General features: G+C 45.0%; 1 protein-coding gene, 1 non-coding gene and 4 pseudogenes across 2 annotated transcripts; 3 read left to right on the top strand and 3 right to left on the bottom strand.

Annotated features, from left to right (window-relative positions):
* Positions 1 to 61,047: 61,047 nt before the first annotated feature.
* LOC134967236 (5S ribosomal RNA) lies at positions 61,048 to 61,166 on the bottom strand. Its single transcript, XR_010188775.1, has one exon. It is a non-coding gene; the product is annotated as a 5S ribosomal RNA (ribosomal RNA).
* Positions 61,167 to 69,441: 8,275 nt separating this feature from the next.
* On the top strand, positions 69,442 to 237,818 carry LOC134965103 (carcinoembryonic antigen-related cell adhesion molecule 1-like). The gene is made up of 8 exons (XM_063941651.1): positions 69,442 to 69,509; positions 118,818 to 119,174; positions 126,236 to 126,484; positions 176,250 to 176,393; positions 177,759 to 177,820; positions 195,806 to 195,838; positions 229,584 to 229,633; positions 237,549 to 237,818. Exons 1-8 carry the CDS (start codon positions 69,488 to 69,490, stop codon positions 237,553 to 237,555), a joined length of 924 nt encoding a protein of 307 aa, XP_063797721.1. The 5' UTR covers positions 69,442 to 69,487; the 3' UTR covers positions 237,556 to 237,818.
* LOC134968270 (5S ribosomal RNA) lies at positions 134,402 to 134,520 on the bottom strand (annotated as a pseudogene).
* On the top strand, positions 136,146 to 136,264 carry LOC134967183 (5S ribosomal RNA; annotated as a pseudogene).
* On the bottom strand, positions 180,648 to 180,766 carry LOC134968345 (5S ribosomal RNA; annotated as a pseudogene).
* On the top strand, positions 187,520 to 187,638 carry LOC134968326 (5S ribosomal RNA; annotated as a pseudogene).
* Positions 237,819 to 288,358: the final 50,540 nt, after the last annotated feature.

The raw sequence follows: 288,358 nt of genomic DNA, 5'->3' as shown, positions 1-288,358 counted from the left end.
CAAGCTGAATCGTGCAACAGATCCAGCGAGCAATAGTTTGCTTTGAAGCAGGAGCACCCAGCTTGTTGGGTGCATGCAGGATAAAGAGCGAGTCAGTTTTCCTGACTCCAGCCATCCTGGAAACATAAATTTTCAAAGCCCGGACTACGTCCAGCAACTTGGAAGCCTCCAAGTCCCGAGTAGCCGCAGGCACCACAATAGGTTGGTTCAAATGAAACGCTGATACCACCTTTGGGAGAAATTGGGGACGAGTCCTCAATTCTGCCCTGTCCATATGGAAGATCAGATACAGGCTTTTACATGACAAAGCCGCCAATTCTGACACACGCCTAGCTGAAGCCAAGGCCAACAGCATGACCACCTTCCACGTGAGATACTTTAGCTCCATGGTCTTAAGTGGCTCAAACCAGTGTGATTTCAGGAAATCCAACACAACGTTAAGATCCCAAGGTGCCACTGGAGGCACAAAAGGGGGCTGAATATGCAGCACTCACTTAACAAACGTCTGAACTTCAGGCAGTGATGCCAGTTCTTTTTGAAAGAAAATAGATAGGGCCAAAATCTGGACCTTTATGGATCCTAATTTTAGGCCCATAGTCACTCCTGACTGTAGGAAGTGCAGGAATCGACCCAGCTGGAATTCCTCTGTAGGGGCCTTCCTGGCCTCACACCAAGCAACATATTTTCGCCATATACGGTGATAATGTTTTGCTGTCACGTCTGTCCTAGCCTTTATCAGCGTAGGAATAACTTCATCCGGAATGCCCTTTTCCGCTAGGATCCGGCGTTCAACCGCTATGCCGTCAAACGCAGCCGCGGTAAGTCTTGGAACAGACAGGGCCCCTGCTGTAACAGGTCCTGTCTGAGAGGCAGAGGCCACGGGTCCTCTGAGATCATTTCTTGTAGTTCTGGGTACCAAGTTCTTCTTGGCCAATCCGGAACGATGAGTATAGTTCTTACACCTCTCTTCCTTACTATCCTCAGTACCTTGGGTTTGAGAGGAAGAGGAGGGAACACATAAACCGACTGGTACACCCACGGTGTCATTAGTGCGTTCACAGCTATCGCCTGAGGGTCCCTTGACCTGGCGCAATATTTTTTTAGCTTTTTGTTGAGGCGGGACGCCATCATGTCCACCTGTGGCAGTTCCCAGCGATTTACAATCTGTGTGAAGACTTCTTGATGAAGTCCCCACTCTCCCGGGTGGAGGTCGTGCCTGCTGAGGAAGTCTGCTTCCCAGTTGTCCACTCCCGGAATGAACACTGCTGACAGTGCTAGCACGTGATTCTCCTCCCATCGAAGAATCCTTGTGGCTTCTGCCATTGCCATCCTGCTTCTTGTGCCGCCCTGGCGGTTTACATGGGCGACCGCCGTGATGTTGTCTGACTGAATCAGTACTGGTTGGTTTTGAAGCAGGGGCTCTGCTTGCCTCAGGGCGTTGTAAATGGCCCTTAGTTCCAGTATATTTATGTGTAGTGAAGTCTCCAGACTTGACCACTGGCCTTGGAAGTTTCTTCCCTGAGTGACTGCTCCCCATCCTCGGAGGCTTGCATCCGTGGTCACCAGGACCCAGTCCTGTATGCCGAACCTGCGGCCCTCGAGAAGATGAGCACTCTGCAGCCACCACAGCAGAGACACCCTGGCCCTTGGGGACAGGGTGATCAACCGATGCATCTGAAGATGCGATCCGGACCATTAGTCCAACAGATCCCACTGAAAGATCCTTGCATGGAACCTGTCGAAGGGAATTGCTTCGTAAGAAGCCACCATCTTTCCCAGGACTCGCGTGCAGTGATGCACCGACACCTGTTTTGGTTTCAGGAGGTCCCTGACCAGAGATGACAATTCCTGGGCCTTCTCCACCGGGAGAAACACCTTCTGCTGTTCTGTGTCCAGAATCATGCCCAGGAAAAGCAGACGCGTCGCAGGAATCAGCTGCGACTTTGGGATATTCAGAATCCAGCCGTGCTGTTGCAACACTTCCTGAGAGAGTGCTACGCTGACCAACAACTGCTCTCTGGACCTCGCCTGTATGAGGAGATCGTCCAAGTACGGGATAATAATAACTCCCTTCTTCCGAAGGAGTATCATCATTTCGGCCATTACCTTGGTAAATATTCTTGGTGCCGTGGACAGGCCAAACGGCAACGTCTGGAATTGGTAATGACAGTCCTGTACCACAAATCTGAGGTACTCCTGGTGAGGTGGGTAAGCATCTTTGATGTCCAGCGACACCATAAAATCCCCCTCTTCCAGGCTTGCAATGACCGCTCTGAGCGATTCCATTTTGAACTTGAATTTCTTTATATAAGTGTTCAAGGACTTTAAATTCAGAATGGGTTTCACCGAACCGTCCGGTTTCGGTACCACAAACATTGTGGAATAGTAACCCCTTCCCTGTTGAAGGAGGGGGACCTTGATTATCACCTGCTGGAGGTACAGCTTGTGAATTGCCGCCAGTACTACCTCCCTTTCCCTGGGAGCAGCTGGCAAGGCAGATTTGAGGTAACGGCGAGGGGGAGTCGCCTCGAACTCCAGCTTGTATCCCTGAGATACAATTTGTACAGCCCATAGATCCACTTGTGAGCGAACCCACTGGTTGCTGAAGTTTCCGAGACGTGCCCCCACCGCACCTGGCTCCGCCTGTGGAGCCCCAACGTCATGCGGTGGACTTAGTGGAAGCAGGGGAGGATTTTTGTTCCTGGGAACTGGCTGCCTGGTGCAGCTTCTTTCCTCTACCCTTGCCTCTGGCCAGAAAGGATGCTCCTCTGACCCGCTTGCCTTTCTGAGGCCGAAAGGACTGCACTTGATAATACGGTGCTTTCTTAGGCTGTGAGGGAACCTGAGGCAAAAAAGTCGACTTCCCAGCTGTTGCTGTGGATACGAGGTCCGAGAGACCGTCCCCAAACAATTCCTCACCCTTATAAGGCAAAACCTCCATGTGTTTTTTAGAATCAGCATCACCTGTCCACTGCCGAGTCCATAATACTCTCCTGGCAGAAATGGACATTGCATTAATTCTAGATGCCAGCAGGCAAATGTCCCTCTGGGCATCCCGCATATATAAGACGACGTCTTTTATATGTTCGATGGTTAGCAAAGCAGTATCCCTGTCGAGGGAATCAATGTTGTCTTACAGGGTATCAGTCCATGCTGCTGCAGCACTACACATCCAGGCTGAAGCAATAGCAGGTCTCAGTAGAGTACCAGAGTGTGTATAGACAGACTTCAGGATAGCTTCCTGCTTTCTATCCGCAGGCTCCTTTAGGGCGGCCGTATCCTGAGACGGCAGTGCCACCCTTTTAGATAAGCGTGTGAGCGCCTTGTCCACCCTAGGGGATGTTTCCCAACGTAACCTATCCGTTGGCGGGAAAGGGTACGCCATCAGTAACCTCTTAGAAATCACTAGTTTCTTATCAGGGGAACTCCACGCTTCTTCACACAATTCATTTAATTCATCAGATGGGGGAAAAGTCACTGGCTGCTTTTTCTCCCCAAACATAATACCCCTCTTGGTGGTAACCGGGTTAATGTCAGAAATGTGCAATACATCTTTCATTGCAGTAATCATGCATCGGATGGCCTTTGTAGACTGTACATTTGTCTCATCCTCATCTACACTGGAGTCAGACTCCGTGTCGACATCTGTGTCTACCATCTGAGCTAGCGGGCGTTTATGAGCCCCCGACGGCTTCTGAGTCGCCTGGGCAGGCGCGGGCTGAGACCCCGGCTGTCCCAAGGCTGCTGCGTCATCGAACCTTTTATGTAAGGAGTTGACACTGTCGGTTAAGACCTTCCACATATCCATCCAATCAGGTGTCGGCCCCGTCGGGGGCGACACCACATTTATCTGCCCCTGCTCCGCCTCCACGTAACCCTCCTCATCAAACATGTCAACACAGCCGTACCGACACACCGCACACACACAGGGAATGCTCAGACTGAGGACAGGACCCCACAAAGTCCTTTGGGGAGACAGAGAGAGAGCATGCCAGGACACACCACAGCGCTATATAACACAGAGATTCACACTATAAAAAGTGATTTACCCAATAGCTGCTTAATATCTTATTTGCGCCTAAATTTATTTGCCCCCCCTCTCTTTTTTACCCTTCTTGTATCAGGATACTGCAGGGGAGAGCCTGGGGAGCTGCTTCCAGCGGAGCTGTAAAGGGAAAATGGCGCTGGTGTGCTGAGGAAGAAGGCCCCGCCCCCTCAGCGGTGGGCTTCTGTCCTGCATTTTCTGTAACTTAATGGCGGGTTTTTTTACACATATACAGTTAACTGACTGTATTATGTGTATTTTATGCCAAAAGGTATTATAATTGCTGCCCAGGGCACCCCCCAGCGCCCTGCACCCTACAGTGACCGGAGTGTGTGGTGTGCTGTGGGAGCAATGGCGCACAGCTGCAGTACTGTGCGCTACCTTAATGAAGACAGGAGTCTTCTGCCGCCGATTTCATCGCTTCTCTTCTGTCTTCTGGCTCTGCAAGGGGGACGGCGGCGCGGTTCCAGGAACGGACGATCGAGGTCAGGCCCTGTGTTCGAACCCTCTGGAGCTAATGGTGTCCAGTAGCCTAAGAAGCACAAGCTAGCTGCAAGCAGGTAGGTTTGCTTCTCTCCCCTCAGTCCCACGTAGCAGTGAGTCTGTTGCCAGCAGATCTCACTGAAAATAAAAAAACCTAACAAATACTTTCTTTTCTAGCAAGCTCAGGAGAGCCCACTAGGAGCACACAGCTCTGGCCGGGCACAGATTCTAACTGAGGTCTGGAGGAGGGGCATAGAGGGAGGAGCCAGTGCACACCAGATAGTACCTAATCTTTCTTTTAGAGTGCCCAGTCTCCTGTGGAGCCCGTCTATTCCCCATGGTCCTTACGGAGTTCCCAGCATCCACTAGGACGTCAGAGAAATACAGTATTACTTAAAGAGTACATTTATTGTGATCAGTAGGATTTACTGACAATTGGGATGCTGCCCATCAGTATATCGACAATGGCATCCCGATTGTTAGTATGGCGGCAGCGGGGTGAGCGCAAAGAGTCCCCTTGCCAGGGCCGAAACTAGGGGGGGGCTAGGGGGGCATGTGACCCAGGCGCAGGATTTAGAGGGGCGCTGAGAGAGACCCGGCGGCAGTGCCGTTTCTACTCCTTATCGCCTCTTCCGAGCGCTCCTGCTCGGGGGGCGGAGTTTCGCGGAATGACGCGTTGCGTCGTGACGTCACGATGCAAACGCGTCATTCCGCGAAGCCCCGCCCCCCGAGCAGGAGCGCTCGGGGAGAGGCGATAAGCATGAAGGAGGAGGCGGCCGGCGCGAGGGACGTGAGGCGGCGGGACCGAAGAGCGGGAAGACGTAAGTATTCTCTCTCTCTCTCCCCCCCCCTCCTTCCCCCCAACTTGAAACCTGCCTGCCGCTGCCGTACTGTGTAAAATGGGGACACCTGCCTATGGGGATACCTGCCTGCCGCACTGTGTAAAATGGGGGCACCTGCCTGCGTACTGTGTATTATGGGGGCACCTGCCTGCGTACTGTGTAATATGGGGGCATCTGCCTGCGTACTGTGTATTATGGGGGCACCTGCCTGCGTACTGTGTAATATGGGGGCATCTGCCTGCGTACTGTGTAATATGGGGGCACCTGCCTGCGTACTGTGTAATATGGGGGCATCTGCCTGCGTACTGTGTAATATGGGGGCATCTGCCTGCGTACTGTGTAATATGGGGGCACCTGCCTGCGTACTGTGTAATATGGGGGCACCTGCCTGCGTACTGTGTAATATGGGGGCATCTGCCTGCGTACTGTGTAATATGGGGGCACCTGCCTGCGTTCTGTGTAATATGGGGGCACCTGCCTGCGTACTGTGTAATATGGGGGCATCTGCCTGCGTACTGTGTAATATCTGGGCATCTGCCTGCGTACTGTGTAATATGGGGGCATCTGCCTGCGTACTGTGTAATATGGGGGCATATGCCTGCGTACTGTGTAATATCTGGGCATCTGCCTGCGTACTGTGTAATATGGGGGCATCTGCCTGCGTACTGTGTAATATGGGGGCATCTGCCTGCGTACTGTGTAAAATGGGGATATCTGCCTGCCGCACTGTGTAAAATGGGGATACCTGCCTGCAGTGTTATTGTTGGTAATGTAGATGTAGTGTAGTGTAGTGTAATGAAGTAATATATAGTACAGCATATAGGGTATGTAGTACAGTGTATAGGAGCATGTAATGTAGTGCAGCATATAGGGGATGGTGTAGTAGTGTAGTGCAGCATATAGGGGATAGTGTAGTAATGTAGTGCAGCATATAGGGGCATGTACGTAGTGTAGTGTATAGGAGCATGTAATGTAGTGCAGTGTATAGGGGATAGTGTAGTAATGTAGTGCAGCAATATAGGGGCATGTACGTAGTGTTAGGAGCATGTAATGTAGTGCAGTGTATGGGAGATAGTGTAGTAATGTAGTGCAGCATATAGGGACATGTACGTAGTGTAGTGCAATATAAAGGGCACTTAGTGTAATCATGTAGTGCAGTAATGTGGTGCAATGTGTGGGGACACACAGGGGCTATGTGACAGATGCTTAGGACATTTGGGGCACATGAGGCGCAATTTTGTTCAATGGTATCCCCTTTCTAAATATTTGATAACATGATAATTTTTTGTGTAATGCGGGGGGGGGGGGGGGGGGCGCCAAAATGCTTCCTTGCCCCGGGTGCTGACAAGTCTAGTTTCGGCCCTGCCCTTGCGGGTTCGCTGCGCTCGCCATCAGTGGCGTAAGTTCGTCCCAGTCGCCCGGAGGCATGATAAATGTTGGTGCCCCCCTACATATACACACACATACCATATGTAGCTATCCGGCACTAAGGGTGAACAGTAGCAGCGTGCTCAGGTACCTTTCCCAATAGTAATATAGATACACATAGAAAGTGGACGCACACCAAGTCAGTCATTACAATAAAACAGACACCAGCATACCTTTATAGTACACCTACAGTACTCCCTCACCCGCCAGCGGGTCTCGATGGAGATGCTTTGGCGCAGCGGTGTGCCGATATGACTAGTGTTCACTCTAGGATTTTTTTAGGGCAGGGGGCTGATCACGGGGAGGGCACATTTTTCCATTTGGGATGGCACATTTTTAAGTTACATGGGCAAACTTAGGTACATACTATAATGCTTGGTGCTCCCATACCTATAGACCAAAACATGAACAGTGCGCGCCGAAGGCGCGCAGCAAAAAACTAGGGGCGTTGTTTTGTGGGGAAGGGGCGTGGCTACATAATAGTGGCAATTCACATTAGACCACACGGTAGTGCACCTAATACACATTGCACCAGGTAGAACCTCCTATACACACACTGCACCAGGTAGAGCACGTTATACATATTGCGCCAGATAGAGCACATTATACACACTGCACCAGGTAGAGAGCACTGAGGCACACTGCACCAGGTAGAGAGCACTGAGGCACACTGCACCAGGTAGAGAGCACTGAGGCACACTGCACCAGGTAGAGAGCACTGAGGCACACTGCACCAGGTAGAGAGCACTGAGGCACACTGCACCAGGTAGAGAGCACTGAGGCACACTGCACCAGGTAGAGAGCACTGAGGCACACTGCACCAGGTAGAGAGCACTGAGATTGACGTTTGCAGCTGCAAAATACTTACAAGGTTAATTTAGCCCAGGGGGACTCTCATGTGCTTACCGGGTCCGGCGGCGCACGGCTGGGTCCAGCGGCGTGGCGGGGTCCGGCAGGCAGCAAACGGCAGGGCACACAAAAACGGGCAGGGCGGGATTCAGCTGTCTAAGGGGCAGGGCGCAGCGCCCTGTGAAAGACACCTAGCGTGAACACTAGATATATATATAAAAAAACACACAAACGCCTCATTCACTTAAACACACACGCCGCTTTCACACACACCTCCTTTACTTAAAAACACACACGCCGCTTTCACTTAAACACCCACACATGCCTTTCACTTACACACACACACACACACACACACACACACACACCTCTCACACACGTGCCTCTCACTTACATACACATGCCTCTCACACACACATGCCTCTAACTTACACATGTCTCTCACTTACTTACACACATGCCTCTCACTTACACACACATACATGCCACTCACTTACACACACACACACACACACACACACACACACGCCTCTCACTTACACACACATGCCTCCCACTTACACACACATACATGCCTCTCACTTACACACACATACATGCCTCTCACTTACACACGCATACATGCCTCTCACTTACACACACACAAACATACATGCCTCTCACACACATGCCACTCACATCACTCACTCACACACACACACATGCCTTTTTTACTTGAATGCACAACTTTCCTTAAAAACACACACACACACACACACACACACACACACACACACCTCACTTAAAAACAAGCACACACAAAACACAGTGCTTCCCCCCAAATCCACCTCTCCCCCACCCCACACACAGTGCCTACCTTTGTCTATCATCAGGCTCACGGAGCACGGAGGAGCAGAGAGCTTCCCTCGGCTGGCTTACTTAACTAGAAGGGCCCGGGAGGAGCTGTGCTCTGGAGCTCCCCCTAGCTGCAGCCAGTGCCATCTCTCTGTAAATACAGAAGGCAGCTTCCGTGTCACTGACACAGCTCCTCCGTCTGCAATAGCAGCGCGGCCCTCGGGCAGCGGGAGACAGTGGAGGAGATGTGCCCTCTTGCGGTCAGGAGCCCGGCGGCAGCTTACTCCACTGCCTCCCACAGTTCCGCCACTGCTCGCCATGCTGCGGGCTCGGTGGCTATAGCTGTGCTCGCCACAGGTTCTATTCCCACGCCTTTGCCAATGTGACAGTTTTCCTCGGGCAATGTTATGTTATTGAAATATCAATCAACACATATAACAAGTCATATTTACCATAGGAAACACTGAAGGATGGCGTGTCTTCAAGCGTCTCTTCAAATTTGTAGTGTTTTTTTTCCAGCCATCTTAATTCCACACAGCACTCCATCCTCACTGGAAATAATATACTGTGTCTTTCTTTCGGTTTAACTATAACTGAAGTGTGTCCATAAATCTTCTACACCACCTGTGCAATGCATGCCCCCACATTACATGCCACACTGACTGTGTATGCCCCTGTTCACATTATATGCAAATGCAGTTCACCGCACTGTATAATATACATATATACGTCACATTGCCTGTGCAATGCATGCCCCCACCCCCCACATAATATTCCACACTGTCTTCTGTACATGCCGCCAGCTCAGTACACATTATATGCCATTGCACCACACTGTGTGTATTAGAGATGAGCGCCTGAAATTTTTCGGGTTTTGTGTTTTGGTTTTGGGTTCGGTTCCGCGGCCGCGTTTTGGGTTCGAACGTTTTGGCAAAACCTCACCGAATTTTTTTTGTCGGATTCGGGTGTGTTTTGGATTCGGGTGTTTTTTTCCAAAAACACTAAAAAACAGCTTAAATCATAGAATTTGGGGGTCATTTTGATCCCAAAGTATTATTAACCTCAAAAACCATAATTTTCACTCATTTTCAGTCTATTCTGAATACCTCACACCTCACAATATTATTTTTAGTCCTAAAATTTGCACCGAGGTCACTGTGTGAGTAAGATAAGCGACCCTAGTGGCCGACACAAACACCGGGCCCATCTAGGAGTGGCACTGCAGTGTCACGCAGGATGTCCCTTCCAAAAAACCCTCCCCAAACAGCACATGACGCAAAGAAAAAAAGAGGCGCAATGAGGTAGCTGACTGTGTGAGTAAGATTAGCGACCCTAGTGGCCGACACAAACACCGGGCCCATCTAGGAGTGGCACTGCAGTGTCACGCAGGATGGCCCTTCCAAAAAACCCTCCCCAAACAGCACATGACGCAAAGAAAAAAAGAGGCGCAATGAGGTAGCTGTGTGAGTAAGATTAGCGACCCTAGTGGCCGACACAAACACCGGGCCCATCTAGGAGTGGCACTGCAGTGTCACGCAGGATGGCCCTTCCAAAAAACCCTCCCCAAACAGCACATGACGCAAAGAAAAAAAGAGGCGCAATGAGGTAGCTGACTGTGTGAGTAAGATTAGCGACCCTAGTGGCCGACACAAACACCGGGCCCATCTAGGAGTGGCACTGCAGTGTCACGCAGGATGGCCCTTCCAAAAAACCCTCCCCAAACAGCACATGACGCAAAGAAAAAAAGAGGCGCAATGAGGTAGCTGTGTGAGTAAGATTAGCGACCCTAGTGGCCGACACAAACACCGGGCCCATCTAGGAGTGGCACTGCAGTGTCACGCAGGATGGCCCTTCCAAAAAACCCTCCCCAAACAGCACATGACGCAAAGAAAAAAAGAGGCGCAATGAGGTAGCTGACTGTGTGAGTAAGATTAGCGACCCTAGTGGCCGACACAAACACCGGGCCCATCTAGGAGTGGCACTGCAGTGTCACGCAGGATGTCCCTTCCAAAAAACCCTCCCCAAACAGCACATGACGCAAAGAAAAAAAGAGGCGCAATGAGGTAGCTGTGTGAGTAAGATTAGCGACCCTAGTGGCCGACACAAACACCGGGCCCATCTAGGAGTGGCACTGCAGTGTCACGCAGGATGGCCCTTCCAAAAAACCGTCCCCAAACAGCACATGACGCAAAGAAAAAAAGAGGCGCAATGAGGTAGCTGTGTGAGTAAGATTAGCGACCCTAGTGGCCGACACAAACACCGGGCCCATCTAGGAGTGGCACTGCAGTGTCACGCAGGATGTCCCTTCCAAAAAACCCTCCCCAAACAGCACATGACGCAAAGAAAAAAAGAGGCTTTTTACTGATATTTGGTGTTTTGGATTTGACATGCTCTGTACTATGACATTGGGCATCGGCCTTGGCAGACGACGTTGCTGGCATTTCATCGTCTCGGCCATGACTAGTGGCAGCAGCTTCAGCACGAGGTGGAAGTGGATCTTGATCTTTCCCTAATTTTGGAACCTCAACATTTTTGTTCTCCATATTTTAATAGGCACAACTAAAAGGCACCTCAGGTAAACAATGGAGATGGATGGATTGGATACTAGTATACAATTATGGACGGGCTGCCGAGTGCCGACACAGAGGTAGCCACAGCCGTGAACTACCGCACTGTACTGTGTCTGCTGCTAATATATAGACTGGTTGATAAAGAGATAGTATACTCGTAACTAGTATGTATGTATAAAGAAAGAAAAAAAAACCACGGTTAGGTGGTATATACAATTATGGACGGGCTGCCGAGTGCCGACACAGAGGTAGCCACAGCCGTGAACTACCGCACTGTACTGTGTCTGCTGCTAATATATAGACTGGTTGATAAAGAGATAGTATACTCGTAACTAGTATGTATGTATAAAGAAAGAAAAAAAAACCACGGTTAGGTGGTATATACAATTATGGACGGGCTGCCGAGTGCCGACACAGAGGTAGCCACAGCCGTGAACTACCGCACTGTACTGTGTCTGCTGCTAATATATAGACTGGTTGATAAAGAGATAGTATACTCGTAACTAGTATGTATGTATAAAGAAAGAAAAAAAAACCACGGTTAGGTCACTGGTATATACAATTATGGACGGGCTGCCGAGTGCCGACACAGAGGTAGCCACAGCCGTGAACTACCGCACTGTACTGTGTCTGCTGCTAATATATAGACTGGTTGATAAAGAGATAGTATACTCGTAACTAGTATGTATGTATAAAGAAAGAAAAAAAAACCACGGTTAGGTCACTGGTATATACAATTATGGACGGGCTGCCGAGTGCCGACACAGAGGTAGCCACAGCCGTGAACTACCGCACTGTACTGTGTCTGCTGCTAATATATAGACTGGTTGATAAAGAGATAGTATACTCGTAACTAGTATGTATGTATAAAGAAAGAAAAAAAAACCACGGTTAGGTGGTATATACAATTATGGACGGGCTGCCGAGTGCCGACACAGAGGTAGCCACAGCCATGAACTACCGCACTGTACTGTGTCTGCTGCTAATATATAGACTGGTTGATAAAGAGATAGTATACTCGTAACTAGTATGTATGTATAAAGAAAGAAAAAAAAAACCACGGTTAGGTGGTATATACAATTATGGACGGGCTGCCGAGTGCCGACACAGAGGTAGCCACAGCCGTGAACTACCGCACTGTACTGTGTCTGCTGCTAATATATAGACTGGTTGATAAAGAGATAGTATACTCGTAACTAGTATGTATGTATAAAGAAAGAAAAAAAAACCACGGTTAGGTGGTATATACAATTATGGACGGGCTGCCGAGTGCCGACACAGAGGTAGCCACAGCCGTGAACTACCGCACTGTACTGTGTCTGCTGCTAATATATAGACTGGTTGATAAAGAGATAGTATACTCGTAACTAGTATGTATGTATAAAGAAAGAAAAAAAAACCACGGTTAGGTGGTATATACAATTATGGACGGGCTGCCGAGTGCCGACACAGAGGTAGCCACAGCCGTGAACTACCGCACTGTACTGTGTCTGCTGCTAATATAGACTGGTTGATAAAGAGATAGTATACTACTAATATTATATACTGGTGGTCAGGTCACTGGTCACTAGTCACACTGGCAGTGGCACTCCTGCAGCAAAAGTGTGCACTGTTTAATTTTAATATAATATTATGTACTCCTGGCTCCTGCTATAACCTATAACTGGCACTGCAGTAGTGCTCCCCAGTCTCCCCCACAATTATAAGCTGTGTGAGCTGAGCAGTCAGACAGATATATAATATATATAGATGATGCAGCACACTGGCCTGAGCCTGAGCAGTGCACACAGATATGGTATGTGACTGACTGAGTCACTGTGTGTATCGCTTTTTTCAGGCAGAGAACGGATATATTAAATAAACTGCACTGTGTGTCTGGTGGTCACTCACTATATAATATATTATGTACTCCTGGCTCCTGCTATTAACTGGCACTGCAGTAGTGCTCCCCAGTCTCCCCCACAATTATAAGCTGTGTGAGCTGAGCAGTCAGACAGATATATATAATATTATATATAGCTAATAGATGATGCAGCACACTGGCCTGAGCCTGAGCAGTGCACACAGATATGGTATGTGACTGAGTCACTGTGTGCTGTGTATCGCTTTTTTCAGGCAGAGAACGGATTATAAATAAAAGTGGTGGTCAGTCACTGGTCACTATCAGCAAAACTCTGCACTGTACACTACTGAGTACTCCTAATGCTCCCCAAAATTAGTAAATCAAGTGTCTAAACGGAGAGGACGCCAGCCACGTCCTCTCCCTATCAATCTCAATGCACGTGTGAAAATGGCGGCGACGCGCGGCTCCTTATATAGAATCCGAGTCTCGCGATAGAATCCGAGCCTCGCGAGAATCCGACAGCGTCATGATGACATTCGGGCGCGCTCGGGTTAACCGAGCAAGGCGGGAAGATCCGAGTCGCTCGGACCCGTGAAAAAAAACATGAAGTTCTGGCGGGTTCGGATTCAGAGAAACCGAACCCGCTCATCTCTAGTGTGTATATATATATATATACACCCGCCCGGCCCCACATTATACACCAGTGCCATACACTGTATGTGCATCATCATGCCCCCCGCCCCTCACATTATAAATGCCACTGCAGCACACTTACACACACACACACACACACACACACACACACACACACACACACACACACACACATATATGTGTGTATATATATATATATATATATCTTGGCAGGGGAGGTACTTTGCCACCTGTAAGCTACACACAGGGTCCTGGGGGTGGATGGGAAGTGTGGATGGACTGGGTTCCCATCCATTTGGCCCAGACCAGGTCTTATAGGCTTCTTAGCCCAAGAAGCTGCTTCATCAGGGTTTAAAGCAGAGTCTCTCCCATGAGTCACTGCTCCTGAAGGCAATTAGTGTCCAGGTGATAGGCCTGCTAGGGACAGTGGGATCCGGAGGGCTGGGCCACTAGTGTCAGGATGCCGGGACCTGAAGGGTTCCTTATTAAGTAATAGGGAGTGAGGCAGGGCCTAACCTACCTGGTAGTGTATAGCTTTGTTTTGAGCTACCTGAATAAAAGGTATTTGTTGTTTTTGCACAAGCCTGGAGTCGGTCGCTGGTGGAATTTTTGTAGCAGAGCACATCCTAGCAAGTCTCCTGTTACAAATGGCGCCTGAACAGGGACCCTTCTGCTAGTCGTGTTACACGTGGCAGAGGACCCAACAGCTGGAAGATAGCAGCACACATACCAGCGAACTCCAGACCAAGCAAGTCTCCTGTTACAATATGTATATATATATATATATATATACTGTGTGTATATGTGTGTGTGTGTGTGTGTGTGTATATACAGCTGCCAAGATGTTACACGGACCAGCCGTGTGTACATACGGCACAGGGCTGGATTACGCTGGTGCAGTAGGAGGATGCCAGAGGTGAGAGCAGAGAGCGCGTCGTGAGGTCACACCCTGACCGGTTTCGTCACAAAGACTTCGTCAGAGGGCCCTCATATCTTATGGTAACCAGCCCACAGTGTTTTATTTTCTGGTACGAGTTTTATCTCTCTGGAGTCACAGCTTTTTATTGCTTGTCAAAATAAAACATTTATGCACACTGTGTTTTTGTTTAGGTTTTATACCCATGAATCCTGAGTCTTTGGAGTTGGAGCAGAGGAGCAGCAGCCTTTATATACGTGGCAATTTGTGCAAACAGACTACAGATTATCTATGATCTTTGCTGGACTTATCAATACATTTGGACACTGGCGTTTCACTATTTGTTTCATATATATATATATATATATATATACTGTGTGTATGTGTATATGTGTGTGTGTGTGTATATATATATATATATATATATATATACAATAGCAGAGTGTATTCATCAGTATTCACGAGTTAAGAACTGATGGTGGGAGTAGAGCATAGCAATTGGGAAAGTAAGGATTCATGGTTAGATACTTGTTTAAGCGAAGAAGTAGTCCGGTAGAGACTAAGCAAAATTAAGATTATTAAATCACCTGGTCCTGATGGACTTCACCTGAGGGTTCTTATGGAGCTTAGTTCACAACTAGCACGACCCCTATACTTGATTTTCAATAGTTCAATTAGATCAGGCATGGTACCGAAGGATTGGTGTATAGCTGAGGTAGTGCCATTATTTAAAAAGGGATCCAAAAATCTTCCGGGAAACTACAGACCAGTTAGTTTAACATCTATAGTGGGGAAAATATTGGAAGGAATTCTAAGGGACGGCATACAGGAGTATCTACAGTCCGCTAGGATTATTAGCAAGAACCAGCATGGGTTTGTGAGGGACAGGTCATGTCAGACTAACTTAATTAGCTTCTACGAGGAAGTGAGCAATAATCTTGATCAAGGAAAAGCAGTGGATGTGGTCTTCCTAGATTTTGCAAAAGCTTTCGATATAGTTCCTCAGAGGAGACTGATGATCAAATTAAAGGAGCTTGGCCTAGGAAAAACTATTTGCACATGGATAAACAGCTGGTTGGATAGCAGGGTACAGCGAGTAGTGGTCAACGGGAAGTCCTCAACCTGGTCCCCAGTAGTCAGCGGAATACCACAAGGGTCTGTACTTGGACCACTACTGTTCAACATATTTATCAATGACCTAGAAATAGGCCTGGAAAGCACAGTGTCAATCTTTGCAGATGATACTAAACTGTGTAAGGTAATTAATTCAGAATTGGATGTGGTATCCTTGCAGAATGATCTATCTAAACTTGAACTCTGGGCGTCTAAATGGAAAATGAGGTTCAATACAGACAAATGCAAGGTTATGCATTTTGGGACTGAAAACAAACTTGCATCCTACATTTTAAATGGGGAACGCCTAGGGGAAACAGAGTTGGAAAAAGATTTGGGGGTATTCATTGATAATAGGCTTAATAACCATACACAATGTCAAAACGCAGTAAAGAAGGCAAGTAAGGTGCTAGCGTGCATAAAAAGGGGAATTGAGACAAGGGACTCGGATGTAATTATGCCGCTGTATAAGGCATTGGTACGTCCGACCTGGAATATTGTGTTCAGTTTTGGGCACCATTGTATAAAAAAGACATCAGTGAACTCGAAAGTGTTCAAAGGCGAGCTACTAAACTGATTAAAGGCCTAGAAGGACTGGACTATAAGGAAAGACTTACTAGGCTGAATATGTATACACTAGAAAAGAGGCGCCTAAGAGGAGATATTATTAATATCTTCAAATATGTAAAGGGACATCACAAAGAGTTATCAGAGGAATTATTTATTAAAAGAACACAGTTTAGGACACGTGGGCACTCACTGCGACTGGAGGAGAGAAAGTTCCGAACACAACGGAGGAAAGGGTTCTTCACTGTTAGGGCAATCAGGATGTGGAATTCCCTGCCAGGGAAGGTGGTAATGGCGGACTCTGTAATTGGATTTAAAAAAGGAATGGATACATTTCTGAATGAAAAAACTATCCAAGGTCAGGGCCGGCTCCAGGCCTACTAGCACCCTGAGCGAGAAAATGTAAAAGCGCCCCCCCCCCCCCCCCATGCGCGCGCCGAAGGCGCGCGCGCTCCCGGAAAAGTGGGTGTGGCCTCTGAAAAAGTGGGCGTGGCCTCATAACTTCATATCAAACTATAAACATATTTTCACACAATTAGCAGCCTTACACATAGCCACGGTAGTGTTCCTTACACACAATGTCTCCAGTATAGTGCCAGCTACACATGACATGCCCCGCAGCAGTGCCAGCTACACATGACATGCCCCGCAGCAGTGCCAGCTACACATGACATGCCCCGCAGCAGTGCCAGCTACACATGACATGCCCCGCAGCAGTGCCAGCTACACATGATAGTGTTCACTTTTTAGGGCATGGTGCTGATCACAGGGAGGGCACATTTTTAAGTTAGGAGGGCAAAATGATGTACATACTGCTTGTTGTTCCCATACCTATATGTCAAAGAATGGACAGTGCGCGCCGAAGGCGCGCAGCAAAAATTAAGGGGAGTTACTTCGTGGGGAAGGTACGTGGCCACATAATAGTGGCAATTTGCATTACACCATACAGTAGTGCAGCTAATACACACTGCACCAGGTAGAACCTCCTATACACTTTGCGCCAGGCACAGCACTGAGACACATTGCCTAGCCACAGACGCCTAGCGGGAACACTACATGACACGCCCCCCAGCAGTGCCAGCTACACGTGACATGCCCCCCAGCAGTGCCAGCTACACGCGACAAGCCCCCCAGCAGTGCCAGCTACACGCGACAAGCCCCCCAGCAGTGCCAGCTACACGCGACAAGCCCCCCAGCAGTGCCAGCTACACGCGACAAGCCCCCCAGCAGTGCCAGCTACACGCGACAAGCCCCCCAGCAGTGCCAGCTACACGCGACATGCCCCCCAGCAGTGCCAGCTACACGCGACATGCCCCCCAGCAGTGCCAGCTACACGCGACATGCTCCCCAGCAGTGCCAGCTACACGCGACATGCCCCCCCCAGCAGTGCCAGCTACATAAATGGCCACAGAGTGCCAGATACATAAGTGCCCACACAGTGCCAGATATAAAAATGCCCACACAGTGCCAGATATGTCCCCACAGTGCCATATATAAAATTGCCCCCACAGGGCCAGATACATAAATGCCCCCAGTGCCAGATACATAAATGCCCACACATTGCCAGATGCATAAATGCCCCCAGTGCCAGATGCATTATTGCCCCCCACAGTGTCAGATACATTAATGCCCCCAGTGCCAGATATGCCCCCACAGTGCCAGATATGCCCCCACAGTGCCAGATATGCCCCCACAGTGCCAGATATGCCCCAGTGCCAGATATGCCCCCACAGTGCCAGATATGCCCCAGTGCCAGATATGCCCCCACAGTGCCAGATAAATAAATGCCCCCCACAGTGCCAGATAAATAAGTGCCCCCACAGTGCAGATATACCCCCACAGTGCCAGATACATAAATACCCCCACAGTGCCAGATACAGAAATGCCCCCACAGTGCCAGATACATACATGCCCCCACAGTGCCAGATACATACATGCCCCCACAGTGCAGATACATAAATGCCCCCACAGCGCAGATATGCCCCCACAGTGCCAGAAATGCCCCCACAGTGCCAGATACATTAATGCCCCCTCACAGTGCACAGATAAATGCCCCCCCCGCAGTGCCAGATAAATGAATGCCCCCCACAGTGCCAGATAAATGCCCCCACAGTGCCAGATACATAAATGCCCCCACAGTGCAAGATTCATAAATGCCCCCACAGTGCAGATATGACCCCACAGCGACAGATATGCCCCCACACTGTGCCAGTGCCCCCACAGTGCAGATATGCCCCCACACAGTGCCAGTGCCCCCACAGTGCAGATATGCCCCCACACAGTGCCAATGCCCCCACATAGTGCCAGTGCCCCCACAGTGCAAGATTCATAAATGCCCCCACAGTGCAGATATGACCCCACAGCGACAGATATGCCCCCACACTGTGCCAGTGCCCCCACAGTGCAGATATGCCCCCACACAGTGCCATTGCCCCCACAGTGCAGATATGCCCCCACACAGTGCCAGTGCCCCCACACAGTGCCAGTGCCCCCACACACAGTGCCAGTGCCCCCACACAGTGCCCGGCCCCGACGATGCCAACATACCTGCGGCGACGCTGGGAGGGGACGTGCTGCTGTTGAGCCTGAGGGCCACCGACTGTTCCCGGCCGCTTGGTGCGCGCTGCGCGGCGTCTGACGTCAGACGCCGGCGCCGCGCAGCGCAGCGCACAGTTTTGAAAGGCCGGGGACGGCGGGGAGAGCTGCCTGCAGTGTACAGGGCCGGCTCCAGGTAAGACTATGGCGGCGCCAGCGCGCGGCGCCCATTAAGGGTGGCGCCCCGCGCGGCCGCTCTAGTCGAACGTGCCTAGAGCCGGCCCTGTCCAAGGTTATAATACTTAAAATATCAACGTGGATTAATCCAGGGGTTACATGAGTTATAGTAGCTAACTAGTCATAAAACATTATTCAGCAAGTATGTAGAATCATCACAACTTAAAACAGGTTGAACACGATGGGCAATTTGCCTCTATTCAACCTCAAATACTATGTTGCTATATTACTATGTACCATAGCGACGGGTGCCCGCATAAATGTTCAATATATCGTTCGGATGTGCTGCACTCCAGGTGGCTTACTAAAGAGGCTCTCACGTGCATGAATGCGGCAATGTTTCAGTGCCCATTTATTAGTGCCACTTTCGTCAGGTCAAATTAAATTAAAACAAGTCTTAAAAAGTGCATTCCCCCGTGACAAGTGCCGCTTCCAGAAGCGGGACAGGAGACCCAGCCGGTCAGCGCAAGTGGATGACATCATCAATATAGGATGTATCCCGGTGCTCTCCGTTACCAAGGTGACAATACACAACTGTAAAAATTTAAAAAGCTGAAGTACATTACTACATAGCACAAGCAATGCATAAGCACAGGAAAAATAACAATATCAAATGGATTAGACGTAGAATATGGATCCAATAAGCACCATATGTTATAAGATAGCAGAAACAGCTCTGCATTACTGCAGTCATAATAGGGCAGATTATAGCAAATAACCATAAAGAGAAAGGGATTATATATCATATAATGTACTATAGGAAACAATTGAGGCCCAACTGTTCGTTAAGACCTTTAGTGGCCATGGTACCTAACCTATATATCCACATGACTTCAAGTTGAAGCAGTTTAGAAGCACGATCCTGTCAAAGTCAAAAAATATTGTAATGCATACATCATGTACTAACCACACACACATGCCCGCTGCGCGTGCACTTGTTCCGCCGTGCGTGCACATATCCGCAATTTGCGTATGTTCGCCCCCGCGATCCTGCGCATGGTATGGGTATTTACGGCGGAGTTTGTGAGCGCATAGAGGGTTATCAGAACATTACATATTTAACCCAAATAGTGCACTTTGTACACATAGCTCCCCTGCACCACATCAGCAAGTATCAACAGTTTAAATGGTTCCAGGACTAAGGGATTCGCCTTTGCATGATAGGAAGGGACAGACTAAAGTTATAAGGTGATGTCTAGTATCCAGCTGTAGGGTATTTTAAGGGTAACATTCCGGTGTTGGTTAGAGAAAGATCGCATGTTCCTGCGTATAGTTATGTGCAGAAGTAGAATATAGATATAAACTGTATTTACTGTATATTATGTATGCGGTGGAAATCCAGAGGATACCACCCACAAGAACAGTTGGGAAAGACATCGCCCACCTTTTCAAATCAACCTATGACCTCTCCTGTAATGTAGAGATGCATCTCTGTGTCCAATGAACAAAGGGATTACAGTAACCATTGTATTGTATATGGAAGTTGTGTATAAAAAGCCTGTTGTTGCCTGGCCGGTCAGAAGACTCTGAACGCTATCTACCTGATGAGCGGAGGACTGGTCCAGGTTGCGCAAGCGAACATTCTCACGTATATGTACATTGACTGTAGCCATTATTCTGTTGTAGATTTATCTTGTTAGCCTTGTAGTGTATAACTTGTACTGTTATCCCCTTTCAAATAATCCACTGTGGTGTTAGAACCCAGCGGTTAACTACAAATCGGTGTGGTGTCCTCATTTCCCTGCTAGGGTTTAAAGTGTATTACATTATTTAACTGTATAAAGTTTAAGTGTATTGATAAGGTGTGTACGCACTGCGATTCTTAATACCGTCAGCGCTGCGTAAGGTTTAAGGTGTAACATCATTACAGTGCTTTGCGGCACAAGGTTTAGAGTATAAGAATAACATTGCATTACATTACGAATAAGGTTTAAAGTTTATCAAAAGTGTGTGCGCGAACTGTGTGTACTACCCCCAGCGCGGCGTTTGTATGCTAAGTACGTACACGGTACGGGACTCTGTACGCAAATAGCGTGCGAAGTGCATAGCGTGTGTATTAAAGGTACGGCCGCAGCAGCTCCATGGTAAAAGAGTATTTAGAGGTATAGCTTTATGTATTAAGATAATACCGACATTATCAATTGGGGGCATCGTCCGGTTTTTCCTCATACCCGCAGCCTAGCAGGTTACAGCAGACTTTATCTATCAGCAAAGGGCGGACAGGTATCCTACGTATGCCTTTTCCTGGCCGTAGAATACACTGGTAAAACCCTATCTCAATTGCTGATAAGATAAGCATCTGCTCTGCATGGTTTGTAGGGAGGCTGGTGGGATCCGTAAGGTAAATACGCAAAGCTATTTTTAAAGTCTGTGAATTTCTGTTTGGCGCCAAATGCGCACACAACACACGCATACACCTGTATTTTGTACTTTGTATATCTGCTCGCATTATTGCCATAAGTAGTGATTATTAGATTCATTTTGACTTGTGCTGAGAAATTTGTTGCTATTTAGTTAAAACATAGACTAGATATTAAGGAAGTAAAACGTAAAACACAAATACAGTCTGGCCTAGTTAAACAGGTTTATACAGAAAGATACTGTGTTGTGTTAAGTAAACGATTATAGGTAATATCGCTTACATTTATAGAAGTGTGGGATTTGTGCTACTGCGGACGTACGGTCTTTGTACACGTGTCTCGGACAAAGGTGGTCATTCCGAGTTGTTCGCTATTTCTTTCGTTCGCACAAGGTATGCGCAAAATTGCGAACATGTTGCAAAATAGCGAATATCCGCCTCCAATGTATTTTTGCTAATTCGTCCGCAGTATTACACAAAGTGGGCGTATGCCAAATGACATCACAGTAATGCAAAACCATCGCCTTAACACAAACCTCATCGTAAAAATACTAACTTGTAGTAGATTTACACATTCTTCTTAAAATTGCACACGCTTTTGCGTAAAAGCGCACAGCAATGTTTTTTTTCTATTAAGTTAAATTACACCTTTCAGTTTTAAGTTCACAAGCCCTCGTCAATTACGATTCCAATTAGTGTAATGAATGATAATGGTCATGACCAATTAAGTCTTCAAAAAATACCCGAAGAACACTTTGTAGGCATAATTGGCCATCAACATTTAAATGTTTAAAATAAAAATATAGATGTTTTAAATGTGCCTGGTCTAATTTTTTTTTTGTTTTGTTTTTTTGTGTAGAGGTGTAGTTTGTGAATGAAGGTGTTTACATGTTTTTTTAGACAATAACCTCCTAACTGTTTGTTTTTTATGTAAAAACTTACGTAAGATGTGTGCTTTTTTTAAGGTAATCAATTTCTGCTAGCCAATCTGCTGTTCCTTTATTGCATTAATAAACACAACACCCGCTTAAGTTGAAAATATTACTTTTTATTGTTTGTAATATTTTTTTGTTTTGTTTTTTAACGAAAAATAAAATGTTTATAATTATAAATTAAGAAAATTTTTCCAGCTGCTCCACACTCCTCAATAATCCATGCAGGTGTTGGCGCATGGTGGCAAGAATGCCCACAAAAGTAGTGGGATCTCCAACTGCAACATCTGAAATTAAGAGGCAACATAAACATTACTAACTTACTCGCATTACCTGTTATGCAAGCAAGGCACAAAGCACACTTTAATGCAGGCATGTCCAAACTGCGTTCCTCCAGCTGTTGTGAAACTACATATACCAGCATGCCTTGACACAGTTTTGAGGTCAGAGAATGCAAAAGCTGTGTCAGTGCATGCTGGCATGTGTAGTTTCTCAACAGCTGGAGGGCCGCAGTTTGGACAGGCCTGCTTTAATGGCAAAGTGACTACATCATGGCTGTTTTAAGGATAAATCAGTAGCAGAACAACACACAAGCCTGCTCAGCAATGTTTTTTGCAAATTATAATTTTTTTTTAAAAGTGTACCAAACCATGGGGTACATTTACTAATATGGGAGTTCTATTTACGATGGGACGTTGACCATAGCAAACAATCAAATTCAACATATTATCTTGTAGAAGGGGCCAAAAAAATAACAAGTATAATCTTATTGGTTGCTATGGGCAACATCCCATCTTAAAGAAAACTACCATCTTAGTAAATGTAACACCATGTTGGGATTCATTCACATCTGGAGTGAAGCAGAGTTATCTTTTGTGGTGTTTGCCCTGCATAATCACACTGCATATCAACATCTTCAGAAGGCCAACATATCCTAGCATGCCCACACTCCCTGAAAGCCTGCCTTACTACATAAGGTCAAACAGGTTTTTAAAAATCAAATAATCCTTTTGTGAGTGTAACTTTCACAACACAAATCATTGTGTCATTAGCCTGGCTAACAAAGTGAAGCATGCGCGTTGAATGTGCAAATATTAGGATTACCGAGGCACAAGTGTAAAAGACCAACAACATACTAAACTCCACTCAGGTATAACTGTTTCACTGACAACCTAACACATATAAACCCTGTTGTCCTGGCAGCCCTGTCGACCTAATGAGTGTCGACCTAGAGTGGACAGCCTAAACATTGCACACATAGACACTGTACATCTAATGATACTCACATAAATGTAAATGCAACATCTATACCATGAAGAAGAACACAAACCTTTTTCCGTGGGTCAAGATTGACCACAGTACAACACTGCATGTATTTTAATTTTAAGTTTAAGTAGGTAACCAATACATTTTAAATGTTGAAACACTTACTCTCAGCTGCCACATGCGGACTCCCAGGAATCTCAGCTGGGGCTTCTGCTGCCCATTCACTCGGTGGGGAAGGGGTCTGGATGGGGGAAGGGGTCTGGATTGGGGAAGGAGGCTGGATTGGGGAAGGAGGCTGGATTGGGGAAGGAGGCTGGATTGGGGAGGGAGGCTGGATGGGGGAAGGGGGCTGGATGGGGGAAGGGGGCTGGATGGGGGAAGGAGGCTGGATTGGGGAAGGAGGCTGGAATGGGGAGGGAGGCTGGATTGGGGAAGGGGGCTGGATTGGGGAAGGAGGAGGGATTGGGGAGCTATTTTCAGAGGGTGGGTCTGATTCAGAGGGGGAGGGGGACAGAGAGGGGTATTGGTAAAGAGAGGGGGAGGGGGCCTGAGAATGGGCCTGGGAAGAAGAGGGGGATGGGGAGACAGAAGGGGATGGGGCCTGAGTTGGGGACTGGGAAGAAGAGGGAGATGGGGAGACAGAATGGGAGGGGGCCTGGGAAGAAGAGGGGGGTGGGGAGACAGAAGGGGAGGGGGCCTGAGAAGGGGCCTGGGAAGAAGAGGGGGATGGGGAGACAGAAGGGGAAAGGGCCTGAGAAGGGGCCTGGGAAGAAGAGGGGGATGGGGCAACAGAAGGGGAGGGGGCCTGAGAAGGGGCCTGGGAAGAAGAGGGGGATGGGGCAACAGAAGGGGAGGGGGCCTGAGAAGGGGCCTGGGAAGAAGAGGGGGATGGGGCAACAGAAGGGGAGGGGGCCTGAGAAGGGGACTGGTGTGGGCTCCCAGCAGCAGCAGCAGCTTGCCGTTGTGCTAGCCATAGAATGACATATGTAATATTTAGGTTGTAGTATATAAATTTATAACATCAGCATATTCCTATTACTGTGTTCTGTCCCATGTTAAAGAGACAGGGGTAACATTAATATATTTTTTTTAATGTTAAAACTGGTGATGTTGCCCATAGCAACCAATCAGATTATACGTAACATTTATTAAGCTGCTTCTATCAGATAATATATAGAATCTGATTGTTTGATATAGGCAACATCACCAGTTCAAAAAACCTCCCACATTATAAAATTAAACCCACTGAGCAAGTTATTGGGTTAAGTTGACAGGCTGTGTAGCAACTCTGCACAACAACATTCACTTTTGCAGAAGCACCTTGCTACACAGTCAGTACTGATTGCCCTACCCACACACACTGTGTCATGTTTATTCTACAATAGTTTATTGTAATTGTGCAAATTTTCACACTCTCACTTAGTGAAAGTAGGCAAAGTTTATGCTAAAATTCTCAGTGTTATTTACGGTAATATTTTACTTACTGCGCCTACGAATGTCACGGATTTGTTAGCGGAGCTCCGCCAACAGGTCCGGCGTGCGCCTGCGGAGGTCGCTCCAGCGCCTCTCCAATTGAATGATGGTCCTCCTGCTGCGGGCGCGGGTTCTCAATAATCTGCGGACCTCCGCGTAGGCCTCGCGCTTTACCCTATTTGGGATAAAGGGCCCTGCCTACGCAGCGATCCATTACTGCTACCAGAACGCGCAGCTCGCGCCGGGTAAAAGCTGCTGCACGCATGATGGCAATGGCGTTTTCCATATATGGGCTTATATTTATAGTGTGTGGTGGCATGTGATTGATTGTAATTGCATGGTGTCATCAGTAATAAACTTTATTGATATGTGTACATTAATGTGCAGGACAGTTTGTACAGTTCTCATGGGCGGAGATTCGCACTTGCGGACACACACACACACACACACACATCGGAGATTCGCACCCGCGGACACACACACACACACACACACACACACACACACACACACACACACACACATCATTGAGATATGGCTTCAAATCATAAACATATTAGTCTTCATATATATATATATATATATATATTTATTTTTATTTTTTTTAAAACAACACACATTTTTTTTGCCCTATTTTTGTCCTTAGAAAAAACACAACTAAGTGTAACAATCTGTTTACTCACCACATTTTGCAGGAACAAACAGCTACACAAAGTCACAAATTTGTGGTTTTTTAGGATCAGATGGTGTGGAATTTTTATGGTAAACAGATGCACAAGCCTAACAGAAAATTATACAAAAATAACAAAAATATTGTTGTTTACATTCAAAACTACAAAAGTCATTTTTAATTAAAAAAAAAACATTGTATACAACAATCTTACACAACATACATGAAAAGGAGAACATTACATAAAAAAACTGTACTGAAACAATATAAAATACTCGCAAAACTCACTCAGAAATGTGCTCACTCAGAAATGTCCACCTTGCTTCAGTAATTTTCAGCATACACCCACACACACACAGGCTGCATGCAGGGCGTTTATATAGCCAGTGCAACAATTACTGGCCCAATTTGCATAATATACACCTGCGCGGATTTCCGCACCAGAAACCACACGCAGCTATAAATAGCTAAACACTCGTGCATACACACATGCCACCAGCAACATGGCTACTCGTGAGCAGATGTCAGCAGAGATGGACGAGGGGCAGCAGCAGATGGCTGCTTTAGCACATAGACGCATAGCACTGCGGAGGCAGATGCTTGACTTTGGCAATGCTGAGTTAGAAATAGCAGGACCCAGTACTAGACAAACTCCATCTTCTGATACCCAGGGGTTAGGAGTGAATCCCCTGCCAGACATAGCTAGTGGGGAAACTGAGGGTGATTCCGGACTAGCAGCTCAAACACAAACTACACAAGCAGCTAGTGAAGGGGAAGATGGTGAGGAAGGTCAGGACGATAGCTCACAGGCTACTTCCAAAAAAAAAGAAAAGACAGCCCGCCTTCACTAAGAGGGAGTTACGGGTTTTGGTCACACAGGCCATGCAAAAAATACATCGAGGAGCCAAAAACATGGGTGCTGCAACCAAAGACAGAATTTGGAGGGACATCACTGATTCTGTTAATGAAGTCGGCTCAATAGTCCGCACCTTGCAGGAAGTTCGAAGATGGTAAGTGTATATTGCCAGTCCATTTTCTGTGCCAAGTACTCAAAAACTTAAAAAGTTGCTTAGATGTGATGTTGCCTATAGCAACCAAATGCATAACATGTGTACTATATATTAAAGCAGGTTTTCATAATTTAACACTACCTTGCCCCTATTTTTCTCCACATATGTAGTTGGGCCGACTTCAAATCCCGCCTGAAGGGCAAGAGGTCTGCGGAGTGGAATGCCTTGAGGGCAACAGGGGGAGGTCCTGCTGCCACTGTGGAATACACAGATCTTGAGGAGATGGCGATGGACTGTGTGAGCTACGAGGAGGGGGTTGGGGTGTCTCATATAGACACGGACCTGCCTGAAATACTCCATGCACATGACTTGCCAGGTAAGTTTACACACATATTTCTATTGTAAATTTTTTTGGGATCCAAAAGTCTCATATTGTTATCTTCTACTCTTTTTCTACTCATTCTTCTATTTGCTTTGAACATAACACAGCACAGGTGGGTGAGCAGGTAGAGTCACAGGAGGGTTATGTGGCTGAGGCTGAGGTGGAGGGACCTAGTGTCTCTGGCACTATGGGACCACAAATCCCACCCATCCAGATTCCAACTGGCCCCCCCACCAAACCCTCTGCTATCCCGGAAATCCTGACTGAAATAGCCAGGTATGGTGAGAGCCTGAATGCTTTTCAGGACAGGATGCTCCGGGAGGTAAGCCAGATACCTGTCCGGCTCACTGAGCACAGAACCAGTGTGGAGCAAGGTGTAGCTCAACTCTGCCAAGGTCTGGCAGAGATCAGGCAGGGCCAAGATCAACTCGCCTCCTCCTTCCAAGAACTTGCCAATTCGATTCGGCAAGGGCTCCAGGACATCGCTGTCTCCCTTGCCCACAGTGGCAGAGAGCCAGCCACATCGGCTCCCTCCCCTCCCCCTGCCCAGGAAGAACATCCCACTGGGCAGGGCCCTCGAAGGTCGCTCCGCAGACCAAGCCAAGAAGAACTACATCAGGCGGAGGAAAAAAATAGAAAGTGATGTCTCTCCAGATGGGCAGCACCCATGTTTTACATGTTGCCTCGATGTATTTTTTTATTTTGGCTTGTGTGGCCAGAATGTAGAACTCCCTCAAAGTGAAAGGTTTTCTTTAAATTGTAGCCTGTGAGTTATTTGGGCCTACACCTGAGCCATCTTCCTCTTCCTAGCGTGCTGTGTATGTTTGTGTTTGTGTGTTGGTTCCGGAATCTACCTCAGTTCCCCTAAAAGTTTAGTCTGGCTGGGGGTTCATTTACTTAATTTAAAACATCATATTTTGTCAGAAGATGGGGTTACCATAGTACTGGGTTCTGCTATGTGCATTTTGCCACTGCCATCTACTTGCTGCTATGTCCATCTCTGTATGTGATGCTCATTTGTAGCCATGTTGTGTTGGTGATTTTGTTATTTTTTTAAAGTAAAAAAAAATTACTTTACAATTGTTTGTGTGTTTTATTAAAGGTTATGCACTCAGGAAAACTGGACCTTTGATAAAGCTGCCAAACGCCAGCGAAACGCGTAAGGGAACCAGCCCTGACCCAGACACCCTAAAGCCACCTTCAGAATACCATTGCAGTTATTACCATCTTGGACATTTCAATCTATGGATGTGGAAAATTAACAGAGGGAAACCCACCAAAAACATCTGCGTCGGATCGGAGACAGCCTCTGGACCCTCGCTAGGTGGGATACCCGGCCAATCCACTGCAATTTTGGTAATTATACCACAAGATTGGATACATCTGCATATTTAAAACTAAGGATCCTGTTGATATTGTGACCGGTCACAGGGACATTATTAATACCAAGAGGTGTGCACATTTACATAAAAATGTCGGTGGTCAGAGACTGGCTATAGAGGCTCTATATTTTTATGGTTCATATCTGTGAGAGTTTTCTCTTTTATATATATGTTGAATAATATTAAAACGTATGTAATTTATTTCAAGGAAACACCTGTTTTTTAGATTCTTTATTAGCGCTGTTTTTATGTTCTACACGTTGTACTCAGGAAAACTGTGCCCTGTAAACTTGAACATGGCACATTGACATTTGTGGAACAAGGGAACAATGAGAATATTAAGACAAACATTGCATAGTGTAATTTAAAATCTGTATGCCTTGCACAACACTTAATTGGGCATATAACCCCCCCCCCCCCCAAAAAAAAAAAAGGAACTTGGGTTACTAGGGGCAACATGCCATAGTATTAGATATGGACACATATTCCCCCCAAAAAACTAACACAAACATATTAAGTCACATTAAATGTAGGCTGCATTATGGTGCTCATGTTATTTGGTATGTACAAAGGAATATGTCTATGTCGAGAAGATTTAGCTGATGTAGTTTATAAGTTTGTTTAGTCACATTTGAGATTATTAAACAAATAATTAAAACATGCATTTAACATCAGTTAATGTTTATTTGTCCAAAAAATACAGTGCATTATTTGTGAGTGTGTCAGATTTATTTGTGGTAACGATACAAATATTCAGTGGCCATATAATTGCTGTTTGTATTATTTTGTAAGAGCAGTGTTTGGCGAGTAATTGCTCAACAGGTGAATTCAGTTGCTAATTAATTGCGAATTAGAGCAGACACACACTTGTAACAGTACTTCGCAAGTGCCGAGTAGCTGCAGACTTACTCTTCGGCTGCGTCAAGATAGCGAACATTTGTTATGTACTTTTACCATAGGATACGCATTTTTGCCAAAAACACGCCTACTGCTGGATGCATACTCCCACACTAGCCGCCCACTTTCACGCCCATTTCGTAGGATTGCGAAGCCGTGCCTCTGCCACGCCTCCGTCACTCCCTGTTTTCATTTGTGTATTACGAGCAGATTTTCGTATAGGAATTCTGCACAAGTGTCGTATCGCTAGCTTTGCGCATGCGTATTTCCGCTTTTGCGCATGCGCAGTTTGAGATTTTTTTGCCGTTTGCGATGCGATGATCTGCTGCGAACAACTCGGAATGAGGGCCAAAGTACGGGACGGCGTACGCAACATAAAGACGTACGCATGGTCGCGTGTCTACGCAACGTGCGTAAGGGTACGACCGCTAAGTACAAATTACACAATAGCATTGTTTAGTATTAGGCGCGGAACGGTAGCCACGCGATAATAGCACAAATTGCTCAGTGTCTAAGATTTAGTTTAAATAAAACCATTTCTACTGTATTACCTCTGGGGAAGCTATCAGTCAACAGGAAAGGATATTTTTCTGATCAGAAAACTATAGAGTGTTAGTGTGGGCTGAAAAAGGTGTGAATGTATTGAACCCCGCTTGGTGAACTCGGTGAACTTGGTGAGCACGGTCTAGGTGAATACATGCAACGGAGTGTGATAAAGTTTTTTAAAGGTGTTGTTTTCTTGGTGTTACACTCAAGCTGTTTTGGAGCACAGTGTGAAGACTCCAGTGATCCTACAACTTATAGATAGCAAGTGTCTATAAGTGGTACGATTGGACCGCACGGTTGAGTGAGCAATACGTGGCGCAACGTGATACGAAGTTTTGCATATTTGTGCATAAATCTCGTCATTATACGCGTTGTGTAGAGCACATGCAAGCGTGATTTGTGTAAACATTGTCTTTTAGGCAGATATTCACTGGGTACGGTAAGTTACTCCTAAAGGCCCAAAGTAGGATATAGGCCAAAGTAGGGCCTGCATTGGCTACACGTGTCTGCTAAAAGGGGCGGATCCGTGGTACTCGGAGCAGAAGAAGTTAGTGGAAGAACTTTGAGGACTTTCACCGTTACTGTGTTTGGAGCATTTTAGGAAGTTTTTCCCATGTTAAAAGGGTCCACAATGGGAGCCAAGTGCACAACACAGGGACGTTCCTCAGTCAGGGTTCAGACAGCAGAATTGAGACCGAGAGGGTCAGCTCGGTTGGTAATGTGGGGGAAGTATGGTCCCCACACTGAGACCTTTTGTGATGAATGGACACGAATGACTGTGGGGGATAAAGCATCATTTCCTGGGATAGGTAGCTTTGAACCAGAGGTATTGCAGAATTTAAGGGTTAGGATATGTCTGATAAAATCCCAAAAGCAAAGGGTCAGACACACAAACTGTTTAAATTTATGGCAGCAAGAGGGCGATATGCAGAGGGAACTAGCTTACGCAGCCGGTTCCAAACCTAGCAGGAAACTGATAGCAACCGCACCACCACCACCGTATATTATAGGGGAGAAAGTGGCTACAGACAATGGCATACTGGTATATGATAAGAGTAAAGTTGATAAATGTACTAATGCTAACCCGTGCAAGTTGTATCCCATTCTAAACTTCCCTCAGGACTGCGAGCAAGAAGATGAGCCCAGCATGATATCGGCACTCTCTCTAGCAGCCACCATACAAGACACCCAGGTGGGCACGGCCCAACCAGTAAGAGCAGTATAAAAGGCCCCTAGCGGAGGGACAGGTGAGGTCGTGTCCACAGGTAAGTACGGTACTGTACATTATGCAGAGACAATAGCACCTCAGATTGTAGAGTCAACTCAAAATGATGTAATTGAACTAAATCCTGTCAGGGTGATCGCAGTCCCCAATGGGAGGACTGACGCTCAGGGAATCACTCTCATCAGGAACATTGCTATGCATTGTCCCTGGTCCCGGACCGAATTGAGGACAATTATGTCTGAATTTCCCGATCCCAGAAAGGATCTAGTCGCATGCCAGAGGTTTATTAAAGAATTAGGTAATGCCACCGAACCCACAAACAAAGATTGGCGAACAGTGCTACGGGCATGTTTACCCTCCAATATTGACCCCGCGAAATTCATTACTGATTGTAAATTAGACGCAGAAGCACCTCTCACTGATGAGTACAATCAGGAGAATGTACGACAGATCAATCTGCAATTAAGAGTATGTTTCCCTATTGTTGTCAAATGGAATAAAATCTTTTCCATAAGACAAAAAGAAGGTGAAACGGCATCTGAATATTTCCATAGAGCACTACAGGAAATGGCTAGATACACTGGGGTCGAGGACATTAAGGAAAATGTACATCACAGGGAGGTAGCTGTGTCAGTATTAATGGACGGGTTAAAAGAAACATTGAGAACAAGGGTACAGACCTCTCTACCAAACTGGAGAGGTATCTCGGTGGCTGCATTAAGAGAGTCCGCTGTCGAGCATGATAGGAACATCATTAGGCACAGGGAGGAACAGGGGGAAAGGCTGATAACAGTAAGTATACAGGCTCTTACAGCAAAGCCCCATCAGCCAAAACCCCAGACCTCTGACTCATGGAGAAAGCCAAGAGTTTGTTATCTGTGTAAAAGGGAAGGGCATTATGTCAGCAATTGTAACAGCACACAAAAAGTCAGACCCCCTAGACAAGAACACGAGCAAAGTTATGATACACATAATTGGGATCAGGGATCACATAGGAAAAATTATGAGCCACACGCAGGGGAAACGAGGAGGTATCCACCTAGGAGGGACTGGCAGGCCTCCGAAAATTCTCAGTTACCCCCCCCTCACATATTGTAGCTGCCAGCGCGCTGTGGGAGGGCCACAATATACGATAGGGGTTAGGCCACGCCTGTAGTCTGCAGCCAGTGAAGTTGATTGCTAGCCTTGGTAATGAACCTGAGGTCACAGTTGATATACCTGGTAGATCATTCCTTGTAGATACAGGGGCGGCCAGGTAAACTCTGTGAGTTGTCTTCAAAATTTCCTCTTCATCTCTGACGTTCACCGACAGATTTACAGCTCAAACGTCACATGTCTACTCGGTCTTTTCAGAGGTCTGCCCAAACCCAGTATCATCACTGTGCCTGGCCATGCACAAAGGGTGAAGAGTGGAAATACTGGTGAAGGGAGACTGTGCATAGATACCGATAGACATGATGGTGTGACAGCCTGATGGTGAACGCAAATCTGACAAATTTTCTTTTTATTATTTCTCTCTCTCTCTTTTTCACTTTCCACGGATGGTTTACTTCACACAACTGATAATACACAACAGTTAAACACATTGTAATGCAAGATTTATGTACCTTACAGAAAGGTCGCTGACTCGGAGAGAACATCGTATCACTGGAGTGTCTGTTCCGGGAAGGCTGAGAGGCAGTACTGTTGTCACGACACCTGAGCACGGAGAACAACAAGACCAGAGGCGGTTGTCGCACCAGTTTTCTTTATTTTTTTATTTTCTCCATCTTCCATTACCCTCCTTTCCTCCCCCTTCTTGCTCCCTTTCTCTTCCCTTAACAAGATGGACTTACCCCAAGAGACTGCGTTCCGGGTTTTCCTGTTAACCCTGTTGTTGACCAGAGCAGTCTGTTTCGGTGAGAGTACCAGTGAGGTCGAGAAAGGATCTGGAATTGGTTCTGATGGCGAGGACGGATTTGTAGAATTCCAAGAGCAACACATCAATCGAGCAAAGGCGAGTATCAGAAAACGATCTGGTAGTCAGGAAACTAGGAGGCACTGTGAAGGGTTATTGGCTGAGGAAAATTGCATTTGTATAAATTGTGAGAACATAGTTGAGGATGGGTGCATCCAGAGATGTCAGTCCAGCCTTAATATCAACATGGACCGTCATCCATTGAGTGATTATCACTCACTAGTGGGTAAGGTCTTAAACCAAACAGAATGCTGGGTGTGTTCGCAAGTACCTCAAGGTCAGAGCAAGTCAGGATTAGTACCGTACCCTTTAGCAATAGATGAGGTACTCGAATTACGGGGTGGGAGACCGGTGGACAAGAAATTTAATATTTCTAGGCCCCCTAGTTTGAAGCTCCACCAGTATCATGTAGATAGATCCTTATTATGTTTCAACATTTCCAATTCCCGAAAACCAGGAAATTGGGAAGTGACATGGAATAATCAAACCATGGCATTTTCGCACAGAGCTGATAGGATACCCGTAGACTCTGAACTTATACGCCAAATAGCCAACAATGGAAGGTATTTTCGGTATAGATATACTCAAGGAAGCAAGACCATGCGGGTTGGAGAAGTATCACCAGGGTACTGTGCTCATATCATACAGCCTGATACTTGTACTGAACAGATGAGAGAGTTAGGGATAGGATTTTTCACTTGGAAAGTTTGCAATATGGTAATGTCATATTCTGTCCCATATGTTCTCCCTGATGATGCTTATTTCATATGTGGGAGGAAGGCGTATAAGTGGCTTGCCCCAAACTCAGAGGGATTGTGTTACATTGGAAGAGTGTTGCCAAAGGTCATGACCATAACTCATGATAAGATGAGAGACGTTCACCGCAGTGCTCAAGCTCCTTATACTCATACTCATTATGAACACATCGTTAAGAGACACCTCATAGATAGGACAGAGCACGTAGCATCTGATTTGATCCAGGAATCCACCGGGATTCAATTCCTTCTCGCATTAGACATCACCCGTACTGCCAGAGGAATTATAAATTATAGGTATATCCATGCGCTAGCGAACCTGCTAGATAATATCACTGAGATGTATGACGACACCTTCAGGTATACGGGTAGGGAGTTGCAAGCTTACAAAATGGAACTGATCCAGCACAGGATGGTCCTCAATTATATCACAGCCGTGACGGGTGGGTACTGTGTCACTTTGGCAACTCAATATGGTGTGAAGTGCTGCACGTATATTGTTTGACCCAACCGAGATCATCGATCAAAAGATGGACGATAACTTGCAGTTGAAGTGGGAGTTCCGAAGGAGATACAACCTTACCCTGACTGCTGTGAGTAATGAACTGACCGGCTGGATCTCATGGTTGAACCCACGCAATTGGTTCTCAGGTTTAGGAGAATGGGCTCAAAATGTTATTATGAGTGTAGGAAAGTTTCTCCTTTGTATCCTGGGAGTCGTCATAATTATTGGTTTGATATTTAGGTGTGTTCGAATTCTAACACGGCGCAAGCACGGCACAAAATTGATGAGTCTAAGGAGCGGGGTCATTGTTACAGCAGCAGATTTAATTTACGACCCATCCATAGAGACAATGTTGTGATAAGGATTGCAAAAGAATTCCACGACCCGTTTCTTTCACCCGTTTTTTCCCTTTGTTTCCCCCTCAGCAAAAATACACCCATCCGGAAAAGACTTCGATCAACACCCAAGAATGATTACGCAAATGTTATGTGAATGTATTTTTGATATGTGTCTTATTTTCAACTCTACAACCTTCAGTTAGTGACACACATAGTCGACAGGTGATATCCACATATATTAGCACTCACATATGTTTCCCCTCCATGTATCATCAACTAAATGTGCACCCCATTTGTTGGAACAAGAAGCCGAAAAGAGCTCGGTAGTGTTTGTTGGCCCACTTACAGACCCTAAATACGGGATAAGAAGGATTTAGGGGGTCATTCCGAGTTGTTCGCTCGTTATTTTTTTGTCGCAACGGAGCGAAAAGTCGCTAATGCGCATGCGCAATGTCCGCAGTGCGACTGCGCCAAGTAAATTTGCTATGCAGTTAGGAATTTTACTGACGGCATTACGAGGTTTTTTCTTCGTTCTGGTGATCGTAATGTGATTGACAGGAAGTGGGTGTTTCTGGGCGGAAACAGGACGTTTTATGGGAGTGTGTGAAAAAACGCTACCGTTTCTGGGAAAAACGCGGGAGTGGCTGGAGAAATGGAGGAGTGTCTGGGCGAACGCTGGGTGTGTTTGTGACGTCAAACCAGGAACGACAAGCACTGAACTGATCGCAGATGCCGAGTAAGTCTGGAGCTACTCAGAAACTACTAAGAAGTGTCTATTCGCAATTCTGCTAATCTTTAGTTCGCAATTTTAATATGCTAAGATTCACTCCCAGTAGGCGGCGGCTTAGCGTGTGCAAAGCTGCTAAAAGCAGCTTGCGAGCGAACAACTCGGAATGACCCCCTTAATGTATACTTCGCAATACCTCGAAGCTTATTTAGAACATATACGGCACGATGATACATGCCCCTCAGACATGGAGTCATACATACATGCTTTTACTATCTCACTAGGTTATACATTTCCCTCCTACACCTCTCCTCCTACCAGCCAATCATCTGTAGATATTGTACTGTATATATTTTTCTGTTTAGTGTTTAGATAAGTGGCAATTATTGTTGACTGCCAAAGGGTGGACTGTCAAAGTCGAAAAATATTGTAATGCATACATCACGTACTAACCACACACACATGCCCGCTGCACGTGCACTTGTTCCGACGTGCGTGCACATATCCGCAATTTGCGTATGTTCGCCCCCGCGATCCTGCGCATGGTATGGGTATTTACGGCGGAGTTTGTGAGCGCATAGAGGGTTATCAGAACATTACATATTTAACCCAAATAGTGCACTTTGTACACATAGCTCCCCTGCACCACATCAGCAAGTATCAACAGTTTAAATGGTTCCAGGACTAAGGGATTTGCCTTTGCATGATAGGAAGGGACAGACTAAGGTTATAAGGTGATGTCTAGTATCCAGCTGTAGGGTATTTTAAGGGTAACATTCCGGTGTTGGTTAGCGAAAGATCGCATGTTCCTGCGTATAGTTATGTGCAGAAGTAGAATATAGATATAAACTGTATTTCTGTATATTATGTATGCGGCGGGAATCCAGAGGATACCACCCACAAGAGCAGTTGGGAAAGACATCGCCCACCTTTTCAAATCAACCTATGACCTCTCCTGTAATGTAGAGATGCATCTCTGTGTCCAATGAACAAATCGATTACAGTAACCATTGTATTGTATATGGAAGTTGTGTATAAAAAGCCTGTTGTTGCCTGGCCGGTCAGAAGACTCTGAACGCTATCTACCTGATGAGCGGAGGACTGGTCCAGGTTGCGCAAGCGAACATTCTCACGTATGTACATTGACTGTAGCCATTATTCTGTTGTAGATTTATCTTGTTAGCCTTGTAGTGTATAACTTGTACTGTTATCCCCTTTCAAATAATCCACTGTGGTGTTAGAACCCAGCTGTTAACTACAAATCGGTGTGGTGTCCTCATTTCCCTGCTAGGGTTTAAAGTGTATTACATTATTTAACTGTATAAAGTTTAAGTGTATTGATAAGGTGTGTACGCACTGCGGGTACTTAATACCGTCAGCGCTGCGTAAGGTTTAAGGTGTAACATCATTACAGTGCTTTGCGGCACAAGGTTTAGAGTGTTAGAATAACATTGCATTACATTACGAATAAGGTTTAAAGTTTATCAAAAGTGTGTGCGCGCGCTGTGTGTACTTTGTACCCCCAGCGCAGCGTTTGTACGCTAAGTACGTACACGGTACGGGACTCTGTACGCAAATAGCGTGCGAAGTGCGTAGCGTGTGTATTAAAGGTACGGCCGCAGCGGCTCCATGGTAAAAGAGTATTTAGAGGTATAGCTTTATGTATTAAGATAATACCGACATTATCAATCCCCACCACGTATTGAAGATCCCACTTGGTCGATCATTCGATACCATAGTGAGGATAATGTGTGCTTAGCTTGGCAGAAATGTTGTGCAACCAGCTGTTCAGTTTTACCACTATTTAAAGAAGCAATACGTATAGTGGATCTATGCGCAGTTATCCTCTCTTTAAACATACATTCGGTTTTACCGATATAGGACAATCCGCATGGACATATCAATTGGTACACCACAAATCTCGATGCGAAAGACAATCTCTGTTGTGTATATGTATATATATATATATATGATGTGTGTGTGTGAGTAAAAGGAAAGTATCTCCTGATTCCTTCTTAATCTTGCCCGGCCTGAATAATGGTGTTCAATTTAAATGTGTCCACTCCACTCCCAGCTCCCGGACAGTGCCCTGTCGGCGCGCTGTGGTGCTTGATAAAGCTGCCTGGTCCTGGCTCCTGAATGTGAATTGTGAATGCTCTCATCTGTCCGAGTCCCGTATTCTACATCTGGTGGATCCTGCAGTGCTTCCTGGGTACGTTACTTAACTATCGCGAGACCTGTAGGCAAGCGGTATCTAAAAAAAATTGATACAGCTTTTTGTCTCGTCAATATTCGTCAGGACATCGTGGACTAATATTTCGTCATCATTTCTGTTATTAAGAATTTCCTGTTTTCGTTATCGTTACAATTATTCACAAAAAAACCTTTGTCAATGAATAGTTTTACTCTAAATTTTCATCAACGTAATTAACACTGATTTGTGCGATCACAAAGAATTTGCAGCTGACAAAGTCTGGACTGTATGGCGGATGACCAAGCTCCTGGATACTTTCATGGGCCAGTAAAATCCACCACTTGTGGGCAGGTGCATTGTTGTGATGGAGAAGGGCACCACAAACGCGAGTTCTTTTATGGCACCTGGAAATGGCTTCCAGCACTTGTGGCAGGCATTGGTTGGTTTACCAGTCCCCAGTGATGGTGTGCTGCGCACAAGTGGTACGGTAGCTAGATGATCAGTCTTTGCCACAAAAACAGCCACTATCTGCTTCAGAACTTCTGTGGTGGCGCACCTCCTACTGAGGTCCACTGGGCAGACTTGTTTGGTCTCTAGGTTGAAATTGTATATCCAGAATTCATCGCAACTGATGATCTCCCAGTCAGAGTTTGAGCAACCGCCATCAAACCTGACCAGCATGGTGTGGCACCAAGGGGGTAATTCAGACCTGATTGTAGCAGCAAATTTGTTAGCAGCTGCGCAAAACCATATGCACTGCAGGTGTGGCAGATATAACATTTGCAGAGAGAGTTAGATTTGGGCGGGTTATTTTGTTTTTGCCTGCTGCTGGCTGCTTTATTTTTACACTGCAATTTAGATTTCAGTTTGAACACACCCCACCCAAATCCACTCTCTCTGCACATGTTACTGTATATCTGCCCCCCTGCAGTGCACGTGGTTTTGCCCAACTGCTAACAAATTTGCTGCTACGATCAGGTCTGAATTACCCCCCAAGTCACCAGAGCCTTCTTCTGCTCTCGATACTGCTGATGGGGCACCCAGCATGCATATACAGTACTTTGCTCAGGCCAAGCTTTTAATAGAGTATTGAGCAGATGGATCCTGATGAGATGCCTATCTCCTTCTCTAACTGGACCATGGTCACCCCGGCATCCACCTCAACTATAATCCACATGTTAGCAACATTATCCTCAGTGATGGCGGACACACTCCTCATCTTCCAGGGACTGTCTCCTGTGCCAAAATTCTGCAAACCACTCAAAACCAGTGATTTGTGATGGTTGCGTCCTCCACAAAAGCAGCTTACAGTTGGTCAAAAGTCTCCTGATGTAGCAGACCACTCTTGTAGTCGTAGAAGATCATGGCTCTTCAGTGGCATCTGTTGAGCGCCATAACGAGTTTGTGAATTAAATTAACATGCTGAATTCTTCAGTATGCAGTGCTGCTTATATATGGTTCTGTGCCTTGAAATCTCACAGTAACTTTTATCAGAGTTTACAGTTCACAACCAGTCAGATTGTGTCTACTCCAATTATGCACTGCACTGGAAACTTATTGCTTTCCCCTCATACATCCTTTCACTACTATGATCGGTCACGCACTCAGGTTCTAGTCCCAGGGCATAATTAGTGGATAAAATTTCCCAATGTACGTATTCCTACAATGCCGGGACATCTTGTGCCGTGACACCAGTGCCAGGATCTCTGTCCTGTAAGTTTCAGCTACTCCTACTTCAGGCAGATCGCAGTACCTGACACAATTATCAAAAGGAATACTGTATGGATTACAGAGAGATCTACCAGCTTACTTTTCAGCTGAAATGTAGTATACTGGTAATTATCTTTTATCAATATAACTTCTGTAAACTGATTCACTATTATACTTTATTCAGAACAGAGAAGGACTATAGCTGGGTACACACCTATACAATCCATGGTCCGATCTCCCTCCAAACAGTGCAAGGGTAACACAATACAACCCTAATCATTAGTAAAGACACAGAGACTTGTATAAGGGGAAAGTAAAGTCAGCTTTATTTATTTTGAACTAAACTATTAATATATATATATATATATATATATATATATATTAGTGATGTGCACCGGACATTTTTCGGGTTTTGTGTTTTGGTTTTGAATTCGGTTCCGCGGACGTGTTTTGGATTCGGACGTGTTTTGGCAAAACCTCACCAAATTTTTTTTGTCGGATTCGGGTGTGTTTTGGATTCGGGTGTTTTTTACAAAAAACCCTAAAAAACAGCTTAAATCATAGAATTTGGGGTCATTTTGATCCCATAGTTTTATTAACCTCAATAACCATAATTTCCACTCATTTCCAGTCTATTCTGAACACCTCACACCTCACAATATTATTTTTAGTCCTAAAATTTGCACCAAGGTCGCTGGATGGCTAAGCTAAGTGACACAAGTGGCCGACACAAACACCTGGCCCATCTAGGAGTGGCACTGCAATGTCAGGCAGGATGGCACTTCAAAAAAATAGTCCCCAAACAGCACATGATGCAAACAAAAAAAGAGGCGCACCAAGGTCGCTGTGTGACTAAGCGAAGCGACACAAGTGGCCGACACAAACACCTGGCCCATCTAGGAGTGGCACTGCAGTGTCAGGCAGGATGGCACTTCAAAAAAATTGTCCCCAAACAACACATGATGCAAAGAAAAAAAGAGGCGCACCAAGGTCGCTGTGTGACTAAGATAAGCTACACAAGTGGCCGGCACAAACACCTGGCCCATCTAGGAGTGGCACTGCAGTGTCAGGCAGGATGGCACTTCAAAAATATTGTCCCCAAACAGCACATGATGCAAAGAAAAATTAAAGAAAAAAGAGGTGCAAGATGGAATTGTCCTTGGGCCCTCCCACCCACCCTTATGTTGTATAAACAGGACATGCACACTTTAACGAACCCATCATTTCAGCGACAGGGTCTGCCACACGACTGTGACTGAAATTACTGGTTGGTTTGGGCCCCCACCAAAAAAAGAAGCAATCAATCTCTCCTTGCACAAACTGGCTCTACAGAGGCAAGATGTCCACCTCATCATCATCCTCCGATTCCTCACCCCTTTCACTGTGTACATCCCCCTCCTCACAGATTATTAATTCGTCCCCACTGGAATCCACCATCTCAGGTCCCTGTGTACTTTGTGGAGGCAATTGCTGCTGATGAATGTCTCCACGGAGGAATTGATTATAATTCATTTTGATGAACATCATCTTCTCCACATTTTCTGGAAGTAACCTCGTACGCCGATTGCTGACAAGGTGAGTGGCTGCACTAAACACTCTTTCGGAGTACACACTGGAGGGAGGGCAACTTAGGTAGAATAAAGCCAGTTTCTGCAAGGGCCTCCAAATTGCCTCTTTTTCCTGCCAGTATACGTACGGACTGTCTGACGTGCCTACTTGGATGCGGTCACTCATATAATCCTCCACCATTCTTTCAATGGTGAGAGAATCATATGAAGTGACAGTAGACGACATGTCAGTAATCGTTGGCAGGTCCTTCAGTCTGGACCAGATGTCAGCACTCGCTCCAGACTGCCCTGCATCACCGCCAGCGGGTGGGCTCGGAATTCTTAGCCTTTTCCTCGCACCCCCAGTTGCGGGAGAATGTGAAGGAGGAGATGTTGACGGGTCACGTTCCGCTTGACTTGACAATTTTCTCACCAGCAGGTCTTTGAACCTCTGCAGACTTGTGTCTGCCGGAAAGAGAGATACAACGTAGGTTTTAAAACTAGGATCGAGCACGGTGGCCAAAATGTAGTGCTCTGATTTCAACAGATTGACCACCTGTGAATCCTGGTTAAGCGAATTAAGGGCTCCATCCACAAGTCCCACATGCCTAGCGGAATCGCTCTGTTTTAGCTCCTCCTTCAATGTCTCCAGCTTCTTCTGTAAAAGCCTGATGAGGGGAATGACCTGACTCAGGCTGGCAGTGTCTGAACTGACTTCACGTGTGGCAAGTTCAAAGGGTTGCAGAACCTTGCACAACGTTGAAATCATTCTCCACTGCGCTTGAGTCAGGTGCATTCACCCTCCTTTGCCTATATCGTGGGCAGATGTATAGGCTTGAATGGCCTTTTGCTGCTCTTCCCTCCTCTGAAGCATAGAGAGGGTTGAATTCCACCTCGTTACCACCTCTTGCTTCAGATGATGGCAGGGCAGGTTCAGGAATGTTTGGTGGTGCTCCAGTCTTCTGTACGCGGTGGCTGAATGCCGAAAGTGGCCCGCAATTCTTCGGGCCACCGACAGCATCTCTTGCACGCCCCTGTCGTTTTTTAAATAATTCTGCACCACCAAATTCAATGTATGTGCAAAACATGGGACGTGCTGGAATTTGCCCAGATGTAATGCACGCGCAATATTGCTGGCGTTGTCCGATGTCACAAATCCCCAGGAGAGTCCAATTGGGGTAAGCCATTCTGCGATGATCTTCCTCAGTTTCCGTAAGAGGTTGTCAGCTGTGTGCCTCTTCTGGAAAGCGGTGATACAAAGCGTAGCCTGCCTAGGAAAGAGTTGGCGTTTGCGAGATGCTGCTACTGGTGCTGCCGCTGCTGTTCTTGCGGCGGGAGTCCATACATCTACCCAGTGGGCTGTCACAGTCATATAGTCCTGAGTCTGCCCTGCTCCACTTGTCCACATGTCCGTGGTTAAGTGGACATTGGGTACAGCTGCATTTTTTAGGACACTGGTGAGTCTTTTTCTGAGGTCTGTGTACATTTTCGGTATCGCCTGCCTAGAGAAATGGAACCTAGATGGTATTTGGTACCGGGGACACAGTACCTCAATCAAGTCTCTAGTTGCCTCTGAATTAACGGTGGATACCGGAACCACGTTTATCACCGCCCAGGCTGCCAAGGCCTGAGTTATCTGCTTTGCAGCAGGATGACTGCTGTGATATTTCATCTTCCTCGCAAAGGACTGTTGGACAGTCAATTGCTTACTGGAAGTAGTACAAGTGGTCTTCTGACTTCCCCTCTGGGATGACGATTGACTCCCAGCAGCTACAACAGCAGCGCCAGCAGCAGTAGGCGTTACACTCAAGGATGCATCGGAGGAATCCCAGGCAGGAGAGGACTCGTCAGACTTGCCAGTGACATGGCCTGCAGGACTATTGGCTTTCCTGGGTAAGGAGGAAATTGACACTGAGGGAGTTGGTGGTGTGGTTTGTAGGAGCTTGGTTACAAGAGGAAGGGATTTAGTGGTCAGTGGACTGCATTCGCTGTCACCCAAAGTTTTTGAACTTGTCACTGACTTCTGATGAATGCACTGCAGGTGACGTATAAGGGAGGATGTTCCGAGGTGGTTAACGTCCTTACCCCTACTTATTACAGCTTGACAAAGGCAACACACGGCTTGACACCTGTTGTCCGCATTTGTGTTGAAATAATTCCACACCGAAGAGCTGATTTTTTTTGTATTTTGACCAGGCATGTTAATGGCCATATTCGTCCCACGGACAACAGGTGTCTCCCCGGGTGTCTGACTTAAACAAACCACCTCACCATCAGAATCCTCCTTGTCAATTTCCTCCCCAGCGCCAGCCACACCCATATCCTCATCCTGGTGTACTTCAACAGTGACATCTTCAATTTGACTATCAGGAAATGGACTGCGGGTGCTCCTTCCAGCACTTGCAGGGGGCGTGCAAATGGTGGAAGGCGCAATCTCTTCCCGTCCAGTGTTGGGAAGGTCAGGCATCGCAACCGACACAATTGGACTCTCCTTGGGGATTTGTGATTTAGAAGAACGCACAGTTCTTTGCTGTGCTTTTGCCACCTTAAGTCTTTTCATTTTTCTAGCGAGAGGATGAGTGCTTCCATCCTCATGTGAAGCTGAACCACTAGCCATGAACATAGGCTAGGGCCTCAGCCGTTCCTTACCACTCCGTGTCGTAAATGGCATATTGGCAAGTTTACGCTTCTCCTCAGACGCTTTTAATTTAGATTTTTGGGTCATTTTACTGAACTTTTGTTTTTTGGATTTTACATGCTCTCTACTATGACATTGGGCATCGGCCTTGACAGACGACGTTGATGGCATTTCATCGTCTCGGCCATGACTAGTGGCAGCAGCTTCAGCACGAGGTGGAAGTGGATCTTGATCTTTCCCTATTTTAACCTCCACATTTTCGTTCTCCATTTTTTAATGTGTGGAATTATATGCCCGTAACTATCAATAGCAATGGCCTACTACTATATATACTGCGCACAACTGAAATGCACCACAGGTATGGATGGATAGTATACTTGATGACACAGAGGTAGGTAGAGCAGTGGCCTTCCGTACCGTACTGCTATATATACTGGTGGTCACTGTGTCAGCAAACTGCAAAACTAAAATGCACCACAGGTATAGAATGTAGATGGATAGTATACTTAATGACGACACCGAGGTAGGTACAGCAGTGGCCTTCCGTACCGTACTGCTATATATTATATACTGGTGGTCACTGTGTCAGCAAACTGCAAAACTAAAATGCACCACAGGTATAGAATGTAGATGGATAGTATACTTAATGACGACACAGAGGTAGGTACAGCAGTGGCCTTCCGTACCGTACTGCTATATATAGTATACTGGTGGTCACTGTGTCAGCAAACTGCAAAACTAAAATGCACCACAGGTATAGAATGTAGATGGATAGTATACTTAATGACGACACAGAGGTAGGTACAGCAGTGGCCTTCCGTACTGTACTGCTTTATATAGTATACTGGTGGTCACTGTGTCAGCAAACTGCAAAACTAAAATGCACCACAGGTATAGAATGTAGATGGATAGTATACTTAATGACGACACAGAGGTAGGTACAGCAGTGGCCTTCCGTACCGTACTGCTATATATACTGGTGGTCACTGTGTCAGCAAACTGCACAACTGAAATGCACCACAGGTATAGAATGTAGATGGATAGTATACTTAATGACGACACAGAGGTAGGTACAGCAGTGGCCTACTGTACCGTAATGCTATATATTATATACTGGTGGTCACTGGTCAGCAAAACTCTGCACTGTACTCCTCCTATATAATATTATACTGGTGGTCCCCAGTCCCCACAATAAAGCAGCTCACTGAGCACAGATATGGAGTGTTTTTCAGGCAGACAACGTATACTGGTGGTCACTGTCAGCAAAACTCTGCACTGTACTCCTGCTATATAATACAGCTGCTCCCCAGTCCCCACAATTAAGCAGTGTGAGCACAGATATATGCAGCACACTGAGCACAGATATGGAGCGTTTTTATCAGGCAGAGAACGGATAACTGGTGGTCACTGATCAGCAAAACTCTGCACTGTACTCCTCCTATATTATACAGCTGCTCCCCAGCCCTCCCCACAATTAAGCAATAGTGCACAATCAAGTTCAACAATAACGGAGAGGACGCCAGCCACGTCCTCTCCCTAACATTTCCAATGCACGAGTGAAAATGGCGGCGACGCGCGGCTGCTTATATAGAATCCGAATCTCGCGAGAATCCGACAGCGGGATGATGACGTTCGGGCGCGCTCGGGTTAACCGAGCCATACGGGAGAATCCGAGTATGGCTCGGACCCATGTAAAAAGGGTGAAGTTCGGGGGGGTTCGGTTTCCGTGAAACCGAACCCGCTCATCACTAATATATATATATATATATATACACTATATTACTAATGCTAGGATATGCCTGAGCCAAGTTCTTGATTGGCAGAGATCCACTAGGTTAATTTACCTGGAGTATAGCAACTGGAAAGGCAAGGGTTGATTGAAGACATACTGGATGCAAGATGACTTGGCTAGGCTGGGGTTAATTGTACACTTTGGCTAGGTGATACTGGCATGGCTGATGCAAGTGAAGACCACAAGAGTTGATTAAACAAGATAGCAAAGCATGGGTTAATTGCAGGTCAGGTTAGCAGGAAACTGAAATGGTTACTGCAGACAGGCTTGACAAAGTATGATAACTGGAAGCCACAAGTTTGAATATGCACTGGTAACTGAACACTGGGAACTGAATGAATGAGGTGATAACTGCTGGGAGTAACTAGGTGAGTGCGTGTGTGAGTTGATTAAAAGAAAAGTTCTATTAGCTTGAGCAGAGAGACTTGCTTGATGAATAGTGACTAGGCTGTTATAACACACAGAAGCAGAGTTGTAGCTTTGAGTACTGATACAGATATCCAGAAATTGCTGCAGGCCTATGAATACAGGCACGGCTGGAGTGAATAAAGTTTGCTACCGACAACCAAGGACACACAGGCTGAATGTTCACGAGACCTGAGGTGGCAGGATAAACTCAGGAAGACTTGACAGGAGTTAGGCAAGTATCAGGACTATGCATGAGAATAACTGAAGGGCTATGGCTGGATGTTGACACGGAGCAGAAACAGACACAGGATGGCAGGTGCTGGGCAGATTCCAATAAAGCATGGGTCCTAGGACTGGCAAGAAACCAGGGCTCAGGAACAGATGGGAGGTTCAGACAGACAAACCAGGGTTACAAGAACTGGGAACTGCACAGTATGCATGACAGTCTCACTTTGTGCAGAAACTTAGTAATATCACAGGCTCCAGTAACAGGGCATAATCCCTAATGACAGGGAAAGAGACCAATCACAGGAGGAGTCAGGTAACAAAAGCATTCCAAACAGGTGTGGTACATAGTAGCGGACGGTTTCCAGGTTGCTAGGAGACAGTCAGAACACAAACAGGAATGAGTCACAGCGGTCGCTCATAACAACTAAATGAATTACCCCCCAAGTCACCAGAGCCTTCTTCTGCTCTCGATACTGCTGATGGAGCACCCAGCATGCATATACAGTACTTTGCTCAGGCCAAGCTTTTAATAGAGTATTGAGCAGATGGATCCTGATGAGATGCCTATCTCCTTCTCTAACTGGACCATGGTCACCCCAGCATCCACGTCAACTATGATCCACATGTTAGCAACATTATCCTCAGTGATGGAGTGCCTACCCTTCCCTGCCAGAGGTAGGCACTCCCAGCCTCAGGTGTTTAATTATCACCATGCATAGGAAATGAATTCCTTCCTACCTCTAGCACAGTGTATGGGATGGGGCGGAGGGGAAAGCTCACAGAAGGATGACAGTATGTCAAGCTGGGGACACACTGCTCTGCTGATCTGGAGCATTTACCCGATCAGCAGAGTGATTGTAAAAGTATTTACCCAGCTTTAGGTCTCAGGTTGCCCCATTTAACACAGTTTGTAACACTGGGCGTGATTCAGATTTGGAAGTGAGGCAGAAAAAGCACGTAAGTTTGTATTTGGAACAAACCATTTTGCAATGCAATGGGAGGATTTACATTTATATTTTTTCCGTGCAGGGTAAATACTGTCTGATTTTGCATGTAGCCCACAAATGTCAGACAGTTTTATTTTTACACCGTAATTTAGATTTCAGCTTGAATGCACCCCACCCAAATCTAAATCTCTCTGCATTTGTTAAATCTGCCCACTGTTACTTGTTATTTTTGTTACACTATTTTGCAATTGGTATCTTTCGTATTGTTCAAATAATATATTTTTTATTAAAGTGTATTGTAACAGGTAAGTACTGTGGGATGTGGTTGCAGGAGTGCAGGTGCAGGTGTCGGTGAATGTACCTGGATTCCTCACCCGGGATCACCTCTTGGACCAGAACTCACTGGTGGAACCCTAGGCAGAAAGGCGAGGAACCCCAACCCCAGAAGACCCAACTCAATAGTCACTACACATTAGGACGGTGACATTAAGATTTATTATGCAGGAACACAACTGGTCACCACTGTGGAATTATTTGTTTAAAGAGCAAATACAATTTCACATATAAGGAAACAACGATACACATCACAATAAGAAAATAACTTACAGCTACCATGCAATTCACTGTAAAATAATGACAAAGTAATTCCCTTTTTGTCTAAATAACACTGCAATTCACTGTACTGCCTCCAAGGTGGTTTTATCTACTCCATTAATGAGTGGCTCTCTATAATGTTGCTTACTGTCCACCTTGTGTTGCATAACATTGTCTTATTAACTCAGTCTATTCACCTCTGAATATAGGGGGTCATTCTGAGTTGATCGCTAGCTGCTTTCGTTCGCTGCGCTGTGATCAGGCAAAAAAAGGCACTTCTGCGCACGCGTATGCGGTGCATTGCGCACGCACATCGTACTATTGCAACAAACAATGTAGTTTCACACAAGGTCTAGCGAAGCTTTTCAGTCGCACTGGTGGACGCAGACTGATTGACAGGAAGAGGGCATTTCTGGGTGTCAACTGACTGTTTTCAGGGAGTGTTCGTAAAAATGCAGGTGTGCCAGGAAAAACGCAGGCATGGCTGGGCGAACGCAGGGCGTGTTCGTGACGTCAAAACAGGAACTGAACAGTCTGAAGTGATCGCAAGCGCTGAGTAGGTCTGAAACTACTCTGAAACTGCACAAAATTATTTTGTAGCCGCTCTGCGATCCTTTTGTTCGCACTTCTGCTAAACTAAAATACACTCCCAGTGGGAGGCGGCATAGTGTTTGCACGGCTGCTAAAAACTGCTAATGAGCGAACAACTCGGAATGACCACCATAGTTGTTTATCCAAATACCATCGGCTGCTTAAAAGCTAGATGACTGTTCCTTTTTTTTTTGGATGTCCCAGCAAGAGGAGAAGCAGTGGGTAGCGGGAAGAAAGTGGCAATAAATAGCACAGTTTATATCCTTTGTAGCCAAGCAAGCCAAATATACTGTACAGTTTTACTTTTAGAGTAGCAGATAGCACAGAAGTTCGTAGTGGGAGACAGAAGGCAGCAGTATGGTTTTCCTATCGGTAGACAGCATGCAAAAGCAACTTAAGCAATGAACATAAGAGGCATTACAGTTTATTCCACTAATATGTTGGGGTATTCAGAGAAACGCCTCTCTAAACTGAACAAGTCTCTCTCTCTCTCTCTCTCTCTCTCTCTCTCTCTCTCTCTACAAGGGTGACGGGGTTGCCTAGGTAATGCAGTCCTCCCTGTGTATAACGGGCACAGATGACTGGAAAGTATTTTCCCCACGCAATAACACCCTGCAGTCTCTGTAGGAAGGATCTTGAATCCGAAACGCGTCGGTGTGGTGTTCTTATATCCCAGGTCGTATGGGCTCTTCCACTTGCCTCTTTATTGTCAAATAGGACCAACACTCGGTTTTTGATTTTTAACCTATGTGCACAATTCTGGAGTGTTTGGTACCTTGAGGTGTTTGGTAGAGTAAACAATTCCCGACTGACCATGGGAATCAATATTTTATATTTTTTATTTTTGTTCATTTGTAATGTTTTTATGGATATATCTTTTTAAGATACAATAAATTTGTATATTTTTCTGGATATCCATTGTTCTTTATCCACATATCTGCCATAATACCGGTGGTCACCAGTGGGAACCCGGGGATCCATTGACAGCAAAGAAACCTTGCAAGGAATATAGGGCACTGTTGTGAGGTGAGTGCCCTTTTTAAGGGACGGGGCTGTGGTACGATTGATCCTAAAAAATAAGTGTGCACGAGAAGAATCTCTAAAGAAACCTTTTGACGTACATATCCCGCGTTGAGGAGGTTAGTCAAAAGGTGCGAACCTTTGAAAAACCGTGGAGTGGTACAAGTTGAGAAATCTCTGGGACCCATGAAGTTGAACATGAGAATATGATCGTGATGAACTGATAACAATTGATCAGTTACTTGCAGCGCTTGTGAACCACCCCGTATATTGTGTTGAGTCTCTGTAACTTGTATACCCTCCAGTTGTCCAGTGTTATCACTTTATATGGGTACACACAAAGGCTTGCAAGACTGTGGGCCGTGGTGAGCATATAACAGGCTGTGGAGCTTTCTGAAAGGAAGTTTGGCTATGTTTTTCCTATTGGCCCTTCACTATGTCACACTGGTGGGTGGCAGCTACGTGTCCCAAATACCTACAATGTCTGCTCACTAGTCGCACCCAGCTCTGTTATGGCTCCCGTTCTTGTCAGGGCTTCAGACAGAGGGCTGACAAGATGGTCACTGACTCCATGCCACGACAGCTCTCTCATTCTGTTACTGTGGGCAGTGCCCCCTCAGCATGGCTCTTCTCTCCACAGCATGTCTCTTCAGCATCACCTCAGCGCAGCATCACTCTTCGTGCTGTTACCTCAGAGTACCACTCCTCACAGCGTCTCTCTCCTATCACCTCAGGAGACTCCTCAGCAATCACCTCTGGAGGTAACCCTGCCACCTACTCTTCCCACTTTGCACCTTCCAATCAGCAGCTTCGATTCTTCCTACTCTGCTGGTCTGCACCTGGATCCTAGCACTCCACAAGTTGCTGTCCTTTGGTTGCAGGCGTTGCCTAGCAACCTAAGCAAGGGGAAGCTGCACTGTGCCGGCTAGTGAGAAGTGAGGGTTCCTTTTAGGGAAAAACAGGATTTTGTTACCTACCAGTAAATCCTTTTCTCCTAGTCCGTAGAGGATTCTGGGGTCCACTTCATGACCATGGGGTATAGACGGTTCCGCAGGAGCCATGGGCACTCTTAAGACTTTTCAATGGGTGTGAACTGGCTCCTCCCTCTATGTCCCTCCTCCAGACCTCAGTTATAGGAACTGTGCCCAGGGAGATGGACATTTCGAGGAAAGGATTTTTCTTTAAACTAAATACATACCAGCTCACACCTCAACCATGCCACACAACATGGCATTCAACAGAACACACGTCAACAGGCATGAACCAATTACAGCAACATGCTGAAACTAATATAACACAACTTGTGTAACTCTAATAACAAAACTGCAGGTAAAGTACGCATCAGCATCCTCTACGGACTAGGAGAAAAGGATTTACCAGAAGGTATAAAAATCCTGTTCTCTCATACGTCCTAGAGGATGCTGGGGTCCACTTCATGACCATGAGGTTTATACCAGAGCTCCAGTACAGGCGGGAGAGTGCGGATGACCCTGCAGCACCGATTGACCGAACTTGAGGTCTTCATTGGCCAAGGTGTCAAACTTGTAGAATTTAGAAAATGTGTTTGACCCCGATCAAGTAGCTGCTCGGCAAAGTTGCAATGCCGAGACCCCCCGGGCCGCCGCTCAGGATGAGCCCACCTTCCTAGTGGAATGGGCCTTCACCGACTTCGGTAACGGCAATCCAGCCGTAGTATGAGCGTGCTGAATCGTACTTCTGATTCAACGCGCAATAGTCTGCTTGGAAGCAGGACACCCAATCTTGTTGGGAGCATACAGGACAAACAAAGACTATGTTTTCCGTATTTGAGCTGTTCTAGCGACATAAATCTTCAAAGCCCTAACCACATTTAGAGACTTTTACTCAGTGAACGTGTCAGTAACTACTGGCACCACAATAGGTTGGTTTATGTGGAAAGATGAAACCACCTTCGGAAGAAAATGTTGACGAGTCCTCAACTCTGCCCTATCTTCATGGAAGATCAGGTAAGGGCTCTTGTGAGACAAGGCCCTCAATTCAGACACCTGCCGCGCGGATGCCAATGCCAAAAGCATCACCACTTTCCAAGTGAGAAACTTCAACTCTATCTCTTGTAGAGGCTCAAACCAATCTGATTGAAGGAACTGCAACACCACGTTAAGGTCCCATGATGCCAGTGGAGGCACAAATGGAGGCTGGATGTGCAGAACCCCTTTCACGAAGGTCTGAACCTCTGGAAGAGAGGCCAATTGTTTTTGGAAGAACACTGACAAGGCCGAAATCTGGACCTTGATTGATCCCAATCGTAGGCCCGCCTCCACACCAGCCTGCAGAAAATGGAGAAAACGTCCCAACTCAAACTCTTCCAGAGGAGCCTTCTTGGATTCACACCAAGACACATATCTTCTCCAAATACGGTGGTAATGTTTCGACGTTACTCCTTTCCTGGCCTGAATAAGGGTGGGGATGACTTCCTTGGGAATACCCTTTTGGGCTAGGATCTGGCGCTCAACAGCCATGCCGTCAAACGTAGCCACGGTAAGTCTTGATACACGCATGGCCCCTGCTGCAGCAGGTCCTCACGAAGAGGAAGAGGCTGAGGATCTTCTATGAGCAACTCCTGAAGATCTGGGTACCAAGCCCTCCTTGGCCAGTCTGGGACAATGAAGATTGCTCGAACTCTTGTTCTTCTTATGATCCTGAGCACTTTTGGGATCAGCGGAAGTGGAGGGAAGACATACACTGACCGGAACACCCACTGGGCCACCAGCGCATCCACTGCTATTGCTTGAGGGTCTCTCGACCTGAAACAATATTTCTGAAGCTTCTTGTTGAGACGAGATGCTATCATGTCTACTTGAGGAACTCCCCAAAGACTTGTCACCTCTGTGAAGACTTCTTGGTGTAGGCCCCACTCTCCTGGATGGAGATCGTGTCTGCTGAGGAAGTCTGCTTCCCAGTTGTCTACTCCCGGAATGAAAATTGCAGACAGAGCCTTTACATGTCTTTCTTGCCAGAGGAGGATCTTCGTCACCTCTGCCATTGCCGCTCTGCCTTTCGTTCCGCCCTGCCTGTTTATGTACGCGACTGCTGTTACATTGTCCGACTGGATCTGCACGGGATGATCTTGAAGAAGATGTACCGCTTGTTGAAGGCCGTTGTAAATGGCTCTCTATTCCAGCACGTTTATGTGAAGGCAGGCTTCCTGACTTTACCATTTTCCCTGGAAGCTTTCTCCCTGAGTGACAGCTCCCCAGCCTCGGAGACTTGCATCCGTGGTTACCAGGAGCCAGTCCTGAATCCCGAACCTACATCCCTCTAGTAGGTGAGAACTGTGTGGCCACCACAGGAGCGAAATCCTGGCTTTTGATGACAGGATTATCTTCCGGTGCATGTGTAGGTGGGATCCCGACCACTTGTCCAACAGGTCCCACTGGAATACCCTGGCATGGAACTTGCCAAACTGTATGGCCTCATAGGCCGCCACCATCTTCCCCAACAACCGAATGCACTGATGGTTAGACACACTCGATGGTTTCAATATCTGTTTTACCATTTTCTGGATTTCCAGAGCCTTTTCCACCGGAGGAAATACTCTCTGAACTTCTGTATCCAGAATCATCCTGAGAAAAGACAATCTTGTCGTCGGTTCCAACTGTGTCTTTGGATAATTTATGATCCAGCCGTGTTGTTGGAGTATTGACAGGGAGAGTGTGATGTTTTGTAACAACTGCTCCCTGGATCTCGCCTTTATCAGGAGATCGTCTAGATAAGGAATTATATTGACTCCTTTTTGACGCAGGAGAACCATCATCTCCGCCATCACCTTGGTGAATACCCTCGGCGCCGTGGAGAGACCGAAAGGTAACGTCTGGAATTGGCAATGGCAATCCTGAACCGCGAATCTCAGATAAGCCTGGTGAGGAGGATAAATGGGAACATGCAGGTAAGCATCTTTTATGTCTACAGACACCATGTAGTCCCCCACCTCCAGACTGGAAATCACTGCCCTCAGTGATTCCATTTTGAACTTGAATCGTTTCAAGTAGAGATTCAGATTTTTCAGGTTTAGGATCAGTCTGACCGAGCCATCCGTCTTCGGAACTACAAAAAGGCTTGAATAAAACCCTCCCCTTGTTGTGACAAAGGTACCAGGACTATGACCTGATCCTGACATAATTTTTGGATTGCTGCTGTTACTGCTTCCCTTTCTGGAAGAGAAGCTGGCAAGGTCGATTTGGAAAATCGGCATGGGGGAATGTCTTGAAACTCCAGCTTGTATCCCTGGGACACTATTTGCAACACCCAGGGATGCAGGCCAGACAGAATCCAACCTTGGCTGAACAGTTTGAGACGTGCCCCCACCCGAGCGACCTCTCGCAAAGGAGCCCCAGCAACATGCTGAAGATTTGGCAGAAGTAGGGGTAGACTTCTGCTCCTTGGAACCTGAAGCTGCTGTCCCCTTCTTTCCCCTTCCCCTACCCGCAAAGAAGGGGGAACCTCTCGCTTTTTTGTATTTATTGGGCCGAAAGGACTGCATGTGCAGGTGATATGTCTTTTTTGCCGGTGCAGGCGCAGAGGGCAAAAATGTCGACTTACCTGCGGTAGCCGCCGAGACTAACGTATCCAGTCCATCGCCAAATAAGGCCTCACCTTAATATGAGAGAGCCTCCATATTTCTTTTGGAATCTGCATCCGCGTTCCACTGGCGAATCCACAATGCCCGCCGAGCCGATACTGCCATGGTAGCGGCTTGTGAACTCAAGAGTCCAATATCTTTCATCGCTTCTAGCATGTATGCGGCAGCGTCTTTGATATTCCCTAACTTAAGAAGTATCTCATCTTTATCAATCGTGTCAATTTCTGATGACACGCTTTCTGACCATTTTTCAATAGCGCGACTCACCCACACGCAAGCAATTGTGGGCCTGAGCAGCGTACTATTGCCAACATAAATGGATTTCAATGTAGTTTCCATCTTTCGGTCTGCCGGCTCTTTTAGTGAAGCCGTGCCAGGTGCAGGAAGAATTACCTTCTTTGTCAACCTGGACAGTGCACACAGGGGGTGACTCCCATTTTTTCCTGTCCTCCACCGGGAAAGGATAAGCTTTCTGAATTCTCTTGGGAATACGAAATTTATTTTCGGGATTCACCCACATCCCTTCAAAGAGTGTATTAAGCTTGTGGGAAGGAGGGAAAGTGACCTTAGATTTCTTTTCTTTATAGAAATAAGCCTTCTCCTGAGGTACAGGAGTGGCTTCTGTGACTTCCAGAACTTCCCTTATAGCCACAATCATATATTGTATATTTTTTGCCAATTTATGATCTGTTTCTCTGGAGTCACTATCGTCAACACAAGAATCAGTGTCTGTGTCGGTATCAGTATTCACAATATTCGCAAATGGTCTCTTATGTGACCCAGAGGGTCGCCTGTGGATGGAAGAACAGAGCCCTGAAAAATCTGTCAGAGGGACACAGTTTAGGAGCAGCTAGTTCACAACCGCAGCGCTAGTATCTAATGCCTGTGAACACAGAATGCCCACTGACATGCAGCGCTTTTTACATAGTAAAACACACTTGTAAAGCACCAAATTCGCTTGTGCCCCCCCCTGTTTTGCACCCTGATACTTGTAGTCAGAAGTGAAGGAGGACCAGTGATGTCTCTGCAGCCTGAGGAGAGAGAAAATGGCACTGAGCAGTGTGCTGGCTGCCTGAGGTAGAAGCTCCGCCCTTTTTACCTCAGAAACTTTTCATAATCTTTATACTGGCGGGGGTAGGGCTGTGCCTGGGCATCTTATGCCACCTTTTTGCCAGTTTATAGAGGTGTTTTTTCTGCCCAGGGCGCCCCCCCCCCGCACCCTGCACTCTGCAGTGCCTGTGTGTGTGGGCAGCAATGGCGCGCTGCGCTCCCGCCAGCCGCGCTGTACCTCAGCCATCACTTTTCTTGATAGAAGATCTGTCTTCTTCTACTCACCTGTCTTCTGACTTCTGGCACTGTGAGGGGGGTGACGGCGTGCTGTGGGAGTGAGCATCTAGACACAGTTAGCATTCAGTACCCTTCACGAGCTAATGGTGTCCTGTCAGCCAGAAGCAGAGCCATGAAACTCTTCAGGAAGTTGGTTCCTACTTCTGCCCCCTCTGTCCCACGAAGCAGGGAGTCTGTTGCCAGCAGTTCTCCCTGAAAATAAAAAACCTAACATAAGTCTTTTCAGAGAAACTCAGTAGAGCTCCTCAGAGTGCATCCAGTCTGCCTGGGCACATTTCTAAAACTGAGGTCTGGAGGAGGGGCATAGAGGGAGGAGCCAGTTCACACCCATTGAAAAGTCTTAAGAGTGCCCATGGCTCCTGCGGAACCGTCTATACCCCATGGTCATGAAGTGGACCCCAGCATCCTCTAGGATGTATGAGAAATGTAGTTGTCTCACCCAGGTTGTCTCCAGCATATAGGTGATGGTAGCTATATAGCCGCATATATCCCGATAAATCCAAGTTAATAGGATATCCATGTCAGAGTGTCACAGTATCATTTATTTAATTTTCACATGTGGTCATTGTTTGCTCTTTTTTATCAATCACACAGATTTGTTTTACTGTAGATTATTTTAAATTGCTTTTTATTCCACATTTACAACTTGGGCCTATAGGTAGAACGCATGGTATCCTACAACAGGATGTGATTATAATCCCAACTGTCAGAATCCCAGTGCAAGAGATTCCGACACACATGCCGATGATGGAATCCCGGAAGGCGCCATAGGAAAATGCAGGTGGGCTTTCCGGTTGCCTGGAAACCCCCTCCTCTTGGCAAGTGGCTCAAACTATGACAACAATTGCAATGGCATATAATACAATTACTAGAGCTGCCGCCACATCATGCAGTTTAAGCTGCTGCACATGCTCAGGGGTAGAAGCTTCTTCTGCTTCTGAGGCCTCAATCAGTGCACTGGACCAGAGAGTAGCTACCAGAAAGAGGCGTGAGCCTTACCATGAGGCAGTGGCGTATCTATAATGGGTGCAGTGTGTGCGGTGAACTTGGGCCCCTGGGTCAAGAGGGGGCCCACACCACACCCATTTCTTCTAAATACTTACCTTTCTGGTGTCCGAGTGTGGGTCCCCTCCTCTCCCGAATCCCATAACCAGCAGCCACAGCAGCACTGTTAGTGCTCTGTCTGAGCACAATAGACTCAGGTCTTTTTTCAGAGACTTGCACATGCGCTGTAGACTCTGGCATTGTGCCAGAGTCTATAGCGCTAAGACAGAGCGCTAACAGCGATGCTGCCAGCTACGGGACGGGAGAGGAGGGGGCCCACACCCGGAGACTGCACGGGGGTCCCCACCTCTCTAGATACGCCCCTGCCATGAGGTGGGAGAATGTGTGCTTAGAAAGTGCAGTACTGGTTCTATTATGTTAGTGCATTTATTTATTATGGTATGATTAACCTTTTCCTGACCACTTACATTATCTTACTTATATTAAATATGTTTGATGCAGCCTATACTATAGATCATCTATATTAATAATATTGTATTCCATGTTCCGCAGAGTGGGACATTGTGGATTGCATTTGGAAACTCCCCTCTAGAAATCCTGCGTTTGCCACTGGGGGCCAGGACACCGACGCCGGAATCCCTACTGGGATCCTGATTTTCGATACAGCTAGATGGGAAAGTACTATGTCGGACATGGGGGGGTTAGGCTTAGGCTACCCCTGGCCGTGAGTGGGGCGGGGGGGAAGGGTTAGCTTTAGGCTGCGGGGGGTGGTGGTTAGGGTTAGGCACCACTAGTGCTGTTTGGGTTAGGCTGGGGGCGGGAGGGGGGAGTTAGGCAACAAGAAGCGAGGGGTAGGATAGGGGAGGGTTAAATTACTTACTAGCGCTTGTCAGGATTTCAATTGTCGGGATTCCACTGTCAGTCTCCTGACCACCAGCATACCGACAGCCGGCATTTTATACCCAACCCCCTACAATAAAACAGAAATACTAAGTGTTATCTTTATAATACAGTTCTGACAATGGTTATTCGGTTGATATGGGTCACAGCGTATAACACTACATATGAAACAAGACCTTCAGGCTGCATTTACAGCAATGAGGCTTAAATTCTTGCAAAATATTGTATACTGGGAGTCATTCTGAGTTGATCGTAGCTCTGCTAAATTTAGCACAGCTACGACCATGTTCCCAGACATGCGGGGGCACGCCCAGCACAGGGCTAGTCCGCCCCGCATGTCTGTCCCCCCCCCCCCCCCCACACACACGTACAAAAGCATCGCACAGCAGCGATGCTTTTGTACTTGTTGAGCAACTCTCGGCCAGCGCAGCTCCTGCGGCTGACTGGGAGTTGTTCACCGCTGCCCCTGGTCGCAGCGGCTGCGTGTTACGTCACACAGCTTCTGCGGCCCGCCCCCGCTTGGTCCGGCAACGTCTGCGTTGGCTGGACCGCGCGCCCAAATGCCACCGTGCCGCCCCCTCCCACCCAGCGACCACCTCTGCCTGTCAATCAGGCAGAGGCGATCGCTAGGGAACGACGGCCTTAGGCCGTCCGGCATGCGCCGGCACACTGCGGCGCATGCGCAGTTCCGACCCGATCGCTGGGCTGCGAACAACTGCAGTGAGTGATCGGGTCAGAATGACCCCCATTATGCGACCCAATTAGAGATAATGTTTTACTAAGATAGTGTTTTACAAAGGGTTAAGGCTCAGGAAGAGTTTTGAACAAAAAGTAAGTACTGTGCCAAGTCAAGAAGATGTTTTTCCTAACTTCCCCTTTTCTAGGCGACAGCTTAACAGGGATTGATATCAAATCTGCAGACGCATCATTTTAGGCATGAGAAAGTAAAAGTAAGGATACAAATAACAAAAAAACACATCCTCTACACAAGTACATATTTAATAAATAATGCATGTCTATAATAAGGGTACACCAGTGCATTTACTACATACTTGCTGAATTTCTGAAACCCAATCCAGGAGAGTACTGCAACCCTATGCGATTGATGGGGGGCCTAATGCAGCATTGTTGTCATTGCGGTCCCGAACTTTCTGTTTAAAGCTACATGTCATCAAGCTCCAGTCCCACTGTTGAAAACCGGAATCAAGGGTATTTACAGCAGGGGGGGATGCAGATCGCATCAAACAACCTCCCAGCCGCACATTTCAGTTGGGAAGTGGGCGGTACTGGGAGAATGGATAACGCTGTTGGGAGGCTGTAAGAGCCCCTCCAAGACTGTATGAGTTACAGTCTTATTCAGAAACATCTCAAGATACGTCTGGCTCTGCTATAACAGCATATACAGAGCCGGCCATAAGCATAGGCAAACTAGGCAATTGCCTAGGGCATTTGATATGCCTAGGGGCATCAGCAGCTTCTGCTGATTAAAATTATATGCGGCATGCCTGTATTCTGTGTGTAACATTTCATATGCAGATACAGCCACAGTCTCACACAGTATATAGGCATGCTGCATATAATTTTAATCAGTAGAAGCTGCTTGTGCATCCTAGCCACATAGCAATGCATTGCAAATAAGATGCATTTTCATTAAAAGAGGTGCCCGACATTAGCATTGAGGCAAGATTTATGAGGACCCGTGTATCCAAGCAGAGGCAGAGGTCACAGTGTTAGTGGCAGTGTGAGTGCTGTGTGCATGTGAGTGGGTTGGTTGTGCAGTAGTGTTCGGAATATGTGTAAGGACCATTATGTGTGTCATGTAAAAATGCATCAATAATGTGCAACATATGTGTAAAGGGCACTGTGTGTAATTATGTGTATAAGGGCATTAATAATGTGCGGCATATGTGTAACAGGGTACTAATGTATGTGTGTCATTATGTGTATAGGGGCACTAATAATGTGCATCAAATGTGTAGGGGGCACTATGTCTGTCATTATGTGTATAAGGGCATTAATAATGTGCAGCATATGTGTAAGGGACATTATGTGTAAAAGGACATTAATAAAGGTTGTCATAATGTGTAAGGCACATTATGTTTATAAGGACATTAATAATGTGTCTCATGTGTAACGGACATTACTGTGTGGAATTATGTGTATAAATACATTACTAATGTGTGGCATTATGTGTATAAGGTGCTCTACTATGTGGCATTGCGTATAGAAAGGGCACTACTGTGTCGTCTATTGTGAATAAAGAGCAATAGGGTGTGGTGTAATGTGAATAAGGAGCAATTCAGTGTGATGTAATGTGAATAAGGGGCTCTACTGTGAGGAGTAACGTTTATAAGGTAAAGTGATACTACTGTGGGATGTAATATGAATTATGGACACTATCGCATGATAAAATGTGAATAAAGTTGCAGTACTGTGTGGTGTAATTGGAATTGGGGTTACTATTGTGTGGCCATGACCCTTGCCAGTAAAAACACACCCCTTTCTGGGCTGTGCGCCAAATGTGCGAACTGTTCCTATTTAAAATATAGGGGGTACAAACACCAAAATAAGGACTGCTATGGGTGAGGGGTGATGGTGCTGGGAAAGAGGTGCAAGGTCAGAGGCGGAACCAGCGGTGGTGCTAGGGGGCACCAGCCAAAATCTTGCCTAGGGCATCATATTGGTTAGGGCCGGATCTGAGCATATATGCCACATCAGGAGTATCCACTATAAAATAGAGATAGTGTTGGTATAATGTAGGTAAAGCACAGAGATAGGACAAAGGGGGTCATTCCGAGTTGATCGCTCGCAGCCGATTTCCGCAGCGCAGTGATCAGGTGAAAAAATTGCATTTATGCGCATGCGTATGGGCCGCAATGCGCACGTGCGTCGTACGGGTACAAAGGCCGTTGTGGTTGTGCATAGGTTCTAGCAAAGTTTTTCTTCGCACTGACGGCCGCAAGAAGATTGACAGAAAGGGGGCGTTTCTGGGTGTCAACTGTCCGTTTTCAGGGAGTGTATGCAAAAATGCAGGCGTGTCTGAAAAAACGCAGGCGTGGCTAGGCGTTTGCTGGGCAGGTGTATGACGTCAAATCCGGACACGAATAGGCTGAAGTGATCGCAAGCGCTGAGTAGATTCAGAGCTACTCTGAACCTGCACAAACTTTTTTTGCAGAGCTCGGCTGCACATGCGTTCGCACTTCTGCTAAGCTAGAATACACTCCCCAGTGGGCGGCAGCATAGCGTTTGCACAGCTGCTAAAACTAGCTAGCAAGCGATCAACTCGGAATAACCCCCATAGGCTGGACAGTTTAAGTTGACAGAGAATATAATAACATAACAAAGCACCATATACATAAGAGACAGGAACGAGCGGTGAGCTAAATATCTCAGCAGGCACTGGCTAGCCCCAGAGCCAGATTTACATGCAATTTATGAGCCAAAGGGTACATCTGGGCATTATACACAGGTGCAGCAGTATAAACTCCTGGAAATCTGGTGAGTTTTGAACAGAGATGAGCGGAAAAGATAGGCAGGGGAGGCACTGCCTCCCCTGCCATAGACTTTTTACTCCAGAGTTTTGGCTATAAAATGATTAGAATAATGCAAAAAAGATATTTCTAACATATTTTTTATTAGTATACTCTTCAAGTCTCCAATCTCTAGAGAGGTTTGCGCAAGAGGCAAAAAAAGGGGCACTATTGATAATGTCTCTCAGGGGCACACTTGATTCAGTATATTGAAAAGATAGAATTTGGTAATGTGTGGGTAGGAAAAGATAAAACTTAACTTTTAATCACAGACGAAAGGATACTAAAATTATTGCTGTAAATCAGCAATATAGTTAAAACAAGTATTAAACAAAAATATTGTTGACGATACAGTTTGTAACTCACTTGTATAAAGAGGGTGACAGAAAGTTTCTCTGTAAACCCCCTGATTAGTAAGTGAGTATTAATGTTTGACGTTTAGTCAAAAAGCGAAAATATAAATATTCCTGTTATCTCTATGATACTATGAAGTTATATACATGTGTATATTCATATGAGAGATAATGGAAAGCCGGCTTATATAAAATCTGGACTCCCGGAAGTGGGTTAACTGCGGTAATGGAGTACAAGGCTCGAATGGAATTAAATTTGCTGATCAGCAGAAGGTGTATTTCTTGGTGCTACAGTACCCGGTATTCCCAGAGGGTCACCCTTTCTGGTACTAACCTGGCCCAATGCTGCTTGGCTTCCAAGATCAGACGAGATCGGGCATGTCCAGCATGGTATGACTGTAGAAAGTCAGGTCAGTGCCTATCTGCTGGGGGGATGGCTAGTACTTGAGCTATTGAGGACAGATTGGTCCAATGGATGGCGTTGTCGAAAGCCAAATATTTGCCCAAGAGGCAGCTTGAGCAAAAGACCACCACTATATTATTGAAAATAAATGGTGCAGAATGATTTGTTTCTTTTATGGGAATTCCCCCACAAAGGAATTACGGTAAGAACAAATGCCAAATTTCCCACAAAGAAAATGTGGTGTGGCAATAAACAAGGTGATATGTCTTAATTGATGGGATATTTCTTTGAAATGGAAGGTGCCGTAAAGATTCACCTTTACGTTAATTTCCAAAATTAAACTGGATATAACAGAAAAACAATAACTCAGGAAATAATTCCGGAAATAATTATACACATTGAATATATCATCGTAATAATACAGCCTGAGTGGATAGTACGGAAATATCAGAATTGCAAAAGTTTCCATTAGGTTTCTGCATTAGGAGGAGGTGCAGGCAGAGCCGGCCATAGGCATAGGCAAACTAGGCAATTGCCTAGGGCATTTGATATGCCTAGGGGCATCAGCAGCTTCTGCTGATTAAAATGATATGCGGCATGCCTATATTCTGTGTGTAACATTTTATATGCAGATACAGCCACAGTGTCACACAGTATATAGGCATGCTGTATATCATTTTAATCAGCAGAAGCTGCTTGTGCATCCTAGACACATAGGAATGCAAATTAGATGCATTTTCATAAAAAAAAGGTGTGCCCGACGTTAGCATTGATGCAAGATTTATGAGGACACATCTGTATCCAAGCAGAGGCAGAGGTCACAGTGTTAGTGGCAGTGTGAGTGCTGTGTGCATGTGAGTGGGTTGGTTGTACAGTAGTGTTCGGAATATGTGTAAGGAGCATTATGTGTGTCATGTAAAAATGGATTAATAATATGCAACATATGTGTAAGGGGCACTATGTGTGTTATTATGTGTATAGGGGCACTAATAATGTGCAGCAAATGTGTAGGGGGCACTATGTGTGTCATTATGTGTACAAGGGCATTAATAATGTGCGGCATATGTGTAAGGGACATTATGTGTAAAAGGGCATTAATAAAGGTTGTCATAATGTGTAAGGCGCATTATGTTTATAAGGACATTAATAAGGTGTCTAATATGTGTAAGGGACATTACTGTGTGGAATTAGGTATATAAATGCATTACTAATGTGTGGCATTATGTGTATAAGGTGCTCTACTATGTGGCGTTGCATATAGAAAGGGCACTACTGTGTCATCTAATGTGAATAAAGAGCAATAGAATGTGGTGTAATGTGAATAAGGAGCAATTCAGTGTGATGTAATGTGAATAAGGGGCTCTACTGTGAGGAGTAACGTTTATAAAGTAAAGTGATGCTACTGTGGGATGTAATATGAATTATGGACACTATCGCAAGATAAAATGTGAATAAAGTTGCAGTACTGTGTGGCATAATTGGAATTGGTGTTAATATTGTGTGGCCATGCCCCTTGCCAGCAAAAACACACCCCTTTTTGGGCTGTGTGCCAAATGTGCGAACTGTTCCTATTTAAAATATAGGGGGTACAAACACCAAAATAAGGACTGCTATAGGTGAGGGGTGATGGTGCTGGGAAAAAGGTGCAAGGTCAGAGGCGGAACCAGCGGTGGTGCTAGGGGGCACCAGCCCAAATTTTGCCTAGGGCATCAAATTGGTTAGGGCCGGCTCTGGGTGCAGGCCCTGACATGCCACATGGAGCATTATGGGGTTGCTCCAAGGTAAGTAGCTCTTAGCTTAGACATATTTTAGTAAGGAGCCATTATCATGTGACTCCTTGCTGGTTAATATTAGACCCAGATTGGGGTAATGGAGGTGTGAGGTGTGGTGCCTCTGGACTGGCTGAGCTGGATGGCTTTAGTGTGGCATACCTTTACATTCTATTAACACTTTTCACTTGTTAATTTTCTAACACTATTTCTCTATTTTAATTACATTTCATGTTTGTATCACCCCCTCTATAGCTTCGGCTTCCTAAATACTAATTTATTAACACTATAGTTTTTTACACTGGTATGTCACGCTGTGCTTTCTGGCTCATTCTGGTGTTTTGGGGTGCCACACCCTGCACCTAGATATAGCGCTAGGGACCCCAAATATACAGAGAGGCCTTGATGCGGCTTTGGGGCTTAACCACACATTTGCGCAAATATGTGTAACGAAGATCTCTGAATTCTATCATCATGTGGGATTTATATCTGGTTACTGTTATCCATTCAGTGTGCTGGGGAAACAATTGCTTTTTTTCTTGCTCAGAAATACCCCTTCCTTTCGAGCACCTGAATGATATCACTAAGCTAATTGAGCATTTACCAATCTATATGTATGTTGTGAGAGGCAGAGAGGTTTCTGCATTAGGAGGAGGTGCAGGCCCTGACATGCCACATGGAGCATTATGGGGTTGCTCCAAGGTAAGTAGCTCTTAGCTTAGACATATTTTAGTAAGGAGCCATTATCATGTGACTCCTTGCTGGTTAATATTAGACCCAGATTGGGGTAATGGAGGTGTGAGGTGTGGTGCCTCTGGACTGGCTGAGCTGGATGGCTTTAGTGTGGCATACCTTTACATTCTATTAACACTTTTCACTTATTAATTTTCTAACACTATTTCTCTATTTTAATTACATTTCATGTTTGTATCACCCCCTCTATAGCTTCGGCTTCCTAAATACTAATTTATTAACACTATAGTTTTTTACACTGGTATGTCACGCTGTGCTTTCTGGCTCATTCTGGTGTTTTGGGGTGCCACACCCTGCACCTAGATATAGCGCTAGGGACCCCAAATATACAGAGAGGCCTTGATGCGGCTTTGGGGCTTAACCACACATTTGCGCAAATATGTGTAACGAAGATCTCTGAATTCTATCATCATGTGGGATTTATATCTGGTTACTGTTATCCATTCAGTGTGCTGGGGAAACAATTGCTTTTTTCTTGCTCAGAAATACCCCTTCCTTTCGAGCACCTGAATGATATCACTAAGCTAATTGAGCATTTACCAATCTATATGTATGTTGTGAGAGGCAGAGAGGTTTCTGCATTAGGAGAGGTGCAGGCCCTGACATGCCACATGGAGCATTATGGGGTTGCTCCAAGGTAAGTAGCTCTTAGCTTAGACATATTTTAGTAAGGAGCCATTATCATGTGACTCCTTGCTGGTTAATATTAGACCCAGATTGGGGTAATGGAGGTGTGAGGTGTGGTGCCTCTGGACTGGCTGAGCTGGATGGCTTTAGTGTGGCATACCTTTACATTCTATTAACACTTTTCACTTATTAATTTTCTAACACTATTTCTCTATTTTAATTACATTTCATGTTTGTATCACCCCCTCTATAGCTTCGGCTTCCTAAATACTAATTTATTAACACTATAGTTTTTTACACTGGTATGTCACGCTGTGCTTTCTGGCTCATTCTGGTGTTTTGGGGTGCCACACCCTGCACCTAGATATAGCGCTAGGGACCCCAAATATACAGAGAGGCCTTGATGCGGCTTTGGGGCTTAACCACACATTTGCGCAAATATGTGTAACGAAGATCTCTGAATTCTATCATCATGTGGGATTTATATCTGGTTACTGTTATCCATTCAGTGTGCTGGGGAAACAATTGCTTTTTATCCAGGACAGAAATGACAAGGCCAGGACAAGGGTGACAGGGCCAGGACAGGGGTGACAGGGCCAAAATAGTGGTGACTGGGCCAGGATAGGGGTGACAGGGCCAGGATAGGGGTGATGTGGCCGGATAGGAGTTACAGGGCCAGGATCGGTGAGACAGGGCCAGAATAGGGGTGACAGCGCCAGGATAGGGGTGACAGGACCAGGACAGAAATGACAGGACAAGGAAAGAAATTACAGAGCCAGGACAGGGGTGACAGGGCTAGAACAGGGGTGAGAGGGTCAGGATAGGGGTAACAGGGCAAGGACAGTGCAGTGGCGTAACTAGAAATTTTTCTCCCCCAAGCCAAAAAATCCTTCGGCGCCCCCCCCCCCCATACCCCCCGTAATTGGCACTAGCAAAGGTAGAAAAATGCGCGCGCCACAGGCGCGCGCCGGCAAAAAGGGTGTGTGGCTTTGTCAAAATGGGCGTGGCTTTGCGTGGAGGGCGTGGCATTGCAGGAAAAGACTACCTTATACCCCAGTTTTGCAACCTGCACGCCCAGACGTTGGCCACCACAGGAAAGAAAAATAATCCTGATTCATGCCCCTTACATTATTTGTCATTTTTCCTCCTTATAGTAATGCCCAGTATACATTATTCCACATACTGCAATGGCCCTTAGACATTATTCCACACACAATAATGCACATGACACAATATGCACACAGTGTAATGCCCCAGACACATTATGCCACACACCGTAATGCCTGTGACACATTATGACAGGAATCGCAATGCCCGTTATACATTATGCTACACACTGCAATGCCCCTGATACATTATAGCACATACAATGTCTGTGACACAGAATGACACACACCACAATGATCCTGAGACATTATACCACATACCACAATGCCCGTGATATAGTGATACATTATGCCACACACCGTAATGCCCATTACACATTAAGTTCTACAGTAAGACTTCTAATTACTTTTAAATTACCTGCTCGTTGCCAGGGGTTTCATGCTCTTGGTTCCATGCACGGTGCCAGGGGTTTTCATGCTCAGGGTGTCATGCTCGTTGCCAGGGGTTTCATGCACTGGGTGTCATGCTCGTTGCTAGGGGGTAGTGCTTGTTGCTAGGGCCATGCTCCCAGTGCCACATATGCCCCCAGTGCCAGATATTCCCCCACAGTGCCAGGTATATGCCCCTAGTGCCAGATCTGCCCCCACAGTGCCAGGTATATGCCCCCAGTGCCAGATCTGCCCCCACAGTGCCAGGTATATGCCCCCAGTGCCAGATCTGCCCCCACAGTGCCAGGTATATGCCCCCAGTGCCAGATCTGCCCCCACAGTGCCAGATCTTCCCCCCATAGTGCCAGGTATATGCCCCCAGTGCCAGATCTTCCCCCCACAGTGCCAGGTATATGCCCCCAGTGCCAGATCTTCCCCCCACAGTGCCAGGTATATGCCCCCAGTGCCAGATCTTCCCCCCACAGTGCCAGGTATATGCCCCCAGTGCCAGATCTTCCCCCCACAGTGCCAGGTATATGCCCCCAGTGCCAGATCTTCCCCCCACAGTGCCAGGTATATGCCTCCAGTGCCAGATCTGCCCCCCACAGTGCCAGGTATATTCCCCCAGTGCCAGATCTGCCCCCACAGTGCCAGGTATATGCCCCCAGTGCCAGATCTGCCCCCACAGTGCCAGGTATATGCCCCCAGTGCCAGATCTGCCCCCACAGTGTCAGATCTTCCCCCCACAGTGCCAGGTATATGCCCCCAGTGCCAGATCTGCCCCCACAGTGCCAGATATATGCCCCCAGTGCCAGATCTGCCCCCACAGTGCCAGGTATATGCCCCCAGTGCCAGATCTGCCCCCACAGTGCCAGGTATAAGCCCCCAGTGCCAGATCTGCCCCCACAGTGCCAGATCTGCCCCCCACAGTGCCAGGTATATGCCCCCAGTGCCAGATCTGCCCCCACAGTGCCAGGTATATGCCCCCAGTGCCAGATCTGCCCCCACAGTGCCAGGTATATGCCCCCAGTGCCAGATCTGCCCCCACAGTGCCAGGTATATCCCCACAGTGCCAGATCTTCCCCCCACAGTGCCAGATCTGCCCCCACAGTGCCAGGTATATGCCCCCAGTGCCAGATCTGCCCCCCACAGTGCCAGGTATATGCCCCAAGTGCCAGATCTGCCCCCCCACAGTGCCAGGTATATGCCCCAAGTGCCTGCTCCCCCCCCCCATGTGTTGGAGGGACACGGAGCGCATCGCGCGTCTCTCCTGTGTCCCTCCCCCGGCTGGTCTAATAAAGGAAGTGCCGGTTCATGAGCCAATCAGAGCTCACGAACGGCACTTCCTTAGACCGGCCAGGGGAGAGCCAGGGAGGGACACAGGAGAGACGCGCGATGTGCGTTCCGTGTCCCTCCAACACAGCAGGGAGGGAGAGGAGACCGCAGATTGACATGCGGACGCTCGTCCGCATGTCAATCTGTTCTAAGTCAGTGGCGCCCCCGCAGCCCCCCGCCTCCAAGCCACCACGAGGACTGCTGGGGCAGTAGTTACGCCACTGGGACAGTGGTGACGTGGCCAGGATAGTGGTGACAGGGCCAGGACAGGGGCGACAGGACCAGGACAGAAATGATAGGGTCAGGACAGGGGTGACAGGGCAAGGAGAGGGGTGACATGACCAGGGCAGGGGTGACAGGGCCAGGACAGAGGTGACAGGACCAGGACAGGGGAGACAGGACCAGGATAGAGGTGACAGGGCAGGAAAGGGGTGACAGGGCCATGACAGAACAGAGGGCATGGCAGAGATTAGTATTAGGAACAAAACAGTGGTGAGAGTGACAGATAATTGTGTCTTACTGGAGTCACTGCTGCTGGCTGCTGCTGTCCCACTCCAACCTGGGGGTACCCGATGCTGCTGCTGAAGACTGGGCTGGACTGACTCTCCCAGGCTGGACGCTGGAGTCCTGCATCCTCCCCACGCTCCCCTCCTCAGTCAAACACCACGGCTCCTCGCGGCCGCAGAGCACTGTGGTACTGGCACACCTCTGAGCTGGGAGAGACGTCAGAAGCAGAAAATGCTGCCGCCGAGAGTGGGGATTTGGGAGGGGGCGGAGCATGCCGGCGGACTTCTGTGGCGCTGCCCACTGGCTAAATGAACGGTACTGGGTGCACCTCACCGCAGGCTGTGCTGCAGCTAATGGAGGGGCATCTGGGGCTGGGGCATGAAAGATGCAGTACGCGATTTGCACCGCTGCCACTGCCCTAGGTTGAGCCAGCTCTAGGCTTGGCATGAATGCCCCTAGGCATGCCAAATGCCCTAGGCAATTGCCTAGTTTGCCTATGCCTAGGGCCAGCTTTGTAGGTGATTGCATACTGGACTACCTCAGACATGATTATGCTAACACATCCTAACTATACAGGTCCTATGCTTACCCACCCTACCCCTATCAGAATCTGTGTGTACAGGTGGTGATGGTATGTCAGAGTGAGTGTACACACCAGTAGAGTGTCCTGAGTCAACAACCAGCCCAGTACTTAAACAGTGGAATGGTTTATTTAGTAAAAAAAAAAATGTGATAGTACAGCCATACTCACAGTGGAATATTTACTAATCACCCGCTGACGGGATGCCGGCTGTCAAAATCCCAACAGCGGCATCCCATCCGCCAGAATGCCGGCAGCGGGACTAGCTCGAAGAGTCACTTTGCGGGCTCGCTGTGCTCGTCACACTGCCGGCTTGGATCTATTCCCACTTTATGGGTGTCATGGACATCCAAAAGTCCTGATTTGCAGGGATTTTGGCTGGCAGCATTGCCCGCTGTCGGGATTCCGTCGTCGGTATCCTGACCGCCGAGATACCGAGAGCTGGCAAATTGAACTGATCACCTCACAGTTATGCATACACAGAGTTGTGGCATGGAGCAGAGCAAACATGTCACCTGCTGATGACTGTCTGGGTAGCCGTGCAGGATGCAAGCAGTACCAAGCTTTCTAGCGACATGCATGCAGAATGGTGGCAATTGCAGGCATGTAATGGCAGCAATCGTACATCTCTCTGGACCTCAGTGGAAGAGGTTTGTCTCTCACTTTGGCAATCTAGCACAGTGACAATATGGAGCATGTACAGTAATAGGGTCAGTGGCCATCTTGGTTAGGGATCAGAAGCCTCCCTGTGGAACCTATGTATGGAGCATGCGCAGTAGCACTCTCCAACTCTAACAATTTATACCCTTAATCACTCAGATTAGCATACAGTATATGTGTATGCATTTTTGATGAAAATGCATATTTCTAAATAAATAGCAAAAATCTAAATAAATAAATAAATAAATAAATACCTAGAGTGCCAGGCAAATTTGGTAAAGGTTATAAAGATGTTTTAAACCAAAGCTCAAGTTTTTTTTGTCTAAATCAAGTGTAAACCATGGATGAATTAAAAGAAAAAAGCTATTTATAAAAAAAATCTGGTAAAGGACAATACATGTAACGCTATAGTATCGATGGGAGGAAATGTCTTTTGAACTGAACTGCCCTCTGGAACTGTGACAGACGTGTCATTGGGGATAAACTTCCTATACTGCAGACATTATCAGAAGACAGTTAGTCCAGCAGGAGCGACACTGCAGCCTGGGAGCTAACAATGTGGGGATGGGTGATAACAGGTAAGATAGGAAACATTTTGTAATGTAATTCTGTGAGTTTGTTACTATGGATCAGAGGCAGATTTAGACCTCAGGGGGTCCTAAGCAAGAAACCGATTTGGGCCCCCCTTCCTCAAACAATCCATAGCACTATAATTTAGTTTCTGATCTACGCTCCTTACATTATTTGTCTGCGGTGCGTGTGTGTTGATCTCTACAGCTATTACTATGTAATATAGTGCAGCTGTAAAGTGCAATAGAATATCATACTTCCCAACATTGGGAGTTGTAAAAGAGGAATTATCTGGCAGCGCTCGCCCAACAAGGGGGCGTGACCTATATGAAAAGGGCATGGCTTTGCTGGAGTACCTCGATCCCAAGTCATACCTTCGTATTTCGTCACTGTGGGGGAATGCCCAGCACTCTATGAGCTGCTGGCGTGTGACCCCTCTCCTGTCTCCCGTGGATAGACGATGTGCGCACGTCTATTCACCACTGCTCTGCAAAGCAGAGTAGTGAATACAGGAGCCTCCCAACACCTTAAATCGGAAGGCTACAGGCGAGCGCGAGAGGAGCAGGCACCCAGCAGCCATCTAAACACTGACAGCCTGCCGTGATCATTGAAACAGCCCAGTGCACACAGATATTTTTAAATGCTGTGAGTATGCCGGGCCCTTTTGGCAGGCCTGGTGGAACCACCAAGCCCTAGGCCATACTTGCCTACTTTTGAAAACTAGTTTCAGGGAGATTATAGCCAGGAGTAGAGTGCGTCAAGCCGCTAAGAGGGTGTGCCAAGCTCTGCCCAAAGGGTGTGTCTAAGTCTACCTATTGGCATGTTTCTCACCATTAAGGGGTGTGTCCAGCAGTGGCAGATGATAACTAAAGTACTAAGTGCAGCATGCTGCGAGAGGGGGGGTCTAATTCACATCAGACAACCAGTGCTTTATCCGGAAATAGCTGTGGCAGAGCTCAGTAACTTTCTGTGCTTGATACAAAGGTGGACGTTGCTACATTGCCTCTGCCACCTGTTGCTGGAATTGAAGGAGTGATAATATGCAAATGCTAGTTTCAGCATTCTCTTTGAGTACTAGTATTTGCCTCATTGTTCAAGCCCTGAGATGCCCACTTTCTGAGCCCTTGCATGCTGTCACCTCGCCTGGTGGTTCTAGACAGTCCACCAGCAGCACACCATAGTGTCCACCTATGGCAGATACAGTGTCTCTGCATGAACATGGACCCAGTGGAAGCAGCTATGTGTCTGATGTGATGCGGTCAGCATCCCACCGGTCTGGATCATCACTCAGAATCCCGGCGCCGGAAACATTGACTGCTGACATCCCGAAGGTAAGTACTGGGGGGATGGTTAGGGCCTGGGGGGGTTACGGACTAGAAGGGGGGTTATCCATAGACGCCACCCCTCAGAGTCTTAGCCCTAGCTGCCATCCCATGCAACTTAGCTGTAACCGCCGCCCCCACTAACTTAGCCCTACCCTAGCCGCCACCTCAGACGGGTTAGGGTACGGGTAAATTAATTACCCCATCCCCTGTCCGCATTGTAAAAGTCGAGATGCCAGGTTAGGTTAGGTTTAAGTACCTCTGGGGGGTGGTTAGGCACTAAGGGGGAGGTTAGGGTTAGGCTGTAGGGGAGTTAGGGGGGTGGGGAGAGGGAAGAATAACCCCTACTCACCCCTGTCGGTGTTTTAATCTTTTGGATCTCTGTTGAAATTTTGAGCAAAATTCTGTGCGGTGGGATGACATGCTGATTCCAACCAAAGGGACACAAAAATATCTTCAAAGGATCAATGTGATTTGATTAGGCTGCATTCTGTCTTCTCTGACAACCTCTCACCGTCCCAGTGCAATCCTTTTTGTATAAGACCGCATACAGGGGGAGATTCTGAGTTGATCGCAGCAGCAAGTTTGTTAGCAATTGGGCAAAACCATGTGCACTGCAGGTGTGGCAGATATAACATTTGCAGAGAGGGTTAGATTTGGGTGGGTTATATTGTTTCTGTGCAGGGTAAATACTGGCTGCTTTATTTTTACACTGCAATTTAGATTTCAGTTTGAACACACTCCACCCAAATCTAACTCTCTCTGCACATGTTATATCTGCCCCTCCTGCAGTGAACATGGTTTTGCCCAACTGCTAACAAATTTGATGCTGCGATCAGAGGCGGAACTCCGGGAGGCAACAGAGTCTTTTGCCGCCGGGCTCTACGCCTGAAGGGGCACTTCCTCCATTGTCCCCCACGCCCATTGTGTGTAAGGACCCCCGGAGCAGAGCGCCGATAATCATCAGCGGCGCTGCTTCTCCCTGAGCTGGATTAAGTGGTTTGGTGTGCCCTGGGTGAGGAGTAGTCACAGTGCGGGCGGTGCAGTATGAGGACGGTATGTACTGTACCTTCCAAACTGTCAGCCGCGGCTCTGCATGCTGTGGTGGGAGAGAGTGGGGAGAGAAGTGGCTGCCGCAATGCTCCTTGTGCGGGGTGAGGGGAGAGAGGGATGGAGGGGGGGGTGAGAAGTCAGCCGCTGCAGTGCTCAGTTGTGGGAGAAATGGAGAAGTGAAGTGGCCGCTGCAGTGCTCCATTGTGTTCTGCAAGGGGTGCCGCTGGTGTCACTGTGTGGGGTGGGAGAGGCGCTGTCATTGTGTTCTTCTCTGCAAGGGGTGGATAATGCTGCTCTCACTGCTCTAGAGGGTGGGGGTCAGGGGAGAGCTGCTGTTGTAAACTATATATATATATATATAGTAGCCCTTGCAGAGCAACGTGCAGATGAAGATTTACTATATTTGGGACCAGAGTGCCACCATTCAAACTACAACTACAGTACATACTCCAGAAGCCATTTTGCCGTTGGTGGAGGGCCTGTTTGCAGAGTATATATATACTGAGTATGAAATAGAATAATAGAGCTGGCGGCACGAGAATCGGAATCACGGACTGACTTTTATACACGTAAATAAATGGCCAGCCCCATCCATTACTTTGTCTGTTTCTGTAGAGGGCACCAGGGATTTTTTTTAAAGTGGAGTCCAGGACATTTTGATATATATATATATATATATATATATACTGCCATATAATTCCAGTGATACTGCCATATATATATATATATATATATATATATATATACCCTGTTGCAAAGCGGATTACTGAGGCCATAACATCTATGCTGGTATGACACGTGCGTCCGGTATCCGCCATTAGTGCAGTGGGACTGCAGTGCCAACCCTAGATGGGTCAGGTGTTTGTGCCGCACACTTGTGTTGCTTAGCTTAGTCACACAGCTACCTCATTGCCCTCTTTTACTTCTTGGCATGATGTGCTGCTTGGGTACTATTTTTTTTTAAGTGCCATCCTGTCTAACACTGCAATGCCACTCCTAGATGGGCCAATTGTTTGTGTCGCTTAGCTTAGTCATACAGTTACCGCATTGCACCTCTTTTTCATCTTTGCATGATGTGCTGTTTGGGGCCTTTTTATATATCTGCCCTCCTGTCTGACACTGCAGTACCACTCCTAGATGGGCCAATTGTTTGTGTCACTTAGCTTAGTCATACAGCTACCTCATTTCACCTCTTTTACATCTTTGCATGATGTGCTGTTTGGGGCCTTTTTTTATATCTGCCCTCCCGTCTGCCACTGCAGTGCCACTCCTAGATGGGCCAGGTGTTTGTGCCAGACACTTGTGTCGCTTAGCTTAGTCATACAGCAACCTTGGTGCACCTCTTTTTCATCTTTGCATCATGTGCTGTTTGGGGCATCCTGTCTGACACTGCCGTATAAGTCCAGGAGTTCTGCTGTATTAGTCCAGGGGTACTGCCGTATAAGTCCACCAATTGCAGAATTTTTGAAAAATGATAGAGGCGTGCAGGAGATGCTGTCAGTGGACTGAAAAATTGCGGACCACTTTCGACATTCAGCCACTGCGTGCCACTACTAGATGGGCCAGGTGGTTGTGTCGCTTAGCTTAGTCATACAGCAACCTCAGTGCACCTCTTTTTCTTCTTTGCATCATGTGCTGTTTGGGGCCTAGTTTTTTAAAGTGCCGTCCTGTCTGACACCGTAGTGCCACTCCTAGATGGGCCAATTGTTTGTGTCGCTTAGCTTAGTCATACAGCTACCTCATTGCACCTCTTTTACATCTTTGCATGATGTGCTGTTTGGGGCCTTTTTTTGATATCTGCTATCCTGTCTGACACTGCATTGCCACTCCTAGATGGGCCAGGTGTTTGTGCCGCACACTTGTGTCGCTTAGCTTAGTCATACAGCAACCTCGGTGCACCTCTTGTTCTTCTTTGCATCATGTGCTGTTTGGGGCATGTTTTTTTTTTAGAGATGAGCGGGTTTGGTTCCTCGGAAACCGAACCCCCCCAAACTTCACCCATTTTACACGGGTCCGAGGCATACTTGGATTCAATCAAGTTCAACAATAAACGGAGAGGACGCCAGCCACTTCCTCTCCCTAACATTTCCAATGCACGAGTGAAAATGGCGGCGACGCGCGACTGCTTATATAGAATCCGAATCTCGCGAGAATCCGACAGCGGGATGATGACGTACGGGCGCGCTCGGGTTAACCTCTGTCTACTGGAAACCGTGTGCACGTGTCCATCACACGGTTCGCGGACTGCTGGTCCTCCCGTCGGAGCCTCGCTGGTGGCGGGCTGGCTAGGGGCGAGCGGCGGAGCTTCGCTGCTGTCGGGGGCCTGTCATCAGAAGCCTGCCTGGGTCAGCGGCTTCGGGACGATAGTGGACGCTGGAAGTTCGGGGAGACTGCCGGGATCGGACGGAAGCTGTGGAGCAGATCGGGTTGCGGGAGATACTGCGGCCAGAGGACGCCGGCTCCTTCATCTAAGTGCTGTGGACAGACCCTGCTCCCTGGATGGTATTCTGCTAATCGGTAGAGAGGATCGTGATTCTACTGGGCTTGTCTACCTATCTCCACGCCTCGCGCTGCTGCCGGTGGACTTTACTGCTCCGTTGATACCCTGCTACAGATACTCGGCTCGTGGAGAGAACTGAAACACCGGAGCGGGTGAGGCTGGCCATTGGATAACAGGTGAGGGGATTTAGAGAACTCAACGTGGCCACTCTGAGGGACTTCTCTCTTTATTTGCCTACACATGCGAGACACGTTCCTGGACTCTGTGACACTACAGACCAAAAGTTTTCCAGGGAGAACGGGACCTTTATACCTGATGCAGCTTGTATGAATATCCTAAAGGGACATTACTGTTTAATCTATGCCGTGAGTGATTATTATACATGCTAGGCTACTTATCATTGTGGCATATTACAGCTCACATGCACGTTTTATTTGATATTCGTTTTGAATGCTCATTTAGCTCAGTGCTCTGATGAATAGTTTTATTAGACTCTGAGGGCTGGCTTCAAAATCCCCATTTTGAACGCACCTTGGTACACAACTGAGCTAAGGAGGGAGGGAGGGGAGGGGGGGAAGGGGGAGAGGGAGGGAAGGAAGAGGGAGAGGAGAGAGGGGGGGGGGGGGGGAGAGGGAAGAAGGAGGGAAAGGAGAAAAGAGAAAAAAGAGAGAAAAGAGGAAGAACCTTACTTGCAAGGTTACACTGACAGCTAGTGGTTACTACTCCTGTGGTAGCAGATTTTGTGTATTCACACTATCCCAGATTGGTATATTTACATTGGGGGGCTCTATACTGCTATATTCATTTCTGTGTCACGCAGGCCTGTTTACAGGTGGCGTTCCTTTAGAGTAATTGCTGAATTATGGTGCCCCATTTACGGGTATGCGGGTTGTGTGAACCACTGTAACTTAGTTTTACCAACGCCACAACAATTACTAATATTCTTGAGATTAGCTATATAGCACGGCGACGGAGGTATACATTTTTCGGGCTAACATTGCTTGCTTTAGATTGTACGACCCTTTAATTCGCATGCACTTAATAGGCACTCGTTGACCCGCTGAGAGAACTTTAATCAGCTGAGACTTTCACCTAGGTTAGTTCTTCCCACTGATTTTAGGTTATTGTCGTTTTGTATCAACAACCTCTACTTTACTACAACCCGATCCACATAGGTTGTTAGCCTGGTGTCAAGGATAGGTGTGTCACAGCAGGTTGAGGTTGTGTGGGTTTTGTTCGTGATTTTTTTTTTTTTTTGTCGTCTCCTCATTTCTACACGATTCCATTTCATATATGGGATAGGTATTATATGTGTTAGATCATTTCTACTGTACTTCCATAACAAAATGTGATAAACATGTATTTATGGTGAGCCTTTAGCCCTTCCTTGGTGCATACTAATTCAAAGTAACAATTATCTTGCCCTCTGGGGAGCCTATTTAAACAGCTTGGTGTGGTTGCCCGGTTAGGCCGGGTATGGACAGATTTGTGTCCAGAACAGCTACTCCAAATGCATCAATATACCCCACTGACACAAACATGGTTAGAAATAAGAAACGCTCTGCTCAATCTCAGAACCCCCCATCCCCATCGGGTTCGTCCTCCTCCTCCACTGGAGAAACCTCAGCCCACACCCCAACTCCTCAGGGCATTGCCATTCCGTCATCTACGGAGAATGCCAAGGAGGTAATCTCAATGCTAATGCCCTTAATGGATAAACGCTTTGAAGATTTACATGCTCGTTTAGATGCCTCTCTGGCTAAAATTGATGCCAATACGGCAAGAATAGAGGAAGTGGAGCAATGTACCAGTACGACGGAAGATTCTATACACTCTCTGCAAGTGACTGTTGCCTCTCAATCCCAGACCATTGACTCCTTAACGGAAAAGCTAGATAATCTAGAAAATAGGAATATGAGAAGTAATTTGCGATTCATTGGTATCCCTGAGTCAGTCAGAGATGCCCAACTTGATGAATATATTAGTGTCAGAATCCCTCAAGCTTTAGACTCCCCAGATATTTCTAATGTACCGCAACTAGAAAGGGTGCATAGAATAGGTCCTCAGCGCCAACGTGAGGATTCTAAACCCCGCCCAGTTAGAGCCAAGTTCTTGGACTATCGGGCCAAAGAACGGATGCTATCGGCTTATAGAGCCAAACAAAACCTGCTTTTAGATGGCAACCGTATTCTAATCTTCCAAGATTTTTCCACGTTGGTGACACAGAGAAGGAAAGCCTTCTCTGAGGTATGCAAAATGTTAATTGACCAAAACCAGCGCTTTGCACTCCTTTATCCGGCTAAACTAAGAGTGATGATTAATGGTCGCCCAGTGATCTTTATTGACCCGCAGAGAGCCAAAGATCACTTTCAAAGACATCGTTCACCCTCCCCACCTAGTGCCGTAGCTGGATCCGCAGGGGGTTCTTAACTATCTCTAGCGAATGAAGTTTGCACAATTAATATACTCTGATAGATTATGTCCTATACAGTTTGGGCTATAGGCCCCAGATTTCTCACTTAAATTCTATTGCATTGTAGTAATGACAACAATTTTTTTGTTTGTATGGTTCTATATATTTTTGTGGGTTATCGGGAGCACTCCTCCTATGTCAGGAAGGGGTCCTCCAGTTTTTCTGGTGGAACAGGCAGTCTTCCACCATATTGTATGTTTTTTCGGTTTGAAAAATGTTTGCACCGCATTTTGTCACTATTTTCAATTATTTTTTGAGTTCTTGTATTGCCAACACATTGTGGTTACTGTTTTGATGCCTTTCCTTGGGGGGGTGGACGTGGAGCCGCGTGGAGGAGCTTTGGGCCTGTTTTTTTTGTTGTTGGGTGGATCGTTTCCCTAACAGATTAGATGGCAACGCAAACTAATGATGATTCTACGGTCCGAGCCCCTTCTAGTGTCTCTTTGCTGTCGTGGAATGTGGGTGGACAAAATTCTCCCATAAAGCGCAAAAAGGTACTTACACATATTCGTAGGTCTCGCCCACAGTTAATTTTTTTACAGGAGACTCATTGGATGGCAGGGGATGGCTCCGCTCTTCGGGCTTCTTGGATTGGGGAGTGTGTGTCTGCATCTTATCGCTCAAAATCACGTGGGATGGCTATACTCTTTCATAGAGATTTGCGATATTCCATTTTAGACTCAATGATTGACCCTAATGTCCGATTTGTGGTGGTGGACGTGGAGTTGGAAGGCGCCAAGTACACTTTAGTTAACTTATATGCTCCCAACGTTAACCAGATTGAGTTCTTTCGTGACCTGAGTCAAAAACTGGCCAGTCGTACGTTGCACTCTTTGATTATTGATGGTGACTTTAACACGGTGGATGACCCAACCATCGATAAATCCCCACCGGCTGCCCGAACAAACTCCCAATGTTGGCGTTGTATACAGGAGATGAAAAATATGTTTCATCTAGGAGACCCCTGGCGTCTATTGAACTTAACAGATAGGACATATACACATCACGCTAGAGCACACAATTCACTATCACGCATCGATTGTTTTCTAGTGGCCTCCCCACTTCTAACCCAGGTTAAATCTACTGATATAGGAGATATAGTAATATCTGATCATGCCCCGATTCATTTATCCCTGTATTTGCAAAATGCTCATCCTCGGGACCGCTTTTGGAGATTCCCGGATTATCTGGCGCAGTCAGAAGACTTTAAACGGTTCCTAGTTTACAACTGGACCAACTTCGTAGATGACAATGTTGAACATTGGGACAACCCAGTGCTCTTCTGGGAGTCTTCGAAGGCGGTAATGCGAGGCCACATTATAGGTTATGTTACAAAACTGAAAAAAGACGCCACTCGAAGATATCACACATTACAATCAGCGGTATCCCACAGTTTTCAAGAGTATGTCAGATGTCCCTCTGACCTGGCTTTGGAGGCTTATTTACAGCACAAAAAATTGTTAGAGTCTTTTTTGACTATACAGGCGACCCAACGTTTGGATTATACCAAACATATGTTTTATCGTTGGGGTAATAAACCTGGAAGATTACTATCTATGATGTCAAAGCCTTGGAAGAAGCGTACTTTTATATCTTCCATTAAGGATTCGACATCTGGTAAACTTCTCCTTAAGACGTCAGAGATACTATCTAAATTTAATCAATTCTACGCTGAATTATATACTGCAAAACCCTTTGACGCCGATTTACATTCTAAATTAATGAATGATGCTAATCTTCCCGCACTTACACAGGCTCAGAGGGACATACTGTCGGCGGACATAACGGAGGGAGAACTTGAAGGGGTGATCAGTAATCTCCTGCCACACAAGTCCCCGGGTCCAGATGGATACACTGGAATATATTTTAAACTCCTCCAAACTGAGATTACCCCTACCCTTCTTGAGCTTTATAGTACACTTTTTCAAACCACTCCGTCATACCCCTCATTTTCCCAAGCATATACCACGCTAATCCCTAAGCCGGGCAAGGACCCCAAAGAGGTAGATGCTTATAGACCAATTTCTTTGTTAAACATTGACTTTAAAATTTTTGCAAAGATCATGGCCAATAGACTCCAGAGCATTCTTCCTGACCTACTTACGCACCATCAGGTTGGCTTTGTTAAGGGCCGCCACTCGGTAAAGGCAATACGAACTGCCCTTGCATCAGTAATTGCCGCCTCTCATCCTACAAACCCTGACTGTATGCTACTCAGTCTGGACACCCATAAAGCCTTTGATACAGTGATTTGGCCCCATCTATTTAAAGTCCTTGAGAAACGTGAATTCACCCCATCATTTATACAACTAATTCAATATTTCTACTCCTCGCCTACTACATCCTTGATTGTCAACGGAGTACGTGGCCCTATAATAACTATGCAAAGAGGTACACGCCAGGGCTGCCCCCTTTCGCCCCTATTGTTCAACTTGGCAATTGACCCGCTCTTTAGAATCCTTCAGACCTCCCCCTCTTATCAGGGAATCAAAATCGGCACAGAGGAGACCCGCCTCATGGCCTTTGCAGATGATGTCCTATTACATATATCCAATCCTCGGGATTCCTTACCCGCAATTTTAAATATCTTGACCGATTTTGGACGGGTCTCAGGCTTTGAGGTGAATATGTTTAAATCTAAGGGCTTATTTCTGAGGCCGGGGGTTGTCCAGCCTGAATGGAGTGGACATTTGCCGCTGTCATGGGCCAAATCCCACATCACCTATTTGGGAATTCAATTGCCAAAATTGCCATCGGCTCTCTACCGGCTAAACATCACCAAAGCCATCTCTTCTGTGGCGGCGGAGCTCGAGGGGTGGAGCCATCTCCTGTTATCTTATCTGGGTAGGGCAAGCTTAATAAAAATGGTCACCTTTCCACGTCTACTTTATCTGTTTCAATCTCTGCCACTCCTTTTGACACAAAAAAACACCCTAAAGATTAATGCTTTATTCAGAAAGTTTCTATGGAAGGGTAAACGTCCCAGGATTGCCCTGGTGAAGCTGCAGCAGACCAGAGGCAATGGAGGTATTGGCCCTCATTCCGAGTTGTTCGCTCGGAGTTTTTCATCGCATCGCAGTGAGAATTCTCTTAGTGCGCATGCGCAATGTTCGCACTGCGACTGCGCCAAGTAACTTTACTATGAAGAAAGTAAGTTTACTCACGGCATTTTCATCGCTCCGACGTTCGCATTGTGATTGACAGGAAATGGGTGTTACTGGGCGGATGCACGGCGTTTTAGGGGCGTGTGGCAGGAAACGCTACCGTTTCCGGAAAAAACGCAGGAGTGGCCGGAGAAACGGTGGGAGTGCCTGGGCGAACGCTGGGTGTGTTTGTGACGTCAGCCAGGAACGAAAAGCACTGAACTGATCGCACAGGCAGAGTAAGTCTGAAGCTACTCAGAAACTGCTATCTCGTTTGTAATCGCAATATTGCGCCTACGTCGGTCGCAATTTTAAGAAGCTAAGATTCACTCCCAGTAGGCGGCGGCTTAGCGTGTGTAACTCTGCTACATTCGCCTTGCGAGCGAACAACTCGGAATGAGGGCCATTAACTTTCCGCATATAACACACTATAATCATGCATCTCTTTTAAGACATTTACGCGACTGGTTACACGGGAGTGAGATTTACACAGATCTGTCTCTAGAAGAGCAATTTTTGTCGGAAGGTAACTTAATTACCTTCTTACATCAACACGATGCAGAAATTGATCAGGTAATACGAGAAAACCCATTGTTATGGTCCACGAGAAAAATATGGCATATCCTACGCCATCAAAACAATTTAAATGCGCATAAATCCTTGTTTATGCCATTTTTGTCCAATCCGGATTTTCAAAATGGATTAGCGTCCTTCCCTTTTACATTGTGGAGGAGGGAAGGAGTGCGGGATGTAGGCAGTATAGTCGACATTTCCTCTAAACGTCTGCTGACGTTTGAACAGGCCAGGGAAAAATACACAGTTCTTCACAGATTCCCTTTGGCATTCTTTCAGGCACAACACTATGCAAGCACAATCATTAGGGCTCTCTCAGAGCGAGATTGGCAAAATGCTACTGATAGTATGCTTCGATCATCTCCACCGGGTAAAAAAGCTATTTCTTGGCACTATTCTATTTTGAGAAAACATATGGACCATGAGCAGGTTACTTCAGGGGTTAGTCAATGGATATCTTCTTTCCCCTCCTTATCGTGCGACGATTTACTTAAAAATCTTCGCAGTTGTTGTAAATTATTACCCGCTGCACAATATCGAGAAATGTTCCTGAACATTTTTCACCGCTCATATTTCACTCCCCATAGGCAATATTTGGCTGGTATGACTACCTCTCATAATTGTTTAAGATGCATGTCTCCTCAAGCGGACTTCCTCCATTGCTTCTGGTCTTGTCCTTTGCTTCGGAGATTTTGGTTGGCGGTGAGGAAATTTCCCTTGGAGCATTTGGTTAACTACGTTCCATTTGGCGCTGAATGGGCAATATTCGGGATAGTTCCTACTACACAAAGAGTTGCTAGGGGATGTAGGAAACTACTATTAGCTATAAGCGCGGCTGCCCGCAAGACTGTATTGCAGTGTTGGATTTCCACTTCTCCACCTTCCCTACAGATATTTAAAAATAAGCTGTTCCACGTTTTTAATATGGATTGGATTGAAACATCATTGAATAAGGAACGTTTGGCTCCGGCCTTTTTTGAAACATGGGAAAGTTATATCCCCACTCTACCTGGGGAGTTTCAGAACAGAATTATAGAATCACTTACAAACACAACGTGGTTTTAGCAGCGCAGAATTGCGGGTGACCTCCCCTTTGACGTATGAGAACATGCCGTTTCTTGCTTTCCCCTCTTTTATTGCTCACTATTGACACTGTGGGGTTTGGCTCTTGTGGTCCTATGCGGCTCCTCGTCTTCCCCCCCCCCTCCCTTCCCTTTCTCCATCATTTCATTTAGCAATGTGTATTGTAAATGGCAGTGTTATAATTACTTTTATACCACAGTATTGAATCCTAGCAGGAAAACTACATATTATTTCACTGATAAAAGGACACTTTTTCGACACTGTTTACCCTACTTCTCGGTGATATAATTACTTTATTTGATTCTAAATACTGTTTGAATGTACACCTCTGACCATCTTAATGTATCTTATACACAGATTGTAAAGAAGTGTTGACAATTGTGGTGCTTAATAAATAAATAAAACTTTATTTTGAAAAAAAAAAAATAGGACATGCACACTTTAACGAACCCATCATTTCAGCGACAGGGTCTGCCACATGACTGTGACTGAAATGACTGGTTGGTTTGGGCCCCCACCAAAAAAGAAGCAATCAATCTCTCCTTGCACAAACTGGCTCTACAGAGGCAAGATGTCCACCTCATCATCATCCTCCGATTCCTCACCCCTTTCACTGTGTACATCCCCCTCCTCACAGATTATTAATTCGTCCCCACTGGAATCCACCATCTCAGATCCCTGTGTACTTTCTGGAGGCAATTGCTGCTGGTGAATGTCTCCACGGAGGAATCGATTATAATTCATTTGATGAACATCATCTTCTCCACATTTTCTGGAAGTAACCTCGTACGCCGATTGCTGACAAGGTGAGCGGCTGCACTAAACACTCTTTCGGAGTACACACTGGAGGGAGGGCAACTTAGGTAGAATAAAGCCAGTTTGTGCAAGGGCCTCCAAATTGCCTCTTTTTCCTGCCAGTATACGTACGGACTGTCTGACGTGCCTACTTGGATGTGGTCACTCATATAATCCTCCACCATTCTTTCAATGGTGACAGAATCATATGCAGTGACAGTAGACGACATGTCAGTAATCGTTGGCAGGTCCTTCAGTCCGGACCAGATGTCAGCACTCACTCCAGACTGCCCTGCATCACCGCCAGCGGGTGGGCTCGGAATTCTTAGCCTTTTCCTCGCAGCCCCAGTTGCGGGAGAATGTGAAGGAGGAGCTGTTGACGGGTCACGTTCCGCTTGACTTGACAATTTTCTCACCAGCAGGTCTTTGAACCTCTGCAGACTTGTGTCTGCTGGAAAGAGAGATACAACGTAGGTTTTAAATCTAGGATTGAGCACGGTGGTCAAAATGTAGTGCTCTGATTTCAACAGATTGACCACCCGTGAATCCTGGTTAAGCGAATTAAGGGTTCCATCCACAAGTCCCACATGCCTAGCGGAATCGCTCTGTTTTAGCTCCTCCTTCAATGTCTCCAGCTTCTTCTGCAAAAGCCTGATGATGGGAATGACCTGACTCAGGCTGGCAGTGTCTGAACTGACTTCACGTGTGGCAAGTTCAAAGGGTTGCAGAACATTGCACAACGTTGAAATCATTCTCCACTGCGCTTGAGTCAGGTGCATTCCCCCTCCTTTGCCTATATCGTGGGCAGATGTATAGGCTTGAATGGCCTTTTGCTGCTCCTCCATCCTCTGAAGCATATAGAGGGTTGAATTCCACCTCGTTACCACCTCTTGCTTCAGATGATGGCAGGGCAGGTTCAGGAGTGTTTGCTGGTGCTCCAGTGTTCGGCACGCGGTGGCTGAATGCCGAAAGTGGCCCGCAATTCTTCGGGCCACCGACAGCATCTCTTACACGACCCTGTCATTTTTTAAATAATTCTGCACCACCAAATTCAATGTATGTGCAAAACATGGGACGTGCTGGAATTTGCCCAGATGTAATGCACGCACAATATTGGTGGCGTTGTCCGATGTCACAAATCCCCAGGAGAGTCCAATTGGGGTAAGCCATTCTGCGATGATGTTCCTCAGTTTCCGTAAGAGGTTGTCAGCTGTGTGCCTCTTATGGAAAGCGGTGATACAAAGCGTAGCCTGCCTAGGAATGAGTTGGCGTTTGCGAGATGCTGCTACTGGTGCCGCCGCTGCTGTTCTTGCTGCGGGAGGCAATACATCTACCCAGTGGGCTGTCACAGTCATATAGTCCTGAGTCTGCCCTGCTCCACTTGTCCACATATCCGTGGTTAAGTGGACATTGGGTACAACTGCATTTTTTAGGACACTGGTGACTCTTTTTCTGACGTCTGTGTACATTTTCGGTATCGCCTGCCTAGAGAAATGGAACCTAGATGGTATTTGGTACCGGGGACACAGTACCTCAATCAAGTCTCTAGTTGCCTGTGAATTAACGGTGGATACCGGACACACGTTTCTCACCACCCAGGCTGACAAGACCTGAGTTATCCGCTTTTCAGCAGGATGACTGCTGTGATATTTCATCTTCCTCGCAAAGGACTGTTGGACAGTCAATTGCTTACTGGAAGTAGTACAAGTGGTCTTCCGACTTCCCCTCTGGGATGACGATCGACTCCCAGCAGCAACAACAGCAGTGCCAGCAGCAGTAGCACTCAAGGATGCATCGGAGGAATCCCAGGCAGGAGAGTACTCATCATACTTGCCAGTGACATGGCCTGCAGGACTATTGGCTTTCCTGTGTAAGGTGGAAATTGACACTGAGGGAGTTGGTGGTGTGGTTTGCAGGAGCTTGGTTACAAGAGGAAGGGATTTAGTGGTCAGTGGACTGCTTCCGCTGTCATCCAAAGTTTTTTAACTTGTCACTGACTTCTGATGAATGCGGTCCAGGTGACGTATAAGGGAGGATGTTCCTAGGTGGTTAACGTCCTTACCCCTACTTATTACAGCTTGACAAAGGCAACACATGGCTTGACACCTGTTGTCCGCATTTGTGTTGAAATAATTCCACACCGAAGAGGTGATTTTTTTTGTATTTTGACCAGGCATATCAATGGCCATATTCGTCCCACGGACAACAGGTGTCTCCCCGGGTGCCTGACTTAAACAAACCACCTCACCATCAGAATCCTCCTTGTCAATTTCCTCCCCAGCGCCAGCAACACCCATATCCTCATCCTGGTGTACTTCAACAGTGACATCTTCAATTTGACTATCAGGAACTGGACTGCGGGTGCTCCTTCCAGCACTTGCAGGGGGCGTGCAAATGGTGGAAGGCGCAAGCTCTTCCCGTCCAGTGTTGGGAGGTCAGGCATCGCAACCGACACAATTGGACTCTCCTTGGGGATTTGTGATTTAGAAGAACGCACAGTTCTTTGCTGTGCTTTTGCCAGCTTAAGTCTTTTCATTTTTCTAGCGAGAGGATGAGTGCTTCCATCCTCATGTGAATCTGCACCACTAGCCATGAACATAGGCCAGGGCCTCAGCCGTTCCTTGCCACTCCGTGTCGTAAATGGCATATTGGCAAGTTTACGCTTCTCATCAGACGCTTTCAATTTTGATTTTTGGGTCATTTTACTGAACTTTTGTTTTTTGGATTTTACATGCTCTCTACTATGACATTGGGCATCGGCCTTGGCAGACGACGTTGATGACATTTCATCGTCTCGGCCATGACTAGTGGCAGCAGCCTCAGCACGAGGTGGAAGTGGATCTTGATCTTTCCCTATTTTAACCTCCACATTTTTATTCTCCATTTTTTAATGTGTGGAATTATATGCCAGTATCAATAGCAATGGCCTACTACTATATATACTGCGCACAACTGAAATGCACCACAGGTATGGATGGATAGTATACTTGACGACACAGAGGTAGGTAGAGCAGTGGCCTTCCGTACCGTACTGCTATATATACTGGTGATCACTGGTCAGCAAACTGCAAAACTAAAATGCACCACAGGTATAGAATCTAGATGGATAGTATACTTGATGACACAGAGGTAGGTAGAGCAGTGGCCTTCCGTACCGTATTGCTATATATACTGGTGGTCACTGTCAGCAAACTGCAAAACTAAAATGCACCACAGGTATAGAATCTAGATGGATAGTATACTTGACGACACAGAGGTAGGTAGAGCAGTGGCCTTCCGTACCGTACTGCTATATATACTGGTGGTCACTGTCAGCAAACTGCAAAACTAAAATGCACCACAGGTATAGAATCTAGATGGATAGTATACTTGACGACACAGAGGTAGGTAGAGCAGTGGCCTTCCGTACCGTACTGCTATATATACTGGTGGTCACTGGTCAGCAAAACTCTGCACTGTTCTCCTCCTATATAATATACTGGTGGTCCCCAGTACCCACAATAAAGCAGTGTGAGCACAGATATATGCAGCACACTGAGCACAGATATGGAGCGTTTTTCATGCAGACAACGTATACTGGTGGTCACTGGTCAGCAAAACTCTGCACTGTACTCCTCCTATATAATATACTGGTGGTCCCCAGTACCCACAATAAAGCAGTGTGAGCACAGATATATGCAGCACACTGAGCACAGATATGGAGCGTTTTTCATGCAGACAACGTATACTGGTGGTCACTGGTCAGCAAAACTCTGCACTGTACTCCTCCTATATAATATACTGGTGGTCCCCAGTACCCACAATAAAGCAGTGTGAGCACAGATATATGCAGCACACTGAGCACAGATATGGAGCGTTTTTCAGGCAGACAACGTATACTGGTGGTCACTGGTCAGCAAAACTCTGCACTGTACTCCTCCAATATAATACTGCTGGTCCCCAGTCCCCACAATAAAGCAGTGTGAGCACAGATATATGCAGCACACTGAGCACAGATATGGAGCGTTTTTCAGGCAGAGAACGGATAAAACTGGTGGTCACTGATCAGCAAAACTCTGCACTGTACTCCTCCTATATAATACAGCTGCTCCCCAGTCCCCACAATTAAGCAATAAGCACAAACGGAGAGGATGCCAGCCACGTCCTCTCCCTAACATTTCCAATGCACGAGTGAAAATAGCGGCGACGCGCGGCTCCTTATATAGAATCCGAATCTCGCGAGAATCCGACAGCGGGATAATGACGTCCGGGCGCGCTCGGGTTAACCGAGCCATATGGGAGAATCCGAGTATGCCTCGGACCCGTGTAAAATGGGTGAAGTTCGGGGGGGTTCGGTTTCCGAGGAACCGAACCCGCTCATCACTAGAAAAAACATTGCTCGAGCTTGTGCATCTCCAAAGTTTTGTGTTAAATTACTTAGCGCATGCGCATTTTCCACCTAATCGCTGCGTTGCGAAAAACGGCAACGAGCGAACAACTCGGAATGACCACCATTGTTACAACTTGGTGGAGAATTTGCTTGCAAAGTCTATACAGAAAAGGTAGATCACAGCTCAGTAGAAAGATGGATGCTTACTGCATGGCATAACTGGACTCTCCAAGAAAGCCAAAGGAGCTGGCGAGTGGAGAAAATCCCAAAAGCCTGCTTAAGTATTGTCTACATATCTGTAAATTGGCCCTCATTCCGAGTCGTTCGCTCTGTAATTTTCTTCGCATCGCAGCATTTTTCTGCTTAGTACGCATGCGCAATGTTCGCACTGCGACTGCGCCAAGTAATTTTGCTATGAAGATAGTTTTTTTACTCACGGCTTTTTCTTCGCTCCGGCGATCGTAATGTGATTGACAGGAAATGGGTGTTACTGGGCGGAAACACGGCGTTTTATGGGCGTGTGGATAAAAACGCTACCGTTTCCGGAAAAAACGCGGGAGTGGCTGGAGAAACGGAGGAGTGTCTGGGTGAACGCTGGGTGTGTTTGTGACGTCAAACCAGGAACGACAGGCACTGAACTGTTCGCAGATGCCGAGTAAGTCTGAAGCTACTCTGAAACTGCTAAGTAGTTTGTAATCGCAATATTGCGAATACATCGTTCGCAATTTTAAGAAGCTAAGATTCACTCCCAGTAGGCGGCGGCTTAGCGTGTGTAACTCTGCTAAAATCGCCTTGCGAGCGAACAACTCGGAATGAGGGCCATTGTCTGCATATTTGCTAAATTGTGATGCAAAGTTTGCCAGAATCCCAGGTATTGCAGTGTACACTGGCCCTCATTCCGAGTTGTTCGCTCGGTATTTTTCATCGCATCGCAGTGAAAATCCGCTTAGTACGCATGCGCAATGTTCGCACTGCGACTGCGCCAAGTAACTTTACTATGAAGAAAGTATTTTTACTCACGGCTTTTTCTTCGCTCCGGCGATCGTAATGTGATTGACAGGAAATGGGTGTTACTGGGCGGAAACACGGCGTTTCAGGGGCGTGTGGCTGAAAACGCTACCGTTTCCGGAAAAAACGCAGGAGTGGCCGGAGAAACGGTGGGAGTGTCTGGGCGAACGCTGGGTGTGTTTGTGACGTCAACCAGGAACGACAAGCACTGAAATGATCGCACAGGCAGAGTAAGTCTGGAGCTACTCAGAAACTGCTAAGTAGTTAGTAATCGCATTATTGCGAATACATCGGTCGCAATTTTAAGAAGCTAAGATTCACTCCCAGTAGGCGGCGGCTTAGCGTGTGTAACTCTGCTAAATTCGCCTTGCGACCGATCAACTCGGAATGAGGGCCACTCTTTCCTTGGAGAGGAAAAAAAATAAGTGTTGCACAGTCACTGAAGTGTTTTGCAAACAGAATCAAGTGTTTGTCAAATTAAATGCAGCAAAGGGATTAATAGGGCCAAACCAAGTGTGTTTTCTGCTGAAAAAAAAGTTTTTACTTTGGTGAAAACTAAGCACTTTGGGGGTCATTCTGAGTTGATCGCTCGCTAGCTATTTTTTACAGCCGTGCAAATGCATAGTCACCGCCCACTGGGGAGTGCAGTTTAGCTTTGCAAGGGTGCGATCACCTGTGCAGCAGAGCACTACAAAAATAGTTTGTGCAGTTTCTGAGTAGGTCTGAACTTACTCAGCCGCTGCGATCACTTCAGCCTGTCCGGTCCCGGAATTGACGTCAGACACCAGCCCTGCAAATTCTTGGACACGCCTGCGTTTTTCCAACCACTCCCAGAAAACTGTCAGTTGACACCCATAAACGCCTTCTTCCTGTCAATCTTCTTGCGATCGGCTGTGTGAATGGACTCTTCGTTAAATCCATCGCTCAGCAACGATCCGCTTTGTACCCGTACAACGCGCCTGTGCATTGCGATTCATACGCATGCACAGTAGTGACCTGATCGCTGCGAAAAACGGCAGCATGCGTTCAGGTCGGAATGACCCCCTTTGGCTCTCCTGCAGGGTATGGTTCTGGGAAGCACCTCATTAAGTGGGGCTGGACATTTCTTTTTCAGTTAAAGAGAAAGAGCTTTATATGCTGGGCATTGTAGTGCCACATACTTTTGGAAACACAGTGTGGTACAACTGAAAACAAAAGTATTTAAAAATGCTGAGAAATACATTTGAAAGTCAAGTGAAATAAAAAGAACTGAGCAGTTAAAAAATGTACATTTAAACCTTAACATTATTCAAGTATTGTGTGCCAAGAACTATGGGAAATAAAAAGAAATATGTTAAAGGCAGATTTCCTGCTACAAGGGTCCAGTTTCAAGATGGAGAAATGCAAATACCAGACTATTGTGAACCATAAGGAAATAAAGGAGATGTGACTGAAAACGAGCTGTACCTCTTTTGTAACTCTTCTGAAAGTGACAAAACAAAATAAAACTGATAGTGGGTTTGGTCAGTGTAATAAAGTGCTTGGTCCACCAGATTATGTCTGCATGGAAGAGTTTGATAATATGAACTAAGAAATGCATGAAAGGTTGTCATTATTATTATTATTATGTGCAAATAAGCATACCTCCCAACTGTCCCAATTTTCGCGGGACAGTCCCGTTTTTTTGGGACTTTCCCACCAGCGGGCCGCAGTGTCCCATGGTGAAGGGGGCAGTTGAGAGGCTCTGTCTCTCGCTGCCCTGCTTAGCATGCGCACAGCGTCTATTTACGATTGACAGAGGTAGAGTGGGCATGCCAGCAGCTCACAGAGTGCTGGCCATGCCCCCTCAGTGACAAAAACGGACCCTCCCGTGAAGCCATGCCACCTTTCCCATAGACCAAGCCCACTTTAAATGTTGGGAGGCAGGAAATAAGTGACTTAAAGTGGAAGTCAGCTGAAGGAATATTTGTACATAAGCAAGTTGAGGAAGCGTTGCATAGTGAACTAACCTCCTTAAAAGTGTCCCTGAGACAAGAGCAAGAAGAGAGAGAGAGATGGAAGTTAAGGTTCTTAAAGAGATAGACCTTCAATTGTTATTCATGTCTGAACACCTTAAGAAGGCCGATGAAGTAATGTACATTACAAAATGTGAGAATAAGATGCTTTGCGCAAAGAAAAGGTTGAATTCTGCCTAGAGATGAGCGCATTTGGTTCCTCAAGATCCGAACCCCTCCGAACTTCACGTGGTTTACACGGTTCCGAGGCAGCCTCGGATCTTCCCGCCTTGCTCGGTTAACCCGAACGCGCCCGAACGTCATCATCCCGCTGTCGTATTCTCGCGAGATTCGTATTGCATATAAAGAGCCGTGTGTCGCCGACATTTTCACTCGTGCATTGGAGATTGAACGGAGAGGACTTAGCTATGTTCTCTGCCTGAAAAGCTCCATATCTGTGCTCAGTGTGCTGCAAATATCTGTGCTCAGTGTGCTGCAAATATCTACGTTCTCTGCCTGAAAAGCTCCATATCTGTGCTCAGTGTGCTGCAAATATCTGTGCTCAGTGTGCTGCAAATATCTACGTTCTCTGCCTGAAAAGCTCCATATCTGTGCTCAGTGTACTGCAAATATCTGTGCTCAGTGTGCTGCATTTTGGTGACCAACAGTATATAGTTGTACAGTACAGTAGGCCATTGCTGTATCTTGCAGCTCTGTGTCACTGCAAGTATCCATTCCATATCTGTGCTGCATTTTTGTGAGCAGTATATATAGTAGTACAGTGCAGCATTTTGGTGACCAACAGTATATAGTTGTACAGTAGGCCATTGCTGTATCTTGCAGCTCTGTGTCACTGCAAGTATCCATTCCATATCTGTGCTGCATTTTTGTGAGCAGTATATATAGTAGTACAGTGCAGCATTTTGGTGACCAACAGTATATAGTTGTACAGTACAGTAGGCCATTGCTATTGATATAATAATATTACTGGCATATAATTCCACACATTAAAAAATGGAGAACAAATATGTGGAGGGTGAAATAGGGAAAGATCAAGATCCACTTCCACTTGGGCTGAAGCTGCTGCCACTAGTCATGGCAGAGACGATTCAATGCCATCAACGTCGTCTGCCAAGGCCGATGCCCAATGTCATAGTAGAGAGCATGTAAAATCCAAGAAACAAAAGTTCAGTAAAATGACCCAAAATCTAAATTAAAAGCGTAATATGCCAATATGCCATTTACGACACGGAGTGGCAAGGAACGGCTGAGGCCTTGGCCTATGTTCATGGCTAGTGGTTCAGCTTCACATGAGGATGTAAGCACTCAACCTCCCGCTAGAAAACTGAAAAGAGTTAAGATGGCAAAAGCACAGCAAAGAACTGTGCATTCTTCTAAATCACAAATCCCCAAGGAGAGTCCAATTGTGTCGGCGGTTGCGATGCCTGACCTCCCAACACTGGACGGGAAGAGGTGGCTCCTTCCACCATTTGCACGCCCCCTGCAAGTGCAGGAAGGAGCACCCACAGTCCAGTTCCTGATAGTCAAATTGAAGATGTCACTGTTGAAGTACACCAGGATGAGGATATGGGTGTTGCTGGCGCTGAGGAGGAAATTGACAAGGAGGATTCTGATGGTGAGGTGGTTTGTTTAAGTCAGGCACCCGGGGAGACACCTGTTGTCCATGGGATGAATATGGCCATTGGCATGACTGGTAAAATTACAAAAAAAAATCACCTCTTCTGTGTGGAATTATTTTAACAGAAATGCGGACAACAGGTGTCAAGCCATGTGTTGCCTTTGTCAAGCTGTAATAAGTAGGGATAAGGACGTTAACCACCTAGGAACATCCTCCCTTATATGTCACCTGGAGCGCATTTATCAGAAGTCATTGACAAGTTCAAAAACTTTGGGTGACAGCAGAAGCAGTCCACTGACAACTAAATCCCTTCTTCCTCTTGTACCCAAGCTCCTGCAAACCACACCACCAACTCCCTCAATGTCAATAGTCCTGCAGGCCATGTCACTGGCAAGTCTGACGAGTCCTCTCCTGACTGGGATTCCTCTGATGGATCCTTGAGTGGAACGCATACTGCTGCTGTTGTTACTGCTGGCGCTGCTGTTGTTGCTGCTGGGAGTCGATCGTCATCCCAGAGGGGAAGTCGGAAGACCACTTGTACTACTTCCAGTAAGCAATTGACTGTCCAACAGTCCTTTGCGAGGAAGATGAAATATCACAGCAGTCATCCTGTTGCAAAGCGGATAACTCAGGCCTTGGCAGCTGTGTTGGTGTTAGACATGCGTCCGGTATCCGGCGTTAGTTCACAGGCAATTAGAGAATTTCTTGAGGTAGTGTGTCTCCGGTACCAAATACCATCTAGGTTCCACTTCTCTAGGCAGGCGATACCGAGAATGTACACAGACGTCAGAAATAGACTCACCAGTGTCCTAAAAAAAATGCAGTTGTACCCAGTGTCCACTTAACCACGGACATGTGGACAAGTGGAGCAGGGCAGACTCAGGACTATATGACTGTGACAGCCCACTGCGTAGATGTTTTGCCTCCCGCAGCAAGAATAGCAGCGGCGGCACCAGTAGCAGCATCTCGCAAACGCCAACTCGTTCTTAGGCAGGCTACGCTTTGTATCACCGCTTTCCATAAGAGGCACACAGCTGACAACCTCTTACGGAAACTGAGGAACATCATCGCAGATTGGCTTACCCCAATTGGACTCTCCTGGGGATTTGTGACATCGGACAATGTCACTAATATTATGTGTGCATTACATGTGGGCAAATTCCAGCACGTCCCATGTTTTGCACATACATTGAATTTGGTGGTGCAGAATTATTTAAAAAATGACAGGGGCGTGCAGGAGATGCTATCGGTGGTCAGAAGAATTGCGAGCCACTTTGGGCATTCAGCCACCGCGTGCCGAAGACTGGAGCAGCAGCAAACACTCCTGAACCTGCCCCGCCATCATCTGAAGCAAGAGGTGGTAACGAGGTGGAATTCAACCCTCTGTATGCTTCAGAGGATGGAGGAGCAGCAAAAGGCCATTCAAGCCTATACATCTGCCTACGATATAGGCAAAGGAGGGGGAATGCACCTGACTCAAGCGCAGTGGAGAATGATTTCAACGTTGTGCAAGGTTCTGCAACCCTTTGAACTTGCCACACGTGAAGTCAGTTCAGACACTGCCAGCCTGAGTCTGGTCATTCCCCTCATCAGGCTTTTGCAGAAGCAGCTGGAGAGATTGAAGGAGGAGCTAAAATGGAGCGATTCCGCTAGGCATGTGGGACTTGTGGATGGAGCCCTTAATTCGCTTAACCAGGATTCACGGGTGGTCAATCTGTTGAAATCAGAGCACTACATTTTAGCCACCGTGCTCGATCCTAGGTTTAAAGCCTATGTTGTATCTCTCTTTCCGGCAGACACAAGTCTGCAGATGTTCAAAGACCTGCTGGTGAGACACTTGTCAAGTCAAGCAGAACGTGACCCGCCAACAGCTCCTCCTTCATTTTCTCCCGCCACTGGAGCTGCCAGGAAAAGGATCAGATTTCCAAAACCACCCGCTGGCGGTGATGCAGGGCAGTCAGGAGCGAGTGCTGACATCTGGTCCGGACTGAAGGACCTGCCAACGATTACTGACATGTCATCTGCTGTCACTGCATATGATTCTGTCACCATTGAAAGAATGGTGGAGGATTATATGAGTGACCGCATTCAAGTAGGCACGTCAGACAGTCCGTACATATACTGGCAGGAAAAAGAGGCAATTTGGAGGCACTTGCACAAACTGGTTTTATTTTACCTAAGTTGCCCCCCCCCCCCCCCCCTCCAGTGTGTACTCCGAAAGAGTGTTTAGTGCAGCCGGTCACCTTGTCAGCGATTGGCGTTCGAGGTACTTCCACAAAATGTGGAGAAGATGATGTTCATCAAAATGAATTATAATCAATTCCTCCATGGAGACATTCACCAGCAATTGCCTCCAGAAAGTACACAAGGACCTGAGATGGTGGATTCCAGTGGTGACGAATAATACTCTGTGAGGAGGGGGATGTACACAGTGAAAAGGGTGATGAATCGGAGGATGAGGAGGAGGTGGACATCTTGCCTCTGTAGAGCCAGTTTGTGCAAGGAGAGATTGATTGCTTCTTTTTTGGTGGGGGCCCAAACCAACCAGTCATTTCAGCCACAGTCGTGTGGCAGACCCTGTCGCTGAAATGATGGGTTTGTTAAAGTGTGCATGTCCTGTTTATACAACATAAGGGTGGGTGGGATGGCCCAAGGACAATTCCATCTTGCACCTCTTTATTTTATTTATCTTTGCATCATGTGATGTTTGGGGCTAATCTTTTTAAGTGCCATCCTGTCTGACACTGCAGTGCCACTCCTAGATGGGCCAGGTGTTTGTGCCGCCCACTTGGGTCGCTTAGCTTAGTCATCCAGCGACCTTGGTGCAAATTTTAGGACTAAAAATAATATTGTGAGGTGTGAGGTGTTCAGAATAGACTGGAAATGAGTGGAAATTGTGGTTATTGAGGTTAATAATACTATGGGATCAAAATTACCGCCAAATTCTATGATTTAAGCTGTTTTTGAGGGTTTTTTGTAAAAAAACACCCGAATCCGACAAAAAAATTTCAGGGAGGTTTTGCCAAAACGCGTCCGAATCCAAAACACGGCCGCGGAACCAAATCCAAAACCAAAACACAATACCCGAAAAATTTCCGGTGCACATTTCTAATTCTGCCAAAGGTGTTCTAATCTTCAGCAGGATGTGGAAGATTTAAGAAAATGTTTAATGGGACATCAGACTGATCAGAGCGCACACACTTAAAGTTTAAAGCAGAGGTTCTCAAACTCGGTCCTCGGGGGCCCACACAGTACATGTTTTGCAGGTCTCCTCACAGAATCGCAAGTGAAATAATTAGCTCCACCTGTGGACCTTTTAAAATGTGTCAGTGAGTAATTAATACACCTGTGCACCTGCTGGGTTACCTGCAAAACATGCACTGTGTGGGCTCCCGAGGACCGAGTTTGAGAACCTCTGGTTTAAAGAGTGGGAATTAGAGAGAGAATCTATGGCAGAGGAGCTTTGTCGAGTAAAGGGGAAATAATCTCCAGTTGCTGCAGGCTCATGCTCAGTGCAAGAAAGACATGGATATTGTCCATCTTCAAGCAAGCTTTAAGGAACAAATACAGACACTCTAATCCAACTTGGCTGCAGCCAAAGAAGTTTCATAGGGTCTGATGGAAAGGAATGTATTTCTAGATTAAAGTCTGCATAAATCAGCAGAGCAAAGTAAAGCTTTGTAGGAAGGACTAAACCATGCTCATGACATTTCTAGAAAATTGCAAGGACAGAGTGAGAATCTTGAGAAAAGTCCAATGGCCAAATGTAATAGAGTGAGAGTTTCAAAAAGTGAGAGATTTGGTAAGGTTTTGCAGGGTTTTTTTTTTAAAGTGGCAATCATTTACACAGCAAGATCAGCCTGGTTTTGCAGTGTAAAAGATTAGCACTTTAAAAAAACAACTGAAAAACCTTACCAAATCTCTCACTTTCTGAAACTCTCACTCTATTACATTTGGCCCCATATGTCCAAATGGTAGTTAATACCAGAGAAAGGGAGTTTCAGTGCAAATTAAAAGTGAAGCCTGAAATAGTTGTACAAAAGTTGAGAGCAATTTTCTGCAGTTTGAATACAAGTTAAAAAGCACCATGGGAAAAATTACCCAGCTGGAAAAACAGCTCTCTACAGCTAAGGAAACATGCCACTTGGAAGTGGGACATGCAGAAGAAGAAAATAAGGGGGTAATTCAAACCTGATCATAGCAGCAAATTTGTTAGCAGTTGGGCAAAACCATGGCCCTCATTCCGAGTTGATCGCTCGCAAGGCGAATTTAGCAGAGTTGCTCACGTTAAGCCTACGCCTACTGGGAGTGTATCTTAGCTTCTTAAAATTGCGACCGATGTATTCGCAATATTGCGATTACAAACTACTTAGCAGTTTCAGAGTAGCTTCAGACTTACTCGGTATCTGCGATCAGTTCAGTGCTTGTCGTTCCTGGTTTGACGTCATAAACACACCCAGCGTTCGCCCAGACACTCCCCCGTTTCTCCGGCCACTCCTGCGTTTTTTCCGGAAACGGTAGCGTTTTTATCCACACGCCCCTAAAACGCCGTGTTTCCGCCCAGTAACACCCATTTCCTGTCAATCACACTACGATCGCCGGAGCGAAGAAAAAGCCGTGAGTAAAAATACTATCTTCATTGTAAAATTACTTGGCGCAGTCGCAGTGCGATTATTGCGCATGCGTACTAAGCGGAATTTCACTGCGATGCGATGAAAATTACCGAGCGAACGACTCGGAATGAGGGCCCATGTGCACTGCAAGGGGGGGTGGGGCATATATAACATGTGCAGAGAGAGTTAGATTTGGGTGGGGTGTGTTCGAACCGAAATCTATATTGCAGTGTAAAAATAAAGCAGCCAGTATTTACCCTGCACAGTAACAAAATAACCCACCCAAATCTAACTGTCTCTGCAAATGTTATATCTTCCCCCCCTCCCCCCCTCCCTCCTGCAGTGCACATGGTTTTGCCCAACTGCTAACAAATTTGCTGCTACGATCAGGTCTGAATCACCCCTAAGTTGGAAAACACTCTCAAATTGAATTCTGGACCCAAAATGGTGTCTGGTGTCTTCACTGAACCTAGTGTGACAGAAGTCCATAAACACAAGCAGCAGTTACTGCAGGTTGATCCTGAAAAGTATGGCATGAAGAATAATATGTTAACGATGCCAAGTGTCTTATGTCATGAACAGCAGAGAGTGAATTGTGGGAACAAAGCAAGATGTTGCAGAAGGATGATGTATGTCAGCAACAGTGGGACAATGGAGATGTCCTCATTAAATGTACCAGTGTGCAAGAAAGGACTGAAGTATCAAAGTTGGGAAATTTGCTAAAAGACTGTCTTGTAAAAATGGATGTGATACCTTGCAGTGATAGCTGGAGATCACAAGAGGCTATATGATGATGGGTGGTCCTCATGAGAGGAGTAAAGAGGGACTTCGCTAAAAGAATGCCTCGTCCCATGTCTCGCGCTGGGGAGGGGGATGTGTGGCAGTATCACCAGAGTTGGCACTGGTGAGCAGCATATTCTTTGTGGGGCAGTAGGGATTCACCCACACAGAGAAGAAAAAGAGTGTGGGAACACACCTAGAGGCTGGCTTTTGCACAGAGCCCAGGTAGGGCAGAAGCAGTGATATAAACCTGTGGGAGACAGAGAGAAGTCTATACTGCAACTGTGAAGCTGTGGCAGGCAGCCCAGCCCAGCCAAAGACCAGGACAGAACCTCTGTTAGACTGCAAGAAACAGTGTTGAGATTGTATATGAGAGCAGCTGTGGTAGTCCAAAGCCAGAGACTAAGCTGAGTGAGCGCTCTGGAAGTGAGATAGTTGCCCTGAATGAGGGCTAGGCTGTTTGTTGATTTGTTTCTGTTTATTTATGCTGACAGTAAAGCACTTTTCATTTCTATACTGGAAAAGCCTCTGAAACACATCAATGTTGAATATAATTAGATATCGATAAAAAAAAAAAAAATGAAACAAGAATCGATTTCGATCTCCCCAAACTGGCTTCCAACAATTATGGGACACCCACATTAGAAAGACCGGTGTCCTCTTATTTAAATTATGGGGCACCATAGTACTCACTAGAGATGAGCGGGTTCGGTTCTCAGAGAACCGAACCGTACCGAGCTTCACCATTCGAGTCCATTTTCGAGCCAGGCTCGGGTTTTTCCGCCTGACTCGGAAACCAGAACGAGGCAAAACGTCATCATCCTGTTGTCGGATTCTTGCGGGATTTGGATTCCATATAAGGAGCCGCGCGTCCCCGGAAAGTGTACAGAGAGGACGTGTCTCCATTCTCTTAGTCTCCTCAGTGTCCGTGGCTTGTGCTGAATCTCTCCAGTCACAGTGCTTGTGTCCTCTACTGCCATATGTCCAGTGCTGTCCTGTGGTGCTGTGTTGTGCTGCATCAGTTCAGTGGTGGTGTGTTGTGCTGCATCAGTAACAGTGGTGGTGTCCTCTGCTGCCATATGGCCAGTGGTGCTGTGTTGTGCTGCATCAGTACAGTGGTAGTGTGTTGTGCTGCATCAGTCACAGTGGTGGTGTCCTCTGCTGCCAAATGTCCAGTGCTGCTGTATAATAATAAGTCCCTTACAGTGTTGCTGTGTTGTCCTGCATCAGACCAGTGGTAGTGTCCTGTGCATCAGTCAGTCCAGTGACCATTAACAGTGGTGGTGTCATCTGTTGCCATATGCCCAGTGCTGCTGTATAATTATCTGTGTTGTCCTGCATCAGACCAGTGCTAGTGTCCTGGGCATCAGTCAGTCCAGTGACCATTCACAGTGGTTGTGTCCTCTGCTGCCATATGTTCAGTGCTGCTGTGTTGTCCTGCATCAGATCAGTGGTAGTGTCATCAGTCATTCCAGTGACCAGGTAGTCACAGTGGTATACGCTGCTGCTATATGTCCACTGCTGCCGGATAACAATAATAACAATAACAAGTCCCTCACAGTGTTGCTGTGTTGTGCTGCATCAGACCAGTGGTAGTGTCCTGGCCATCAGTCATTCCAGTGACCAGGCAGTCACAGTGGTATACGCTGCTGCTATATGTCCACTGCTGACGTATGATAAAGCTAATTATTTATCTTGAACCTAAGCTATATACTTATTAAAGACAACATACGCAATAGGCGCACGAGGTGCCATAATGGTACGCACTTAGCGTAGCAGACGCTAGGCCGTGGTCGAGACGCACGAGCGGCACGTTCGCTCACGGCTTACGCTTGGTATCGAGCACGCTATAGGCGGCCCGAGTACCGTAATGCTACGCTATTAGCGTAGCGGACGCTGTACCGCGAGAGCGGGATACGAGCGGCGCTGACGCTCACTGATCTACACACAGACAACCTTGTAACAACACACGGTAAGGGTATGCTTATACTGTAAACCTTAGTACTGTAATATTATCACAATGTAACGCTGATTAACCTTTATGATATGAAAGCTGTTTGAGCGACTGAGACGCTCAGAAACCCTTTATACTAACTAGTGAAACACACACTCCTTGCTAAGGTTCCAACACCTTTACTGACAATATTTAGTACGTAAAAAGGGGAAAACAGATACAGTTCATACACTACAGACCTGACATTAATACCTAAACACAATAACTACACAGAAATACAAACACTAGCAAAGGATTGCAAATACCAATAAACAGAAAGAAGATAAAATGGCAAACACTTATAAGTTAGCTACAAGAGAACAATTGCATACATGCAGAGTAACTAAATGGCCATAGAGAAAAACTTACACACGTGGGAATGAATCGCATGCGCTATCTGGAAACCAGCTCTCAGTCATCACGGGGAAAACCTTGTGGAGAGAAGTGAGGCTGGTCTGGCTATGGGGGTCTTTATATACACAACATACTGTACAATACAATGGGCCCTACAATCTCATTGTTCATTGCCCACAGGAATGTCTCTCTGCACTATGACAAAAGGTCATAGGTGGATTTGAACAGGTGGGCTGTGACTATTTCAAACTGCTCAGATGGGAGGTATCCTCAGGATTCCCGCCGCATGGATAATGAACCGCAAATACAGTAAATGTCCATAAACTACTCATAGACATAACTATACGCAGGAGCGATTAATCTCTACCTAACCAGCACCGGATTGTTTCTAATAAAATACTCTTCAGTTAGGTACCAGACACCACTGTTCAACCTTTGTCAGACCCTTTGTATCGTGAAAAGAGGAATTCCCAGGTCCCTGAACCATTTACACTAAACATACTTGCAGACATTATTAAGGGGATTAATATCTACAAAACACATTATATTGGTTAAATATGTAGCGATCGAGTCGCCCGCCAGACGCACACAAACTCTACCGTAAATGCACATCCCCATGCGCAGGCGACGTGGGAGCGTCCCTAACGCAACCTGAGGGGATGCGTACGCACGGGGGAGTGGGTGCACGAGCACCGGGCATGTGCATGGGGTTAGTATATGGCAATGTGTAGCAGGATATTTTTCGACTTTGACAGTCCACCCTTTGGCAGTCATCAATAACTGCCACTTCCTAAACAATTCAAACAGAAAAATATATGTCATCATGTAAATACCTTTTTATGATTGGGTAAAGGGAGGAGAGGAGAAGGTGGGAAAGATATGACCTAGTGAGATAGTAAAGCATGTGTGTATGAATCCATGTCTGAGGAATCATGTATCATCGTGCCGTACGTGTTTTAAAGCAAGCTTTGAGGTATTGCGAAGTATACATTTGAATCCTTCTTATCCCGTATTAAGGGTCTGTGGATGGGCTGTCAAACTCTACCGAGCTCTTTTCGGCTTTTGGTTGCAACAAATGGGGTGCACATTAGTTGATGATACATGAAGGGGGGGAGAGTATGTGGATGCTAATATGTGAGAATCACCTGTCGACTATGTGGGATACTACCTGGAGGTTGTAGAGATGAAGATAAGAAACAAGCGTTATAAATGCAGTCATATAACTATGTGAGTTTTAGTAGACAGTCGCCAATTGGGGTCTTGTTGATGTCTTGTCTGATGTACGTGTTGTCTGATGTCTCGCGGTGCGTTTGCTGTGAGTGGTGAGCAAAAGCTTTTCCAATGTCCATAAAATTACAGTCTCTAAAGTATTGGGTTTCCAGTAGAAAGTTAAAGTGACTAAAAGACACAGTTCATCAATGGTCTGTATAAAAGAGGTTGTCAAATTCTTCTTCCAAGTGGATGTCCTTGTACCTTGGAAGAAAACAAATGAGAAACGGGTGAAAGAAACGGACCATATGAATCATATTTTCATCACAACATTGTCTCTATCGTTGGGTCATAAATTAAATTAGTTGTTGTTATTACAGTGTCCTCGCTCCTCAGACTCATCACTCTGGTACTATGTTTACACTTCATTAAAGTCCGAACGCATCTAAATATCAGACCAATCAATATGACGACTCCCAGAATACACAAGAGAAATTTCCCTACATCCATGATAATGCCTTGGGCCCATTCTCCTAAACCAGAGAACCAATTTTGTGGGTTCAACCATGACACCCAGCCGGTCAGTTCATTACCCACAGCAGCGAGAGTAAGATTATGCCTCCTTCGAAACTCCCACTTTAATTGCAAAATGTCATCCATCTTTTGGTCTATGACCTCGGCCGGGTCCTCAGTGCTGTTTGTAATATACGTGCAGCACTTTACACCATACTGAGTTGCTAGGGTAACACAATACCCGCCTGTCACTGCTGTGAGGTAATTGAGAATCATCCTATGCTGAACCAGCTCTGTTTTGTAGGCTTGTAGCTCTCTCCCAGTATACCTGAACGTGTCGTCATACATTTCAGTGATATTGTCTATCAGGTTCGCAAGTGCGTTTATATATCTAAAGTTTATCATTCCTCTGGCGGTACGAGTGATATCTAACGCGAGTAGGAATTGAATCCCGGTGGATTCATAGATCAGATCAGAGGCCGGATGCTCTGTCCTCTCTATCAGGTGCCTTTTAACGACGTGCTCGTAATGAGTGTGAGTATAAGGAGCTTGGGCACCACGGTGAATGTCTTTCATATTGTTATGGGATACAGTCATTACTTCAGGCAGTACCTTTCCAATGTAACACAATCCCTCTGAGTTTGGGGCAAGCCACTTATACGCCTTCCTCCCGCATATGAAATATGCATCATCGGGGAGAACATATGGGATGGAGTATGACATAACCATGTTACAAACTTTCCATGTGAAATCTCCTAACCCTAATTCTCCCATCTGTCTAGTACACGTATCCGGTTGTACGATATGTGCACAGTATCCTGGTGATACTTCTCCAACTCGCATGATCCTACTTCCTAGAGTGTATCTATACCGTATCTATGTCGGCTCTGTGTGAAAATGTCATGGTTTGGTTGTTCCATGACACCTCCCAATTTCCCGGCTTTCGGGGATTGGAAATGTTAAAGCATACTAAGGACCTATCTACATGATATTGGTGGAGCTTCAAACTAGGAGGACTAGAGATATTAAACCTCTTGTCCACCGGCCTCCCACCACTTAACTCAAGTACCTCTCCTGTCGTTAAAGGGAATGGTACTAGTCCTGATTTGCTATGACCTTGAGGTACTTGAGAGCACACCCAGCAGTCTGTCTGGTTTAACACTTTACCCACTAAGGAGTGATAGTCACTCAATGGATGCCGGTCCATGTGGATATTAAAACTGGACTGACATTTCTCGATGCACCCATCCTCGACTATACTGTCACAATGTCTACAGATGCAGTTCTCTTCAGCTAACAATCCTTCACAATTTCTTCTATTGTCAATGCTACCAGATCGTTTTCTGATACTCGCCTTTACTCTGTGATTGAGTTGCTCTTGGAAATCTACGCCTCCATCCTGGTCATCAGATTCCATTCCAGATCCTTTCTCGACCTCACTGGTACTCTCACCGAAACAGACTGCTCTGGTCAACAACAGGGTCAACTGGAAAATCCAGAACACAGTCTCTTGGGGCAAGTCCATCTTACAGGAGGAGAAAGAGAAAGTTGTAATGGGGGTACAGAAAAATAATTGAAGGGGGAAAAAAACTTGTTACGATGATTTGTCCTCTGGTCTTGTTGTTCTTCTTGCTCAGATGTCATCTCAAAGGTGCTGTCTCTCAGTCTTCCAAACGAACATTCCGGTGATGCAATATTCTTTCCGACTCAGCGATCTTTCTGTAAGGAGAATAAATCTTGCATTACCATTTGTCTAACTTTTGTGTGACATACCATCCGTAAAACATGAAAGAACAAAAAGAGAGAGAACAATTTGGAAAGGAAAAAAAAACATTATCAGATTTTCATCAACAGGCTGTCACATCAACATGTCCACCAGTATCTATGCATAATCTCCCCCCCCACCAGTATTCCCCTCTCCACACTTTGCGTCTGGCCAAACACAACGATGCTGGTAAGACATACTGGGGTTAGGTAGACTTCTGAAAAGACCAAGTAGCCATGTGATGTTTGAGTTCTGCCGATGAAAGTTACAGATGAGAAGAAAACATTCAAAGATAAATTACAAAGTTTACCCGGCCGTTCCTGTGTCTACAAGGAACTGACCTCCCAATTTCATTAACTGTAATCTCAGGCTTACTGTCACGACTAATGATCAACTTTACTGACTGCACATTACAGGTGCGGTCCAAACTTCTTCCTAGGTGATTCCTGATTTACAATTTCGTGTGTCATGACTTTGCTCGTGTTTTTTGTCTAGGGGGTTTATCTACCTTGTGTGTATCTTTAAAACCTACAATTTCGTGCAAAATGACCTTCCCTCTGGCAATTATAACATCTTCTCACCTTTGACTTACCCACAGGGATCTGAGGCTTCTTACCTCCCTGTGCCTCCCTGTGGTTGCTGATGTTTTGATCATGCCCAACAGCGGACTTTCTTAATGCAGCCACCGAGATATTTCTCCAGTTTGGGTTGGTGGTCTGTACCCTTGTTCTCAATACTACCTTTAAACCATCCATTAATACTTTAACCGCTATCTCTCTATGCTGTGCATTTTCCTCAATGTCCGTGATCCCAGTGTCTCTAGCCATTTCTTGCAGTGCTCGATTGAAATAATCAGAAGTACTTTCTCCTTCTTTTTGTCTTATGGAGAAGATTTTGTTCCACTCGACAACGGCTGGGAAATATACTCCTAACTGTAGGTTGATTTGCTTAATATTTTCCTGATTGTATTCCTCCGTATGAGGTACTTCTGCGTTTAACTTACAATCAGTAATAAATTTCGCAAGGTCAACATAGGAGAGCAAACATGCCCTCAGCACTGTCCGCCAACCTTTGTTGGTGGGTTCTGTGGAGTTTCCTAGTTCTTTAATAAACCTCTGACATGCAACTTGATCTTTCCTAGGATCAGGGAATTCAGACATAATTGTCTTTAATTCTGTCCGGGACCAGGGACGGTGCATTGCACTGTTCCTGGCGGGAGTGATTCCCAGAGCGTCAGTCTGTCCATTTGGGACTGTGATCACCCTGACAGGATTAAATTCAACCACATCATCTTGTGTTGGCTCTACAATATGAGGTACATTTGTCTGTGCATGGTATATAACACCGTACTTACCTGTGGACACTACCTCACCTGACCCTCCGTAAGGGGGTTCTACTACTGCCTTTACCGATTGGGCCGTGTCCACCTGGATGTCTTGTATGATGGCTGCTGGAAGGGGTGCCGACATCGTGCTGGGCTCACTTTCTTGCTTGTAATCCTGAGGGAAGTTTAACATGGAGTGCAACTTGCACGGGTTAGAATTTGTACATTTATCAGTTTTCCTTCTATCATTATTACATTTGTTACAATTATTCTTATCATTACTAATACAGTTACTAAGTGCACAATTATCATCATATCCCAGTATGTCATTCTCTGCAGCCATTTGTTCTCTATTTGCCATGTTTTTCCTGCTAAGGTGAGAACCAGCTGTGTAAGCTAATCCTCCTTGTATCTCACCTTCCTGTTGCCATAAATGTAAATAATCATTATGTCTAATCCTCTGTTTTGCAGATTTTATTAGACCTATCCTTTTTCTTAGATTTTGCAATACCTCAGGATTCAAACTGCCCACCCTGGTAAAACTGTCCCCCATCATCCTCAGTCATTCGTTTCCCATTCTTTGCATAATACCTGAGTGTGTGATCCGTATTTCTCACACATTATATACCGTGCTGACCCTTTGGGCCAACAAACACCAACGTGAGCCCTTGTTGGACGTTCCTTTCTTGAGCAACTGGCCCCCATTGTTTGCAGATATTGCTGTTTCAGCGAATTCTTACAAAACAAACCAAGTTCCCCGAGGTAAGGCGAAGGTGAAAGTTCAACGAGTGCCTTCACTCACTCACGCCCCTATTGGCCAATACGAATTCCAGCAATGTGTCCACCACTGGTCGTACCCAATCTCGGGATCTTTTTGTAACCTCTATTTACTGGGGCGTGTGGGAGTATGCTACCCTCCCCAGTAAATATTGGTTGTTGGAGATTTCCTGAGTGAACAGCGAAACTCCCTTAAAATAACAAAAACCTACAAAAATCACGTTAGAATGTACAAATAGCGTTTATGATCCCACAGTAAATTTTTAATGGGTATCAAGGTAACAAACTAATGCACACAATTACGTGCGGTACAGTCGCCCTGCGTATAAGTATATTTTACTTATTTGCCTTGCGACCAACGGAATCGGTTGTTTAGGCTGCGAAACCTTCAGCCGGAGCTTTTTCCTATATGGGTACTACGCCAACCCCCTGGGCTGCGCTTTAACTTTCGCAGTTCTTTTTGTCTGCGAATACTACTTGCTCCTTTTTACCTTATATAATGTTAACGCGGGCAAGCCAGTCCCACGCCACCAAGTGTCCACTCACCTGATGTGGTCTCCGACGGGATCCCGATTTCTGGGTTCACAAAAGAATACCTTTATTTGCACACATACTCCTATTCACTCATATGCACACTGATTTTTCTGTACAGAAATTCCTTTCATTCAGGCAGTAGTTCAATCCCCGGGTTTTGCAATATAAAAAGGTTCTCTTTAAACTACAACTTTTGGAAACTGAACAAACTTGTGCTATTATCACGTGGCTACTATACCTGCCCACACTAAACAATGCTATCGTGTGATTTGAATTTAGTGGGCGTATCCGTACGCCCGCTGCGTAATATACGCCACGTGTGTACGCCTTTGCGTCACGTACGTAATCTCGCACGTTGCCCGAGATACGTATGCACAAAGTCCAGATACGCTCACAGTAACGCAAATAACACGCTTCTATAAATGTAAACGATGTTCAACTGTAATCGCTGACCGAGCACCACACAGTATCTTGTTATGCTGTGTGCGTGCTTTTTATAATTACTCCCTTTAAATATTACTCTTTATAATATCAACTAAATAGCACCAAATTTCCTCAGCACGTGTCTAACAATCAATTCTTATGGCAACAAGAGAGTGACTATGCGAAAATACACAAATAAAAATACAGGTGTGTGTGCGTGTATTGTGTGCGCAATTGGCGCCAAACAGAGAGAGAGAGAACGAGAGAGAGAAGACAAAAAAAAAACAGATTTAAAACAATAGCTGTATGTTCTTACCTTCCTCGGATTCCACCAGCATCCCTACAAACCAAGAGAAGCAGACACAGACGCACATCCGATCAGCACTACAAGATACTACCTATCCGCCCTTTGCTGATCGATAAAGTCTGCGTGTTTTCGCCTGACTGCGGATATGAGGTGGACCGGACTAGCCCCCAATTGATAAAGCTAATTATTTATCTTGAACCTAAGCTATATACTTATTAAAGACAACATACGCAATAGGCGCACGAGGTGCCGTAATGGTACGCACTTAGCATAGCAGACGCTAGGCCGTGGTCGAGATGCACGAGCGGCACGTTCGCTCACGGCTTACGCTTGGTATCGAGCACGCTATAGGCGGCCCGAGTACCGTAATGCTACGCTATTAGCGTAGCGGACGCTGTACCGCGAGAGCGGGATACGAGCGGCGCTGACGCTCACTGATCTACACACAGACAACCTTGTAACAACACACTGTAAGAGTATGTTTATACTGTAAACCTTAGTACTGTAATATTATCACAATGTAACGCTGATTAACCTTTATGATATGAAAGCTGTTTGAGCGACTGAGACGCTCAGAAACCCTTTATACTAACTAGTGAAACACACACTCCTTGCTAAGGTTCCAACACCTTTACTGACAATATTTAGTCCGTAAAAAGGGGAAAACAGATACAGTTCATACACTACAGACCTGACATTAATACCTAAATACAATAACTACACAGAAATACAAACACTAGCAAACGATTGCAAATACCAATGAACAGAAAGAAGATAAAATGGCAAACACTTATAAGTTAGCTACAAGAGAACAATTGCATACATGCAGAGTAACGAAATGGCCACAGAGAAAAACTTACACACGTGGGAATGAGAAGAAAATATACAGCGCTACTTGACACAGTATAATCTAAAAATATATGTATTTAATGTAAAAGGTTGTAAATATAATTACTTTTATACAATTAAAAATCTACACTCTAAGGTGTAGTATGTCTCAATAATGACTTCAGGTGGACTTAAGGATCTATTAATACTGACATTAAGTAAACTAGGCACTCATTAGTATGATAAAACCAGCACAAACACAGTCATAATGATGGACCAGATGTAAATTAGTTCATCCAATTGGATGTGATTACCAAGTCTGTGTTCCGTTTAAAAAGGATCCCGTGGAATGTAAGTCCGTATGGCAACGGCAATATTGTTGGGGTCCTGGTTCACAGTTCACTTGGAACTCCGTGTTCCATAAAGTGGATCCTCCTATAGATGTCGTAGGCAATGGCAATGCCGGTAGGGGTCCTGGTTCATGGAGGTAAAGATGGAAGCAGAGGTCCTGACTGCAAGTGATGGCGTAGTGGTAGTGCTGGTCAGCATGTGTTCTCACAGGTCTTTGCCTAACGCGTTTCGCTGCTCCAGGCAGCTTTGTCAAAGGTGATATGACATTGAGACTGATCACCCTTTTATAGGGGAAATGATGTCATCATTGGAGACAGCTGATACTTAATTATTAATCTAAACATATTGCTAAAAATATTACAAAAATAAGTCTAATGTTTAGTATTTATTATAAAGCATCATTTCAATTGCATGTTTAGTAAAAACGAAGCTGGGAACGAGAAAAGTGGTTGGTTTACTTATTTAATTATTCATATCGGTTCCGATCATGTGATTTCTGATCGAGAGGTGGCCAATAAGGGATTGTTTATAGGTCATGTGAGAGTATCACATGATCTACTAGATGGAAAGCATTATTATGAATACTGTTTTACCGGGTTTGTAATGATGTTCCGGTCACGTGATCGGACATTTGCCGATCACGTGATAAAGATCTCGCGTTAGTATGGTACTGCACGTAGCGTGACTTATTAGGCAGTTTCGGCTAAGAAGGGTTTTTGTATTGAGGAAGTCAGTGTCACGTGGTCGGACTATTGCCGATCACGTGACCATAGTCACATGTTTTCTGTATATCTATCAAAACGGTTAAATGGAAGCCGTTCATTCAAGTTTTTACAACATAAACTGAATCGGTTGCTAGGCAACCGCTGAATCCAAATTAAAACCATAATACTACTTATAAAATAAATTTAATCGCAATTGTTTACAAGCTGATTTAATTTCTTTGTGGGTCAAATAGAAAACACATATACGACAAAGGAATATCAAGGAACATGTTAAACATTCAGATATCGGATAGATTCCCATATTAAAATCAATCATAGGACGTAAGGACAAAATGATTCTAGATTCCATATCTGGATGATTCCACTCATTATATTTAGATAAGTGTTCGTATAAGGAATAGATCTCAGGTCCATTTAAAAGTGGAAATCATTGGGTTCATTCTCAATCCAATAGTTCGAGGGACATGGTACTGCATAGTGTTTATACGTAAACACTATGCAGGCACTGTATTTTAAGAAAAAAACAGTGGCTAAGTTTTAATTGGTAAATTATTTATATTTTTATCTTTTTATTTTTATCATTTTTATCAATTTTATCAATATTCCCGTTGTAATTGGAACTTAAGTTCATTCCATATCGGATAATCAAACAAATTTAATAGTAAGTGACATATGTCTATAAACATTGGATCTATAATTATATTTATTCTAAATATTAAATGTAGATAGGTGTTCTACTACTAGATCTATCAGGTCCATATTTTATTATTAAATTGGTACTAATAGATCTGTCCGATCCATTTCTTATTACTCAATTAGTGCTATAGTTATGTTTTTATTAATATTACTATTTTTAAAGGTACATATTACTCATTTGTGGTATTTTATTATTATTTTGTTTTTATTATAATTTCTATAGTTATTCTTATTATTCTTATCTAAATGTTGGTCTTCTTATATTTAGAAGATTTCTTAATATTAAAAGTGCTAAATAATTCAATACGAGATGTTTACTTCTAATTTGTGTGTAAATATTTAAGTTTCCGATATAGGGGTATATGCAATTGCGGTCGAATTCCCGAAATTGTCGAATTTCGGGTCATTTTCGACCAAAAAAAAAAATCGCCTATGCAATTCAGTGCTTTCCGACCAAAAAACGGACTTTCAAAATTCGACTTTTTGAAATTCGAATTTTTGCAAATTCGACTTTTCTGCAATGATACAAGTGCTGCAATTCGACCAAAGCATATTCAATTCAAGTTTGGAAATTCGACAGCAGTGCTTTTAGACAGCAAATTCGTCATTTTCAATCCGCCACACTTTGGAGGGTGAAAACAAATAAAAAATTTTTAAACATGTTTTTTTTGGTGTTTTTTTTTGGGGAATAGCAGATCTATTTATATTAGAAGGGATTAGGTACTTTTTTTTTTTTTTTGGAGGCACAAATGTTATTTATATATTTTTTAAAATATTATTTTTTTTTTATATTTTTTTTTATGCTGGAACGGTGAAATCATAAAAAAAATGGCGTGGGGTCCCCCCTCCAAAGCATAACCAGCCTCGGGCTCTTCGAGCTGGTCCTGGTTCTAAAAATGCGGGGGAAAAATTGACAGGGGATCCCCCGTATTTTTAAAACCAGCACCGGGCTCTGCGCCTAGTGCTGGTGCCAAAAATACGGGGGACAAAAAGAGTAGGGGTCCCCCGTATTTTTAACACCAGCATCGGGCTCCACTAGCTGGACAGATAATGCCACAGCCGGGGGTCACTTTTATGCCGTGCCCTGCGGCCGTGGCATTAAATATCCAACTAGTCACCCCTGGCCGGGGTACCCTGGGGGAGTGGGGACCCCTTCAATCAAGGGGTCCCCCCCCCCCAGCCACCCAAGGGCCAGGGGTGAAGCCCGAGGCTGTCCCCCCCCATCCAATGGGCTGCGGATGGGGGGGCTGAAAGCCTTTTGTGATAATAAAAAGAATATTGTTTTTTCCAGTAGTACTACAAGTCCCAGCAAGCCTCCCCCGCAAGCTGGTACTTGGAGAACCACAAGTACCAGCATGCGGGAGAAAAACGGGCCCGCTTGTACCTGTAGTACTACTGGGAAAAAAATACCCAAATAAAAACAGGACACACACACCGTCGACAGTAAAACTTTATTTCATACGTCGACACACACATACTTACCTATGTTCACACGCCGACATCGGTCCTCTTCTCCATGTAGAATCCACGGATACCTGAAAAGAAAAGTTCAATATACTCACCTCAGCCATGGTCCAGAGATAAATCCACGTACTTGGCAAAAAAACAAAGCGAACACCCGCTCCATGCCGGACTGAAAGGGGTCCCATGCTGACACATGGGACACCTTTCCACGAATGAGACCTGTCAGTGACAGCTGTCACAGAAAGGTCTTTAAGCCAATCAGGAAGCGCAACTTCGTTGCGCTCACCTGATTGGCTGTGCGCTGTCTGTACTGTGACAGCACATCGCAAAGCCGCTCCATTACTTTCAATGGTGGGAACTTAGCGGCTAGCGGTAAGGTCACCCGCCGGTCAGCCACGGCCGCAGGGCACGGCATAAAAGTGACCCCCGGCTGTGGCATTATCTGTCCAGCTAGTGGAGCCCGATGCTGGTGTTAAAAATACGGGGGACCCCTGCTCTTTTTGTCCCCCGTATTTTTGGCACCAGCACCAGGCGCAGAGCCCGGTGCTGGTTTTAAAAATACGGGGGATCCCTGGCCAATTTTTCCCCTGCATTTTTAGAACCAGGACCAGCTCGATGAGCCCGAGGCTGGTTATGCTTTGGAGGGGGGACCCCACGCCATTTTTTTTCCGGGTTTTTCACGATTTTTACAGTTTTTTAAAATCGCGGCAAAATCCGCCAAATCGGCCGATTTTCGCCCGCGACTCTGGCGAATCCGTTTTTCATTGAATATGGTGAATTCCGGAAGCCACCTTCCGGGATTCACCTGTCGAATTGAGTCGAATTAAAAAACGGCGAAAATTGCCGCGAATTCGACCGCAATTGCATATACCCCATAGATGTTTAATAACAAAAAATGAGAATATATTAGTACATTATGTATTGATTAGTCTTAATCTTTATCAAAATGCAGAAATATCGTAATTCTGTGGGCAGGGAAAGATTCATAGTATGGTATTCAGTTCTAGCGCTTCGTTCAGGCCTTCAGGATGTAAAGAGTTTAGTTGAAAAGTCCAGTATATCTCCTGTTTACAGAGATTTCCAAATCTGTCTCCTCCTCTTTTAGTGATGGGAATATGTTCAAGACCAATGATTTTTAAACTTTCCGGGTTCCCCTGATGGTATTTGGTAAAATGTCTTGGAATACTATGGTTAGTTATTTTATTAAGGATATTTCTCCTATGTTCTGTAAAGCGGGTTTTTAGTGGCCTTGTGGTCCGACCCACATATAGTAAGTTACAGCCACAGATTAGAACATATACTACCCAGCTTGTGTCACATGTCACAAAGCTGGTAATGCTGATATCTCTATCAGTGATGGTTTTAGGTAATTTAGTAGTTTTATTTAGTGCATGTTTACAAGTAATGCATTTATTTTTACTGCACTTATAAAATCCTGTTTGTTTTGGGAACCAAGAACTATTGGACGCTAGTTGTGCATTAGAGGAAGGTTTTTTTTATATAGCTAGGGGCCAAATATGAACCCAAAGATCGGTTTCTCCTGAATATGAACCGAGGCTTGGGTGGTAAAAGGTCCTTCAGGGTGGTATCGTATCTAAGAATGTTAAAGTTATTATTAATAATTTGTTTAATTTCGTTAGAGCAACTATTAAATGTTGAAATGAAGGACAGTTCATAGTGTTGAGATTTCTGTTTGGGCTTGGATTTTGTTTGCAGGAGTTGGTTCCTGTCCATTTTGTTTACTTCCTCTAAAGCTCTACATAGTAGATCTTTTGGATAGCCTCTATTTTCAAAGGTTATCAGCATGTCAGAAGCTTGTTTATGGAAGACAGAGTCAGACGAACAATTTCTCCTTATGCGCATAAGTTGGCCTTTTGGAATATTCAACTTCCATGGAATATAATGAGCGCTTTCGTAATGTAGGTACGCATTGCTTCCTACTTCTTTAATGTGGTTGGAGGTTTGAATATGTCCTTCTGTAATATTAAGGGTCACATCCAAGAAGGAAATATGTGTGGGATGATAGGAGTGAGTGAAGGTTAAATTGAAATCATTAGTGTTGAGAAAAGTGACAAAATTAAGTGCTGACTGTGCATCCCCATCCCAAACAAAAAATAGATCGTCTATGTAACGGCCATAGAAGACCAGGCGCGCGCCCTGGTCGTTCCCCCACACAAGGCGGTCTTCGACCGCTCCCATGTAGAGGTTAGCGTATCCGGGCGCGAACCTGGTTCCCATGGCCGTTCCCATGACTTGGAGAAAAAAAGTGTCCGAAAAAAGAAAATAATTGTGCTGGAGAATGAAAAGAATGGAGTCTGTGATAAATTGTCTATGTCTCTCTGTGAGGTCTCCATCCTGATCTAATTTTTCTTTTATTATTTGGACGCCCAGAGTGTGTGGGATGTTGGAATACAGACTCTGGACATCCAAAGTGAGGAAAGCGTATGTTGGTTTCCACTGAATTTTTTGGATTAATTGAAGGAAGTGTGTAGTATCTCGTATATGGGACCTCAACAGAGAGACCCGGGGTTGGAGAAAACTGTCGACATATGCGGACAAATTGGAGGTGAGAGAATTGATACCAGAAATGATGGGGCGACCCGGGGGTGAAGTGAGGGACTTGTGAATTTTTGGTAGGTGATAGTAAATGGGAATAGTGGGGAAAGGGGGAAAAAGAAATTTATATTCCTCCTTGGATATGACCCCTTCTTCCAATGCTTCGTGAAGTAAATTTTCTAAATCTGAGGAAAATAAAGCAGATGGATCTTTGGGTAATTTTTTATAGAAGTTCTCATTTTCTAATTGTCTGGTGGCCTCTTTTATATAATCTCCTCTATCCTGAATAACAAGTCCACCGCCTTTATCGGCCTCTTTGATAACTATTGAAGTGTCTTTCATTAGTCTAGTTAAGGCTTTCTTCTCCTGTTGCCTAAGATTACTTTTTATCCGACTATTGTTTCTGGTGTTTTGTGTGCACATCGTTCTAAAATTATCCAGTGTAGTCCTGTAGAAGCATTCTATGTTACTGCTTTTTGATGCGATAGGAAAAAAAATCTGATTTTACTTTAAAATGATCTCTATTGACATCAAAGATTTTTTGATCAGGGGTAGTGGATAAGGTATCTTTTTGATTTTCTTGATGTAATTCATCAAGGATACGGAGTATTGGGTCATCTGTCTCATCTAAAAGAATTGGAGACAGATTTGGTTCAATTTTCTCCAGATTTTTTTGCGCAAAAAATCTCTTTCGACACAAGGTTCGAATGAACCTATTTAAATCTACAAACAGATTAAAGATATTAGGTTCTGCTGTCGGAGAGAATTTAAGACCCTTTTGTAGCAGGGAGATTTCATCTTTATTTAATATCCTACTGGACAAATTAAAAATACCTGTGGGATTCAAGTTTTTTGTTTTATTAAGTTGAACCCTTAATTTCTTACGTTTCTCTTTTTTCCTACCCCTTCTCCCTCTTGGCTTATACTTCGACCTCTTTTTGTAGTTTGTTCCAGAGGGGATCGATTGTCCCACCTTGATTTGTGGTGGTCCTGTTCTAAAAAAGAGGGAGAAGCAGTGGAGTCTTTAGATTGGTATGGTCTCTGATCGGTAGTTGAATTATTTTTAGGTCTGGCCCCTAGATGACGTTCGTCCGGTCTTTCACCATTTGGACGGGAATAATATCTTGGACCCGTGTTTTGTTGCCTGCGTTCCTTAGATCTGAATTGATCAGAAGGGTCGCGTTGTTTAAATGAGGGACGTCTAGGAGGGGCATTCCTATTGAATTTTGACCCAGTGTGGTTAAATTAACCTTCTTGGGATTGATAACCATTAGGTTTATCATATTTTTTCTTATAGGATCTAACCTCGCCCTTGTCATAATCTTCTAGATCTCTTTTAAATTTTTTACACTTAGTGTCCGTGATGGTTTGTTCATATTTAAGAAGTTTTTCAGTCAGTGTTCTATCATGTTCCTTGAATTCCTGTGTCGCATTGTGTGGTTCTAATTTCTTTTTTAGGGATTCTATTTCATTTATGGCTGTTTTAACATTTTCATTACGGAATTGAATAATCAGTTCCATTAGAACTAGTGAGCATTTGTCTAATGTATTCTCCCACTTAGCCTGAAAATCCCTATTATCTCCAAAAATGGATGGTTTAAAAATACGTAATCCGCGTGGGATCATTTTAGCATCTATATATTTTTGTAAGTTAGTGCTATCTAACCAGTTTCTCATTTCCAGCTTCAAAAGATCTTCCAATCTGAGGAAATCACCTCTAAGGGATTTGACCTCAGGCTGGTGATCCATAACCTGTTCCATATCCCATTTTTGGATATATTTTTGTCTCCTATGATCTCTGTTGTCAAAGTTGGAAAAACAGCTCATCACTGCAGCCCAGGAGGACTATGTGTTACTGGAGAAAATATATAACAAGTATATATATGGGCGCTGTGATGAGTGTGTTTTCCCTAGCAGCTGAATAGATAAGGGGTAGTCAAACCCTTGAGAAAACAAGAAGAGAAGAAAATATACAGCGCTACTTGACACAGTATAATCTAAAAATATATGTATTTAATGTAAAAGGTTGTAAATATAATTACTTTTATACAATTAAAAATCTACACTCTAAGGAGTAGTATGTCTCAATAATGACTTCAGGTGGACTTAAAAAGACCTGTGTGGACACATGCTGACCAGCACTACCATTACGCCATCACTTGCAGTCAGGACCTCTGCTTCCATCTTTACCTCCGTGAACCAGGACCCCTACCGGCATTGCCATTGCCTACGACATCTATAGGAGGATCCACTTTATGGAACACGGAGTTCCAAGTGAACTGTGAACCAGGACCCCAACAATATTGCCGTTGCCATACGGACTTACATTCCACGGGATCCTTTTTAAACGGAACACAGACTTGGTAATCACATCCAATTGGATGAACTAATTTACATCTGGTCCATCATTATGACTGTGTTTGTGCTGGTTTTATCATACTAATGAGTGCCTAGTTTACTTAATGTCAGTATTAATAGATCCTTAAGTCCACCTGAAGTCATTATTGAGACATACTACACCTTAGAGTGTAGATTTTTAATTGTATAAAAGTAATTATATTTACAACCTTTTACATTAAATACATATATTTTTAGATTATACTGTGTCAAGTAGCGCTGTATATTTTTTTCTCTTCTTGTTTTCTCAAGGGTTTGACTACCCCTTATCTATTCAGCTGCTAGGGAAAACACACTCATCACAGCGCCCATATATATACTTGTTATATATTTTCTCCAGTAACACGTGGGAATGAATCGCATGCGCTATCTGGAAACCAGCTCTCAGTCATCACGGGGAAAACCTTGTGGAGAGAAGTGAGGCTGGTCTGGCTATGGGGGTCTTTATATACACAACATACTGTACAATACAATGGGCCCTACAATCTCATTGTTCATTGGACACAGGAATGTCTCTCTGCACTATGACAAAAGGTCATAGGTGGATTTGAACAGGTGGGCTGTGACTATTTCAAACTGCTCAGATGGGAGGTATCCTCAGGATTCCCGCCGCATGGATAATGAACCGCAAATACAGTAAATGTCCATAAACTACTCATAGACATAACTATACACAGGAGCGATTAATCTCTACCTAACCAGCAACGGATTGTTTCTAATAAAATACTCTTCAGTTAGGTACCAGACACCACTGTTCAACCTTTGTCAGACCCTTTGCATCGTGAAAAGAGGAATTCCCAGGTCCCTGAACCATTTACACTAAACATACTTGCAGACATTATTAAGGGGATTAATATCTACAAAACACATTATATTGGTTAAATATGTAGCGATCGAGTCACCCGCCAGACGCACACAAACTCTACCGTAAATGCACATCCCCACGCGCAGGCGACGTGGGAGCGTCCCTTACGCAACCTGAGGGGATGCGTACGCACGGGGGAGTGGGTGCACGAGCAGCGGGCATGTGCATGGGGTTAGTATATGGCAATGTGTAGCAGGATATTTTTCGACTTTGACACGTATAATAATAACAACAACAACAACAACAACAACAACAACAACAACAACAAGTCCCTTACAGTGTTACAGTGTTGTGCTGTATCAGACCAGTGGTAGTGTCCTGGCCATCAGTCATTCCAGTGACCAGGCAGTCACAGTGGTATACGCTGCTGCTATATGTCCACTGCTGCCGTATTATAATAATAATAACAAGTCCCTTACAGTGTTGCTGTGTTGTCCTGCATCAGACCAGTGGCCTGGGCATCAGTCAGTCCAGTGACCATTCACAGTGGTGGTGTCATCTGCTGCCATATGCCCAGTGCTGCTGTATAATTATCTGTGTTGTCCTGCATCAGACCAGTGCTAGTGTCCTGTGCATCAGTCAGTCCAGTGACCATTCACAGTGGTGGTATCCTCTGCTGCCATATGTCCAGTGCTGCTGTATAATAAGTCCCTTACAGTGTTGCTGTATTGTGCTGCATCAGACCAGTGGTAGTGTCCTGGCCATTAGTCATTCCAGTCACCAGGCAGTCACAGTGGTATACGCTGCTGCTATATGTCCACTGCTACTGTATTATAATAATAATAACAACAACAACAACAACAAGTCCCTCACAGTGTTGCTGTGTTGTGCTGCATCAGACCAGTGGTAGTGTCCTGGCCATCAGCCATCAGTCATTCCTGTGCTGCAGATTGTGTTATATAACTCCAGAAAAATAATGGAGAACAAAAATTTGGAGGATAAAATAGGGAAAGATCAAGAACCACTTCCTCCTGCTGAAGCTGCTGCCACTAGCCACATAGACGATGAAATGCCATCAATGTCGTCTGCCAAGGCCGATGCCCAATGTGATAGTAGATGGGCATGTAAAATCCAAAAAGCCAAAGTTCAGCAAAAAGACCCAAAAAAAGAAATTTAAATGGTCTGAGGAGAAATGTAAACTTGCCAATATGCCATTTACGACACGGAGTGGCAAGGAACGGCTGAGGCCCTGGCCTATATTCATGACTAATGGTTCAGCTTCACATGACGATGGAAGCCCTCATAACTGAGGCCTTGACACTTATGTTGGTGTTAGATGTGCATCCGGTATCCGCCATTAGTGCAGTGGGCTTTAGACAATTGATGGAGGTATTGTGTCCCCGGTTCAAATCCCATCTAGATTCTACTTCACTTGGCAGGCGATAGCGAGATTTTGCCATTTAATTCCAGTGATTTGGACGTATAATTTTTAATTACAGTGATCTTGCCAATTAATTCCAGTGATTTGGACGTATAATTTTTAATTACAGTGATCTTGCCAATTAATTCCAGTGATTTGGACATATAATTACAGTGATTTTGCCAATTAATTCCAGTGATTTGAACGTATAATTATTACTTACAGTGATTTTGCCAATTAATTCCAGTGATTTGGACGTATAATTACAGTAATCTTGCCAATTAATTCCAGTGATTTTGCCAATTAATTCCAGTGATTTGGACGTATAAATCCAGTGATTTGGACATATAAATCCAGTTGGAATTGTTTGTGTTGCTTGGCTTAGTCATACAGCTACCTCATTGCACCTCTTCGACATCTTTGCATGAGGTGGTTTGGGGCCTAGTTTTTGAAATGTGCCATCCTGTCTTACACTGCCGTATGAGTCCAGGGGTACTGCTGTATTAGTCCTGGGGCACTGCCATAGAAGTCCACCAATTGCAGAATTTTTAAAAAGTGACTGGAGCATGCTGGAGATGCTGTCAGTGGACTGAACAATTGAGGCCCACTCTCAACATTCTGCCAATGCGTGACACTACTAGATGGGCCAGGTGGTTGTGTTGCTTAGCTTAGTCATACAGCAACCTCTGTGCACCTTTTTTCTTCCTTGCATCATGTGCTGTTAGGGGCCTTTTTTTTATATCTGCCCTCCTGTCTGCCACTGCAGTGCCACGCCTAGATGGGCCAATTGTTTGTGTCGCTTGGCTTAGTCATACAACTACCTCATTGCAATTGTTTTTCTTCTTTACATGATGTGCTGTTTGGGGCCTTTTTTTTTTTTTGCTTCTGCCCTCCTGTCTGACAATGCAGTGCCACTCCTAGATGGGCAGGTGTTTGTGGTGTCCACTTGTGTCGCTTAGCTTAGTCATCCAGCAACCTCGGTGCAACCTTTTGGCCTAAAAACAATTTTGTGAGGTGTGAGGTGTTCAGAATAGACTGGAAATGAGTGGAAATTATTGTTATTGAGGTTAATAATACCGTAGGAGCAAAATTACCCCCAAATTCTGTGATTTTAGCTGTTTTTATGTTTTTTTCAAAAATCATCCAGATCCAAAACCAAAACACGAAAGGGTGGTTTTGGCAAAACCAAGCCAAAACCAAAACACGAAAGTGGAATTAGAACCAAAACACAAAACACGAAAATTGCCAGCAGCACATCTCTAGTACTTACTGACTGGAGATCACATCTTACAAAATATACCCTAATTTCTGTCTGTGTGTGTTTAGCTAAGTGTCTGGTATCGAATTTAGAGCTCCAGTAGGGCAGTGACTGATAAGAATGATTCAATATTCTCTGGAAAGTGCAAAGTTATATGATGGCACTATCCAAATAAATGATAATAGAAATAATGCTATCTTTTTGGATATACACAATATGATTAAGTGAGAGCCTCCTCCATGAGACACTCTATCAATGGAGGTTCATCGTTTCTTTTCTTTTCTTTTTTTCAGCTCTCCTCATTCTGTGGATAGACCTGGCCAGTGGAATTATTGATATTCAGCAGATCCCTCAATATGCAGTTACCCAGAGATCTATCACACTCAGTATTACTGGAATTACTGGTAGAATTGTATATTTTTACTGGTTTAAAGGACCAGATACAAGCTCCCAGTACCATATCCTCACATATATTCCCACTGATAGTTCCCCATTACTTACTGGACCTCAGTTTATGTCTCGCATTAGCACTTTCCCTAATGGTTCATTACTGATCTCAGATCTCATTATTATGGATCAAGGTAATTACATAGTGAAGGTACAGACAGAGAAATCTGCAGAGCAAGCTTTCATACACCTGGCTGTCTATGGTAAGTGTCACTGTGATTTTTGCGAATTGCCTGGACAATGGAATTTTCTATAATACACATTTCATATGGTTAACTAACAGTGTCAACTGAGGCAAAGCATTAGCTGGTGTGTCTAATGCAGACATGTTGGTCATGTAAACTAATTTCTTATCAAAAGCATGTAACCCTACTTCAGTGTGCAGTGTGGTACAAGTTGCGTATGTGGTGATACACGTCCTGTTCAATTAGACTCAAGGCCGTCTTTTCGTATGGGCTCAATGGGCATTTGACCAAGGGCCCCAGTGGTGTAAGGGCCCTAGGCTGATATCTGAGGGTCCCCTCTTTTGAGGGGTACCAGATTTTGAAAATCAACCTTGGGGAACCGGAGATATCTGACTTTAAAACAGTTGTCCCCATCCAAGCCTGTTAATTGCTCTTCCCAGACAGATATCTCAGGTTCTGGCTGACATAGAGTTGTTCTGAGGGTAGACTACAAAAGCTGGGACTCTCACCTTTCAGTGGACACTGGCAGCTTGTCTCTACTATGCTCAGAACCAGAGATATCAGCCTTTAAGCAGTTGGCCCCTGCTCCAGATCCACACGCCTGGTATGCAGTTTTATATTTTCATTGGTGGATTGCTCTGGCTCCTGAACTCTGATCCCCACATCCCCAGTACCTCCTGAAAGGGGGTACTCAATAGCTTTTTTTATCCAATTCAAAGCTAAGAAATCTATTTCGAGGAACTTGAGATATCTGCAGCCAAGCAAGCTGCACTCCCACCAGAAAATGATAAATATCATTCACCCCTCCCTACGTATTAAACACTCCCTACCACCCTGGAAGTCATGTACCAGGGCTCCTTCATTCAGCCCAATGCCCCCTTCTACAGTTTAGTGTTCTCCCTCCCGTCCCATCTGTGCAGTAAAGAAGTAATTAGCAGAAATTACTGCTCCAGGTCCTACATGCTGAGTGGAAAATAGAACACCCCCTACCACTCACGGGAAAATCCAAGCTGCCGCTGAAAGCACCCCCCACCCCTTTTGCTGGAGGATGAGTAGGGGGCCCAATGCAATGCTGTGCCCAGGGGCCTAAACTGCTGTTAAGATGGCCCGGATTAGACTAGCACTCCAGAGCGTGGTCCACACATGAGAAGGGGGTCCTTGCACAAGTAGGCTTTAAAACCGTATGTTATGAAAACAATAAAACATAGGTCTTAGTAAGTTTTATCTGATTTGGCACTTCCATAATCCGGTGGGCAGTGCCTCTCCTGGCCTGCTACAGCTTCCCTGATCATTTTTTGTTTAAGTTTCACAACTGCATGGTTGCGGCCATATTGTTTTCAGTCATGTTATTAATCCATCAGGTCAGATCCTGTATGCTGCGCTCATTTGATTCCTGCCTCCAATAGCAACCAATTGTGCACTATTTAAACCTGCACCTGAGACTGAGACATTGGGGATAATTCAGACCTGATCTCTGGGCAGCGATTTTTGCAGCCCTGTGATCGGATAGTCGCCACCTACAGAGGGAGTGTATTTTAGCTCTGCAAGTGTGCAAACACATATGTAGCAGAGCGGCACAAACTGATTTTGTGCAGTCTCTACGCATCCCAGGACTTATTTAGCCGCTGCGATCACTTCAGCCTGGCCGGGACCGAATTTGACGTCAGACACCCTCCCTTCCAACGCTTGGACACATTTGCGTTTTTCCAGACACTCCTTGAAAACGGTCAGTTGCCACCCACAAATGCCCTCTTCATTTCAATCTCCTTGCGATCTGGCTAGCGATCCCCGTTGCTGTGGTCCATCGTGCCTGCGCATTGTGGTGCATACGCATGCACAGTTCAGATCTGATTGCAGGCTGTGAGAAAACGCAGCCTGACGATCAGGTCTGAATCGGCCCCATTATCAGAACTACTCACTTCATAGTGTACTGCTCTCTGACCCTCGTCTTCCTGTGTGGTGGCCAGTATATTCTTTAGTGCTCCACTTATCTGCCTGTGCCCAGCACCCCAGTATTTGCCTGTGCCAGTACTCCAGTTATCTGCCTGTGCCCAAAAGCACTCCTGTTATCTGCCTGACTCCAGCACTTCTGTCACCTGCCTGTTCTCAGTGCTCTGGTATAGTCTGTAGTTCTTACCACTGCAGCCTGCTCAATACTGTCTAGCCAAGTTACCTAATTAGCCTCTATAAATCTCTAAGAAACTTACTAGCTTGTAATCTTGTCTGCTCATTGCAGTTTTCCACAGGTTGTAATTACTCTACACAATTACTGCCTTTCCTCTAAGCAAGTATACTTTGGACTATTCTCCACCTTCTGAGATGGACTGTAATTCACTGAACCATCAGTGGTACCATCAATGGTAGTGGTTCGTCCTGTTGGTTCCACTGATTGGTAGTTGAGGCCTGTGCTGAGCTTCCAGTGGTAGGCCAGCCCCTGGGTGCTAGGGTGTGGGTTCTGGGTTCTAGGGGGGTCATTCAGACCTGATCGCACGCTAGGATTTTTCGCTGCACTGCGATCAGGTCAGAACTGCACATGCGCATGCACCGCAATGCGCAGGGGCGTCACGCAGGTACAAAGCGGATCGTTGCTGTGCATGGATTGTACAAAGAATCCATTCGCACAGCCGATCGCAAGGAGATTGACAGGAAGAAGGCATTTTTGTGGGTGGCAACTGACCATTATCTGGGAGTGTTTGGAAAAAATTGATTTAGCACAGCTACGATCAAGTCGGAATCACCCCCCAATGTACAGAGGGCCTAATTCAGCATGAGTTAAAGTTTTGCAAGAAATCGCATCTTAAGGGTTGCCCCCTGCCTTCGCAGCCTGGCTGCGAAGGCAATCGCCGGGCTGCCATATTTTGGGTCTCAGCGGCTGTGTGTGATGTCACAAAGCTACCGCGGCCCACCCAGCAAATGGTCCGCCCCGTCCTCGCCCATACTTAGACTTGCGATTGCAGCTTAAGTCCTCTCACATCTGCGCAGTGGAATGCACGCATGCGCATAAGTGGTGAACTTGCTAAATAGCAATTTCCACACTTCTATGACCACTGCTGAATTAGGCCCAGAATGCCTAACACAGTCTGTCTTGATCCCTAGCAATATACAGAGGGTCACACATATATCTGCCTCTCTTTGCTCCACTTATTCTTCACATGGGACAGTAGCAAACTCCTAAAATTCAGCTCTGACAATCTTGGCAGCATACGTTCAGCTGCTCCCCACCTCTTTCCTACAGGGATGGCTCCTATAGCCACACTGCTCCAAAAGTGACTCTCTGATAATGACTGCTGGGGGATTTTATACATTAAGGACTCCTCTTTCCCTTTGACAGTAAATCTCTATATAATTGGGTACTCCTCTTCCCCTACAGCATTACCTCTGTAGCGCTTACACTCGTCAGTGCTGCATGATTGTGATCATAATTGGCTGCTTATACTGCAGGATTTTGGCTTGAGGGAGCATGATTGGCTCCTGATTGGCTGCCGGATGCAAGCTCCAATTGGCTCGCGAGCCGGTGCCACATTACTTTCACATTATTATACCAGCCACACTGAGTCTGACTGCAGCACGTACCCTGCCTGCACCCATCTGCGCCTATTGCCAGCTGGAGTAGTAAGGCAGACAGAGCTACCTCTCACCGTGTGACCAGAAGCACAGTCAGCAGCCTTTTAGAAATATAGCACCATCCATCCTGCTGCCAGTGAGATTCTGCCAGGCAGTGTGACACGCTGGCAGTGCAGTCTCTGGTTTCGATGTCTGGCTGTTTACTAGGGAGTAAATTAAAGATTTGTATTTCACCCGTGTTTGGCCAAAATCAAACGTGTGTGCTTTATTTAAAACTAAAACACGGGAATTTACTATGTTCCCATGTTGTAGTTAATTGTGTTTTCTGATGGTGTATGTGCTCATGTTTGGCTGCTGTGTTTGCTGCAGCAAAACACTTTCACACATGAAGTCTCCTCAGATCAGTGAGATCTGTGCAGGCTTCTCTTGAGTAAATGTGTAAAAATAGAAAAAAATGCCCTGCCAAGTTGATAACAATTCAGGTGTAAAAAATGAATTAATACTGTCTTGTATGGGTGGAACTACAGGTCCCAGGAAGCCTCCCCCGCATGCTGGTTCTTGGAGAACCATAAGTCCAACATGTGGGGCATTAAGGGGCCCACTTGTACCTATAGTCTCCCTGTAAAAGAAATATTAAAATAAAGACAGTACACACACACCATAGAAAGTAAAACTTTATTAACCCCTCTTGCACACTCACACTTAGGGTACATACATACTCACACTCCTACCTCCATCCCCTGTAGCCCTTCGGTTCGCTTGTCCAGTAGATTCCAGCGTAACTTGTTAAAAGAATAAATACATATTCCAGTGGACCAGTCCTCTTCAGTCCAGTAGGCATCCAGGGGTTAAAATAAAAAAAAAAACTATATGCGTACCACACGGAATTAGGAGATCTATGTGTGACCACATAGATCTCCTTTCCCGAATGCTGGTCTCCAGATGGCTTGTGTCACTAGAAGACTCGCCACCAAATCAGGGAGTGCCACGTACCTCCGGTCCACTAATTTTCTATGTGCAAATGGTGTGATGTCCAGGTCAGTGGGAGAAAGAGGCGGCAAAACATACAATTATGAGTTTTTGTCCTAATTAGCAGCCCCTATCTGTGTTAACTTTCAGAAATATAAAATATTCCAAGTACTTCGGTTGCCAAAGATCAGTAGAGGTTGACGTATTTCTTGATCAAGTATGTTATATTGGCCCTCATTCCGAGTTGTTCGCTCGCTAGCTGCTTTTAGCAGCATTGCACACGCTAGGCCGCCGCCCTCTGGGAGTGTATCTTAGCATAGCAGAATTGCGAACGAAAGATTAGCAAAACTGTCACTAAATAATTCTTTGCAGTTTCTGAGTAGCTCCAGACTTACTCCTAGATTGCGATCACCTCAGTCCGTTTAGTTCCTGGTTTGACGTCACAAACACGCCCTTCGTTCGGCCAGCCACTCCCCCGTTTCTCCAGACACTCCGGCGTTTTTCCCTGACACGCCTGCGTTTTTTAGCCAACGCCGTGAAAACGCAGAGTTGCCGCCCAGAAACGCCCCTTTCCTGTCAATCATTTACCGAACAGCAGTGCGACTGAAAAGCGTCGTAAGAACAACAGCAAAACTACTAAGTTTTGTGTTAACTAACTTAGCGCATGCGCTCTGCGTACCATGCGCATGCGCAGTTAGCAACAAATCGCAGCATAGCGAAAATTGGCAACGAGCGAAGAACTCTGAATGACCCCCTTTGTTTTGCAGAATACATTCTATCTTCAAAGTATCCGTTACACTTATTTTGCTTCACCGTTTTATTTTAGCAGTTTGTATTTTTAGGCTTTTTCAGTCTTTATGTGGGTATGACTGTTTCAGTCTTTATGTGGATCTGTCTTTATGTGATGGAGCCAATTGATGCTCCACCCAATATTTCCATAGTGAGGGACTCTAATGGTTTTCTGCCGATGGTTTAAAACCATCGAGTATCAATGGCAGAGCCGTCAATGGCCATCACTAAGGTCCTGATTTAGAGGTGCTTGAAAATCCAACATTTTTGAAATTGGCTGATATTTCTACTGTGCATGAGTTACACTGCGCATGTGTCGCTAGGGTCCATTCAGTGAGCGTATTGTGGGAGTGTTGTGGGCCTGTCAGTGCGAGCGACTGTTCTCCCAAATGCACAGTCCCAAGCATAGAAGGCCATGGTCAGATGAAGAGGTCAGGGCCGGTTCCGGGGCTTCTGGCGCCCCGGGCGGCATTAGGGGGGCGTGGCTTCATACAGGGGGCGTGGTCATTTACGCCCCCTGTACAGACTGAAATGATGCGCGGTGCGCGATGACGTCATCGCGCACCGCACATCAAAGGTCCTCTCCACAAAGGGAAACTAGACGCGTAGCGTCTAGTTCCCTTCGTGGAGAGGACCTTGGCTGTGCGGTGCGCGATGACGTCATCGCGCACCGCACAGTAAAGGACCTCTTCAGCGGCAGCAGGGGGACAGCGGGCAGCAGGGGCCGGGGGGCACACAGCAGCAGCGGATCTTGCCCTGGTGCGGCGCCCTCCGGATGGCGCCCTGCATCCTCCGGAAGGCGGCGCCCCGGGCAAAAGTACTGCTTGCCCGTGGCAAGATCCGCTACTGAAAGAGGTGCAAGTTTCTATGGCGCGACTGATGTTGGCGTATGGACTCAGTGTCGGACTGGGGCATGAAGGGCCCACCGGGGGAATACAGTTATAGGGGCCCATACTTAGGGGTGTGGCCAGCCTCCACAGAAATAGTTTAGCGCAGTGTAATGCAACATACTGTATCTACCATGTATAATACAAGTGCACAGTCTGGAACCTGATCCCTAGAGGAAGGAGTGGGCCCTCAGGCAATAGGTCCTACCCGTGGTTTCCCTGGTACCCCTGTGGGCCAGTCCGACCCTGTATGGACTCAACAATCAGTAATATAGCATGCACGGGTGCTAAAAGAGGGGGTCTCAGCCTTTGCACATTCAGCTGCACAGATGTACACAAAAGAAAGAGTTTGTAGACCATTTTCATAAACTCGCAGATGGGCAACCGCCAATAGACACTGCTGAGTGCGCTTTACATGTGACTGAAAGTGTCTGCTCCCCCATTCCTTTCATTTTATTGCTTAGGACGTTATCTGCTTACGCTTTTGCGCTTTACGAAGTATGATACATACAGCCTGATTGCAGGCCCATACAAACCTAATAGGGCTGCTCCGCCGTGGAATCAAAGATATCTGCAGTGGACCCTAATAATACAATAAATATGTGGGTTCCCTAAGTGATGTGGTAATCCACAAAAAAATATATTTTTCTGAGGATTTAATACAAACCTTTGAGACATCTCGACCACAATATCTTGGTAGGTTAACTCAATATTGTAAATGAATTTTCATTTATCTTAAATTGTATTAAATAGTGAATCTGTTTTCCTTTATAACACAGATAAATGGTTGTTGGTCATTTGCTTAATATAACTGTTATCTTTTGATGTTTTATGTGTTTTGCAAAATCTCATCAAGTATTTTATCCACAGAACCAGTCATTAAACCAGTAATTACAGCCTCTCCTACTCATATTCATGAACATGATGCAGTCACTTTAACCTGTGTCTCAGATAATGCCGAGACGATAATATGGAGCACATACAGTTTCAATATATCAGCAGGGAACAGGACCATCACATTTTCCAATATTAAACGCAGCGATGCAGGAGAATATCTGTGCGAGGCTGGGAATCTGGTCAGTAAGAGCAGCAGTGACATCTATACTCTGACAGTATTATGTAAGTAATTAAGAATATATATATATCTCAATAGCAATTTGCAACAGGGCATATTAATGTATCATTTTTACACATTTAAGAGAATAATTCAATAAAATTGCAATGTAGCCCCAATAATTGTAATTTCTTGATGTTGCAGCAATAAAAAAATTAATTATCGGGGCAATTTATCAAAAGTAATATGCAGGGACAATCCAGCAAAGTGCAAAACATAAAGTGATCATACTTGCCATTCTTATAACTGTGCATGCGCAGTCATTGGACATGAACTTTTGCATGAATCATCTGAGAATGACTGTTTTCTGAAGATGTCCTGCATAATGCTGCTATTAAATATGTACTGATGGCCTATAAGCAGGAATTATAAATGAAAAGGCATTTGATGTGTATTGCCAACTGAACCTATAGGGTCTGTGCAGTTATGTATGTTAAAAACAAAAGTATAGCAGTCTGCAACAAATAATATAAAAACTAGGTGAAACTCCGGGCGCTCTTCACACCATCGGAAGGGGCTACGCCCCTGCAACCTCTGTTCGTCCTTTGTTTGCCGAATATTTGTACGATATGGAGTATTACCTTTAAGCTTAATGTTGTTAGTCGTTACGTATTGTATGGGGAAAGGGTGTGCGATGGGTAAGAGGGCGTAGCCTCTTGTGACAGCGTAAAGAGCAGATGCAGGGGAGGATGAATGACCTAGTGTTACAGTGGGTCCGGGGGATGATGCTGGCTATCTGGGGGGGCTCAGTGTCAGGGGAGGGAGGAACAGGCAACTTACCAGACTGTCCCTCGTTTGTTATTGTAGTGTCTGGCAGCGTCTCCCCGTGTGAGCGGGCACCCAGCAGGAGGCAACTACTAAAGTGGCAGCTGAACGGGCGGCCAGTGACAATGCTGGCTGCCAATATGTGTGCAATGTATTGCGGCGGTGGTCGGGCCCTCAATGGAGCCGCAAGCAATGGAGGTGGCCGGGGCCGAGATGGCGCAGTAACGTGCTGGCGCGGGTATGAGACCGGTTACCTGGTGTGGCTCAGTGGCAGGCTTGACGGCGTGTATGGGCTGTCCCTCGCGTTCCTTCTCAGGAGGCAGGTATTCCAGTGGCAGCTGCACAGGCTGCCAATCACAGCGCGTCCTGCCGGCGTCTGGCCAATGGCGGTCAGAGTGTGCAGGGGGCTGGACGAAGGGAGACTCCAGAAATGGTTTCCGGGGGGGGGGGGGGAATCCGCACGGGAGTTTGGACCAATGGCTGGTGAGGGGGGGTGGCCACATCTGAGTGTGCACCAATGGCTGGCGAGGGGGGGCGGAGCCGCGACGGAGCCTTAAGCTGGTGCACTTGTCTCTGCACAATCGCGGCCACTGTGATGTAACCTGCGTTGCTGACATAAACAATAGGGCAGTTTCTATGGCTATTTCCTAATCTCTATCCTCTCTCCTTTATAATTAGCCCAGATTAGCCCAGTGGCTTGACCCCGCCCAGATATGTGACTCCGCCCAGCGTTAGCAATTGAGTCACAAAGTCACAGATCTGGGCTAATATATAGGAGATACCTAAATAACAATGTGTAGAATATTTTGTGTGCAGTATATGTCAACTTTGTCAGCCTATGTGCACAATGGGATCCGATCTCTAGGTCGACAGTAACTAGGTCAACCACTATTGGTCGACAGTAACTAGGTCGACAGGGTCTCTAGGTCGACATGTTCTAGGTCGACAGGTCAAAAGATTTTACTGTCGACCTTTTATGCCACATCCGTGCACAACTGCACACTCACATGCGTTTGGTTTCTGACAAGTCATTATCATCAGATTATATTTATTAGATTAAATAGTCATCATCATCAGATTCTATTTGCACCTTCCCTATAGCAGTACAAAAAAACATGCCTGCTAGCTGGTGAATATAATTTCTCTTATGGTTAACATGTGACACATTTGTGTAAGCACATCATTACTGTATTCAATCTATGTTACTTAACATGCCACCACTTTCCTCTCCCTGTGGGTGTTTGCTTTCTGGCATGTGCAATGCAAAGTCATGCAAGATAGGTGTCACACATACATACCTCCCAACTTCTGACTTCTGTAAGGAGGGACATTTGCGCGCGTGTCCGCCAGAAAAGGGGCGTGACCTATGGAAACTGGGCATGGCTTTGCAGAGGGCAGCAATCATAAAGCCACGCCCCCATTTTCGTCACTGAGGGGGCATGCCCAGCGCTCTGTGAGCTGCTGGCATGCCCCCTCTCCTCCTGCCTCCACTGAATATACGCTGTGCGCATGCGCACAGTGTCTATTCACCGTTGCTCTGCTAAGCAGAGCAGTGAGTGCCGAAGCCTCCCAACTGCCCCCCCCCCCCCCCCTTCCCCACCACCACCACCACCACGGGACACTGCGGCTCGCGGGTGAGACAGCGGGACAGTTCCAAAAAAACGGGACAGTCCTGCGAAAATCGGGACAGTTGGGAGGTATGCACCAGGGACGTGCAGTGAACTAAATTGCTCAGGAGGCTCTGGCTTGCACCAGAGCCAGATTTAAATGCAATATATGAACCAGAGGGGCTATATAAACATGTGCAGCAGTATAAACTCCAATGAGTTTTGATTAGAGGTGTTCACTGCCTCACCTGCCATAGACTTTTTACTCCACAGTTTTCGCTATAAAAATGATTAGAATAATGCAAAGAAGATATTTCAAACATATTCTTTGTATTTTTCAAATACTTTATACAGTAAAAACTCTGGCACAAATGTTAGTATGACAGGAAAGGCTCTGCCTCACCCCACCGCACGTCACTGGTATGCACATAGAGGTCCGGGTCCCCATTGCCGAGTTTGGCAATGTAATTTTACTGCCATTTGTGTTCTCGCATGATGCTTGCGGCATTCCTGAGTGCTTATGGTCACTAATCTGTAAACGTGGCTGTCGTCTCATTCCTGGCATTTTTCCTCGTTCTGAACTATAGGTGCTGCCATCTTAGGTGTGATCACATGACCCACTCTGCCAACCAGATTCCAGCAATTTAAGTCACATGTTCAACTTAGCCTACCAGTACTATGTAAACTAGAAACTGCTAACAGCACATTACAAGTGCAACATCTCTCTCTGAGGAACAGTACCCTGACTCCTGGTTTAGTATCTACTTCTATTATTCTAGTATTGCTTCTCTGCATTCTGCCTTAAGGTGGGTACACACACTGGTAGATATATCTGCCGATCAATTGATCGGCAGATATATCTATAGACGGATCGGGCAGTGTGTTGAGCATACACACTGCCTGATCCGTCAGGGACTGACGTCATGAACTGGGTGGGAGTGTACACATGCCCGCCCAGTTCAGCTGTCAATCACCGCCGGCCGCCGCAGCATGTGTACGGGTGGTCGGCCGACCGCCCGTACACATACAGCGACGCGCCAATATATCGGTAGATATATTGGCCATCGGCTGTGCTGCGGGGCTGACGCGATAGGTCTATGAACGACGGAGTTCACATATGTATTGGCTGTACACACTGGCTGACGGACCCACGATATATCGGCCGTTAAAGAGAATGGCCGATATATCGGCCAATGGGGGTAATTCCAAGTTGATCGCAGCAGGAAATTTTTTAGCAGTTGGGCAAAACCATGTGCAGTGCAGGGGGGGGGGCAGAATTAACATGTGCAGAGAGAGTTAGATTTGGGTGGGTTATTTTGTTTCTGTGCAGGGTAAATACTGGCTGCTTTATTTTTACACTGCAATTTAGATTGCAGATTGAACACACCACGCACAAATCTAACTCTCTCTGCACATGTTATATCTGCCTCCCCTGCAGTGCACATGGTTTTGCCCAACTGCTAACAAAAATCCTGCTGCGATCAACTTGGAATTACCCCCAGTGTGTACCCACCTTAAGTTTGTTCAAGCAAAACTGCTACAGTATTGCTATACAGAAAATCTGCTCCAGTATTTGCTTTAGAAGCATTCTCTCTCAATGGGCTCCAGCACACCTGCTACAGTAATTGCTTCACAGCATTTCACTCCAGTATAATCGCACCTGCTCCAGTATTGCTATTAGAGATGTGCGCCAGATCATTTTTGCTGGTTTTGGTTCTAATTCGTTATCCAGTTTTGGTTTTGCCTAGATGCTGCGACTGCTTTTGGTTTTGTATTTTTGTAAAAAAAAAATGTCAATAAAAAGCTAAAATCACATAATTTGGAAAAAAATTTGTTCCAACAGTATTATTAGCCTCAATAACCTTAATTTCCAGTCATTTCTAGTCAATTTTGACCAACTCACAGATAACAATATTGTTTTCATCCAGTTTAGGTCAATGGCTTCAGCGAGCTGGCTAGTTACTAAGCGACAGACCAGCAGCACAAACAAACAGCAATTTATAGCACATCTATGAATAATTGTCACACAGCAGTGGCAGAAATGAAAAGTGGTGCAATATGGAATTATCCTTGGCCCTCCCACCCACCTTTATGTTGGTAAAAAAAAGACATGCACAGTTTAACAAACCAAACACTTCAGTGATAGGGACTGCTACTTTTGTGGTTGTAGTGCTTGGTTTGTTTGGCCCCCAATAAACAAATGGGCTTAAGGCAGTGGGATTAAGGCAGCTAAGCCACCTTCCTCATACTTACACTCATCAGTTTGTACATCAGCCTCACACAATATCAATTCATTCCTGCTGAAAACCATCATTACAGAAGTCTCCGTACTTTTATGTAATTGCTGGTAAATGTCTTCCTCATGGAATTTGTTGTTTAATTTGATAAACACCATCTTTTCCGCATCTTGAGTAAGTAGCCTCCTACGCTGATCGCTGACAAGGTTCTCAGCTGTGCTGAAAAATCTTGTGAGTGCACACTGAAGGGTGGGCAGCTTAATAAATGCTTGTACAAGGGCCTTCAAATTGCCTTTTTTTCCCTTCCAGAAGTCAAATTGACACCTTGACATGCTTGTTTGTACACCATCATTAAAATAACCTTCCACCATTCTTTGGTTGGTGACCATATTAGATGGAGTTCAGTGCACCAGAACAGTACAAACAATAGAACAAAAAAAATATTTTTCATTTTGCAGCTCAACTCAAACTGCGGCAATTCAAAGGGCTTCTTTTTATATGTACATTAATAATAAATGCAAATGGTTACAGCACACAGAGGTTGTACAAACTGAAAAGAATATTTTTTATAAAAAAATTTTTAAATTAACATTTGGACTTTTTTACTTTTGTTTATTTTTATTTTTATTCCACAACTGAGTGACCACAATACACACTGTTGCTGCTTATATGTGGATGCACAGCCACTTAAATGGACACAGCATGGCCACTTGTATGGAGTCTGGAGTCCACAGCACAGCCACTATGAGTCTGGACACAGCACAGCCACTAGTATACTATGGCACAGCTACTTACATGAGTCTGGAGTGCACAGCACAGCCACTTGTATACGCAACACAGCCCCTATGAGTCTGGACACAGCACAGCCACATGTATACACAGCACAGCCACTATGAGTCTGGATGCAGTACAGCCACTTTTATACTATGGCACAGCTACTTACATGAGTCTGGAGTACACAGCACAGCCACCTGTATACACAACACAGCCACTATGAGTCTGAACCCAGCACAGCCACATGTATACACAGTGCAGCCACTATGAGACTGGACAGCACAGCCAATTTAATCAGCAGAGCACACAGGAGCATTCCTGGTGTCAGATGGCACCAAGTCGCCGCCATGACGCCCTTTATATAGAATCCAAAACCCACAAGAATCCAACATCGGGAGGATAACATTTTGCCTCGATTTGGAATCTGAGTCTGGTGCGATTGACTCAGATCCCTATATAAGGTCCCATACTTGACAGTGCATGTTTGAGCACAAACCAAGCATGAAGTCAAAGGAATTGTCTGTAGGCCTCCAAGACAGGATTGTCTTGAGGCACAAATCTGGGGAAGGGTACAGAAAAATATCTGCTGCTTTGAAGGTCCCAATGAGCACAGTGGCATCCATCATCCGTAAATGGAAGAAGTTTGGAACCACCAGGACTATTCCTAGAGCTGGCTGGCCGTCTAAACTGAGCAATTTGGGGAGAAGGGCCCTAGTCAGGGAGGTGACCAAGAACCCGATGGTCACTCTGTCAGAGCTAGAGCATCTCTCTGTAGAGAGAGAACCATCCAGAAGTACAATCATCTCTGCAGCAATCCATCAATCAGGCCTGTATTGTAGAGTGGCCAGAAGGAAGCCCCTCCTTAGTAAAAAGCACATAGCAGCCCACCTGGAGTTTGCCAAAATGCACCTGAAGAACTCTCAGACCATGAAAAACAAAATTCTCTGGTCTGATGAGACAAAGATTGAACTCTTTGGCGTGAATGCCAGGTGTCATGTTTGGAGGAAACCAGGCACCACTCGTCACCAGGCCAATACTATCCCTACAGTGAAGCATAGTGGTGGCAGCAGCATGCTGTGAGGATGTTTTTCAGTGGCAGGAACTGGGAGACTAGTCAGGGTAAAGGGAAAGATGAATGCAGCATTGTACAGAGACATCCTGGATCAAAACCTGCTCCAGAGTGCTCTTGACCTTAGACTGGGGTGACGGTTCATATATATATATGAGAAAGGAGGGGATGAGGGATAAGTAGCGACCACGGTGTCATTAGATTAAAAAATGGCAGTTAAAATTATATAACAAAAACTATTTATTACCATCAAAATGAACATAAAAGAGACACATAAAAAATAGGGACAACAATATATACACAACTGAACTAAAAGCACTAAATAAATATACTACAGTAAGAACAAATAAAATTTTCCTTATCTTTGAATGAGGTAGGTACAGGTCACCCAACGCGTTTCGTCTGATGAGACTTCTTCAAGGGGTAGGGACAGAATGAGACTGTATATCCTTTTATAGCCATAGTACTCAGTGGGAGGGTTATGACATCACAGAGAGTCATGTGATGCAATTACATGGTATATGCTTTAAAACTACTCAAATGTGTAAGTTAATGAATAGCAGGTTACTAGGGACTTAATACAAATAAAAACGAGTGTATACACAAGGTTAAAACACTTTAAAAGTTCTTAAACAGTGAAAAGGCGGAATTGGTGACGGCGGACGTGATGCGTCACTTCTGCCCCACTTCCGGTTCTTATTGCGCATGCACCCGCGACGATTCTGTACTTCCAGATGGTCCTCTGCACGTGTGTCCATTACTTGTTATTGGTAGCTGCAGTTCACAGGGGGATAAACCAGGCTTGGTTATGTCAATACGGCAGTGGCCATTTTCAATGTGATTATGTCCATACATCCCCAGATTGCGGTGGCCATTTTCTAGTAGTTCATCTGACATACATACTTGTCAGATACCCCGGTGTCCATGGTAACGATTCAATATAAAAAATAAAAAAAAGGTAAATGAGAGTATCAGGAACATGTCATTGTTTATAAACATCTAGTCTAATTTATCATAAATCAGCTAAAGGATGCAAATAAGAAAAATGACCAAAAAAGGTTATGATGAAAAAAATGCTTTTGTGCACACTTAAAAAAAAAAAAAAGATAGAGATATAGAACTGCGGACATTACATAATTATGGATATATAGTATAGATATCAGGTTAGGGGTGAAGTGGGAGAAATTTACAGCTTAATCATGTATACACATGTATGCAGGACCTAATATATATGTATACAAAAATATCAATATAAATATATATAAATATAAAGAGGTGATCCCAAGGTGGGCGTGATTAAGGTTGATTTTACATAGTGGGTGTGGTTATGAGATATCCCTGTGTTAATAGAGAGATATATATAGGATAATAAATGAATACGTAACTAATCGCGAATGTGTTCAATGTGACTATGTGAAATTTATATTCACACGGAGTATGTTCCTTTCTCAGGCCCTTATTCAAATCCGTTCTATAAAGTACCTGATCTTCCCAGGTGGTCACCCCTACTGGTACTGATCAGGCCCGACGCTGCTTGGCTTCCAAAATCGGATGTGTTTGGGCATTTCCAGCGTGGTTTGACTGTAATGACGTTGTGCCTTTTAGGTCACCACTCCAATATTATAAATAAACTTTAGATTTTAACCAGTGTGTGTGTGTATTTACGAGAGGCAAAGTGAAGTGAAAAACGGGGCAAGTATAGTGGTGGTGGGGAAAGGATGGCGAGTGGGGGTGGGGTGGGAGGGGGGGTTGGGAGTGGTGTGTGTTGGGTATGGATACGGAAGGGGAGAGGGGGAAAGGGATGGGGGGGGTTTACAAACAAAAATAGGCTAATGAAAGGCTACCGAAGAATTTAGTACCGTGTTTCATAGAAAGGGAGCGATCTCGTAATTGTCGTTAAATCCTTTCGGCTGTAATGTCTGTAATTGGAATATCCAAAACATCTCACGACGTGACAACCTATTGGCAAGATCCCCTCCTCTGTCTCCTAATTTCACCAGTTCGATGGCTTTAAAAGTCAGGGCCTCCGTATTGGAGTTATGCGTAGAAATGAAATGTTTGGAGACAGCATGGCTCTCCACTTTGTTCCTGATGTTTCTCACATGTTCTTGTATCCTCATCTTCAAGGGTCTCTTCGTCTTCCCGATGTACTGTTTGCCACAATCACATTCCAGGAGATATACGACCGATTGGGTATTGCAGTTCATGTAATCTTTGATTTTGTATTCCTTTTTCTTTTCCACATCTGTAAAGGTCTTCCTATTGGGGTGTAAGTATCTACATACATTGCATCGCCCGCATTTATAGGAACCCACACATTTAGGCCATGTGTGGTCCCTTTCTTGATTGCTCTTCAGCATGCTTGGGGCTAGAAGGTCCTTGAGGTTCCGTGATTTTTTGAAAATTATTTCAGGGCGAGGAGGGAGAATTTCTTAAAGTATAGGATCCATGAGTAAGATCCTCCAATGGTTTCTAAAAGATTCTCGGATGGATTTTTCATGCCGATTGAAGGTTGTTATGAATGCTGTGGAGTCTTTTGATTTCTCCCTTGTTTTGTATTCTAACAGCTTGGATCTCTCAGCTTAATTGGTTCTGGTGATGGTTTTCTTTCAGAATGGTATCCGGATATTCCTTTTGTTTTAATCTGTTCCTGTACATTTCCAGCTGCACCTGGCAGTCCTCTGGTTTACTGCAATTTCTTTTAATTCTGCTGAATTGGGAGAATGGAATGTTATTCTTCCAACTTTTAAGATGATTGCTCTTGTAGTGGAGATAACTATTGGTATCCACCTGTTTAATGAAATTCTTTGTTGTAATCCTTCCATTCTCTCCTGTAAGAACCAAATCCAGGAACTCAATGTCTCTCTACTCATGTTAGATGTAAAAGCAAGATTCATTGTATTAGTGCTGATGTGTTTAAAAAATTGGTTAAAACATTCCATATCACCATCCCAGATTATTAAAATATCATCTATGTACCGCCGATAAAAAATTATATTGCTGTTAAAAGCGCGATGGTCATGAATAAAAACCTTTTCCCAACAGCCCACAAAAAGATTAGCAAAACTGGGTGCAAAAATCGTGCCCATAGCGGTGCCGCACTGTTGTAGGTAAAACTGATCGAAGAACTTAAAATAATTATGATGGAGAATAAAATACATGATGTCACAAGTTTATTTATAATATTGGAGTGGTGACCTAAAAGGCACAATGTCGTTACAGTCAAACCACACTGGAAATGCCCAAACACATCCGATTTTGGAAGCCAAGCAGCATCGGGCCTGATCAGTACCTGTAGGGGCAACCACCTGGGAAGATCAGGTACTGTATAGAACGGATTTCAATAGGGGCCTGAGAAAGGAACATACTCCGTGTGAATATAAATTTCACATAGTCACATTGAACACATTCGCGATTAGTTACGTATTCATTTATTATCCTATATATATCTCTCTATTAACACAGGGATATCTCATAACCACACCCACTATGTAAAATCAACCTTAATCACGCCCACCTTGGGATCACCTCTTTATATTTATATTGATATTTTTGTATACATATATATTAGGTCCTGCATACATGTGTATACATGATTAAGCTGTAAATTTCTCCCACTACACCCCTAACCTGATATCTATACTATATATCCATAACTATGTAATGTCCGCAGTTCTATATCTCTATCTTTTTTTTTTTTTAAGTGTGCACAAAAGCTTTTTTTTCATCATAACCTTTTTTTGTCATTTTTCTTATTTGCATCCTTTAGCTAATTTATGATAAATTAGACTAGATGTTTATAAACAATGACATGTTACTGATACTCTCATTTACCCTTTTTTTTTATATTGAATCATTACCATGGACACCGGGGTATCTGACAAGTATGTATGTCAGATGAACTACTAGAAAATGGCCGCCGCAATCTGGGGATGTATGGACATAATCATATTGAAAATGGCCACTGCCGAATGGACATAACCATGCCTGGTTTATCCCCCTGTGAACTGCAGCTACCAATAACAAGTAATGGACACACGTGCAGAGGACCATCTGGAAGTACAGAATTGCCGCGGGCGCATGCGCAATAAGAACCGGAAGTGGGGCGGAAGTGATGCGTCGCATCCGCCGTCACTGGAAGTGTGGCGAAAATTCTGCCTTTTCACTGTTTAAAAATTTTTTTAAGTGTTTTTAACCTTGTGTATACACTCGTTCTTATTTGTATTAAGTCCCTAGTAACCTGCTATTCATTAACTTACACATTTGAGTAGTTTTAAAGCATGTACCATGTAATTGCATCACATGACTCTCTGTGATGTCATAACCCTCCCACTGAGTACTATGGCTATAAAAGGATATACAGTCTCATTCTGTCCCTACCCCTTGAAGAAGTCTCATCAGACGAAACGCGTTGGGTGACCTGTACCTACCTCATTCAAAGATAAGGAAAATGTTATTTGTTCTTACTGTAGTATATTCATTTAGTGCTTTTAGTTCAGTTGTGTATATATTGTTGTCCCTATTTTTTATGTGTCTCTTTTATGTTCATTTTGATGGTAATAAATAGTTTTTGTTATATCATTTTAACTGCCAATTTTTAATCTAATGACACCGTGGTCGCTACTTATCCCTCATCCCCTCCTTTCTCCTACATTACTTTCAGGGGATTACCACCCCTGTATTTTTTGAGGGAAACAGCTGACGCCCCATTAGCAGCATAGGGGAGTGTCGTATAGGATTGCCAATACACAACATATTTGTTTCATCTCACATGTGGCGCAGTATCAATCCTTGCTTTTTATATATATAGGTAGATGGAATAGGCGGCACTCTGCAGACTGATATGAAGAATATTTCCTTTATTGGCAACGGGCCGACATGTTTCGGAGAAACCTCTCCGTCCTCAGGGCCAGACAGACTAACATAGAATGCATACAAGACATATATAGCAAAAACCACCAACAATTAACAACCCTGACCATACTCACCTGCTCCACGGCGCACCCGCCCGCTAGCCGTCGCGATCCACTTCCGCGTCTCACAACCGTGACGTCACGGATGCGCCGCATCGCAGGGGAGCTCCATGGTAACCGGAGTGTAATCAACAAGCCCCGGCACCAGCTGAAAAGACATTGCAACAAAACATCAGATAAAAACAAACCCATGTTTAAAAAAACACCTAAATGTAGGGCTAAGGATCAACATTAAAGGGCCATCAAAAGCTAAACATATGTAACGTAGGAATATGTTAATATAATGATGAATTACAACTGCTAGCCTATATGCACACCCACAACCACTATGATGGGTCTGACAATCATCCTTATCGACTTCCAAAGTGCTAGATTAGCAATCCAGAACTACATTGATGACTGGTTATAAACAGCACTGCAATCCCAGGTTCTCATTTAAACCCTTAGGGAAAATAGTCCCCAGGGTGTAAATCCACCTGGACTCCTTCTGTAGTAAAAGCCTACCTCTGTTTCCACCCCTCAGAGACCTAGGAACATGGTCTATGAGTATGGCCCTAATGCTGGAAACTCCATGTTTAAAATCCTTACAGTGTCTGGCAAATGGCTGTTCACTATGGCCGTTCTCAAGGGCTTTTTTAATGGCACTACGATGTAGGGCCATACGTTCCCTAAATTGTCTTATGGTCTTGCCTATGTAGGCAAGGCCACAGGGGCAAGTGAGGAGATATATTACATGCGTAGTAGTGCAAGTAAGCCTATGCTTGATCTTAATTTTGCGACCTGTATGGGGGTGATTGAAGGTGGCCCCTGTAATAAGAGTATTACAGGTGGCACACCCCAAGCACCTGAAACATCCCGGTTTCCGGTGCCGGACACCGCTTTGGACTATTTTTATATATATATATATATATATATATATACACACAGTTGTGCTCTTAAGTTTACATACCCTAGCAGAATGTGTGATTTTCTGTCCATTTGTCAGAGAATATGAATGATAACTCACAAACTTTTCTTTCACTCATGGTTAGTGGTTGGGTGAAGTCATTTATTGTCAAACAACTGTGTTTACTCTTTTTAAATCATACTGACAACAGAAACTACCCAAATGACCATGATCAAAAGTTTACATACCCCAGTTCTTAATACCGATTATTGCCCCCTTTAACATCAATGACAGCTTGAAGTCTTTTGTGGTAGTTGTGGATGAGGCTCTTTATTTTCTCAGATGGTAAAGCTGCCCATTCTTCTTGGCAAAAAGCCTCCAGTTCCTGTAAATTCTTGGGCTGTCTTGCATGAACTGCACGTTTGAGATCTCCCCAGAGTGGCTCAATGATATTGAGGTCAGGAGACTGAGATGGCCACTCCAGAACCTTCACTTTATTCTGCTGTAGCCAATGACAGGTCGACTTGGCCTTGTGTTTTGGATCATTGTCATGTTGGAACATCCAAGTACGTCCCATGCGCAGCTTCCGGGCTGATGAGTGCAAATTTTCCTCCAGTATTTTTTGATAACATGCTGCATTCATCTTGCCATCAATTTTGACCAAGTTTCCAGTGCCTTTGTAGCTCACACATCCCCAAAACATCAGCGATCCACCTCCGTTTTTCACAGCAGGAATGGTGTACCTTTCATCATAGGCCTTGTTGACTCCTCTCCAAATGTAACATTTATGGTTGTGGCTAGTGATGAGCGGGTTCGGATCCTCGGGATCCGAACCCGCCCGAACTTCACCTTTTTTTTCACGGGTCCGAGCAACCCGGATCCTCCCGCCTTGCTCGGTTAACCCGAGCGCGCCCGAACGTCATCATCCCGCTGTCGGATTCTCGCGAGATTCGTATTCTATATAAGGATCCCCGCGTCACCGCCATTTTTCACTTGTGCATTGGAGATGATCGTGAGAGGACGTGGCTGGCGTCCTCTCAGTTTCTATATTCAGTGGGCTGCAAATTGTGCTGCAAATATCTGTGCTCAGTGTGCTGCAAATATCTGTGCTCAGTGTGCTGCAAGTGCAAATATCTACGTTCTCTGCCTGAAAAAACGCTCCATATCTGACTGTGCTCAGTGTGCTGCAAATATCTGTGCTCAGTGTGCTAATTGCTTTATTGTGGGGACTGGGGACCAGCAGTATTATATAGTAGGAGGAAAAAACAATGTGTTCCCTAATGCACACCGAGTGAAAAATATTACTACATAATAGTCAGATAATACGGAGATCTTAGTTGCGTATATCTGCAGATATAGGGTTAAGCCCCCAGGCCGATCGACAAGGCTTCTCCGTCACTGGGGGTCCCTAATACTAGGTATGGGTCCGGGGTGCAGGACCCCATGATGTCGGCACAGGTCGGCCACCCCAGGTCAGCACACAGGTGAGAATAAGGGTTAATAAGAAGCACAGAAGTGCTATGTAAGTGGTGTGATTAAAATAATATATACAAAGTGATAGGGAAAATCATAAGTGTTAATAAAGTGTTAGGGTATGCCGACCTGAAGCAGCCCAGCCATACCGACACAGGGGCCACCGCACCCCACACCCACCCCATAAATAATTACAAATATGTCTGGGTTAAATTCCCAGTGTAAGGCCACATGGTAATGGCTCCTACAGCATCTGAGAGCCAGCTTACCTGGAGATACCCCTATATATATATATATACTAGGTGCTTCATCGCGCCCTACGGGCGCTCTTCACACCGTTGCAAGGGGCTACGCCCCCTTAACCCTTGCATGCCTTTCTGGGGTTCAATATTTGTATTATATGGAGTATTACCTGCATTCCTTTGTTAGTGGTTAAATATTGCATAATGAAAGGGCGTGCGATGGTGAAGGAGGCGCAGCCCCTTGCGACGCCGTGAACAGCACCTGCAGGGCACGATGTACAGAATGTAGCGGGGGGACTGCGGATGGTGTCTGCAGATGCTGCGGGTGGAGGGGCGGCGGAAGTGGGGGTGGGGCTCGGATGGGGAAGGTGCTGCAGGTGGTGGAGGGGCAGGTGCGGGGGTGCCATTGGTGGGGGAGGGGTGGGGGAGGGGTGGGGGAGGGGGGGACCGCGGATGAAGGAGGGTGTCTGCAGATGCTGCGGGTGGAGGGGGGCAGGTGTGGGGGGAGACATATAAGGGGGGTGGATGGTGGAGGAGGCCTGGAGGTGCTGTGGGTTGTGAAGGGGCGGAGGAGTGGGAGCCGCTGGTGGTGTAGGGGGTCTGGAGGCACAGCGTGTGGTGGAGGGGTGGAGTGCCGCATGTGGTGGAGGGGAAGGTGCGGAGGTGTGGTGCATTGGGGAGAGGTCTGGAGGCGCTGCGGGTACTGTACCTGCCAAAAAGGTAGTTGGAGGGTATGTAGTAGCAGGGCCAGGACAGGGGTGACAGGGCCAGGACAGGGGTGACAGGGTCAGAACAGTGGTGATGGGGCCAGGACAGGGGTGACGGGGCCAGGACAGAAATGACAGAGACAGGATAGGGGTGACAGGGCCAGGGTAGGGGCGGCAGGGCCAGGACAGGGGTGACAGGGCCAGTATACGGTTGACATGGCAAGCACAGGGGTGACAGGGCCAGGATAGGGGTAACAGGGCCAGCATAAGGGTGACAGGGCCAGGATAACGGTGAAAGGGCCAGGATAAGGGTGAAAGGGCCAGGATAAGGGTGGCAGGGCAAGGCCAGGGGTGACAGGGACATGACAGAACACAGGGCACGGGAGAGATTGGTATTAGGGACAAAACAGTGGTGACAGACAGATGTGTCTTACCGTAGTCACTGCTGCTGGTTGCTGCTGTTCCACTCCAACTTGTTGGGATCTGCTGCTGGTGGAGGCTTGGAATGGCTGACTCTCTTAGGCTGGAGTCCTGCTTCCTCTGCCCGTCCGCATCCCTCCCCCCCTCCTCAGTCACACACCGCAGACCTCGCTCAGCTGCCGTGCACTGTGGTAAGAGGAGACTGGGAGTGACTGGTTAGCCCCCAGGAGATGCTGCGGCTGGAGGGAGAGGGGGTCATAGCATGCACGTGGCGCGGACCTCGCGGCTGCTGGGCACTGTGGTAAGGGGAGACTGGGAGTGACTGGTTAGCTGCCAGGAGACGCTGCGGCTGGAGGGAGGAGGGGGTCGGAGCCTGCAAGCAGCTCGGACTTCTGCAGCTCTACCCGCCGGCTAAAGTGTGTGAAGGAGCTGGGCGCACCTCACTGTGGGTGGCAGCGCTGCAGCTAGCGGTGGGGTTGCTGGGGCTGGAGATAACAGAGGCAGTACGGAACCTGCACAGCAGCTGGTGCCCCACAAAACTGCAGCTAAGAAGCGTGGAGTGTGCCAGAAAGTGACGCTCCTCCGTGCCAGAGAGACCCTGCTGAGTATGCTGATGTGGGGGGGTCAAGCACACAGTGAGCCGGTGCCCGTCTGTCTGTATGGCATACCCCCTCACACACCCCCATACCTCCCAAATGTCCCGATTTTCGTGGAACAGTCCCATTTTTGGGGGTCTGTCCCGCTGTCCCACCCGCAGGTCGCAGTGTCCCGCGGTGGTGGTGGGGGGGGCAGTTGGAAAGCTCCTGTACTCGCTGTTCTGCTTAGCATGAGCAGTGGTGAATAGTGGAGACAGAGGGAGAGGGGGCATCAGGGGGTACGGATTAATTGGGGGTTCCAGCAGCAGAGCCAGATTAAGGGGGGGGGGGCAGGTGGTACGTACCGTTGGCCCCACAGTTTTAGGGGGCCCCCCGGCTCGAGTAGCTCTGTCCCAGCTCAGAAGCTCCCCCGTCCTGCCAGCAACAACGGCAGCATTGTGCTACAGTCAGCACACGCTGCTGCGTGTTGGCAGGTCTGTGGTGTTGCAGGGAGGCAGCAGTCTCCCTGCTTTCTTCTGCCTGTGCGGGTGTGTAGGGGGGAGCGACCACCTCCTCTGGATTTAGCCCTAGCTGATGGGCCAAAATTCCATAAAAAATAAATAAATCCTGGAATTTGCATAAGGGGGCGTGGCCTCGCGGGCCGCGATTAGACCACGCCCCCAACCCCACAGCAGGCACAGCAATGAGATAGGGCTCCCCTGTCTCAAGTGCCCTGGGCCCCCCGGACTCATAATCAGCCCCTGGGGGCATGCCAGCAGCTCACAGAGCGCTGGGCATGCCCCCTCACTGACGAAAACGGAGGCCCTCCCGTGAAGCCACGCCCCTTTTTCGCCGAGTGTGTGTCCCTCCTTCTGCCTGAAGAAAGCTCCTGAAGAAAGCTGGGAGGTATGCATCCCTGCCTGTGCCATGCCCATACCATCTGCTTCTGCTCCTAGTCTCCTATAGATTTGGCCAGATCTGTGACTCATTTGACTAACTCCGCCCAGTGTTGTGACTCCGCCCAGCGTTAGCAAATGAGTCACAAAGTCACAGAATAGGGCTATTATATAGGATATATATATATATATATATATATACACAGTTGTGCTCTTAAGTTTACATACCCTAGCAGAATGTGTGATTTTCTGTCCATTTGTCAGAGAATATGAATGATAACTCACAAACTTTTCTTTCACTCATGGTTAGTGGTTGGGTGAAGTCATTTATTGTCAAACAACTGTGTTTACTCTTTTTAAATCATACTGACAACAGAAACTACCCAAATGACCATGATCAAAAGTTTACATACCCCAGTTCTTAATACCGTGTATTGCCCCCTTTAACATCAATGACAGCTTGAAGTCTTTTGTGGTAGTTGTGGATGAGGCTCTTTATTTTCTCAGATGGTAAAGCTGCCCATTCTTCTTGGCAAAAAGCCTCCAGTTCCTGTAAATTCTTGGGCTGTCTTGCATGAACTGCACGTTTGAGATCTCCCCAGAGTGGCTCAATGATATTGAGGTCAGGAGACTGAGATGGCCACTCCAGAACCTTCACTTTATTCTGCTGTAGCCAATGACAGGTCGACTTGGCCTTGTGTTTTGGATCATTGTCATGTTGGAACATCCAAGTACGTCCCATGCGCAGCTTCCGGGCTGATGAGTGCAAATTTTCCTCCAGTATTTTTTGATAACATGCTGCATTCATCTTGCCATCAATTTTGACCAAGTTTCCAGTGCCTTTGTAGCTCACACATCCCCAAAACATCAGCGATCCACCTCCGTTTTTCACAGCAGGAATGGTGTACCTTTCATCATAGGCCTTGTTGACTCCTCTCCAAATGTAACGTTTATGGTTGTGGCTAGTGAAGAGCGGGTTCGGATCCTCGGGATCCGAACCCGCCCGAACTTCACCTTTTTTTTCACGGGTCCGAGCAACCCTAATTGCTTTATTGTGGGGACTGGGGACCAGCAGTATTATATAGTAGGAGGACAGTGCAGAGTTTTGCTGACCAGTGACCAATGACCACCAGTATTATACGTTCTCTGCCTGAAAAAAACTCCATAGCTGTGCTTCATTGTAGTATATAGTAGGAGGACAGTGCAGAATTTTGCTGACCACCAGTATAACTATATATATAGCAGTACGGTACAGTAGTCCACTGCTCTACCTACCTCTGTGTCTTCAAGTATACTATCCATCCATACCTGTGGTGCATTTCAGTTTTGCACAGTTTGCTGATCACCAGTTTATACTATATAGCAGTACGGTACAGAAGGCCACTGCTCTACCTACCTCTGTGTCGTCAAGTATACTATCCATCCATACCTGTGGTGCAGTTCAGTTTTGCACAGTTTGCTGACCACCAGTATATACTATCAGTGTCGGACTGGAGCATGAAGGGCCCACCGGGGGTATGCAGTGGTAGGGGCCCATGATTAGAGGTGTGGCCAGCCTCCAAGGGGGTGTGGCTAGCCACCACAGAGGTTTGGCTAACCATAATAGAGTACCTGGTCTGGACTCCTTGATAATTTATATAGTAATTAATGCTAGTGCATGCATGATAATGTGCCAGATTAATGACAGCAATGTACTGTAGAGAATACATCATAATCCTGTGTAGTATAAGGTAACATATGTATAATATATAAATCAAGTGCACAGTCTAGAACCTGATCCCTAGAGGAGGAGGGCCCCCCAGGCAGTGGGGCCTACCAGTGGTTTCCCCTGTACCCCTGTGGGCCAGTCCGAGCCTATATACTATATAGCAGTACGGTACAGAAGGCCACTGCTCTACCTACCTCTGTGTCGTCAAGTATACTATCCATCCATACCTGTGGTGCATTTCAGTTTTGCACAGTTTGCTGACCACCAGTATATACTATATAGCAGTACGGTACAGTAGGCCACTGCTCTACCTACCTCTGTGTCGTCAAGTATACTATCCATCCATACCTGTGGTGCATTTTAGTTTTGCGCAGTATACATAGTAGTAGGCCATTGCTATTGATATATTACTGGCATATAATTCCACACATATCTGTGCTGCATTTTTGTGAGCAGTATATATAGTAGTACAGTGCAGCATTTTGGTGACCAACAGTATATAGTTGTACAGTACAGTAGGCCATTGCTATTGATATAATAATATTACTGGCATATAATTCCACACATTAAAAAATGGAGAACAAAAATGTGGAGTGTAAAATAGGGAAAGATCAAGATCCACTTCCACCTCGTGCTGAAGCTGCTGCCACTAGTCATGGCTGAGACGATGAAATGCCATCAACGTCGTCTGCCAAGGCCGATGCCCAATGTCATAGTAGAGAGCATGTAAAATCCAAAAAAATAAAGCTCAGTAAAATGACCCAAAAATCGAAATCAAAATCGTCTGAGGAGAAGCGTAAACTTGCCAATGTGCCATTTACGACACGGAGTGGCAAGGAACGGCTGAGGCCCTGGCCTATGTTCAAGGCTAGTGGTTCAGCTTCACCTGAGGATGGAAGCAATCATCCTCCTGCTAGAAAACTTAAAAGAGTTAAGATGGCAAAAGCACAGCAAAGAACTGTGCGTTCTTCTAAATCACAAATCCCCAAGGAGAGTCCAATTGTGTCGGTTGCGATGCCTGACCTTCCCAACACTGGACGGGAAGAGCTTGCGCCTTCCACCATTTGCACACCCCCTGCAAGTGCTGGAAGGAGCACCCGCAGTCCAGTTCCTGATAGTCAAATTGAAGATGTCACCGTTGAAGTACACCAGGATGAGGATATGGGTGTTGCTGGCGTTGGGGAGGAAATTGACAAGGAGGATTCTGATGGTGAGGTGGTTTGTTTAAGTCAGGCACCCTTGGAGACACCTGTTGTCCGTGGGACGAATATGGCCATTGACATGCCTGGTCAAAATACAAAAAAAAAATCACCTCTTCGGTGTGGAATTATTTCAACACAAATGCGGACAACAGGTGTCAAGCTGTGTGTTGCCTTTGTCAAGCTGTAATAAGTAGGGGTAAGGACGTTAACCACCTAGGAACATCCTCCCTTATACATCACCTGGACCGCATTCATCAGAAGTCAGTGACAAGTTCAAAAACTTTGGATGACAGCGGAAGCAGTCCACTGACCAAAATCCCTTCCTCTTGTAACCAAGCTCCTGCAAACCACACCACCAACTCCCTCAGTGTCAATTTCCACCTAACACAGGAAAGCCAATAGTCCTGCAGGCCATGTCACTGTCAAATCTGACGAGTCCTCTCCTGCCTGGGATTCCTCCGATGCATCCTTGAGTGTAACGCCTACTGCTGCTGGCACTGCTGTTTTTGCTGCTGGGAGTCGATCATCATCCCAGAGGGGAAGTCGGAAGACCACTTGTACTACTTCCAGTAAGCAATTGACTGTCCAACAGTCCTTTGCGAGGAAGATGAAATATCACAGCAGTCATCCTGCTGCAAAGCGGATAACTCATGCCTTGGCAGCCTGGGTGGTGAGAAACGTGTTTCCGGTATCCACCGTTAATTCACAGGGAACTAGAGACTTGATTGAGGTACTGTGTCTCCGGTACCAAATACCAACTAGGTTCCATTTTTCTAGGCAGGCGATATCGAAAATGTACACAGACGTCAGAAAAAGAGTCACCAGTGTCCTAAAAAATGCAGTTGTACCCAATGTCCACTTAACCACGGACATGTGGACAAGTGGAGCAGGGCAGACTCAGGACTATATGACTGTGACAGCCCACTGGGTAGATGTATTGCCTCCCGCAGCAAGAACAGCAGGGCGGCACCAGTAGCAGCATCTCGCAAACGCCAACTCGTTCCTAGACAGGCTACGCTTTGTATCACCGCTTTCCATAAGAGGCACACAGCTGACAACCTCTTACGGAAACTGAGGAACATCATCGCAGAATGGCTTACCCCAATTGGACTCTCCTGGGGATTTGTGACATCGGACAACGCCACCAATATTGTGCGTGCATTACATCTGGGCAAATTCCAGCACGTCCCATGTTTTGCACATACCTTGAATTTGGTGGTGCAGAATTATTTAAAAAACGAGAAGGGCGTGCAAGAGATGCTGTCGGTGGCCAGAAGAATTGCGGGACACTTTCGGCATACAGGCACCACGTACAGAAGACCGGAGCACCACCAAAAACGCCTGAACCTGCCCTGCCATCATCTGAAGCAAGAAGTGGTAACGAGGTGGAATTCAACCCTCTATATGCTTCAGAGGTTGGAGGAGCAGCAAAAGGCCATTCAAGCCTATACATCTGCCTACGATGTAGGCAAAGGACGGGGAATGCACCTGACTCAAGCGCAGTGGAGAATGATTTCAACGTTGTGCAAGGTTCTGCAACCCTTTGAACTTGCCACACGTGAAGTCAGTTCAGACACTGCCAGCCTGAGTCAGGTCATTCCCCTCATCAGGCTTTTGCAGAAGAAGCTGGAGACATTGAAGAAGGAGCTAAAACAGAGCGATTCCGCTAGGCATGTGGGACTTGTGGATGGAGCCCTTAATTCGTTTAACCAGGATTCACGGGTGGTCAATCTGTTGAAATCCGTGCACTACATTTTGGCCACCGTGCTCGATCCTAGATTTAAAACCTACGTTGTATCTCTCTTTCCGGCAGACACAAGTCTGCAGAGGTTCAAAGACCTGCTGGTGAGAAAATTGTCAAGTCAAGCGGAACGTGACCCGTCAACAGCTCCTCCTTCACATTCCACCGCAACTGGGGCTGCGAGGAAAAGGCTAAGAATTCCGAGCCCACCCGCTGGCGGTGATGCAGGGCAGTCTGGAGTGAGTGCTGACATCTGGTACGGACTGAAGGACCTGCCAACGATTACTGACATGTCGTCTACTGTCACTGCATATGGTTCTGTCACCATTGAAAGAATGGTGGAGGATTATATGAGTGACCGCATCCAAATAGACACATCAGACAGTCCGTACGTATACTGGCAGGAAAAAGAGGCAATTTGGAGGCCCTTGCACAAACTGGCTTTATTTTACCTAAATTGCCCCCCCTCCAGTGTGTACTCCGAAAGAGTGTTTAGTGCAGCCACTCACCTTGTCAGCAATCAGCGTACAAGGTTACTTCCAGAAAATGTGGAGAAGATGATGTTCATCAAAATGAATTATAATCAATTCCTCCGTGGAGACATTCACCAGCAATTGCCTCCAGCAAGTACACAGGGACCTGAGATGGTGGATTCCAGTGGGGACGAATTAATAATCTGTGAGGAGGGGGATGTACACAGTGAAAGGGGTGAGGAATCGGACGATGGGGAGGAGGTGGACAACTTGCCTCTGTAGAGCCAGTTTGTGCAAGGAGAGATTGATTGTGACTGAAATGACTGGTTGGTTTGGGCCCCCACCAAAAACGAAGCAGTCGTGTGGCAGACCCTGTCGCTGAAATGATGGGTTCGTTAAAGTGTGCATGTCCTGTTTATACAACATAAGGGTGGGTGGGAGGGCCTAAGGACAATTCCATATTGCACCTCTTTTTTCTTTCATTTTTCTTTGCATCATGTGCTGTTTGGGGACTCCTAGATGGGCCAGGTGTTTGTGTCGGCCACTTGGGTTGCTTAACTTAGTCACACAGCTACCTCATTGCGCCTCTTTTTTTCTTTGCATCATGTGCTGTTTGGGGACTATTTTTTTGAAGTGCCATCCTGTCTGACACTGCAGTGCCACTCCTAGATGGGCCAGGTGTTTGTGTCGGCCACTTGTGTCGCTTAGCTTAGCCATCCTGCGACCTTGATGCACCTCTTTTTTTCTTTGCATCATGTGCTGTTTGGGGACTATTTTTTAAATCTGCCATCCTGTCTGACACTGTAGTGCCACTCCTAGATGGGCCAGGTGTTTGTGTCGGCCACTTGGGTCGCTTAACTTAGTCACACAGCTACCTCATTGCGCCTCTCTTTTTCTTTGCATCATGTGCTGTTTGGGGACTATTTTTTTTGAAGTGCCATCCTGCCTGACACTGCAGTGCCACTCCTAGATGGGCCAAGTGTTTGTGTCGCCCACTTGTGTCGCTTAGCTTAGCCATCCAGTGGCCTTGGTGCAACTCTTTTTTTCTTTGCATCATGTGCTGTTTGGGGACTATTTTTTAAATCTGACATCCTGTCTGACACTGCAGTGCCACTCCTAGATGGGCCAGGTGTTTGTGTCGGCCACTTGGGTCGCTTAGCTTAGTCACACAGCTACCTCATTGCGCCTCTTTTTTTCTTTGCATCATGTGCTGTTTGGGGACTATTTTTTTGAAGTGCCATCCTGTCTGACACTGCAGTGCCACTCCTAGATGGGACAGGTGTTTGTGTCGGCCACTTGGGTCGCTTAGCTTAGTCATCCAGCGACCTCGGTGCAAATTTTAGGACTAAAAATAATATTGTGAGGTGTGAGGTGTTCAGAATAGACTGAAAATGAGTGGAAATTATGGTGATTGAGGTTAATAATACTATGGGATCAAAATGACCCCCAAATTCTATGATTTAAGCGGTTTTTGAGTTTTTTTTGTAAAAAAACACCCGAATCCAAAACACACCTGAATCCGACAAAAAAATTTCAGGGAGGTTTTGCCAAAACGCATCCGAATCCAAAACACGGCCTCGAAACCGAATCCAAAACCAAACCACAAAACCCGAAAAATTTCCGGTGCACATCACTAGTTGTGGCCAAAAAGTTCAATTTTGGTCTCATCACTCCAAATGACTTTGTTCCAGAAGTTTTGAGGCTTGTCTCTGTGCTGTTTGGAGTATTGTAAGCGGGATGCTTTGTGGCATTTGCGTAGTAATGGCTTTCTTCTGGCGACTCGACTATTCAGCCCATTTTTTCTTCAAATGCATCTTGAAACAACCACACCACTTTTTTTCAGAGAGTCCTGTATTTCAGCTGAAGTTATTTGTGGATTTTTCTTTGCATCCTGAACAATTTTCCTGGCAGTTGTGGCAGAAATGTTTGTTGGTCCACAGAATCCCTCATTTTCCACTTCTTAATTAGAGTTTGAACACTGCTTATTGGCATTCTCAATTGCTTGGATATCTTTTCATATCCCTTTCCTGTTTTATACAGTTCAATTACCTTTTCCCGCAGATCCTTTGACAATTCTTTTGCTTTCCCCATGACTCAGAATCCAGACACGTCAGTGCAGCACTGGATGAAAGATGCAAGGATCTTTCAGGAGTCCAGAAACTCACTGACCTTTTATACACACACACTGATTACAAGCAAACAGATCACAGATGAGGATGGTTACCTTTAGTAGCCATTCAAACCCATTTGTGTCAACTTGTGTGCATGGTATCAGGCCAAAATCTCCAGGGTATGTAAACTTTTGATCAGGGTCATTTGGGTAGTTTCTGTTGTCTTTATGATTTAAAAAGAGTAAACACAGTTGTTTGACAATAAATGGCTTCACCCAACCACTAACCATGAGTGAAAGAAAAGTTTGTGAGTTATCATTCATATTCTCTGACAAATGGCCAGAAAATCACAAATTATGCTAGGGTATGCAAACTTATGAGCACAACTGTATATTAGGGATGAGCGGGTTCGGTTCCTCTGAATCAGAACCCGCCCGAACTTCAGCTTTTTTCCACGGGTCCGAGCAGGCTCGGATCCTCCCGCCTTGCTCGGTTAACCCGAGCACGCCCGAACGTCATCATCCCGCTGTCGGATTCTCGCGAGACTCGGATTCTATATAAGGAGCCGCGCGTCGCCGCCATTTTCACACGTGCATTGAGAGTCATAGGGAGAGGACGTGGCTGGCGTCCTCTCCGTTTAGAGAAGAGAGAGACACAGTATTTTGGGGAGCATTATTAGGAGGAGTACTACTATACTGTATACTACTATACTACTTGCTGAAGTGATATTTATAGAGTCATAGGGAGAGGACGTGGCTGGCGTCCTCTCCGTTTAGAGAAGAGAGAGACACAGTATACTATTTTGGGGAGCATTATTAGGAGGAGTACTACTATACTGTATACTACTATACTACTTGCTGAAGTGATATTTATAGAGTCATAGGGAGAGGACGTGGCTGGCGTCCTCTCCGTTTAGAGAAGAGAGAGACACAGTATTTTGGGGAGCATTATTAGGAGGAGTACTACTATACTGTATACTACTCAGACACAGTATTTTGGGGAGCATTATTAGGAGGAGTACTACTATACTGTATACTACTCTACTACTTGCTGAAGTGATATTTATAGAGTCATAGGGAGAGGACTTGGCTGGCGTCCTCTCCGTTTAGAGAAGAGAGAGGCACAGTATTTTGGGGAGCATTATTAGGAGGAGTACTACTATACTGTATACTACTCAGACACAGTATTTTGGGGAGCATTATTAGGAGGAGTACTACTATACTGTATACTACTATACTACTTGCTGAAGTGATATTTATAGAGTCATAGGGAGAGGACGTGGCTGGCGTCCTCTCCGTTTAGAGAAGAGAGAGACACAGTATTTTGGGGAGCATTATTAGGAGGAGTACTACTATACTGTATACTACTCTACTACTTGCTGAAGTGATATTTATAGAGTCATAGGGAGAGGACGTGGCTGGCGTCCTCTCCGTTTAGAGAAGAGATAGACACAGTATTTTGGGGAGCATTATTAGGAGGAGTACTACTATACTGTATACTACTATACTACTTGCTGAAGTGATATTTATAGAGTCATAGGGAGAGGACGTGGCTGGCGTCCTCTCCGTTTAGAGAAGAGAGAGACACAGTATACTATTTTGGGGAGCATTATTAGGAGGAGTACTACTATACTGTATACTACTCTACTACTTGCTGAAGTGATATTTATAGAGTCATAGGGAGAGGACGTGGCTGGCGTCCTCTCCGTTTAGAGAAGAGAGAGACACAGTATTTTGGGGAGCATTATTAGGAGGAGTACTACTATACTGTATACTACTATACTACTTGCTGAAGTGATATTTATAGAGTCATAGGGAGAGGACGTGGCTGGCGTCCTCTCCGTTTAGAGAAGAGAGAGACACAGTATTTTGGGGAGCATTATTAGGAGGAGTACTACTATACTGTATACTACTCTACTACTTGCTGAAGTGATATTTATAGAGTCATAGGGAGAGGACGTGGCTGGCGTCCTCTCCGTTTAGAGAAGAGAGAGACACAGTATTTTGGGGAGCATTATTAGGAGGAGTACTACTATACTGTATACTACTCTACTACTTGCTGAAGTGATATTTATAGAGTCATAGGGAGAGGACGTGGCTGGCGTCCTCTCCGTTTAGAGAATAGAGAGACACAGTATTTTGGGGAGCATTATTAGGAGCTGTACTACTATACTGTATACTACTCTACTACTTGCTGAAGTGATATTTATAGAGTCATAGGGAGAGGACGTGGCTGGCGTCCTCTCCGTTTAGAGAAGAGAGAGACACAGTATTTTGGGGAGCATTATTAGGAGGAGTACTACTATACTGTATACTACTATACTACTTGCTGAAGTGATATTTATAGAGTCATAGGGAGAGGACGTGGCTGGCGTCCTCTCCGTTTAGAGAAGAGAGAGACACAGTATACTATTTTGAGGAGCATTATTAGGAGGAGTACTACTATACTGTATACTACTCTACTACTTGCTGAAGTGATATTTATAGAGTCATAGGGAGAGGACGTGGCTGGCGTCCTCTCCGTTTAGAGAAGAGAGAGACACAGTATTTTGGGGAGCATTATTAGGAGGAGTACTACTATACTGTATACAACTATACTACTTGCTGAAGTGATATTATAGAGTCATAGGGGGAGAGGACGTGGCTGGCGTCCTCTCCGTTTAGAGAAGAGAGAGACACAGTATTTTGGGGAGCATTATTAGGAGGAGTACTACTATACTGTATACTACTCAGACACAGTATTTTGGGGAGCATTATTAGGAGGAGTACTACTATACTGTATACTACTCTACTACTTGCTGAAGTGATATTTATAGAGTCATAGGGAGAGGACGTGGCTGGCGTCCTCTCCGTTTAGAGAAGAGAGAGACACAGTATTTTGGGGAGCATTATTAGGAGGAGTACTACTATACTGTATACTACTCTACTACTTGCTGAAGTGATATTTATAGAGTCATAGGGAGAGGACTTGGCTGGCGTCCTCTCCGTTTAGAGAAGAGAGAGACACAGTATTTTGGGGAGCATTATTAGGAGGAGTACTACTAAACTGTATACTACTCAGACACAGTATTTTGGGGAGCATTATTAGGAGGAGTACTACTATACTGTATACTACTCTACTACTTGCTGAAGTGATATTTATAGAGTCATAGGGAGAGGACGTGGCTGGCGTCCTCTCCGTTTAGAGAAGAGAGAGACACAGTATTTTGGGGAGCATTATTAGGAGGAGTACTACTATACTGTATACTACTCTACTACTTGCTGAAGTGATATTTATAGAGTCATAGGGAGAGGACGTGGCTGGCGTCCTCTCCGTTTAGAGAAGAGAGAGACACAGTATTTTGGGGAGCATTATTAGGAGGAGTACTACTATACTGTATACTACTATACTACTTGCTGAAGTGATATTTATAGAGTCATAGGGAGAGGACGTGGCTGGCGTCCTCTCCGTTTAGAGAAGAGAGAGACACAGTATACTATTTTGGGGAGCATTATTAGGAGGAGTACTACTATACTGTATACTACTCTACTACTTGCTGAAGTGATATTTATAGAGTCATAGGGAGAGGACGTGGCTGGCGTCCTCTCCGTTTAGAGAAGAGAGAGACACAGTATTTTGGGGAGCATTATTAGGAGGAGTACTACTATACTGTATACTACTATACTACTTGCTGAAGTGATATTATAGAGTCATAGGGGGAGAGGACGTGGCTGGCGTCCTCTCCGTTTAGAGAAGAGAGAGACACAGTATTTTGGGGAGCATTATTAGGAGGAGTACTACTATACTGTATACTACTCAGACACAGTATTTTGGGGAGCATTATTAGGAGGAGTACTACTATACTGTATACTACTCTACTACTTGCTGAAGTGATATTTATAGAGTCATAGGGAGAGGACGTGGCTGGCGTCCTCTCCGTTTAGAGAAGAGAGAGACACAGTATTTTGGGGAGCATTATTAGGAGGAGTACTACTATACTGTATACTACTCTACTACTTGCTGAAGTGATATTTATAGAGTCATAGGGAGAGGACGTGGCTGGCGTCCTCTCCGTTTAGAGAAGAGAGAGACACAGTATTTTGGGGAGCATTATTAGGAGGAGTACTACTATACTGTATACTACTCAGACACAGTATTTTGGGGAGCATTATTAGGAGGAGTACTACTATACTGTATACTACTCTACTACTTGCTGAAGTGATATTTATAGAGTCATAGGGAGAGGACGTGGCTGGCGTCCTCTCCGTTTAGAGAAGAGAGAGACACAGTATTTTGGGGAGCATTATTAGGAGGAGTACTACTATACTGTATACTACTCTACTACTTGCTGAAGTGATATTTATAGAGTCATAGGGAGAGGACGTGGCTGGCGTCCTCTCCGTTTAGAGAAGAGAGAGACACAGTATTTTGGGGAGCATTATTAGGAGGAGTACTACTATACTGTATACTACTCTACTACTTGCTGAAGTGATATTTATAGAGTCATAGGGAGAGGACGTGGCTGGCGTCCTCTCCGTTTAGAGAAGAGAGAGACACAGTATTTTGGGGAGAATTATTAGGAGGAGTACTACTATACTGTATACTACTCTACTACTTGCTGAAGTGATATTTATAGAGTCATAGGGAGAGGAAGTGGCTGGCGTCCTCTCCGTTTAGAGAAGAGAGAGACACAGTATTTTGGGGAGCATTATTAGGAGGAGTACTACTATACTGTATACTACTCTACTACTTGCTGAAGTGATATTTATAGAGTCATAGGGAGAGGACGTGGCTGGCGTCCTCTCCGTTTAGAGAAGAGAGAGACACAGTATTTTGGGGAGCATTATTAGGAGGAGTACTACTATACTGTATACTACTATACTACTTGCTGAAGTGATATTTATAGAGTCATAGGGAGAGGACGTGGCTGGCGTCCTCTCCGTTTAGAGAAGAGAGAGACACAGTATTTTGGGGAGCATTATTAGGAGGAGTACTACTATACTGTATACTACTCAGACACAGTATTTTGGGGAGCATTATTAGGAGGAGTACTACTATACTGTATACTACTCTACTACTTGCTGAAGTGATATTTATAGAGTCATAGGGAGAGGACGTGGCTGGCGTCCTCTCTGTTTAGAGAAGAGAGAGACACAGTATTTTGGGGAGCATTATTAGGAGGAGTACTACTATACTGTATACTACTCTACTACTTGCTGAAGTGATATTTATAGAGTCATAGGGAGAGGACGTGGCTGGCGTCCTCTCCGTTTAGAGAAGAGAGAGACACAGTATTTTGGGGAGCATTATTAGGAGGAGTACTACTATACTGTATACTACTCAGACACAGTATTTTGGGGAGCATTATTAGGAGGAGTACTACTATACTGTATACTACTCTACTACTTGCTGAAGTGATATTTATAGAGTCATAGGGAGAGGACGTGGCTGGCGTCCTCTCCGTTTAGAGAAGAGAGAGACACAGTATTTTGGGGAGCATTATTAGGAGGAGTACTACTATACTGTATACTACTCTACTACTTGCTGAAGTGATATTTATAGAGTCATAGGGAGAGGACGTGGCTGGCGTCCTCTCCGTTTAGAGAAGAGAGAGACACAGTATTTTGGGGAGCATTATTAGGAGTACTACTACTATACTGTATACTACTATACTACTTGCTGAAGTGATATTTATAGAGTCATAGGGAGAGGACGTGGCTGGCGTCCTCTCCGTTTAGAGAATAGAGAGACACAGTATACTATTTTGGGGAGCATTATTAGGAGGAGTACTACTATACTGTATACTACTCTACTACTTGCTGAAGTGATATTTATAGAGTCATAGGGAGAGGACGTGGCTGGCGTCCTCTCCGTTTAGAGAAGAGAGAGACACAGTATTTTGGGGAGCATTATTAGGAGGAGTACTACTATACTGTATACTACTATACTACTTGCTGAAGTGATATTATAGAGTCATAGGGGGAGAGGACGTGGCTGGCGTCCTCTCCGTTTAGAGAAGAGAGAGACACAGTATTTTGGGGAGCATTATTAGGAGGAGTACTACTATACTGTATACTACTCAGACACAGTATTTTGGGGAGCATTATTAGGAGGAGTACTACTATACTGTATACTACTCTACTACTTGCTGAAGTGATATTTATAGAGTCATAGGGAGAGGACGTGGCTGGCGTCCTCTCCGTTTAGAGAAGAGAGAGACACAGTATTTTGGGGAGCATTATTAGGAGGAGTACTACTATACTGTATACTACTCTACTACTTGCTGAAGTGATATTTATAGAGTCATAGGGAGAGGACGTGGCTGGCGTCCTCTCCGTTTAGAGAAGAGAGAGACACAGTATTTTGGGGAGCATTATTAGGAGGAGTACTACTATACTGTATACTACTCAGACACAGTATTTTGGGGAGCATTATTAGGAGGAGTACTACTATACTGTATACTACTCTACTACTTACTGAAGTGATATTTATAGAGTCATAGGGAGAGGACGTGGCTGGCGTCCTCTCCGTTTAGAGAAGAGAGAGACACAGTATTTTGGGGAGCATTATTAGGAGGAGTACTACTATACTGTATACTACTCTACTACTTGCTGAAGTGATATTTATAGAGTCATAGGGAGAGGACGTGGCTGGCGTCCTCTCCGTTTAGAGAAGAGAGAGACACAGTATTTTGGGGAGCATTATTAGGAGGAGTACTACTATACTGTATACTACTCTACTACTTGCTGAAGTGATATTTATAGAGTCATAGGGAGAGGACGTGGCTGGCGTCCTCTCCGTTTAGAGAAGAGAGAGACACAGTATTTTGGGGAGCATTATTAGGAGGAGTACTACTATACTGTATACTACTCTACTACTTGCTGAAGTGATATTTATAGAGTCATAGGGAGAGGAAGTGGCTGGCGTCCTCTCCGTTTAGAGAAGAGAGAGACACAGTATTTTGGGGAGCATTATTAGGAGGAGTACTACTATACTGTATACTGCTCTACTACTTGCTGAAGTGATATTTATAGAGTCATAGGGAGAGGACGTGGCTGGCGTCCTCTCCGTTTAGAGAAGAGAGAGACACAGTATTTTGGGGAGCATTATTAGGAGGAGTACTACTATACTGTATACTACTATACTACTTGCTGAAGTGATATTTATAGAGTCATAGGGAGAGGACGTGGCTGGCGTCCTCTCCGTTTAGAGAAGAGAGAGACACAGTATACTATTTTGGGGAGCATTATTAGGAGGAGTACTACTATACTGTATACTACTCTACTACTTGCTGAAGTGATATTTATAGAGTCATAGGGAGAGGACGTGGCTGGCGTCCTCTCCGTTTAGAGAAGAGAGAGACACAGTATTTTGGGGAGCATTATTAGGATGAGTACTACTATACTGTATACTACTATACTACTTGCTGAAGTGATATTATAGAGTCATAGGGGGAGAGGACGTGGCTGGCGTCCTCTCCGTTTAGAGAAGAGAGAGACACAGTATTTTGGGGAGCATTATTAGGAGGAGTACTACTATACTGTATACTACTCAGACACAGTATTTTGGGGAGCATTATTAGGAGGAGTACTACTATACTGTATACTACTCTACTACTTGCTGAAGTGATATTTATAGAGTCATAGGGAGAGGACGTGGCTGGGGTCCTCTCCGTTTAGAGAAGAGAGAGACACAGTATTTTGGGGAGCATTATTAGGAGGAGTACTACTATACTGTATACTACTCTACTACTTGCTGAAGTGATATTTATAGAGTCATAGGGAGAGGACGTGGCTGGCGTCCTCTCCGTTTAGAGAAGAGAGAGACACAGTATTTTGGGGAGCATTATTAGGAGGAGTACTACTATACTGTATACTACTCAGACACAGTATTTTGGGGAGCATTATTAGGAGGAGTACTACTATACTGTATACTACTCTACTACTTGCTGAAGTGATATTTATAGAGTCATAGGGAGAGGACGTGGCTGGCATCCTCTCCGTTTAGAGAAGAGATAGACACAGTATTTTGGGGCGCATTATTAGGAGGAGTACTACTATACTGTATACTACTCTACTACTTGCTGAAGTGATATTTATAGAGTCATAGGGAGAGGACGTGGCTGGCGTCCTCTCCGTTTAGAGAAGAGAGAGACACAGTATTTTGGGGAGCATTATTAGGAGGAGTACTACTATACTGTATACTACTCAGACACAGTATTTTGGGGAGCATTATTAGGAGGAGTACTACTATACTGTATACTACTCTACTACTTGCTGAAGTGATATTTAAAGAGTCATAGGGAGAGGACGTGGCTGGCGTCCTCTCCGTTTAGAGAAGAGAGAGACACAGTATTTTGGGGAGCATTATTAGGAGGAGTACTACTATACTGTATACTACTCAGACACAGTATTTTGGGGAGCATTATTAGGAGGAGTACTACTATACTGTATACTACTCTACTACTTGCTGAAGTGATATTTATAGAGTCATAGGGAGAGGACGTGGCTGGCGTCCTCTCCGTTTAGAGAAGAGAGAGACACAGTATTTTGGGGAGCATTATTAGGAGGAGTACTACTATACTGTATACTACTCTACTACTTGCTGAAGTGATATTTATAGAGTCATAGGGAGAGGACGTGGCTGGCGTCCTCTCCGTTTAGAGAAGAGAGAGACACAGTATTTTGGGGAGCATTATTAGGAGGAGTACTACTATACTGTATACTACTCTACTACTTGCTGAAGTGATATTTATAGAGTCATAGGGAGAGGACGTGGCTGGCGTCCTCTCCGTTTAGAGAAGAGAGAGACACAGTATTTTGGGGAGCATTATTAGGAGGAGTACTACTATACTGTATACTACTCTACTACTTGCTGAAGTGATATTTATAGAGTCATAGGGAGAGGACGTGGCTGGCGTCCTCTCCGTTTAGAGAAGAGAGAGACACAGTATTTTGGGGAGCATTATTAGGAGGAGTACTACTATACTGTATACTACTATACTACTTGCTGAAGTGATATTTATAGAGTCATAGGGAGAGGACGTGGCTGGCGTCCTCTCCGTTTAGAGAAGAGAGAGACACAGTATACTATTTTGGGGAGCATTATTAGGAGGAGTACTACTATACTGTATACTACTCTACTACTTGCTGAAGTGATATTTATAGAGTCATAGGGAGAGGACGTGGCTGGCGTCCTCTCCGTTTAGAGAAGATAGAGACACAGTATTTTGGGGAGCATTATTAGGAGGAGTACTACTATACTGTATACTACTATACTACTTGCTGAAGTGATATTTATAGAGTCATAGGGAGAGGACGTGGCTGGCGTCCTCTCCGTTTAGAGAAGAGAGAGACACAGTATTTTGGGGAGCATTATTAGGAGGAGTACTACTATACTGTATACTACTCAGACACAGTATTTTGGGGAGCATTATTAGGAGGAGTACTACTATACTGTATACTACTCTACTACTTGCTGAAGTGATATTTATAGAGTCATAGGGAGAGGACGTGGCTGGCGTCCTCTCCGTTTAGAGAAGAGAGAGACACAGTATTTTGGGGAGCATTATTAGGAGGAGTACTACTATACTGTATACTACTCAGACACAGTATTTTGGGGAGCATTATTAGGAGGAGTACTACTATACTGTATACTACTCTACTACTTGCTGAAGTGATATTTATAGAGTCATAGGGAGAGGACGTGGCTGGCGTCCTCTCCGTTTAGAGAAGAGAGAGACACAGTATTTTGGGGAGCATTATTAGGAGGAGTACTACTATACTGTAAACTACTCAGACACAGTATTTTGGGGAGCATTATTAGGAGGAGTACTACTATACTGTATACTACTCTACTACTTGCTGAAGTGATATTTATAGAGTCATAGGGAGAGGACGTGGCTGGCGTCCTCTCCGTTTAGAGAAGAGAGAGACACAGTATTTTGGGGAGCATTATTAGGAGGAGTACTACTATACTGTATACTACTCTACTACTTGCTGAAGTGATATTTATAGAGTCATAGGGAGAGGACGTGGCTGGCGTCCTCTCCGTTTAGAGAAGAGAGAGACACAGTATTTTGGGGAGCATTATTAGGAGGAGTACTACTATACTGTATACTACTATACTACTTGCTGAAGTGATATTTATAGAGTCATAGGGAGAGGACGTGGCTGGCGTCCTCTCCGTTTAGAGAAGAGAGAGACACAGTATACTATTTTGGGGAGCATTATTAGGAGGAGTACTACTATACTGTATACTACTCTACTACTTGCTGAAGTGATATTTATAGAGTCATAGGGAGAGGACGTGGCTGGCGTCCTCTCCGTTTAGAGAAGATAGAGACACAGTATTTTGGGGAGCATTATTAGGAGGAGTACTACTATACTGTATACTACTATACTACTTGCTGAAGTGATATTATAGAGTCATAGGGGGAGAGGACGTGGCTGGCGTCCTCTCCGTTTAGAGAAGAGAGAGACACAGTATTTTGGGGAGCATTATTAGGAGGAGTACTACTATACTGTATACTACTCAGACACAGTATTTTGGGGAGCTTTATTAGGAGGAGTACTACTATACTGTATACTACTCTACTACTTGCTGAAGTGATATTTATAGAGTCATAGGGAGAGGACGTGGCTGGCGTCCTCTCCGTTTAGAGAAGAGAGAGACACAGTATTTTGGGGAGCATTATTAGGAGGAGTACTACTATACTGTATACTACTCTACTACTTGCTGAAGTGATATTTATAGAGTCATAGGGAGAGGACGTGGCTGGCGTCCTCTCCGTTTAGAGAAGAGAGAGACACAGTATTTTGGGGAGCATTATTAGGAGGAGTACTACTATACTGTATACTACTCAGACACAGTATTTTGGGGAGCATTATTAGGAGGAGTACTACTATACTGTATACTACTCTACTACTTGCTGAAGTGATATTTATAGAGTCATAGGGAGAGGACGTGGCTGGCGTCCTCTCCGTTTAGAGAAGAGAGAGACACAGTATTTTGGGGAGCATTATTAGGAGGAGTACTACTATACTGTATACTACTCTACTACTTGCTGAAGTGATATTTATAGAGTCATAGGGAGAGGACGTGGCTGGCGTCCTCTCCGTTTAGAGAAGAGAGAGACACAGTATTTTGGGGAGCATTATTAGGAGGAGTACTACTATACTGTATACTACTATACTACTTGCTGAAGTGATATTTATAGATTAGATAGTGTGACTGTAAGTGTATTATCTGACTTGTGGGGGAGACACTGACAGTGGGGAGCAGTTAGAGTCTGAGAGCAGGACTCAGGAGTACATATAACGTACAGTGCACACTTTTGCTGCCAGAGTCAGTGCCACACTGCCATTGTTGTGACCACACTGACCACCAGTATAATAATATATTTTGTGATTGTCTGCTTAGGACTCGGAGTACTAGTTGCAAGTTGCAACGTGACCTGACCACCAGTTTAATAATCAATCACCACCAGTTTAATATATATATAATTGTATATAATATATATATATATATAATATTGTATACCACCTACCCGTGTTTTTTTTTTTTTCTTTCTTCTTTGTACATACTACTATAGTATAGTAGCTTACTGTAGCAGTCTGCGGTGCTGCTGAGCTGACAGTGTCCAGCAGGTCCGTCATCAGTCATCATTACCAATACCTAATAAATATATTATCTACCTGTCCGGCTGCAGTACTAGTGATATTATATATACATACATATATATATTGATTTCATCTCATTATCAATCATCCAGTCTATATTAGCAGCAGACACAGTACGGTAGTCCACGGCTGTAGCTACCTCTGTGTCGGCACTCGGCAGTCCATCCATAATTGTATACTAGTATCCATCCATCTCCATTGTTTACCTGAGGTGCCTTTTAGTTGTGCCTATTAAAATATGGAGAACAAAAATGTTGAGGTTCCAAAATTAGGGAAAGATCAAGATCCACTTCCACCTCGTGCTGAAGCTGCTGCCACTAGTCATGGCCGAGACGATGAAATGCCAGCAACGTCGTCTGCCAAGGCCGATGCCCAATGGCATAGTACAGAGCATGTCAAATCCAAAACACCAAATATCAGTAAAAAAAGGACTCCAAAACCTAAAATAAAATTGTCGGAGGAGAAGCGTAAACTTGCCAATATGCCATTTACCACAAGGAGTGGCAAGGAACGGCTGAGGCCCTGGCCTATGTTCATGGCTAGTGGTTCAGCTTCACAGGAGGATGGAAGCACTCAGCCTCTCGCTAGAAAACTGAAAAGACTCAAGCTGGCAAAAGCACCGCAAAGAACTGTGCGTTCTTCGAAATCCCAAATCCACAAGGAGAGTCCAATTGTGTCGGTTGCGATGCCTGACCTTCCCAACACTGGACGTGAAGAGCATGCGCCTTCCACCATTTGCACGCCCCCTGCAAGTGCTGGAAGGAGCACCCGCAGTCCAGTTCCTGATAGTCAGATTGAAGATGTCAGTGTTGAAGTGCACCAGGGTGAGGAGGAAATGGGTGTTGCTGGCGCTGGGGAGGAAATTGACCAGGAGGATTCTGATGGTGAGGTGGTTTGTTTAAGTCAGGCACCCGGGGAGACACCTGTTGTCCGTGGGAGGAATATGGCCGTTGACATGCCTGGTGAAAATACCAAAAAAATCAGCTCTTCAGTGTGGAGGTATTTCATCAGAAATGCGGACAACAGGTGTCAAGCCGTGTGTTGCCTTTGTCAAGCTGTAATAAGTAGGGGTAAGGACGTTAACCACCTCGGAACATCCTCCCTTATACGTCGCCTGCAGCGCATTCATAATAAGTCAGTGACAAGTTCAAAAACTTTGGGTGACAGCGGAAGCAGTCCACTGACCAGTAAATCCCTTCCTCTTGTAACCAAGCTCACGCAAACCACCCCACCACCAACTCCCTCAGTGTCAATTTCCTCCTTCCCCAGGAATGCCAATAGTCCTGCAGGCCATGTCACTGGCAATTCTGACGAGTCCTCTCCTGCCTGGGATTCCTCCGATGCATCCTTGCGTGTAACGCCTACTGCTGCTGGCGCTGCTGTTGTTGCTGCTGGGAGTCGATGGTCATCCCAGAGGGGAAGTCGGAAGACCACTTGTACTACTTCCAGTAAGCAATTGACTGTCCAACAGTCCTTTGCGAGGAAGATGAAATATCACAGCAGTCATCCTGCTGTAAACCGGATAACTGAGGCCTTGACAACTATGTTGGTGTTAGACGTGCGTCCGGTATCCGCCGTTAGTTCACAGGGAACTAGACAATTTCTTGAGGTAGTGTGCCCCCGTTACCAAATACCATCTAGGTTCCACTTCTCTAGGCAGGCGATACCGAAAATGTACACAGACCTCAGAAAAAGACTCACCAGTGTCCCAAAAAATGCAGCTGTACCCAATGTCCACTTAACCACGGACATGTGGACAAGTGGAGCAGGGCAGGGTCAGGACTATATGACTGTGACTGCCCACTGGGTAGATGTATGGACTCCCGCCGCAAGAACAGCAGCGGCGGCACCAGTAGCAGCATCTTGCAAACGCCAACTCTTTCCTAGGCAGGCTACGCTTTGTATCACCGCTTTCCAGAATACGCACACAGCTGAAAACCTCTTACGGCAACTGAGGAAGATCATCGCGGAATGGCTTACCCCAATTGGACTCTCCTGTGGATTTGTGGCATCGGACAACGCCAGCAATATTGTGTGTGCATTAAATATGGGCAAATTCCAGCACGTCCCATGTTTTGCACATACCTTGAATTTGGTGGTGCAGAATTTTTTAAAAAACGACAGGGGCGTGCAAGAGATGCTGTCGGTGGCCAGAAGAATTGCGGGACACTTTCGGCGTACAGGCACCACGTACAGAAGACTGGAGCACCACCAAAAACTACTGAACCTGCCCTGCCATCATCTGAAGCAAGAAGTGGTAACGAGGTGGAATTCAACCCTCTATATGCTTCAGAGGTTGGAGGAGCAGCAAAAGGCCATTCAAGCCTATACAATTGAGCACGATATAGGAGGTGGAATGCACCTGTCTCAAGTGCAGTGGAGAATGATTTCAACGTTGTGCAAGGTTCTGATGCCCTTTGAACTTGCCACACGTGAAGTCAGTTCAGACACTGCCAGCCCGAGTCAGGTCATTCCCCTCATCAGGCTTTTGCAGAAGAAGCTGGAGACATTGAAGGAGGAGCTAACACGGAGCGATTCCGCTAGGCATGTGGGACTTGTGGATGGAGCCCTTAATTCGCTTAACAAGGATTCACGGGTGGTCAATCTGTTGAAATCAGAGCACTACATTTTGGCCACCGTGCTCGATCCTAGATTTAAAGCCTACCTTGGATCTCTCTTTCCGGCAGACACAAGTCTGCTGGGGTTGAAAGACCTGCTGGTGAGAAAATTGTCAAGTCAAGCGGAACGCGACCTGTCAACATCTCCTCCTTCACATTCTCCCGCAACTGGGGGTGCGAGGAAAAGGCTCAGAATTCCGAGCCCACCCGCTGGCGGTGATGCAGGGCAGTCTGGAGCGACTGCTGATGCTGACATCTGGTCCGGACTGAAGGACCTGACAACGATTACGGACATGTCGTCTACTGTCACTGCATATGATTCTCTCACCATTGAAAGAATGGTGGAGGATTATATGAGTGACCGCATCCAAGTAGGCACGTCACACAGTCCGTACTTATACTGGCAGGAAAAAGAGGCAATTTGGAGGCCCTTGCACAAACTGGCTTTATTCTACCTAAGTTGCCCTCCCACAAGTGTGTACTCCGAAAGAGTGTTTAGTGCCGCCGCTCACCTTGTCAGCAATCGGCGTACGAGGTTACATCCAGAAAATGTGGAGAAGATGATGTTCATTAAAATGAATTATAATCAATTCCTCCGTGGAGACATTGACCAGCAGCAATTGCCTCCACAAAGTACACAGGGAGCTGAGATGGTGGATTCCAGTGGGGACGAATTGATAATCTGTGAGGAGGGGGATGTACACGGTGATATATCGGAGGATGATGATGAGGTGGACATCTTGCCTCTGTAGAGCCAGTTTGTGCAAGGAGAGATTAATTGCTTCTTTTTTGGTGGGGGTCCAAACCAACCCGTCATTTCAGTCACAGTCGTGTGGCAGACCCTGTCACTGAAATGATGGGTTGGTTAAAGTGTGCATGTCCTGTTTATACAACATAAGGGTGGGTGGGAGGGCCCAAGGACAATTCCATCTTGCACCTCTTTTTTCTTTAATTTTTCTTTGCGTCATGTGCTGTTTGGGGAGGGTTTTTTGGAAGGGACATCCTGCGTGACACTGCAGTGCCACTCCTAGATGGGCCCGGTGTTTGTGTCGGCCACTAGGGTCGCTTATCTTACTCACACAGCTACCTCATTGCGCCTCTTTTTTTCTTTGCGTCATGTGCTGTTTGGGGAGGGTTTTTTGGAAGGGACATCCTGCGTGACACTGCAGTGCCACTCCTAGATGGGCCCGGTGTTTGTGTCGGCCACTAGGGTCGCTTATCTTACTCACACAGCTACCTCATTGCGCCTCTTTTTTTCTTTGCGTCATGTGCTGTTTGGGGAGGGTTTTTTGGAAGGGACATCCTGCGTGACACTGCAGTGACACTCCTAGATGGGCCCGGTGTTTGTGTCGGCCACTAGGGTCGCTTATCTTACTCACACAGCTACCTCATTGCGCCTCTTTTTTTCTTTGCGTCATGTGCTGTTTGGGGAGGGTTTTTTGGAAGGGACATCCTGCGTGACACTGCAGTGACACTCCTAGATGGGCCCGGTGTTTGTGTCGGCCACTAGGGTCGCTTATCTTACTCACACAGCTACCTCATTGCGCCTCTTTTTTTCTTTGCGTCATGTGCTGTTTGGGGAGGGTTTTTTGGAAGGGACATCCTGCGTGACACTGCAGTGACACTCCTAGATGGGCCCGGTGTTTGTGTCGGCCACTAGGGTCGCTTATCTTACTCACACAGCTACCTCATTGCGCCTCTTTTTTTCTTTGCGTCATGTGCTGTTTGGGGAGTATTTTTTGGAAGGGCCATCCTGCGTGACACTGCAGTGACACTCCTAGATGGGCCAGGTGTTTGTGTCGGCCACTAGGGTCGCTTAGCTTAGTCATCCAGCGACCTAGGTGCAAATTTTAGGACTAAAAATAATATTGTGAGGTGTGAGGTATTCAGATTAGACTGAAAATGAGTGTAAATTATGGTTTTTGAGGTTAATAATACTTTGGGATCAAAATGACCCCCAAATTCTATGATTTAAGCTGTTTTTTAGTGTTTTTTGAAAAAAACACCCGAATCCAAAACACACCCGAATCCGACAAAAAAAATTCGGTGAGGTTTTGCCAAAACGCGGTCGAACCCAAAACACGGCCGCGGAACCGAACCCAAAACCAAAACACAAAACCCGAAAAATTTCCGGCGCTCATCTCTACTGTATATATATATATTAGGGATGAGCAGATGATACAGGGATAAAATGACCTCCCCCCCGCGAACATTGTGATCCGAGGCGAGATCCGAGTCCGACCCGAGACTTCCCGCCGTACTCGGATTCCATAGCCAGGTTGAACGTCATCTTCCCGCTGTCAGATTCTTGCGGAGTTTGGATTCTATATAAGTCCTGTGCATCTGTGCCATCTTCACTCTGGCTATGGAGAGTGTACTGGACGGACGTGTCTGTCTACAGTACTGTGTGGCATGGTGTGGGGCGGGTGCTCTGTCTGCTGTATCTGAAAGGGGTGCTTTCTCTGCTGTATCTATAAAAAGGGGTACTCTCTTTGTCTGCTGTATCTGAAAGGGGTACTCTCTTTGTCTGCTGTATCTGAAAGGGGTACTCTCTCTGTCTGCTGTATCTGAAAGGGGTACTCTCTCTGTCTGCTGTATCTAAAAAGGGGTGCTCTCTCTGTCTGCTGTATCTGAAAAAGGGGTACTCTCTCTGTCTGCTGTATCTGAAAAGGGTGCTCTCTCTGTCTGCTGTATCTGAAAAAGGGGTGCTTTCTCTCTGTCTGCTGTATCTGAAAAATGGGTGCTCTCTCTGCCTGCTGTATCTGAAAGGGGTGATCTGTCCTTCCATCCAGGGGCTCTTCCCCAGTGTAAAATTAAAATAATATAAGCTACAAAGAAAAATCCTAAAATGATAATTGTAAAAAAAAAAATATATTTTTAATTTGTGCTGTACCCCAGTGTACTGTACAATTTTTATTTTATTTTCATAAATACTGTGACACTGCCAGTCAGACTGCAGTATATTATTTCCTACTCATAAACGCAATGTGCGATGCTGTCGGTGAAGTCAACCGCAGAGTGTAATTATTATGTATATTTCTGACTCATTTGTGCGACACTGTAACCGCAGTGTATGATATACAAAATAATATATATATATTTTTATTTAAATTAATATTTTTTGCTGTGTTAGTATACATCCAGGCGTCCATTTCAGGGTGCTGTTTCCATAGCTCACATTCTTATGCTATACTTATTGTCCTATATTCATAATTCTTCTTATCACCACATTGTGATTAATTAAAATTAATAATAATAATTATAAATTAACTAAATTTAAATTAAATTAATATATATATATATATATATATATACATATATATAAACTCTACACACTTGTATAACAAACCTTCTGAGTATCAAATATCAAATATCGAATTTGATCCAAAATAAATAAAATAAATAAAATAAATTAAATTAAATAAATTAAATAAATTAAATGTTACGATTCCTGTACTCCAGACTGGAGAAGATCTTATGGCAGAGATCTGAGTACAGGAATGAAATACAGGTTGTGGGAGCTGGAGAGCCTAGTAACCCCTGGCGCCCTAACTCCGTTGTCTCGCCCGTGTTATCAGAAATCCCCTGCGAGACTATGGTTGCTTGAGCCCATGGCAGCCGCGTTCGAAGGGCGGATTATGTCTGCCCAACCCCGATGCCCCCGCAGGTCTTAATGGGAGACAAGGGGAAGTCCGAGACAGGGTGATAACAAGGGGCCCTCTGACTAAGCAACCAAGCCAGGGGTTACAAGCTAACTAAACTAAATTAAAAGGTATGTGCGGACTAGCCGCCAGGGAAAAGGACAACCAAAGATCCACGGATCCGACACTCCTATCCGGCACCGCTGGACACCAGAGTGGATCTTGTGGAAGCGGAATCCTCCGCAAAGCTCCAGAACTCAAAATAAACACAATAATAAATAGTAGCGGACAAGCCGCAACACACGGCTGCGCCGCGACTCACGAACGCCACCAGATGTTAAAGGTGCTCGATCAGACTCCAGGAACAGATGGTAACTTCCGAGTACAGGATCACTGAGAACAGGAACAAACGAACAGACCGGGACTGGGAACTCTCTCTGCAGCAGAATCAGGCAAACAGGAAGCTATCACCGGCGTCTGTGAGGAGTCCTGGGAGTGCTTTTAACAGAGAGTCTTCCAATCAGCTGTTTGGAGGCTGATTGGATTAAATGCCATGCAGCTGACAAGCTGCATGGCCAGGGAAACAGATGAGTGATAATTACAACATGCCGTGCAGCTGCATGCTACACAGCCAGGAAACCAGTGATGATATAAACTTAGACCCAGCACCGGGGAACACGATCCGACAGTGGCGTCCCCGTTGCTAGGCGCCGGCCGCACTGACGAGCGGACCCTCGGCGCCTAACAGTACCCCCCCCTTGAGGAGGGGTCAAGGAACCCCTAAATCCGGGTTTCTGAGGAAATTCTTGAAAAAATGCCCTTTTGAGCCTTGGGGCATGAAGGTCCTCATCTAGGACCCATGACCTTTCCTCAGGACCATAACCTCTCCAATGCACCAAAAAATAAAGCCGACCCCGGGACAACTTGGAATCGAGAACCTTCTCAACCACGAACTCCTGCTGACCCTGTACATTAACTGGTGATCTCCCCTGAGGTTTTTTACGAGGAAATCTGCTAGATGAAACATATGGTTTGAGCAAAGAGCAATGGAAGGTATTTCCGATCCGTAACGTTTTTGGTAGCTGTAACCGGAAAGCAACTGGATTGACTTTTTTGATAATGAGAAATGGTCCAATAAATCTAGGACCCAATCTGGCTGAGGTTTGTCGAAGTTTGATATTGCGAGTCGACAGCCACACCCTGTCTCCTACTCTAAAAGTGCACGGCCGCCGGAACCTGTCCGAAAAATCTTTTTCCCTGAAAGCTGCTTTTCTGAGAGCTATGTGCACTTTTTTCCAAATAAGTTTAAGATGAGAGGTCAGGGCCAGAGAGGAGACAGAGGAATGTTGGAAAAATGAATTAGCTCTGGGGTGGAAACCAAAAACTGCAAAAAATGGAGACACATTGGTGGAGGAATGACAGGCATTATTATAAGCAAACTCTGCCAATGGAAGAAACTCAGACCAGTCATTTTGGAGTTTGGCCGAGTACAAACGCAAATATTGTTTTAAGGATTGGTTCACTCGCTCAGTCTGTCCATTTGATTGTGGATGATAACCGGAGGTTAATGATAATTTCATTTTTAACGAAGCACAAAAAGACTTCCAAAACTGTGCAATGAATTGTGGACCCCTGTCAGAAACAATATCAGTGGGTAACCCATGGAGTCTGAAAACATGACGGAGGAACAAGACTGCCAATCCCTGGGCAGATGGCAATCGGGGAAGACCAATAAAATGAGCCATCTTACTAAAACGGTCCACTACCACCCATATGACTGTGCATCCAGCTGACAGAGGGAGATCCACCACAAAATCCATGGAGATATGCGACCATGGTCTAAGGGGAACATTCAATGGCATAAGTTGACCAATAGGCAAAGAACGGGGAACTTTATGCTGTGCACAGACCTGACACGAAACAACAAACTCTTTAATGTCTTTAGAAAGACCAGGCCACCACACTGAGCGGGATACCAATTCAAAAGTTTTAGCGACTCCCAGATGCCCTGCAACTTTGCTATCATGAAATTCCTCCAAAACAGTTGCTCTCAAAAACTCAGGAACAAAAAGACGGCCAGCAGGAGTATTTCCCGGAGCTTGATGTTGAAGCAGCTTCAACTGAGAAAAAACATCCTGTGTGAGACCTGCCTGAATGACTGAAGGCGGAAGTATGAGAGTAACCGGACTATTGTCTTGAACGGGAAGAAAACTGCGTGAGAGGGCATCTGCCTTGGTATTCTTGGAACCAGGTCTGAAGGTGATAATGAATTTGAAACGAGTGAAAAATAAAGCCCAACGAGCCTGTCGGGCATTCAGTCGCTTAGCTGATTCAATGTATTGAAGATTTTTGTGATCCGTCAAAACAGAAATGGTATGGGTCGCTCCTTCAAGCCAATGTCTCCACTCCTCAAAAGCCCATTTAATAGCCAGCAACTCCCGATTACCAACATCGTAGTTGGATTCAGCAGATGAGAATTTCCTGGACATAAAGGCACAAGGATGTAACTCAAGGGAATCTGGATCCTTCTGAGAAAGGATAGCCCCTACACCAACCTCCGAAGCATCTACCTCAACGATGAAAGGCAATTCTGGGTTGGGATGTCTAAGGACAGGGGCTGAGACAAAGGCTTGTTTCAAGGCCTGAAAAGATACTTTAGCTTCACATGACCAATTGGTAGGATCTGCTCCCTTCTTAGTGAGTGCCACAATGGGAGCAACTATGTCAGAGAAAGAGTGAATAAACCTTCTATAGTAGTTTGCAAACCCTAAAAAGCGCTGAATTGCTTTTAAGTTGGTGGGTTGCGCCCAACTCAGGATGGCTTGGAGCTTCTTAGGTTCCATTCGGAATCCCCGAGGGGAAATAATGTACCCTAAAAAGGATACCTCCGTGACGTGAAATTCACACTTCTCCGGTTTGGCATACAAGTGATTTTCACGTAATTTCTTAAGTACCTGACGTACCTGGGTAACATGTTGTTCTATAGAGTCAGAATAAATCAAAATGTCGTCTAAATAGACCACAACGAATCTTCCCAGAAACTCACGGAGCACATCATTAATGAGATCCTGAAAGACTGCCGGAGCGTTAGATAGGCCGAATGGCATGACCAGATACTCATAGTGACCTGATTGAGTACTGAATGCCGTTTTCCACTCATCCCCTGATCTGATTCTAATGAGATTATATGCTCCTCTCAGGTCAATCTTAGAAAAAATAACAGCCGAACGTAGCTGATCAAAGAGGACAGAGATCAGAGGCAGAGGGTAAGTATTCTTTACTGAGATTTTATTCAGGGCTCGAAAGTCAATGCAGGGTCTGAGGGAACCATCCTTCTTCTCTACGAAGAAAAAACCTGCACTTAAAGGGGATTTAGATGGCCTGATAAACCCTTTCTCAAGACTTTCTTTCACATACTCATTCATGGCCACAGTTTCAGGACCAGACAATGCATATAACCTTCCTTTAGGCAACGTGGCACCAGGAATTAACTCAATGGTACAATCATAAGGCCTATGGGGAGGCAAAATATCCGCATTGCCCTTGGAAAACACATCCAAAAAATCTTGGTATTCTCCAGGAATATGTGCGGACCTGGCAGCAGCTACTCGGATAGGAAGTGTAATACATTCTTTATCACAGATGGTACTCCATTGTAGGATCTCCCCAGACTGCCAATCTATGATGGGATTATGAAAGGCCAGCCAAGGGTGACCCAGAACCACAGGAACTGCTGGACAATGGGTAAGAAAAAACTCAATCTTTTCAGAATGTAGAGCTCCCACCGAGAGCAAAACAGGAGGTGTACATAGAGAAATAACCCCATTGGATAAGGGACTCCCATCTAAACCATGCATGGTGATACACCTACTTAAGGTTAACTGAGGAATACCTAAGGCCTTGGCCCATGTTAAGTCCATAAAGTTTCCTGCAGCTCCACTGTCCACAAAAGCAGAGACCGAGGAACAGAGGCTGTCATAAGAAACTTTAGCAGGAACCAATAGTGAATTATTTGAGGAGATGAGCTGTAGACCAAAGTGAACCCCCTCACAATTCACTTGGTCAGGAAGTTTCCCGACTTGTTTGGGCAACTACGGGCAAAATGTCCCTTACCTCCGCAGTACAAACACAGACCAGAATTTTGCCTCCTGGTTCTTTCTTCCGGAGACAATTTGGAGAGACCAATCTGCATAGGCTCCTCCATGTCTACCGGAACGGAAGAAACACAGGGAAAAGAAACTACAGATGCCCCTTTCTCAGTCCTCCGCTCTCTGAGCCTACGATCTATTTTAATAGAGAGCTCCATGAGTTTATCAAGGTTCTCAGGAGCGGGATACTGAAGGAGGCTGTCTTTTATAGATTCAGATAAGCCGAGGCGAAACTGACTGCGCAGGGCAGGATCATTCCAGCCACAGTCGTTCGACCAACGGCGAAACTCTGTACAATAATTCTCTGCAGGATTCCTACCCTGTCTTAGAGCACGCAACTGACTTTCTGCGGATGCCTCTCTATCAGGGTCGTCATACAATAGCCCTAAAGATTTCAAAAAGGCGTCTACAGACGATAAGGCCGGATCGTCTGTCTTTAAACCAAAAGCCCAGGTCTGAGGATCCCCCTGAAGCAGAGAAATTATAATTCCAACCCGCTGAGCCTCCGTACCTGAGGAAACTGGTCTTAAACGAAAATACAGTTTACAAGACTCTTTAAAATTAAAAAACTGTTTTCTATCCCCAGAAAAACGGTCAGGCAGATGCATTTTTGGTTCAGGGATGACCCTCGGGGAAGTCCGTAACAGATCTTCCTGTGAGCTTACCCGGAGGGACAGATCCTGAACCATCTGGGTAAGTTCCTGAATCTGACTAACCAAAAACTGGCCAGGATTTGGCCCAACACCGGTGGGATTCATGAGGCCGACAAAAATTCTCCCAACTGGATAAGTGAAAAAATTAACTCCTGTTGAAAATTTTTTTCTTTTGTCAGGCCGGTGATAATGTTACGATTCCTGTACTCCAGACTGGAGAAGATCTTATGGCAGAGATCTGAGTACAGGAATGAAATACAGGTTGTGGGAGCTGGAGAGCCTAGTAACCCCTGGCGCCCTAACTCCGTTGTCTCGCCCGTGTTATCAGAAATCCCCTGCGAGACTATGGTTGCTTGAGCCCATGGCAGCCGCGTTCGAAGGGCGGATTATGTCTGCCCAACCCCGATGCCCCCGCAGGTCTTAATGGGAGACAAGGGGAAGTCCGAGACAGGGTGATAACAAGGGGCCCTCTGACTAAGCAACCAAGCCAGGGGTTACAAGCTAACTAAACTAAATCAAAAGGTATGTGCGGACTAGCCGCCAGGGAAAAGGACAACCAAAGATCCACGGATCCGACACTCCTATCCGGCACCGCTGGACACCAGAGTGGATCTTGTGGAAGCGGAATCCTCCGCAAAGCTCCAGAACTCAAAATAAACACAATAATAAATAGTAGCGGACAAGCCGCAACACACGGCTGCGCCGCGACTCACGAACGCCACCAGATGTTAAAGGTGCTCGATCAGACTCCAGGAACAGATGGTAACTTCCGAGTACAGGATCACTGAGAACAGGAACAAACGAACAGACCGGGACTGGGAACTCTCTCTGCAGCAGAATCAGGCAAACAGGAAGCTATCACCGGCGTCTGTGAGGAGTCCTGGGAGTGCTTTTAACAGAGAGTCTTCCAATCAGCTGTTTGGAGGCTGATTGGATTAAATGCCATGCAGCTGACAAGCTGCATGGCCAGGGAAACAGATGAGTGATAATTACAACATGCCGTGCAGCTGCATGCTACACAGCCAGGAAACCAGTGATGATATAAACTTAGACCCAGCACCGGGGAACACGATCCGACAGTGGCGTCCCCGTTGCTAGGCGCCGGCCGCACTGACGAGCGGACCCTCGGCGCCTAACATTAAATCTAAAATATTGTCTTTTTTTTATTCTTCTTTGCCTTAATCATCTTTTTTATCACCTTCTGCATATCAAATATATATTTGAGGAACAGAAGAACTTGATCAAAGATAAATTAAATTAAATAAATTAAATCTAAAATATTGTCTTTTTTTTCTTTGCCTTAGTTATCTTTTTGTGATCTGAAATCTTGAGTCTTGTCTAATGCGTCATTTTTTAAAATACATTCTTTTTAAAAAATATTTTGTCCTCCCAGTATATACTGTACATCTACTGCTGCTGCTTTATCAAGCTACCTCGGTGCAACCTTTTGGCCTAAACTGGATAAAAACAATATTGTGAGCTGTGAGGTGTTCAGAATAGCCTGGAAATTAGTGGAAATGAATATTATTAAGGTTAATAATACTATAGGAACAAAAACAGCCAAAATTCTGTGATTTTAGGTGTTTTTATTATTAAAAAAAAATACTAATCAAAAAACCAAAACCAAAACCCGCAAGGCCGGTTTTGGCAAAACCAATACAGATCCAAAACACAAAGGCGATACAGATCCAAAACCAAAGCACAAAAACCTAAAACTGGCCCAGCACACACTCCTAATATACACACACACACACACACACACACACACACACACACACACACACACACACACACACTATATATATAGACGGGCAGAGCTGGCTACCTGAATATACTGTATACTCACACACCTCTGTCCTCCTCTGACTGACCCACTTCTGCTGCATATCTGCAGCCGAGTGCATGCTACTCAGGTGGTAAAGACAGTCAAATGCCTTCTGTACCCACATCAGTACACACTGCCGCTGCCTAATGCCTACTGCTGCTGAGTGCCTGCCCGCATCAGTACTCACTGCTGCTGCCTAATGTCCACAGCTGCCAAGTGCCCTGCTCACATCAGTACATTCTGCCACTGCCCTGGCCGCATCAGTACATGGCACTGCCGCAGCGCCACTGCCTAATGCCCGCCGTTGTTGAGTATCATCAGGGAACTCTGATAAGTAGATCTCCGTGTCTTAGGAACAGCAAGCAGCAGCTCCTATCCTGGCTACAACTGTCACTGTGACTGTGGATAATGGCTGCAACTGTCCTACAATACAAAAACTCGTTTAGGGGGGTTGGGGATTCTGGGTACTCAGAACCCCCCCTGAGTGCGCCACTGCTCAGAATAGCAATATAAAATGGTATCCACTTAATCAATTTAGTAATATCACTGCAGCCACTGTATTAGTGCTCCCAGCACCCAATTCCTGTGTTTCCTGCACATCATACTATATATCTATCAATGCAGGATCTCTATCAGTGCTGTCGGCAACCAGTTCCAGTGTTTCATTGCAGTTTGTTTAAGCTGTGCTTCCAGCATCTGCATCCAGTGCATTTTTGCATAAGTTGTTCTCCCGGTACCCAGTTCCGGCATGAGTGTAGTGTGCTCCAAGATATTCTACTTATTGCTACAGTCACAGGCTATCCTGCTTGCCTGAACCTATTCTCAATAACTGTTCTGTTAATGTATCTGCAGTATCAGTCCTCTGCTACTTCTAGTGGCCTGCATGGCGAATAGCAATATTAAGCCATCCAGTTTCACTCACACTCCGGCACATACAGCTACTCTAGCCCAAGCAGCCTTGACCCGAATTAACAAACCCCTAGTGCTGTGACTATACGATACACAATCTGGTATAGAACTCACTCTGCATCAACCCCATGGTACATTTAGGGGTACATTTACTAAGCGGTGATAAGAGCGGAGAAGTGAGCCAGTGAAGTGGCCCCATCAACCAATCAGCAGCTCTACCATTTTATAGTATGCAAATTATAGATGTTACTTCAGTGTTGATTGGTTGCCATGGGGAACTTCTCCACTGGCTCACTTCTCCGCTCTAATCACTGCTTAGTAAATGTCCCCCTTAATTACAAAATGTTATGCGCACCTAAGTGTACGCTGACTGCTGAAGTAGGTGAAAGAGATGCTCTGATATGCACCATGCTATTCTGGTACTCTTTAAATCACATCTGCCTATCATTTATCATAGATACTCCTGAGTGCTCTCCGTATTCATATGCTGCTATTATAATGGGAATCATCTCTGGCACAGTACTGGGAACCATATTGATCATTAGTGTAACCTACCTTCTGTATAGGAGATTGGTCCTTCCTGTAAGAAAAGGGCAAAGAGGTAAGTCCACTCTTTAAGTTCACTAACATTATTAGTCTTTCAGCAGCTTTGGCCTGAACATTGCAAATTGCTGTTGCCACTGTTCAGTTCAAACACGATGACATTCGTCTATGACACTGCCAGGCCTGCCTCTGTGAAGAGAGATTACTTTATACCAATTTCAAGAAGTGTTAGATACTCTACATACATAACATACATCTAACCATTCTTTGCAGATTGGAAGGCATTTCTATTTACAAACTGGTATCCAGTCAGAATGTCGCCATTTAGAATGCCAAAAGTCATACATGCATTTGTATCATCTCGATTAGACTACTGTAATGCCCTCTACCTTGGTCTCCCAGCAAAAGAATTGCACCGCTTACAGCTGGTGCAAAACACAGCTGCCAGGCTGTTAACCAACCAGCCCCGTTCTAGCCACATAACACCCATCCTCTACTCCCTTCACTGGCTGCCTGTAAGATGGCGAATCATCTTCAAGATTGGCTTGCTGAGTTTCAAAGCATTACATGACCAGGGCCCAAGGTACCTGAAGCAGCTTTTGACCCCATACTGCCCCACTCGATTACTGCGATCTGTAGATGAAGGACTTTTAACAGTACCTAGAATCTCCCGTAATTCATCTGGGGGTCGAGCTTTTAGTCATGCTGCTCCGACTCTATGGAACTCACTTCCCCGCATAGTGCGAGAGGCCCCAACTATAGAAACCTTCAAAAGTACACTCAAGACTTTCCTGTTTACTCAAGCATTTCCATAATGTTCCTTTTAGTATCTTCATGCTTCTGTATTTTATGAAAGCATACTTCATTATTTTCTGTGCTATATTATGCTATGTATCTGTTAAGCGCCTTGAGTCCTATTGGAGAAAGAGCGCTATATAAATAAAATTATTATTATTATTATTATTAACATGGATGTTATGTCAACATTGTGCTTGCCAACAGTTAAAATGTCCACATTGCATTTTAGTGACAAATTTTTGGTTAGGTTTACTTTAAGGGATTAGGTTTAGGGTTAGGGTTTAGTTTAGGGTTAGGCTAAGGTCATGAAAAATGCTGTGTCAACATTTTGATTTTGACATGCACAAGTCGACAAAATGAACATGTACAGTAACTCCCAAATTCCTAACCTGATAGTATGAAATTCAATAGGGTCATCTCATGAATACCTATAAAACCTCTAGGGACTGTAGTACCTAATAATTATATTAATCCCTTTATTAATCAACATCTTATAAAGATACCCTTGCTAAGCCACTATGACACCAGAGTTGGCATAATAAGAATAGCATATTGGTGTTGTTGAAATACTGTACATCACTTGTTTACTTTTATGTACTGCATGGATTTATTTTAATGACTCTAGGCCCATCCAGTGACAGGCAAGACCCGTGTGCCACATATGACAAAGTACTGGATCTGGACAATGTAAGTTATTTATTACAATTTAATAATAACTGTACAGAGTACAGACACAATTCTCTTATGCATAAAACACTTGGTTACATTATCATATTGTGGGTAATGCCTCATTAATGAGGAGTTTCTACTGAATGCTTTGTCACCAGGGAATTGACTCTGTATGTTACACTGAGCGGCTTGGAAATGGGCTTTAATGTGTTATGAGCCACCAGACTATGGGCAACCTATTTCTAGTGGTCACCAGGAAATGCGTTATACATTGTATGGCAATACAGTAGAGATGTGCGGCTGGCACTTTTCGTGTTTTGTGTTTTGGTTTGGGTTTTAATTCCCCACTCATGTTTTGGTTTTGTGTTGGTTTTGCCAAAACCACCCTTTCGAGTTTTGGTTTTGGATCTGGATGATTTTTTTAAAAACCATAAAAACAGCTAAAATCACAGAATTTGGGGGTAATTTTGATCCTACGGTATTATTAACCTCAATAACATTAATTTCCACTCATTTCCAGTCTATTCTGAACACCTCACAATATTGTTTTCAGGCAAAAAGGTTGCACCGAGGTGGCTGTATGACTAAGCTAAGCGACACAAGTGTGCAGCACAAACACCTGGCCCATCTAGGAGTGGCACTGCAGTGTCAGAAAGTATGGCAGATATAAAAAAAGGCCCCAAACAGCACATCATGCAAAGATGAAAAAGAGGTGCAATGAGGTAGCTGTATGACTAAGCTAAGCGACACAAACAATTGGCCCAAATGTTTGAATAGCTTGCTCCGAGAAGCTAGTCATACTCTGTGAGGCGGGAGTACTAGAAACTCCAGTCTGCCCTGGGCAACATAACCATTTCCAGGGGTCTAGGCAATATAACGCCCAGATGTTTAACTGAAATATCTTTAGTCTCGCTCCCACCTTCCTGATCCCCAGACAGTGAGGTCCACCGACAAACCGAAGGGTTTGAGAAGGCAGAATCCAAAATCCATCCCTGGGAACCTGGCTGTGCAGGTTTTATGGATGTTCCCCAACGTCCTCTATAGGAAGTGGAGGAACCCTTGGACTCAAATTTAAACCTTGCGGTTCGAAGGGATTGCAGTGTAGGTAGAGAAGGAGAAGGAAGTTTTCATCCGCACCAGAGACACAAGTCTGTTATTAAACAGAGTTTCAGGGTCTATTGGTGCTTTTGGTATAACACACTATATTGTTTAAGTAATTATAACCAATTTCATGGGTGCTACCCTCCGATTAAACAACATGTTTAAGAATTTCACAAGAAGGAGGAAGAATCGGATTCTGATGGGTGCACACCAACCCTTGAGATTATTGTTTAAAATACAATTTATTATATTTCTTTAAAATTAGGTATAGACATACCACCCTTATCTGAAAGCCTGTAAGGCTATATATTATATATTTCAAATCAGCCTTTTTTGGGGGCTGAATAAAGCGAAGTATTAAAGAATAAATACAAAAAGAAAAACGTGACAAGAATAAAGTGATGAGAAAACTAATAAGTGTATGTGATTAAAGTATTAAAAATATTATTATACCCGTTCTGTCGTGTAGTTATATTTATTTCAGACCTCTAATGAACTTACTGCTTGTGCTTGAAAGCCTGGAACACAGTGTTGTTACTTGATGCATTTGTTTCCATAGTGGTTCTAATGCCTTATGTATCGAATAATGGCCCTCATTCCGAGTTGTTCGCTCTGAGTTTTTCATCGCATCGCAGTGAGAATTCTCTTAGTGCGCATGCGCAATGTTCGCACTGCGACTGCGCCAAGTAACTTTACTATGATGAAAGTAAGTTTACTCACGGCATTTTCATCGCTCCGACGTTCGCATTGTGATTGACAGGAAATGGGTGTTACTGGGCGGATGCACGGCGTTTTAGGGGCGTGTGGCTGGAAACGCTACCGTTTCCGGAAAAAACGCAGGAGTGGCCGGAGAAACGGTGGGAGTGCCTGGGCGAACGCTGGGTGTGTTTATGACGTCAGCCAGGAACGAAAAGCACTGAACTGATCGCACAGGCAGAGTAAGTCTGAAGCTACTCAGAAACTGCTAACTCGTTTGTAATCGCAATATTGCGCGTACGTCGGTCGCAATTTTAAGAAGCTAAGATTCACTCCCAGTAGGCGGCGGCTTAGCGTGTGTAACTCTGCTACATTCGCCTTGCGAGCGAACAACTCGGAATGAGGGCCAATGTATATAAAGTCTGTCTCATCATAGGGAATTTTAACCCTGATATACCTGTAATCTGTCAAAGAGGAGAGAAAAAAAGAAAAACTCTGTGTTGGGGCACGCTTAAGAAATAAAACTTAACTTTTAATTAGAATGTATAAAATTAGATACACAAACAAACACACATATAATGCTTGATAAGAAGATTTGTAAAGAATTTTAAACCTTCATCTACTTGTATTTTTGAATCTGAGAAAAGATTCTCTTATTAACAATAAGAAAAAATAAATAGGAGTATCAAGTCTCCAGCTTCAACAAATATTTTTGCGGTGACAGTGACACCCACGATGAAAATATCAGAAGTTCAATTTCGACATAACAGGAAAAAGGTTTCCGACATACGACATACAGGCATTCGATATGGCAATCTAGATTAAGAATTATCATCCAATAACCATTGCCTATTATGATATTATAACCTGGTATCTGACTATCTGCTAGTGCTAGGTTGCTAATCAACATGTACAGTGAAAGAAAACATCTCTAAATTGATCTAGAATAAAATGAATGAATGAAAAAAGAGAGAGATTGTAGGTGTGAAGTTGGTAAGGGTCAAGGGTTGCTCCAACACTTCTGCTTTTCACATGGAGACAGAGGTGTTTAATACTGCACCTGATATTCCCTAGCAGTCTCCCATCTAGGTACTGATCAGGCTCCTCACTGCTTAGCTTCTAAGATCTGGCGAGATTGGGCGTAGCCAGTGAGATATGGCAGTAATGTCACATGGATTGTGAATGAGAGGGTGTCTGGTTATTGGCACATACCAGAAGGTACTTCTACTATCCATCCAAGTGCACAGTCTCTCTGTTACTTCTGCATTGCAGAGAAATTATATGACCGGCATCAGGATGAGAGAGTACTGAAAAAAGCAAGATACAGGAAACGTATAGGTTCAGGGCCCGTCTTCTAATTCCACCTCTTATGACGATATGGCGGACAGTGGATAAGAGAGGCGGGTTACCAGGACCTATTGAAAATTAGTGTGAAATTACACAGGTATCTTAAAGTTACCTATAAGGGTGAAATGACCAAATATTTAGAATTTGATTTAGATCTCGCCCCAAAAAGGGACAAATTTAGAAAACAGAAAAAAGAACCTCTATTAGAAGTACTGCGTAGTTATGTGTGATCAGAAATGTTTGTGCAGCAGAATATTATGGTTTGTAGATAACCATCTATGCAGCAAAGTAAAAATTAAGAACGTAAACATAAGAATAAAGAGTAATCACTGAGCATGTTAAATATTAACACATTATAGTTTAGTGATAAAGTAGCAGATTTTACAAATATCAGATATTTTGATAATCAAGAAAATAATTTCCTCCAATATACGATACCAGGGGATGAGTGGGCTGAACTGTGCACTGTTCAGCACCACAGAACACAGACGGCCGTTTCACCTGAAGGTGGCTTGTTCACTGTGTGAGGTAGTTGTGGAAGACAGCTTATTTAAGGTCAAGGTCGGGGAGTGGTCTCCTAGTAAGGGCCAATAATAGTGGAGGGAATAAAACATGTGATGTTTGTGAGGTGTCTATTACATCACTTCCGGTTGCAGAGGCCGGAAGTAGTATCGATTTGCTTCATTGCAAATGCCTTATTGTAGCTACTAAGCCTTGGAATTTAACTAAAATAAATGTCAGTAGCAAGTAATAGATGCTGTGGCCTGAGTATTAAGGCCACAGTAAGGGCACTAATTGCGGTGACGATAGTCCTCTGGTAAACATACTGAACTGTAGCGCGTCACAAAGCGTTAACGCGTCACTTCCGGTTTCGAAAGCCGGAAGTGGCGCGGGTGCCGAACGCGTCCAATCTTAGCCATGCAACTGAATTATAGGTTGGACAGGGCCAAGGCTGACTGATTGCATAGGGGAGTGACTAACTTTAAGGTGATAGTGGTCAAAAACATCAAACTCTCGGCCACGGTACCCGTAGCCATATTACCGGAAGTACCCAACCAATGGGACTATTCAAAGGTGCATCACCCATCATCCACGCGTCACTTCCAGTTTCAAAACCCGGAAGTGGTGCGGGACCCGTAGCATATGAGTTTTTAGGCCACTAGGTTAGGATTGAGGTTTGGGTAGAACTGAATAGCTATTGTAATGTGAGCGGGAACAAATAGTTTTTAAATATATAATTTAGATAATAGTCCCGCTATTAGAGCATTAGCTCCGTGTTCGGAAGTCGCTCCGTGACCGGAAGTCACGTCACGGAGCGTCATTTCCGCTGTAAAATACACACAGGGGTATGTCCCGCTATTGGAGCATTAGCTCCGTGTTCGGAAGTCGCTCCGTGACCGGAAGTCACGTCACGCAACGTCATATCCGCTGTAAAATACACACAGGGGTATGTACTAAGAGGACCGCCAGAGTTTCTATGTAGAAAGAATGTGAAGTGGAAAGTGCTCTGTACAGCCAGTCACATGGTACCAATTAGTCATGTGATCGTGTTTATGTTTATCTGGTTACTAGGTAGCCATAAAGGAATGGTTAAGTGTATAGATAAAGTGAGATTTTGGTAAGCATCTTAGTTATATAATAGACGCTTAATAAGGTCATTTAAGAGACTGGATAAAGTTACAATAAGGTTATATATGAGAAACGTTATAATAGTAATAATAACTTGTTTGCGCATATGAGGCGATTAATAATTAAATTTTATATATTTTTCTCAGGCCGCAAACAAAGAGTCACATAGGGGCACATAATAGTGCTATAGAATTCCTACCTGGTGTAATTAGCAGGCTGTATTAATTTTGAAAGAAAGAGTTGTTAAGAGAGGAAAGTGTTATCTGTAGTCATTTGTTCCATGAGTAAAAAGGGAAATCTTGTGATCAAAACTTGGCACTTGCAGATTACTAAATATCCTAAGGTAAATAAACCATGGTAATTAATTCACACAGGTTGGGTGAATAAAACATAGTAAAGGAATTTTTATATGGCAGAAATATATTGAGTATCTTATGTGATAGCCATCTCCCATGGTTATATCATATAGTATTAATAATAATAATAATAATAATAATAATAATGATGAGGGTGTGGTGGAGCATAGGAATTGATGAGATAAGGATAGGTGTTCTATAAGAAAGTAAGGGACAGATTGCAGAGAGTGTCCTAAAAATATAGAGAAAAATAAGCGATGTATGTAGAGGACTAGCAGGGGTCCTATTGGGGTAAGACAAGGGGAGGTCTAGTGAGAAAAGTGAGCTCTCACTGGTTTACTAAGTAACCAAGGGTGAAAAAAGCAAACAAGGTGAGTATTTCCTACAGATTGCTCGGTAAACAGGGGTGAGTAAGACATAGTAAGGTGATTATAGCAAGGTAGAAATGTAGTGAGTATATTGTGTGTAAGACATGGCCTATGGTTGTGTCTTAATAATAATGATAATGATGGAAGTGTTTTACGAAGACATGTGAATAATAGGATAAGGAGTGTGGGGGGGGGGGAAGGCGTGGTTGTGTGAGGTGTCTGTGGAGAAAAATGGAAGATAGTGATGCCAAAACTATATAAATAGCAATAAGGAGAGCCAATATGCTGGGCCATGGTATCTTAGTGTTGAATAAAAGGAAGGAATGAGAAGAGGTGCTATGTTAAACAAAAAAGGTGAATATTAACGAACAGGAGGGGATTGTTGAACCACGATGGTAAGCAGATTAAGGAACGTTAAATAAAGACTCCATAATTGATATGTTCATACATGCCTTTAGGTGCAAGGCAATCCAATTTGAATGTCCATTCGGATTCATGTTTCAGCAATTCTTGCATCAAGTCTCCTCCACGTATACCTAGGTTTATTCTTTCCAAACCAAAGGCTTTTAGTTCTTTAGGATTGCCCTGATGATACTTGAAAAAATGACGTGCTACTGACGTTAATTTTTTCATTTTTTGAATGTCAGATGGCGCATTTCTTACAGAACCTATGTGCTCCAAGATACGTTGTTTCAGGCCTCTTGTAGTGATGCCCACATATTTCATATCACAACTACATGATATGCAATATACTACCCCAACTGCATTACAGTTGATGAATTGATTAATTGATCTTTCTTCTCCGAATCGGTCAGTTACGGATGATGTCTTGACCATATGTGGGCATGCTTTGCAGGTCCCACATGGGAAGGAGCCCTTGAGGGTAGATTGTTTTTTGGGGTTCTTAGTGAAGTGGCTGCTAGTAAGTTTGTCTTTAAGGTTTCTGGACCTTCTCCAACTCATGGAGGGTTTTTGTCCTATGGTTTCTGCTAGGTCCTTATCTAAAAGTAAGACTGGCCAGTGCTTATTGATGGATTCCTGTATTTCCCTCCATTCTCTACAGAAATTGTCCACGAATCTGAGCTTGTTATCTTGTCCTGGTGATTTGTTAGTTTTAGTCTGTGGAAAGATCAATGCATTCCTTGATGTCTGGCTGGTATGCCATTTGGCTTTTTTGATAGACCTGTGACTATAGCCACGTTCACGTAATCTTGTTGTCAATTCCATACTTTTCTGTGAAAAGGTTGCTGAGTCTGAACAATTTCTTTTTAAACGTAGAAACTCCCCTTTGGGGATGTTTTCTACTGTGGGGGGAAAATGTGCGCTGGTCTGATGTAGAAGGCTATTGGTGGATGTTTCTTTACGATATAGTTCAGTTTCTATCTGTCCATTGGGTGCTCTGGATATCATTAGGTCTAAGAAGCATACTGAGTCCTTACTGATATGGTGTGTGAGTTTAAGGTTGTTCTCATTGGTGTTCAATTCCTCAATGAATGCCAATAATAGTTTTTTATAACCTTCCCATATTAAGATGATATCATCGATGTAGCGCCACCATGCAACTACATGCCGTGTGTACTTCTCATTGTTTGGATGCATCACAATTTCCCTCTCCCACCAACCTAAATATAGGTTAGCGTATGTTGGTGCACAGGCCGCGCCCATCGCTGTGCCACGAGTTTGAAGGTAGAACTTGTCATTGAAGGTAAAATAATTCCTCGTTAGGATAAATTCAAGTAGTTCGATTAGTAGGTCATGAAATTCATTGTTACCAGCCATTTCAAGAAAATATCTGACAGCCTTTATGCCGGTTTGATGTTTGATGCTGGTGTAGAGAGATTCTACATCGAGTGTCACCAACAAGTGGTCCTCATCTAATTGGACGTCATGTAATTTTTGAAGTACATCTGTTGTGTCACGTAGATATGAGGGAAGGTTTAAAACATGTTGTCGTAAATGCAAGTCCAAAAAGGTACTCGGTTTTTCCAGGATTCCACCCTGTCCCGATACAATTGGTCGTCCTGGTGGTATGGAAATGTTTTTATGAACCTTCGGTAGAAGATATAGTGTGGGCGTTTTGGGTTTAGTAGTTGTTAAGTATTCAATTTCTTCCTTAGTTAGAGTGCCCTGAGAAAATGCACGATCTAAAATTCTGTTGAGGGCAATCCTAAAGTTGTCTGTTGGATTGAATGTAATTTGCTGATAGCACTGTTTGTCCCCCAACTGTCTCATTGCTTCAATGATGTACATTGATTTGGGCCAGAGGACTATATTGCCCCCCTTGTCTGAAGGCTTAATCACTATGTCAGACCAGGACTGGATTTCTCGTAAGGTTTGCCTCTCAATTTTGCTTAGATTGTCGCCATGAAATGGCTTAGACTTGGATTTAGTATATATTTTGTCTAAGTCACGGGCTACTAATTCTTGAAATACTCTGATTTCAGGGGAGATATGTTCAGGAGGAAAGAAGGTAGATTTCTTCTTACATTTTGGTCTAGTTGAAATGTCTATTGATTCCAATTCACCTGTTTGAAGTTCCTCTAATGCTGCTAAAGCCTCTATCTCTTCTGTGGTTATCGATTCATCTATTCTATTATGTGCTGTATCGTTTGCCAGCAGAGATTCTTGGCGTGTTGCAAAGAACTTCCTAAGAAGTAGTTATTGCCCAAAGAGTTTTAGGTCCTTTTCCCAAAGGAAACGGTTCAATGGTTGCGTGGGCGAGAAGGATAGGCCCTTGGATAAAAGAGTGATATGATCATCAGTAAGGGTTTTGTCTGAAAGGTTGATCTCTCTAAGGTTGTCATCCTGTCTTACTTCCTCCTGTTGTTTCTGACTGGATATCTGGGTTCCCAATTTGATAAGTCGCGTTGGTTTTTTGTTCCCCCTCCTCGTCTTCCTCTTTGTTGAAATCTGGGTCTTCCTCCCCTCCTGTCTGATCCATGACGCGTGGATGATGGGTGATGCACCTTTGAATAGTCCCATTGGTTGGGAACTTTCGGTAATATGGCTACGGGTACCGTGGCCGAGCGTTTGATGTTTTTGACCACTATCACCTTAAAGCTAGTCACTCCCCTATGCAATCAGTCAGCCTTGGCCCTGTCCAACCTATAATTCAGTTGCATGGCTAAGATTGGACGCGTTCGGCACCCGCGCCACTTCCGGCTTTCGAAACCGGAAGTGACGCGTTAACGCTTTGTGACGCGCTACAGTTCAGTATGTTTACCAGAGGACTATCGTCACCGCAATTAGTGCCCTTACTGTGGCCTTAATACTCAGGCCACAGCATCTATTACTTGCTACTGACATTTATTTTAGTTAAATTCCAAGGCTTAGTAGCTACAATAAGGCATTTGCAATGACGCAAATCGATACTACTTCCGGCCTCTGCAACCGGAAGTGATGTAATAGACACCTCACAAACATCACATGTTTTATTCCCTCCACTATTATTGGCCCTTACTAGGAGACCACTCCCCGACCTTGACCTTAAATAAGCTGTCTTCCACAACTACGTCACACAGTGAACAAGCCACCTTCAGGTGAAACGGCTGTCTGTGTTCTGTGGTGCTGAACAGTGCACGGTTCAGCCCACTCATCCCCTGGTATCGTATATTGGAGGAAATTATTTTCTTGATTATCAAAATGTCTGATATTTGTAAAATCTGCTACTTTATCACTAAACTATAATGTGTTAATATTTAACATGCTCAGTGATTACTCTTTATTCTTATGTTTACGTTCTTAATTTTTACTTTGCTGCATAGATGGTTATCTACAAACCATAATATTCTGCTGCACAAACATTTCTGATCACACATAACTACGCAGTACTTCTAATAGAGGTTCTTTTTTCTGTTTTCTAAATTTGTCCCTTTTTGGGGCGAGATCTAAATCAAATTCTAAATATTTGGTCATTTCACCCTTATAGGTAACTTTAAGATACCTGTGTAATTTCACACTAATTTTCAATAGGTCCTGGTAACCCGCCTCTCTTATCCACTGTCCGCCATATCGTCATAAGAGGTGGACATTAGAAGACGGGCCCTGAACCTATACGTTTCCTGTATCTTGCTTTTTTCAGTACTCTCTCATCCTGATGCCGGTCATATAATTTCTCTGCAATGCAAAAGTAACAGAGAGACTGTGCACTTGGATGGATAGTAGAAGTACCTTCTGGTATGTGCCAATAACCAGACACCCTCTCATTCACAATCCATGGACATTACTGCCATATCTCACTGGCTACGCCCAATCTCGCCAGATCTTGGAAGCTAAGCAGTAAGGAGCCTGATCAGTACCTAGATGGGAGACTGCTAGGGAATATCAGGTGCAGTATTAAACACCTCTGTCTCCATGTGAAAAGCAGAAGTGTTGGAGCAACCCTTGACCCTTACCAACTTCACACCTACAATCTCTCTCTTTTTTCATTCATTCATTTTATTCTAGATCAATTTAGAGATGTTTTCTTTCACTGTACATGTTGATTAGCAACCTAGCACTAGCAGATAGTCAGATACCAGGTTATAATATCATAATAGGCAATGGTTATTGGATGATAATTCTTAATCTAGATTGCCATATCGAATGCCTATATGTCGTATGTCGGAAACCTTTTTCCTGTTATGTCGAAATTGAACTTATGATATTTTCATCGTGGGTGTCACTGTCACCGCAAAAATATTTGTTGAAGCTGGAGACTTGATACTCCTATTTATTTTTTCTTATTTTTAATAAGAGAATCTTTTCTCAGATTCAAAAATACAAGTAGATGAAGGTTTGAAATTCTTTACAAATCTTCTTATCAAGCATTATATGTGTGTTTGTTTGTGTATCTAATTTTATACATTCTAATTAAAAGTTAAGTTTTATTTCTTAAGCGTGCCCCAACACAGAGTCTTTCTTTTTTTCTCTCCTCTTTGACATATGCTATTGACTCTGGGTGCACCACCAACAACAGCAACTCCTTGAATACCTATTTCAGGCATCGCTTATGCACATGCACTGTTGGTCTACAAGGGACACATTTTATAAAAACCCATTTCAAAGACATTACTTTAATCCTGTGCGGTACCAAATTAACCCTATACCTGTAATCTGATAAAATATGATACTAAATATATCAGTCACACTGTTGCTATGTTTCAGGGAACAAATGATAGATCAAATTACATGAATTCTACCACTTTTAATAATGGTCAGATATCTTAATAAAATGGACCAGGTACTGTATTAGGCCAATCTACTCTACTGGTAAATGGCAGATAATAAATGTTGACGCAGTCCCTCAGATGATTGTGTCATATAAAGGAGATTCTATTTATCACACGTTGTGTATGAAATTATTTCTCACAGCATTTCTAATATCATTCCTTGTGTATGTTTACAGTTCCTTACTGTTCATATGAACAATTAATCTCACCAATACTTGTGCTGCAATGTATAGTTAGCTGGCTTGATAGTTGGTTTATCTATAACACAGTGTTACTTATGTGGAGGGCAGCGCTCCCTGCCAGCATCTCTGTTGATGAACTGGAGGGAGAAAATGGCGCTGGTGAGTGCTGGATCTGCTCTGAGGAGAAGTCCTGCCCCCCTGTAATGGTGCGTCTTGACGCACTTACTGTATTATACTGGCCTGAGGTATTTTGTCGCTAACAGCGGGATTAGCCCATGTTAGCAGTGCTGACCAGTGTAGGGTGATTGCGCAAGCCCAGGACGCCCCTCACATTGCCGTACACAGTGTGCCACTGAGCCTTCTATAGCGCAGCCTGTCAGAGCTGCGCTCCCACCCTTGTGCCGCCATTCCCGCCCGACGACCCGCTCTCTGGGCCCGCCGGCGCTGTATTCACCACTCTTCTTTCTTCTGGCTCTGTTAGGGGGTGGCGGTCATGCTGCGTGAGTGGGCACCCTCAGGAGCTGAGTGTCCTGTCAGTGGAGATAGAGAACCATTAACTTCTAGAGTTGGTTCCTACTCCCCCTTCCTAAGTCACACGAAGCAGGTAGGCTGTTGCCAGTAGCCTGCCTGCACCTAACTAAACTCAGAAAATAATAAAACTATAAAAACTCCTAAGAGCTCCCCTAGCTGTAATCGGCTCCTCCGGGCACATTTTCTAAACTGAGTCTGGTAGGAGGGGCATAGAGGGAGGAGACAGCCCATACTATTAAACTCTTAAAGTGCCCATGGCTCAATAGGGACCCGTCTATACCCCATGGTACTAAATGAAACCCCAGCATCCACTAGGACGTAAGAGAAAAAGGCCCCAAACAGGACATCATGCAAAGATGTAAAAGAGGTGCAATGAGGTAGCTGTATGACTAAGCTAAGCGACATAAACAATTGGCCCATCTAGGAGTGGCATTGCAGTGTTAGACAGGATGGCACTTAAACAAAAAAATAGTACCCAAACAGCACATCATGCCAAGAAGTAAAAGAGGACAATGAGGTAGCTGTATAACTAAGCTAAGCGACACAAGTCTGCGGAACAAACACCTGGCCCATCTAGGGTTGGCACTGCAGTCCCACTGCACTAATGGATACCGGACGCACGTCTAACATCAGCATAGTTGTTATGGCCTCAGTAATCTGCTTTGCAACAGGGTATATATATATGTACGGCAGTATCACTGGAATTATATGGCAGTACCACTGGACATAAACGGCAGGATCACTGGAATTATACGGCAGTACCGCTTGACATATACGGCAGTATCACTGGACATACACAGCAGTATCACTGGAGTGGACTTCAGGGGTGTATCTACCTATTGGCCAGGATGGCACTCACCAGGGGCACCGGCCAAGGTGGGGGCACCACTCAGCAGTGCTACCCATGGCCAGGAGATAGAATCACATAGCAGTTCTGTCCAGGGAGTCCCGCGGACCCTGTTATCTATGCCTCACTCTTCCCCCAGTTTCCCCTGAACTTCCGGCTGCAAGCCGCACACCTTGCTTCCGCTCACCACTTAATCAGGGAAGCGGGCCCACGAGTGACGGCTGACCAATCCCTGGCCAGGAAGCAGTCCCTGCCATACCCTCTCTGCAGCCTGCTTTATCAGCCACCTCACAAGAATAATGGTATGTTTATGGACTTGTAAAGCTGGACATGAGCTATGTTACTGCAGCCTGCTCCAACCGTTACATGTATAATAGCCATAGAAGGGCTAATGTCATGTAATATTATAGTATATTGCTGCAAATCCTGTGAATTAGGTGGCCACACAACACCATGCACAATATACTGACTCTCCTCCTATGTGCATACTGCAGACTGCTTATATAGCGCATGATATGTGATACTTGATTGCTGCCAATGTGCCAATAATTATTAACAATAAACAATAACACCATATTTTTAATACAAATGATCGTATTTGCCTGCTTCTGCCCATGTGCATTGCTGCAAGGATGCATTTGAACCTTGGATCTTTAATCGTTTACAAAAAAGTTGAATATGATAAACATACTTGCACAGAGCAAGTGTGTTTATTATATTAATTATGCCCAGGGCATAATGCGAAAGTGGCACTACTACTGTGGACATAATGTGTAAGGGGCACTACTACTGTGTGTGCATAATGTGCAAGGGCACTAATACTGTGTAGGTATAAGGGGAGGGGTACTACTGTGTAATGTGAATTAAGGGCTCTAGTGTGTGGCGTACCATGCATAAGGAGTACTACTGTGTGTTGTAATGTAAATAAGAGACACTGCTGTGTGTTGCAATATGACTAAGGGGTGCTATTGTGTGGTCACGCCCCTTCCTCATGAGATCACATCCCTATTTGACACACGACTAAGGAGGGGGGAGGGGAGCGCCAGACACATACTTTGCCAGGGGCGCTCAGACCCCTAGATACACCCCTGCTGGACTTATATGCCAGTACTCCTGGAATTATATGGCATAACATATAAAGTTGCACCGAGGTGGCTGTATGACCAAGTTAAGCGACACAAGTGTGTGGCACAAACACCTGGCCCATCTAGGAGTGGCACTGCAGTTGCAGACAAGATGGCACTATTCAAAAACTAGTCCCCAAACAGCACATGATGCAAAGAAGAAAAAGAGGTGCACGAGGCTGCTGTATGACTAAGCTAATCGACACAAGTGTGCGACACAAACACCTGGCCCATCTAGGAGTGGCACTGCAGTGTCAGACAGGATGGCACTTTTCAAAAGCTAGGCCCCACACAGCACCTCATGCAAAGATGTAGAATAGGTGCAATGTGGTAGCTGTATGACTAAGCCAAGCGACACAAACAGTTGGCCCATCTAGGCGTGGCACTGCAGTGGCAGACAGGAGGGCAGATATAAAAAAAAGGCCCCAAACAGCACATGATGCAAAGAAGAAAAAAAGGGGCACCGAGGTTGCTGTATGACTAAGCTAAGCGACACAACCACCTGGCCCATCTAGTAGTGTCACGCAGTGGCTAAATGTCGAGAGTGGGCCGCAATTGTTCGGTCCACTGATAGCATCTCCAGCACGCCCCTGTCATTTTTAAAAAACTCTGCAATTGGTGGACTTATACGGCAGTACCCCAGGACTAATACAGCAGTACCCCTGGACTCATACGGCAGTGTCAGACAGGGTGGCACTTTTCAAAAACTAGGCCCCAAACAGCACCTCATGCAAAGATGTTGCAGAGGTGCAATGAGGTAGCTGTATGACTAAGCCAAGCGACACAAACAATTCCAACTTGAATTATACGACCAAATCACTGGAATTATACGGCAAAATCACTGGAAATATATGGCAAAATCACTGGAATTATATGTCCATATCACTGGAATTATACTGCAAAATCACTGTAATAATACTGCTAAATCACTGGAATTATATGTCCAAATCATTGGAATTATATGTCCAAATCACTGGAATTAAATGGCAGTACCACTGTACATATACGGGAGTGTCAGACAGGATGTCACTTTCAAAAAATAGTCCCCAAACAGCACATGATGCAAAGAAGAGAAAAAGGTGCACTGAGGTTGCTGTATGACTAAGCTAAGCGACACAACCACCTGGCCCATCTAGTAGTGTCACGCAGTGACTGAATGTCGAGAGTGGGCCGCAATTGTTTCGTCCACTGACAGCATCTCCAGCACGCCCCATTTTTTTTAAAATCCTGCAATTGCTGGACTTATACGGCAGTACCCCAGGACTAATACAGCAGTACCCCTGGACTCATACGGCAGTGTCAGACAGGATGGCACGTTTCAAAAACTAGGCCCCAAACAGCATCACATGCAAAGATGTCGAAGAGGTCCAATGAGGTAACTGTATGACTAAGCCAAGCGACACAAACAATTCCAACTGGAATTATACGTCCAAATCACTGGAATTACAGTATACGTCCAAATCACTGGAATTAATTTGCAAAATCACTGTAATTATACGTCCAAATCACTGGAATTATACTGCAAAATCACTGGAATTATACGTCCAAATCACTGGAATAAATTGGCAAAATCACTGTAATTAATAATTATACGTCCGAATCACTGGAATTAAATGGCAAAATCTCGGTATCGCCTGCCTAGTGAAGTTGAATCTAGATGGGATTTGTTACCGGGTACACAATACCTCCATCAATTGTCTAAATCCCACTGCACTAATGGCGGATACCGGACGCACGTCTAACACCAACATAAGTGTCAAGGCCTCAGTTATGAGGGCTTCCATCGTCATGTGAAGCTGAACCACTAGTCATGAACTCCGTGTCGTAAATGGCATATTGGCAAGTTTACGTTTCTCCTCAGACCATTTAAATGTATTTTTTGGGGTCTTTTTACTGAACTTTGGCTTTTTGGATTTTACATGCCCTCTACTATCACAATGGGCATCGGTCTTGGCAGACGACGTAGATGGAATTTCATCGTCTATGTCATGGCTAGTGGCAGCAGCTTCAGCACTAGGAGGAAGTGGTTCTTGATCTTTCCCTATTTTATCCTCCAAATGTTTGTTCTCCATTATTTTTCTGGAGTTATATAACACAATATGCGGCACAGGAATGACTGATGGCTGATGGCCAGGACACTACCACTGGTCTGATGCAGGACAACACAGCAACACTGTAAGGGACTTGTGGTGGTTGTTATTATTATTATTATTATTATTATTATTATTATACGTCAGCAGTGGACATATAGCAGCAGCGTATACCACTGGGACTGCCTGGTCACTGGAATGACTGATGGCCAGGACACTACCACTGGTCTGATGCAGCACAACATAGCAACACTGTAAGGGACTTATTTTACAGCAGCAGATGACACCACCACTGTGAATGGTCACTGGACTGACTGATGCACAGGACACTAGCACTGGTCTGATGCAGGACAACACAGATAATTATACAGCAGCACTGGGCATATGGCAGCAGATGACACCACCACTGTTGAATGGTCACTGGACTGACTGATGCCCAGGACACTACCACTGGTCTGATGCAGGACAACACAGCAACACTGTAAGGGACTTATTATACAGCAGCACTGGACATATGGCAGCAGAGGACACCACCACTGTGACTGGACTGATGCAGCACAATACACCACCCTGAACTGATGCAGCACAACAGAGCACCCTATATAGCAGCACTGGACATATGGCTGCAGAGGACACAAGCACTGTGACTGGACAGATTCAGCACAAGACACGGACACTGAGATAACGGAGACACGTCCTCTCTGTACACTCTCCAATGCCGGAGTGAAAATGGCGGGGACGCGTGGCTCCTTACAAATCCTGTGAGAATCCGACAGCAGGGTGATTATGTTTTGCCTCATTCGGGTTTCAGAGTCAGGCGGGATAACCCAAGCCGGGCTCGGAACCGGGTTCAGCGCGTGAAGTTCGGTACGGTTCAGTTCTCTGAGAACTGAACCCGCTTATCTCTAGTTATAACATGCCCCTAAAACGGTTGCAGTATGCCACACCCTTGTTTCTTCCCTCAAATGGTCACTTTCAATCACTGTACATCCTAATGCTAATACTGCCTTTGGCAAGACCATCACAGTACATGTGCAGTGTGACTCAGACTCATGCCTTGTAGGAAAAATATTGTCCATTTGCCAACATTTCTTTAATTGTGTCCACCTCTGAATCAGGCCCTGTGTGCTTGTCCTGATAGGCTCACCTTTCCACTGCTGTATTTCTGGAGTATCTTGTGCTTTTGTAGTCCTGGGGCTTCTAAATACCGGAGGGCAGCACCAAGAGAAAAGGTGGCTCCTATAGGAAGAAGAGCATGTAGAGGCTGAGGAATCCTTTACCATTCCTGTGCTTACTATGCCTGATTCAGTGTTGTCTGATGTAATTTGCTGTGTCTGTATCATATTTATGTTTTCATTTGGCTCCTGGTATTGTCTTGTGCCTCACTGACTGCCTGTTTGGTATTTTACTGTTTACTTGGCTGCTCTTGACTCCTGACACTGCAACCCAACAATTGTCTTCTTACGGGAACTTTCTCACTACAGTATATCTGTCTCATTGTTCCATATATCTTGGCTCTTGCACAGGGAAAGTCATTTAATTCAGTTACTGTCTGATTAGCTGTTTCCTGCTACATTTTGTAATCCATGTTATACAACAAGCAAATGTTTTATATTGTACACCAGCTACCAGAGAATGCGGATTGTTTTTACAATTGCCACTAGAGAATGTAGCCTGTATTGTACTCTAGCCATCGGAGAATGTGATATGAATTTGGTCTGTAATGTGCATAAGTGACCAAAGAATGTGGTGTATATTGTCCATAAGTCACAAAAGATTGAGTTCTGTATTGTACATAGGGCCCGATTCAGACCTGATCACTGTTGTGTGATTTCACAAGGTGGCTGACTATCAATCGATTGCGCATGCATACGGACCGTAGTGCACACGCGCAAGGGCAAACTGCTAAATAATCCAGCTTCTTTTTTGATCGCTAGGCATACGCAAGTTGATTAACAGGAAGCGGACATTTGTGGGTGGTAACTGGCCGTTTTCTGGGAGTCTCAGGAAAAACGCAGGCGTGCCCAAGCTCCGGCCCCGATCCGCCTCATTCTTTTGCACTGTAGGAGTAGGTCCTGGGCTGCACACAGACTGCACAGATAGGAAAATAAAATTAGATGGTGAGTGAGCTGCGAACGGATTTCCAGCTGACTGGCGTCCGCAGAGATTTTCGCATTGCGTACACAGACTTGCACGGGGCAGATTTTCTGTCTGGGCGACGACTATATGATCGTAAACCTCTGCAAATTCGCAGATGTGTGTTCAGGTCTGAATTACCCCCATAAGCCACCCAAAATGTGATCTGTATTATACTCTAGCCACTAGGGAATGTGGTCACTGCAACAAAGCAATACTGAATTGCTTTGGTGTACTTGTGTCTGCCACTGCAATTCACAGTGAGATAAACTCTTGATGTTCCACCGTAGATACAGTACTCATGAATAGGCCCCTCGGTGTCTATTCCATATAACTGTTCCTATTAAAGTGTCTTGTGTATTTATTTTCTTTCTTTTTTTTTCCAGGTACAGAAGTCAAAGGAGGAATCATCGTATAAGGTGAGACATGGATGACCCTGACCAATTTGATGCCCTAGGCAAGATTTTGGCTGGTTACCCCTCCCCCTCCACCACCCTAGACGGAGACGTAGCCTCACCAATTGGGCGTGGCCTCATGAAAGTGGGTGATTGGGGAGGCAGAGGGTGTCGGTCTCTCCAGCCATCGAATCTCCCTTGTGTGTCTCCAGACATCAAATCTCTCCCCTTGTGTGTATCCAGACATTAAATATCTCCCCTTTTTGTCATCGGCCATAAAGACTTCCTCCACTTTTTGTCTCCTGCAATCAAATTTCTCCCCCTTGTTTGTCTCCAGCAATCCATTCACCAACCTGTCTCTTTAACAAGCTCTCATTATTTACTTACCATTGCTGACTTCCCTCTACTTCAGTGGTCAAGGAACAGGGGTAAATTACCCCAAATCGGGTAAAAATGAAATTCCTGGGGGTAATGGATGGTCGTGCTGCCGAGACACAGCCCTGTCCAGCACTGGCTGGCTCGCGATGTGACGTGCTGACGTCACACGCGATCCCTCCTGCCTGCCCTGTGCTGTGTTTCTGCTGATGTCACACCGCGCTCCCTCACGCCCGCCCGTCCTGCGCTGTCCTGTCCTCCCACCCGCAGCCCGCCAACCCACATACAGAACTTGAAGTGTTCTGTGGCTGACCGCTGACGGAGTCCCGCAGGATCAGACAGTGGCCCACATAACAGTGGGAAATTATCCTTATCTTGCGCCCAAAGAGAAAAAGCAGCACTCCAGGTGAGATTTCCGTTGCCAAATCTCAAATTTACATGAAGCAGAAAAAACAATTCCTAAGTGCGCTGTAATATTTGTATAGATTGAACGGAAGTCCTTCCAAATGGATTACTGATTTATAGCTGATAAACCCTTTTTTATCAGCTATAAATCAGTAATCCAGTTGATGATAACGCTCCCTTGTGTTGAGTTTACACCTTGCCAAGGTGAGGGAGTACATACATCTGTATCACCTACTGGATATTTATGTAATTACTAAAAAAATCTTTATGTACAATATTCTGTAAGAACTTTTGTATAAGGCTTTTTATGAATATGTTGATATTCTGTTATTAAATAATTTTATTCTATTTGGCCTTGGGCCATTTGTTTGGGTGACTCTTTGGTGAGGGGTTATCCACTGCAGGAACCCAGAGAACCTCGCCTTCTACAGTATAAGATATATGCAATTGGAAGGACTTCTGTTCAATCTATACAAATATTACAGCGCACTTAGGAATTGTTTTTTCTGATATATATATATATATATATATATATATAAATATATATTGTAACACTGTAAGGGTACAAGGTGCCGTTTCCTGGGGTAAATGGCAGCACGCAGCAGCTGAGGAATTACACAAGTCCAGTTTGTGGTACAACTGGCCCCAGCCAGTTTTATTATACAGAAAATAAAACAAACACCAAAAGAAAATACCTTGCCTGTCCGGCACTAACTAAACACAAGATGTTCCTAACTACCACTAAACAAAAACACAGAGTTCTCCAGTAAACACTGTATAGCTCACTTGTATCAGGAAGCGTGTTTCTCTCACAGAGATCCTGCAGTCTTCCCAGGCAGTCTGCCCACATTAATCAGGCTAGAAGCCCTATAAGGCTCTTGCACAGCTGAAAGCCCTGATTAGCCCTCTGTGAGGCCAAAGATCCGAACTGGGCCCAATGTCTGGAACTCGCCCTATCTCTCTCTCAGGGCCCTTATCCAGCTTTTCCAGCAAACTGAAAAGGTTCTAACAAAACAAAAGCATTTTCCTAGAAGTTTTAATTTTCTAAAACATGTAAGACAAGAACCTGGGACAAACATACCTGCCCTCAAACACTGTCCCAGTGTTCTTGTCACAATATATATATATATATATATATATGCACACAGTATCTTAGAAATGTCATATAAACAGTGATAACCAGTATATATGCACAATAGTATATGATTTCCTTCCTTTTAAATCAAAGGGGTAACGTCGGCGTATCTAAATATATTTTGGGGTAAAAGGTAAAAAAGATCCCTGACCCCTGCTCTACTTTTACCTCCGCTGCATGCTCTCTGCTGTGAATGATTCTGATGTAACATCAAGTCCCCCTTGGCATTTTTCAGATGCCCCTAGGCATTTGCCAATGCTGCTTATGTCTAGGGCCAGCTCTGAGATGAGACCTGTGATTCATATGTGGCCACCACACAGACTTCTTATGAGTGATGTGAAATCTTGTGCCCTTCTGGAAAAATATTAATATGTTTGCAGTTCTCGGAGATCAGTTAGTTACCAAAATAATAATCGCCATTGTGTCCATACTGGTACAGACCTCATCCATGTCAGAGAGCAGAAAACATAAGACAATGTGGTTCATGTGCTGTATGAACAATAGTGATATACAGTATTCTCTATAATTTTTCTTTTCATCCGTGTTATAAACCTAAGCCAGAGATTCCTCACTCGTAACAACTATTGCACCTGACACCAGCCTAGTCCTTCCTAACGCTCACAGGGCTGATTCAGAGATGGACGCAGATCACACAGTCGCTGTGTCTTTGCACGCAGCAGCTGTGCAATAATATGCTAATGCCACAGGAGGCATAATGTGTAAATAGAGGCCTCCTGATGACTTCTCTGATCCGCTGCTGTGTCTGTAGATGCAGAATCTGATCATGTGAAAAAACCCTTAGACTGACCGGGGAAATTCACGTTGCTGAAACCAGTGAAGCTGCATCCAAAGACGTAGCCACTGTCTTCAGCATGTCCAGAAAATTCAGTGATTGGTTGCTAGGGGCAATATCTCCACTTCTATAAACCCGCACTTTAGTAAATATAGCCTGATATGGCTTAATTTCTACAATTTGCTTTAGTTTTAGGATCATCTATCGGATGCCATTGAGGCTTTTTATACCCGTGTGCTGTGAACTACTGTACTTCAGCAATTGTGATGCCGGTTACCTTCCAACCCCAATGTTAGCTGTGTACACAATACCCATTTTACCGTACCTTATTTCAGAAGAACTTACATTTTCAGAAAAAAAACCTTTATTTATACAGCAAAATAAATGCACCTAAAATGGCTAAAATGTTTTGTTTTGTATTTCTTTGATTAAAATTTCAAGAATTTTATGGTAAGACAAACAATGTATACCATTTTCAAAGTAGAAACAAAGCAATGAACAGATGGTGTCATAGATGGTTTCTGCAGCGTAACTAGCAAAGGTGCAGCTGGTGCATTGCATCTGGGTCGTCTCTGTTCAGGGGCCCACAGCCGGCAGCTTTATAATGAGTCAAACAGACTCATAAGTATACTGCCACGCCGCTCTGTGGCCAATGCAGGGAGGTGTGGCCAGCCTCCCTCCTTTAGAAATATTTGTTAAAAAGATGTCTGCGTGGCCACTCAGAGACCAAATGTGCTGAACAGCGGGGTCTATGGATGAGCAGTAGGGGATGGTGGACGCCACGCAGAGAGAGAGAGGACACTGCTCTAGCTGTCTCTCTCCCCGGTGCAACAATTGCAGTGTGTGTGCTGCACTGCCGCTGCAGCAGTGTCCTCTCTCTCCCAGCTCCTGGCTGTCTACATCAGGAAAGGGGGGAGGGCAGCCGGACCTGCCCCTCCCGCGCCACTTGTCATACCGCCCACTACCATGCTGGGCATTCACAAATGGACACATGACAGAGCAGCTGAGCTCCATGGAGGCATCTGGAGCTCTCTAAATGAAAAGTAGCAATAGCAGATTTTTGGGATAATTACCCAGTAAGATACCACTCAGTTACCCTCTTGGTGTTAGTGAGCGACAATAACACTATAAAAATGTCCTGGGGCCTCTATCACTGGCTAAGGTCAGATTCCCATCCCCTTCTCCCCACATTACCTCTAACATCCCCTCTGCCTTAACCCTAAAAGCCACCTCACCCTAATTCCCCCCATCAGGCACTTAAAAACAATTTGATTTTCCCATCATGTCTTGCTTTCCCAGCACAGTAGGGCCATTTCTTGCCCCTCTGTCTCATTTTACACCATTATCATACAGTATTTAACATTGTGCCCTATGCTTACCTTCACCTGTCTCCCCCATAGGCAGAGGTGTATCTAGGGGTCCAAGCGCCCCTGGCAAAGTAAGGGACTGGCACCCCCCCTGCAGAAAAAGCATTGCAGTCCATTGGCGATTTGCTACTGTATGTTGGAGCCACAGCAACTGACCCCCGTCCCCCTCATGCTGCCCCACATCACTGGCCGGGACTCACTGTCAGTGTGAAGCCACTGGGAACATTCTGGTAGCAGCAGCAGCAGCAGACTATGCATCATAGATAGCGCAGGCAGAAGGTTAGCTAGCTAAGAGAAGTCTTTTAGCAGCAGAGGGTGATAATGATCCAACGCTGATCAGTGTCCAGGGCTGGTTCTAGACCAAAGGAGCCCATGGTGAAAATTTCCTTTGGCCCCCCCCCCTCCACATCAAAAATGAACATATCTCAGTTTTACATAACGCTATGTGGTGCAAGGTACAGTATGGAGCTGGTCACTTGTATCAGACCCCTGACCTTTGCCTTTTCTCTAACGTCCTAAGTGGATGCTGGGGACTCCGTAAGGACCATGGGGAATAGCGGCTCCGCAGGAGACTGGGCACATCTAAAGAAAGCTTTAGGACTAACTGGTGTGCACTGGCTCCTCCCCCTATGACCCTCCTCCAAGCCTCAGTTAGATTTCTGTGCCCGACGAGAAGGGTGCACACTAGGGGCTCTCCTGAGCTTCTTAGTGAAAGTTTTAGTTTAGGTTTTTTATTTTCAGTGAGACCTGCTGGCAACAGGCTCACTGCATCGAGGGACTAAGGGGAGAAGAAGCGAACTCACCTGCGTGCAGAGTGGATTGGGCTTCTTGGCTACTGGACATTAGCTCCAGAGGGACGATCACAGGCCCAGCCTGGATGGGTCCCGGAGCCGCGCCGCCGGCCCCCTTACAGAGCCAGAAGAGCGAAGAGGTCCGGAAAAATCGGCGGCAGAAGACGTTCCTGTCTTCAATAAGGTAGCGCACAGCACTGCAGCTGTGCGCCATTGCTCTCAGCACACTTCATACTCCGGTCACTGAGGGTGCAGGGCGCTGGGGGGGGCGCCCTGAGACGCAATAAAACATGATAAAAATACCTTACATGGCAAAAAATACATCACATATGGGCCCTCATTCCGAGTTGATCGGTCGCAAGGCGAATTTAGCAGAGTTACACACGCTAAGCCGCCGCCTACTGGGAGTGAATCTTAGCTTCTTAAAATTGCGACCGATGTATTCGCAATATTGCGATTACTAACTACTTAGCAGTTTCAGAGTAGCTCCAGACTTACTCTGCCTGTGCGATCATTTCAGTGCTTGTCGTTCCTGGTTGACGTCACAAACACACCCAGCGTTCGCCCAGGCACTCCCACCGTTTCTCCGGCCACTCCTGCGTTTTTTCCGGAAACGGTAGCGTTTTCAGCCACACGCCCCTGAAACGCCGTGTTTCCGCCCAGTAACACCCATTTCCTGTCAATCACATTACGATCGCCGGAGCGAAGAAAAAGCCGTGAGTAAAAATACTTTCTTCATAGTAAAGTTACTTGGCGCAGTCGCAGTGCGAACATTGCGCATGCGTACTAAGCGGATTTTCACTGCGATGCGATGAAAAATACCGAGCGAACAACTCGGAATGAGGGCCATAGCTCCTGGGCTATATGGATGCATTTAACCCCTGCCAGAATATACAGAAAAACGGGAGATAAGGCCGCCGAAAAGGGGGCGGAGCCTATCTCCTCAGCACACTGGCGCCATTTTCCCTCACAGCTCAGTTGGAGGGAAGCTCCCTGGCTCTTCCCTGCAGTCACTACACTACAGAAAGGGTTAAAAAAAGAGAGGGGGGCACTAATTAGGCGCAGTATTAAAACATACAGCAGCTATAAGGGGAAAAACACTTATATAAGGTTATCCCTGTATATATATATAGCGCTCTGGTGTGTGCTGGCATACTCTCCCTCTGTCTCCCCAAAGGGCTAGTGGGGTCCTGTCCTCTATCAGAGCATTCCCTGTGTGTGTGCTGTGTGTCGGTACGTTTGTGTCGACATGTATGAGGAGAAAAATGATGTGGAGACGGAGCAGAGTGTCTGTAACAGTGATGTCACCACCTAGGGGGTCGACACCTGAGTGGATGTACTGTTGAAAATTACGTGACAGTGTCAGCTCTGTATAAAAAAACAGTGGTTGACATGAGACAGCCGGCTACTCAGTTTGTGCCTGTCCAGACGTCTCATAGGCCGTCAGGGGCTCTAAAGCGCCCGTTACCTCAGATGGCAGATACAGACGCCGACACGGATACTGACTCCTGTGTCGACGGTGAAGAGACAACCGTGATTTCCAGTAGGGCCACACGTTACATGATTGAGACAATGGAAAATGTTTTATACATTTCTGATAATACGAGTACCACCAAAAAGGGGTATTATGTTCGGTGAGGGAAAAACTACCTGTAGTTTTCCTGAATCTGAGAAATAAAATGAGGTGTGTGATGATGCGTGGGTTTCCCCCCGATAACAATTGATAATTTCTTAAAAAGTATTGGCTGTATACCCTTTCCCGCCAGAGGTTAGGGTGCGTTGGGAAACACCCCCTAGGGGGGATAAGGGGCTCACACGCTTGTAAGAACAAGGGCTCTACCCTCTCATGAGATGGCCGCCCTGAAGGATCCTGCTGATAGAAAGCAGGAGGGTATCCAAAAATGTATTCACACACATACTGGTGTTATACTGCGACCAGCAATCGCCTCAGCCTGGAGTTGCAGTGCTGGGTTGGCATGGTCGGATTCCCTGACTGGAAATATTGATATCCTAGATAAGGATAGAATATTATTGCCTATAGAGCATTTAAAAGATGCATTTCTATATATGCATGATGCACAGCGGAATATTTGCCGACTGGCATCAAGTATAAGTGCGTTGTCCAATTCTACCAGTAAAATGGTCAGGTGATGCGGATTCCAAACGGCATTTGGAAGTATTGCCTTTGAAAGGGGACATTTGGGGTCGGTCTTTTAGACCTGGTGGCCACGGCAACAACTGGGAAATCCACGTTTGTACCCCAGGTCGCCTCTCAAAATAAGACGCCGTATTATCAGGCGCAGTCCTTTGTTGGCAAGCGGACAAAAGGTTCCTCTTTTCTGCTCGTGACAGAGGGAGAGGAAAAAGGTTGAAGAGATTACCCAGTTCCCAGGAACAGAAATCCTTTCCCGCCTCTGCAAAGCCCTCAGTATGACGCTAGGGCCTTACAAGCTCAGGCACGGTGGGGGCCCGTTCTCAATGAATTTCAGTGCGCAGTGGGCTCACTCGCAAGTAGACCCCTGGATCCTTCAGGTAATATCTCAAGGGTACATATTGAAATTCGAGACGTCTCCCCCTCGCCGTTTCCAAAAGTCGGCTTTACCGACGTCTCCCTCTGACAGGGAGGCAGTTTTGGAAGCCATTCACAAGCTGTATTCCCAGCAGGTGATAATCAAGGTACCCCTCCTGCAACAGGGAACGGGGTATTATTCCACACTATTGTGGTACCGAAGCCAGACGGCTCGGTGAGACCGATTCTAAATCTAAAATCTAAAATCTTTGAACACTTACATACAGAGGTTCAAATTCAAGATTGAGTCACTCAGAGCAGTGATTGCGAACCTGGAAGAAGGGGACTACATGATGTCTCGGGACATCAAGGATGCTTACCTTCATGTCAAAATTTACCCTTCTCACCAAGGGTACCTCAGGTTATGGTACAGAACTGTCACTATCAGTTCAGACGCTGCCGTAGGGATGGTCCACGGCACCCCGGGTCTTTACCAAGGTAATGGCCGAAATGATATCCCTTCGAAGGAAGGGAATTTTAGTTATCCCTTACTTGGACGATTCCCTGATAAGGGTAAGATCCAGGGAACAGTTGGAAGTCGGTGTAGCACTATCTCAGGTAGTGTTGCGGCAGCACGATTGGATTCTCAATATTCCAAAATCGCAGCTGGTTCCGACGACTTGTCTTCTGTTTCCTAGGGATGTTCCTGGACACAGTCCAGAAAAAAGGTGTTTCTCCCGGAAGAGAAAGCCAGGGAGTTATCCGAGCTAGTCAGGAACCTCCTAAAACCGAACCAAGTCTCAGTGCATCAATGCACAAGGGTTCTGGGTAAAAATGGTGGCTTCCTACGAAGCAATCCCATTTGTTAGATTCCACGCAAGAACTTTCCAGTGGAACCTACTGGACAAATGGTCCGGGTCGCATTTTCAGATGCATCAGCGGATAACCCTGTCACCAAGGACAAGGGTATCCATCATGTGGTGGTTGCAGAGTGCTCATCTTCTAGAGGGCCGCAGATTCGGCATTCAGGACTGGGTCCTGGTGACCACGGATGCCAGCCTGCGAGGCTGGGGAGCAGTCACACAGGGAAGGAATATCCAGGGCTTAGGGTCAAGCCTGGATACATCACTTCACATAAATATCCTGAAGCTAAGGGCCATTTACAATGCTCTAAGCTTAGCAAGACCTCTGCTTCAAGGTCAGCCGGTGTTGATCCAGTTGGACAACATCATGGCAGTCACCCACGTAAACAGACAGGGTGGCACAAGAAGCAGGAGGGCAATGGCAGAAGCTGCAGGGATTCTTCGCTGGGCGGAAAATCATGTGATAGCACTGTCAACAGTATTCATTCCGGGAGTGGACAACTGGGAAGCAGACTTCCTCAGCACGACCTCCACCCGGGAGAGTGGGGACTTCACCCAGAAGTCGTCCACATGATTAAAAAACTCGACAGGTATTGCGCCAGGTCAAGAGACCCTCAGGCAATAGTTGTAGACGCTCTGGTAACACCGTGGGTGTACCAGTCAGTGTATGTGTTCCCTCCTCTGCCTCTCATACCCAAGGTACTGAGATTGATAAGATGGAGAGGAGAAAGCACTATATTCGTGGCTCCGGATTGGCCAAGAAGGACTTGGTAACCGGAACTTCAAGAGATGCTCACGGAGGATCCGTGGCCTCTACCTCTAAGAAGGGACCTGCTCCAGCAAGGACCCTGTCTGTTCCAAGACTTACCGCGGCTGCGTTTGACGGCATGGCGGTTGAACGCCGGATCCTGAAGGAAAAAAGGCATTCCGGATGAAGTCATCCCTATCCTGATCAAAGCCAGGAAGGATGTAACCGCAAAAACATTATCACCGCAATTGGCGAAAATATGTTGCGTGGTGCGAGGCCAGTAAGGCCCGACGGAGGAAATTCAACTGGGTCGATTCCTACATTTCCTGCAAACAGGAGTGTCTATGGGCCTGAAATTGGGGTCCATTAAGGTTCAAATTTCGGCCCTGTCAATTTTCTTCCAAAAAGAACTAGCTTCAGTCCCTGAAGTTCAGACGTTTGTAAAAGGGGTAATGCATATACAGCCTCCTTTTGTGCCTCCAGTGGCACTTTGGGATCTCAATGTAGTTTTGGGTTCCAAAAGTCACATTGGTTTGAACCACTTAAATCTGTGGAGTTAAAATATCTCACATGGAAAGTGGTCATGCTGTTGGCCCTGGCCTGGGCCAGGCGCATGTCAGAATTGGCGGCTTTATCCTGAAAAAGCCCTTATCTGATGTTCCATTCGGACAGGGCGGAATTGAGGACTCGTGCTCAGTTTCTCCCCAAGGTGGTTTCAGCGTCTCACCTGAACCAACCTATTGGTGGTGCCTGCGGCTACTAGGGACTTGGAGGCCTCCAAGTTGCTAGACGTTGTCAGTGCCCTGAAAATATATGTTTCCAGGACGGCTGGAGTCAGGAAATCTGACTCGCTGTTTATCCTGTGTGCACCCAACAAGCTGGGTGCTCCTGCTTCTAAGCAGACTATTGCTCGTTGGATTTGTAGTACAATTCAGCTTGCACATTCTGTGGCAGGCCTGCCACAGCCAAAAATCTGTAAATGCCCACTCCACAAGGAAGGTGGGCTCATCTTGGGCGGCTGCCCGAGGGGTCTCGGCTTTACAACTTTGCCGAGCAGCTACTTGGTCAGGAGCAAATACGTTTTTTATTCTACAAAATTGATATCCTGGCTGAGGAGGACCTGGAGTTCTCTCATTTGGTGCTGCAGAGTCATCCGCACTCTCCCGCCCGTTTGGGAGCTTTGGTATAATCCCCATGGTCCTTACGGAGTCCCCAGCATCCACTTAGGACGTTAGAGAAAATAAGAATTTACTTACCGATAATTCTATTTCTCATAGTCCGTAGTGGATGCTGGGCGCCCATCCCAAGTGCGGATTGTCTGCAATACTTGTACATAGTTATTGTTACAAAAATCGGGTTATTATTGTTGTGAGCCATCTTTCAGAGGCTCCTCTGTTATCATGCTGTTAACTGGGTTCAGATCACAGGTTATACGGTGTGATTGGTGTGGCTGGTATGAGTCTTACCCGGGATTCAAAATCCTTCCTTATTGTGTACGCTCGTCCGGGCACAGTATCCTAACTGAGGCTTGGAGGAGGGTCATAGGGGGAGGAGCCAGTGCACACCAGTTAGTCCTAAAGCTTTCTTTAGATGTGCCCAGTCTCCTGCGGAGCCGCTATTCCCCATGGTCCTTACGGAGTCCCCAGCATCCACTACGGACTATGAGAAATAGAATTATCGGTAAGTAAATTCTTATTTTTACCCATATTGCATACTTTTTCTTGCATTTTGTGTCTTAATTCAAGAAGTGTACTAAGTACTTGAGCTTAGTATCTTCACTGACCCCTCTTTACCCCACACTACATAACTGACTCCTCTTTACCCTACACTACATCACTGACCTTTCTATACCAGTTACTACATTACTGACCCCTCTATACAGTACAATACATTACTGACCTCTATATACCTGCTAATACAACACTGACCCATCTATAACCTACACTACATCACTGACCTCTCTATACCCTACACTACATCACTGACCTCTCTATACCCTACACTACATCACTGACCTCTCTATACTACATCACTGACCTCTCTATACCCTACACTACATCACTGACCTATCTATACCCTACACTACATCACTGTCCTCTCTATACCCTACATACATCACTGACCCATCTATACCCTACACTTCATCATTGACCTCTCCATACCCTGCATACATCACCGACCCCTCTATACAGTACAATGCATTACTGATCCCTCTATACCATACATCCTCATTACATCAGAGAGAGAGAAACACTGGAAAAAATAAGGGTAAAGTGGACAACAGACACTGATGTTCTAGAGTCTAGACGAAGGAGAGAGAGAGTAAAGTACAAGGGAAAGTGGGCAATTGGAACACCATAGAGAGAGGAGAGATAGAAATGCCTGAAAAAGTAAAGGGGGTTGGGTATGTCATCCCGGCGGTCAGGATGCCAGTGGTCACATGACCGACCGCACCATCCAGACATTGAAAATCCCGACTTCGGAGGGGGTGATTATTTCTACCCTCATCCATCCCCTATCCTAATACTAACCCTCCGTGGGGACTAACCCTCATGGGGTGGTAGCTAGGGCTAACCCACCCTCCTAGTGTCTTCCCTAACACCCCCTCCTCCGGTCCTAACCCTCCCCCCAATACTCACCTTCGGGATGTTGGCTGTCGGTGTTCCGGTGCCGGTCTCCCAAGTGGTGTCGGGATCCCGGCGTCGGTCAAATGACCGCCGGTATCCCGTCTGCCGGGATGGTAAACGTATCCTGAGGACAGATAGTGAGTGTGGAGGGATAGGTGAAATATTCTTGCTGACTGCATTCAACAGCCCACTATTGATAGAACAGCTGTAACTATATCCCTCTGCCAATCATTACCCAGGATGATGTAGGTGGGTGCATTTATACTTGGGGGTGGTTCAGTAAAATGTAACAGCTCAAACTGCGATCATTCACTGGTAACATGATTTATAGCACTCCCTTTTTAACCATTCCAGTCATAAAAGCAATATGTTTTTTAAACTTTTAAATAAAGCTTATTAGCATCTCCAACACACTATATATGCTGGGAGATGTAGTTCTCCATATCAAAACACTTAATTACTGTATGAACACTAATCCTCCAACTGAAAACTCTCACAAACACACACTCCTAAATCTAGTACACACACTCATATCCGCCTGTACTGACAGCTCTCATCACTCCCACACACTGACAACTCCCCCCTGCTCCCCTCCCCACCGACACTGACAGCTCCCTCACACACATCCTCCCCCCTCCCCACTCACACACACACTGGCCCTCATTCCGAGTTGTTCACTCGGTAAATTTCATCGCATCGCAGCGATTTTCCGCTTAGTGCGCATGCGCAATGTCCGCACTGCGACTGCGCCAAGTAAATTTGCTATGAAGATAGGATTTTTACTCACGGCTTTTTCTTCGCTCCGGCGATCGTAATGTGATTGACAGGAAATGGGTGTTACTGGGCGGAAACAGGCCGTTTTATGGGCGTGTGGGAAAAAACGCTACCGTTTCCGGGAAAAACGCAGGAGTGGCCGGAGGAACGGGGGAGTGTCTGGGCGAACGCTGGGTGTGTTTGTGACGTCAAACCAGGAACGACAAGCACTGAACTGATCGCAGATGCCGAGTAAGTCTGAAGCTACTCTGAAACTGCTACGAGGTGTGTAATCGCAATATTGCGAATACATCGTTCGCAATTTTACTATGCTAAGATTCACTCCCAGTAGGCGGCGGCTTAGCGTGTGCAATACTGCTAAAATCGCCTTGCGAGCGAACAACTCGGAATGAGGGCCACTGATAGCACACATACATAAATCCCCCCACCTCCACACTAACTGTCATGGACTGCTTGGGCTCACCATGATGTCAGTAGGGGGCAGGCTCTGAATCGAGGCACTGAAATTCAACAGCTCTCCTGAACTTGCAAGGTATGGCTGTGCAGCTGTCTCCAGCCATCTCCTTGCCCGTTGTGTGATTCGTGGCAGGCACCTCCACTGATGTTCCCAGTGCTGCCACTACAACGGGCACATACTGTACAGCAGTGGTGAGCATAGGCCTGGAGAACTCCACCTACCGGGGGCAGGGATTCATTATTTCAAAGGGGCAGAGCTAGGAGGGACGCAGTGGAGCAGCAGTTTAGGGGCGTTTTATACTGTAGCAGGGTCGGGACTCGGGAGTGCACAATTTCAGTAACCTCCCCTCGCCGTCTAATTGGTCAGTCCCACACTGATTGCCACTGAGCCTTTCCAGACTGTAGAGCTCTATCCCTTTGCCACAGGTGGCACGGCTGAACGGCGCCCCTGGCAAGTGCCATCCTGGCCAAGGGGAAGTTACGCCCCTGCCCATAGGTTACGTGTCATTCTTTCATACCTTGTTTCAGATCTGCTGCCTTGCCTGATGTCTGACCTCTCATCATCTGCCCCATATTTACCTTTACCTGGACTTTCCTAATATCTGCCCCATGTAGTACCCTATCTGTCCTCTGCTGTTTTATATGACTTACTATTAGTCCTCCCACACCCCCACCCCGCAACACTGGTCACACCCCCTTGTGGCAGCACGCAATAGGCCCTTCCTAACTTTCAGCTCCAGGCTCATTTGGACCTTAATCTGGCACTGCCTCTCCCCATTTGCTGGCTCTTTAGATTTAATTCTTTAGTGTATGCCTAATGTGTTCCTTTCCCTGGTTACTTTTGTAAATACCAACTTGCTTTCTAACAAATACTTAAAATGCCCGCTCTAATATATACTGCGGACGCCAGGCGCATCTTATTACCATATACGATAAAAGTGCGCTGTACATCGCAAAACACTACATCCCTTAGGAGAAAACAATACACCCACACATTGTCTGAGTTCCAAAGCTCATTGATGTATATATTTGTTATTAAAAGGATATGTACTCAATATATCACAATGTACAGTATATATAGTTACATGGTTCAATTTATACAGTAAGCAGTTAATACAAACTAAATAAAATACATACAGTTACAGGCCAGCATACAATACCATTCCCTCAATGCATCTTCCACTCCATATCTCTCTCTCTCAGCAAATAAATACAGGAACTGGGCAGACAGCATCTCGAACAGCACCCAGGGAAAAAGAACAGAGACCTCTGTGTGTCTCATCAGCAATGTACTATGTAGTGTGGGGGAGTGCACAGACTAGTCTAGAGGAGGGATCTTTCTCATTCATGATGAGTCACTGATCGGTTCATATGCAAACATGGTTCAGCCTTGAAGACATCAAAAGGGCTGGCCAGAGTTTCCTGTCCATCACATGCTTGGAATGTCCATTATTCTAATAAGAGTGACTTTAGCTTTCATACATTTAATCATATCTACTTGTTGCAATGAGCTACAACTTAATAACAGGCATCAAATTGATATACACATTAATCTGGTTGCTTTAATACCAAATACGACATGTCCATCTTGCTTCGTTCCAATAATACACATACATGACGTTACTCCATTAAATACAGTCTGGTGCTTGTTATGTTCAAATTATGTGCTGTATGAAATATGTGTCAAATCTGTCTCTGTGGCATGTCTGTGTAAATGCGTATGTTACCATATATTGCTGTGCTCGCTGCACGTATTTGCAAGCATAGCGACTCATATGTGTGGCGTTTGTATGTTCTCTCTATGTAATATTTTTTACTTCGACAGTCCACCCTTTGGCAGTACACAATAATTGCCATCAATTAATAACATAAGAAAAAATATTTCAGACAATAATCGGTGACCTAGACACACGTATGTATTCATTTCACAAATCAGACATTTGACTATATTTGGGGAAGACAGGGAGGAGGACGAGACATCCTCTATATGCACTCAGTGGTCACGGGACCACTCGTTGGCTGTGGGACAACATTCAACCTATAGAGTATGCTGGGACAGTGCTTTGGCCTATAATGTCTGAGTTGGACGAACATTTCACACATACATGTACCTACATCTTTGTACACTGATGTTCGGATTCAATTGAGGTTCTATGAAAAAGAGAAAAAAATTTCCAGCGCTTCACTTTGTATAAACCTAATAAAAACTTTTATAGACAGATCTTTATAAATATATTCTGTTTATTGTTAACACAAATTATAAGCACTTTGACAGATAAAAATAGTATTTATACAATGTTTTTCCACTTATAAGCACTTTGACAGATAAAAAATAGTGTTCTAAAATGTTTTTCCACTTGTGATCACAAGAATGTATTTACTTGTAAGAGTATTTGGTGCAAATTTAAACATATATGGACATTACACATACACATACACAAACAAACATTAAAACATATATTTTAACATAAATATTTGTGGTAACTGTTTCTAATTCGGAGGGAGTTGACACACTTTGTAGCGGTTTACTCTACTCCCCTGTGTTCTGTATTATTTCCTCTTTTAAAATGTCACTTTGTGTCGGTTTGATTTGGTATCATACAAAGTTGCAGTCTATTGATATGCGGGTTCAGATGATGTGTCCCGCATTAGTCAAATGACAGATCAAAGTTGCTGCTCCGCAAATGCAAATGATTTTAGTCTGCCGGCAGACTTAGACGTTCGCTTACCGCGTCGTCCTCCTCCTTGGTCCTGGGCTCCCCGTTTACGGTGTCCGGCGTTCGGTGAGGACTTGCGGGCTCAGCGGTGGTCCGTGCTCTCTACGATCTACGCGTTTCGCCTTCTGTGCACTCTCAGTTCCTCCTCTTCCCCGGCGCAGCACGCTGCCTCTCTCTGGCTGTGACAGAGAGAGCACGGACCACCGCTGAGCCCGCAAGTCCTCACCGAACGCCGGACACCGTAAACGGGGAGCCCAGGACCAAGGAGGAGGACGACGCGGTAAGCGAACGTCTAAGTCTGCCGGCAGACTAAAATCATTTGCATTTGCGGAGCAGCAACTTTGATCTGTCATTTGACTAATGCGGGACACATCATCTGAACCCGCATATCAATAGACTGCAACTTTGTATGATACCAAATCAAACCGACACAAAGTGACATTTTAAAAGAGGAAATAATACAGAACACAGGGGAGTAGAGTAAACCGCTACAAAGTGTGTCAACTCCCTCCGAATTAGAAACAGTTACCACAAATATTTATGTTAAAATATATATGTTTTAATGTTTGTTTGTGTATGTGTATGTGTAATGTCCATATATGTTTAAATTTGCACCAAATACTCTTACAAGTAAATACATTCTTGTGATCACAAGTGGAAAAACATTTTAGAACACTATTTTTTATCTGTCAAAGTGCTTATAAGTGGAAAAACATTTTATAAATACTATTTTTATCTGTCAAAGTGCTTATAATTTGTGTTAACAATAAACAGAATATATTTATAAAGATCTGTCTATAAAAGTTTTTATTAGGTTTATACAAAGTGAAGCGCTGGAATTTTTTTTCTCTTTTTCATAGTACATATACTGTTTTGGGGAAGGAGTACCCCTAACAACCCCATATTTCCAATAGCAGCTACTTTGTATACAATACCTTTAAAGAGTTGAGCGCAGCTTGCCACCACCCAAACTTTGCTGTCAATTGAGGTTCTGCTGGGTAGATGAAGAAGACACAAACAAATCGTGAAAGTGACATAAAATTCTCATGATTTACATATTCCTATCATTTTCTGAACATTGTTTCCATTTCTGGAATGTATTCTAGGTCTGTTTAATCATTGATCAAAGGTTATAAGTAGTGTCCTTCCTAAATAACATAAACCTTCGGAGTTCGGGGAGAGCCACTCATAAACCTTTCTTCAGCATATATTAATGAGCTCTTTATCTACTATGTGTGAATAGCCATTGTCTGATTGTTCCTGATTACCTCCCAATTTCCTGAAATTGGTGAGATTTAAACATACCAAGGATTTATCTATGGTACTGGTGGATCTTAAGGCTAGGGGGTCTAGTTATATTATATTCTTTGTCCACCGGTCCCCTCCCCCTTCCGTGTATTTCAAGTACCTCAGCTTACTCTAAAAAAAAAATATGGCACTAATCCTGCATTTTTTCGTCTTAGAGGTACCTGTGAGCACATCCAACATTCCGTTTGGTTTAAGACCTTACCCACTAGTGAGTGGTAATCACTCAAGAGATGTCTATCAAATGCTGCCTTATTGCTAGACTGACATCTCTGGATGCTCTTATCTTCAAATATGGGGTCACAATAGCTACAAAATACAGTATTCCCCAGACAATAGCCTATCACGTTACCTCCGAACTCCGTAACTACTAGACCTTTGATTTTTCTCTGGCTTTAACAAACTGATCGGCTAATCCTGGGATCCTATAAGGAAATCACCCCTTCCTCCAGAACCAGTTCCAGTCCCACACTCGACTCCTCATAAAAAAATCCTCACAAAAATAGAATGTCCTGAAAAAAAATGTTTGTCAGCGGGACAGAGAGAAAAGAGAAATAGAACAAAACAACTCTTGTTCATAGCAAATCAATTACAACGATTGGTCTTTCTGTAATACTTTAATATGCTCAGGTAAAGTTCAACAATGCCGCCTCTCAGTCTTCACGGAACAGACTCTCTGGTGATACTTTTGCGATCTCACTCCATTTACGAGTTCCTTCCGGACTACCGACTTTCCTGCAATGGGAATCATGGACCCAAGTCTCTCTCTCGGCTACTTTCACTGGGATAGTGCTGTCATCAAAACTTGGGGGGTAATTCCAAGTTGATCGCAGCAGGATTTTTCATAGCAATTGGGCAAAACCATGTGCACTGCAGGGGAGGCAGATATAACATGTGCAGAAAGAGTTAGATTTGGGTGGGTTATTTTATTTCTGTGCAGGGTAAATACTGGCTGCTTTATTTTTACACTGCAAATTAGATTGCAGATTGAACACACCCCCACCCAAATCTAACTCTCTCTGCACATGTTATATCTGCCTCCCCTGCAGTGCACATGGTTTTGCCCAATTGCTAACAAAAATCCTGCTGCGATCAACTTGGAATTACCCCACTGGTATGGTCCTTCCCACCTGTCTATTAGGCAACCTGAGCGTCTGAACAATCATACAGTCTCTTGGTTCACAATCAAGACAGTTAGTATTTGGCATACCAGGAATCAACAGTTTCAAGTTCTTTTGTCAAGTTCTCAAATGCTGGCTCATCTCAATAAGGTACTGTACTGTCACCTCATTGGTGTATTTCTGATCATTGTGCTGATCAATCATGACATGAGATTGTCTTCCAAAAACAACAAAAAAAGACAAAAAACAAATACAAATTTCGAAGAGGGTGATTCATTAAGTGAAGATCTGGGAGTGGTTCCGATGCTACATAATACTAGTGGCAGTATCTATGATCACAATAGTCCAATTCCAAGCTTTGCTCCTACTTCTAGGGGTACCATTATCTACACACAAATTTCTGCGCAATTTTTCTTTGCGGTAAACACAGCAGCATCCGTGGCAGCAGGAAATGCCTCTACCCAGTTTGAGAAAAAATAAGTGCACACCAATACATAACAATAATTCCTAAAGGGTGTTAACTGCACGAAGTCGATTTGTATTACCTGAAAAGGTCCGTCTGCAGGAGGGATATGGGATGGCTCTGTTGGTATTGCCTTACCAATATTCTTCCTCAAGCAAGTAAGACAGGTCATTGCTTTCTCACCTGCATGAGAAGAAAACTCTGGTGCACTCCAGTAGGCTCTTACCAGCTTGCACATACCTTCCTTACCCTAGGTGAGTCAGACCATATGCCGCCTCAGCTAGGCTTGGGAGACATGCTCTGGGGGCCACTGGCTTACCGTGTCCATCTCTCCAGAATCCTGGGGACTCCTTACCATACCCCTTCGACTTCCAGACCTCCTTTTCCTGTAGGGAACACAAATTTGTATCTTAATGTAACTGTTGTGTGTTTGCAATGTAGAGTACCATGAGCATAACTCAAAAAAACACAAAGAAAATTTGGAAAAAACCTCAGGTGGCACAGGCCATAAAAGGTAGACAAACGTATTACCCGTGTGGGTTATAGTCCAAAACTCTTAAAATAGGAAAGTCCTTTGTAAGTCCACTTCCAGGGAGATGTTTATGCAAAAAAAAAAACAGAAAACAGAGGTTCAGAATGTATCCTGTAGGAACACAAAAGGTCGAAGTGGGGGACAACCCAGACTCTTTCGGCTAAGCAATATCCAAGGCGTGTGATTTTATCCGTAAGGTTCACCTTAGTAGTTCATATGGTGTGTCGCTTACGTGTGTGCTTACATAGGACAGATATAGATGAAGCATATAAAGGTGTCTTTAGCCTTCTACGATGATTCTTTATCCAGCAAGGTTCTTATGTGGGTGTATTTCCAAAGAGGTTTTTATGCAGAAAAAGCACAAATAAGGTACAGATATTCAGTAATGGTAACAGTAACAGTTGTGGTAACAAGAACAAAAATAACACCTACCTACTAAATGGGGTAAAATTAGGGGATTCTGTACTGGAAAAGGACTTAGGTGTCCTCATAGATAGCAAACTAAGCAGTAGTACCCAAAGTAGGACAGCAGCAAAGAAGGCTAATAAGATATTAGCATGCATAAAATGGGGAATTGATGATAGGGACGAGAGTATTATACTCCCGTTATATAAATCACTTGTGAGGCCACACCTTGAATACTGTGTACAGTTCTAGGCAACCTTACTACAAAAAGGATATCCTGGAGCTAGAAAAGGTTCAAAGGCGGGCGACCAAACTAATTAAGGGTATGGAGACTCTGGAATACGAGGAAAAGCTTGCAAGACTAGGCATGTTTACACTGGAAAAGAGGAGATTAAGAGGGGACATGATCAACATTTACAAATATATAAGGGGACAATATACAGATCTTGCGCAGGACCTGTTTTTGGTTAGATCAACACAGAGAACTCGTGGACACTCGCACAGGTTAGAGGAGAGGAGATTCTGCACAATACGGCGTAAAGGTTTTTTTACTGTAAGGACGATGCGTGTTTGGAATTCCCTGCCTGAGGGAGTTGTAATGGCCAACTCAGTCAACACCTTTAAGAATGGGTTAGATAAAGTCCTAATGGATAAGGATATCCAGGGTTACGGGGCATAGTCACGCACTATGGTTATTATAAAAAAGAGGGGTAAAACGTAACGGCAGTCATCAACTTCAGTCAAAATTTTATACAAAGTAATCGTGCATAGGAGACCACAAATAGGTTGAACTCGATGGACAATTGTCTTTTTTCAACCTTAGATACTATGTTACTATGTGTTACTATGTATGTTAGTATACTGCTTATGTGAACACAACAGGCAGGGGCCAATCCAAAATCCTTAGGCTAATTATTCAGAGTGTATGCTTCTATCCGTAAGGTTCACCTCAGTGGTTCATTTGGAGTGCCGCTTACATGTGTGCTTACATAGGATAGATGGAAATGAAACATATAAAGGTATCTATCCTTCTACCGGTGATATGGGCAAACTTAGGACCATGTGCATTTATACACTCGTAATTCCAAAAAGAATGCTCACATGAGCGCTTACTTCAAATGGCGAGGTACTTCCATATAAAGGTATCTTTCAATATCCTCAGGTGCCATCCCCCTCTATTCCTTCAACTCGTTTAATGCCAAATCTCGGAAACTCTTCATTTCTTCCTCAGGCTGTCCTTATATCAGGATCGTATGGTTAATCTGTGTGTATGTTTATATGTATGCACGTTGTGCATGCATATATGTATATATACATTTACTTGATATGTTATCAATGCATGGACATGGATATGTACACGCTTTGATGGTATGATGAAGATGCATATGTGTGCCTTCTCTATGTTTTCTTCTATTTTCTCTTTGTGAATATGTTTTTTTGTTTTAGTATCATCTTTATTTTTATTTGATCTTTATTTTGATTTTTTTGTCATTAGCGATTAGCTCATTTATTTGTGAGTGTTTTATCTCATCGAAACTCCTCTATAATTGACAATGAGGTTTTTCATCGAATCATTGAAAGTATTAAAGAACATACAGAGTTAATTAATAAGATGGGTATAAACTTAGTTCTTTTGTGTTTATTTATAGGAATAATGAAAATCATCTTTGTGTAATGATTTTATCTGAAATTCTCTGATTATGCACATTAGTTTTAGTTATGTTTGCCTTTATAAGTTCAATAAGGGATATGAAACACACGAAGGAGTGTCTATCCCTTTCCCTTATGCTGAGATGACATGTCTCCCGGAGGGGAGAAAATTAAGTTAAGATTTTTGTTTATTAATAACAACTTCTTGTTTATTCATTGTTAAAATATTATTATTTATCCTATGTCTAAGTAAGACTCCTATGTGCTCTTATTAAGCAGTTTATTAACGGCATCGATGGGATTGTATTTATATATTATTTATTTGTTAAAATTCTTATCTCACACTGGTTTTATATAGAACAACAACTTGTGGATATTAGTATAATTAATACAGGTGTGACAAATAAAGCCGCTGCTACACATTCCGAGACCGCTATGCAGTTCATAGCCAGAGAGAGGCTTGACACGCCAAAGAAAACCAGAACGGCGGGGTGACGTCATCGTGGTATTTAGCCGCGAGGTTTAATTAGAGCAAAGGGAGCAGTGAGTTTATTTCTGATGAAGCCGCTGAACCCGGAGGGAGGCGGGGAAACACGTTAAAGGACTCACGGTACTTTCATCCATACCACTGCTATTGGAAACACTCACCGCAAGCCGCAGTTCCGGCCGCTTTATATTTACACACGGACTTTATCCTCCAGAGATGACTGCTCTTCAAGGTTAAAAGCACCAGCAGCCGGGAGGAGTCCTTTGCTATTATATTGCTGGAAGGAGCGGTGAGAATAACAATTTTGTCTGGTCAGACGATTCAAAGAATCTATTTATTATATTCAATACAAATGGATTTTAATTGCTGAACGGACTGTTCTATATCTTGCAGTTATTGAATCATATAACTATGGCTATCAGTGACGTTCACCAGCTGCATGAATCAGTGTGCATTATGTCTCGTTGTTATTTAAATCCATAGTGACACAGTATTACTAATTACTGAATGGACTGCCATTGTCAAAACGGACTGATTAACACAGTGCAGTTGTTAAGTTACACATGAGAGGTGTTACTGCTACTTATTAGCTACAAGAAAAGTTGTTTAGAGTGCCACATTGTTACATTCTTACAGTGATATAGTGACATCAATTCCTGATTGAGCCTCTATACATTTTCTTGTTTATTTAGACAGATATTTTAGGTGGGAGTGATTCTCTGTGGCTGTATTAAATCGGACATAGTGTGCTATTTATATCTAAGCGATTTTACCAAATAAGTATAGGAATTGTATGCTCTGCAGAGAGTAGACTGTGTCATATGTCTTTTTAGTTTAACACGTTAGCCATTAAAATTCACCGGCCGGTGGTTATTGATTTTTGAATGTTGTTTTTAATTACTTTTAATGAAATAGTAATAAAAATAAATAAAAAATCTTTGCCCAATCTATGTGCACTGCAACATTTCTTGTTTTTCTACACATGTAAGCAGCACTCCAAATGAACCAGTGAGGTGAACCTTACGGATAGAAGCATACACTCTAAATAATTAGCTTAAGGATTTTGGGTTGGCCCCTGCCTGTTGTGTTCACATAAGCAGTATACTGAATATCTGTACCTTATTTGTGCTTTTCTGCATAAAAACCTCTTGGGAAATACACCCACATAAGAACCTTGTTGGATAAAGAATCATCGTAGAAGGCTAAAGATACCTTTATATGCTATGTAAGCACACACGTAAGCGACACACCATATGAACCACTGAGGTGAACCTTACGGATAAAATCACACGCCTTGGATATTGCTTAGCCGAAAGAGTCTGGGTTGTCTCCCACTTCGACCTTTTGTGTTCCAACAGGATACATTCTGAACCTCTGTTTTCTGTTTGTTTTTTTGCATAAACATCTCCCTGGAAGTGGACTTACAAAGGACTTTCCTGTTTCAAGAGTTTTGGACTATAACCCACACGGGTAATACATTTGTCTACCTTTTATGGCCTGCGCCACCTGAGGTTTTTTCCAAATTTTCTTTGTGTATATGTTCATGGTGTGTTAGGTGACACACCCGGAGAATACCAGGGTTGGCAGCAGTCAGTGAGCGCAGGAACATATCTTACATATCCATTTATCATAACTCAAAAAAAGAAAAAGAAAACAAAACATCTCTAGAGAGAAAGAAGGAGAAAATGAAAAAGAAAATGTCAGGATTGCCATTCACCAACAGGCATATCAGTGTCTATACAAAATTTCCCTTCACCAGTATTCTTATCCTTCCTTCACCCTTTGTGCGTGACAAGGCACACTGCAGTAATACTGGTGTTATTGTGCTGGTGAGATATACTGGGTTCGGGCAGAACTCTGAAGGACCAATTAGGCAAGTAGTGTTTGAACTGTAATCGGGTCCATGTATTGTACCACCCTGTGTGAACACAAAAGATGAAGAGGAAACTGAGGAGAAACAGAATAGAGGTTGGTGACAGATGAGTTTGTAGAGGTGGAGAAGATTTTAATAAAATTTGACGACTGGATTGGGCACTACGGGAAGTGATTCTCTACTTGGTCTACTCCCCTTAAAAAAAACCTCAGTGTTTGTTTTATCACTATTGGGACTATCCCAGCCATCAATCCAGTATCCTGTCCATCCTAAGTTCATAGGGAACCCGGTATCTGTGAGATAATTTCCTCTACCTGTGATGGACATGAATCTAGAACAGTGAAATGTAACAATAATCTTCGTGGGTGTCTAACATACTTTGTACTTCCTGAGCGGCAGCACATTATATGTATATCATATCTAACAAAGCTCCTGTTAAGTTAATCAGGGTCCATTTCTGCTAGGAAAAGGAAGCAAAAGTTTAGAGGCCCCATCTTAACCCCAGCAAGTTTTGTCAAAGAGTAATGTTGCATTTATTATGTTCTTCCCATTAGCCGAATCTGTGTTTTCTATAAGGCTTGTGATTCCTTACTATATGTCCCTTGATCCCGTCTATGTGTTTAATAATGTGGCTTGTGTTTTCTGTCTAGGGGGTCTATATTGACTATGTGTCCTACTACTCCTACAATCTCTGGCAAAATGCCCTTCCTTCCTACAAGTGTAACATATTATTGACCTTGACTTACCATTAGGGATCTGGGGTTTGGACTGATGGGTCTTTACTGTATGTGCCTGTATACTTACCATCCTCAACCTCTCCACCTGTTGTTCTCTGCGCCTAGCAATATTCTTGTGATGTTCAATAGTGCACTCTCTAAGATTAGCTACTGTGACCCCTTTCCAATTTGGCAAAGAAGTCTGCACCCTGACCCTCAATGCCTTATTGAGCCCGTCCATTAGCACAGAGACAGCCACCTCCCATTTGCCAAATTAGTGTTTACAAGTGATCTTATCCAGACGGAGAGTTTTCTATTACTGCAAAAGACAACAAAAAAAATATTTAACAAGCTTCTAGGTCATGCGAAGTATTCATTCAGTCCTTCTCATCCCGTATTAAGGGTCTGTACATGGTCCAAGAAACATTTCCGAGCTCATCTTGACTAGGGGCATTACTAGGAATGAATACTTCTTATATGGTAACTAAAAGAAATACCCGGGGGTTACCCTGTCTCTGTCCGCTTTCCTACTGGCAAATACTAATGTGCGGACAGGTTTTTCTCCATTTCTGACTTTACTTTCTTGATTTTTATTTTATTTTTGGGTTTTAATATATATGTACATGAATGATACCATACTTACCAGTTCCACTGGTCTCAGCCACTTCCCCCGCAGGCTACTGCTCTTCTTTTACCAGTTGGATACTCCTCTGAGTGCATGAGAAATGCCTGAAACCAATCAGGTCGCCTTCTCCTCCTAAATAAAACTTCAACATTCATTAGTACATATATAGGTTACAGTCATATTTTTCATATTTTTATTATTTTCTATAGTTTGTATGCTGGCCGTAACTGCTTCCACATCTACATATGGCGGTGTACTTGCTTTCTCTTTTTCTTCCTACTTGTTTATTGTTGCTACAAGTTCAAACAGTTCTTATATTTCCGTTCTTGTCTTATATGACCCTGGTTAGACATACCACCTGCAATACCTTAGGATCAAACTCACCAACCCCTCTTGCTGCCACAGGTTTAAACAATTTGTATGTCTGACCCTTTGTTTTCTAGATTTGATCAGGCATATTCTACTACCTACATTCTGCAGTACCTCTGGTTCAAAGCTGCCCATCTTAGGGAATGATGCCCTATCATTAGCAGTCATACGTACCCATTCATTGCAAAAAGCCTCCGTGTGTGAGCCATATTTCTCACACATAATAAACCTTGCTGACTGTGGCCGGAGAGACTAGCCAGCCACACGTGTAATGGCGTCTGCGGCACTGAAGGGGTTAACCCTCGTGCCCAGCGCCATGTTGCGGACTGTTTAAAAGTTTGTTGAATCGTGTGTTTTACTTTTAACATGTCATAGGTAGTGCTCTGTGCACTATTGCAGGAATGCATGTTTAACTGTATCTATTTTATATTCAAGACAGGCTTGGTGTATATTTAAAGGAAAAATGCAGTTACTATAGATGTCTGAATACGCATCTCTTATCCTCTGGAAATAGGAAGTGGCATGCTAATGGCCCTGTTCTATCAGAGAGGTGTGAAGGACAATACCTTTTGATGTGTAAGTTCCTTAGAGAGAGATGCTAATCATTGGGTTTATGGGCTTGGATTTGATATACGATCCCTGAATGGAAGATAAAGGAAGGAAGACTGTTTGTTTGTATTGTAGCCATTCCTGTTGTAATCTTAAACACTGGGATTGCCTGGAGATGTGAATGACCAGAAACATCTGTATTTTGAAGATATGTGATAAATGTATCAATAGTGAATGTTAATCTGATACCAAACGTTGTCTGGGTGACAGGAAGGAGGATATTGTTTTATTGCACTTATATCCTTGTAAAATGTAATTTATTGGTATTTTGTAAAATAACCTGATTGGTTGGAGAAGACAGGGAGGGCTTACTCCCCTGTGATACTGTGTGGAAAACTGACATAAAAAGGAGACCTGCGTGCCTCCAGAGTTGTAGTTGTACTATCTTTATTCTGCTGAAACATCTAATTGTATGCTGTTGCCCCTAGCAATAGGGAAGGGTTCTCTTTAGAACTATTGAGCAAATAAACATCTTTGCCTCAAGAAGACTGCTTCATCTTGTGACCAACAGGGTTAGGCCAAACCTAGCCCCGTCCTCCGGCTGTCCAGGGAAGTACCTAGCGTCTCCAAGCTCCGCCTTCCGCCAGCTACCGGTAGAGGCCTAGCAAGTGGCTAGTGGGGATTCGTCGACACCACACAGGTGTGGTAAAGCAGTGCGTCGGCACATACAGAGCAGAACCGTGGTTCCAAACGCCACGGCAGGTTAGGAGTTTGGTGGTGGCAGCGAGAACCCGCCCACAGCGCAGTGGGTGGAGTCAGTAACAGGCGGTTACTGACGGTAAGCGGGAATCCCCTATATGGTCAGGCCTCGTGCGGCTTGACCTTCCAATCTGTGTGCAGTCAACGGGACGCGAAAGTGGCGAGTGCTTTCGTACGGTACCGTCCTGTCACACTGACCCTCTCGGCCGCAATTCTGACCTTCCCGGTCCCAACTGTTCAGCCTGAACCCTAGCTACCAAACGCCCACTGCTTGTGCAATTGGATCCCATCGCGGATTTTTTGCCTATAAACGCAATTCCCAAATGCACAACACAATAGATGGTGAAAGACATCTAACGCTTTCACTCGCTCCTTCTACGCTGACGTACCACGACTCACTCCATAGTGACCACCGCGTACCCAGTGAGGCCCCAACTGGCTTCTATTCACTGGAAGTTTTAGGAGTAACTTACCATTTCCAGTGAATATCTACCGTTGAAGATTTTCCTGAGAGAGAACAGCGAAAACTTCCTTTTTTGACTTACACAAATCACGCTTGCGTATGCTCTACACAGCGCTAATGATACCGCGATTTTACGCAAAAGCACATAAAGGGGTATCAAGTTGCGCTATGTATCGCACCCACAAACATGCGGTCCGATCGCACAGCGTATAGGTACTTGTTACCTATCCGCCTTACGATCAGTGGAATCGAATCACAAGCTGCGAAACCTCAGCCGGAGCGTAATACAAAACCTTTAAACTTCAATTCACAATTTCTATACTTCTGCACAATGCACAATTCTATATTATGCTCCTCTACAAATCTCCTCACGATTTGCGTATTATCTCTATCTATATTAACGTGAGTCAGCTACCTCACGCCACCAAGTCTCCACTCACTTGGTGTACCCACGGGATCCTGAATTCCGGGGTTCAAAAAAACTCACTCCTACTTTCACTCACTCAAATACACCTTGTTATTTTTTCTGTACAGAAAATTTTTACTCCCTTAGGTCGGCCGCTTTACCCCAGAGGTACTTACAGTTTTTAAACTAAATTTTTAAGGTAACCTGTTTTTGAAATCAGATAGTTATGTGCTATTGTGTTAAATGTATACTATCCCGCCTTTAATTAAACAACTATCATGTAATTTGTACTTAGCATCCATATTCTTACGCAACCTTGCATAAACACGCGACCGTGCGTGCCTTTTACGCTGCGTGCGCGGCCCTGTACTTTGTCCGAGCCACGTGTACAAAACGTGCGTCCGCAATAAAACAAATCACACAACCTCTATAAATGTGAGCAATACAAACTATAATCGCTCACAAGCACAACCCACACTTGTTCTGTGTAACCCTTTATGACTCAGCCAGAACTGCGTTTTGTGTTTTTATAATTATTCCCTCAACACAATAATTCAAAATTATCTATATAGCAACAAATGTATCCGATTTCACACAGATCTAAAATGACTAATAACCTATAATTTAAATGCCATGATTCAGATTGGATAGCTATCTTGCAGAACATACACCGATATAAATATACACATAATTATAATAATAATATTATATATATATATCATTTACTAGCCTCCTATGAGACACCTTACCTCTTCACTGCCTCTAATTTGCATATCAAAGATATTTGCTGTTCACTACTAAAAAAAAAAGTAGTTACACAGGTTAATTTGCATTTCAATGGCTATCCTCCACAAGTCTTGGAGGAAAAGAAAGAGAGAAAAAAAACAAAACTCTTTTTTTTTTTTTTTTTCACAGACAAGAAGGAAAAAAAATTCACTTATCTCACCATTTACTCTCACTAGGCCCAATTGAAACTATTTGTAATTGACTATGGCATGGGTTAAATAAATTCATTGGTAACGCATAAATGGTGCAGGATGTGACAAAGGAAACTGATTGTTCTGAGCACACTGAAAATCAGCTATTTAGAAAGTGGCCTTTCTAAAATGGCCACTGCTCCTCCCCCTTCCACATCCATGAGGTTTACACAAGATGGTGGACAGGCCATGTAGTTAGTCCAAAATGGAGGACAGACCGTGCGGCTTCCTTTTCACAAAGAAATCACACTCCACACTGGCACCAAAGTTACTTTAGGCCTGAGTTAAAAAAAAAAAAAACTATATCAAGGCTTTGCAGCAGCTTTTAAATGTACTTTTAAATCTACTTAACAGATAAACAATCCAATCTGAATCAAACACAATATGACTTATTTGAACTTTGTTTTGCAGCAATAAAAATATGCTGTATTATGAGAAACACACTGTCCCATGATTTTCATATCAGCGGCTTACTGATAACACAACAGAACACACGGATTTGATTTGTCAGCATCACTATGCGTCCACCATTAGCTGATCGACCACAGCGTCGCGTTTGTAATGTACAGTGCATCATTAAGACCGTGATATCCGTGATACCGTGATGAGCCCCCATCTGTAAATACCAACTTGCTTTCTAACAAATATTTAAAATGCCCGCTCTAATATATACTGCGGACGCCAGGCGCATCTTATTACCATATACGATAAAAGTGCGCTGTACATCGCAAAACACTACATCCTTTAAGAGAAAACAATACACCCACACGTCTGAGTTCCTAAGCTCATTGATGTATATATTTGTTATTAAAAGGATATGAATTCAATATATCACAATGTACAGTATATATATATATATATATATATATAGTTACATGGTTACAATTTATACAGTAAGCAGTTAATACAAACTAAATCAAATACATACAGTTACAGGCCAGCATACAATACCATTCCCTCAATGCATCTTCCACTCCATATATCTCTCTCTCTCAGCAAATAAATACAGGAACTGGGCAGACAGCATCTTGAACAGCACCCAGGGAAAAAGAACAGAGACCTCTGTGTGTCTCATCAGCAATGTACTATGTAGTTTGGGGGAGTGCACAGACTAGTCTTAATCATATCTACTTGTTGCAATGAGCTACAACTTAATAACAGGCATCAAATTGATATACACATTAATCTGGTTGCTTTAATACCAAATACGACATGTCCATCTTGCTTCGTTCCAATAATACACATACATGACGTTGCTCCATTAAATACATTTAAAACATTATGATGTCTGGTGCTTGATATGTTCAAATTATGTGCTGTATGAAATATGTGTTGAATCTATCTCTGTGGCATGTCTGTGTAAATGCGTATGTTACCATATAGTGCTGTGCTCGCTGCGCGTATTTACAAGCATAGCGACTTATAATGTGTGGACTCTGTATGTTCTCTCTATGTAATATTTTTGACTTCTACACTTTTAACAAGAAATAGCAACATTAGGGATGGGTAAATATATTTTTACTCATTTGCATAGCCACCAAGACTTTGGGTGCACCTGGGTGTGGGTGGCGCGGCTATGGCTCCAGTGCACTAGTGGGCACGATCACAGTATTACAGTATGTGGGCATAGTTAAGCCTCTCCTGCTCTCTCAATTCCCCTGCTGCTGTATGGGCACTAAACACCTTGGTGACTTCTAAGATCCTTATAGTTCCCAGCTGGGGGCATTTTGCCATATTCCTTCTATGATGGTTACCCCTGGGTTGCTCTGAGCCTTTTTTACTTCTTGTGAAACACTGGGGGCATACGGTAATGAGGCAAAAGTACAGATGTAGCCTTGCCCAGCTTTCTGCGATGCATGTGCCCATGACGAGGACACGCACATACATATACACACAAGTTCATCCACAAGAATTATGGAGCGATTTCTGGCTGCAATAGTCACAGCCTGTTGCGACATGCAACAGGCCGGGATGCAGCAAAGCTGAACATGGCTACATCTGTATAATACAATAGCAAATACAGGTTGCAAACCAGGCAATCGTAAGCATCTGCCCAAAATGTGATTTAATAAACATAAATAAATACTACATTTTTAAGTCTTAAGAGGAGATGTATCAAACCTTTGAGAAATAAAGTGGAGAGGTTGCACAAAGCAAGCAATCAGCATCTAGATATCATTTATCTAGCACAAAATGTGAAAAGACAGACAAGGTGGTTGCTATGGGCAACTTCTCCACTTTATTTCTCTTAAAGGATTGATGTATTTCCCCCTTAATCAGCTGTGAGCAGGCTTGGACTGGCCCATAGAGGTACAGGGGAAACCACCAGTGGACCCCACTGCCTGGGGGCCCACCTCTTGCTCTAAGGATCAGGTTCCAGACTGTGCACTTGAATTATACATTTTACATATGTTACCTTATACTGGACTATGGTGTATTTTCTACAGTGCTTTGCTGTTATTAATCTGTCATTAATCTGGTACATTATCATGCATGCAGCAGATGAATTTTCTGTATATATTTATGAAGGGGAATTTATGAAGGGGAATTTTCTGTATATATTTATGCACTCTCTAATGGTTAGTCAAACCAATGAGTTGGCAGGCCACACCACCTCTGCAGACTGACCACACCCCTAAACATGGGCCCCTACCACTGCATTCCCCCGGTGGTCCCTACATGCCCCAGTCCAACACTGGCTGTGAGTATTGCTCTACTGCACTCATCAATCGAGTACTACACTACCAAACTGTGATGCTGTTATGTTAGCTTATGTAGAAACCAGGTACCAGGGCCGGTGCTAGGTTGTTCGGCGCCCCCCTGCAAACTATAAATTTGCGCCCTCCCATATTCAACAAAGGGTCAGCGCGCGCCGGGAAAAGGGATGTGGTCTCACAAGTAAGGGGCATGGCCACACAATAGTACCCCCATTTAAAATTACGCCACACAGTAGCACAATCTTATTAATCTTATACGTAATGTCCCACCGTAGTAGTAGCGTCCTTATATGTAATGCACCCCAGTAGTAGTAGCATCCTTATACATAATACACCCACGGTAGTAGTAGCGTCCTTATACGTAGTGCACCCCCAGTAGTAGAAGCGTCCTTATACGTAATTCCCCCCAGTAGTAGTAGCAGCAGCATCCTAATAAGTAGTGCACCCCCAGTAGCAGAAGCGTCCTTATAAGTAATTCCCCCCCTAGTAGTAGTAGTAGCGTCCTCATACGTAATGCCCCCCCAGAAGTAGTAGCATCCTTATACGTAATGTCCCCAAGTAGTAGTAGCTTCCTTATACGTAATGCCCCCCAGTAATATTAGCGTCTGTATACGTAAGCCCACCCAGTAGTAGTAGCGTCCTTATACGTAATGCCCACCATACGTAGTGCACCCCCAGTAGCAGAAGCATCCTTATAAGTAATTTCCCCCAGTATAGTAGCGTCCTTATATGTAATGCCCCCCAGTAGTAATAGCATCCTTATACGTAATGCCCCCAAGCAGTAGTAGCTTCCTTATATGTAATGCCCCCCCCCAGTAATAGTAGAGTCCTTATACGTAATGCCCCCAAGCAGTAGTAGCTTCCTTATATGTAATGCCCCCCCAGTAGTAGTAGTAGCGTCCTTATACGTAATGTTCCCCCAGTAGTAGTAGCGTCCTTATACGTAATGCCCCCTCCCAGTAGTAGTAGCATCGTTATATGTAATGCCCCCCCCAGTAGTAGCGTCCTTATACGTAATGCCCCCCCAGCAGTAGTAACGTACTTACATGTAATGGCCCCCCAGTAGTAGTAGCGTCCTTACATGTTATGGCCCCCCCAGTAGTAGTAGCATACTTACATGTAATGCCCCCCCCAGTAGTAGTGTCCTTATACATAATGCCCCCCCAGTAGTAGTAGCGTCCTTATACGTAATGCCCCCGAGTAGTAGCGTCCTTATACGTAATGCCCACTCCCCCAGTAGTAGCGTCTTTATACGCAATGCCCCCTCCCCCAGTAGTAGCATCCTTATACGTAATGCCCCCCCAGTAGTAGTAGCGTACTTACATGTAATGCCCCCTCCAGTAGTAGCGTCGTTATATGTAATGCCCCCCCTCCTGTAGTAGTAGAGTCCTTACATGTAATGGCCCCCCTGTAGTAGCGTCCATAATGCGTGCGCACACAGACATACGTCACACACACAATTCACACATATATACACACACATACACCCCCACCATACACACACGCACATAAACGCCCCCTCCTCTGATCATACACAGCCGCTGTCACAGGTGATGGGGGGGAGGCTTTTCATGCTGCCAGCGCTGCTACCTGTCATACAGTGACAGGCACAGCAGCTGGCAGCAGCAGCAGGGGGGACAGGACAGCGCAGCAGGGAAGGGATGCAGAGCAGGGAGAGCACCTCTCCATCCCAGCGCCTCCCTGCACTGCATCCCTTCGCTGAGCGGGTAGCGCCGGGCCTGCCAGGTACTATTATAAAATACTTCCTCTCCCTTGTACACATTCTGTGCCAAAGAGTTTACAGTAATTAGAGAATATTGCTGTATGGTAGATTGTAATGTAGATATATTTCTGCAAGGTACAGTTAGGGGGAAATTCAATCATCCCCTGCAAATTACCATGGGTGAAAATGGGAGGTAGCCTTAGGCTTTAACACCCAGGGCTATTCAATTGAACTCCTGAATTCCCCGACAGCTTTGTTAACGCCTGTTAAAGCACTGCACTAACAGGCGATACCAAGGGTTAATGGGCGTTAATGCACAGGATTCATGAAAAGTTCACGGATTCATGTGTTAACGCGGCCGCGGCACACCCTGAGGCAGGTGAAAAATAATCCCTGATGGCTTTGGAGCTAATTGGATAGCCCTCAGGGATCAATTAGCCAGCAGTAATTTACCACAGCTAATTAAGGGCCTAATTCAGACCTGGTCGCTAGAGCATACGCAGGCTGAAGGCCAGTGCAGTGTGCGCACGCGCAGAAGCCACACTGCACTTACGCACACAGTGAGAGGCGGTCACAAGGCGGACAGGAGCATTGGGACAGCATTGCAGCAGAGTTGAGGGTGCGCCATTCGGACAACGGAGGCGTGTCTGGACCATTGCCGGGGTGGTTCGTGGAGGCTGCAAAAACATGGCAGGTAGCCATCTGACTTCACAGCTAGGCTGCGTAGGCAGAGATCTACTTGGCAGGTGTGAAAGCATCACTAATGTGCAATGCTTTCGCATGTCTGCGGGGGCGAGTGGGGGCAGGACTCGGCATGCAGGGCGGACTTGCCCTGTGCTGGGTGTCCGCCTGCATGTCAAAACGTTTGACTATAGATGTGCTTTTTTTTTTCTATGATCAGGTCTGAATTAGTCCTTAATTCCCTCCTTAGTGTACTACTTTTTTGGCAAAGGTCAATTTGTATCTAATAAAGTCCATAGAGCCACTAACAGACCGCACTGCAATAAAACTGTAGTGTGACTATTTTGTTACATTTGTTTTCCTAACACCATTTGTGTGTCTCTTATAGGATCTTCAGGTGAAATCAGAGGGAGCAGAAAGCAAAACAACAGAGATGAAGTAAATGAAACACTTGCTCATCTTCCCAATCTATATGTATTTCCTATGGAATCACAACTAAACTGTCAGCACAATACAGTCTGTTGCTCTTTTTATTCTGCCATGTTTCCATAACTTTCATATTGTTCCCTCCCATTTCTCTGCGCTATTTATTATATCTTCTTATGACAAGTAATAGGATTTTAATTACCTGCCGGTAAATCCTTTTCTTGTAGTCCGTAGAGGATGCTGGGGATCCATTTTAGTACCATGGGGTATAGACGGTTCCGCAGGAGCCTTCGGCACTTTAAGACTTTTCAACAGTGTGAACTGGCTCCTCCCTCTATGCCCCTCCTCCAGACCTCAGTATAGGAACTGTGCCCGAGGAGACGGACATTCTCGAGAGAGCAACATGTCGGCTAACATGCCCTTAAACACATAAGTCATGCCAACCAGCATGCATAACGCAACAGCAACAGCAACTGAACACATGAAAAAATGTGCAGAAAAAGAAACATAATCAGCAGGAAAAATGAGCACTAGTCGGGCGCCCAGCATCCTCTACGGACTACGAGAAACGGATTTACCGGTAGGTAATTAAAAACCAGTTTTCTTTTACGTCCTAGAGGATGCTGGGGTCCATTTTAGTACCATGGGGATATACCAAAGCTCCAGTACGGGCGGGAAAGTGCTAATGTTCCTGCAGAACTGACTGACCAAATTGAAGGTCGTCAGCAGCCAAGGTGTCAAACTTATAAAACCTATCAAATGTGTTTGCACCCGACCAAGTAGCAGCTCGGCAGATTTGCAAAGCCGAGACCCCCCGGGCAGCCGCCCAGGACGAACCCACTTTCCTTGTAGAGTGGGATTTTACAGAAGTCGGAAAAGGCAATCCTGCCGTGGAATGAGCGTGCTGAATGGTACCCCTGATCCAGCACACAATAGTCTGCTTAGAAGCAGGACCCCCAATGTTGTTGGGGGTCATAGAGGACAAACAGAGATTCTGTTTTCCTTATCCGAGCCGTTCTTGCAACATAAGTACTCAGCGCTCTGACGACATCCAAGGACTTTGAGACGGCTGAGGTGTCAGAAGCTACTGGCACCACCACTGGTTGGTTGATATGAAAAGAAGACACAACCTTCGGAAGAAAGTGCTGACGTGTTCTCAGTTCAGCCCTATCTTCATGAAATATCAAATAAGGACTCTGTGACAGAGCTCCTAACTCAGACACTCGTCTGCCTGAAGCCAAGGCCAACAGCATGACTACTTTTCAAGTGAGAACTTTAACTCCACCTCTTGCAGAGGCTCAAAACAGTCCGATTTAAGGAGCTGCAACACCACATTAAGATACCATGGTGTCGCAGGATGCACAAAGGGAGGTTGGATGCGCAGAACCCCTTTCATGAACGTCTGGACCTCAGGAAGACAAGCCAATTGTTTCTGAAAGAAAACTAACAAGGCCGAAATCTGAACCTTGAGAGATCCTAATTTCAATCCAGCATCCACACCTGCCTGTAGAAATAGGAGAAGTCGTCCTAATTGAAACTCCACCACAGGAGACTTCTTGGATACACACCAAGATACATATTTTCTCCAAATACGATGGTAATGTTTGGACGTTACTCCTTTCCTGGCCAGAATAAGTGTGGGAATGACTTCATTGGGAATACCCTTATGGGACTGGATCTGGCGCTCAACAGCCATGCCGTCAAACGCAACCGCGGTAAGTCCTGATAAACTAACGGCCCCTGCTGAAACAGGTCCTAGCGAAGAGGATGAGGCCGAGGATCTTCCATTAATAACTCTTGAAGATCTGGATACCAAGCCTTCCTTGGTCAGTCCGGAGCAATGAGTATTGCTCGAACTCCTGTTCTTCTGATGATCTTGAGAACTTTTGGAATAAGTGGAAGTGGAGGAAACAGATACACCGACCGAAACACCCACTGGGTCACCAGTGCATCTATCGCTATTGCTTGTGGCTCTCTTGACCTGGAACAATATTTCTGAAGCTTCTTGTTAAGGCATGATGCCATCATATCCACTGAGGAACATCCCAACAACTTGCCACCTCTACAAAGACTTCTGGGTGGAGGCCCCATTCTCCTGGATGGAGATCGTGTCTGCTGAGGAAGTCTGCTTCCCAGTTGTTCACTCCCAGAATGAAAATTGCCGACAGAGCCTTTGCATGTCTTTCTGCCCAGAGGAGTATCTTTGTCACCTCTGCCATTGTTGCTCTTCTGACTGGATCTGTATGGGACGACCTTGAAGAAGGTGCGCCGCTGTATGAAGACTGTTGTACACAGCTCTCAACTCCAGAATGTTTATGTGAAGGCGAGTTTCTTAACTTGACCATCTTCCTTGGAACCTTTCGCCTTGCGTGCCTGCTCCCCATCCTCGGAGACTTGCATCCGTGGTCACCTGGATCCAGGCCTGAATTCCGAACCTGCGTCCCTCCAGTAGGTGAGAAATTTGTAGCCACCACAGAAGCGAAATTCTGGCTTTCGCTGAAAAGGTTATCCATTGATGCATGTGGAGATGCGACCCGGATTACTTGTCCAGTAGGTCCCACTGGAAGACCCTGGCATGGAATCGGCCATATTGTAGCGCCTCGTAAGCCATTTTCCCCAACAGGTGAATGCACTGATGAATTGATACTGTTCTTGGTCTCAAACGTTGTTTGACCATGCTCTGGATCTCCTGAGCCTTTTCCACCGGTAGAAATACTCTCTGTATCTCGGTGCCCAAAAATGATAATCTCATTGTCGGTTCAAACTGCGATTTTGGAAAGTTGATGATCCAACCATGCTGTTGAAGCACCTTCGGGGACAATGCTATGTTCTGGAGTAGCTTGTCCCTGGATCTCGCTTTTATGAGGAGATCGTCCAAGTATGGAATTATGTTTACTCCTTGTTTGCGAAGGAGAACCATCATCTCCACCATCACCTTGGTGAATATTCTCGGAGCCGTGGAGATTCCGAACGGTAATGTCTGGAATTGGTAGTAGCAATCCTGAACCGCAAACCTCAGGTATGCTTGATGTGGCGGGTAAATGGGGACATGCAAGTAAGCATCCTTGATGTCCACCGACACCAGAAAGATTCAGAGATTTTAGGTTTAAAATCGGTTTTACCGAGCCATCCGGCTTCGGCACCACAAACAGGCTTGAATAAAAAGCTTGGTTTCTTTGTTTGGCAGGAGCCAAGGTAATTATTTTGTCTTGAGATAATTTGTGTATTGCGTTCAGGACATTTGTGCCATCCTGAGCAGAAACTGGCAAGGCTGATTTGAAAAATCGGCATGAGGGGTCTTGAAATTCCAACCTGTAAACTTGGGATACAGGTGGTCATTCAGAGTTGTTCGCTAGTTGCCGTTTTTCGCAACGGATCGATTAGGTGGAAAATGCGCATGCGCATGGTACGCAGCGCGCATGCGTTCAGTAATTTAACACAAAACTTGGTAGATTTGCACAAGCTCGAGCGACATTTTTTCATCGCTCGAGTGATCGTAGTTTGATTGACAGGAAGTGGGTGTTTCTGGGCGGAAACTGGCCGTTTTCTGGAAGTGTGCTAAAGACGCAGGCGTGCCAGGTAAAAAACGCAGGAGTGGCTGGAGAAACGGCGGAGTGGCTGGCCGAACGCAGGGCGTGTTTGTGACGTCAAACCAGGAACTAAACGGACTGGAGGTGATCGCAATCTAGGAGTAGGTCTGGAGCTACTCAGAAACTGCATGAAAATTTTTTGTAGCAATTCTGCTAATCTTTCGTTCGCAATTCTGCTAAGCTAAGATACACTCCCAGACGGCGGCGGCCTAGCATTTGCAATGCTGCTAAAAGCAGCTAGCGAGCGAACAACTCGGAATGAGGGCCACTATCTGTAATATCCAAGGATCCAGGTCTGAGTGAAGCCAGACCTGGCTGAAATATAATAGACGTGCCCCCACCTGATCGCACTCCCGCAGAGGAGCCCCAGTGTCATGCTGTGGTTTTTGCAGAAGTAGTTGCTGACTTCTGCTCCTGGAAGCTTGACGGTGTTGTAGATTTTCTACCTTTTCCTCTCCCTTTTCCTGTGACAAAAGGGGTACTCTTAGCCTTTTTGTACTTGTTGGACGAAAGGACTGCATAGTATGAGAGTGATATACTTTTTTTTTTTTCTTACTTTTTTTAGCCAGTGTAGCTGCAGAAATGCTGACTTGCCAGATGTAGTAGTTGATATCATGGCATCTAGTTTCCAAAGAGGGCCTCACCATCAGCGTCATCATTCCATTGGCAGATCCAGAGCGCCCTGCGGCTGAAATCGCCATAGTAGAGGCCCACAAGCCCAGAAAGCCTATGTCCTTCATAGCCTCAACCAAGTAACCTGCAGAATCTTTGATATGACCTAGAATTTGCAGCATATCATCTTTATCGGGCCTGAGTAACGTACCCGTAGCAACACAGATGGACTTTAAAAAGTCGTCTCTAATTTGCGGTCAGCAGGTTCTTTTAATGAAGCTGACCCTGGGGCAGGTAAAATGATTTTCTTTGACAACCTAGAGACTGAGGTGTCTATCATTGAGGGTGACTCCCACTTACGCATATCCTCTTCAGGGAAACGGTACGCTATCCTTAGACGGAGGAAAAGTTATCACCTGTTTTTTTATTTAATTTAAAATAATCTTTTTCCTCAGGTGGAGGTGTTGTGTCAGGAAATTCCAACACCTCTTTTATAGTGACTATCATACATTGAATGCTCTTAGCCAGTTTGGGATCTACCCCCCTCAAATCTTCTGTGTCACTGTCCCTTTGCATAATTTGGGTCAGAGACCTTTTCTGGGAACAGGAGGGGTCCCCAGTGGGTGACATGGAGGAATCAGCAAGCAGAGCATCCTCCACAGACTGTCTTGCTTTGTCTGTTGTTCAGACTCAGAGAATTTACATATTACTTCGCAGCTTTCTCACCCACACAGGCTCAGAACACTCTTGTGCCTCCAAAATGGTTTCCTTTGGGGAAGAACTTTCTCTAGACATGTTACACACGTGTACAGTCACACCACTCACACACACAGGGGAGCTATTGCGGACAGATCTACCTAAAGTCTGTCAGAGAGACCCAGAGGGGATTGCCAGTTCACACCACGCGCCCTATATGTATTACATACAATGAATATACATATATACCAAAACAGCGCTTTTTATCCAATGTGAAGCCCGCAGATTTCAATAAATTATGTGCTCCCCTCCCCTTCTATAACACCCTGGTACTTGTATCAGCGATGTGTGAGGAGAAGCAGCCTGTAGGATCAGCGCTCCGGCGTCTCTGTGAGGAGAAAATAGCGCCAAATGAGTGTTACAAGCAATTCTGAGGTGAAGCCCCCGCCCCCTGTAATGGCGCGATTTAGCCACAGTAATATTTATACTGGCGGGGGTAGTGTACATCAGCGGCTCACATATATGTACATTTTGCCAGTGAGAGTAAGGATTTATCATGTCCCTCAAAGCGTGCCCCCCCTCTTCCCCCCCCCCCCCCGCGCCCTGTACCCTGTGCTGAGAGACATGTTGCTGCGCAGCGTCCCGCACTGCGCTGGTACCTTTATGCCGCCATGATGACCGGAGGGCCCCTCTCTGCAGGTCTCCGGTTAATACTCACCAGCCTTCTGACTTCTGGCTCTGTTAGGGGGTGGCGGCAGTGCTGTGGGAGTGAGCAGCAGCCAGGCAAGGGTGTTCAGTACCCTTCAGGAGCTAATGGTGTCCTGTCAGCAGAAGCAGAGCCATTAAACTAACTGAGAAGTTGGTTCCTACTCCCCCCCCCCCCCCCCCCCTAAGTCCCACAAAGCAGGGAAACTGTTGCCAGCAGCTTCCCTGTAAAATAAAAAACCTAACAAAGTCTTTTCCAGCAAAACTCAGTAGAGCTTCACTGATGTGCAGCCAGTCTCCTGGGCACATTTTCTAAACTGAGGTCTGGAGGAGGGGCATAGAGGGAGGAGCCAGTTCACACTGTTGAAAAGTCTTAAAGTGCTGAAGGCTCCTGCGGAACCTCTATACCCCATGGTACTAAAATGGACCCCAGCATCCTCTAGGACGTAAAACAAATGGGGATTATATAAGCAAGCCATGTCATGAAATTGTAAACTCCTCAATCAGGCTTTCGCTCCCAACACTCCACAGAGACAGCACTGACTAAAGTGGTTAATGATTTGGTCACTGCGAAGTCTAAAGGCCATTACTCACTACTTATCCTTCTAGATCTCTCTGCTGCTTTTGACACTGTTCACCACTCCTCTTTTCGTACAAACACTGCAATCCCTAGGTCTTCAGGACACGGCCCTCTCTTGGTTCCTATCCTACTTATCTAATCGCTCTTTCAGTGTCCTTTTCTCTGAATCCACCTCCTCTTCGCTACCGCTTTCAGTTGGAGTACCGTGGAGCTCAATGGGGGTCATTCCGAGTTGTTCGCTCGCTAGCAGATTTTAGCAGCATTGCACACGCTAGGCCGCCGCCCTCTGGGGGTCATTCCGAGTTGTTCGCTCGTTGCCGATTTTCGCAACGGAGCGATTAAGGTGAAAATGCGCATGCGCATGGTACGCAGTGCGCATGCGCTAAGTATTTTAGCACAAAACTTAGTAGATTTACTCACGTCCGAACGAAGAATTTCCATTGTTGAAGTGATCGTAGTGTGATTGACAGGAAGTGGGTGTTTCTGGGCGGAAACTGACCGTTTTCTGGGAGTGTGCGGAAAAACGCAGGCGTGCCAGGATAAAACGCGGGAGTGTATGGAGAAACGGGGGAGTGGCTGGCCGAACGCAGGGCGTGTTTGTGACGTCAAACCAGGAACGAAATGGGCTGAGCTGATCGCAGTGTAGGAGTAAGTCTCGAGCTACTCAGAAACTGCTAAGAATTTTCTAACGCCTGCGTTTTTCCGCACACTCCCAGAAAACGGTCAGTTTCCGCCCAGAAACACCCACTTCCTGTCAATCACACTACGATCACTTCAACGATGGAAATTCTTTGTTCGGATGTGAGTAAATGTACTAAGTTTTGTGCTAAAATACTTAGCGCATGTGCACTGCAGAAATTGTGATTGCCTCGCACTTTCTGCTTAATCGTAAAAACTATTGATGCCGCCTGCTGGTGCCGCTTAGCTGTGCCCGCAGGAGACCCAGAGCCATCTTACCTATCGCGGCAGCTGCGTGTTATGTCATGCAGCCGCCATGATCACACCCACGACACCGCCCATTCGCGCCGCACTGCCCACCGTTCACGCCGCCTGTCCCCGCAACACTCTGTCTCCTCCCTGGAAATGGAGCGTTTCCGCACCCTCTGCCCCGCGACCGCCTCTGCCTGATTGACAGGCAAAGGCAATCACTTTTTCTGCGGCCCCCCGCAGAAAGTGCGGATGCATGTGCAACACCCCTAGCACCCCTAGGGGTGGGCCAGCAGCACAGACTATATCAGGACATGCATGATATGTCAGTGATGATAGGGCTGCATGTGACAGGGCAAGTGACATGATGTGAGGAGGGGAATGGAGGTAGCACGAACCCACACACTGAGAGATATATAGTGGAAGCAGCATGGTCCCCCAGCAGCACAGAGTATATCAGGAGATACATAATGTGCTGCGCTATATAAGAAACTGTGGAGTGTTTGGGGGAGGAGGATCTATCTAGGTACTTATCTAAAATATAAAAGAAAACAATTGTGCTTCTGCCCTTCTGTCCTTCTGTCTTTTTATACAAATCCACAGTTTACAAGCGAAGATCGTGACATTTTACATATGAGCATATTGTTATTTATACTGTGTGTTTAATATTTAAATACATTTTTGTAAACAAACATTCTTAAAATCCCGGGCAACCCCAGGTACTCTAGCTAGTAAATAATAAATAAACTCTGCATGACAATCCCAGCTGTAATTTCCCCACATTAATACCTGCACACTTATGTAATATTACTTTTAGATTTTAGTTCCTAAACTGCATGCAGTAAAATGAGGAAGAAAATGTTATTGCAAATACATCGGGTGTGCTGTGAGCTGATGTCATGACATCACCAGGAAGCTGACAGTGGGACTATACTGCCGGAGATCAGGGCTGCCGCTAGTGCTGTACATTTGGAGGTGCAGAATCGTGACTGAAAAGCAGATAATGCTATTAACAAGCTCTAACGGCTATGTACGGATGTATGTGCAATGTTTTATACCTTATTAAATTGTGACTGACTTAATTTCACTTCCATTTTTATGTCGATTGCTGGACTATTGTAGGAGTAGTTTTAAAGGGAGCTGCATGCAAAGTATGGATACTAATCTTAAATGACCTGCTGTTTCTATTAACACTATATGGACTTCATTTGATCTGGGGGACTTTTTTTTTTTAAATTTTATATATATATATATATATATATATATATATATATAGCATCATCACTCTGGGTTTTTTCAAAGTTTCAGGATCATTTATTGAGACCCTTTCATCAGGATACAAAAGATGAAAGGGTCCCAATAAATGATCCTGAAACGCTGAAAGAAATCAGAGTGATGGTGCTTTAATTTCGTGGAAAGACGTCTGAGTGCCACTGCTGCAAACTGTTTATTACTTATCCACTATGGGATTAGATGGCACAAGGATGCAGCTACAGAATTAGCAAGGGTGTGCCAGTCTATTGGACATTTATATTTATAAATATATATATATATATATATATATATATATAGATATATATATATACATGTATACGTGTATATATATATATATATATACAGGTTGAGTATCCCTTATCCAAAATGCTTGGGACCAGAGGTATTTTGGATATCGGATTTTTCCGTATTTTGGAATAATTGCATACCATAATGAGATATCATGGTGATGGGACCTAAATCTAAGCACAGAATGAATTTATGTTTTATATACACCTTATACACACAGCCTGAAGGCAATTTTAGCCAATATTTTTTATAACTTTGTGCATTAAACAAAGTGTGTGTACATTCACACAATTCATTTATGTTTGATAGACACCTTATACACACAGCCTGAAGGTCATTTAATAGAATATTTTTAATAACTTTGTGTATTAAACAAAGTTTGTGTACATTGAGCCATCAAAAAACAAAGGTTTCACTATTTCACTCTCACTCAAAAAAGTCCGTATTTCGGAATATTCCGTATTTCGGAATATTTGGATATGGGATACTCAACCTGTATATATATATATATATATATATATATATATAAATACAATATTGATAGGAGCACTCACCAGTCTTCATAAGCCTTATTTTATTACATCAATTGTAAGGCCCAACGGAATTTGCTGCGCTATATAAGAAACTGTTAATAAATAATATCAAGACATCAGCACAGGGGTTTGTGGCATCAACATTTCGGTCCAATATGAGACCTTTGTCAAGATCACAAGACAGTGCAAAACACCCAATTATATACCCATATAGCCCTGCCCCCAATTAGTACAAGCAACAACCCCATCACAATGTAAAATAAATATCACTAAAAGCATTGTGTAAGTGAATTGCATATAAAATATACCATAAGTCACCAAAATAGAAGTTCCTCAGTGAATTGTATGTGTATCCACTAGCGCTCGGCATGCGTTCCACCATGCACCACACTTCCAGTGTTTGGAGCACAAGCCCCAGTCATATGACCGGAAGTCAGCGCTAAACATATCAGATACACCGCAGTCAGCTCCCGCATCATCAGTTGTCTCATCCAATACAATGGAGCACTATAAACGGTCACCCAATCAATATAGCTGCGCTCCATCTAGGTATATAGGCAATATACCAGCGCTCAGTCTATGCATCCATCCTAGATCCTGTCTACGGTGTCTAGCTTCATAAGTCTCAAATACATATAAAGGTATTTAGATATATCAAAATATAATACCACAGGCAATTCAATGAGGATTATACAACAAGAGAGGAACCATATAGAGTCCACAATCATAAAAGATATAAAAAAATCATCCATAGGACAGGGACACAGACCGCATTATTGGAAGTGATAGACCAAAAAAGAAATACAAAAAAACAATGGTAGTCGTTTTCCAAAGGACCTTCATAACTCAGTCCAGAAAGGTACCATAGTGAATGCCCTCATTTAAACCTCAAGGCCAGGGTGAACAGTATCTAATCAGTGAATCCATGAGGCTTCCACACAAAGCAACATTCTTGCTCTGTCACCACCTCTTCTTAGAGGAGCAATCCAATCAATTATCATGCACTTCAATAATGCTAGAGTGTGGCGTGCCTCATAGAAGTGAACAGGTTTGTCAGAGTGTCCATCAGTCAGAGCTGTTCTGATAGAAAGACGGTGATTCACCATTCTGTCATGAAATGGGCGAATGGTTTTCCCTACATACATCAGGGAGCATGGGCAGGTAAGGATATATACACCACATGGACTCAGAGGTGCAGCTCACTCGTCGAATTTTTTTTTTTTGCCCTGTATGTGGATGGTGAAAATATTCACCTACAGACATGCTCCTGCAGGTGGTACAATTCACACATCGATAACAGCCCACTTTCTGTGTATATGTATATGTATATATATATATATATATATATATATATATATATACACACACATATACACTGCTCAAAAAGATAAAGGGAACACTTAAACAACACAATGTAACTCCAAGTCAATCACACTTCTGTGAAATCAAACTGTCCACTTAGGAAGCAACACTGATTGACAATCAATTTCACATGCTGTTGTGCAAATGGAATAGACAACAGGTGGAAATGATAGGCAATTAGCAAGACACACCCAATAAAGGAGTTGTTCTGCAGGTGGTGACCACAGACCACTTCTCAGCTCCTATGCTTTCTGGCTGATGTTTTGGTCACTTTTGAAAGCTTGTGGTGCTTTCACTCTAGTGGTAGCATGAGACGGAGTCTACAACCCACACAAGTGGCTCAGGTAGTGCAGCTCATCCAGGATGGCACATCAATGCGAGCTGTGGCAAGAAGGTTTGCTGTGTCTGTCAGCGTAGTGTCCAGAGCATGGAGGCACTACCAGGAGACAGGCCAGTACATCAGGAGACGTGGAGGAGGCCGTAGGAGGGCAACAACCCAGCAGCAGGACCGCTACCTCCACCTTTGTGTAAGGAGGAACAGGAGGGGCACTGCCAGAGCCCTGCAAAATGACCTCCAGCAAGCCACAAATGTGCATGTGTCTACTCAAACGATCAGAAACAGACTCCATGAGGGTGGTATGAGGGCCCAACGTCCACAGGTGGGGGTTATGCTTACAGCCCAACACCATGTAGGATGTTTGGCATTTGCCAGAGAACACCAAGATTGGCAAATTCGCCACTGGCGCCCTGTGCTCTTCACAGATGAAAGCAGGTTCTCACTGAGCACATGCGACAGACGTGACAGAGTCTGGAGACGCCAAGGAGAACGTTCTGCTGCCTGCAACATCCTCCAGTATGACCGGTTTGGCAGTGGGTCAGTAATGGTGTGGGGTGGCATTTCTTTGGGGGGCCGCACAGCCCTCCATGTGCTCGCCAGAGGTAGCCTGACTGCCATTAGGTACCGAGATGAGATCCTCAGACCCCTTGTGAGACCATATGCTGGGTTCCTCCTAATGCAAGACAATGCTAGACCTCATGTGGCTGGAGTGTGTCAGCAGTTCCTGCAAGATGAAGGCATTGATGCTATGGACTGGCCCGCTCATTCCCCAGAACTGAATCCAATTGAGCACATCTGGGACATCATGTCTCGCTCCATCCACCAATGCCACGTTGCACCACAGACTGTCCAAGAGTTGGCGGATGCTTTATTCCAGGTCTGGGAGGAGATCCCTCAGGAGACTATCCGCCACCTCATCAGGAGCATGCCCAGGCATGTAGGGAGGTCATACAGGCACGTGGAGGCCACACACACACTACTGGGCCTCATTTTGACTTGTTTTAAGGACATTACATCAAAGTTGGATCAGCCTATAGTGTGTTTTTCCACTTTAATTTTGAGTGTGACTCCAAATCCAGACCTCCATGGGTTAATAAATTTGATTTCCATTGATAATTTTTGTGTGATTTTGTTGTCAGCACATTCAACTATGTAAAGAACAAAGTATTTAATTAGAATATTTCATTCATTCAGATCTAGGATGTGTTATTTTAGTGTTCCCTTTATTTTTTTGAGCAGTGTATATATATATATATCTGTTGAAACTTAAAAACAATTTATCAGTGATTTTTAGAAATATATAGACAGGTAAGTGGTTAATGTATTTTTATAGCTAGACCCCCAATAATGCATCTACAACTTTACAACTTTGAGGATAGGATGATAAATGCCACTATTCTATAATGTGAAGGCTTTCTAGTTTCTACAGCAACAATACTTTGTGCACATAGCACCATCTACAGGATATTCTGTAATACTACAACATTTACTCTCATTTGAGCAATGCATTTACAAAACAAATATAAAAATGCATTTAAATGACATTCATTTTTTAAATACTGAAACAAAACATAGAATTACTAAAACAGTTTGCAATATTTAATTCGTGATGTACTCCCTGCTACAATATTACTGTTGTGATTCTTAGCCATTAAGAGCCGGTCCTAGGCATAGGCAAACTAGGCAAGTGCCTAGGGCATTTGGTATGCCTAAGGGCACCAGCAGCTTCTTCTGATTAAAATGATATGCGGCGTGCCTATATTCTGTGTGTAGCATTTTGTATGCAGATACAGCCAAAGTCAAACACAGTATATAGGTATGCCGCCTATCATTTTAATCAACAGAAGCTGCTTGTGCATCCTAGCCACATAGCAATGAAATAAGATGCATTTGCATAAAAAAAAGGCACCAGATCCGATGGTAGCAGAGCTGACAGCTTACTCATGCCAGACATCTCCTGCTGCATGGCGCATTGAGTCAAAATGTATGAGAACACATCTGTATCCAAGCAGAGGCAAAGGTCACAGTGTTAGTGGCTGTGTGAGAGTGGGTTGGTTGTGCAATAGTATTCTGCATACAGTATGTGTAAGAGGCATTATGTGTGTCGTGTATAAATGCATTGATAATGTGCAGCGAATGTGTAAGGGGCACTATGTGTGTCATTTTGTGTATAAGGGCATTAATAATGTGCGTCATATGTGGAAGGGGTAATGTGTGTCATTATGTGTATAAGGGCATTAATAATGTGCGGCATATGTGTAAGTGGTAATATGTGTGTCATTATGTGTATAAGGACATTAATAATGTGCAGCGAATGTGTAAGGGGCACTATGTGTGTCATTTTGTGTATAAGGGCATTAATAATGTGCGTCATATGTGGAAGGGGTAATGTGTGTCATGTGTATAAGGGCATTAATAATGTGCGGCATATGTGTAAGGGGCACTATGTGTGTTATTATGTGTATAAGGGCATTAATAATGTGCGGAATATGTGTGAGGGGCACTGTGTCATTATGTGTATAAGGGCATTAATAATGTGCAGCATATGTGTAAGTGGTAATATGTGTGCCATTATGTGTATAAGGGCACTAATAATGTGAACCATATGTGTAAGGGACATTGTGTGTGTCATTATGTGTATAAGGGCATTAATAATGTGTGGCATATGTGTAAGGGACATTAATAATGTGTGTCTTATGTGTAAAGGTCATTACAGTGTGGTATTATGTGTATAAAGGCATTACTAATGTGTGGTATTATGTGTATAAGGTGCTCTACTGTGTGGCGTTACGTATAGAAAAGGGCACTACTATGTTGTCTAATGTAAAAAAAGAGCAATATGGTGTAGTGTAATGTGATAAAGGAGCAAATCAGTGTGATGTAATTTGAATAAGGGGCTCTACTGTGAGGAGTAACTTCTACAAGGTAAAGTGGTACTACTGTGTGATGTAACGTGAATTAGGGACACTATTGCATGATTAAATGTGAATAAAGTTGCAGTACTGTGTGACATAATTTAAATTGGAGGTACTATTATGTGGCCATGCCCCTGCCAGCAAAAACGCACCCCTTTCTGGGCTGTGCGCCGAATGTGCGCACGGGCCCTCATTCCGAGTTGTTCGCTCGCTAGCTGCTTTTAGCAGCAGTGCAAACGCTAAGCCGCCGCCCTCTGGGAGTGTATCTTAGCTTAGCAGAAGTGCGAACGAAAGGATCACAGCGCTGCTCCATTAAAAGATTGTGCAGTTTCAGAGTAGCTCGAGACCTACTCCTAGCTAGCAATCAGTTCAGTCTGTTTAATTCCCGTTTTGACGTCACAAACATGCCCTGCGTTTGCCCAGCCACGCCTACATTTCCCCAGCCACTCCTGCGTTTTTATCTGGCACCTGCGTTTTTACACACTCCCCGAAAACGGTCAGTTACCACCCAGAAACACCCACTTCCTGTCAATCACTCTGCGGCCAGCAGTGCGACTGTAAAGCGTCGCTAGAGTTTGTGTAAAACTGCATCGGCTTTTGTGAAAGTACGTCGCGCGTGCGCAGTGCGCCCCATACACATGCGCAGAGGTGCCGATTTTTAGCCTGATTGCTGCGCTGCGAACAACAGCAGCTAGCGATCAACTCGGAATGAGGGCCACTGTTCCTATTTAAAATATAGGGAGTAGTAATACCAAAATAAGGACTGCTATGGGTGCAGGGTAACGGTACTGGAAAAGGGGTGCAGTGTCTTATGCGGAACTAGTGGTGGTGCTAGCGGGCACCAACCAAAATCTTGCCTAGGGCATCATATTGGTTAGGGCTAACTCTGTAGCCATTCAGCTGAGACTTTCCTGGGTATAATTCCTTGAATTTTCACTTGTACAGTCAAACTGAAAAAAGAAATTAGAGTAAATGTATACTAAAACGTTTTACAAATTAATTATGTTTAATAACGAATTTAGGACCTAGCTATCTAAGGCAGATGAGCCATAAATCCAGCCAAACCTTTTCATCAAATTTAGGCATTTCTCCTATTCATCAATCCTCATAGCTTGAGCCAGCCATTGCTGGTGGTACCGTATAATTGATGGTAGTAATGGGGGTCATTCTGACCCGATTGCACGCTGCACTTTTTCGCAGCTGTGTGATCAGGTCGGAACTGTGCATGCGCTGCGGTCGCAATGCGCAGGCGCATCATTGCCCAGCGACGGCCGTCGCCGGGCAGCGACGCTTCCTACGAAGAAAGTGGTTGCAGCGGCAACCGCAAACAATTGACAGCAGGAAGCCGGGTCCGGGCGTCAACTGACCATTTTTGGGGAGTGGCGAGTCCAACGCAGGCATGTCGAAGCGTTTGGTGGGCGGATGCTCTACCTACCTCTGTGTCGTCAAGTATACTATCCATCCATACCTGTGGTGCATTTCAGTTTTGCACAGTTTGCTGACCACCAGTATATAATATATAGCAGTACGGTACAGTAGGCCACTGCTCTACCTACCTCTGTGTCGTCAAGTATACTATCCATCCATACCTGTGGTGCATTTCAGTTGTGCGCAGTATATATAGTAGTAGGCCATTGCTATTGATATATTACTGGCATATAATTCCACACATTAAAAAATGGAGAACAAAAATGTGGAGGGTAAAATAGGGAAAGATCAAGATCCACTTCCACCTCGTGCTGAAGCTGCTGCCACTAGTCATGGCCGAGACGATGAAATGCCATCAACGTCGTCTGCCAAGGCCGATGCCTAATGTCATAGTAGAGAGCAAGTAAAATACCAAAAAATAAAACTCAGTAAAATGACCCAAAAATCTAAATCTAAATCGTCTGAGGAGAAGCGTAAACTTGCCAATGTGCCATTTACGACACGGAGTGGCAAATGAACGGCTGAGGGCCTGGCCTATGTTCAAGGCTAGTGGTTCAGCTTCACATGAGGATGGAAGCACTCATCCTCCTGCTAGAAAACTTAAAAGAGTTAAGAATGCAAAAGCACAGCAAAGAACTGTGCATTCTTCTAAATCACAAATCCCCAAGGAGAGTCCAATTGTGTCGGTTGCGATGCCTGCACCTCTTTTTTCTTTCATTTTTCTTTGCATCATGTGCTGTTTGGGGACTATTTTTGGAAGTGTCATCCTGTCTGACACTGCAGTGCCACTCCTAGATGGGCCAGGTGTTTGTGTCGGCCACTTGGGTCGCATAGCTTAGTCACACAGCTACCTCATTGCGCCTCTTTTTTTTCTTTGCATCATGTGCTGTTTGGGGACTATTTTTTTGAAGTGCCATCCTGTCTGACACTGCAGTGCCACTCCTAGATGGGCCAGGTATTTGTGTCGGCCACTTGTGTCGCTTAGCTTAGTCACACAGCTTCCATCTTGCACCTCTTTTTTTCTTTGCATCATGTGCTGTTTGGGGACTATTTTTTTAATCTGCCATCCTGTCTGACACTGCAGTGCCACTCCTAGATGGGCCAGGTGTTTGTGTCGGCCACTTGGGTTGCTTAGCTTAGCCATCCAGCGACCTTGGTGCACCTCTTTTTTTCTTTGCATCATGTGCTATTTGGGGACTATTTTTTAAATCTGCCATCCTGTCTGACACTGCAGTGCCACTCCTAGATGGGCCAGGTGTATGTGTCGGCCACTTGGGTCGCTTAGCTTAGCCATCCAGCGACCTTGGTGCACCTCTTTTTTTCTTTGCATCATGTGCTGTTTGGGGACTATTTTTTTGAAGTGCCATCCTGTCTGACACTGCAGTGCCACTCCTAGATGGGCCAGGTATTTGTGTCGGCCACTTGTGTCGCTTAGCTTAGTCACACAGCTTCCATCTTGCACCTCTTTTTTTCTTTGCATCATGTGCTGTTTGGGGACTATTTTTTTTTATCTGCCATCCTGTCTGACACTGCAGTGCCACTCCTAGATGGGCCAGGTGTTTGTGTCGGCCACTTGGGTCGCTTAGCTTATCCATCCAGGCGACCTTGGTGCACCTCTTTTTTTCTTTGCATCATGTGCTATTTGGGGACTATTTTTTAAATCTGTCATCCTGTCTGACACTGCAGTGCCACTCCTAGATGGGCCAGGTGTTTGTGTCGGCCACTTGGGTCGCTTAGCTTAGCCATCCAGCGACCTTGGTGCACCTCTTTTTTTCTTTGCATCATGTGCTGTTTGGGGACTATTTTTTTGAAGTGCCATCCTGTCTGACACTGCAGTGCCATTCCTAGCTTAGTCACACAGCTACCTCATTGCGCCTCATTTTTTCTTTGCATCATGTGCTGTTTGGGGACTATTTTTTTGAAGTGCCATCCTGTCTGACACTGCAGTGCCACTCCTAGATGGGCCAGGTGTTTGTGTCGGCCACTTGGGTCGCTTAGCTTAGTCATCCAGCATCCTCGGTGCAAATTTTAGGACTAAAAATAATATTGTGAGGTTTTAAGTGTTCAGAATAGACTGAAAATGAGTGGAAATTATGGTTATTGAGGTTAATAATACTATGGGATCAAAATGACCCCCAAATTCTATGATTTAAGCTGTTTTTGAGGGTTTTTTGTAAAAAAGCACCCGAATTCAAAACACACCCGAATCCGACAAAAAAATTTCAGGGAGGTTTTCCCAAAACGCGTCCTAATCCAAAACACGGCCGCGGAACCGAATCCAAAACCAAAACACAAAACCCGAAAAATTTCCGGTGCACATCACTAGTTTAAAGTAGTAGTTTTGTAGGTATGATCAAAGACATGGTATTAGGGACAGGCTAGCTTTGTTGGCAGTTCATTCCCCTTATCAAATTGTTACACAGTTTCATATAGTCATACAGTTGTGGACTTTGGATAAAATACGTCAGTTCTTAGCAGTGGTGTAAGTAAAGTTAATCTGTTAATAAGTACAGTTACTATTATAGCAGTCTCAGGGTGGGCAGGAGTAGATAGTAGTACAGCAATATTTACTCTATGCTCTTGTGCAAGATGTATGCACAAGATGTATGCGCACCTGGAGCAACCATCCCAGTGTGAATACATCTGCGCGAGGTGTGTGCGAACGGTTGCTCTGGAAGCCCAGGTAACTGATCTAGAGCAAACCGTTATGCGACTGAGGCATATTCACAATCTCGAGCAAAGCTTAGATAGAACGGTGGAGGAATTGCAGGGGTGGACACCGGTAGATGAGGACGAACATGTAGCCAGCTGGGTCACAGTTAGAAGTAGGAAAAGAAGGGGAAGGCACAACATCTCTGAACTACCAAACCCGAACAAATTTACCCTGTTGGACAAGGTTTCGGTGGATGGTAGCGAAGAAATGACGGAGCTGGAGGAGACTGTTCCCTCTAGCATCTGGAGGAGCGGTCCCTCCGGCACTGATGGGACTAAAGAAAGTGAGGTACCTAGTCAGATTGTAGTGTTAGGGGATTCTATTATCAGGATGACAGATAGGGCAATCTGCTACCGGGACCATGATCACCGTACAGTCTGTTGTCTCCCGGGCGCTCGGGAGCGGCACATCATGGTCCGGATAGAAAGATTGTTGGGAGGGGCTGGGAAAGACCCAGCAGTCTTGGTGCATGCTGGCACCAATGACAAAGTTAGTGGTAGGTGGGATGTCCTTAAGAAAGATTATAGGGATTTAGGCCAGAATCTAAAGGCAAGGACATCTAAGTTAATATTCTCCAAAATATTACCGGTGCCACGCGCTAGCCCAGGGAGGCAGAGGGAGATTATGGAGGTAAATGTGTGGCTCAGAGACTGGTGTAGGAAAGAGGGGTTTGTGTTCCTGGAACACTGGGCGGACTTCTCAGTCAGGCGCCATCTTTTTTGTCGCAATGGATTGCACCTGACTGAGGAGGGGGCAGCGGTGCTGGGGGAAAGGATGGTTAGAAGGTTGGAGGAGATTTGGAACTAGGAGCCTGGGGGGAGGGTTTAGCTAGAAACTACGGGTCATGCAGTGAGAATAGTGGGGATGGGGTAGTGAATGAAATGGGGGTGGAGAAGGGGGGAGGGAAAGAGCACCCAGCAAGGGCAAGGGTATTAACATGGGCACTAACAAGGGTATTACCAAAGGTATTGCCAAAACACTAACTAACAATGAGTGTGGGTCATCATTACTGCATATGGAAAAGGATGTCCCTAGCACTAGGGGAAATATTTATCTTAAATGTATGTATGTAAACGCTAGAAGCCTTACAGGTAAAAAGGGGGAAATAGAAGTCCTTGCAGCAAGCAAGCAGTATGATATTATAGGCATTACTGAAACTTGGGACAAATCTCATGATTGGAAAGTCAATCTAGAGGGATATACACTGTTCAGGAGAGACAGATTAAATAAACAGGGTGGAGGAGTATGTCTTTACGTAAAGCCGTTTTTTAAAACCTGATATAAGGGAAGATATTCACGAGGCGACTGTAAATACTGTTGAGATGTTATGGGTAGAAATTGCATGTGGGGGTAAGGGAACCAAGCCTCCTGGTATTAGTGTGTCTGATGATGTTACTGAAGCAAATTGAAAAAGCAGCAGCAGTAGGAGACGTAATAGTAATGGGAGATTTTAACTATCCAGAGATAAATTGAACAAACGACTCATGTGATACTGTTAGGGGTAATATGTTTTTAAACACACTAAATGATAACTTCAACTAATCGAAGAACCAACTAGGTACAATGCAATCATAGACCTAGTATTAACTAACAATGGGAAATTGATATCAAATATTATAGTAGGGGAGCCCATGGGAAACAGCGATCACAATATGGAAACATTCAGTATCAGTTTTCATAAGGAGTCCTACATCTACTCAACTAGGACTTTTTTAAATTTAGCAAAGTTAACTTTGACATGATGAGGGAAGCTTTAAAGGGACATTGAATGGGAAACTTTGTTTCAAGGAAAAAATATTATGGAGAAATGGGAGGTATTAATATAACTGCTCATTAATAACACTCGCAAATGTATTCCCATGAACAGAAAGCATAGGACCAAAAATTCCAAGCCAATGTGGCTTAACAAAAAGATTAAGGAACTAATGGGCAAAAAGAGGAGAGCATTCAAAAAATACAAATCAGACGGGAATGCTGGAATTCCAGCACTATAAGGATTGTAACAAAACACGCAAAAAAGAAATGAGAGGCTAAAGTAGAAACTGAAAAGCAAGTAACAAAGGAAAGCAAATCAAACCCTAATATATTTTTTAAATATATCAGCAGCAAAAGATTAAAAAAGGAGAGTATAGGCCCTCTAAAGGTCAAGCTGGGTGTCTTAATCAAAAACGATTATGACACAGTGGACAAATTAAATGAGTTTTTCTCATCGGTCTTCACAGGACCAGATGCAGGGATTAACACATAATCCCAACAAAGATAATGTCCCACTGCTAAGTGTTTATATAAGTGAGGATGTAGTCTGTGACCGATTAAAAAAATCAAGATTAATAAGTCACCTGGTCCCAATGGAATTCACCCTGAACTCTGAATTAGCAAGACCGCTATTATTGATCTTCAAGGACTCACTTACATCAGGCATAGTTCCCAAAGACTGGAGTATAGCAGAAGTAGTGCCGATATTCAAAAAGGGAAGTAAAGCTGAACCGGGTAATTATAAACCAGTTAGTATTACATCTATAGTGGTGAAAGTACTGGAAGGTATTCTAAGGGATAGTATACAGAAGTTACTTGAAGCCAATAAGGTTATTAATAGGAACCAACATGGACTTGTAAAGGATAAATCATGTCAAACAAACTTAATAGGCTTTTCTGAAACAGTTAGTGCAAACCTTGATCAGGGTTAGGAGGTGGCTGTAATCTTTTTAGACTTTGCTAAAGCTTTCGACACAGTACCGCACATGAGACTTATCTACAAGTTACAAGGTTCTGTACTTGGACCACTTTTGTTCAACATTTTCATTAACAATCTAGCAGTAGATCTAGAGAGCATGGTGTAAATTTTTGCAGATAATACCAAATTGTGTAAGGTAATAAATACGGAGGGAGAGGCTGAGTCTCTCCAGAACGACTTCGTTAAACTGGAAGCATAGGCAGCAAAATGGAGAATGGGCTTCAATACAGACAAGTGTAAGGTAATGCACTTTGGTAGCAAGAACAAAAATAACAGCTACATACTAAGTGGGGTAAAATTAGGGGATTCTGTACTGGAAAAAGACTTAGGTGTTCACATAGATAGCTAATTTAGCAGCAGTACCCAAAGTAGGAGTGCAGCAAAGAAGGCTAATAAGGTATTAGCATGTATAAAGCGCAGCGGGAAATTGATGCAAGGGATGAGAGTGTTATACTCCCATTATTTAAATCCCTGGTGAGGCCACACCTGTGCACAATTTTGGGCACCATACTACAAAAAGGATATCCTGGAACCAGAAAAGGTTCAGAGGTGTGCAACCAAACTAATTAAAGAGATGGAGACGCTGGAATACGAGGAAAGGCTTGCAAGGCTATGCTTGTACACACTGGAAAAGAGGAGACTAAGGGGTATATTCAATTAAAGTCGAAAACTGCCGTCTGTCGAAAAGACGGCAGTTTTCGACTTTTTAAGGTCGAAACGTGATTCGATCTATTCAAAGCTTTTCAACAAGTCGAGACATTCGACTTGTCGAAAAGCACGTGGATCGGCGGAATAGCTGCCGATCCACGTGTTGATGTCGAAAACGGGGGCAAAATCCGACAGGTTTTGGCCCCCTTTTCGACCATCTCAATCCGACATCAAAATTATGTCGGAATAAGATGGACCCAGAGGAGGCAAGGGGGGGGGCGAGCAGCGGGGGGACAGCTGGCGGCATCCAGAGGAGATCAGCGCTACAGTAGCGCTGCAGCTGGATGTCACTCAGCCGCCCGACCTCACGGCAGCTTCCACCCGGCTCCAGCACGCTGCTGGAGCCGGGTGGAATCTGCCGTGAGGTCGGGCGGCTGAGTGACATCCAGCTGCAGTGCTACTCCGTAGCACTGATCTCCTCTGGATGCCGCCGGCTGTCCCCCCGCGGCTCGCCCCCCCTCTCCTCCTCTGGGTCCCATCTAAATTCGACTTGAAAAAGTCGAATTTTAGATAGGATTGAATAGGGGTTGTCGGATCCATTCCGACAAATACATGTCGGAATGGATCAGACTTTAATTGAATATACCCCTAAGAGGGGACATGATCAACATTTACAGATATAAAAGGGGACAATACAGAGCTTGAGGGGGATCTGTTTTTGGTAAGATCAACACAGAGGACACGTGGACACCCGCTTAGGTTAGAGGAGAGGAGATTTCGCACACAGAGGCGAAAAAGGTTTTTTCACAGCAAGGACAATACGTGTTTGGAATTCCCTGCCGGATAGAGTAGTATTGGCGGACTCGTTCAACACTTTTAAGAATGGGCTAGATAAATTCCTAATGGATAAGGATATACAGGGTTACGGTGCGTAGTCATGCACTATAGTTATTAAAGAGGAATAAGGTATAAACACAATGGCCAACATTAGCAACAGACAAAATTAGTCCTAAAAAAAAACAGCGTAGGAGACCACATATAGGTTCAACTCGATGGACAAATTGTCTTTTTTTCAACCTCAGAAACTATGTTACTGTGAGAAAGTAAGTTCTTATCCTACACCAGACTATTATTGTAATATTCAATATTTAACAGAGAACCTGGTTAAAAATAAAATATTTATAGGGCTGGAGTTACTCCTGGAACATGAAGAGACTACACAAATATAGAGTTTTTGGGGACTAGCCCCAAAGAAGATTCCTTTTTTGGAACACTCTTATACTAAGTAAAAGAGTGCCCCAAAAAAGGAATCTTCTTCGGGGCTAGTCCCCAAAAACTCTATATTTATGTTACTAGTCTGATTGGGAGAAAAGTGCTATATAAATATTATTATTATTATTATTATTATTATTAAAAGTGCTTGTATGAGGGAAAAAAATGACAAGAGATAGATAAGTCTAAGGGCTTTATGTAGTAGTAAGTGCAAAAATAATTCGAAATATAACGCTTGTTTTTGCGGTACACAGCATCTTCAAACTACTTTAGCACTATTTAAATGAGTTCAGATGGCGGGACAAACCTCGCGCTACAGATCTGTCTCGGCAAAGCTCATAGAGATCAGCCACATTTCCATTGCCTACAGGAGTACCATCACTGCCATGAATGAGGTATAAGTGAGGAGTGTATGAGTTATCTCAGGTGGAACCCTGATGGTTGAGGAGCATATATGTCTTCGGGATCGGTATGCCTTGCCAACAGTCAAAATGGGGACAGTTTGTCTGCAATCTGATGCTGAGCATACTGTCCCATCACGGTGCTAATGTTACTTAAACCATTGTAACCATGTCGGCAAAGTAAGTTTAAACATGACTGTGAACAGTAGGAGGGTGTAATGGTTAGTAATACTGCGTCACAGCACTGAGTTCATATAACTGTGTGGAGTTGGTATATTCTCCCTGTGCTTGTTTGAGATTCCTCCGTGTCAGGGTTGGACTGGACCACAGGGGCACAGGGGAAACCCCTGGTGGGCCCTACTGCCTGGGGCCCCACCCTCTCCCCTAGGGATCATGTTTCAAACTGTGCACTTGAATTATGCATTACATTATACTACACAAGACTATATAGTTTTCTACAGTGCAGTGCTTTTATTCATTTCCTACATTATCATGCATGCACTAGCATTATTTACTGTATATATTTATCAAGAGTCCCTGACCATGCACTCACTAATGGTTAGCCAAGCATCTAAGCATAGGCCCCTACCACTGCAGTGCATTCCCTCGGTGGGCCCTTCATGCCCCAGTCCGATACTGCTACGGGACTCACACAGTCCTAAAATACAGTATACTGGTAGGTTAATTGGATCCTGACAAAAAGTAACCCTACTGTGTAAGTGTGTGTATGTACATGGACAGCAAGTAAATATTGTTGACTCTAACTGCTTTGCAGTTCCCTATGGTGCTTGCAGCTGCTGTCAGAAATGGAGAGGCATGGCAGTTGTGGAGAAATCAGCTGTGGTCCATCCATGGTACATTTGGGGGATACTTAATATTTGTTTGTTTTCAGGGGTTATCCCACAAGTATTATTTGATAAATTGCTCCCATAGACAAAAAGTTACCTTCACTATGTATTAGAGATGAGCGGGTTCTGTTCGCCGAGAACCGAACCCTACCAAACTCCACGTGTCAAACACGGTTCCAAGCCCGACTCGGTTATTCCCGCCTGACTCTGGAAAACCTAAACGAGGCAAAACGTCATCATCCCACTGTCGGATTCTCTCGGGATTCAGATTCCATATAAATAGCCACGCGTCGCCGCCGTTTTCACTCGGGCATTGTAGAGAGTACAGAGAGGACGTGGCTACGTAGTCTCAGTGTCAGTTCTCAGTATCAGTGCTCAGTGTCTTGTGCTGCATCGTGCTGCTCAGTACTACTAGTACAGTGTCTTGTGCTGCATCTTGCTGCTGTAGGGTGCTGTGGTAGTAGTGTCATGGGACTGTGCATCGGTCATCATCATTCCAGTCACAGTGGTATCTGGGGGGATGACAATTCCAGAGTGCTTTTGTGCTGCTCACTAATACTAATACTAGTTCAGTGTCTTGTGCTGCATTGTGCTGCTCAGTGTCAGTTCTCAGTAGTATCATCAGTGCTCAGTATCACTGCTCAGTAGTATCATCAGTGCTCAGTGTCTTGTGATGCATCGTGCTGCTCAGTGTCAGTTCTCAGTAGTATCATCAGTGTTCAGTATCACTGCTCAGAAGTATCATCAGTGCTCGGTATCACTGGTCAGTGCTCAGTGTCTTGTGCTGCACCGTGCTGCTCAGTGTCAGTTCTCAGTATCACTGCTAAGTAGTATCCTCAGTGCTCAGTATCACTGCTCAGTAGTATCATCAGTGCTCAGTATCACTGGTCAGTGCTCAGTGTCTTGTGCTGCTCAGTGTCAGTTCTCAGTATCACTGTTCAGTAGTATCATCAGTGCTCAGTATCACTGGTCAGTGCTCAGTGTTTTGTGCTGCTCAGTGTCTTGTGCTGCTCAGTTCTCAGTATCACTGCTCAGTGTCTTGTGCTGCTCAGTTCTCAGTATCACTGCTCAGTAGTATCATCAGTGCTCAGTATCACTACTCAGTGCTCAGTTTCTTGTGCTGCATCGTGCTGCTCAGTGTCAGTTCTCAGTATCACTGCTCAGTAGTATCATCAATGATCAGTGCTCAGTATCACTGCTCAGTAGTATCATCAGTGCTCAGAATCACTGGTCAGTTCTCAGTGTCTTGTGCTGCTCAGTGTTAGTTCTCAGTATCACTGCTCAGTAGTATAATCAGTGCTCAGTATCACTGGTCAGTGCTCAGTGTATTGTGCTGCTCAGTGTCAGTTCTCAGTATCACTGCTCAGTAGTATCATCAGTGCTCAGTATCATAGCTCAGTAGTATCATCAGTGCTCAGTATCACTGGTCAGTGCTGAGTGTCTTGTGCTGCTCAGTGTCAGTTCTCAGTATCACTGCTCAGTAGTATCATCAGTGCTCAGTATCACTGCTCAGTAGTATCATCAATGCTCAGTATCACTGGTCAGTGCTCAGTGTCTTGTGCTGCTCAGTGTCTGTTCTCAGTATCACTCCTCAGTAGTATCATCAGTGCTCAGTATCACTGGTCAGTGCTCAGTGTCTTGTGCTGCATCGTGCTGCTCAGTGTCAGTTCTCAGTATCACTGCTCAGTAGTATCATCAATCATCAGTGCTCAGTATCACTGCTCAGTAGTATCATCAATCATCAGTGCTCAGTATTACTGCTCAGTAGTATCATCAGTGCTCAGAATCACTGGTCAGTGCTCAGTGTCTTGTGCTGCTCAGTGTCAGTTCTCAGTATCACTGCTCAGTAGTATCATCAGTGCTCAGTATCACTGCTCAGTAGTATCATCAATGCTCAGTATCACTGGTCAGTGCTCAGTGTCTTGTGCTGCTCAGTGTCTGTTCTCAGTATCACTTCTCAGTAGTATCATCAGTGCTCAGTATCACTGGTCAGTGCTCAGTGTCTTGTGCTGCATCGTGCTGCTCAGTGTCAGTTCTGAGTATCACTGCTCAGTAGTATCATCAGTGCTCAGAATCACTGGTCAGTGCTCAGTGTCTTGTGCTGCTCAGTGTCAGTTCTCAGTATCACTGCTCAGTAGTATCATCAGTGCTCAGTATCACTGCTCAGTAGTATCATCAGTGCTCAAAATCACTGGTCAGTGCTCAGTGTCAGTGCACCTCTTTTTCTCTTTTCTTTGCATCATGTACTGTTTGGGGACTATTTTTTTAAAAGTGCCATCCTGTCTGACACTTCCGTATATGTCCAGTGGTACTGCCATTTGATATAATTCCCAACATTACTGCCATTTAATTGCAGTGATTTTGTAATTTTCTTCCAGTGATTTGGACCAATAATACCATTGATTAGAACGAATAATTCCTGTGATACTGGCTTTTAATTCTAGTGATTTTGTCATTTTCTTCCAGTGATTTGGACCATTAATTCCATTGATTATAACGAATAATTCCAGTGATATTGCCTTATAATTCACATGATACTGGAGTCTAATTCTAGATGGGCCAGGTGTTTGTGTCGCTTAGCTTAGCCATCCAGCGACTGCCATCCAGCGACCTTGGTGCACCTCTTTTTTTCTTTGCATCATGTGCTGTTTTGGGACTATTTTTTAAGTGCCATCCTGTCTGACACTGCAGTGTCACTCCTAGATTGACCAGGTGTTAGTGCCGCCCACTTGGGTCGCTTAGCTTAGTCATCCAGCAACCTCGGTGCAAATTTTAGGACTAAAAATAATATTGTGAGTTGTGAGGTGTTCAGAATAGACTGGAAATGAGTGGAAATTATTGTTATTGAGGATAATAATACTATAGGATGAAAATTACCCCCAAATTCTATGATTTTAGCTATTTTTGAGTTTTTTTTAGAAAATCACCCTGAATCCAAAACACATCCAAATCCAAAACCCGAAAGGGTGGTTTTGCCAAAACGCGTCCGAATCCAAAACACGACCGCAGACCCGAATCCAAAACCAAAACACAAAACACGAAAAATGCCCGCTGCACATCTCTAGTATGTATGGGTGTTACAAGCACACAATCACATATGATATTTTGAGTGTTTAATTAGTTATTCATTTCAGGAAATGTGGAAGAATGCCAGTGAATTAGGTGTTTAGAACGTTGTGACTCATCTCTACAGCTCGATCTTTCTATTGTGTCGTAAACTCAGTATATCAAATTTCATTTGTGTGATCAGCAATTACTGTAGGTAAGAAATGGTGTCAGTCAGGGTTACAATGCCAAGAGCAACACGTTGAATCCTGACGCACACTACAGGGATAGAAGGAAGCTATATACTTTAGTCTACAATCAGAGACAAGGAATATTTATTGCTGTTTTCATATACATATCAATTAGATCTGATTAGATAGTTTTGTCTATAGAACCTTTCTGTAAAGTTATAAGGGAATCAGAATGATTTGCCGATGGACGGGATGCCAGCGGATAGAATACCAACAGCGGCAACACATCACGCAGAATCCTGATAGCCCCCCAGTAACACCCTAACTCTCCTCTGCTCCCTACCCTAACCCACCCTGATGGTGCCTAACCCTAACCTCCCCTTCTGTGTGCCTAACCCTCCCTCCGCGGTCCCTAGCTCTAACTTTCCCAGCCATGCAGCCTGACCCTAACCCCTATTCTTTTGCCTCGCTGTCCTGGCGATCAGGATGGCCGGTGTCGTTAATGTGATGCCGGGGCATCCCGTCTGTCAGGAAGCTTACTGCTTCCCATTATAATTGCTTAAGTTTACATTTAATATGTTTCCCAAAACACTAGTACTTATACACATCTGTGCAGGGGTGTAACTAGACCTTTGTGAGCCCCATAGCAAAGTTTTGAAAGGGCCACCCTGCTCTGCTGGAGGGTGGTACGCAGAGCCGGCCCTAACCAATATCATGCCCTAGGCAAGATTTTGGCTGGTGCCCCCTAGCACCGCTGCTAGTTGTGCAGGAGATGCCTGGCATGAGTCAGCTGGCAGCTCTGCTAACGTCGGGTGCCTTTTGTTTATGAAAATGCATCATATTATTTGCATTACTATGTGGCTAGGATGGACAAGCAGCTTCTGCTGATTAAAATGATATGCAGCATGCCTATATACTGTGTACGACTGTGACTGTATCTGCATACGAAATGCTACATTACAGTGATTTCCAGGAATACACTGCAATGTAGCATTTCGTATGCAGATACAGCCGCAGTCACACACAGAATATAGGCATGCTACATATCATTTTAATCAGCAGAAGCTGCTGGTGCCCCTAAGCATACCAAATTCCCTAGGCATTTGCCTAGTTTGCCTATGCCTAAGGCCGGCTCTGGTGGTACGGTTTCAGTTTATGGGGGTCAAAACAGCACCTCAGTGGGGGCGGGGCCTGACAGCGAACAGGGTGGACACTGACGTGTCAATATACACCCCCCCATGGACCCTGTGACAGCTTGCAGAGACATTGCGCCCCCCCCCCCCCAAACTGGTGACAGCTTGCACAAAAAGTCACAATTCCCCCTCCCCTTGGACCCAGTGGCAGCTGGCAACAGTATGCATAGTCACAAACCTCCCCTCCCCCTGGACCTGGAGACAGATTGCACTAACAGCCACAATCACACCTCCCCCTCACAACCAGATCCGGTGACAGCATGCACAGACAGCCACAAACCACCCCCTACAACTGGACCCGGTGACAGCTTGCACAGAGAGCACAGGGAGAGAGAATGGCATGGTGACAGAAAGAGAGAGAGTCATGGGGGGGGGGGGGGGGGGGGCATGGAGAGAGATGTGGAGCATTTGGAGAGAGAGAAGCACAGGGGGAGAGAGAAGCTTGGTGAAAGAGGGGGCATAGGGAGGGAGAGTTAGAGGCATGTGGGAGAGAGGAGCATGGAAAGAGACAGCAAGAGAGGCATGTGGGGAGAGAGAGAGAGGCACGGAGGAGTGAGAGAAAGCGCAAGAGAGGCATGGGGAGAGGCAGAGGGGGCATGGTGAGTAAGGCATGGGGGCGAGAGAGGGGCATGAAGAGAGAGAGGGGGCATAGGGAGAGAGGCACGGGAAAAGAGAAACAGTATGGGGAGAGAGAAAGAGAGTAGCAGAAGAGCTTGCACTCAAGTGCCCAGTATTGCAGTTACCTGTAGGTCCGAGAGGAAGTCACGTTTTATTGCCAGCCAGGCGCCCCAGAATGTACAGTAGCCTTGGTGGGCTCCCCGCATCCTGGCAGGGCTTTAGGCGGCGATATATCAGTGGACAGGGGGGGGCGGTTCCAGGTACTTGGAAATCCCCCCTGCGCATGCGAGCCCCCTACCCCCACCACTGACCCGGTGACAAGGGGGACGCTTGGGCACTACCTCAGCGGCAGATGTCGGGCATGGATTGAACTTGGTGACATACCCTCCAGGGGGAAAAGCTGCAAGTCCCGGTGACGTGTAGTAGGGATGATCCTCCTTCTTCTCTGCACCTGCTTCCACCTGCACTGTCCCGGTGAAACCGCCCTTCGTACACCCATACTACTAGGAACTTCCAGGCCTGGAACCCACAGGCGGCGGAATGTTAAGAAATACAAAAAAAAAAAAAAAAGCATGGTTACTTGCGTTGCCAGTGGGACCTCATAACAAGCGCACCCCTTGCACCCTCTATAGTTACGCCAGTGCATCTGTGCTCAAAGCATCAGTGAAATGCAGTTAAAATCTTTCACAATTACATAATTACTAAGGTGACCAAGTAGTTTATGTACTAAGGGGTGGCTTGCAAAAGTCAAGACTTTTTTGTGTGTCTAAGCCCCATATTTAAAAAGACAATGGGGCCTATATATTAACATTATTTTTCCACACAAAAAATGAGAAAAAAAGGGTGTTTTCACACCGTTTTCACATTATTTTAGTATCACCCAAATTTATTAAGGGGGTTTTGGGGCAGTTTTCATGAAAAACTGATCCAAACCCATTAATTCACTTTTTTTTAAGTAATCAGATCTCATTTCCCAGACTTATAATTGGAAATGCGATCTGGGCAACTTTAAAAAAAAAAAAAAAACTTGTTAAAAAAAAATGCAATGAGCCCTGTGATAATTACGCCAGCTCCAGCTGGCATTATTACAGTGCTCACTGCGAGAGCCCTAACTCTGCACAGCTTTCTCTATCCTCCAGCAGAGAAAGCTGTGCTGGGACCGGCTTCAGTGATCAGCTCAGATAAGCTGATCACAGTTAAAAAAAAAATAAAGTTTAAAGATTCGTGCCAGGGGCCGGGAATCGGTGCTCCGGTGCGGGCTGCCTGTCATTGGGACCTCGTGTGCACTGCTGTGACACCCGCGGTGCAGTAAAGTGATTCTGCAAATTGACAGCACACTTTACAGCACCGGAGGTCAAAGCAGCGCACAGGATCTGAGGCCCAGCAGCCCTGCTGGAGCACCGATCACTGGCTCACTGGATTGGTAAGTATATTTTAGAGATGAGCGGGTTCGGTTCCCGGAGAACCAAACCCCCCTTAACTTCACTAACCGAGCCTGGCTCGGGTCTTCCTGCCTGACTCGGAAACCAGAACGAGGCAAAACGTCATCATCTCGCTGTCGGATTCTGGCGGGTTTTGAAATCCATATAAGGAGCCGCTCGTCTCCGACATTTTCACTCCGGCATTGGAGAGTGTAGCGAGAGGACGTGTCTCCGTCCTCAGAGTCCCGCATAAGTACAGTGGTAGTGTCTTGTGCTGCATCAGTCCAGTCACAGTGGTGGTGTCCTCTGCTGCCATATGTCCAGTGCTGCTGTATAAATCCAGTCCAGTGGTGCTGAGTTGTGCTGCATCAGTCCAGTGGTAGTGTCTTGTGCTGCATTAGTACAGTCACAGTGGTGGTGTCCTCTGCTGCCATATGTCCAGTGCTGCTGTATAAGTCCAGTCCAGTAGTGCTGTGTTGTGCTGCATCAGTTCAGTGGTTGTGTATTGTGCTGCATTAGTCCAGTCACAGTGGTGGTGTCCTCTGCTGCCATATGTCCAGTGCTGCTGTATAAGTCCAGTCCATTGCAGTATTGCTGTGTTATACTGCATCAGTCCAGTGGTGGTGTCCCTGTGCTGCTGTATATGTCCAGTGGTACTGCCGTATATGTCCAGTGATACTGCCGTATATGTCCAGTGGTACAGCCATACAATTCCAGTGATGCTGCCGTATATATCCAGCGGTACTGCCGTATAAATCCAGTGGTACTGGCATATAAATCCAGTCCAGTGATAATGCCATATAAGTCCAGTGGTACTGCCGTAAAATTCCAGTGGTACTGGCGTATATGTCCAGTGATACTGCTGTATAAATCTAGTCCAGTGGTACTGCCGTATAATGCCAGTGGTACTGCCATATAATTCCAGTGATACTGGTACTGCCGTATAATGCCAGTGGTACTGCCATATAATTCCAGTGATACTGCCATATAATTCCAGTGATACTGCCGTATAATTCCAGTGGTACGGGCGTATAATTCCAGTGGTACGGTTGTACGGGCGTATAATTCCAGTGGTACGGCTGTATAATTCCAGTGATACTGCCGTATACGTCCAGTCCAGTGGTGCTGTCTTGTATTGCCATAAATCCAGTGGTGGTGTCCTGTGCTGTATATTATTTACTCCAAATAAAAGAGTTATATACATTACTTATATTATTATCCAAATAATTTTTACAGGGTTTGCCCTGTGTGGTGTAGGGGTACGCTCGCCTGTGCTGCATATTATTATAATAGCTCCAAATAAAAGGGTTATTATTATCCAAATTAATTTTACAGGCTTTACCATATGTGTGTGTGGTTTAGAGGTACGCTCTCCTGTGCCACCAATATTGTGCGTGTATTACATCTGGGCTTAGTCATACAGCTACCTCATTGCACCTCTTTTTCTTCTTTGCATGATGTGCTGTTTGGGGCCTAATTTATTTAAGTGCCATCCTGTCTACAACTGCAGTGCCACTCCTAGATGGGCCAGGTGTTTGTGCCGCACACTTGTGTTGCTTAGCTTAGTCATCCAGCTACCTCATTGCACCTCTTTTACTTCTTTGCATGATGTGCTGTTTGGGGCCTATTTTTTAAATCCACCATCCTGTCTGACACTGCAGTGCCACTCCTAGATGGGCCAGGTGTTTGTGCCGCACACTTGTGTAACTAAGCTTAGTCATACAGCCACCTCGGTGCAACCTTTTGGCCTAAAAACAATATTGTGAGTTGAGAGATGTTCAGAATAGACTGGAAATGAGTGGAAATGAATGTTATTGATGTTAATACCGTAGGATCAAAATTACTCCCAAATTCTGTGATTTTAACTGTTTTTATGTTTTTTTCAAAAATCATCCAGATCCAAAACCAAAACCAACACACGAAAGGGTGGTTTTGGCAAAACCATTCCAGATCCAAAACATGAGCGAGGATCCAGAACCAAACACAAAACCCGAAAAGTCTATCTCTAGTATATTTACTGGTGAGGGGGGTCCATGGCGCAGGGGATAATCGCGATGGGGGGGTTATCCAGCGGTGGCAGTAGTGGTAATGGCGGCGCATACGCAGCAGGGCATCGGGGTATTCGTTATGAAAAATACCATGATAATGCTGCAGAGGGCATTCACAGGAACAGTGCTGCTCGCAAGCTCTGTCCCTGCATGCGATAATTGATAAATCCATGTGATGTTGTCAATTATCGCAGTGTGGATTAGGTCAATTTTATCACCTCACATCTGCATCTGAGGATGTAAGATGGTGATTACTTTAATTGCAGCACACCCCCAAGGGGGTCTACTATGAAGCAATGATAACTCCTGTTATAATATAACGGTGATACTGCAGGGAAACCACTGCTATGAGGCTGTAGTATCTGTTCAGTAAAACAAAGCAACAGAACACATCATTTTAATGGTGTTACCTACACCTGTGAAGACCGAAAGGGTTAGTTTGATCCCCATCGGATGAAACTACTGTGCTGTGGACAGTGGGGGAACTTTTCACAGGATCTACAGCGGCAGTGCCAGGCTGATCAAGTAGAGAATGTGCAGGGTGTTCACCTGGGTTCAGAAACGAACCCCCAACTCTTACATAGGGCCACTACCATAAAAGCAGCTATACAGTACATATTTTAGGTCAACTTGTGTTATACATTAATAGTTCCATAGAAAGTGATTAGTGTAAGTGTGAAATATGTTTAATAGCAATAAGGTTAAGAGTGTTGCCCAATATCTATAATTATTATTTATTGGACCTTTGTAATGACCTGGTGATGTAACTGCTTCAACGTCACCTGCCAGGTCCAGAGCTGCAAGTCTTTACCTGCAGTGCAAGTATAAAGCTTGTATGTAATTGTAATCAGCTCATTCTGTTCTATATTACATTTAATAGCCTGCAGCTAACGTCATATAAATCAGACTTCAAACATCAACAGAAAGGATACAAACAATTTCCAATATAAAAACTCATGTTTTCTCCAGCAGACTTGGGCATATATGCAACACCATAACCCCAATATATCTTACAATGTGTAGAGCAAGCTGAGAGGAGGGTGATTGCTCTTGACTCCTACCAGTCTCCGTGGCAGGTAGGGTATGTGGCACCAGGGACATAGCAGAACATGTGATGTCGTCATAAAGAGGGGACCTCAGTATTGCTATCAGAAATCACAGGGCCAAGTGAATCATAAAGGCACCACCACAGGATTTCTAGATTTTCAAATGCAGTCCACAATCTCCCACTCTGAGTAACATTGGCGCAAGTGCAGGAGTCTGGGGGAGCGGTAGAAGAACCTAGTAGCGACCCTGGACATTAAGGTATACATTGGTCTTTTCACACACTGGATACTGTATGGAATACACTAATAATATTTAACACTATAGTTGGTCTATAGTATAGACTGTATCAAACATTTAAATATTATAAATAAGTTGTTAGGAAAAGGTTAAACATACCATAATAAATAAATAGACAAACAAACATAATAGAACTAGTACTGCACTTTCTAAGCACACATTCTCCCACCTGATGGTAACACTCCAGTCTTTTCTTTCTGGTAGCTTCTCTCTGGTCCAGTGCACTAATTGAGGACTCCACACATAGAGCAAACATGATAGAATAATCTGCTACCAATGGCCATGTTCAGCAGCTCTGCTCTGTCTCTTAAACTGCTTGATGTGACGGCAGTTCTAGTAATCGTATTATATTCTATTGCTATTGTCATAATTTGAGTCACTTGTAAAGAGGAGGGGGGTTTCCAGGAATAAAAACATAAAGGTGGTAGCGCCAAAGATATTTTCTATTACTTATTTCTCTTTGGGGTTTCCAGGAAACCCGAAGAAATGTGTTGACCAAAGAACACGTAGTCGCCTTGCACAATTGTTCAGGCGAGCGCACCAGGGCATGCCGCCCAAGAAGGTCCTACATACTGAATAGAATAGGCAGTATTCCAAGACAGGGGACGCGTCTGTGAGAATAAAATAATCTGGTGTCCAAAAGAAGCATCCTGGGAGGCAATGTATCAAAGGCATAAAACCTAACAATGTGTGGACCAAAGACCACGCAAACACCTTGCACAATTGTTCAGGTGGAGGCACCATGGCGTGCTGCCTAAGAAGGTCCAACAGACCTTATTAGCAAGTCAACCATGCTTGTGAAATACAAATAGAATGAACATCAGACCGACATGAGTATCAGACCGTCTGATGGAGCTAGTACAGTCTGTATAGACACAGAGCACAAACCACATCCAAAGAACATTCTTTTGTTGAAAGGTCCAGTGAGCAGGCACACAATCAAGGGGGGATGGTTGGGATTCCAGTGCCGGGCCCTGACTGAGAGGGGGCCCGGGTCGCATCGGCAGTGCAGGCAGCCACGGAGGCACACAGAGCTGCAGTTGTAATATTCTTTCTATTGAGCAGGCCGTGAGCCAATCGGAGCTCACGGACTGGCAGCCAATCAGGAACTGCCAGTTCCTGATTGGCTGCTGGTCCTAGAGCTCCAATTGGCTCATAGGCAGCTTAATATATAGAATATTACAACCGCACCTCTGTGTGCGCTGTGCCTCTGTGGCTGCCTGCCCTTCCGATGCGCAGGCAGCTGGCCTGTCCCCACAATCCTCACTGCTGTCACCCGGGACCTCTCAAATTGGTAAGATTTGGGGGCGCTATGGGACGGGGGGCCCTGCCAAATTTGTCAGTCCCGATCCCCATCATTTCTGATGGCAGCCCTGACGGTGAGACAAAGGCAGGAACCACAATTTCTTGATTAAGGAGGAATTCAGAAACCACTTTAGTAAGGTGACCAGGCCCATTTCGGAGAACCGCCCTGTCCTGATGAAAGATCAGTAAGGGGGGCCAACAGGAGAGGGCTCCCAAGTCCAACAACCTCCTGACTAATGCAATAGGAAGCAAAAACAGCACTTTCGTCATCAGCCATTTGAGATCGGCTGACGCCAAAGGTTCAAAGCGGGACTCTTGAAGAGAGTCCAGCACAACAAACAGATCCCATGGAGCTACTGGAGGGACATAAGGAGGCAATTCTGCGTTGGAACCAGACAATGCAGAAATTTGCCCTGAATGAGCATAAATCCAAACCTTGTTGAAGAAAAACAAAGTATTCTTGAGAGTTTGAAGATAGTTGGATCAAAGACAGACGGCCTAGATCTAGATGAAGACATGGACCCTGTGATAAAAGGTCCCATCATTGAGGAAGTTGAAGGGTTGCCCTACTGAGAGGCTCTGGAGATCAGAGAACCAATGCCGTTTCAGCCATGCTGGAGCTACCAAAATAAGGTTTCCACACTCTTGATTGAACTTCCGAAGGACCCGAGACAGAAGGGATTCCGGAGGGAGGCTGTTAGGTAGATGAAAGGGCCACTGGACTGACAATGCGTTGTCACAACGGGCTGAAGATGAAGAGACAGTGCGTGGGTGTTTGCTGGAAAAGTGGATGCCACAGCAGGTAAGATTTGAGGTGGTTGGATGTAGTTCCTTCTCCTGAAACTTGGAGCACTAAAGGAGGCTAATGAAGCCTAGGGAGGCTGAGGAGATATGCCTGGAGAGCAAGGCTGCAGATCACTGACGAATATAGACTTGAAGATTTAAGAGTGTTTGTTTGGCAAACGTGGCTGAAGATCACTGAAGAATGAAGACTAAGACTGAAGAATGAATGCTTGGCAAATATGGCTGAAGAACACTGAAGAATGAAGAATGAATGCTTGGTAAACGTGGCTGAAAAACACTGAAGACTGAAGAATGAATGCTTGGCAAACGTGGCTGAAGAACTCTGATGAATGAAGACTGGAAAATGAATGCTGAGGAGCCATGGCTCAAGGGCACTGCGAATGACTGGGAGGCCCCTTTATGGTGACAGGACTCCCGGAGCGCAGCCCAGAAGGCAAGCAGCTGTGGACCATGGAACAGAGAAGCTACCGGAAAGGGTGCAGCAAGAGGTAGCATGAAGGCATGAAGAGTGGAGCTAAAGACCCTTAGAGCACGGAGACCACAGGAAATTCTCGAGGGAGCTCAGAGCTGGAGCTTCTGCACAGGGCAGTAACATGAAGCACTGGCAGCATGAAAAAATGGGCTGACCCCTTTTGTAAGAGGAAACTGCCCTGGACTGGCTGAGCATTCCACAGAGCTCAACCATTGGATGCAGTGAACATGGTCTCCAACATGGCAGCCCCCAGTGCTGCAGACACACAAGGGCGCGTCCATTCTCCACTCATGGTTACCCATCCCCTGCTCTCTGGAACCCGCACCGCAACCAGACCCACTACATCTCACCACGGGTGTGCCACATCGTCAACTGCCGGACAGGCAAGTTCTGGACCCCGACTCCGGAGGTAAGGCCCTGGCTCCTGACAGGCATCTACAAATGCTGCCGGACCAGGATCCGAATACCAGAACTTTGTGGTTGTGGCATGAGACCATGAGATCCATGTCTGGTAGACCCCATCTGTCCACTAGGAGTTGGAAGACCTTTGGGTGAAGAGCCCATTCTGCAGCATGAACATCCTGACAACTGAGGATATCCACTTCCCAGTTGAGAACACCTGGAATGAACACTGCTGATATGGCTGGAAGATGACGTTCAGCCCACCAGAGAATCTTGGTCACTTCTTGCATTGCCATTTTGCTGCGAGTGCCGCCTTGATGATTGATATATGCCACTGTTGTGGCATTGTCTGACTGAACTTGAACAGGTCTGCCCTGAAGAACAGTACAGCTTAAACTCAATGCATTGTACACTGCTCTCAATTCCAACACATTCATTGGTAAGTGAGACTCTGTCAGGCTCCATCGCCCCTGAAACGAGTGTTGTACGGTTACAGCTCCCTAACCGTGAAGGCTGGCATCTGTTGTTAGCAGCACCCAGTTGGGGATCCAGAAGAGTTGTTTCCTCTCCAGCAACTGGTCGCGGAGCCACCAAGTCAGTGAAAGTCGAACCTCGGAAGTCAGAGTTATCATTTGTGAATTGATGTGATGATGCTGACCGTTCCACTTGGCAAGAATCAACCACTGAAGGGGGCTTGAGTGAAACTGTGCGAATTTAACCATGTCGAATGTGGACACCATCAGACCGGGAACTTGCATTGCCGAATGAACGGACACTCGAGGATGGTGAAGGAAAAGGCGTATTTTGTTCCTCAATTTCAAAATCTTGTCTAGTGATAGGAAAAGTTGTTGACTTTGAGAGTCCAGAAGTGCTCCCAGGTGTAACATCCACTGCAACGGTGTAAGGGAGGACTTTTTCCAAATTATCAGCCATTCGTGACATTGCAGGAAGTCTACTGAAAGTTGGAGATGACAGAGGAGAACCTCGTGTGCGTTTGCCAGAATCAGCAGGTCGCCCAAGTATGGGAGAATTCCGATTCCCTGACAAGGAAGGTGTGCTGCCATGACAGTCATGACCTTGGTAAATATCCTTGGAGCCGTAGCTAGGCCAAATGGCAGTGCCTGGAACTGATAATGTTGGTTGCAAATAGCAAACTGCATGAATCGATAATGCGACAGTGCAATAGGAATATGCAGGTACGCATCCTGTATATCCAGGCAAACCATAAAGTCCCCAAGTTCCATGGCCATAACTATGGATAGCAGGGTTTCCATGCGAAACTTGGAAAATTTCACAAACCTGTTTAAAGATTTGAGGTTGAGAATCAACCTGGTGGGACCCCTTGGTATTTGGTACCAGGAATAGGGTCGAATAGTAGCCTCTTCCCCGTTGAGACTGAAGTACTTGCACTATCACACCAGAGTGTAGAAGCGAGTTGACCATGTTTTGTCGTATCTGAGCCTTTTCCTTATCTGATGGAAGGCCCGTGGTAAAATACTGTTATGAGGGGTCTTGAACGAGATGGCGTACCCGTGAAAGACTACATCCTGCACCCAGGTGTCTGAAGTGGTTGTGGTCCAAATCTGCGCAAAGTGCAGAAGTTGGCCTCCCACCCTGAGGTCCCCCAGGGGGAGGCCCGCCCCATCAGGCTGCAAGCTTGTCAGGTTTTGCTGCAGGTTGACGTTCAGCCCCAGATTGCTTGGACTTGGGCTTAGAGGTCTTTGTAGCATGTGTTTGCCTAGGGAACATCTGTCCTTTCGCTTTCCCTTGTGGACGAAAAGTGGAACTTTTGACCCACTGAGTAGGAGCAGGGGACAAAAAGGCTGTTTTGACAGCCACCAATGATACTGCTATCTTATTCAGCTCTTCCCCAAAGAGAATATCACCCGTAAAGGGTAGAATTTCTAATGTTTTCTTGGAATCTTGGCCATGCATATTTGGGAGCTCCAAAGACCATTTGGGCAACTGAAGGTTTAATTTGAACCTGAAAGAAATGAAACCCTGAGGCCACTGACCCACTGTCAGGAACCAGAACTTTGCATCACACATCTTACCAGTGCACAGTCTAGTCTGGCTCTGGGGTCCTGCAGGTGTCATGCTACCTCTCATTTAACCTCCCGCTGCACTAGTCCCGACACCCCTGAACTCTGCTCCAGCTCTCCAATATCTTTCCCGCCAGATGTGGGTATTGGGAACCGCCACGTAGCTGATGGTCAGCTGACTGCAACTCCACTAAGAGCAAGCATTGGTTCAGTCACATGAACTCCAGTCTAAAAACAAGTTATCCGGTGTGCATTCTTGCGTACTGCAGTTCCAGTTGTCTCTCTGGTTCCAGTCCGGTTCAATAAAGTCAGTTCCTAAGATGACTCCAGTTCCAGTTGTGTCTCTGGTTCCAGTCCGGTTCAATAAAGTCAGTTCCTAAGATGACTCCAGTTCCAGTTGTCTCTCTGGTTCCAGTCCAGTTCAAGAAAGTCAGTTCTTAAGCTGACTCCAGTTCCAGTTGTCTCTCTGGTTCCAGTCTGGTTCAAGCAAGTCAGTTCCTAAGCTGATTCCAGTTAAAGTCTCTCCAGTCCCAGTCTGGTTCAAACAAATCAGATTCCAACTAAATTTTTAGTTCCAGTATTTCTACTGTGAATTATTTTAATAAAAGTATTCCTGAAGTTATCATCTTCTCCCTGTGTCCCTCATGCGCCAGATTTGCCCACGTCCTCCATGTTTCCTGCACCGTGTGCCTACCACATAGCCACAAACAAATTCAAACTTGGGGGGGGTGATTCAGATCTGATCGCTGGGCTGCTAATTTTGCTGTCCTGCGTTCAGATAGTCACCACCTCCAGGGGAAGTGTATATTCTCAGTGCAAGTGTGCGATCCTATGTGTACGCCGAGCTGCAAAAATCCACTTTGTGCAGTCTGTACGCAGCCCAGGACTTACTCCTACAGTGCAATCATATCAGGCTGATTGGGGCTGACGTCAGACACCCTCCCTGTGAAAACACTTGGGAACGCCTACGTTTTTCCGGACACTTCCTGTAAACGCTCAGTTACCACCCACAAACGACCTCTTCCTGTAAATCACCTTGCAAGAGCCCATGCGAATGGATTTTTCGCACCATCCCATTGCTGATCGGCAATGCCCGTGGTTGTTGTCCGACCCGCGTGCGCATTGCGATGCATACGCATGCGCAATTAGGACCTGATCGCCCACTGTGTGAAAAAAGCACAGCAATGATCAGATCTGAATGGTGCCCTTGAATTCACAAAATACCAGAGTTCTGACACCAACTAAGAGACAAGTGTGTTTTACAACCTAGGTGGTTAGGAAAGGGTTACAAAATTTGTTTCAGTGTGTTGTGATTATTGTTTTGGATAACTGAGTTGTGATTGGTGGTCTGTTTAGAAAAGATGTATTACTTTTTCATGTTCCAGTTTGTAAAAGATGACCTTGTAATCCCCTAACATTCTTAGGTCAACTCAGAATAAACCAGTAGCTCAGTTCAATCTGCACTTCATTAGATCTCTGCAAACATGCAGTTATTCACATGAATCCTAGATACATATGCCTGAATTAGTGTGCTCACCTTTAATATGAACTACTGAACAACTAATATCATGCCTGTTTTTCAGAATGGAACACTGTATAATGGGCCTAATACAAGGTTGATTGCAAAAGCAAAATCTTCCTCTAATGGTAAAAACCATGGGGGTAATTCAGACCTGATCGCTGGGCAGCGAGTTTTGCAGCCTTGCGATCGGATAGTCGCCGCCTCCGGTGGGAGTGTATTTTCGCTATGCAAGTGTGCGATCGCATGTGTAGCAGAGCTGTACAAATAGATTTTGTGCAGTCTCTGTGCATCCCAGGACTTACTCAGCTGCTGCGATCACTTCAACCAGTTCAGGACCGGAATTGACATCAGGAACCGCATGCGTTTATCCAAACACTCCCTGAAAACGGTCAGTTGCTACCCACAAATGGCTTCTTCCTGTCAATCTCCTTGAGATCGCCCGTCGCACAGACCCATCGCTGAGCGGAGATCCGCTTTGTACCCGTGCGATGCGACTGCGCATTGCGGTGCATACGCATGCGCAGTTTGTGCCTGATCGCCCACTGTGCGAAAATGCACAGCAGCAATCAGGTCTGAATCGGCCCCCATGTGCAGTGCAGGTGGGGCAGATATAACGTGCAGAAAGATTAGATTTGGGTGGGGTGTGTTCAAACTGAAATCTAAATTGCAGTGTAAAAATAAAGCAGCCAGTATTTATTTACCCTGCACAGAAACAATATAACCCCAGGGCCGACCATTAGGCAGCTTTAGGCAGCTGCCTAGGGGCGCCGGCCCCTGGAGGGCGCTACTAAATTCTTCTAGCAAAAAAACTGAAAGATGTCTCTGTATGCAGCCTCAACCTTTCACACTGGGCTGTCGGCTGCTGCAGCGGGTATAATCAGATGCAACCGCCACTATCAGGATATACCACATAGTGTCTCAGCGCTTCCTCCATGCTGACATGTGTAACATCAAGTCATGTTAAGGCACATAGGAGGCGGATGTAACTATGGTTCCCAAGGGGCACCCCCATGGCAGCTCTTCATAGCCCTGATGCACCTCCTCCAGGCCCCTGGATCACAGCTCTCCAGCAGCAAGCAGCACCTGACTACATGTCTGCACCCAGTAGCGTCGCTGTAATGCTTCAGCCACCTATAAGAGGAACCATGCCAATTACGAGGGAAAGCAAGGAAACAACTTTTAGGTAAGCATCCCATGGGGGTTCTGCAGGACCACAGACAGTACAGGTCTTACAGCCCGATGGGTGGATTGCACTTGTACAGAACATAATAGGGAAAATACAGGCACTGGGGCACAATACAGTTCGGGGGGGGGGGGGGGTTCAGTGATCTTACAGATGGCGGGATAGAACACATATATGTTCCATGTATGTGTGTATATGGGTATGTATACACATTCCAATTAAATATCCCCAGCAGACCCCATATGCAGATGCATTGTATACTATTATCCTAGCACCCAGCAAAAATGTGAAATTGGCCTCAGTGTCCTATACAAAACTTTGTGACTTTGTTTACAATATACTTTTTCACTTTGGGTGTTGTCCCTTTTCTTTTCTTTTTTAAAGACTGTTTATTAAAGAATTTTAGCAGAACACAATGAGTTAACAGTTGGAAGGGGGGTGGGGTAGACAGAAGGAAAAAAGGGTACAAGCGAAACAGGGTAGTGCAGCTTCATACAGCATGACAAGAAGTATACAGACAAGCGGTAAAGACAACAAATCATCAATGCACAAAAATAGTACAACTAACGCAGTCAGGACAGATATCACATGGCACAAGGAATGAGAGTGAATATACAGTAGATAAGAGCTATGTGACTCCTAAAATATCAAGTTGTTCTAAAAGCCATATGTCAGAGGGGGAGGAGCTCTATGATAAGTCAACCAGGGGGCCCATGATTCTGTGAAAGGTGATGCTTTACATTCAATTACACTGGACAGGAATTCCATATGATATGTGTCCCAAATAGCGGTGGTAAGGGCAGCCATAGATGGAACAATGTGGGATTTCCAGTGGCGAGCAATTCTACATTTTGCTGCGTTAAGGATATGCCATACGAGTTTGAGTAGGTCTAGCTGTCCCAGGAATGATCCAGGGGAATAGAAAGAAAGAAGGGAAAAAGGGTATATCAACCTCAGTAACTCGCAAGATCAATCTCCGAACAGCCTTCAAAAGCAGGACAAGTTTGGGGCAGTCCCAAAATATATGGAGTAGAGTGCCCTTCAAACCACATCCCCTCCAACAAAGATCTGAGGTATTGGGAAATGCACAATGTAATCGGGTCTGGACTAAGTACCAGCGAACAAAAATTTTAAATGAATTCTCTTTATGTCTAACTGAGGTAGTAGAGGAAACCAAATTCTGCCTTATTTGATCCCAGATATCAGGCCCCATTTGTTCTTGGAGATCAGTTTCCCAAGAAATCTCGTGTGGGGCTAATGAGGGTTGTAATTAAGGAGGAGGTGATATATAGTTGAAATGAGGCCCTTAGAGGAGGAGCGAATATAACATAGCGATTCTTTGGCAGTCTTAACCATGGGGTTATGTGAATGTAGTGTTGCCGAGTCAAAGCTACGAAGCTGCAGGTATTGGAAAAAGCACTGATGGGGGAGATTATATCCTGTAAATCTGCAAAGGACAGAAACGTACGTAAGGGGGCAATATCAGTTATGAAAAGTAGCTCTTTACAAGGCCAGTGTTTGAAAGCCTGACTGTCCCTACCTTCAGGGAAAGCCGGGTAATCCCATAGGGGCGAGAGAGCAGGGGGGGGGGGGAGGAGAAACTAATCCAAAAGTCCCAGTTAATCTATCCCACAATGAAACAGTGAAGGCAATGGATGGGAAGGTAGACCAGCCTAAGGGTCTCTGATTAGGGGATACCCACAGAAGGGAGGATATGGAGAACATCTGAGCTACTGCTGATTCTAACTGCATCCATCTACACGAGGAAGTATTTGAGTACCATAGTACAGCTTGGGAGAGATGAGCCACGTAAAAATACAGTCTAATATTTGGTATGCCTAAGCCACCTTCCTTGGTGCCTTTGTATAGAGTCTTGAAACGCACCCAGGGTTGTTTACCAGACCACAGGAAACAAGATAATTTTCTCTGCAAATTTAGAAAGACATGTGAGGGAACCATTACTGGGAGAGCTTGAAAAAGATATAGCAAACGGGGTAAAATATTCATTTTCATAGCGTTGGCACGTCCCATCCATGAAATAAACTGGCCTGACCACTTATGAATATCAGTAGAGAGGGTATCAATTAGACTAGGATAATTAGCCACATATAGTTGAGAGTATTGTCTGGTAAGATGTATGCCTTGGTATTTCAGGTGAGATTTCTTCCAGTCAAAGTCAAAACTATTGGCTAATGATGTTTTTAGAGAGAGGTCAAGGTGAAGATCTAATACTTCCATTTTGGAGGCATTAATTTTAAAGTTCGAAACAGTCCCGAACTCTCGTATAATCTTAAAGAGATTGGGAAGGGAAATGAGAGGTTTTGATAGAGTAAGTAGGATGTCGTCCACGTAAAGTGAAATTTTGAATTTAATAGAGCACATTGTAATTCCTGAGATATCAGGACACTCACAGATTTTAGAGGCCAGGGGTTCGACCATCAGGGCAAATATTATGGGTGATAATGGGTAACCCTGTCTAATACCGTTCCTAATTGGGAAAGATTGTGACATTAACCCATTCACTAAAACACATGCGGTTGGGGAATCATAAAGGGACCGAATACCTGTGAGGAAGCGGTTCACTAAGCCAAAGCGTTGTAAAGTCCTATCCATATAAAGCCATGATACACGGTCGAATCCTTTTTCTGCATCCAGTCCCACAACTAAAGATGGGACTTTGCGAGAATCTGAGAAGTGAATGGTATCTTCCGCCCATCTGATATTGTCAAAGGCTTGCCTTCCAGGGATGAATATGACCTGGTCAGGATGAACCAGGGAGGTGATCACTCGAGCAGAGATCAGAGTTCAAGAGTGAGATGGATCGGTAGCTACCACACACCGCATGATCGTGACCAGGCTTCGGGATAACAACAATTTCTGCTCTTGTTGTTGCACTATCAAAAGGAGTGCCCATTAAGACAGCATTGAAAAGTGTTTTTAGCGCAGGAATCAGTATGTTACCAAACTTTTTATAATAAATGGCAGGGAGACCATCAGGGCGGGGTGCTGATGTGTTTCTGAGTGATTTAATTGTACCCTCAATCTCATCTTCAGTAAAATCTACATTCACAGACTGAGCCTGTGAGTCAGAGAGGGCTGGAAGGTAGCAGCTACAGAGAAATTCATCAGTACATTCCTGTAAGCGTAAATCGCTCTTCGAACCTAGGTAGATTATAAAGGGAGTGATAGAACTCTTTGAAACATTGGGCTATCTTCTGTGGGTCGTAAGTAAGGTTATGTTGTGAGTCTTTCAGGGAGAGAATTATATTTCTCTGTTTCTGAGCATGGAGGCGAGAAGCTAGGAGAGAGTCAGCTTTGTCACCTTTAGTGTAAAATTTTTGTTGCAGCCATCTCATGGTCTTAGCCGCCTTAGCGGAAAGAATCTGATACAGTTGGCCTTTCAGAGCTAGGAGTTTACTATACATTGATCGTTTAGGAGACTGCTGATGTTTAGATGTTAGCTCGTCTATCTGACATTCTAGATCTTCCACCGCTTGCTCATCCTTTATTTTTTGAGCTTTAGCTAAAGATATAAAGAGACTTCGTATGGATGCCTTATGAGCTTCCCATACGATAGCCGGAGAGATCTCATCAGTCACATTCAAAGCAAAAAACTCTTCCAATGCCTTGCTCGTTTGGGTAATATAATCTTTTTTTAACAGAAGGGAAGAATTTAACCTCCACCGAAATGTCGGAGAGCTAGACTGCATCGAGGAAATAGCAAAGGAAATGGCTAGGTGGTAAGCCCAAACAATAGGAGTCCGAGTAACCCAGGATTTACATAAATCATGGACCGAGCTAGCATCTATTAAGAAAAGGTCAATCCTGTAGTGTAGAGGGTGAGGTATCGAGTAGTGAGTATAAGTACATTCAGAGGGATATAAGACTCTCCATGTGTCACAGTAGCCCTGTGAGGCTATAGAGCTTGCAAGTCTTTTGGACTCTTTGACAGTCGAGGAGCTCGGGGTACGAGATTCTGTACGGGCCCAGCACAGATCAGGGACCGCATTAAAATCACCGCCTATAATGACACGGTCCTTACTTATTTTGTCAAGTAGTGGGAAAAAAATCATTATGCTCCATATTGGGTTCATACACTGAGGCAATTGTTAAGTAGGAGTGACCAAGATGTAGTACCACTATAGTGAACCTTGGGATCAGAAAAGGAGGTTTCAATTGTGTAAGTGAGCGTGTTATGGAGAAGAATGGCAGTGAACTTCCTCTTCTTGGGAGTAGTGGAGTAAAAAGTTTGAGGGTAAGTTTGAGAGGCCAGGGAGGGATGGGTGGTTTTAAAGTGCGTCTCCTGTAAAAGAACAATATCGGCTTTCTGGCTTTTAAAGAACTGAATGGCCATAGTGTGCTTATGCGGCGAGTTCAGGCCATTCACATTTAATATTAGGATATTCAAAGTCATGGAGGTTACCAGTGATGGAATTGGCTAAAAGAGAGTCTAATGATCTGTGTCATCGCATAACGCTGCACTAAAACAGGACTAGAGGAGCAGGGCAAAAGTAGGGTAGAGCTGAAAGGGGAAGGTGGCCAGGCAGCCAACCCAGAAACAAAGATAAGTCGCAGTCTTACACACATGACAACACTGGAGGGAAGCCTGGATTGTGTAGGGGGGTTCAAAGTGTTGTGGGGGGGGGGGGGGGGCTGTTAGAGGAAAAAAGGCGAGCTCAACCAAAGCAATCCAAAGCAGCGCTCCAAACGTATGGTCTAGCATGGAAAGATGTACAAGGCAGCGCAGGGCTACCCTAACAAGGAGGTGGTCTAGTATAACCAAAAACATGTCTCAATATAACAGTAAAACAAATACATATGAACAGTTAGAGAAGGCATCCACCAGCAGTAAACATAAAACAGTTATGTGATTTAAATGTATTAGTCATTGCATCCTGGAGCAGGGACACGAGGTCAATCCACAGGTAGTAGTATAATACACATCGACAGCCTAGCGAGCAGCTAAGACTAAGAGTCTACAGTAATGCGGTCAGGGAGCCTCATGTCCCCTTCCAGGGGGCAGAGACAAAGCATGTGTAGGCACAACCAAACCAAACTAAACTAATAGTTATCTAGAAAAACTGCCGGATAGCTACAGTCCGTGCATCCGTAACCTGGGAAAGAAAAAGAGAGTCTCAAACAAGGTGAGTGGGGGGGGGGGGGGTTTCAACCTGGAACTTCTCGGAGAATCTGGAGAAGGCGTCGGGGGGGGGGGGGGGGAGTTGAAAGGAGACCCAATCTTCGAAGGGTGTCAAGACCCCCATCGGGAGTTTTCACAATGTGGTTGCAGCCATTGAGGGAGAACTGGAGAGAGAATGGAAAACCCCATCTATATAGAATCTTGCGATTACGAAGAGCTTTAGTGACGGGCAGTGTTTCACATCTCTTTTTCAAGGTAGAGGGGGCCAAGTCCTGAAACATGAGGAGGTGAGAACCTTTATAGGATATCGTTGACATTCCCCTGGATGCTGCAAGAAACTTTCGTTTTAACATGGAAAAAATGAATTCTAAGAATAACATCTCTCGGAGGTTGGTCTGACGGGGTCTCACTCGGAGGGCTCTGTGAGCTCTGTCCAGCAAAAATTCATTATTAGGAAGATCCGGGAGGAGTTGATGGAACAGGCTGTTGAGATATGCAGGGATGGCGTCATTGTCAACAGACTCAGGAACGTTGCGTATCCATAGATTGTGCCTGCGCAAGCGATTTTCAAGATCCTCTACATGCTCTTGCAGAAATTCAACTTCTGTGCGTAGGTCTGAAACCTCGTGAGTGAGAAGATCCTGGTAATTACATATCTCGTCCATTCTCTGTTCCAAAGTATCCATGCGAGTACCCAGAGAGGATATCTCCATCTTAAGGTCTTGAATTGCCGCACGCAATTCCACACTGAAGGTGGTAGCTATCCTTTGCACTAGAGAATCGTGAGGATCAGAGTCAGTAGGCATGGCGGAAGTAGCCCCAGGTGGGGAGGCAGAAGGTGCCTGAGAGGATCTTGGTGAAGCAGGTTGTTGATTTGCATTTTTGCCATGCTTAGGAACAAAAATGGAGGTTGAGTCCCCAGGGGGCGCCTTGCGATTCTTATTGGTCATATTCAGGGTTTCTGAAGAATGTCAACTCTAGGAACAGTAGGATATCTAGTTGATATGAGTTATGTCTCCACTACGAACAAGAAGTGTATTGGTGTTGTTAATTCATCTGTTATCTCAGCCCATCCCCTAGATCCTCTTAAATAACATGCGAGGAATGGTAACTCATCTAGGTGCGGGGAGCGGTGAACAAGGTATGCCCTAAGCCTTTATGAAAAAACAATTACATAGTTGCCTAGGCGGAGTGCCTCAGGGCAATCATGGATAAAGGTCGAAGTGGGAGCCCATAGTACTCGTAGGGAAACAGTACAGTTCTATCCAGGACTTCCAACAAGTTATAGAGTATCAATATCTGAGGAGGCAACATCCAAGCCACACACACATTAAAATTGGTGGAGTCTCCAGGTAGGTAGCCTAAAAGAAGTGCAGAGAGACCTGAGCAGCAGCGTCTCACACTACCAAATTAGAGACCCACTATCAGAAATAACACTGAAGACTGGAAATGTCCCCTTGTTCCAAGGCTCACAGATAGCAGGTGCTAAAATCACATATATAGTATATAACGCTACCTGAGGTAGAGAAGTCAGGTGTGGATAATACACCAGAGTGTATGCCCAGTAATAATACCCCTTGCCAGGGAAGAGAAGCCAGTTAGGGAGCCAATAAAGGGCTGCAGTCCATAGCTGTACATAAAGACTGGCCCTGTGCTGATTAATGGGTCCAGGGAGCCTTATCAAGGGTGGCATGGTGTGAGCGTCCCCGATGCCCACAGGTGTGCTAATAACACCAATATCAGGAGCCTTCCCACTATGTGCAGTGCAGCAGGGGCCGGGGTTACAGGGGACAGTGGAGGGGGAGGTGGCATCCAGCAGGTAATCCTAAACTGCCGGGCACCACCACGGCAGAGCGGTACAACCACCCAGCTGCACCAGGAGAGAGGCAACCATCGGCTTCAATGGGAGCCCTACTGTTAGGATTACTAGGTTTCTCTGTGTGTGCATACCTGAAATGAGGTCAGCTGAAGCCAGGTGAAAATTAAAACAAGGTTTATTGTACAAAAGAACCAGTAAAATATCAGCATACAGAAACTGGAACAGAACACAATATTCCCAGATAATTGTAATGGCTTGTTATAGAAACAGGGAGGATGATTATGCTCGAATATAGGTATAGTCCAGGTTAATTACAGAGGTGAAATAAACATGAAGAAATCCGGGTTTAAACCAAGCAGGGGGAAAATAACATACCAAAATGTAGTAATCAGGCAGGGGTGGAAACAGACTGCAAATAATAATACAGGAATGCAGATGTTGATCCAGCAGGGTTAGAAGTCTTGTAGCAAGGCATGTGTAACGGCAAACTGCAGGAAATGTCTCCAAGATGTAGGTATGGCAGAAGCAGGACAGGATAACTGGAGAGAGCCTAGTCACACTCCAGACGAAACCACAATGATCTGCACATGAATGCTGGTGAGCTGGAGCTAAATAGCAGCACAAGGTGTTGGCCACAGCTGCTCACAATCAGGTAATCAACCTGCAGGGACAGAGTGTGCAACTGCCATTCAGACCTAAGGCAGCAAGTGAGACCCCTAGAGGCAGGAATGAGACAATGCAAGGCAACACAAACACACAGACATTCCTAACATTATCCCCCCCTTAAACAGGCAGATTCCAGACGCCTAAAAGTTCACCTTCTCTTCTTTTTTCCTCTCCTCTTTTTGGGTTGCCTAGACCTATTTGAAGGTGTCACAAAGACACTACTCGGCAGTACAGGTCCATCAATTATAAGTCTAGGATCCTCCAGAAGCTCGCTCTCAGAATCAGAGCCACAACCCAACGGCAGTAGTGACCCCTTATTTTCTTGGATCGTACCAAGAGCGGATGGTAAATTTGAAGAAGCCAAACTTGCCGAGCAATCTGCGTGAACACCTAAAGATACGTGCCCATATCTCAAAAACTGAGGGTGCTGCCCACATTGCAAAGGCAGGTTCTCAGACGGGCATACTTTAACAGATTCATCCAGGAGAGCGAGGACAGTTGGTGGACTGAGTCTTTCGGACACTGCCTTGAGGAAAGCGGGCAAATCTTGTAAAACTGGATCTTCCGCATCTATAAGACCATTTACCCACTTCAAGGCCCTCCCTCTGAACCTTATACATATGTTAGCAATGATATCAATAGGGGAAAAGTCATCAAAACTCAGATAATACTTGAAGAGAGCTAAACACTGAGAGATATCTCCATCAAAGTAAGGCACTTCCTCAACGACTCGGCTTTCCAAATTAGATGTTACATCAGGGAGGATAGACAACCGTGGCCTCTCAGACAAGATGGACTCTTCTTGTACCTTAGACAGGGAAGTCTCAGATGGCCCCGGCTGGGCAGACACCTCGGGCAAATCTTGGATCTCGGGCATGGCAGGCACCTCTATTTGGTGCTGGACAGGCGGAGCCCCCTCCTGGGGCTGGACAGGCAGAGCCCCCTCCTGGGGCTGGACTGGCAGAGCCCCCTCCTGGGGCTGGACTGGCAGAGCCCCCTCCTGGGGCTGGACAGGCAGAGCCCCCTCCTTGGGCTGGACAGGCAGAGCCCCCTCCTGGGGCTGGACAGGCAGAGCCCACTCCTGGGGCTGGACAGGCAGAGCCCCCTCCTGGGGCTGGACAGGCCTTGGCACGACCTCTGGCAAGGCGGACACCTCTCGGACCTCTGGCAAGGCGGACACCTCTCGGACCTCTGGCAAGGCGGACACCTCTCGGACCTCTGGCAAGGCGGACACCTCTCGGACCTCTGGCAAGGCGGACACCTCTCGAACCTCTGGCAAGGCGGACACCTCTCGGACCTCTAGCAAGGTGGACACCTCTCGGACCTCTGGCAAGGCGGACACCTCTCGGACCTCTGGCAAGGCAGACACCTCACGGACCCCTGGCAAGGCAGACACCTCACGGACCTCTGGCATGGCAGACTTGGATGACTGAGTGACCCTGAAAGACAAAATAACATTTGGACTGACCATTGACACGGCCGTCCTAATTTGCCCAATAGACGGAAAAACAGCATCCTCATGCCATGAGGCAAGGGCAGACAGGTCCTCATTCCGTGAGGCAAGGGCAACAGAGACCTCATGCCGTGAGGCAAGGGCAACAGAGACCTCATGCCGTGAGGCAAGGGCAACAGAGACCTCATGCCGTGAGGCAAGGGCAGCAGGGACCTCATGCCGTGAGGCAAGGGCAGCAGGGACCTCATGCCGTGAGGCAAGGGCAGCAGGGACCTCATGCCGTGAGGCAAGGGCAGCAGGGACCTCATGCCGTGAGGCAAGGGCAGCAGGGACCTCATGCCCGAAGGCAAGGGCAGCAGGGACCTCATGCCCGAAGGCAAGGGCAGCAGGGACCTCATGCCCGAAGGCAAGGGCAGCAGGGACCTCATGCCCGAAGGCAAGGGCAGCAGAGTCCTCATGCCCGAAGGCAAGGGCAGCAGGGACCTCATGCCCGAAGGCAAGGGCAGCAGAGTCCTCATGCCCAAAGGCAAGGGCAGCAGAGTCCTCATGCCCAAAGGCAAGGGAAGTAGAGTCCTTATCCCCTCCTGGGGTCGCTGGGCCGGACACCTCTCCTGGGGTCGCTGGGGCGGACACCCCTCCTGGGGTCGCTGGGCCGGACACCCCTCCTGGGGTCGCTGGGCCGGACACCCCTCCTGGGGTCGCTGGGCCGGACACCTCTCCTGGGGTCGCTTGGCCGGACACCTTTCCTGGGGTCGCTTGGCCGGACACCCCTCCTGGGGTCGCTTGGCCGGACACCCCTCCTTTTGAAATTTGAGCACCACAGTGGCATAACGGAGCAGAATTAGGCACTATGGCAGAATGAGGAAAGCTCTTTTTAGGTTTGCGAGCAGGACATAATTGAATAAAATGTCCAGACCTGCCGCAATAAAAACAACGTTTTTTATCCCTTCTGTGTCTTTTTTCTTCCTCAGAGAGGCTGGGTCGTGGAGAGCTCCAGAACTTGCCTTTGCTTGGGATTGGAAGACAGCGGCCAGAATTGAGAGCACCAGACTCATATTTTTCCCTTTTCCCCTGCGTCTCCTTAAAGGGAACTGGTAATCTTATTGAATATTCAGGCAGAGCAGACAATATCTCTGAAGACAGGGTTTGAATATTCTCCAGTTTCTCTCTGAAATCCAGTAGCAATGTAGAACCCACGAACGGCATAAACTCGGGAGGCAGGGAATTATTTTTTAAATGAAGCCATTTTATGAAATTCAGCTATACCTCAAACTCCTGCACACGTTTATTTGGGCAGATCATTCTGTTAGGATTACTAGGTTTCTCTGTGTGTGCATACCTGAAATGAGGTCAGCTGAAGCCAGGTGAAAATTAAAACAAGGTTTATTGTAGAAAAGAACCAGTAAAATATCAGCATACAGAAACTGGATCCTTGATTAACATGGAACAGAACACAATATTCCCAGATAATTGTAATGGCTTGTTATAGAAACAGGGAGGATGATTATGCTCGAATATAGGTATAGTCCAGGTTAATTACAGAGGTGAAATAAACATGAAGAAATCCGGGTTTAAACCAAGCAGGGGGAAAATAACATACCAAAATGTAGTAATCAGGCAGGGGTGGAAACAGACTGCAAATAATAATACAGGAATGCAGATGTTGATCCAGCAGGGTTAGAAGTCTTGTAGCAAGGCATGTGTAATGGCAAACTGCAGGAAATGTCTCCAAGATGTAGGTATGGCAGAAGCAGGACAGGATAACTGGAGAGAGCCTAGTCACACTCCAGACGAAACCACAATGATCTGCACATGAATGCTGGTGAGCTGGAGCTAAATAGCAGCACAAGGTGTTGGCCACAGCTGCTCACAATCAGGTAATCAACCTGCAGGGACAGAGTGTGCAACTGCCATTCAGACCTAAGGCAGCAAGTGAGACCCCTAGAGGCAGGAATGAGACAATGCAAGGCAACACAAACACACAGACATTCCTAACACCGACAGCAGGTGTGGGAGACCAGTCTGATCCCTCCCTGCGAGTGCTGTGCAGGGTGCAGAGAGAGGACCACTCACCGGAGCGTAGGGAGCCATCTCAGCGGAGAAAGCTTCCGGTCGCAAGATGGCTGGTGTCCGTCTGGCCCAGGGAGAAGAGAGAGCAGCGGCTTTAGCGGAGATCCACAGCAGGAGTAGGGAGATGGCCTCTCCAGCGGTGAGTGTGGCAGGTGACAGTCCGGGTGCCTCCGGGTCACGGGGGGATTCAAGAAGTTCGGTGGAGTCCGATGATCCGTTTTCTAGGCAGGCCTAAAACTCCAGTTCCCGGCTTGTGCGGAGGCAGGCCGCAACCTGCAGAGAGGCCTAGTGCCTCTCCCGGCTCCGCGAACGCTGCCTTCTAGAGGGAATGAGGTAGAAAGTCACAGGGGGACTCAGAGATGAGGGATTGGAGCATGGCCAGGGAGTCTAAAAGCCCCTTTGGCGTCTTGCTGGCAGGAGCCCCAGAGTAGCATGTCTGTCATCAATGGCTGCCAAATGACGCCCCCGGGTGTTGTCCCTTTTCTTTGTATATGTATAATGATGCATTTCATCCCAGCCCACTTAGTGGCCACATGCATCTCCCCTACAGGAGTTGGTGGTGGTTTTTTGCAGAGTAGGGAGCACTAGCCTGAAGCTTTGCCTAGGGTGCACAGAGACCTTGCACTGGCCCTGCATAACCCACCCAAATCTAAAGGGCCCTACACACTTGCCGAAGTGCCAGATGGCCGATCACTCCCCCATCCCCGGGTCCCATAGCCCTGCATGCTAATATGGATGAGATTGTCCATATTGGCTTGCATTTTTAAACGAGCCAGCACAAATGATGAACGAGAGCGGGGCCATGCATTGTTCATCGTTGGTGCCTACACACTGAAAGATATGAACAATATCTCGTTCATTAATGAACAAAATTGTTCATATCTTTCACTGTAATCGGCCAGTGTGTAGGGACCATAACTCTCCATTCACATGGGATATCTGCCCCCCCCCCCCCCCCTTTAGTGCACATAGTTTTACCCATTAGAGGGAGATTCTGCTTCTGCAGTCAACCTTGAATTAGGCACAATGTCTATTCTTGTGAGTTTTATGTTATCGGATATTCTAAAGCATTTACAGTCTCTATGTCTTTCATAAAAATGGATGATCACTGTCTCTGAGATATATTTGTAAAATGAATAATAAACATATGTTGCAACCATTCATATGTATATCTGATCTGCTTTCCCGGTATAGTTGGTGACACAGAGTTACTGGGAGTGAGTCAATCTCATTGGCATTCTCTGATGTCTGAGAAAGTATAATCCTCGGTCCTGCATGTTTCTGCATGTTATGGATGAAGAGGGCACTTCATGCACAGCAGAAGAAAGAATAATTGCCACTGCAATTCTGAGCTGTTCGAGAGAACCACTAATTAATACATGAAGATAAAGAGAATAGTAAGCTGTGCACATAGGGGAATTTATATTATATGTGAATTAGATAGCAATACATTTTTTGCAACTATGTGATATGCGTACAGTGATGAACAACATCCATAGGCGTGCACAGCACATTTTATTAGGGGGTGCACAACTGAAGTGGCATGTCTAACACTGCCTACTGGGCGTGTCTAGCACTATATATTATATATATATATGGAAAGGAGATCTGAGTGCGCTAAATGTGTCAATACTGTAGATCACATCCGTCTGATTGGCTATCACAATATTTCAAAAACTCAGTTTTTAGTGTATATTACATAAAAAAGATTTTTACACCCTATAAAAAAACACAGAACAATTTTTCAGGATTTTGGGCAATATAATTCACACCATCATATAGTATACATCCTATATAGGCTCAATGTTATAGACTAAATTGTATTCGCAGCAAATGGCGACAGATGGATACAGTACTTGAAGAAAACCAACGCGTTTCGTCCTTTCCAGGGACTTCTTCAGGGGTATATATCTAGACAATAAAATGTATATTAACTAAATAGGAATCTAAGCCATCTGGCTAAAGTTTTATATCTAGTGGGCATATACATACCAAGTGCCAACTGTTTAGAAAATATCCTGAAAGGACATGGACATCATTGTGTATCATTAAAAATAGGTGTCAACATAATGAATAAAACATATATTAGAAAATTTCTTACTATGTAAGGTTCTTCTAATTTAAAATGAGGGAAAATGAGGAAAATACGAGGAGGGAGGACTGGTACATACCAATAAGTAGATGGCGGATGGCCTAATAATAGGATTCCGCGTTTGGAAAGAAACCATTAAAAATATGGTCTAGTGACCTGAGAGTATAAAAGCAAAAATTGTCTGGACTTAATACAGGTTGAGTATCCCTTATCCAAAATGCTTGGGACCAGAGGTATTTTGGATATGGGATTTTTCCGTATTTTGGAATAATTGCATACCATAATGATATATCATGGTGATGGGACCTAAGTCTAAGCACAGAATGCATTTATGTTTCATATACACCTTATACACACAGCTTGAAGTTAATTTTAGCCAATATTTTTAATAACTTTGTGTATTAAACAAAGTGTGTGTACATTCACACAATTCATTTATGTTTCATATACACCTTATACACACAGCCTGAAGGTCATTTAATACAATATTTTTTATAACTTTGTGTATTAAACAAAGTTTGTGTACATTGAGCCATCAGAAAACAAAGGTTTCCCTATCTCACTCTCACTCAAAAAAGTCTGTATTTCGGAATATTCCGTATTTCGGAATATTTGGATATGGGATACTCAACCTGTTTATGATTAAACTATAATGCAAAAGAAATATCTTTAGACTCCAAATTAATTTGAAGGGGTCCAGATACATACCGACCATTTATTCAGATTATGATTAACTCTGGCTCTGTATGGAAAAGCTGATAAACAACTCCAGATGATAGCCTCTCCACAAAGGGAAGACCTATAATGATTGGTGAGTAATTCTTAGTTGAGACACCTTAATAATGCCCTCATCCCCATACATACATGATTCAATAAGGATAATTATATAATACATGTTACTTTTAAATATTAATAATTAAACATAATTTTAATTAATTGGTTATGATGAAATAGGTAAGTATTATTGGGCATAACCAAAAATTTCAAAAATCAAAAACAAATTTGACATAACCAGAAATAACAAAAAAATCCCAGTATCAGTATATGGAGGCAAGGCAGCAACAGTGATACTTACTAGATAGGCAGCTAGTGGTCCTCTCAGAGTACAGAGTGATACTGAGAGAGGTGACCACAGACTAATACTTATACCAACATGAAGATGACATCACTTCCTATGAGCTAATAATGAGGTGCAATTAAAAAAAATCCTATTATAAAGACATATATATAATCAATGAGGGGCTGTGATTGATAATGTGAAATAAGTGAGAGCTTTAGCTACCTATTAATTAAATCTAAGGTTTAGAAATAAGCAAGAATGAGCAAGAAATAACTCCTAAAGCTTAATTAATGCGGGTGGAACGCATATTTTCGTGTTCCAGCCGCAGGAAATGACCATGCCGTATGTGGGTGTGAAAAGTCCCATCGGTAGAACGCAATACCATTATGCGTTCCACCGGTAAAGGGGCTAATTAAAGCACCTGTACATCGCGCAGAGGAGGGTACTCATTATATCCCTCCTGAGGCGGGGAGAGGGAGCGCACACATACCGCGCTAAGTAAAAGGGGGGAAGTGTCCATCATTCCATCGGTGGAACGCATGACGTCATGCGCTCCACCGTGCCTTACGGTGGAGCTGTGACATATTAAGGAGGGAAGTGTCCAATCATACGTTGGTGGAACGCAATGATGTCATGCGTTCCACCGAGCCCAGTGAGGCCACAATAGAAAGAAAGGGAAGTGCCCGACATGCGCTGGTGGAACGTGATGACATCATGCGTACCACCATGTGTTCCACCATACCCGTGCGGCTGTGCTGAAGCCTGTGGGGAAGGGGGTGTTATGTGTCTATCGGTGGAGCGCAAATAGGTCCTAGCTCAATCCAGCATATGAAATTAACTGAAATGGCAGTGATGTTAGAAAACCTTAATATTGGGTGTCATGAGAACCAGACAAAAAATAATATATTACAGCTCTCAAACTGTATATGTGATATACATAATTATTATTAATAATCAGTGGAGACGGAATAAATCCTTATTAGATGGATCCCTAAACAGTGACATAGGTTATAAAAACTTAGTGCTGAATAGAATATAATGAAAAAAATGGTCTGATAAAGAGCCTTATTATAAAGAATTCTACTATGGCGTCGTATTTAAAGGATTATGTGTTAACAGCTTGAATTTAATTTAATAAATGATTAAATCCCCTCTCTTAATCAAGATTAAAATATTATGTCATAATATTACTTTAACTGAAATAGAAACCCAATTTTAATTGTACCTGTTAAAACAGGAATCTATGATAGAAAAAAGAGATACAGGATGAGTATCCCTTATCCAAAATGCTTGGGACCAGAGGTATTTTGGATATGGGATTTTTCTGTATTTTGGAATAATTGCATACCATAATGAGATATCATGGTGATGGGATCTAAATCTAAGCACAGAATGCATTTATGTTCCATATACACCTTATACACACAGTCTGAAGGTCATTTAATACAATATTTTTAATAACTGTGTGTATTAAACAAAGTTTGTGTACATTGAGCCATCAAAAAACAAAGGTTTCACTATCTCACTCTCACTCAAAAAAGTCTGTATTTCGGAATATTCCGTATTTCGGATATTTGGATATGGGATACTCAACCTGTATAACTAATAAATAATGAACTGTATGCTAAATGTGCATATTATGACCCATCGCACAACTAGTAAATGACACTGATAACTTTACAATTTATTTGCCTCCATATTTACATAAGTGATAGTGGGATAACAAGGAAAAGCCAGTGTAGCCAGTTTACATAATCAAACAAGGAATCTAGTAACTTAAAGAAGAAAGGTTTTTTTGGGGGAGGGCGTGTCAATGTGGCGCAAAGCAGCTCAGGTGTTCAGGTTCAAAGATAAATTTCACCACATTTATAACAAGAACATAAACAATTTTTGAACCTGTATAACACACAATGCGCTTGAAAAAAGGAAACCAATACGTCCCTTGTTAAGAGAAATGTAGAGGATTTTCCGTGCTGTGGATCCTTCCTTTGGCGTGGTGTATCCAGAGCGTGTGTCCCAATATATATAAAAAAACACACAATAAACAACACAAGGTGTAGTATGTCCTTATATGACAATAATGGGTAAGCGGGTAGACTTCTAAAGAATGTTCACAGGCGTACCCCACTCACACAAAGGATAGGAGAAATAAACACATCAAGGTATCTTTGACTGATGATGTTCTTAAACCCTTTTGAAGTTTGGACCAGTGTCTTTCACTCTCTTGGTGCTCCCCACTCTGGTAGTATTTCCACAACACTGCTTACAATATTGAGGAGGGCGTACCGTAACACTCACAGCGAAAGGGATGAAGGCAAACACATCAAGGTATCTTTTTCATGAGGCGGTGTTATCAATTCTTCCCCTCATGATACATATTCAGAAGTGTACCCCGATATGGAAGGAAAGTAATAGACAATACAATGTGTAGTATAGCCTTAACAGTGAAAAAAGTACATGCTATAGATGTTTTTAAGAGGATTATCTAGAGGCGTACCCCACTCACACAAGGAATAGGGGAAGTGTACTCATCAAGGTATCTTTAGATCGAGAGGTGCCCTGCTCCCTTTAAAGTCCAGTTCAGTGTCTTTCGTTCTTTAAAGTGCAAACCCGTCTTGTGATTTTACCAGTGGAAGTATTGCTTACATAATCAGTAAAGCGTACCCAACACTCACAGCAAGAGAAAAGGAAAAAGCACATCAAGGTATCTTTAAAATAGGTGTTCTGTCCAATATATAGCGTACCCGGACTCACAGTTTGTGATATGTTGTTACTCCCATAAAGGTATCTTTATATAGCTGGAGGAACTCCTTTTCATAGAAGGGCCAAAGTACTCAAAAGCCGTGGTAGCAGTGAAAAAAGACTATGTTTTATTGGATTAAAAAATCCATCCAAAGAACTCCATAAAAAGGGGTTGAAATATCAGTTTAAACATACAAAGTTAAAAGGTTGGACCAACATCCAGACAAAAACACATCTAAAA

This window comes from Pseudophryne corroboree, chromosome 10 (genome assembly GCF_028390025.1).
Source record: "Pseudophryne corroboree isolate aPseCor3 chromosome 10, aPseCor3.hap2, whole genome shotgun sequence".
In the NCBI taxonomy this organism is placed as follows: domain Eukaryota; kingdom Metazoa; phylum Chordata; class Amphibia; order Anura; family Myobatrachidae; genus Pseudophryne; species Pseudophryne corroboree.
The sequence above is the reverse complement of the archived record's forward strand: the minus strand, read 5'-3'. Positions and strand labels throughout refer to the sequence as shown.

Coding starts and splice junctions, on each gene's coding strand:
- LOC134965103 (XM_063941651.1), top strand. CDS start 69,488: ATGTGGGGATGGGTGATAACAG. Junction 126,485..176,249: donor CTATACTCTGACAGTATTAT/GTAAGTAATTAA, acceptor CATTTATCATAG/ATACTCCTGAGTGCTCTCCG. Junction 177,821..195,805: donor AAGTACTGGATCTGGACAAT/GTAAGTTATTTA, acceptor TTTTTTTTCCAG/GTACAGAAGTCAAAGGAGGA.